The sequence below is a fragment of the Tamandua tetradactyla genome, chromosome 1 (genome assembly GCF_023851605.1).
Source record: "Tamandua tetradactyla isolate mTamTet1 chromosome 1, mTamTet1.pri, whole genome shotgun sequence".
Classification (NCBI taxonomy): Eukaryota; Metazoa; Chordata; class Mammalia; order Pilosa; family Myrmecophagidae; genus Tamandua; species Tamandua tetradactyla.
Window position 1 is genome coordinate 65,675,733 of NC_135327.1, and position 264,991 is coordinate 65,940,723.

General features: G+C 39.4%; 1 protein-coding gene and 5 pseudogenes across 3 annotated transcripts; 5 read left to right on the forward strand and 1 right to left on the reverse strand.

The window, feature by feature from the left end:
- Positions 1-2,119: 2,119 nt before the first annotated feature.
- On the reverse strand, positions 2,120-240,857 carry NUDCD3 (NudC domain containing 3). Of its 3 annotated transcripts, XM_077118262.1 has the most exons (7): positions 240,343-240,857; positions 235,835-236,157; positions 80,695-80,827; positions 47,274-47,417; positions 12,370-12,558; positions 4,843-4,992; positions 2,120-2,285 (listed from the first exon to the last, which is right to left on the reverse strand). In XM_077118262.1, the coding sequence occupies exons 1-6, from the start codon at positions 240,532-240,534 to the stop codon at positions 4,882-4,884; spliced, it is 1,092 nt and encodes a 363-aa protein (XP_076974377.1). In that variant the 5' UTR covers positions 240,535-240,857; the 3' UTR covers positions 2,120-2,285; positions 4,843-4,881. The 3 variants fall into 3 exon arrangements, with proteins under 3 accessions (XP_076974377.1, XP_076974382.1, XP_076974368.1); XM_077118267.1 differs by lacking the exon at positions 4,843-4,992; XM_077118253.1 differs by having other exon boundaries at positions 2,120-4,992.
- LOC143678333 (26S proteasome non-ATPase regulatory subunit 4-like) lies at positions 84,152-117,217 on the forward strand (annotated as a pseudogene).
- LOC143678344 (integrin beta-1-binding protein 1 pseudogene) lies at positions 145,266-145,877 on the forward strand (annotated as a pseudogene).
- Positions 155,751-156,605, forward strand: LOC143678360 (riboflavin kinase pseudogene; annotated as a pseudogene).
- Positions 175,068-176,776, forward strand: LOC143648360 (60 kDa heat shock protein, mitochondrial pseudogene; annotated as a pseudogene).
- On the forward strand, positions 188,650-189,513 carry LOC143678376 (spermidine synthase pseudogene; annotated as a pseudogene).
- Positions 240,858-264,991: the final 24,134 nt, after the last annotated feature.

The following is a 264,991-nucleotide window of genomic DNA, read 5'->3' on the forward strand; positions in this document are numbered from 1 at the left end:
GCAACGCACCTGTGCTGGGACTTGTGACTGTTTTACCCACCTCTTCTGACTCAAGGGTCTGCAGAGCAAGTTATAGGACCCAGACTGCCAGAGGAGAGGGGTCACTCTATAGAGGACAGCTCTTCACATGCATGAGCACTTCCAGGGTGGCTGGAAACTTTGTATTGGTTCACTGGGAAAGCTGCTGGGCTACCCCGTGCTGCCAGGACTCACTTCAGCGGGAGCAGACTCTTTCAGAGTGGAAAAAAAAATTTAACGTTCTGTGACCCCAGACTCCGCTTCAACACTTTTTGAACTTTGTTTTGTTTTCTTCTCCTGGTTTTATTTTTAAGACCGCATGGAGTCGCCTGGCACAGCATTCAGGGGGCAGAAAGGAGGTAGACGTTCACTGCGTGCCTTCTCAGTGAGAATGGGGAAAATTCAACTTCACCAAGTTGAATTCTTGATATTCCCACAAGCAGTGTGACAACCAAAGCTATAGGCTGAGCCCCCAGTCTTGGAGTTTGTTTCTATGAAACTTAACCCCACAAAGGATAGGTCAAGTCTACTTAAAATTTAGGCCTAAGAGTCACCCACAAGAGAGCCTCTTTTGTTGCTCAGATGTGGCCTCTCTCCAGCCAACACAAGCAAACTCACCACCCTCCTCCTGTCTACGTGGGACATGACTCCCAGGAGTGTGGACCTTCCTGGCAACGTGGAACAGAAATCCTGGAATGAGCTGAGACTCAGCATCAAGGGATTGAGAAAAACCCTAGAATGAGCTGAGACTCAGCATCAAGGGATTGAGAAAACCTTCTCAACCAAAAGGGGGAAGAGTGAAATGAGACAAAGTGCCAGTGGCTGAGAGATTCCAGACTTGAGAGGTTATCCTGGAGACTAGTCTTATGCATTAAGTAGATATCACCTTGTTATTCAAGATGTAGTGGAGAACTGGAGGCAACTGCCTGAAAATGTAGAGCTGTGTTCCAGTAGCCATTTTCTTGATGATGATTGAATGATATAGCTTTCACAATGTGACTATGTGATTGTGAAAACCTTGTGTCTGATGCTCCTTTTATCTACCATGTCAACAGATGAGTAGAACATATGGAATAAAAATAAATAACAGGGGGAACAAATGTTAAAATAAATTCAGTTTGAAATGCTAGTGACAAATGAAAGCGAGGGGTAAGGGGTACGGTATGTATAATCTTTTTTTTTTCTGTTGTCTTTTTATTTTTTTCTGAATTGATGCAAATGTTCTAAGAAATGATCATGATGATGAATATGCAACTATGTGATGATATTGTGAATTACTGATTATATATGTAGAACGGAATGATCATATGTTAAGAATGTGTTTCTTTCTTATCATATTTTTAAAAATTTAAAAATTAATAATAATAAAAAAAAAAGCCTTACAGAGTGCTGAATGGTGTGTGAGTGTGGTAGAAAGTTTCGAGTCATATTCGTTACCAGGAGAAAAACTGGAGGTTAAAACATGAGAATGTATAACACAGTGAATCTTGTAACAGATAATGTCCATGATCATAACTGTACAAATAAAAAAAAAGTTCTTTCATGAGTTAGAACAAATTTATGACACTATTACAAGGAGTTAATAATAGGAGGGTATATGGAAAAAAACTATCATTGCAAATTATGGACTATAGTTAACAGTAGTATTTTAATACTCTTTCATCAACAGTAATAAATGTACTCCACCAATACTAGAGTCAATAGTAGGAGAGAAGGGATAAAGGATATGGAGGATTTGAGTTTTCTTTTTTACCTTTATTGCTTTTATGGAGTAATGAAAATGTTTTAAAATTGATCATGGAATTGAATGTATGCACAACTATGTGATGATACTGTAAACCAGTGATTATATTCTTTAGATGGTTTGTATGATGTGTCAGTATATCTCAATAAAACGGCATTTAAAAAGAAAAAAAAAAAAGCTTGGCAGAGTGTCACAGTCCAAACACACACAGGGAGTGTAGACAGGAGGGGCACTGTCTGCAGGAATTCCCATTGTGCGTGTTTGCTGGTCTGGGGTCCAGTGCCCTTCCACTGAAAACCCCAGGTGTTTTGCACACACAGATGGGTCTCTCTTAGAAGCAAATGCTACACACAGATCCAGAGCAGCTTCAACACAGGTTTATTGCAAACCAACATGGAGGGTGACAGGGCAACTTGAAGCTGGGCACCCACTCTCCTGTGCTCCCCTTGACATGGGGTGAGTCACCCTGCGCTCCTTGGAACCTCAGCTGATGGGGTTAGTGGTCATACTGCTGCTGTTGTGTCTAAAAAGAAAAAACAGGCCATATGCACCAAACCCAGAGAGCCAGGCCAACACAGGGTGGAAGGTTGGACAGAGAATCACTATACAGACAGTTGGTAATTACACAGGAGGGTCAAGGCATTGAGCAGAAAGAGCATGCATTCAGAAAAGGTGGATGATACCGGATGCTGATGACGATGCTTGGGGCAGCATCCTTTACTGGAGAGCCTTGCAGAGGATGTTCTGTAAGGTGGTCAGCACATGCTCCCCACACTCGCTATTCCCACACCAGTTAATTCTGTTTAACTGAAGCAGGGCAGGGGATGGGGAGTGAACAACACACTAGAAAATAAAGCCTTGGCAAAAGGAAGACAATCTGTCACGGAAGTAAACGACTCTTAAGGTCTCCCAGATAACTGAGGTGTAGGATCTTACTCCACCTCGCCCCTCCCTCTGGAAGACTCCCCCAGCAAGTGGGCTGTTAAGAGGTAGTACAACTCAGGGAACTACAGGGAAGACAGGAAACACATTTTAAGGTTAAACCACACACACCTACCCTGAAACCTCCGTTTATTAGATGGGGAAGCTAGTATGGGACTGGGGTGTGCAAACCCTAGGAGCTTTGATGGGACCTCCATAAGGGAATGGCAGTTTCCTGGGACACCTCTGGACACGAGCAGCCTAGTCTGCCTGCAGGTGACAAAGGCTCTGTGGCATCGCTGCTTCCTGGGCTCACCCAAAGAGTGGCTTCAGTCTTGGTGACTGATATTAGGTACATGGTTCTCACACTAAAGAAGTGTATCTGTGGTCTTCTGGTTTCCTTTTGTGTGGCTCCCAGCACACCCAAGTCCCCTGGAGGTCCTTGGTTCCTCCCCAAGATCCAAGTGGCTCTTCTGGGCTCACAGAGCACATTCCAAAGAAGCTTTCTGCAAGGGCGGCTGAGGAAAGGGGTTGCCAGTCACTACGGTAACCTGAGAGCTGCTTCAAAATGAGTGCAACAAATCCAGTTTCCAAAGGTGGAAGCCTCCAGAAGGACCACCCTCCCACTTACCCACCTCTAAGAAGGCAGCAGGGAGGTGAAGGGCAGGCTCTTCCTACACCCCCACCCCTGTCCCCACAAGACAGACAGCCCTCTGGAGCAGGATCTCTTCTCTTAGTGAATAGGTTCCCTTGGGATATTCGAGCCTCCATTTGAGTTGGGTACATTAACAGGGTGAGAAAATGCTTTTCGTGGAAAGCTGAACTGTGACTTGGCCACTGTGCCTAGGCTGGCTGCTTGACAAAGGGCAGATGCTCACAGTGGTGGTGGTCCCAGAGGGAAAGGTCTGTGCTATTGCTTGCAGGGCCCCTGGTGAGGGCTGAGCCCCTGGCCCAGGGCAGCCCTCAGGCCACCCGATCTCTTCTCATACCAGCCACAGCTCATGGGACAGGTGGACAGACAGGAATAGAGGTGTGTACTCCTTGTGACTCAAATGGACTTTCCAATCTCAGGGCCCTAGTACAATGGGATGTTATTCTTTCTTTGTGCAGATATTCTTACTCCAACAACTGCAAAGACTCAGCCAGGAGCCCCCAAAGGCAAGGCTGATTAGAGTTCGAAGGTGCCAACGTGCTGTGTTGAGCTGCCATCCCAGGGCTTCTGGCTTTCCATTCTGACTCACTCGTTCCCAGTGGCTGGGCTTCCGAAGAACCATGAGGCACTCGGAGAGGAAGTATTGGAACCCCAATGGATTAAACAGAAGCAAACGAAGTGGCACCCTTTGATGCGGTGAAATGAAGCAGTGTGCTCAGTAGGAGTGGACAGGGCATGGTTCACTGCAACAAGAAGCAAGTCCCACTAGTGTGGCATGGGCCAGTGCACCATGGCACACAAAATCCTGACCACGCGGGCCTGGAGGCCAAAGCTTCAGACTTTCTCTTAACATCAAGATCTGGCAAAATTAGACAGTAATCAACATGGACCCCAGGATCCCAGTTTCTGCGGCTATCAGGGTAATGGTGACGTCTTACTGCCATGGCTGAGAGGCACTGAGGCAGGCAGGGCAGTAGATGTTTACAAAGTGACAAGCAAGACTGTGTGTAAATGCTTCCAACAAAAGGTCGAGGAATAGGAGCTTCTCAGACAGCCAAAGAGCAGCTGCCACAGAGGTGTTCTGCAGCTGTGCCCATGGAAGCTGCCCAGCTCCAAGCCACACCAAGTACATGGGAGCCAGCAACAACCCCCATCCCGGGCCAGGAGAGAAGCAAGCAGAGAAGTGTCAAAACAACAGCAAGCGGAGAAGAGGAAGGAAGAGATACTGCTTGTGACTGCTGGTTGCTGTGGAGACAAAGCATGCGATCCCAGCCCTGCCAGGCCAGCTTCCCTGCACATCAGACCCTCTCATGCAGCAGAGCCACCATGCTGGCCCACCCAGACTGCCCCAAGCCTTCTCTGGAGTGGCCCGGAAAGATGCAAGTCAGGGTGACAGAGCTGGTGTGTCACCAAGGAAAAGATGGATGTGGGGAGAGTAAGACGAGGGGGTCCCTGGCATGCGAGGGAGCATGGAGGAAGCAGAGGAGAAGGCCTCTGAGGTTCCTGCCTTCCAAACACTTCGGAGGGTTTCCTCGCCTTCTGGGTACTAAAATTGCACAGCCCCTGGGGAGATGTTGAACATGGCTGGGTCGAATCTCTGGCCTCGGAAGGGGGAGCCTTCAGCATCCCATCCCTTCTTCAGCATCTCATGGACTTTCTACAGAAACAGAAAATAGACAGAAAAATTAAACATGACCACAAGGCATTGCGCACTTTCTCTCAGCATGGGGCTTCAGCTGGCAGGCTTCTCAGCAGCCTCTCCTTCCGGCCAAGGCAAGAAGACAGCGGGCTCAGGAACCCAGAAGCTCTATAGGGCCCCAGCCGACTCCTCCTCATGACACCGAATTCCCAACCCCACCAAAGCACTGGCTGCTCAGTATGGTTCAGCTGCTGTTCCTTTTCCACCAGGCAACCCTGTCCAAATCCAAAAGAGCATGTGACTGAGGGTTTTGGAAAGGGATATCTCAGCCCCACCCCTTCCCCCAGAGAGGAAGGATATTCCAAGGGACCAAATGGTGCTTCCACAATCCAGGGGACACCCCAAGCCAGGACAGAAAGGACGAGGCCTATAGATGCCCAGTAATGGCCTGACACTCCCAACCTGTCTGCTGCATCCCAGGAGACATGGCCCGAGTGGGTAGACACAGAATTCTTCCTCAAGTGTGACCATTCTGGAACGTCCAGCCTCCAAGGGTCAGGAGGACCAATGCATGGGACTGAGGCCAGGGGCAGGCAGGCAGTGCAGCTGTGAGGGAGCTCACAGCCATCTCCACCTGCCCCCCCCCCCCAAGTGCACCCTCCTCTGTAGGCACAGCAGGAGTGGCCTGGCCTCCACTCAGGAAGGAACAGGTCCCTACATGTGCACTGTGAGGCCAGGGGTGGGTTCTTCTTTCTTTTCCAATCAGAAAGGCAAAGACAGCTAACTGCTGCATCTCAGCACAGGTGGTATTTGTCTCCTGTGGCAGAAAGCACTGCAGAGCAGGCAGGGAAGACAGCACGAACCTTCTCTCATCAGGAGGCAAAGAGATCACTGGCTGCAAATAGCGTGGAAAATTCCTGGTGTCCAACAATGCTGGAGAACTCAGAGCCACAGCAATTTTCTAAGCCACTAGACATGCACAGCTTATTCCTTAAAGTGTACACTTCCTGGCAAGTGGGCTTTTTACCCCTGTTTTTAAACCTAAGTGATATGGTAACAAGCATACCAAAGATACTTAATAAATGCTAAGGATAAACATTACCCTCAAATTCTCACAGGTAATTCATACAATGTCTTTTTGGGAAAGACCATTTTAAGAATCTTAAAAAAAAAGATGGCAATAAAAGAATATGGCTCCTGCCACCCACGTCCAGTGCTACAGCCAGTCCTAGAAACGCAGTAGTCATTGAACCAACGCACACACTGGCAGCTTGGTTTACTTTGAGTGCAAACCTTCCCTGCCTGAGAATGAATAGACACATAGCATGTGCTCTGGCCAGAATTAGGGTGAGCAAATGCAGCATGGAGGAAACTAAGCCGGGGTGGTGGTGGGGGGCGGGGCGAGGGGGAGCACCTGACTTCACACCCATGCGTGCATTGCAGAAAGGGATATAGATACAGTGCAGTCCTGTGGGCCAGGCCTCCTTTCCCCTCTCTTCTCAATGCTTCTGCCAAACTGCCCTCTCACAACACTCTTTCTTCTTGGCCCCATCACCCAGTGCTAAGAAACCTCTCTCTATTCCCTCTTTCAGCCCAGACCCTGATACGTCTCTGAGCTCCAGACCCAGGACACAGCACTCCATACCCCCTTTACCCAGGCTCCCCAAACCAGGCTCCAGCTCCACAGGGCCCTTCCTCTCCTTCAATGGGGTACTGCAGGTTTCCCCAGGAGCTGCTGCCCTGGTCCCACCTCATGTTCCTGACTGCTCTGTGCCTCTCGGCCTACTTCTGTAGGTCCCTTGAGCTCTGGCCTAACTCTACCTCCTGAGGCGCATTCCCACGCTGCTTGTGCATGGTGCCCTGCCTGCCCTGCTGAAAGGATGGCAGTGGGAGAAATGCACTCTGACATGACTTGACCCCCTTTGCCTCTGAGATCTCCTCAAATACAGATGAGGACCCTTCTACCCATGGGAATGGGAGAACTCAGTGGTCTTGCCTGAAAATGGGTCCTGTTCCATCTGCCCACATCATCTGACATGTGCAGCACATCTGGAGAGTCACCCATAGCTCTGGCTCAGGCTGTTCAATTGATGACTGACCAGGAAACCCAGGCTAGGCTGGTCGGGGCCCACACCAACTCGGGACACAGGGTCCATAGGTCTGTCCAGAGACCTGCACTGAACCTAACTCAAGCCCGACAGCCAAGAGGGCCTAAAGAAGCCACCCGGCTACACCCTTCTAGAAGGGGCTTCCCAGCAGACCTTGACAGCCAGCTGGCTTCTAACTGAGGCATCCTGACACACTGACCTTTGTCTTGGGAACCTGGTGGTAGGTAGGGACCCAGCTTCTTTGACTCAGTCCTCTAGGGAAAAAAGCCAGGGCGCTGATGGCTAGTTCTCTGACTTCTCCTACAGCAAAGGTAGTGGGTAGTGTTCCTAGGTGTTTTACCAAATTTACTATTAACAGAGACCAGGTTAGACTGACACTTTGCCCCCGGGGTGACAGATTATAGGAATCTGACGATGATTTACTGTTAGCATCAACTCCCCCCAGATCAGGGCAGCACCTGGACACACAGAAGCCGGTGTGCAGATGAGCACTACTGCTTCTCAAAACATATTCTCTTTCCAGATGGGGGAAATCCACTACTCAAAAGAAATTAATTTAGGAAGAAGATTAAGGGTATTAAATTGACCGATTTTGGACAGAAATTACCTCACAGTAACAACAAAGAGTCTCAAATTATAAGAGAGAGCAATGCTGTTGCTTCAAAATAAAAATGCTTCAAAATACAGTCTCTGTGGCATTAGGAGTACAATTTGAAATTCTGGCAAATTTAGAAAACTTCATATTCACACCATAAATGGGAATCAATGCCAGAAGCTCGTTGTTAGCAGGGATGGTACTGATTTGCAAGGCAGATAAATCCCGATGCAGAGAACTTGGGCATATATCAAGCTTGGCTTGCTTGGATCCCTGGAAGGCCCACAGGCCCCCTACTAGGACAGCAGTTGCCTGTCCACCCGCATATCTAGCAGGCGTTTGGTTCCCCCTGCCTGTGAGATAGCCACGGTGTCAACTGAACGCAATATGGTCAAATGGCTACATGAGGCTATCTGAGGTAAGACTCACTTTACTATGTGTGCTTTGGAGCACAGGCAATCTTCCCTGGTATGGGGCTGGGGAGCTCTGGACCCACTCTCCATCAGCGCACACAGCAGTCCTGAGAGGTGGGTAGTTCCTGGTTTATAGCTGAGAAGATGGGACTGGGGAGTGCAGAGACGGAGTCTGTATATGTCGCCTTGCTGTGGGCCTAGACTGTGCTGTGCATGTACTGCTTTGAGGGTCTACCCTTGGGCTCTATGCTCTGTGCAGGCACACAGGTTCCTATGATGTCTAACATGCTGCCTACCTAGATGCTTGCAGAATAGATTTTGACTTAAAACATACGTGATCTTTCCATTACAGCACAGCTGTCCTCAAAGGTTCTTAGGATCCTTCCTAAATCCTTCTCTGTACCCACTGCCAGTTCAACTTCCTGGACGAGCCTCTGCAGTCTGACCACACTGTCACTGCACCCAAGGTACTAGAAAGTGAGCTATAATGTCAGAGTCCTGTGCTGTACTGGCTCAGCCATGGCTGATGGAGAGGTCATTGGGTCTTTGCTAGTGGCCCCAGAGAGCCAGGAAAGCACATCTACCTGATGTGCCCAAGGAGAACACACACAGAGGTTCTCAGCTGGACCACAAGGCACCTGTTTGCCAAGATGCCATGCATATGGTGCATGTGTGAGTGCAGATGCATATGCATAGCTGTGGCACCATCTCCCATCTCTTAAGATTGGCTCTGTCTAATCTTAAGATTCTTAAGAATCTACAGCAGTAAGGACTGCAGGGCTAGCTTGCTGAAGTACAGAAAATCCCTGGAAGTTGCCTCAGTTTGCCTGATCCTGAAGCTAGGACTGTCTCTCTAGGGTCTGCTATGCATCCATTCTACAGGTTTTTAGTAATACCCATAGGAAGTAACAGAAACAGCAGCAGCTTCCTGGGAGAATGGCTTCCTGTCTGGGTAGATCCATGACTATCAATGAGACTGCAAGTATGACAGAAATACTCTTTGGAGAAGGTCAGAACAACGTGGCTGGAATAGAAGCTCTCTGGAGGCAGTGGCAATGTCTGCCTTGCTCATGATGTTTTCCTGACGCTAGCACAGTGCCTGGCCCACATCGGGCTCCTGGAGGAGCCGTAACTCCAGAGAGGTCTTACAACACCCTGTAAAGAAGCAGCAGTAAAAAGTGGGGAAAAGAGTGGGGGCAAAGGAAAAGAAAAGAAAGCAGGGAAAACAGAAGGCTGAAAGAAGGAAGCCAGGAGAAGGATGAAGATGTAGAGGGAAAAGAACAGAATGGGCACAAAGAAAGAGGGGAGGAGGTGGGTGAGGGATGGGGCATGGACAGAAGTAAGAGGGCAGGGCTGTGCACTTGAGCAAGGGCCCAGGAAGACAAGCCAGTCCAAACTGCCAAGAGTGCTTGCTTCCTGGGCTAGAGCTTCCACCCTGAAGGATGAATATTTTAGTGCCACTGGCATTCTGTACATCAGGTATTATTTTTTAACCCAGCTTTTTATTTTTTTTAAACATGTGCAGGCACTAGGAATCGAACCAGGGTCTCTGGCATGGCAGGTGAGAATTCTGCCATTGAGTCACCACTGCATCGCCTTAAACTCAGCTTTCTAAAAACGGACTTTTTAAAAAAGCCAGGTGTGGTCTGTAAGAGATGCAATCACAGAAAATTAGAGAGATTTAGAGCATAACCAATTAGAAAAACAACCAATTAGAAAATCTGCATTTTTGAACTGAACAGCCAATGCGTTTTCTGTCTTCCAGTGAAGACAACAGTCTAGGTTCTCTCACATTTCACAACTAAAGGATACAGAAGAGAACTCACCCACGCTTTGATGAAATTCATGAATATAGTTCAAACCACAATAAAGTATCAATTTTTAGCTTTTCTCTATATTAAAGATTCAGGCCAGCCCTCTCCTTGTAACTTGTCAGAGTTTGGAAAACCACTTTCTGTGCATTTGGAAAAGATGCTGGGAGAGCCACTTTCTTCTTGCTCTCCATTCATTTAGATGGCATAGAAAGCCTCATTTTTGAAAGGCAGCTTTTTTAAGACTTCATTTTATCCTGTATAGAACAATGAGTTTTGATATCTAACATGTTAATTTTATCTAATAAAAGCTGGCCATATTCTTCTCAATATCAGGGATTCTTTTCTCCAAAGAATCTTCTGTGGTGATTGGAGACAGTCAGTGGGCAAGTTTCATCACCTCTCAAAAGTGCTTGTCCCTTCTCTCAAAAGTGCTTGTCCCTTCTCCTGTGAGAAGAGACAGTACCTTACCTCCAGGGGATGCAAGGAGAACAACATGACAAAATGGTGTGGAAGCCCCTTTCATATGGAAGGTATTCAGTGACTGGCATTTCATCCAGATAGACACAGACATAGGCAGTGTAACCGGGGGTTGTCATCGCAACCAAGGTGCCAGAGTCCTGGGCTCTGTGCACTCAGCTATGTTTGACAGACAGTCACTGCGATCTGCAGGAGGACATGCAGAATGAAGACAGGTCCTTTGACCAGCCCAGATGGTCTGTGTGAGCTTATGCCTCCATTTCTGCAAGCCAATGCTGCTAAGGTAAGCAAACCAAGAGGCACGATCCTTTCAGGCAAACACATCTGTGCAAGGAATGGAGCAGAAATGGTAATGACGTGAAGGTCTAGATCAGATAAGGGATCAAATCCCACCCCTACTGCTGCTTACTAACTGGAGGACCTTAAACATATTATGTGACCTCTACAACTCAAGTTCTTCATCTGTTAAAATGAAAAAGAAGCTTCTCTTGCCAGGGGTTTGATGAAGAGGCCATGAGAAGATGTGTGGGACCCATGGGTGGTACTTACTCTGTGTTGCTGGCCCTCGTGGTTGCAGCTGGATGGAAAGAATAAACTAGCTACTCTATCTACAGGCTCCTGAGACCCTTGCAGGAACAAGATGAGGCATGCTTGGGGGTCTGAAGGTCCAAATAAAACAAACAAGAAGAAACCAGTGAGGAAAGGAAAAAAGTGTGAGCCAAGGGACAGAGGCAGGGCCTCCAGTGTTGCCTGACAGAGGCTTTCCTAGGGCAAAATGCTGGCACTGGGTGCTGTAACCCAACAGGCCAGAGTCAGGCAGGCCCTTCTCCCCACCGCCACCAAAATAAACACAAACCACATGAGACATGCCATGTGAATTTTACCTCAATAAAAGACTAACACTGGAATGGCTCCTAATGGCTCCTAATGGCTCCACTCCTAATGGCTTTCTTAAGCTGGGGGTGGGGGGGTGAAGGGAGCATCTGTGTTTAATATACATGGAACAAAAATTAGGAAAGTGGGTCCAAAGTTCCCAGGAAACCAACCCCACATACACAGATGTAACCTGCAGTTAATTCCCACTTCCCCTGTTATACTGCAGCTCAAACCAACAGTGCTAACTGTTTATATGGGGCACTAGGAGGGTAAAAATAATTTGAGAAAAGCAACTCTTTCTTCCCTAAATAGCCACTCTGGGGATTATTAAAATAGAAAGAAAGAATGTATATACCTAATTAATCATTTTCTTTGCCACTGGCAGTCTCTGTGCTCTTGGCTTGATGCTGGTCAGACAGAAACCACCTTCAGAGTTAGCTGACTTCCTGCTGCCTGCCCACCCACCCACTCCCCCAACACTGCTGACCTGACTGAAAGTCCTTGTCCAAAGGCCATGGCAGCAGAAAAAACACTGGAAGCATGACTTTGTCTCCTTGGTCCACCCCCAGTCAGAACCTGAACTGATCTGGGCAACAAAGATGTTGCCCCCACCCCCTCCACAGAGGGCCCTGTGGAGGCTCCGGGAAAACAGGCTGAAGGTCAGTTACTCCAGAGATACACAATATCACCAAACTGTACACCACTCTCAGCTCCCTCACAGGCCTGTTTCCTGGATCTTCTCTACAGATGTGTACACCTATCTTGTGGCAGGAACAGGTGACAGAGGGCTGGGGAGATGGACTGCTGTGGTGTGGCTTTCCCCAGGGCACTGGGGACAAAGAGAGGCAGTTGTGCACATTGTGTGTGAACTGGCAGGTTGATCAAGGAAGGGCAAGTGGCTGTTAGGGGGCTAGACCTCCTGCCCCTCCTCCCAGAGCCCTGCCTGCTATTCCAAGATGCCTGCTGAAGGAGAAGGCCCCCGCTGTCAGCCCCCATCCTCTCTTCTGGTCTACCTGTGATCAGCACAAGGAGGAGGCCTATAGCATCTGCTTAGTGAGGTCTCAGAACAGACTACTGAGCAGAGTGTCTCAAAGTGGGTAAGGGGCTCATACCAGCTCGTGGCTCTGTGGCTTGCCCTGCAGCTTCTGGTGATAGTCAAAGGTGAGCCTGTCCAGGACAGCATGCTCCTCCTCATCCACGGTGGCCATGGAGCGCTCCTTATTGATCTTGTCGATGTCAATCTGTTCTTCTCCTTCCAGGATGGCGCTCCACCAGTACTCCCCGACCTTGTTCAGATTAACCTAGGGCAGAGAGCAGAGCAGAGATGGGTATGAGGCTTGAAAGAGACCACCTTTGGGAGGGGCTGGGCCTGACAGAGAGTGGGGTGAGCAGAGGCACCAGATGCCAGAATGGGGGGGGGGGGGCGGTAGTCGGCACTGAGAGAGGGCCAGCCCAGCTTACAGGCATGAGTCCTGAGCACCCTCTGTTCAAAACCAGTTCTAATGAAGCCCTGGGTCTTGAGAGGAGATTCTGACCATGTAATGTATTGGTTCCCTGTGCAAAAATGCTCCAGTGAAAAATTCAGAGGCTGGATAATGCCTATGTAAAATGGAGAGGAAAGGATTTACTTCAACATGCACAGAACGCAGATTCTGATAGGCAATCATTTTCCTTTTCCAGCAGATTCTTAATTGTTCCAGAAAGGCAAATTGACCACATCTGTGTGTGTCTGCTTCCAAAACCTTCACATCCTCCACAGCCTAGCTACTCTGAAAGCTCATTCTGCCCAATACAGGAAGTTTTCCAAGAGCCCACTCCCTACCCCACCCCACATCAAGCGGCAGGATCTGGTCACATGAACTCTGAAAGGCCCCTCCTATACCAGGCTTGGAGCCTGCACCATTACAGATTCCCCTGCCTCAGTCAAGAAAGACTGGCCCAAGCATGGGCTTCCATTAGAAGCCATGCCTAGTGTCTGCCTCACCCTGTCAGCCTCCTTCCTCTCAGAGGTATCTCTTTCTTGCTTCCAGGAGCAGGACCTAGCCTACTGTCTCCTCAGGGGCAACTGGGACCTGCTTCAGGATTGGACCTGGTAGACTGAACCTTCACCTGATGTGTCACAGAATCTCCTGGAGTTATACCTCACCCCCATGCTGGATTCTCCCAGGGTAAAATCTACCAAATTATATTTCGGAGGTTCATAACTGTAATAGATTAGGAGCCCAGGCTACAGATCTGTAGCCATGTGTGAAGACAGCGGGAGACAGCATCCTCATAACAACACATGTCCCTGAAAAAAGGCACTGGGGAGACATGGATGTCCACGGAACTGCAGTCCCTCCTGAGCCTGGTAACATTTCAATTCAGACCCAAGTCTCCCTGGTTTTGAAACACCAATGCTGTTCACCTGCCCTACCTCTAAACTCGTACTGCAAAAAACCAACAGGCCACTGAAAAAGAACAAATATTTCAACCTATTAATCCACTACAGTCCCCCTGAGATTTAATCATGGGTCAAAATCAAAGTTCATTTTCAGTCCCTGAGACGTGCTTTCAACCAATTAAGAGGGTGGGTATTAATGAGGTAGGAGGTCACCGAGTGAAGAAACTTTCCAGAGCTGGGGAAGTAAGAGGCAATGAACTGCAGCCATGACTTTGACATCAGCACCTCAGCACATTATGGGGGGAAAAAAAACCTTCAACTTCTAATGTTCATGGGGTAAACAGGGGGGATAAAGAAAAGGGTTCTTAAGAATTCTTAAGAATATCTTACCTCTTGCAAGAAATGCCAGCTCTATCAATCAGATTCCCAGGAGAGGATTACTTCTAATCTCCACTGCTACAATTTAAATTAAGGATTAATTTTCCATTTCTAGAAATTCTGTTTAGTTGGCTCATCACTGACCTTTCTCTACAACTTGCATGCAGAATAACTGTCTTGGCTTCCAGAGATTCCCAGTACAGAACACTGACCTTATCTTAACCTAGTTACCAACCTTTACACCAATGAAATTTTTTAAAAAAATATTCCAAATAGGAAATAAAATCTCTGAGAGTGATTTTTGAGGTACTTACAGAACTCTAAATGTCTGGAGAGAAGAGATAACATGTATACTTATGATATTTTTATCTTCATCAATAATGACCATTTATTAAGATCTGCATAACAGATATTGTTAATAGGCCACGCCCCTGTAAAAAAACATTATTCCTACACTAAATACAAGGAGGAACTCAGTGATTAAGCAACTTGTCCAGGTGACTCCACTGAGTGGAAATGGATCTCTTGCTTCTAAATGCTGACCTTCCTTACACTGGGGCTCTGCTCTTGGGAAAATGGATCAAACCAATCATTGTCCCAGTGACTGCCTGTGGCTCTTGGAACTTTGTACATTCCACAGACCAAACATGGTTGCACAGACGAGGTCAAAGCACACATATCAGGCTGCAAAGACCTTGTGGGGCCCCGGGGCACATGACCTGGGAAACTCCAGGCCTGTACTGTCTGGCAGGGAGAGGTCAAGGTGTTTCCCTTAGTGTATCCTCTGGGGCCTGGAGGGTATGCCCACAGGTGCAGTGTGCATGGCCAACAGAAATCAAGACAAGCCTAGACTCCCCTTCTAACTGCTGAAAGCATTTATCCCGACCAAATTCTAATACAGGCATGGCACACACAACCTGCCTCCTCTACCTTCTGGCCCTGTTCTATGTTCCTGGCCCATCTTTGTGCACACAGTTGTTCCTCTCAGGACTGACAGTCACTACACTATCCTTTGCTGGTATCTGCACGAGGCCCTGAGGTATTGGAGTTCTAATGTTGCTGAAGGATCCACATCTGAAATAGCATCTTTGTAAAGCAATGTGATTATTTAACATTTGCTTTTGTTTTTTCCTGTTAACATTTTGTTTCTTTTTTTAAAGTCAGGCTTATGGGGGTACAATTTGCATAAAGAAAATTACATGTATGAACAATTCGTTTTCCCCCTCATCAGCTGACAGACATAGGGGATGCTTCCTTTCTTGGCGATTATGTGTAAAGCTGCTGTAGATATTTGCATACAGGGCTTCATGTGGACATGCTCTTTGGTAAATGCTTAAGAGTGGAATTGCTGGGTCATATAAGAAATGCATATTAATCTTACATGAAACTGTAAAACGATTTTCCAAATTGCCTGTACCATTTGTATTTTTATCAATACTGTATGAGAATCTAAATTGTTACACAGTCTTGAGATCACTTGGTACTGTCAAGTTTTTTTTTTAGTAGTTATTCTAACAGCTGTGTAGAGTATATCACTGGGGTTTTAACTCACGTTTCCTTAATGACTAATGATGTTGAGCATCTTTCCATGTGCTTATTTGCCATCTCATTTTTCTAATGTTTTATTTGGAAATAATTTCAAACTTAAAAATTCTAAGAATAAGACAAGTACAAAGAACATCCATTTGCTCTTTTCCTAGAATCATCTACTGCTAATATTCTACTATTTGTTTTATCATTTGTGTGTACTTTCTATGTGTGAGTATACACAGAATATGATGCAACGTATATATTTTTCCAAGCCATTCAAAGGTAAATTGTACACATCTTGGCCTTTTATCCCTAATACATCATCAAATATTTCCTAAGAATAAGAAAATTCTTCTATATAGCCAGAGTACAGTTACCAACTTCAGTAAATTTAACATAAAAATGGTACTCTGATTTACTCTACCATTCATACTCCAATTTTGTCAACTAACCCAATAATGACCAGACCTCATTTACATTTTTTTGTTTGTCTCTTTACTATTAACTAAACTACAAACTTTATTTGGATTACACCTGTTTTCATTTACTTTTTTCCTCCAGTACAGGATTCAGTCAAGGGTCACATATTGCATTTTAATTGTCTTATCTCCTTTAATCAGGAACATTTCCATAGCCTTTGTCTTTTATTATTATTTTTTAAAGAACATTTATCATTTGGGGTTTGTCTGATGCTTCCTCCGATATCATACTTGGGTTATGCTTGCTCAGTCAGCACCCTCCTTAGGCCATGCTGAGTCCTCTCTCGAGTTATCACATCTTGAGGCATGCAGGGCCCACAGGCAACTCCTGGTAACCAGAATTTTGCTTTCTATTTCTTTGAATTTGCTTATTCTAAGTAATTATATAAGAAAAAAAATCACTATTTGTCCTTTTCTTTGTATCTGGTTTATTTCACTCAACACAATGTCTTCAAGGTTCACCCATGTTATTTGAGACAAGGTGTAGTCTCAATTCTCCATTGCAGAGTTACTGTTTTAATCCCTGTACCTTATAAGTAATCTGTGATAAGACACTTTAAGAACATGTTGCCATTGGGCGGGCCACGGTGGCTCAGCAGGCAGAGTTCTTGCCTGCCATGCCACAGACCCGGGTTCAATTCCCCGTGCCTGCCCATGTGAAAAAAAAAACAACACATGGTACTATTGTTCTCATCAAAACTTTGCCTTAGATTTAGGATCCGCTGAGGCTTTTTGCCTGATCCAATCTTTACCATTATGGCTGGAAAATGATGCCATTTTCTAATTCCAACACTATCATCACACTTAAAAAGTTTATTATTTTTAATTGTGGTAAAATATACAGAACATGAAAATCATTTCAACCATTTTAATTCTTGACACTAAATACACTGAGAATACTGTGTAACTATCACCAATATCTGTATCAGACTATTTTCTTCACCTAAACCAAAACTCATACTTAGCAGTAACTCCCAATTTTCCTCTTCCCAAACCCCTGAACACATGAACTTCACAACCACACACACAAGGTGAGACTTAACAAAAACAGTCAAAGAATGACAGAGAAGCTTATACACTGAGCAATTCTCAGCCCTCACAGTGAAGATGAACTAGAGATGTTCAAGTTCAAGTTGAATAGAGATTTTCATGTTCCGACCAACCAGATTGGAGAGTCTTTGCTGAACACCTAATGCATTCAAAAGAGACTCCAAAAGAGCCATATGTTAGTAGCAAAGCTAAGCTAGTACTAGTATAAAGGCTACTCTGGACCTATATGGAAGAAAAGCTTAAAAGTGAGGCTCAAAAATATTAAGCTAATTTGCAATTAACTAATTGCCAAAACAAAGCCTTAAATAAAGACAACAGAACAACACTCAATCATATAAATCCACAATGTTGAGATCAAATAAAAAAAATTAGATATACAGGAAAGAAGCATGAAAATATGAACCTTAACTATAAGAAAAACCAGTTAATAGAAACAATACCTAAGATGGCAGAGAATATGAAATTAGTAAACAAGATCTTCAAAGTAGCTATTACAAATATGTTCAAATATTTAAAGAAAAACATAATACAAGAAAAGGAAGATTTAAAAAATGGAACTCTAGGAGATGAGTAACAGAATGTCTGAAATAAAAATGTTACTAGATGGGGTTACAAATAGAGTACGTATTGCAGAAGAAAATATCTGTATCTGAAGACATGGTAAATGGAAACTATCAAAACTGACACATGGGGGGAAAGACATGAAAAAAAACGAGACTCAATGACCTGTGAAAATATTAAGCAATATAATATATATGGTAGATTAATTCATGGAACTCAATTTAGGCATGCTCTTAATCTTAATGTACATTTCTTTGGGTGTGACCCTATTATAAATAGGATCTTCTGAAGTTATTTTTTTTATTAAGATGTGGCCCAACTCAATGAGGTTGGGTCTTAATCCAGACTACCAGAGTCTTTTATAAGCAGGAGAAAATGAGACATAGTGAGAGAAATCACAGGGAGGACCCTTAAACTGGAAATCAATGGAACCCAGAAGAGACCATTATTATGTGACAGAAAAGCCAAAGAACCTAAGGATTGCTACTAGCCAGCCAGAATACTACCACCCCAGAAGAAAGTGAGCTTTCTAGCCTCTGAAACCATGAGCCAATAAATTCCTGCTGTTAAGCCAATCCATCATGTGGTATGTTTTAGCAATGAAGCAAACTGAGACAACATGCGTGTAAATGCAATCTTAGAAAAGAGTAGGGAATCACATAAAAATTAATTCAAGAATGGTGGAAAAATAACAAAATTTCATGCAAACTTTCTACCCACAGATTCAATAAGATCAATAAACTCAAAGATTAATAAACTCAAACCAATTCACACCATGTCAATGAGAAAACCTTTACAACAGGTAAAGAAATAAGCTACAATATGTACAGAGAAAGATAAACACCACAGAAATTAGTAAAACCAAAAGTGTTAGAAAAACATCCTTAAATGCTGAAAAAAATCTGTCAACTTAGAATTCTATATTCAGTGAAAATTATCCTTTAAAATTGAAGGTAAAAAAATAAAAAATAAAAAATAGATAAATAAAAATAAGCAAAAAATAAAACAAATGAAAGGTAAAATTTAAACGACTCTTTCAGGCAATTAAACACCAAGAGAATGTGTCATCAGAATGAAAATGACACTAGGATGGAAGTTTGGATCTATTCAAATCTAGGAGTTCCCAAAATGAAAACTGTGTAATTATAAAATACAATATTTTAAAAAATAGAGAAATTTCATAATTTATTTAGAAGATAACTGACTATTCAAAGCAAAAACAACAACAATATATTGTGTTATAATATATATAATATATAATATATTGTTATTGTGTACAAATAAAATGTATGCCAACAATATCACAAAAACAACAGGACAAAGGAAGTATCCTATTGTAAAGATCTGACATTATATGTGAATATAAAATATGATTTGAAGGTAGAGCATATCGTAAGCCCCAGAGTAACTATAAAAAATGACATGTTGGCTCAGAATACATGGTACAAATAGAAAGCAAATATCAAGATGATAGATTCAAATACAACCATGACAGTAATTACATTAAATGTATGTGGCCTAAACATGTCAATTAAAAAGTGTTTTGGTTTGCTAAAACTGTCAGAATCCAATATACCAAAAATGGAATGGCTTTTATAAAGGGAATTTATTAAGCTGCAAGTTAAACTAAGGCAGCCAGAGAAAGATACCTTGAAAAGAAAGGCCAAGCTGGGAAAGTATGTGGCTGACACCTGCTGGTCCTTGTTCCCGGTTCCGCTGCTTCCCAGCTTTTGATGCCAATAATTTCCTCTCTAAGCATCTGGGGACCTTCACTTAGCTCCTCCAGGGCACAACTCTGGTTTCTGGCTTGCTTAGCATCTCATAGGAGGGCCCACAGTGACATCTGCTGGGTGTGCATCTCCAAACATCTGTGTCTAGGTTGGCACTTTCTCCGTTGGCACTCCAAGAATCTTCGATTCTCTGCATCTCTGTTGGCTCTGAGCTTCCTCTAAAATGTTTCCTCTTTTAAGGACTCCAGTAAGCTAATCAAGGCTCACCTTGAATGGGTGGAGTCACATCTCTATCTAATCAAAAGGTCATACCCACAATTGGGCGTGTCACAACTCCATGGAAATAATTCAATCAAAGTTTCCATTCTAAATAATAGGTCTACCCCCATGAGATTGGATTAGGAAGGAAAGCATGGCTTTTTTGGGGTACATAACAATTTCAAACCTGCACATGGAGTGTCTCTATTAAAATGAAACAAAGTAGACCACAGGACAAGGAATACTGGCAGGAATAAGGACATTTTATAATAATATATGAGTCAATTCATCAAGACATAATATAAAATCTGTATGTAACCAGTTACTAACCTTTAAAATACCTGTAAGAAAAATTGACAGAACTAAAAGAAAAAAAAAGATAAATCTACAATTATAGTTGGAAATTTCAACACTTTTCTCTTGGTAAGTGATAAGTAGACAAAGAAAAAAAGCAGCAAGGATTTGAATAAGATACGAATACATCAACCAAGCTGATCTAACTCTACCCAATAACACACATTCTTCTTAAGTACACATGGAATATTTACGAAAATAGATCATATGGGAGATAATTTTTAAGTCTCAATAATTTCAAAAGATTACAATCATAGAGTGTGTTGTCTGATCACAACGAAATTAAATCAATATGTGGAAAATCTCCAAATACTTGGAACTTCAACAACACTCTCCTAAGCAACTAATTGGTAAAAGGTGAAATGAAAAGGTAAATTAGAAAATATTTTGAACTTAAAGAAAATTAAATCTTAACATATCAGACTTCATGGGATGTAACTAAAGCAGTGTTTAGAGGAAAATTTAAAGTTTTAAATGTATACATTAGAAGTGAAGAAAGGTCTAAAATCAATGATCTACACTAAAAAGAGCAGAGGAAAAATCAGAAGAAGGGAAGTTTTAAAGAAAAGGGATATATCCATGAAATAGAAAATGGACAAATAATAGAGAAAATAAATTGACAGACTGATAAGAAAATATTACAGCAATAAACTTGAAAACTTAAATGAAATGGACAAAAATAACTTAAGAGACACAAATTGGCAAAACTGACTCAATTCAGAGCACGAGTTTTAAATAATTTGAACTGGTAAGTTAAAAATTTCCCAACAAGAACATCCATAGATGACTTCTCTGGGAAATTCTATAAAAAATTTAAGAAAGAAAGAACACCAGTCCTAAACTCTTCTGAAAAAAAAGAAGGAACATTTCCCCACTCATTTTATGAGGCTGGCATTTCACTGACATCAAAATCAGACAAAGAGATTACAAGAAAACTACAGACCAACATCCTCAATGAACACAGACGTAAAAGTCCACAACAAAATATGGCAAACTGAATACAGCAATACATAAAATGGTTAATAAACCATGATCGAGTGGAGTGCATCTCAGAAAGCAAGACTGGTTTAACACTGAAAACCAATAAATGTAATTCATCATATTAACAAACTAAAATAGTAGAAACATATGACAACCTCAGTGGACATAGAAAAGTATCTGACAAAAATCCAACCATTACTGATAAAACAAAGAAAAAACTCTCAGCAAATTAGAAATACAAAGAAACTTTCTCAATCTGATAAAGGGCATATACAAAAGATGTACAGTGGCTTCTGGTTTCAGTTCCAACATGTAAAGAGCCTGAAGTCATCACTGCCATTCTTACAACAAGAAAAAAGAGGAACAAACTGAAAATCAAGGACCATTCTTGAACCCCTGGAAAGCCAAGGAATATTTCAGAGAATTGAAGTTGTAGGGGAAAACCACCTTGAAATCTGTTGAGACTAGTAAACACGGAGAGTCACAATCAAGATCAGCTTACCTGGAGGAGAAGCAACTGGAGCCCTACACTAGTGGGAATGGTTCACTGGTGATGGTGACAAAGCGTTGCAGGTTATGTATGGACTGGAATGAGTGTGAGAAACTCCTGGGGGGCCACAGTCAAAGAGGGGCCCCCATTATTTAGGGGTTTCACATGCCACACTCTCATGAGGAAAAAGTCAAGAAAATTGTAAAGAAGGAAAAGAAAGAAGGAAGGAAGGAAGAAAGAAAAAGAAAGAAAGGGGTGGGAGAGAAGGAGAGAAGGATTGGAGACAGAGAAGGGGGAGAGAGAATCTAAGAACTGTGGGACAATTTCAAAAGGTATAAATTATGCATAATTGGACTATGTGTTAGTCAGGATTCTCTTGAGAAACAGAACTAACAGGAGAGATCTGTAAATATGAGATTTATAAAGATGTCTCCACAACCATGGAATGGAAGAGTCCAAATTCCGTAAGGTAGGCTATGAAACAGGCAGATCTGATGAAGGGTCTGGACAAACTCCACAGGAGAGGTTCAATGACTGGAGAAACAGTGAGTCTCTCCTCTTCCTTAAAGCCTTCAACTGATTGGATTATCTCATTGTGGGAGGCATGCCTTAGTTGATCGCAGATGTGATCAGCCACAGATGCAATCAACTGACTGATGATTTACTACACCAGCCTTTTGGTTTATCAACCAGCCACAAAATATCCTTGCAACAATGGTCAGGCCAGTGCTTACCTGACCAGGCAACTGGCATAATCATTTGGTCAAGCTGACACCAGAACCTAAGCATCACAGACTAGTAGAAGGAAAATAAAAGAATGGAACAAAAGAAATATTTGAAGTAATAATGGCTAAAAAATTTTCCAAAATTAGTAACAGACACTGTTTGGGTTTGCTAAAGCTGCTGGAATGCAATATACCAGAATGGATTAGCTTTTACAAAGGGGATTTATTAACTTACAAGTTACAATTCTATAGCCATGAAAATGTTCAAATTAAAGCACCAAAAGGAGGATACCTTCTTGGAGGAAAGTCTGCCAGCATCTGGCATTCCTCTGTCACCTGGGAAGGCACATGGCAATGTCTTCTGGTCTTTCTCGTCAAAATGCCTCTGTGGGCATCTTTTTTCTTTCTTAACTTCTCTTGGTTTTGCACTTTCTTCAAAATGTCTCTTTCTTAAAGGACTCCAGCACAATGACTAAGACCCACCCTGAATGGGTGGGGTCACATCTCATGGAAAGAACCTAATGAAAGGGTCCCACCCAAAAACAAGCCTGCCTCCACAAGATTGGATTAAAGAACATGGGCTTTTCTGGCATACATAATAGTCTCAAACCAGCACAGACGCCAAGCCACAGATCCAGAGAGCTCAGAGAACACCAGGCAGTATAAATACCAAGTAAAATCTATATATAGGCACATCATAATCAAATTGCAAAAATCAATGACAGATTCTGGATCCAAGATGGCGTCTTAGTAAGGTACATGCGTCTTAGTTCCTCCGACTCCAAATCAACTAATAGGTGAACAGAAACAGTACAGAACAGCTCCCGGGGCTACAGCAGGGAATGGACACACAGCGTAACCCAGTCTGGGCTGGTTAGTCTGACTGCGAAACTCGGCTGCGGTGAGTGAGATCCCTGAGTGGCGGGCGATTTCCCGAGCAGCCGCAGCTGCGGCAGTCCGAGCTAATCCCTCCCTCCTTCCCGGGCTGGCTGAGAGACGCGGAGAGACAAGCTTTCCAGCCAAGGCGGCCGGCGCCACACTTCTGCAGGCGGCTTCGAGTCTCGGCTTCGAGTCCGCGACTACGAGTCTCGGATCAGAGGGCTATCCAAAGTCTGGGCTGGCAAGTCTGACCGCAAGACTTGGCTGTGGCGAGACCCCCGAGCGGCCGCAGCTGCGGCGGTCCGAGCTAATCCCTCCCTCCTTCTCGGGCCGGCTGAGAGTATCGGAGAAGCAAGTTTCCCAAGCTGAGGCAGGCGGCGCCCTTCTTTTGCGGGCAGGTTCGAGTCTCGGCTTTGAGTCCGCGGCTACGAATCTCAGATCAGAGGGCTATCCAAAGTCTGGGCTGGCTAGACTGACTGCGAGACTCGGCTGCGGTGAGACCCCCGAGCGGCGCGCGAGTTCCCGATCAGCGGCACCTGCGGTGGTCCGAGCTACTCCCTCCCTCCTTTCCGGGCCGGCTGAGAGTATTGGAGAAGCAAGTTTCCCAAGCCGAGGTAGGCAGCACCCCTCTTTTGCGGGCGGCTTCGAGTCTCTGCTTCGAGTCCGCAGATACGAGTCTCGGATAGGAGGGCTATCCAAGCCGCGGTAGCCCCCCCCCACGGGAGGCTTCCTGGTCCGGTGGGGAATCCCCCAGGCCCGCTGCGGCCCGCAACCAGCCACAGGGTCCCCTCAAGCCGTGGCAGCTGACGCCCCCACCACGCACGGCCCCTGAACCAACGGAGAGAATTGGATCCGAAATCCCCAGGCCACGGAGATCGGTGACTGGGGGAGACCCATTCCAAACACTTGAGACAAACGTGTGCCACGTGCGCCACGTACTGGGCAAGATAAGAAAAACAGATCCCAGAGATTTCACAGAAAAATCTTACAACCTTGCTGGGTCCAACACCCAGAGAAATCTGAATAAATGCCCAGACGCCAGCAGCAGAAGATAACTGTCCATGCTCAAAGGATTGAGAATATGGCTCAGTCAAAGGAACAAACCAATAGCTCAAATGAGACACAAGAGCTGAGACAACTAATGCTGAATATACGAACAGAAATGGAAAACCTCTTCAAAAATGAAATCGATAAATTGAGGGAGGACATGAAGAGGACATGGGCTGAACATAAAGAAGAAATAGAAAAACTGAAAAAACAAATCGCAGAACTTATGGAAGTGAAGGATAAAGTAGCAAACATAGAAAAAATAATGGATACCTACAATGATAGATTTAAAGAGACAGAAGATAGAATTAGTGATTTGGAGGATGGAACATCTGAATTCCAAAAAGAAACAGAAACCATAGGGAAAAGAATGGAAAAATTTGAACAGGGTATCAGGGAACTCAAGGACAATATGAACCGCACAAATATGCGTGTTGTGGGTGTCCCAGATGGAGAAGAGAAGGGAAAAGGAGGAGAAAAACTAATGGAAGAAATTATCACTGAAAATTTCCCAACTCTTATGAAAGACCTAAAATTACAGATCCAAGAAGTGCAGCGCACCCCAAAGAGATTAGACCCAAATAGGCATTCTCCAAGACACTTACTAGTTAGAATGTCAGAGGTCAAAGAGAAAGAGAGGATCTTGAAAGCAGCGAGAGAAAAACAATCCGTCACATACAAGGGAAACCCAATAAGACTATGTGTAGATTTCTCAGCAGAAACCATGGAAGCTAGAAGACAGTGGGATGATATATTTAAAATACTAAAAGAGAAAAACTGCCAACCAAGACTCCTATATCCAGCAAAATTATCCTTCAAAAATGAGGGAGAAATTAAAACATTCTCAGACAAAAAGTCACTGAAAGAATTTGTGAACAAGAGACCAGCTCTGCAAGAAATACTAAAGGGAGCACTAGAGTCAGATACAAAAAGACAGAAGAGAGAGGTATGGAAAAGAGTGTAGAAAGAAGGAAAATCAGATATGATATATATAATACAAAAGGCAAAATGTTAGAGGAAAATATTATCCAAACAGTAATAACACTGAATGTCAATGGACTGAATTCCCCAATCAAAAGACATAGATTGGCAGAATGGATTAAAAAACAGGATCCTTCTATATGCTGTCTACAGGAAACACATCTTAGACCCAAAGATAAACATAGGTTGAAAGTGAAAGGTTGGGAAAAGATATTTCATGCAAATAACAACCAGAAAAGAGCAGGAGTGGCTATACTAATATCCAACAAATTAGACTTCAAATGTAAAACAGTTAAAAGAGACAAAGAAGGACACTATATACTAATAAAAGGAACAATTAAACAAGAAGACATAACAATCATAAATATTTACGCACCGAACCAGAATGCCCCAAAATACGTGAGGAATACACTGCAAACACTGAAAAGGGAAATAGACTCATATACCATAATAGTTGGAGACTTCAACTCACCACTCTCATCAATGGACAGAACATCTAGACAGAGGATCAATAAAGAAATAGAGAATCTGAATATTACTATAAATGAGCTAGACTTAACAGACATTTATAGGACATTACATTCCACAACAGCAGGATACACCTTTTTCTCAAGTGCTCATGGATCATTCTCAAAGATAGACCATATGCTGGGTCACAAAGCAAGTCTTAACAAATTTAAAAAGATTGAAATCATACACAACACTTTCTCGGATCATAAAGGAATGAAGTTGGAAATTAATAATAGGCGGAGTGCCAGAAAATTCACAAATACGTGGAGGCTCAACAACACACTCTTAAACAACGAGTGGGTCAAAGAAGAAATTGCAAGAGAAATTAGCAAATACCTCGAGGCAAATGAAAATGAAAACACAACATATCAAAACTTATGGGATGGAGCAAAGCCAGTGCTAAGAGGGAAATTTATTGCCTTAAATGTCTATCTCAGAAAAGAAGAAAAGGCAAAAATGCAGGAATTAACTGTCCACTTGGAAGAACTGGAGAAAGAACAGCAAACTAACCCCAAAGCAAGCAAAAGGAAAGAAATAACAAAGATTACAGCAGAAATAAATGAAATTGAAAACATGAAAACAATAGAGAAAATCAATAAGACCAGAAGTTGGTTCTATGAGAAAATCAATAAGATTGATGGGCCCTTAGCAAGATTGACAAAAAGAAGAAGAGAGAGGATGCAAATAAATAAGATCAGAAATGGAAAAGGAGACATAACTACTGACCTCACAGAAATAAAGGAGGTAATAACAGGATACTATGAACAACTTTACGCTAATAAATACAACAATTTAAATGAAATGGATGGGTTCCTGGAAAGACATGAACAACCAACTTTGACTCAAGAAGACATAGATGACCTCAACAAACCAATCACAAGTAAAGAAATTGAATTAGTCATTCAAAAGCTTCCTAAAAAGAAAAGTCCAGGACCAGACGGCTTCACATCTGAATTCTATCAAACATTCTAGAAAGAATTAGTAACAACTCTCCTCAAACTCTTCAAAAAAATCGAAGTGGAGGGAAAACTACCTAATTCATTCTATGAAGCCAACATCACCCTCATACCAAAACCAGGCAAAGATATTACAAAAAAAGAAAACTACAGGCCAATCTCTCTAATGAATATAGATGCAAAAATCCTCAATAAAATTCTAGCAAATCGTATCCAACAACACATTAAAAGAATTATACATCATGACCAAGTAGGATTCATCCCAGGTATGCAAGGATGGTTCAACATAAGAAAATCAATTAATGTAACACACCATATCAACAAATCAAAGCAGAAAAATCACATGATCATCTCAATTGATGCAGAGAAGGCATTTGACAAGATTCAACATCCTTTCCTGTTGAAAACACTTCAAAAGATAGGAATACAAGGGAACTTCCTTAAAATGATAGAGGGAATATATGAAAAACCCACAGCTAATATCATCCTCAATGGGGAAAAATTGAAAACTTTCCCCCTAAGATCAGGAACAAGACAAGGATGTCCACTATCACCACTATTATTCAACATTGTGTTGGAGGTTCTAGCCAGAGCAATTAGACAAGAAAAAGAAATACAAGGCATCAAAATTGGAAAGGAAGAAGTAAAACTATCACTGTTTGCAGACGATATGATACTATACGTCGAAAACCCGGAAAAATCCACAACATAACTACTAGAGCTAATAAATGAGTAAAGCAAAGTAGCAGGTTACAAGATCAACATTCAAAAATCTGTAGCATTTCTATACACTAGTAATGAACAAGCTGAGGGGGCAATCAAGAAATGAATCCCATTTACAATTGAAACTAAAAGAATGAAATACCTAGGAATAAAGTTAACTAAAGAGACAAAAAACATATATAAAGAAAATTACAAAAAACTGATAAAAGAAATCACAGAAGACCTAAATAGATGGAAGGACATACCGTGTTCATGGATTGGAAGACTAAATATAGTTAAGATGTCAATCCTACCTAAATTGATTTACAGATTCAATGCAATACCAATCAAAATCCCAACAACTTATTTTTCAGAATTAGAAAAACGAATAAGCAAATTTATCTGGAAGGGCAGGGTGCCCCGAATTGCTAAAAACATCTTGAGGAAAAAAAACGAAGCTGGAGGTCTTGCACTGCCTGACTTTAAGGCATATTATGAAGCCACAGTGGTCAAAACAGCATGGTATTGGCATAAAGACAGATATATCGACCAATGGAATCGAATAGAGTGCTCAGATATAGACCCTCTCATCTATGGACATTTGATCTTTGATAAGGCAGTCAAGCCAACTCACCTGGGACAGAACAGTCTCTTCAATAAATGGTGCCTAGAGAACTGGATATCCATATGCAAAAGAATGAAAGAAGACCCATATCTCACACCCTACACAAAAGTTAACTCAAAATGGATCAAAGATCTAAACATTAGGTCCAAGACCATAAAACAGTTAGAGGAAAATGTTGGGAGATATCTTATGAAACTTATAATTGGAGGCGGTTTTATGGACCTTACACCTAAAGCAAGAGCACGGAAGAAGGAAATAAATAAATGGGAGCTCCTCAAAATTAAACACTTTTGTGCATCAAAGAACTTCATCAAGAAAATAGAAAGACGGCCTACACAATGGGAGACAATATTTGGAAATGACATATCAGATAAAGGTCTAGTATCCAGAATTTATAAAGAGATTGTGCAACTCAACAACAAAAAGACAGCCAACCCAATTACAAAATGGGAAAAAGACTTGAACAGACACCTCTCAGAAGATGAAATACAAATGGCCAAAAAGCACATGAAGAGGTGCTCAATGTCCCTGGCCATTAGAGAAATGCAAATCAAAACCACAATGAGATATCATCTCACACCCACCAGAATGGCCATTATCAACAAAACAGAAAATGACAAGTGCTGGAGAGGATGCGGAGAAAGAGGCACACTTATCCACTGTTGGTGGGAATGTCAAATGGTGCAACCACTGTGGAAGGCAGTTTGGCGGTTCCTCAAAAAGCTGAATATAGAATTGCCATACGACCCAGCAATACCATTGCTGGGAATCTACTCAAAGGAATTAAGGGCAAAAACTCAAATGGACATTTGCACACCAATGTTTATAGCAGCGTTATTTACAATTGCAAAGAGATGGAAACAGCCAAAATGTCCATCAACAGACGAGTGGCTAAACAAACTGTGGTATATACATACGATGGAATATTATGCAGCTTTAAGACAAGATAAACTTATGAAGCATGTAATAACATGGATGGACCTAGAGAACATTATGCTGAGTGAGTCTAGCCAAAAACTAAAAGACAAATACTGTATGGTCCCAATGATGTGAATCGACATTCGAGAATAAACTTGGAATATGTCATTGGTAATAGAGTTCAGCAGGAGTTAGAAAGAGGGTAAGATAATGGGTAATTGGAGCTGAAGGGATACAGACTGTGCAACAGGACTAGATACAAAAACTCAAAAATGGACAGCACAATAATACCTAATTGTAAAGTAATCACGTTAAAACACTGAATGAAACTGCATCCGAGCTATAGGTTTTTGTTTTGTTTTGTTTTGTTTTTACTACTATTACTTTCATTTTTTTCTCTATATTAACATTCTATATCTTTTTCGGTTGTGTTGCTAGTTCTTCTAAACCGATGCAAATGTACTAAGAAACGATGATCATGCATCTATGTGATGATGTTAAGAATTACTGATTGCATATGTAGAATGGTATGATTTCTAAATGTTGGGTTAATTTCTTTTTTCCCGTTAATTAATAAAAAAAAAACAAAAACCTGGATCCAAATGAAGAAACAAGGAGCAGGTGAGAAGAAACAAATGACAATAAATAGAATCTTTTACTTTTCTTATTAACTGATCTAAAAGATAACTGCCTAAAGTAATAACAGTAATAATGTATTAAGTGATTACAGCATATTGATAAGTAAAATGAATGAGTGATGTATTAAGGGAAGGGAGGGAGGAATTGGGAATAACTACAAGTGAAGCACTACAGAGATATTTAAAAGTGGACTTAGATTAGTTGTAAATGTAGACTGTAAACTCTAGGGCAACCACTGAATAATTTTTTAAATGAAGTATAATTAATATGATAAGAGAACAGAGAAAACAGAATCATATAAAACCCTCAATTAGAACCAGAGGAGGTAAAAAACAGAAGTAAAAAAAGAACAATCACAATGAATAAAAAAGTTACAAACATGATGGCTATTAATCAAACTATATCAATAATCATTTTAAATTTGAATGGTCTTAATATATCAATAAAAAGATAAAGATTGTAAGAGTGAATAAAAAATCAAGACCCCTGGACTTTTCTTTTTGGGAAGCTTTTGAAAAAAAAAAAAAAATCAAGACCCAACCTAAGGTGTCTACAAGAAACCCAATTTAAATATAAAGACACAGGTTAAGTGTATAGAAAAGTATTTTATTAGTCAGGGGTCTCTAATGAAACAGAACTAACAGGAGCTATCTGTAAATATGAGATTTTATAAAAGTATCCCACACAACTGTGGGGATGCCCTAGGGCAGGCTGCAAGTTGGCAACTCTGATGAAGGTCTTCAATAAATTCCCCAGGAGAGGCTGGCTGGCTGAAGTAGAAATGAAAATTCTCAATTCTGAATTGTTCCTCTAAAGCCTCCAAGTGATTGGATTAAATGTCTCTCATTGCTGGAGACACTCTTAGTTAATTTTAGATGTAATCAGTCACAGACCGCAATGGTTAGGCTAGTGCTTGCTTACCAAACAACTGGACATCATTATCTGGCCAAGCTGATACATAAACCTAACCATCACAGTCTTCCCTTCTCAACTTGGCAGCTATGCACATCACCTTAAACCTTACTTAATCTGAATAAAAAACAGTTAACAGACATGTTTTTCCCTAACAATACTCAACTGTCCTTTGTACAACCAGAAATGCACTAAATCTTTCCAGAATAGGGTGCAAGTCCTAGAGTAATATTTGCTCTTAAATTTGATATCCTATAACTTAAGTACTACAACATGAACAATACAACTTAATGTCATATGATAAGGGGATAAGATAGAGAAGAAAACAAAGATATTTGTTTTATGTACAAATACAAACATACACATAACAAAACAAGGAAGAAATATTCATACCATTACTGTTCTTGTTTTTATAACTGGTCACATGTTCGTAGTTCATATTTATCACTACTTTCTTCCATGACCCATTCCATGCTTCCTTTACCCTCAGCAAGCACCTCAGCTGGCTATGGTTATTTGCCAGCAGGGGGTGGCAGTGGGGTGATACAAACTTTCATTCCTGAAGTTTCTGGGCCACTGGCAGTCCTGCCTGGATTGACTTTAATCACAGGGCATGGTAGTACTAAGAGATGCCCTAGGGGATCTACTGTATTTCATTAAAACTCTTTACCTCCATGTGTTGCAGTTTTATTTCCCTGATAGTCAGCATCAATCAGTCAGTACAGTCTGTTGATTCAGAGGCACAAAAAGCACAAAGTAGCCAGGTGGCAGTTTTAACTGCCAGTTCAATGGAATTATTGTTGTGTCTCCTGGTGGAAGCACTCTACCTTTTGGAACTATGATCTGTGGACCAGCAGAGCTTAAGGCTGTAGGGATAGGAAGCAAAATTTTTTCTAGTGGATCACTAGGGGTAATAGTGAGCGATGCCACTCTTATTTCCACCCCTTGATTCCAGGACCTGGAAATACTGGCTATATGAGAAACAGCACCATAGTGTGGACACTGATTCAGAGCATACACAGCCTCCTGGAGAACACTGTCCCAGCCCTGTAAGATACTGTCACGTAGCTGGTGCCGTAATTGAGTCTTCAAAAGGCCATTCCACCATTCTGTCAATCCAGCTGCCTCTAGATACTGGGAAACAGAGTAGGACCACATAATTTCATGAGCATGTGCCCATTCCCACACTTCATTTGCTGTGAAGTGGGTTCCTTGATCAGAAACAATGGCATGTGGAATATGTGGATAAGGCATCCTGTATGTCCATGGATGATAGTTTTGGTAGAAGTACTTCTGCAGTATGTGTTTATTCCAGTTAGAACAAATTGCTGCCTCTTCCATGATGGAAGTGTTCCATTGTAATGAACCTGCCACAGGGTAGCAGGCTGATCACCTCAGGGAATGGTGCCATATTGGAGACTAAGTGTGGGTCTCTGTTGCTGGCCAGATAAGGCACTCAGCAGTGGCTGTAACCAAGTCGGCCTTGGAAAGTGGAAGTCCACATTGCTGAGTCTATGCATAACAACCATGAGTACTTTGTTCATGAGGCCACTGGGCAACGACAGGAGTGGCTGGGGAAGGAGGATGACTGTTTTTCACAGAATGGGTCATCTTATCCATTTGATTATTAAAATTGTCTTCTGCTGAACTTACCCTCTGGTGAGCATCCACATAGGACACAAATATCCTGTTGTTGTTGTTTTTTGTCCAATCAGAAAGATCTATCCACATACCTACTCCCAAGACCTCTTTGTGATCAATTTTCCAATCATGTTCCTTCCAAGTCCCTGACCATCCACCCAAACCATTAACAACAGCCCAAGAATTGGTACACAAACATATCTCTGGCCAGTTCTCCTTCCAAGCAAAATGACAACCAGGTGTATTCAGAGAGGAGTGAGCACATGCAGATAATCCAGCTGCCACCGAGATGCTTGAAGAGGGTAGAAGGGAGAAACAATCATCTCCTCAATGTTTGGAGATGTTGGAGCCCTCACTCCAGTGTTTAGAGGTAGCAGAGTCACCGCACAAGGCATTGAAAAGGCTGGGACTGCTGGTCTCTCAAGCCCGAGGATAAAACGTCATTTTATGGATGACTCTTTGTACTAGTTTGCTCGCTGCCGGAATGCAATATACCAGAAATGGAACGACTTTTAAAAAAGGGAATTTAATAAGTTCTAAGGCCAATTAAAGAAAATCTATAGAAATGTCCAATCTAAGGCCCCCAGGGAAAGATACTTTGGTTCAAGAAGGCCGATGATGTTCAGGGTTTCTCTCCGGGCTGGAAGGGTACATGGAGAAGTCTGCTAGCTTTCTCTTCCGACTTCTTGTTTCATGAAGCTCCCAGGTGGTGTTCTCCTTCTTCATCTCCAAAGGTCGCTGGCTGGTGGACTCTGTGGTTCTCTCGTTATTCTGTCGAGGTTCTGTGGCTCTCTCCTCATTCTCTTTTATAGGATTCCAGTAACTAATCAAGTCCCTGGTAGAGACACATCTCCACCTAATCAAGTTTAATATCCACACTTGATAGAGTCACATCTCCATGGAGATAATCTAACTAAAGTTTCTAACATACAGTGCTGAATAGGGACTAGAAGAAACTGTTGCTTCCACAAAATTGATTAGGATTAAAACACGGCTTTTCTAGGGTATCTTTTCAAACTGGCACATTCTCAGACCTGGAAATCTAATGAAGTTTCTGCTGCAAGTTTTCAAAACTGCTTGGGACCTCTGGGCTGTTTTCCTTCCAATTTTTCCCTATGTAAATGGAACATTTATCTTATGACTATCCTTCCTTTGTATACTGGAAACATATAACTTGTTTTAAGTTTCACAGGTCCAGAGCTGGAGGGGAATTTTGCCTTAGGACAGCCCATACCTGTAACTGCTTTTGATGATACTTTGTACTTAATACTGTTACTGAAATGATTTAAGCTTTTGTGATATTATGATGGAATTAATAAATTTTGCACATGGAAAGAACATGTCTTTTGGGGTCCAGAGGGTGGGGTGTGCTGGTTTGAAGCTGTTATGTCCCCCAGAAAAGGCCAAGTTCTTTTAATCCATCCCTGTGGGGGAAAACCTTTTGTGGGTGGGGACCTTTTGATTAGGTTACTTCGATTGGGATGTGATCTCAACATGGATCTCAGTCCTTTACTGGAGTCTTTTATGAGGGGATCAAAGAAAAGCCAGAGAGCATGAAGAGAGAGAGAAATGCCCAATAGATGCTGAGAGGACACATATGCTCAGAGAGAAAGCCACTGGAATTAGAAGCTAAAGGAAATGAAATCTGGGAATGAAAGATCAGGAGACGCCAGTGAAGTGCCTTGCTATCTGACAGAGAAACCCCAGACACCAGCAGCCTTTCTTCAGTGATGGTATTTTCCTCTTGATTCCTTAATTTGGACATTTTCATGGCCTAAAAATGAAAATTTGTAAACTAATAAATCCTCTTTCCATTTCTGGTATGTTGCATTCAGAAACAACTATTCCAACACTAAACAAAAGAAAGCTGGAGTAGCTATAATAATCTCAAGTAAAGCAGACTTCGGAACAACGAAAGTGATCAGAGATAAAGAGGGGCATTACATTATAATAAAGGGGTCTGTTCTTCAGAAAAAACAACAATTCTTAATGTTTATGAACTTGCCTGCCCATATAAAAATAAATAAATACATAAATAAAAAAATAAGGCAAAAAGTGATAGAACTGAAAGGAGAAAACAACAAATCCACTAATACAGTTGGAGTCTGCACACTCTTCCTTCAGTAATTGACAGATCAAGCAGGCACAAAATCAGGAAGAACACAGTTAAGCTGAACAGCACTACCATTCAACTTGATCGAACGGATATGGTCTGACTTCTTCCTTTTCAAATTTTATTTACAGATAACCTTATTGTCTATACAGCAGATCCTAGGAATCTAGAAAATGGCTATTAGGACTAATAAGTGAAAGTTAGAAGATGCTAGTTCACATATAAAAATTAAGTTTATTTCTAAATGCTGGCAAAAAATGAACAGAACATAATATTTAAAATGTCATCTGAAATAGCAGCCAAAAAAATTTAAGGGATAAATTTATAAGATATGTGCAAGACTTTCACTCTGGAAACTACAAAATTGCTGAGATAAAACAAAGAAGACCAAGGAAGAAATACACCTTGTTCATAGATTGGAAGACTCAATATCACTAAAGCAACTCTCCTTAAATTGATCTATAGAGTCAACATAATCTCACTCAAAATCCCAGAAGACTTTTTGGAAGCAACTGAAAAACTTATTTAAAAATTAATATGAAAATGCAAAGGAGCTAAAATAAACAACAATTTTTGAAAAGAACTAAGAAAAAGCCACTATCCAATTTCAAGACATATTATAAAGCTACGTGAAATAAGGCAGTATGGTACTGACATAAGGAGGAACAAAAAGATCAATGAAACAGAACAAAGTTCAGAAATAGAACCACACTTTATTTCAATTTAAAGACTGGTCTTTTCAATAAACAGTGCTGGCACAATACGATATATATTAAAAGATATGTGAATCTCAATCTTTACCCAAAAATATACGCAAAAAAGTAATCTGTATTGGATTATGATGTGAATGTGAAAGCAAAACCCACAAAACTTCTAAAAGAAAATAAAGGAGACCATCTTTCTAAGATACAAAAGCACAAATGATTAACAGAAAATACTGATAAAATAGACTTCTTTAAAATTAAAACAAAACAAAACAAAAAAACAAAAAAACCCAACCATCAACAAAACATCTGCTTTTTGAAAGACACTATTAGGAAAGCAGAGAAAAGCACCACAGGCTGGGGCAAAATATTCTTAATACATACATCTTGGCAAAGGACTTATTTCCAGGATATATTAAGTAAGCAAACTTTTACAACCCAATTTTAAAATGAGCAGAAGATTTGAATAGACACTTCACAAGAGAAGATGGATAGATGGCCAATAAGCACATGAGAAGATATTCAACATCTTAGTCATCTAGGAGTCACAAACTGAAACAGAAAGATCTCCTAATACACCTGCTACCGTGGTTAAAACTTAAACACTGACAGTATCATAAATTAATGAGGCTTTGAAGCAACTGGAATTCTCACACTGCTGATGAGAAGGTAAAATGGAAAACGGTTTGGCAATTTCTTATAGAGTTGAACATGTACTAATTACATGACCCAGAAATAAAAATATGTCCACACAAAGGTTTACACACAGTATTCACAGTAGTTTCATTCATAACTGTCAAAAAATGGGAAACAACCCAAAAGCCTTTCTAAACAGGTGAACAGACATACAGATTATGCTATAGCCATACAATAGAACACTACTCAGCAATAAAAAGGAATGAACATGGATGAGTCTGAAATTATTATGCAAAAACAAGAAGCAAGGCTCCAAAGAGAACATAGTGTATGATCCCACTTGCATGAAATTCTAGAGAAGGCAAACTAATCCTTAATGAAAAAGGCAGATCAGAGATTGAGAATAAGGAATTTTAGATGGGATTTGGGCTGCTTTGAAATGATGTATGGACATGTTTTAATCCTAATCCCATTTTGTAAAGGCAGCCATTTCTTCTAATCCCTATTCAATACTGTATGCTTGAAACTGTAATTAGTTCACTCCCTGGAGATGTGATTTAATCAAGAGTAATTGTTAAGATGGATTAGGTGGCGACATGTCTCCACCCATTCAGGTGGCTCTTGATTAGTTACTGGAATCCTATAAAAGAAGAAACATTTTGGAGAATGCAAGAGATTTCTGAGAGAGCAGAAAATGTCATAGCCATGAGAATCAGAGAGTCTACCAGCCAGTGACCTTTGGAGATGAAGGAAAATGCCTCCCGGGGAGTTTCATGAAACAGGAAGCCAGGAGGGAAAGCTAGCAGATGATGCTGTGCTTGCCATGTGCCTTTCTAGACGAGAGAGAAACCCTGACCCTGACCATGCTCGCTGTGCTTGTGCCTTTCTACTTGAGAAAGAAACCCTGAACTTCATCAGCCTTCTTGAATCAAGGTATCTTTCCTTGGATGCCTTAGATTGGACATCTCTATAGACTTGTTTTAATTGGGACATTTTCTTGGCCTTAGAACTGTAAACTAGCAACTCATTAAATTCCCCTCTTTAAAAGCCATTCTGTTTCTGGTATATCACATTCCAGCAGCTAGCAAACTAGAACAGGATTTGATAGCAAAGGGGTCATGGGAGACATTTTGGGGTGACGGAAATAGTTCGTATTTTGATTACAGTGGTGGTTTCACAGCTATATGTATCTCTCAAAATATGAACTGCACAGAAAAACAAATATGAATTGCACAGTTAAAATGGGTACATTTTATTGTATAGAAATTATTCTTCAATACAGACGAGTAAAAATATTTAAATCTATTTTTTAAACCACTCATTTCTATTCTTTTTTACTAGCAGGTAAAAACGATTTGTGGCAATCAGGGAGTTGGTAGTGGTCTGTTATCTCAGTGATGGGCAGGCACCACCAGCACCCAGAGAGGGTGGTGGTCAGCAGTGACAGCCATCCTAAGTGCCTCAATGAAGCACTGTCTGAGGCTTACACAATGTCAAGGGCTTCATCAATGATCTTGGCGATGGAAATCCAATTTATAATTATCTGAGCCTAAACTTTACGTTGTTTCACATATGAACACAGTATTTTTTTTTCCACAGTGCTATTCCACTTTGAATTTTCCTAGAATACCAACACCACGAAACTTGAGGGCAGAAAGCAAATGGTTTTGTTCGAGTCATTCAGAACTTCAGAGACTGCCTGGGCTTCTGGGTTGACAATGACATACCTGGGCACTCCCGCACTTGGGATGGAAAATTCACGGCAAGTCTGTGTATAGGAACAAATACCTAGTTCATTATGACTGGTGGTAGAGTCATATTTGAGCATTTATGTATATTATTTTAAAGTCAAAATCTGCATGTTTGGAAAGGATTTCTCATTTCAGATCAGCCCACGGTCTTAGTTTGCACTAGCAATGCAGAAGCCTCCAGCCACACAGCATGAACAAAAAAGTAAAAGTTCACTAATAATTTTTATGTTGGTTACATGTTTAAATGAAACATCTTAGATGTTATTAGGCTAAATAAAATAAACTGGTAAAATCAATTTCCCTTGTTTCTCTTTACCTTTGTAGGGTGGATCTTAAAAAATTTTAAATTGCATAGGTGGCTTACACTGTATTTTTATTGGTGGTGCTGCTCTCAGGGGCTATGGGGCATATGGGTGTAAAGGATAGCAACAGACAGGAACCCACACTGCTCTGGGAAGCCTTGGGGGATGGCCTTCAGCCTAGAACCCATTCTCAAGCCACAGTCACCAAGGATGGCATACAGCAAGATACGTAGCTGCTTACTCCACATTCAGCTGCCCCTCCACTCTTGAAGAGTCACTGAGTTTGATCCAAATTTAAAGGTACTCATGGAAGAGTTCTTAACTCAGACACCTGGAAAGGTCAGGTAGGTAACTTAAAGGCTTGAGTGGAGACTGTAGTGAATGCCCTCAGCTCCAGACAGCTGGCATCAAGTAGAATGTGGGCCACTCCGAAGCAGCCCTTGGAGCTTTCCAGGCAAGCCTGGAATCAGGATTTCTATGTGCAATCTTCTAGTTTTCAAATGCAGTCAACCATTTTTTTAAGTTTAAAAATTAAACAAAACAAAACATGCCTATGGGATGGGTATGGCTGGAAGGGCATCCGTTGGCCTTCTAAGTAGGCAGTAGAGAGGCCAGCTGCTCCACACACTAGTGATAACAAAATGCACTGAACTGCTTATAGCAGTCGCATTTAGTCTGAAGTGGTAACTGTTATTTCTGGATTTTGAGAGGCTGTTTTATACATGTATAACTTGGTATTTGGAGATAAGAAAGAAGTCGATCAGGTCAAGATTAAGGTAATTCAGAATACAGGGGTAAGATATTGTTCATATTTTAGAACCTCATCAACCCTCTGAGACCAAAGGAAGAAACATTTATTTTGTTTAGAACCTAAATTTTCTGTTGCACATAACCTAACTCAATTATCTGGATAGATCATTTAAATAATCCAAACACATGGAGCCCAGAATAAGAATGAGGGCCTTTAGTCCTGTATAGCTTAATGTAATGCTTGGATATATCCCAGAGTATATTAAGCAGATAATCAAAAAGTATTGGAAAAGTCCCTTGAGGGATGGGGAAAAAAATATGGAACTATTAAACTTTACCACCATGGAAAACCCTGATACTGTGTCAAACATTAGAGACACCCAAATCAATAGGCCAAGCCCTTGACTGAAGGCTTGCTCTTGTGAAGCTTATGTATGCAGCAGAGAAGCCTAACCTACCTATAGGTATGCCTAAGAGTTACTTCCAGAGGACTTCTTTTGTTGCTCAGATGTGGCCTCACTCTAAGCTCAACTCTGCAAGTGAAATCATTGCCCTCCCCACTACATGACATGGGACATGACACCCAGGGATGAAAATCTCCCAGTGGAATGGGAAATGACTCCCAGGGATGAGCCTGGCCCTGGCACCATGGGATCAACAATACCATCCTGACCAAAAGTAGGAAAAGAAGTGGAGCAAATAAAGTATCCACGGCTGAAAGAGTTCAAACAGTCGAGAAGCTAAACTGGAGGTCACTCTTACGCATGCTTCAGTTAGACACTGCTACCTATCATAACTTGCCAAACCCCAACCAAAACCAATCCTGTCAATCCTAAAGAATACCTGGGCATTATATAAGATTCTGCAAAGGGTCCATGCACTACAATTACTTTGCAGAAACCTACAACATCCAGATTGGTTCCTAGACCACATATGTCCTGAAACCCAGAGGGGCCAGCCTCTCCAGAACATCAACTAGTTCCATCCCCCATCCCATATTATCGACAGCATGAAAAAGTTAGAATGGGCATAGCCCAAATTCCCCTAAAGAGTGGGAGAAAGATCAAAGATGATGGAATTATAAAGAGAAGGTAGGGTTTAACAAACGAGTATGACTGCTGAATCATTATACTGATACTTCTTTTAGTCTTCAGTATCTTTAACCAGCTAGAAGTAAAAACCTAAAATTTTGGAATTGTAACCCATAATCAAACTCTGAAATCTGTTCTACAAGTAACTGTTGTGATACATTTTGAAATTTATTGCTTTATTGTTCTAGTTTGCTAGCTGCCAGAATGCAATATATCGGAAATGGAATGGCTTGGTTTTTTTTCCTTGCATGGGCAGGCACCAGGAATCAAACCCAGGTCTCTGCCTGCTGAGTCACCATGGCCTGCCCTGGAATGACTTTTAAATAGGAGAATTTAATAAGTTGCAAGGTAACAGTTTTTAGGCTGTGGAAATGTCCCAATTAAAGCAAGTCTACAGAAATGCCCAATCTAAGGCAGCCAGGGACAGATACCTTGATTCAAGAAGACTGATGAAGTTCAGGATTTCTCTTTCAAGTGGAAAGGCACATGGCAAACACAGTCAGAGTTTCTCTCTCATCTGGGAAGGCACATGGCAAACACGGTCAGGGTTTCTCTCTAAACTGGAAGGGCACATGGCAAACACAGCATCATCTGCTAGCTTTCTCTTCAGCTACCCAGGAAGTATTTTCTTCTTCATCTGCAAAGGTCGCTGGCTGGTGGACTCTGCTTTGTGGTTCTGTGGCGTTCTCTGATGTGACTTTCTTGTGGTTCTGTCGTTCTCTGCTCTCTCCGAATCTCCAATTTTCTTCAAAATGTTTCCTGTTTTACAAGATTCTAGTAAACTAATCAAGAACCACATAGAATGGGTGGAGACATGTCTCTGTCTAATCAAGTTTAATACCCACAATTCATTGAGTCACATCTTCTTGGAGATAATCAAATTTCCGATCTATAGTACTGAACAGGGATTAGAAGAAACTGTTGGTCCCACAAAATGGGATTAGGATTAAAGCATAGCTTTTCTAAGGTACATAAAACTTTTTAAATCAGCACAATTGTATACGTTATTTTTCACAAAAAACAGAAAAAAACGATTATGATGATAAAAAAAAAAGAATCAGAAATTGAAAAAATAACCAGCTAACAGTTTGGTATAAAGAGAGAGAAAAAAAAACATGCACTGAGCTGTATTTCCAAACAGGATCTTCCATGCAGCCTATGACAGAGAGGGATAATTCCTATTCTCTACTCCTGCAGGCAGGAGAAAAGGGCAAGAAGCACTCCATTTCACCTGTAGATGTCCTCTCAGGGAGCATCTTCTGGGAGCTCCTGGGAGCACCTTCAGAGGGTTCTGCTTGGTACCTTCCTCCTATCTGTCTCTAACCATGTGATTTCTGTAGAAATGCCATTTGGAACATACCAAGGTCTGCTCTTCTGCCTCAGGCTATCAACCTTCTGTATAATACCCAAGTCTCAGTGCTACCCTATGGAATCTAGGGAAAGTAAAACTCCATTTCTCAAGCACAGGGGCCATGGGGATGATGTAAAGGATTCTCAATACCAGTAAAATATACTGAGGGGCCCTCCACGGTGACACTGCTATAAATGCAGGCTTAAAGGGCTACATTACATCTCATATAATTTCCTGGCTTTGGGCTCTTGTCAAATGCTGAAGTAACCAAATCTGTAGTTTCCACTCTGACCTTACAAAGAAATATGTGAAGTAAACTCCAATCATGACTTCAAACGGCAAGGAAAGGCTGCCAGGAAAGGGGGTGGGGGTTGGTGGTAGATTACCTATGAGGAGACAAAGACAAACCATTTCATGGAAAAAGAAAAAAGAGCAAATTCGTGAACTCTAGATAAATTAGAAAACATAAATTCAATTAAACAGCCCCTTGCCAGTGGGGATGCAGGATACAGGCTTATACATGAGGCACTGAGAACACTATGGAAATGTGCCACCTTTCTAGGGAGGACTTATGGCAAAATGGCTCAAGAACTACAATTACCCTGTAATTCCTCTCTTGAGAAATAGAACTTTAGGAAATAATCTAAATGGGACAGTGGGGGTGCATAGGAAGACATGATTTGTACAAAAACACTCAAAGTATTCAAAAATCAGAAACAACCCAAATAAAACACAGCAGGGTTTAAAGGCTAAGCAAATTAAGGTATAGTTCATAAGAGAATAATAATCTGTTATTTTACTCACAAATCATTTAAAATTAGTGAATACAGTAATGATAAACTCTGAAACACATGGAATGTGCACTGGCCACAAGGCTGTTCCATAGAAGAACAGTTAGGCCACAGAGAAGACCATGACCTGACACTTACATGGCCTGGGCCATGGCAGAAAACCACAACCTGCCACCTGCCCACACAGCCCAGGCCACAGCAGAGGACCATGACCTGCCACCTGCTTGCCTGGACTACGCCACAGCAGAGGGCCATGACCTTTTGCCTGCCCACATGGCCCAGACCATGTCAGAGGGCCACAATCTGCCACCTGTTTGCACAGCCTAGCCATAGCAGAGGACCATGACCCACTCCTGCCTGCCTAGACTAGGCCATAGAAGAGGACCACAACCTGCCACCCACATGGCACAGGCCACAGCAGAAGACCACAACCTGTCATCCACTCACCGGTACTAGGCCACAGCAGGGGACTACAATCTGCCACTGTCTGTACGACCTGGGCCATGGCAGAGGACCGCGACCTGTCACCTACCCACAGAGCTCCAACTGCCCACCCACCTGCCTGTGGCCACCCACGACAGCAAGGGGGAGGACCTGTCAGCTTCTCAACCTGAGAAAGAAATGAGGACAATGAGCAAGCTAATGCTTGGCTTATGTGACTGAATGAGGCAGAGAGGGGAGAGAAGGAGCCATCGCTGTTGCCATGGCTGGTTTTATATCTCCGTAACCAAGAAAGGAACTTGCCTGAGCATCATGAGTCTCATTTAACATTCTAGTGTGGGAGGGAGGGAGGCAGGAGCTGTCACACGGTTTTAGCTGCCGCCCCTGCCTGCTCTCAGCGCCTGCCCTTATGCGTCTGATATGGAATCCATGGCACTGGGGAGGAGGTGAGGAGCCTGTTGTAGAGAAAAGGCTGGCAGGCAAGCAGCCCGCTAGGGGAGAAGGTCAGCAACTGGCCAAGGACTCTGTCTGTTACTGCTGGGTGTCGTGCATGGAGCTACCACGACAGCAGGAAAGCAGCAATGTGCCTTTGGACATAGCAGTGCTATGATGCAAACCCTGGAGGGGCCATACCAAAGTACACCACATCGGGTACCTTAAAGCAAGATAAATGTACCCTCTCACAGTTCTGGAGGCCAAAGGACCAGAATCCGGCAGGGGCCATCCCCGCCTCGGGCACTTTAGGGGAGAATTCCTGAGCTCCTGGCTGCTGGTGCCCACCTCTGCTCCATCTTCATATATGTCTATTTTCTCCCCCTGCCTCTCTCTTATCGGGACACTTATCATTGGATTTAGGGCCCACCTGATAATCTAGGATCATCTCCTCTTAAGTTCCTTATCTTAATCACATCTGTAAAGAAACTTTTTCCAAATAAGGTCAATTCAGGGCACTGGACCTGATTTTCCTCAGGATTCCCAGTGCCCAGCACAGGGTGTGGCACTTAAGATAAAGACAGGTATTTACAGATCAGCCAGATGATGGGTGTCATCCTTACTTTAAGGATGAGAAATGGAGGCCAGGCAAGGCTGAAATCAGAACCCAATGCCAGCTTTTTGGACTCACTAGTAACTGCCCCTTCTGCATCCAAAATCATCCACAGGAAACACTTCCTCTAGCTATAGGAGTCTGTGTTGTTTCACATAACATAAACAATGCATTTAAAATGGGGACGGCATACAGAATTTTCACAAATCAAAGGACTCTGCTCATTGATTTACAATGTTATCTCAAATATATAATCAGAGGAAAAAAGTTGGTCCCAAAATGTCATTAATAAACAAACAGTTAAAATAAACCTCATGGCTCCCCAAAAAAGTAATGTTTATGTAACACATTGGTATTTACTATACTAGAAACTATGTGATTGAGAGGGAGGGAGATAGAGAGAGAAGCATCTGTATCTCATTAGAAGGAGACCCAGGTGTGTAGGTTGGCAGGCAATGCACTGATAGGAAAATTATTGATGCTCTAAATAATTCCTATTTTTCAGACAGCACTTTTTTCTAACAAACAGTGAAGTTGCAAAATAAATGCAATGTCATGTACAGATAATCAAAGCCACTTTAAGAAAACATGGGAAAGAACTTCTGGTGCATCTGCACTTGAGAGATATTTTATTTCCTGCTCCTGTGGAATTATAGGAGAGCATATATACAGAAGCTACTGCATTCATAGGAAATGAGAGGCTCAGCCCAGTCTGTAGCTCCTTTTGCCTTTCTAAATTTTATTATTTTTTTAATTCTTAGAGTAGCAGGTATCTGGCAGGAGCAAATTACAACAATTTAAAGGGAGCAAGGGCACAAGTACAGAGAAAAGCACACAAGGAGCAAAATCAGAGAACCAAGGAAAACAATTACATCAGCAGATGGCAGAGACAGAGAGGACAGCTCAGCCTCAAAAATACAGGAAAAAGATGGAATGGCAGGCAGAAACCATTGTAGGAGCCCACGGTGGGTGTGAAGGTATCTGGGCATGGGGCCAGGGCAAAGACTGCAGCCTGCCATCCTTGCTGGTTGCAGGCCCCTACCACCCAGGCTCTCTTCCAGCAGGTTTGATGAGAAAAGGCTTGGCAAGCTTCTTCCTGGAGAAAGCAAGCCTCTACAGGCTGGCCAGAGATGGCTCTGGCTGGTGTATGAGTGTCCATGTCAGACACAATTTCTCCCGGGTCTGCTTGCTGGCTGTATCTCACACATTTACAAGACACAACAAACCCTTTGAAACTCACTCTGGCTACCAGCTCTCCTCCCTCTTCACTAACTCCTCCAAGTAGAGATGCCTGCTCTGACAGAGGCTTTCAGCTAGAAGGAAGTGAGGGAACAGGAAATGAGACACTTTCCAGATGCAACCAAGCCAGGCCCTCCTTGGGAATTCATTCCTTGGAGTTCTGGAAAGAATACACTGGAATCAGGCAGGTCTGGGTTTGTGTTCTAGTTCCAAACTGGGACAAGCTACCTAACCTCTCAGAGCCCCCATGTTCTTATTTTGAGACGTTATCTACAGAAAATTTAGTAGCACCCTATGGAAACCCCCACAGTACGCAGCCAACAGCATGTGCTCAATGAAAATCCTTCAGAGGTAGAATGCACAGCAACAATTATGTTTGTACAGAAACACTGTAAAATAAAAGGAATCGTCAGGAACCTAATGGGTTCCAAGTACATTGGCTATAAGCCTTTAGGGTATGGTAGAGCTCAGAGACCAGCAAGGAAGGCCAGCTGCTTCCACCTTGGTCCAAGAAACAGATTATAGGATTTATTGGCTACTTTGTGAAGATGTCCATAAAGTAAGACAAGATGGCTGGGAGAATGCCTGCCAGATGCTGCCCACTCTGGACAGGAAACATGGATTGGACAGTACTGCCATAAGTCACACATTAAATCTAGATCAGTCCGTAGCCACTGTACTGGAGAATTAAGCTAATGGGAAGTAGGAGGTCTGAGGACCAGTGTATTCAAAACATACTTGAGTCCACAGAAGACAGAAGCACCTAGGACCCACAGGCCCATTCTCCATATGGGCAGGTTGGCGCCCCCCCCCCCCCCCAACCAGTGACAGGGGAGCCAGTCTGCTGGGGATGGTATCTGACTCACCAAGTCACTCCCATTGGACAATGTTGGTATCTTTGATGGGTCTCACTGAGTCTCGAGGGGCCTTGCTGAGCCTTGGTGGGCCTCAGAGACTTTGGTGAGCTTCGGTGGGCCTCAGTGGACCTTACTGGGCCTTGCTGAGCATCGGTGGGCCTCAGTAGGGGTAGCTGAGTCTCACAAGGCCTTGGTGGGCATCAGTGGGTCTTGTTGAGCTTCACTGATCCTCAGTAAGCCTTGGTAAGCCTTAGTGGGCCTTGCTGGGTCTTGTGTGGTCACAGTTCAGAGAAAGACTTGGGTGCTCCAGTATATATGTTTTATGCACTGGGGGCAGGGGAAGTACAGGGATGATGGGACAGGACCTGACCCACTAACTGTGATGAGGGGAGGGCACCCTTACTGTCAGGGGACTCAAAAAGAGAAGCAGCTATTTTTCTTGTCTCATATTCAAGTAGAAACGTTGAAAGGGCTGACTGTTGACTGCCACCGCAGGCAGGGGAAGTCCCACACACAGCTGGATCTAGAGCAGGAATCAAGGAGGCCTGGCCATTTTGTGTGGCTGGTTTGAGCTCTGCACTGAGGACACCATGGTTGTGAGCTTCCATTCTACAAGGGCGAGTGACCTTTGCTCCTCTGAGGTAATTGCTGGCATTCTAGCCACTGACCGCCAAGCACTGCTATGGGTCCTTGAATGTTAGGTGAATAAGACCTGGGCTGGATCAGACCCAGTTTAGCCTCCTCATTAGGAACACCCTTACAGCACAGGACCTTACTGGATACTGCTCCGGAGTGAGAGCCAAAGCAGGACTGAAGCAGCCACAATGTCTATAAGAGCAGACAGAGGGATTCATGTGTGCTCTGGAACTGTGGTGAGCCAGACCTGCCAGAGATTCACCTCAGTGTGGCCAAGAATTAATTCTATCTTCCAGGGCTTAATATCAAGACCAGGTATTACAGCACTGGTCTGGATTCCCAGAGGGCAATGGCAAAACATTCTGTGTTCCAGGCCCTGACCTGTCTGTCCTTTCATTATGGAGTGCAGCCAGAACAGAGCCCTCCATGGGTACAAAACGTCTGGACTATTTCTTTGGAGTCCCACTGTGCTGACATCCCTTCCATGCCTACCCATGTGCTAGCATCACCATAGCCCATCTCTTTTTAGAAACTGAAATATTTAATATTTTATTTATTACTGCATTTTTGTCATATATGAAGAATATGTTTATATAAAATTTAGAAGCATTTTGTCCGAAGACTTTTTTCTTTTCATCTTTATCACTTTCATCATGTGCCTAGTTAAGAACCAACACAGGAAGAAAGAGGCCACGAGTCTATCTGAAACATGTTGAGCCTCAATTTTTTCTGTATTAAGCCTCCAAGTGGGGGTCAGAGTGGGGTTATGACCCACTAACAGTGTTCAACAGCTCTATGGGGAGAAAACTGAGCCACCAATATACCTGGTAGGTATATTCGGCCCAATTTTTGAAAAAATTATATTAAGTGGTAACACCTCAGCTATGACTGGACTCACACTTTAATATGACTGTCCCAAACTCCTAGCTATGTTTAGCCACTGGCTAGGAGAGGAGGACCACTTTATCAAAAAAGCCTGTTTGTTTGAAATTTTAAACTCTGCATCCTCCAGACTGGCACCTGAGAAAATTCAACCTGCCTCTTATTCTTTTCTTAACTTAGTATTTTTGCCCTAATGTGATCACAAGCCCATGGAGAGGCACTCCTGGGAGAGAACAAGATAAAGTCTGCTGTAATAGAGGGGACAAAAAAATGCCTTGCTTCTCCATTCCCATGCTCTTGGGAATAACTGGGGAATCTTTTGTGGTCATTATGGTGCACAATGACATTCTACTCTCTGGGCTTATGGCAGAAAAGTTTTGACTCTGATAATCTCTAGAAAACAATGAGAAGCACTAGACTTGGGCACCTTCTATTCAAATAATGCAGGAGGCAGGACACCAAAGTGCAATGGCTGTAAATGCAAGAATTAAGAGTGACTGGAAGGTCCAAGAAGGTATACGCCATGCTGTATGTAACATGCTGAAGAAGAAATCTATTTGCTACTAATTGCCAGAATTCATGATATTACTGCTTGAGGATGAAATGGCTCCTTGGTCAAAACAGCATCAGAGTATGTTCGAAAACCTATCTGGAAGCTCTCTATATAGATGCCCAAACAGGACATAAACCCCACTTACCAAAACACATTTCCCAGGCTCCAGGCTCCAGAGAGAACTCTCAGTGTTGATCTTATGAGTGAACTTCCCTTCCATGAGGACGCGTTCCCCATTTTCCTCTAGCACAGCCACACGGATGGAGCCACTGCCAAGGTCCACTGAGACCTGAGAACACAATAGGAGAACAGCACATCACCTTGTGAGGGCACAACCAATGTGCTACACGATGGGAAGGGGAACAATGACTTCCAAATTTCCTGATTCTACACTGCAAGAACAACAAAAGAATACTCTTATCAGGAATCATGAAGCATTCCTACTAAGATCAACCAACTTAATTTGCATTGAAAGCAATCTGCAAATAATTATCAGCTTTAAGTAAACCACTATAAAGTCTTTTTCAACATACATAACTGATAAAGTAAGGTGCTGAGCTGGAAACCATCAGCTTTCTTCCAAAACTTTTTCTCTTCTTCAATTAGGTGTGACTTATTTCTCAACAGTGGAAAGTATCATAGTTTGCAAGCAGTGCTGTAACCAAGTACCACAGACCAGGTGGTTTAAACAACAGGAATTTGTCTCACAGTTCTGGAGGTTACAAGTCCACAGTTTGTGGGGAAGAATCCTTGCTTGCCTCTTCCCTGTTTCTGGTTTGCTAGCAATCTGGCATATAGCATTCCCCTCTGTCTCCACCTATGTCCAATATCCTCTCCTTATAAGGATACTAGTCATAGTTGATTAGGGCCCACCCTAATTGAGTCTGGCATCATCTTCACTAATAGTATCTTCAAAGATTCTACTTCCAGAAGGGATCAAATTCATGGGAAAAGCTCCTCACACCTATAAGAATGGGTGCTATTAAACAAACAGGAAACTACAAATGTTGGAGAGGATGTGGAGAAATTGGGACACTTATCTACTGCTGGAGGGAATGTATAATGGTACAGACACTATGGAAGACAGTTTGGCTGTTCCTTAGAAAACTAAATATCGAGTTGCCCTATGACCTGGCAATAGCACTACTTGGTAGAGCTGAAAGCAGTGACACAGACAGACATTGGCACACCAATGTTCACAGCAGCAATTATTCAAAATCACTGAAAGATGAAAACAATCCTAGTCCATCAACAGATAAGTGCATTAGCAAAATGTGGTATATGATGGAATATTATGCAGCAGTAAGACGAAATGACATCCTAAAGCACATGACAAGATAAATGAGCCTTAACATAATGCCGAGTGAAATAAGCTAGGCATGAAAGGATAAATACTGTATGACTCCACTTTTATGACCATGATAAAGGTAAAATCAGGGGCTTATACTATAAAAAATAGAAGATTTACTCCTACAGCAAACTACACGTATAAGCGGGGAGAAGGGCAGAAAAGTTTATAGGACATCCCTTAAGTTAGGGTGTGATTTTACTATAATCCATGTCAACTTTACTTTGGTATAAACTCCCTGTCAATTTAGTAATATTAAAAGCCTTAAATAAAATTATATGCTAAAAATAAATAAATAAATAAATAGAAGATTTAGAGATAGGTAGAAGCTAGAGATGGGTGAACAGTTAGCTAAAGAAGTTGAACTCAAATATAAGTGAATAGATAAAAGTGAAGGCATTTCTCTAGTGGGTCTATAAGTAATAGTACCATATTGAAGGTAAACATGATTGAAACGGGTTGTATAGACCTGTGGGTCTCACTGATTAACAACAGAAATATAAATAAGTTCTTGCAAGAACTACTTCAAAAGGTATGATTCTTGTACAAAGAGTGTTTAAGTTTAGGGTACAGGGGGAAAACTACTATTGCATGCTACAGATATGTTTAACAGGAAAACATCAGTAGTACCACAGCAATACCAGCAGTAAATGACAGGGGGAGAAAGTAGAGAATTCTTGATATTCTCAGAAGCAGTGGGGACAACCAAAGCAACAGGCCAAGTCCCCAATTTTGGGGTTTGTTCATATGAAACTTAACCTGCAAAGGATAGGCTAAGCTTACTTAATATGAGGCCTAAGAGTCACCCCGAGAACCTCTTTTGTTGCTCAGATGTGGGCTCTCTCTCTCAGTTAACATGACAAACACAGTCACTGCCCTCCCCTGTGGGAATTGACTCCCAGGGGTGTAGGCATTCCTGGCAACGTGGGACAGAAATCCTAGAATAAGCTGGGACTCAGCATCAAGGGATTGAGAAAACCTTCTCGACCAAAAGGGGGAAGAACAAAATGAGATAAAATAAAGTGTCAATGGCTGAGAGATTCCAAACAGTGTCGAGAGGTTATCCTGGAGGTTATTCTTATGCATTATATAGATATCACCTTTTTAGTTAAGGTGTAATGGAGAGGCTGGAGGGAACTGCCTGAAAGTGTAGAGCTGTATTCCAGTAGTCATGTTTCTTGAAGACGATTGCATAATGATGTAGCTTTTGCAATGTGACTGTGAAAACCTGTGTCTGATACTTCTTTTATCTACCTTATTGACAGACGAGTAAAACATATGGATTAAAAATAAATAAATAATAGGGGGAACAAATGTTAAAATAAATTTAGTAGATTGAAATGCTCATGATCAATGAAAGGGAGGTGTAAGGGGTATGGTATGCATGAATTCTTTTCTGTTTTCTTTTTATTTCTTTGTCTGAATTGATGCAAATGTTCTAAGAAATTATCATGATGATGAATATACAACTATGTGATGATATTGTGAGTTATTGATTATATACCAAGAATGGAGTGATCATATGGCAAGAACATTTATGTTTGTATGTTGTTATGTTTAATAAATTAATTAATTTTAAAAAGTTTAAAAAAAAAAGAAAGGAAGAGAAAAAAAATAATGGGGGGAGAGACAAGAGTTAAAGGGGGGTTTAGACTTCCTGTTTGGTGAGGGTGTGTTTATTGGTTGTCTTTCTCTTGGGAAAAATGAAATTATCTAAACTTGAGAGTTTTGATGGACTATGGACTTTGGACATGATACATGATGACTAATAAATACAGGTGGCTTAAGGATGCACTGACTGAGAAGTAGACTGGCAAATGATGGTGTATATTACAATCTAACACTGTGCTGCTACAAAAAGGAACAAAGTCGTGAGGCATGCAACACTGTGAATAAATTTGTGGGACATTTGGGGAAGCAAAATAAGCCAGAAACAAAAGTGCAATTATTGTATGGCCTCATTTAGAAAATGCTTATAAGAAAACAGGGGCCTAGATTGTAAGCTCTCGTAGCAGTCAAATTTTGTCCGGAATGGTAATCATTATTTCTAGATTTCGAGAGGCTGTTTTATTTATGTATAACCTGGTATTCAGAGATAAAAACAAAGGGAATCAGGTCAGGATTAAGGTAATTCCGAATATAGGGATAAGGAAGATTTGTCTATATTTTAGAACCTCACCTGTTCTTTGAGATCAAAGGACGAATGGTTTATTTTGTCCAGAAACTAAATTTTCTGTAGAACATAATCTAACTCAACCTGTCTAGATAGCTCATTTAAACAATCAAAAACACAGGGAGCCCAGAATAAAAAATGAGGGCCTTTAATCCTGTATAGCTTAATGAAATGCCAGGATATATCCCAGAATATATTAATCAAAAAGGATTGGAAAAGCTACTTGAGGGATAGGAGGAAAAATATGGAACTATTAAACTTTACCACTGGAGAAACCCCTGATACTGTGTCAAAAATTAGGGACATCCAAATCAATAAGCCAAGCCTTTAATCTTGAGGTTTGCTTTTGTGAAGCTTATATATGTAGTGGAAAAGCTTAGCCTATCTATAGGTGTACCTAAGAGTCACCACTGGAGGACCTCTTTCGTTGCTCATTTGTGGCTTCACTCTCTCTCTAAACCCAACTCTACAAGTGAAATCACTGCCCTCCCCACCATATGGGACATGACATCCAGGGGTGAAAGTCTCCCTGGCCGTGTGGGAAATGACTCCCAGGGATGAGCCAGGCCCTGGGATCAATAATGCCATCCTGACCAAAAGGGTGGAAAGAAGTGTAACAAATAAGGTATTAGAGGCTGAAAGATTTCAAATAGAGTTGAGAGGCTACTCTGGAGGTTGCTCTTAGACAAACTTCAATTAGACATTGCTACCTATCATAACTTGCCAATCTCCAACCAAAACTATTCCAGCCAATCCTAAAGAACACCTAGGGCAATATACAAGAGTCTACAAAGGTTCCATGCACTAGGGAAACTTTCCAGAAACCTACCACCTCCAGATGGGTCCCTGGACCAGATAAGTCCTGAAACCTGGAGGGGCCAGCCTGTCCAGAACATCAGTTAGTCTGATCTCCCTACCCCTTATTACTGATAGCCCTTCCAACATGAAAAAGGTAGAATAGGCATAGTCCATATACCCTTAAAGAGAGGGATAAAGATGAAAGGTGATGACGGAGTTATACAGAGAAGGTAGGGTTTAACAAACAAGTATGACTACTAAATCATACTGATAATTTCTTTTAGTCTCCAGTATCTTAGGGCAGTGAGGAGAAAAAAACCTAAAATTGTGGAATTGTAACCCATACAATCCTGAAATCTATTCTACAACTAATCATTGTGATATTCTTTGAAATTCATTCAAAATTAAAAAACAATTATATAGGTACCGCAAGAAGAAGAACCTGAATATGCTGCATTTTGTTTCTTTAGCTTTTATAGGCAACATAGTGCTTAGCCTGTATTATTTTGTTTAGATACATGCTTTTTGGACCTCCAATAGACTACTGAAAGAAATTTAAAGTTACACTTGTAGGAATATGGTATCATTTTTTTTTTTTACTTACTGCAATATAAGGTTCTAAGATTGCTCGATATTATACTTTACCCAAATAGATGTGAGGAAAAGGATACTCTATTTATAAGCAGGTAATAATGTTTAAATCCTTTCTGTTCATGCTGCTTTTAATTTTCTCCATATCATTAAGAAGCTAGATAACTTACCTCTAAGTACAAACTTAAAAATTATGGCATTAAACATTTTCAACACTGACTCATAAAATTACCATTGAGTAAGTAGCATGATCCTAAAGGTACAGGGGACCTCAGCCAGCTCGGCCAGCGTGATCAGTCACAAGACCGAGTCTTCACAATTCTTCCTCCCCCAGCACTCACTGAACTGAATCATGGGGAGTGACCTTGATTGACAGAAGACAAACTGGTGAAGAAAGCTAAAGGCTAAGACACTGAACATCTATTATTGTGTTTAAGCTTAGCTGGGTCCTTTCAAGTTTGTTTTACAGCTTATTAGGTTTAGTAGTTTGCACAACTTTTTGCAATAAATTCATGGAAAACCTAAAAAAAAATAAGGTGCCACAGGTCCCGAGCAAGTCTAAAACTCAGCAGGGCAAACTCCATTTGATTTTGAGACCTCAGAGTCATCCTCCATTTACAATTGCAACCAAAAGAATAAAATATTTAGGAATAAATTCAACTAAAGAGACAAAAGACCTATACAAAGAAAACTACAATAAATTGTTAAAAAATATCACAGAAGACCTACTAGATGGAAGGGTATACCATGTTCATGGATTGGAAGACTAAATATAGTTAAGATGTCAATTCTACCTAAATTGATTTACAGATTCAATGCAATACCAATTAAAATCCCAACAACTTACTTCTCAGAAATAGAAAAACGAATTAACCAAATTTACCTGGTAGGGCAGGGTGCCCTGAATAGCTAAAAGTATCCTGAGAAAAAAAAATGAAGTCGGCGGTCTCACACTACCTGACTTTAAGGTATATTATGAAGCCACAGTGGTCAAAACAGCATGGTACTGGCATAAAGATAGATATACTGACCAATGGAATAGAATAGTGTGTTCAGATATAGACCCTCTCATCTATGGACAACTGATCTTTGATAAGGCAGTCAAGCCAACTCATCTGGGACAGAACAGTCTCTTCAATAAATGGTGCCTAGAGAACTGGATATCCACATGCAAAAGAATAAAGAGGACCCATACCCCACACCCTATACAAAAATTAACTCAAAATGGATCAAAGACCTAAATATTAGATCTAAGACCATAAAACTGTTAGAAGAAAATGTAGGGAAATATCTTATAAATCTTATACTAGGAAGTGGTTTCCCTGACCGCCTTACACCCAAAGCAAGAGTGTTGAAGAAAAATAAATAAATGGGAACTCCTCAAAATTAAACACTTTTATGCATCAAAGAACTTTGTCAAGAAAGTAAAAAGACAGCCTACACAATGGGAAACAATATTTGGAAACAATATATTAGATAAAGGTCTAGCATCCTGAATTTATAAAGAGATTGTTCAACTCAACAACAAAAAGACAGCCAACCCAATTACAAAATGGGCAAAACATTTGAACAGACACTTCTCAGAAGAGAAAATACAAATGGCCAAAAGGCACATGAAGAGATGCTCAACTTCCCTGGCCATTAGAGAAATGCAAATCAAAACCACAATGAGATATCATCTCACACCCACCAGAATGGCCGTTATCAATAAAACAGAAAACAACAAGTGCTGGAAGAGATGTGGAGAAAGAGGCACACTTATCCCCTGTTGCTAGGAATGTCAAATGGTACAACCACTGTGGAAGGCAGTTTAGCGGTTCCTCAAAAAGCTAAATACAGAATTGCCATATGACCCAGCAATACCATTGCTAGGTATCTACTCAGAGGACATGGGAGCAAAGACACAAACGGACATTTGCACACCAATGTTTATAGCAGCATTATTTATAATTGCGAAGAGATGGAACCAGCCAAAATGTCCATCAACAGATGCATGGCTAAACAAGCCTTGGTATATACATATGATGGAATATTATGCAGCTGTAAAACAGAATATAGTTTTGAAGTATGTAATAATATGGATGGACCTTAAGGACATTATGCTGAGTGAGATTAGCCAGAAACAAAAGGACAAACAATGTATGGTCTCACCGATACATTAGTGAATAAACTTGGAGAATTTCATTGGTAACAGAGATAGACCATCAGGAGATAGAAATAGGGTAAGAAATTTGGTAATTGGAGCTGAAGGGATACAGATTGTGCAACAGGACTAAATATAAAAACTCAGAAATGGACAGTGGAATACTACCTAACTGTAATACAATTATGTTAAAACAGCGAATGAAGCTGAATGTGAGAATGATAGAAGGAGGAGGGTTGGGGGCATAAATGAAACCAGAAAGAAAGACAATAAAGACAGAGATGGAATAATCTAGGAATGCCTAGAGTGTATAATGATAGTGACAAAAGGTACAAATTTAAAAAATGTTTTTGCATGAGGAAGAACAAAGGAATGTTATTACTGCAGGGTGCTGAAAATAGACAGCAATTAATATTTAAAATTTTTAACTTATGTGTGAGACTAAAGCAAAAAATGTTTATTTGGTACAAAATTTATATTTTGACTAGTGCATTTCCTAATATAACTTATGTAGACGGCTTAATTGAACACCATAAGTACATGGAACCTTGAGTATGGCATGAGATTTTGTTGGTTTGTCCAGAGTGATGCCCCAATAAATTCCAGAGTGATTTGAACAGTGAATAAAAAAGTATTTGCAAAGTCCCCTTTGGGGAATGGTGAGAAAGGGGGAAAATTCAACTTCCCCAAGTTGAATTCTTGACTTTCTCACAAGCAGTGCCGACAACTAAAGCTATAGGCTGAACCCTCAATCTCGGGGTTTGTTCATATGAAACTTAACCCCACAAAGGATAGGTCAAGCCTAGTTAAAGTAAGGCCTAAGAGTCACCCCCAAGAGAACCTCTTTTGTTGCTCAGATATGGCCTCTCTCTCCAGCCAACACAACAAGCAAACTCACCACTCTCCCCCACTCTATGTGGGACATGACTCCCAGGGGTGTGGGACAGCCTTCCTGGCAACGTGGGACAGAAATCCTAGAATGAGTTGAGACTCAGCATCAAGGGATTGAGAAAATCCCTAGAATGAGCTGAGACTCAGCATCAGGGGATTGAGAAAACCTTCTTGACCAAAAGGCGGGAGAGCGAAATGAGACAAAATAAAGTGTCAATAGCTGAAAGATTCCAAACAGAGTCAAGAGGTTATCCTGGAGGTTATTGTTACGCATTAAATAGATATCACCTTTTTAGTTAAGGTGTAACAGAGAGGCTGGAGGAAACTGCCTGAAAATGTACAGCTGTGTTCCAGTAGCCATGTTTCTTGAAGATGATTGTATATGATACAGCATTCACGATGTGACTGTGTGATTGTGAAAACCTTGTGTCTGACGCTCCTTTTATCTACCTCATCAATAAACAAGTAAAACATATGGAATAAAGATGAATAATAGGGGGAACACATGTTAAAATAAATCTAGATTGAAATGCTAGTGATCAATGAAAGGGAGGGGTAAGGGTATGGTATGAATGAATTTTTTTCTGTTTTCTTTTTATTTCTTTTTTGAATAGATGCAAATGTTCCAAGAAATGATCATGATGATGAATATGCAACTATGTGATGATATTGTGAATTACTGATTATATATGTAGAACGGAATGATCAAATGTTAAGAATGTTTGCGTTTGGTGTTTTTTGGTATATTAAAAAATGTAAAAATTAATAAAAAAGAAAACAAACAAAATAACATATTAGCAAACCAAATTTAGCAGATTATAAAAAGGTTTATACATCATCACCAAGCCAATTTTATTAGGAAGATAAGGTTTTTCAACACAAAAACCAATCAACGTATTATACCGTATTAACAGAATAATGGGGAAAAAAAACATCTCAAGAGATGAGGAAAAAACATTTGACCACATCCAACAAGCATGCATAATAAACACATTCAACAAACTAGGAATAGAAGGAAATTTTCTCAATCTGATAAAGAGCATCTACCAAAAACCATCACACTGAAAGCTTTGTCCTTAAGATTAGGAAACAAGACAGATACTCACTCTTGCCACTTCTAATTGAATACTATACTAAATGTTCTGGCCAGGCCAATTAAACAACAAAGAAAACAGAGGACACACAAATTTACAATGTAAAAAGTAACACTATCTCTATATGTAGATAACATAATCCTGTATATAGAAATTGTATACAGAAATTCTAAACAACCCAAGGGTCCATCAACTGGTGAATAGATAAACACAATTCACTAAATGTTATCAAAGCTAATAAATGAGTTCAAAAGATTAACACACAAAAACAAATTGTTTATCTAAAGACCAGCAATGAATAATAATAATATTAAGCAAATAATTCCATTTAGCATATAAAAAAATAAAAGACTAAGGAATAAGTTTAACAAAAGAGGGGAAAATTTGTACATTGAAAACTATTATACAGGGCTGAAAAGGGGGAAAGAGAGAAATGAGTGTGAGAGAAATGGGTGAGAGATTTCAAACAGAATCGAGAGGTTATTCGGGAGGTTATTCTTTTATGCATCACATAGATAACCCTTTTTAGTTTATGGTGTATTGGAGTGGCTGGAGGGAAGTACCTGAAACTGCTGAGTGTGTTCCAGTAGACTTGATTCTTGAAGATGACTGTGTAATAATACAGCTTTTACAATGTAACTGTGTGATTGTGAAAACCTTGGGTCTGATGCTCTTTTTATGCATGTATGCACAGATGAGGTTTTTTTTTTTTTAAAAAAAAGGATAAATAAACAAATAATAGCAGGATAAAGGACTGTGCTGGTTTGAAATGATGTACGTACCCTAGAAAAGCCATGTTTTAATCCTAATCCCATTTTGTAAAGGCAGCAGTTTCTTCTAATCCCTATTCAATGCTGTATGTTTGGAACTGTTAATAGATTATCTCCCTGGGGATGTGATTTAATCAACAGTGGTTGTTAAACTGGATTAGGTGACAACATGTCTCCACCCATGGGAGGATCTTGATAAGTTTCTGGAGTCCTATAAAAGAAGAAACATTTTGGAGAATGAAAGAGATTCAGAGAGAGCAGAGAATGCTGCAGCACCATGAAGCAGAGTTATAAACCAGTGACCTCTGGAGATGAAGAAGGAAAATGCCTCCAGGGGAGCTTCATGCAACAGGAAGCCAGGAGACAAAACTAGCAGCTGACACCATGTTTGCCATGTGCCCTTCCAGCTGAGAGAGAAGCCCTGACTGTGTTCACCATGTGCCTTCTCATTTGAGAGAGAAACCCTGAACTTCGTCAGCCTTCTTGAACCAAGGTATCTTTCTCTGGATGCCTTTGATTGGACACTTCTACAGACTTGTTTTAATTGGTACATTCTCTCAGTCTTAGAACTGTAAACTAACAACTTATTAAATTCCCCTTTTTAAAAGCCATTCCATTTCTGGTATATTGCATTCCAGCAACTAGCAAACTATTACAAGGACAAAATGATTTGGGTAGATGGAAATACTAGTGGTCAGTGAGAGGGAGGGATAAAGGGTGTCGGATGTATAAGTTCTTTTTTTTTCCTTTTTATTTCTTTTACTGGCATGATGCAAATGTTCTAAAAATGATCATGGTGATGAATACACAACTGTGATGCTATTGTGAGCCATTGACTATACACCATGTATGGACCATGTGTGAAGATTTATCAATAAAAATATAATAAAAAAAAACAGGCTGAAAGGAATTAAAGAAGACCTAAATAAATGCAGATATGCTATGGTCACAGACTGGAAGACAATGTTAAGATGGCAATACTCTCTAAACTGATCTACAGATTCAACACAACACAAATCAAAATTCCAGCAGCCTTTCTTGCAAATTATCAAGTTGATCCTAAAATTCATATGGAAATATAAGGGACCCAAAGTAGGCTAAACAATCTTGAAAAAGAAGAACCAAGTCGGGAGAATCACATTATCCAATTTCAAGCCTGTGGAATACTGGTGTAAAGATAGGCATATAGACCAATGGAATCCATTAGAAAATCTAGTAATTAATCTATACATTTATGGTCAACTGATTTTCAACAAGGGGGCCCAGACAATTCAAAGGGGAAAGAATAGCACCTTCAACAAATGGTGCTAGTAGAACTGAACAGCCACATGCACAAGAATGAAGACAGACTCCCATGCCACACTATACATAAAAATTAACTCGAAATGGATCAAAGACCTAAATGTAAGAACTAAAACCAAAAGATGCTTGGAAGAAAACATAGGTGGACACCATTATGACCTTGGATTAAGCACTAGCTCTTATACAGAACACCCAAAGCACAAATAACCAAAAAAGCAAAGTAAAACTAAACTAAACTAAAAACCCAGAACTGACCTTTATCAAAATTTAAATCTTTTGTCAGTCAAAGGACACTATTGAGAAAGTAAAAAAGACAACCCATAAATTGGGAGAAAATATTCTGAAATCATGCATATGGTAAGCTAGAATATATTAGGAGTTGTTACAATCAACAATAAAAAGACAAATAATCAAGTTAAATGAGCAAAGGATTTGAAAACACATTAATTCAAAGAATACATGTAAATGGCCAATGTTCACAAGAAAATATGCTCAACATCATTAGTCATTTGAGAAATGCAAACCAAAATCACAAGGAGATACCACTTCACACCCATTAAGAAGGCAAAAAACAAAACAAAACAGGGAGATGTGGAGAAACTGGAATCTTTGTAAACTGTTGGTAGGAATGCAAAATAGTGAAGCCACTTTGGACAACACTCCACCCCTGGCTATATACCCAAACTTTTATACAAATATTCACAGCAGCATTATTCATAATCACCAAAAAGTGTAAACAACCCAAGGGTCCATCAACTGGTGAATAGATAAACACAATGTGACGTATCTATAGAACAGAAAATTCAGCCATAAATAGGAATGAAGTACGGATGCATACCATAACATGGATGAATCTTGAGAACATTACGCTAAGTGAAAGAAGCCAAACACAAAAGACATATACTGTATGATTCTGTTTATATGAGATGTCTAGAATATGCAAATCTGTAAAAACAGAAGGTAGATTAGTGGTTGTCAGGGGCGGGGTTAGAGAGGCAGTTGGAATGATTGCTAATGGGTATGTAGTTTCTTTTTGGGGTAATGAAAATATTCTGGAATTAGACTGGTGATTGCTGAAAAACCTTGCAACCACTGAATTGTACAGTTTAAATGGTGAATTTCATGGGATGTAAATTACACCTTAATTTAAAAAGAAGAGTATTTTTAAAAAAGAAATTCATGATTTGAATATGCAACAAGCTGAAGTATAAGAAACGAGATATTAAATTGAATGGTAATAGCATTCTCTTTCAAAATGCAGGGGGAATGTCTCACTGGACCCAGAGAGAAAGAAATAAAATATAATCCTATCTGTTTTGCAGTGAATAATATTTGTATAGATATAAAAATGTCATGGCTGTTTATTTTAATCAGTGTTGAGAATCATCCTAGAGAAAAAGAGCAGGAGGGTTCAATTATACTCACAGGACAGGATCTAATTTTTCTCAATATAAATTTAAAAGGAAAAATACAGCTAGGAGAGACTAAGGGGTTAGGTGATGGAGGAAAAGATTAAGATGCCAAGTGGACAAAAAGTTCTGAAAGGACAGTAACAGGCAGGTGAAGTGATCTTAACGGGGGACAGAAATGTGAGGTCATCTTAGAAACTACTTGTGGCACACCAATGGTTGGAATGAAACACTATTTTTAGGGCAGAGGCATCACTCTGAATTGCTGATGAGAACCTGATTACATAGGCCCCCTCTGATACATGAAACAAGGCTCACCAAGCAGATAGATACTGTCCTTAACCAAGTAATAAATAAGATGAAGACATACACATGGTGCTGCACATGAATAGATTCAAAGGACATGTGCCTATTTTTTAAAAATAAAGTCATACTCAATATTGGAACTGGTTTAAAACTGCCAACAATGTTTCTAAAGCACAGAAGGATCCTGCAAACATCCCAATCCACCATTATCCACATGTAACAATTTGGAACAGACGGCATTACACAGCCTAGGCCATTTCCTAAAATTAAAACCTTTAAAAACCTTCACTAGGGTCCACCTTAGATTTATTTCTCTACTTTTGTTCAATTTCACATTCTAGATGTAATTTTTTTAGTAACTGTTTTATGGGGTACCTTTACCTGATCAAAATGCATTAGGAAGGTCAATCGCAATTGATGAAAATAATACCATGTAAGGTTGCCACTATTAACAAATGAGATAGGGCCCAAAACTCCACAGAGAAGGGTCTTGCATGAGGGCAAGAACATATTTCCACAAAAACTAAAACGGGAATGATTTAAATTTAGACGAAAAAGCTCTAGTGGATTACAAGGGAGCAAAGGTTCAAATAAACTTACCATTAAAGAAGGACTATCAAAATGCAGCCTACTATATCCCTTTTTAGGTTATGGTGTATTGGAGTGGCAAGAGGGAAGCATCTGAAACTGTTGAGCTTTGTTCCAGTAGCTTTGATTCTTGAAGACGATTGTATAAAGATATAACTTTTACAACATGACTGTGTGATTATAAAAATTTTATGTCTGATCCTCCTTTTATCCACGGTATGGACAGATAAGCAAAAAAATATGGATAAAAACAAATAACTAATAGGCGGAATAAGGGTAAAATAAATTGGGCTGATAGAAATACTAGTACTCTGTGAGAGATAGGGGTAAGGGGTATGGGATGTATGAATTTTTAATTTTTTATTTTTATTTCTTTTTCTGAAGTGATGCATATGTTCTAAAAAATGGTCATGGTAATGAATACACAACTATGTGATGATATTGTGAGCCACCGATTGTATACCATGTATGAAATGTATGTGCGTAAAGATTTGTCAATAAAAATATATTTTTAAAAATGCAGCCTACTTTCAAACCCTGATTCAAAAATTTCAGAAGCCATTATAAAAAAGATGACTGATTAATGTGACATAAAAATTAAGAACTTCTCCAAAGGAAAAAAATAGTATAAATTGGTCCAAAAGATAAATAACAAAAAAGGACAATACATTTGTAATATATATCATAGAAGGCTACCCCAATATATAAAAGCTCCTAGAATTCCATATGAAAAAGATAAATAACCTAATAAAAACAGGCAAAAGATACAACCAGTTCAAAGGAAAAGCACATGTTAAAAGATGCTTAACCTCATTCATAAGAGAACATAAATTCCAACTACACCTAGATGCCTTTTTCCACCTATCCAATTGACAAAATCCAAAAGTGTGATAACATTTTATATCAGCAAATTTGTGAAAACCAAGAATTTTCACATATTACTGAATGAGGGTAATTTAGCTATACTTACAGAAATTACAACTACATATACCTTTCAACCAATTGCACTTCATGGAATTGATTCTGTATGAAAATTTTTAAAATATCTTTATTGATAAAATAAAACATACAAACACTATTAACATACAAACATTCCATACACGGTATACAATCAATGGCTCACATCATCACATAGGTATGTATTCATCATCATGATCATTATTTTGAATATTTGCGTCACACCAGAAAAATACAAAATAAAAAAAACTCATACATACCATGCTCCTTACCCCTCCCTCTCATTGACAGCTAGTATTTCCATTTACCTAATTTATTTTAACCTTTGTTCTCCTACTATTTGTTTATTTTTTATCCGTATTTTTTACTTATCTGTCCATACCCTAGATAAAAGGAGCATCAGACACAGGTTTTCAAAATCACACAGTCACACTGTTTAAGCTGTATCATTATACAATCAACTTCAAGAAACATGGCTACTGAAACACAGCTCTACAGTTTCAGGTACTTCCCTCTAGCCACTCCAATACACCATAAATGAAAAAGGGGATATCTATTTAATGTGTAAGAATAATCTCCAGGAAAACCTCTCAACTCTATTTCAAATCTCTCAGCCACTGAGACTTTTCTCATTTCTCTCTTCCCCCTTTCAGTCAAGAAGGCTTTCTCAGTCCCTTGATGCCTGGTTCTATCTCATCCCAAGCCTTCTGTCCCACACTGCCAGGGAGATTTTCATCCATGGGACTCATGTCCCATGTAGAGGGGGAGAGCAGTGAGTTCACTTGCAGTGCTGGCATAGAGAGACCACATCTGAGCAACAAAAGTGGTTCTCTGGGGCGGGCAATGGTGGCACAATGGCAGAGTTCTTACCTGCCATGCAGGAGACCTGGATTCTATTCCTCGTGCCTGCCCAAGTCAAAGAAAGAGGTTCTCTGGGGGTAACTCTTAGGCTTACTTTTAAGTAGGCTTAGTCTATCCTTTGCAGGACTAAGTTTCATAGGGACAAACCCTAAGATCGAAGGCTTGGCCTATTGATTTGGTCATGCCCACTACTTGCTAGAATATGAGAAATTCTTCAAATGGAGAAGATGAATATTTCTCCCCATTTCTTCCCATTCCCCTGAGGGGACTTTGCAAATACTTCTTTATTCACTGTCCAAATCACTCTTGGATTTATTGGGCCATCACATTAACCTGGATAAACCAACAAAATCTTATGTCCTGCAAACAACAATCAGAAAGGAGCAAGAGCAGCTATACTAATATCCAGCAAATTAGAGTTCAAATGTAAAACAATTAAAAGAGAAAAAGAGGAGCACTATGTATTAATAAAAGGAACAATTCAACAAGATATAACAATCATAAATATTTATGGACTGAGCCCGAGTGCTCTAAAATACATGAGGAAAACACTGAAAAGAGAAACAGATACCTCTACCATAATAGCTGGAGACTTCAATTCCCCACTCTCATCAGTGGACAGAACATCTAGACGGAGGATCAATAAAGAAACAGAGAATTTGAATAATACAATAAACAAACTAGGCTTAATAGACATTTATAGAACATTACACCCTACAGCAGCAGGATACACCTTTTTCTCAAATGCTCATGGATAATTTTCAAGGATAAGACCATATGCTGGGTCACAAAACAAGTCTCAATAAATTTAAAAAGATTGAAATCATATAAAACACTTTCTCAGATCATAAAGGAATGACGTTTGAAATCAATAATAGGCACAGGGCCAGAAAATTCACAAATACATGGAGGCTCAACAACACACTCTTAAACAACCAGCGGGTCAAGGAAGAAATTATAAGAGAAATCAGTAAATGCCTCAAGGCAAATGAAAATGAAAACACAACATATCAAAATCTATGGGACGCAGCAAAGGCACTGCTAAAAGGGAAATTTATTGCCTTAAATGCCTATATCAAAAAAGAAGAATGAGCAAAAATCGAGGAATTCACTGTTCACTTGGAAGAACTAGAGAAAGAACAGCAAACTAACCTCAAAGCAAGCAAAAGTAAAGAAATAATGAAGACTAGAGCAGAAATAAATGAAATTGAGAACAAGAAAACAGAAAATCAACAAAACCAGAAGTTGGTTATATGAAAAAATCAATAAAATTGATGGACCCTTAGCAAGGCTGACAAAACCAAAGAGAGAGGATGCAAAGAAATAAGATCAGAAATGGAAGAGGAGACATAACCACTGACCCTGCAGAAATAAAGGAAGTAATGAGAGGATACTATGAAAAACTTCATGGTAATAAACTAGACAATGTAGTTGAAATGGACAGCATCCTAGAAAGGCATGAACAACCAACACTGACTTGAGAAGAAATAGACGACCTCAACAAACCAATCACAAGTAAAGAAATCGAATCAGTCATTAAGAAGCTCCCAAAAAAGAAAAGTCCAGGACAAGACGGCTTCATATGTGAATTCTACCAAGCATTCAAGAAACAATTAGTACCAATTCTGCTCAAACTCTTCAAAAAAACTGAAGAGGAGGGAAGGTTACCTAACTCATTCCATGAAGCCAACATCATCCTCATACCAAAGCCAGACAAAGATACTACAAGAAAGAAAATTACAGACCAATCTCTCTAATGAATATAGATGCAAAAATCCTCAACAAAATTCTTGCAAATCAAATCCAGCAGCATATTAAAAGAATTATACACCATGACCAAGTTGGATTTATTCCAGGTATGCAAGGCTGGTTCAACATAAGAAAATCAACTAATGAAATACACCATATTAACAAATCAAAGCAGAAAAACCATAAAGACATTATCGATTGATGCAGAAAACGCATTTGACAAAATTTAACATCCTTTCTTGTTGAAAACACTTCAAAGGATATGAATAGAAGGGAATTTCCTCAACATGATAAAGGGAATATATGAAAAACCCACAGATAATATCATCCTCAATGGGGAAAGACTGACTTTCCTGCTAAGATAAGGATCAAGACAAAGATGTCCACTGTCACCACTGTTATTCAATATTGTGTTGGATGTTCCAACCAGAGCAATTAGACAAGAAAAAGGAATACAAAGCATCAAAAATTGGAAAGGAAGACGTAAAACTGTCACTGTTTGCAAATGATATGACACTATTGTCGAAAACCCTGAAAAATCCACAGCAAAACTATTAGAGCTAATAAATGAGTACAGCAAAGTGGCAGGTTACAAGATCAACACTCAAAAATCTGTAGTGTTTCCATACACTAGTAACGAGCAATCTAAGAGGGAAATCAAGAAAAATTTCCATTTACAATTGCAACCAAAAGAATAAAATACTTAGAAATAAACTTAACTAAGGATACAAAAGACCTATACAAAGAAAACTACAAGAAATTGCTAAGTAAATCACAGAAAACCTAAATTAATGGAAGAGCTTAGCGTGCTCATGGATCGGAAAACTAAATACAAACTGATGTCAATTTCTACCTAAATTGATTTATACATTCAACGCAATACCAATGAAAATTCCAAAAATTTATTTTGCAGCAACAGAAAAACTTATGACCAAATTTGGGAAAGGCAGGGTACCCCAAACAGCTAACAATATCTTGAGAAAGAAAAATGAAGTCAGAGGTCTCATACCGTTTGACTTTAAGGCATATTACAAAGCTACAGTGGTCAAAACAGCATGGTACTGGCATAAAGACAGATACACTGACCAATGGAATTGAATAGAGTGTTCAGATATAGACCCTCTCATCTATGGACAATTGATCTTTGATAAGGCAGTCAAGTCAACTCACCTGGGACAGAACAGTCTCTTCAATATAAGGTGTTTGGAGAACTGGATATTCACATGCAAAAGAATGAAAGAGGATCCATATCTCACACCCTATACAAAAATTAAGTCAAAATGGATCAAAGACCTAAACATTAGATCTAAGACCATAAAACTTTTAGAAGAAAACATAGGGAAATATTGTATAAAACTTGCAATAGGAGGCAGCTGCCTAGCTCTTACACCCAAAGCATGAGCACTGAAGAAAGAAATAGATAAATGGGAACTCTTCAAAATTAAACACTTTTGTGCATCAAAGAACTTTGTCATTAAAGTAAAAAGGCAGTCTTCACAATGGGAGACAATATTTGGAAATGACATATCAGATAAGGGTCTAGTATTCACAAAATATAAAGAGATTGTTCAATTCAACAACAAAAAGACAAACATCCAAATTAAAAAATGGGCAAAAGACATGAACAGACACTTCTCAGAAGAGGAAATACAAATGGCTAAAAGGCACAATAAAAGATACTCAACTTCCCTGGCTACTGGGGAAATGCAAATCAAATCACAATGAGATAACATCTCATACCCACCAGAATGGCCATTATCAACAAAACAGTGCTGGAGAGGATGTGGGGAAACAGGTACACTCATCCACTGTTGGTGAGAATGTAAAATGGTACAGCCAGTGTGGATGCAGTATGGTAGTTCCTCAGGAAGCTAAGTACAGAACTGCCATATGATCCAGCAATACCACTGCTACATATTTATTCAGAGGACATGAGGGCAAGGCCACAAACGGACATTTGCATACCAATGTTTATAGCAGCATTATTTACAATTGCCAAGAGATGGAAACATCCCAAATGACCTTCAACATGAGTGGCAAACAAGCTGAGGCATATATATATGATGAAATATTATGCAGTTGTAAGAGAATAAAGTCAGGAAGCATGCAACAACATGATGGACCTTGAGGAAGTTATGCTGAGTGAGATTAGCTAGAAACAAAAGGACAAATACTGTATGGTCTCACTGTTGTGAACTAACATTAATTAGTGAACTTGGAGAATTTCAGTTAAGAATAGAGGTTATCAGGAGATAGAAATCGGCTAGAAATTGGGTAACTGGAGCCGAAGGGATACAGACTGCGCAAAAGGACTGATTTTAAAGGTTCACAAATGGATAGTACAATACTGCCTGAGTGTTAGCACAATAATACAAGTACACCGAATGAAGTTGAATGTGAGAATGATAGACGGAGGAGGGGGGCTGGGGGCACATATGAAACCAGAAGGAAAGACAGATGATAAAGACTGAGATGGTATAATCTAGGAATGCCTAGAGTGTGCAATGATAGTGACTAAATGTACAAATTAAAAAATGTTTTTGCATGAAGAAGAACAAAGGAATGTCAACATTGCAGGGTGTTGAAAACAGATGGTCATTCATATTTTAAAATTTCAACTTCTGTGTGAGACTAAAGCGAAAAATGCTTATTTGGTACAAAATATATATTTTGACTAGTACATTTCCTAATTTAATTTATATGGACAGTTTAACTGAATACATGGAACCCTGAATAGGGCATGAGATTTTGTAGGCTCAGGTTAGTGTGCTACCCCAATAAATCCCAGAGTGATTTAAACAGTGACTATAGAAGTATTTGCAAAATCCCCGTGGGTAAATGATGAGAAAGGGGCAAAATTCAACTTCCCCATTTGGAGAATTCCTGATATTTTTGCAAGCAGAGGGAACAACAAAATCAATAGGCCGAGCCCTCGATCTTAGGGTCTATTCATATGAAACATATCCCCACAAAGGATAGGTTAAACCTACTTAAAATTAGGCCTGGGTGGGCCACGGTGGTTCAGCAGGCAAGAACCCTTGCCTGCTGTGCCCGAGGACCCGGGTTCGATTTCCGGTGCCTGCCCATGTAAAAAAAATTAGGCCTAAGAGTCACCCCCAGAGAACCTCTTTTGTTGCTCAGATGTGGCCTCTCTCTCAGCCAACACAGCAAGCAAACTCACTGCCCTCCCCCCACCCTCTATGTGGGGCATGACTCTCAAGGGTATAAACCTCCCTGGCAATGTGGGACAGAAATCCTAGAATGAGCTGGGACTCAGCATCAAGGGACTGAGAAAATCTTCAAGACCAAAATGGGGAAGAGAGAAATTAGACAAAATGAAAGTGTCAGTGGCTGAGAGATTTCAAACACAGTTGAGAGGTTATGGTATATTTGAGTGGCTAAAGGGAAATACCTGAAACTGTAGAGCTGTTCTCCAGTAGCCTTGTTCTTGAAGATGATTGTATAAAGATATAATGTTTACAATGTGACTGTGTGATTACGAAAACCTTGGGTCTGATGTTCCCTTTACCAAGGTATGGATATGGATAGATGAATAAAAAATAATAATAGGGGGAACAAAGGTTAAAATATAGTGGGTAGATGGAAATACTAGTGGTCAATGAGAGGGAGGGGTAAGGTGTATGGCATGAGTGAGTTTTTCTTTTTTCTTTTTATTTCTTGTTCAAGAGTGATAAAAACATTCTAAAAACTGATCATGGTGATGACTATACTATTTATGTGATGATACTGTGAGCCACGGATCGTACACCATGTATGGAATGTTTGTATGTTAAGAATGTCTGTGTTTACATGTAGTTTTGTCAATGAAAATTTTTTTTAAAAAATCTCATGCCCTATTCAAGATTCCACATACTTACGGTGTTAACTAAACTGACCATACAAGTTAAACTAAGAAATGCACTACACAAAATATAAATTTGTATGCAAAAATTTTAAGGGCACATGCTGCTTTGTTTATAATAGTGAAGGACTGGAAACAGCCTACATGTCCATTAACAGGGTACTAGTTTAATAATCAACCCGCCACTTGACAGAGCAAAGCAGGATATTAGAGCCCCAGTCTAAAGGGTCTGAGCTGGGCACTTGGGTTCTTGGGGTTCTGTCATTGTAAGCCAAATTACCCAAGACACACTATGTCTGCTGAAAACTTACTGAGCACCTCCTGCATGCTAGGCATTCTTCTAGGCACTGGGCACATGGTGGTAAACAAAGCAGACAAATTCCTTACTCTTGTAAGCTGACACTGGCTTCTTACAAGAGTCCCCTACAAAAAAAAAAAAAAAATTTCACACCCTAAACCCAGGCTTCTGTGGGTGTGAACCCATTTTTAAAGAGCATCCCTTAAGATCCTAAGGAGATAAAGCCAAACAAATCAGGGTGGGCCTAAATCCAGTTTGACTAGAGTCCTTATACCAGAGCAAAAGAAGTCAGAGGATTTAGAGGGAGATAGCCATGCCACAGAGGCAGATGTTGACTGACTGTCAGCAAGCCAATGCCAGAATACTACAGACTTCAGCGAAAGCATGATCTGCTGACAGCTAGATTTGGACCTATAGCCTCCCAAACAATGAGATGATAAATTCCTGTTGTTTAAGCCAACTGGTCTGCAGTGCTCTTCCTCCAAAACAATGAGATGCTAAATTCCTGTTGTTTAAGCCAACTAGTTTGCGGTGTTTTTCATACCAGCCCTAACAAACTGAAACTGTGGGGAAAGCACTGATAACATTTCAGTGAGTGGTTATAAAAAAACACACAAAAATCTACACACTAGAATACTATACAGTGTTTTAAAAGAATGTAGATTGTCTTTACTATTAAGGAAAAAATTCCAAGGCATTTGTTAAGTGAAAAGAGCAAGATACAAAACAGCGCCACCCACTGTCACCACTGTCATTCAATATTGTTTTGGAATGCTAGCCAGAGAAACTAGGAAAAGGAAAGAAATAAAAGGCATCCAGATTGGAAAGGAAGATCTAAAATTTCCCCTATTTGCAGATTATATGATTCTATGTATACAAAATTCTGAAGAATCTACCAAAAATACACTAGAGCTAATAAATTCAACAAAGTGGCAAGGTACAAGATCAACACATAGCAATCAGTTGTGTTTCTATACACTGAAGAGGAAATCAAGAAAGAAATTAGATTTACAATAGCAAGTAAAATAATTAAATATCATGGTATAAATTTAACCAAAATGTAAAGAACTTCTATGTGAAAACCACACAGTATGGCTGAAAGAAATTAAAGAAGATCTAAATAAATGAAGGACATTACTGTTCAAGGATTAGAAGACTAAATATTAAGATGTCAATTCAACCCAAAGCAATTTACAGAGTCAATATAACCCCAATAAAAATTCTATCAGTCTTCTTTTTAGAAATGGAAAAGCAAATCATCAAATTCATACGGAAGGCTTAAGGGATCCTGGATAGCCAAGACCATCTTAAAAAAATGAAGAATGAAGTTGCAGAATTCAAATATTTTTATTTTAAAACTTACTACAATTTGCACTTGCTTGTGGTCCTGGAGTTGAAAAGCCAAAATCCAAGTGGCAGCAGGGCCGTGCGCCCTCTGAAGGCTCTAGGAAGGTGCCTTCCTTGCGTCCTCCAACTGCTGGTGTCTCCTGGCCTGCCTGCGCTTTCCTTGGCTTGTAGCCACTTCACTCCAGTATCCATCTCTACCCTCACATGGCCTTCCTCCCTCTGCGTGAGTCTCTACCTCTGGGTCTCTGTGTTCAAACTTTTTCTTCTTTCACTCTTATAAAGACACCATTGAATTTAGACCCATCGTAATCAAATATGACCTCATTTTAATTTAACTAATTTGACCTATTTACAATAAGGTCATCTTCACAGGTAAGGGGGTTTAGGACTTGAACACAACTCAACTCACTACAGATACTTGCTTAGTCCCGAACAGAGATTTCTTTCTCTCTATACATATTTTTCTTTCCGGTTTAACTATAGTTTTCAAGTTTTCTCCAGTATATGCAGAAATAAACATAAAAGAATCAGGGGGAAAAAAACTTATTACAAAGCTGCCATAATCAAAACAACATGGTACTAGTATAAGGTCAGACATATAGACAAATGAAATCTAACTGAGAGTTCAGAAATAAACTCTCACATCTATGGCCCAACTGATTTTTTTAAAAAAGAAGCCAAGGCCACTCAGTTGGGAAAGAATAGTCTCTTTAACAAATAGTATTAGGAAAATTGGATATCCATATGCAATAGAATGAAGGTGGACTCCTACTTCTCACAATATATAAAAATTAAATCAAAATGGATCAAAGGCCTGAACATAAGAACCCAAAAGTATGAAATCCCTAGAAGAAAATACAGAAGAAATATCTTCAGGAACTTGTGTTGGCCAATGGATTCTTAGACTTTACACCAAAAGCATGAGCAACAAAAGAAAAAATAGATACATGGGACTTCATCAAAATTTTTAAATTGGGGCATCAAAGGACTTGAGCAAAAAAGTAAACAGACAACCTAAAGAATGGAAGAAAGCACTTGAAAGCCCTATATTCAACATGGGTTTAATATTCAGAATTTATGAAGAACTCCTATAATTCAACAATAAAAAAGACAATCCAATTAAAAAATGGGCAAAAGATTTGAACAGACATTTTACTAAAGAAGATATACAAATGGCCAGTAAGTACACAAAAGGATGCTCAACATCACTAGTCATTAGAGAAATGCAAGTCAAAACCACAATGTGATGAGATGATGTTGTGAATTACTGATTATATATGTAGAACGCAATGATCAAAATAAGAATGTTTGCATTTGTTATGTGTATTTTGGTATTTAAAAAATAAAATAAAAAAATAAAAAACCACAATGTGAAACCACCTCACACCCACTAGAATGGCTATCATTAAAAACAAACAAACAAACAGAAAATAACAAATATTGTTGAGGATGGAGAGAAATAAGAACCCTCATACACTGTTAATGGGAATGTAAAATGGTGCAGCCACTGTGGAAAATAGTTTGGCAGTTCCTTGAAGAGATAAGTATAGAATTACCCTATCACCTGGAAATCCCACTTGTAGGCATATACCCAAAAGAAGGTATATGGGCAAAAGAGACTGGACCAGGTCTTTGCACAATGAAGTCCACAGTAGCATTACTCACAACTGTCAAAAGGCAAACATAATCGAAGTGTCCATGAACAGATGCATGGATAAACAAAATGTGGCATATACATACAATGTAATATTATTCAGCCATGAAAAAGAATGACGTTCTGATACAAACGACAGTATGGATGAACCTCGAAGACTTTATGCTAATGAAAAAAGCCAGAAACAAAGGAACAAATATTGCATGATCTCACATATATTAAATAATCAGAATATGCAAATTTGTAGAGTCAGAAACTAGAATGCAAGTTACCAGGGCCCAAGTGGGAGAATGGAGAGTTAATGCTTAACTGGTAGAATCTGTTTGGGGGATGGAGAAGTTTTGGTCATGGACAGTCATGACAGTAGCACAACATGTGAATGAAACTATCACCACTTAACTGTATATTTAAAAGTAGTTAAATGGGAAATTTTAGGTTGTATATAGGTGAACAAGATAAAAACAAAACAAAAAAAATACCATAAAACTGTATAACATAAAGAGTAAATAATATAAACTATGGACTAGAGTTAATAATGCAATTATAATATTATTTTGTCAACTGCAACAAAGATACCACATTAATGCAAATGTTAATAGCGAAAAATACACGTGTGGGGGAGTGCATGGGAACTCTGCATTTTCTGCACGATTTTGCTATAAACCTATAGCTGCTCTAATTTAAAAAAAACACCGCTAAGGTGAGGATGAAGTAATATATATTTATATCTATTATATTTGCATAAAAAATATATGTCAAAATGTACAGAACTAGTAGCTGTGACTCCTTAGGTGACCAGCAGGGTTTGATACAAGTTAGAAGAGGGTGGGAGGCAGAAAAGAGAATCTGCAGTGTATACATTTTGATATTTTACACTGAATAAATTACTATGTATTCAAAAATGAAATAAATTTTTAAAAGTAAATAAATTCAGCCTATTAACCTTTTTCTATTATGGAAGAAAAATTTCCCTATATTTTTTTCTGAACACATTCTAAGAAGGAAAACAGAAGTCATGCTTTTTTTTTTTAAAGTTCAGGTGTAGCCCAACTGAATAAGGTTGGGGTTTTTTTGTTTTTTTTTTAATTGAGAAATCTTCACACACATACATTCTACACATGGTGTATAATCTATGGCTCACAATATCATTATATAGTTGTGTATTCATTACCATGATCATCTTTAGAACATTTGCATCATTCCAGAAAAAGAAATAAAAAGAAAAAACTCATACATCCCATAACCCTTACCCCTACCTAAGAGGTAGTTTCCATCTACCTAATTTATTTTACCCTTTGTCTCCCCTATTATTTATTTATTTATTATCCATATTTTTTACTCATCTGTCCATACCCTGGATATCAGTAGCATCAGATACAACGTTTTCACATTCACACAATCACATTGTAAAAGTTATATCTTTATACAATATTAATCAAGAATGCAAGCTACTTAATATAACTTATGTAGATAGTTTGATTGAACATCATAAGTACCTGGACTCTCAGGTAGGACATGAGATTTTGTTGGTTTCTCCAGAGTGATGCCCCGATGAATCCCAGAGTGATTTGATCAGTGAGTGGAAAAGTATTTGCAAGCCCCCTTCAGGGAATGGTGAGAGCCGGGAGAAATTCAACTTCCCAAGTTGAATTCTTGATATTCTCACAAGCAGTGTGGACAACCAAAGCTACAGGCTGAGCCCCCAGTCGGGGTTTGTTCATATGAAAGTTAACCCCACAAAGGATAGGTCAAGTCTACTTAAAATTTAGGCCTAAGAGTCACCCTCAAGAGAGCTTTTTTTGTTGCTCAGATGTAGTCTCTCCCTCCAGCCAACATGACAAGCAGTCTCACCACCCTCCCCTTCTCTGCGTGGGACATGACTGCCAGGGGTGTGGACCTTCCTGGCAACGTGGGACAGAGATCCTGGAATGAGCTGAGACTCAGCATCAAGGGACTGAGAAAAACCCTAGAATGAGCTGAGAATCAACATCAAGGGATTGAGAGAATCTTCTCGACCAAAGGGGGAAAAGTGAAATGAGACAAAGTGTCAATGGCTGAGAGATTCCAAACAGAGTCGAGAGGTTATCCTGGAGGATATTCTTACACATTAAGTAGATATCACCTTGTTGTTCAAGATGTAGCGGAGAGGCTGGAGGGAACTGCCTGAAAATGAAGAGCTGTGTTCCAGTAGCCATGTTTCTTGATGATGATTGAACAATGATATAGCTTTCACAATGTGTCTCTGTGAACGTGAAAACCTTGTGTCTGATGCTCCTTTTATCTACCATATCAACAAAAGAGTAGAACATATGGAATAAAAATAAATAATAGGGGGAACAAATGTTAAAATAAATTTAGTTTGAAATGCTAGTGGTAAATGAAAGCGAGGGGTAAGGGGTATGGTATGTATAACTGTTTTTTTCTCTGTTATCGTTTTATTTCTTTTTCTGTTGTCTTTTTATTTTTCTAAATCGATGCAAATGTTCTAAGAAATGATGAATATGAAACTATGTGATGATATTATGAATTACTGATTATATATGTAGAATGGAATGATATCTTATTGTTTTGTTGGTTTGTTGTTAATTTTTTTTAAATTAATAATAAAAAAAAAAGAATGCAGGCTACTGGAACACAGCTCAACAGTTTCAGGTACTTTCCTCTAGTCACTCCAATACACCATAAACTAAAAAGGGCTATCTATATAATGCATAAGAGTAATTTCCAGGATAATCCGTCGACTCTGTTTGAAATCTCTCAGCCCCTAAGAAAATATCAGAAATTCTCCAAAGGGGAAAATTTAATATTTCCTCCTTTCTCCCCATTCCCCAAAGGGACTTTGCAAATACTTCTTTATTCACTGTTCAGATCACTCTGGGACTTACCAGGGTATCATACTAACCTGGACAAACAACAAAATCTCACAGCCTATTCAAGATTCCATGTACTTAGATGTTCATCTAAACTGACCATACAAGTTAAATTAGGAAATGCACTACCCAAAATATGAATTTTGCACCAAATAAACATCTCTCCCTTTAGTCACACAGAAGTTGAAGTTTTAAAATGTGGACAATATCATCTTTTACCCAGTCTTCTATTATACCTTAGCCCTATCCAGATCAGTTTCATTCATATCTTTATTCAATGTCTGATCACTTTTTCAACTTTTTAAACAGTTCCTGTATGGGGTACTGCTGACTTTTCATAGCTTCAGAGCTCTAATGCTGAGTCTCAGGTGCCACATATACACCTCGAGTTTTTGGTAAAGACCATGTCATATACAAACGGCCTAGTATCTCAGAATTTAAAATTAATAGTTACATCTTCTGAATACATGCAACTGATGTAAGAGTTTACTATCCAGGACCCTTTATAATAAGCCCCAAAGTAAAACCCAATGCTCTTGACTTTAGTTCACCAAATTTTTATATTATAGTTAGTCCATATGATTGAGTCACGATAATATGTCTTTTGTTCCTGACATTTCATTCAACATACAGCACTTAGAGTTCATTCTTCTAGTCACATGCCTCACAACTTCATTGTTTCTTGCGAAGTCATGCCACTTTTTAACACCTGCAGTAAACCTGATGGCAAATCCTCACCACAGATTCGAAGCTTGGGGATCAGTAAGACCCATACAAAGGACAGGTGTCACAGCAGGGTGCTATTCCTGAAGGCCTACAGCCTGTGACTGGGACAGGGAAGGTCTCATAGAGGTCATGATATTCCAGAAGGCCTAGGCTCTATGGATGGGGCAGGGCAGGCCTTACAAAGGTCATCCTGTTCTGGAAGGTCCATGACCTGTGGTGGAAACAGGACAGGTCTTAGGAAGTTGTGCTGTTCTGGAAGGCAGGTGGCCTGAGGCAGGGACAAGACAGGTCTCAGGAGTTCATGCTGTTCCGGAAGGCACATGGGCTGTGGCGGGAACAGGGCACATTTCACGGAGGTGGTGCTATTCTGGAAGGCCCATGGTTTATGGTGGAAACAGGACAGGTCTCATAGAGGGGTGCTGTTCAGAACTCCCATGCAAGCTGTGGTGGGGAGGCTATGGTAGGGACTGGGCATCCAGAGGATGCCTTGGAGTTAGTGTACAGAACTACTGTGGGTGCGCTGGCCGACAAGAATAAAAACAGCCACAGCATTGTTAAAAAGGAGAACATGCAGGAGGAAAGGAATTCTCTTGTAGTTCTATGACATCAAACCATACCAAGGAGTGGGAGGATTTTTCTACAGTTTCCAACAAAGACATGACAGTTTACAGTCATGAGACAATCAAAGAATACCGAGCCAGGACTGGGAAGCTTCTAGTTTCTGCTCTGCTGCTCCTTCTTGGGTCCCCACGAGTTCACCTCTTGAGCAGAGTTTCCACATCAGTAAAATGAGAGGTTAAACTAAAAAGCCCTGGAGTTTAATTTTCCAGCACTGAAATTCTATGATTCAATAAAATGGAAGATTTATAACCACCCAGGCCTGACATTTAACAGTTGCATAAACAGCTATGTCATGAATTTAAAAGTTCCTTTTCCCTGTTCCATGGTTACATTGAGGAAAGAAAAGTTGAACTCAGCTCCATTTCCTAAACAGAGTTGACTAAACAAAAAGCCTAGCGAATAAAAAACCTAACCACGTTTTCTTATTACATGATATGAAAAGCTTCATTTTGAGAAGGAAATTTGTATTTGCTTACCAGCAAAATGATAAAAAATGTTACATGTAAAATAAGGACATTAAAAAATTTTCTTTCCAAAGAACATATAGCATGCGTACACACTCTTATTTGCCCATCACTAACCCCTTACCCCTTAACATACAATCTTTCCATATTCACTTCTACAGAAAAGAAATCAAGGAAAGGGGCAAGCAAAAGGCAAATTCTGACGACCAAAGCATCAAGTTACTGCTGGAGAATGCAGGCCCCAGAACCTTACTTTCATGCCCTGTCCACTAACAAAGTGCCTCTCATATCCATCTCTTATCCCCAACGCCCCCACCCAGTCTGCAAACACAGAGCTAGCTACCTACAAGAAGCCCATCAATTTCCAACCCAGAACAAACCATGACTTCATTAGCTGCATTGCTGCAATCACAGCTACCCCTCAGGATTCTGATAGGTGCCACAGATAAAACTAAAAATAAACGCTTCTGATAGGTAGCTAGCGACAAGGGAACAACTAGAAAAGAGCCAGTCCAGAAAGAAAGTAGCAACTCTGAGAAAAATCTCTTAGATAAGCAAAATCCAAGAGACACAAATAAACTTATTCCAAAGTTCTAAATGGGGAATGAATAAAACTCTTAGATCACTAAGAAAGTGAGACAGAGAGACAGAATTTTTAAGTTTATAGTCTAATAAGAATGACATGGGGAAAAAATACTATTGATGGAGAAAGAGAACATTTTCGACCATGTAGGAAATGAAGCATGACACGGTTTTCACAGGTGGAACATCAGTCTAAATAAAGGCAGTGGGTATCATAAAAAGTTCAAATGGAAATAAACCAACAGCTTCAGTGAAAAGCTCCTTATTTAGATCCCAGGGTCTCAACATCTGAATTGACTCCAGTCTTGGTCCAAATACCACCTCAGAACCTTCTCTGAGCCCGGATGAGCAGCATTCCCATGCCAGGGCAGCTTCCTCCCTGCACGGTAATGGAGCGCTGACCTGCACTGAAATCCCAGCTCTGACACTTGGGAGTCGAGAGACCTTAAACAAATAACCCTGAACCATTTCCTCCTAATGTAACTAGGAACTACCTCACAGGAATGTCAGGAAGCCCAAATTAGATGAGTTACTATTTCTAAGGCTCCTGGAACAGTGGCCAGCACAGAGAAAGCACTATAATGTTAATGTTGAAATAAACATTAGCACTCAGATATATTTTTTGCATGGTGCTTACCACTAGCTAAAATCACCTTCTTTCTTTATCTGTTTGCTCACTGTGTGAAGCCTCACTAGCATCCAGCTCCAGAGGAGCCATCCGGACAGAGCCCGGCACCTGGAGGCAGGAGCTTGGCAGGTGACTAATGCGTGAATAAACAAAGCCCAGGGTGATCCCTAAGTGAGAGAGGGCCCACATCTCCTCGAGACCATGACAAGTGTATCTGAGAGAGGGATACACCTGAACTTGAGGATGAAAGTGTGTCACCTGAGCAGGATGAGACAAAGGGTAGGGTGTGACCTTCCTCCACGGTGCCCGTTCCAGATCAGAACCCTGAGGCTAACCCTCCTGATGAGCTAGTGTAACAGACCCCACTGCCAACAGGAAGTGTTCATTATGGTGACTGATATCTAGAGCTGTCTGTCAGGTGACCTGGGTCTCCTGAGTCAAAGAAAGAGAATGTAACAACTTTTAGTTTGGGGCTTATATAAGTCCTTTCAGAGAAAATTCCAGAAGTCCAAGGCAAGACAACAGAAGGGAAGCTATATATTTTTTTAGACAGGTGAGCAAAGCACAGTAACTAATATTTTTCATAATTTATACAGGTTCATACAAGGCAACCCTACCTAAAAATAAAATGAAAACAATACTCAAACTACTAAAACCCTCAGATAACACTGGGTAAACTACTCTGACAAACCCTATACTTCTCAGGAAAGGTAAAAAAAAAAAAATTTTAAGTTTAAATGGAGGAAAATGTACCATTTAAAAGTAATGATTAGTTAGTAATTTTTTTTTAAATGTTAGGATTATGATGCAAATCTGTTTTAACCTCTAGTTTGTGGTTTTGCCAAGGCATTTGGATAAGAATTTGTACTTAAAGAAATTAGTAACTAGGAAAGTCAGTAATCACTGCTAATAACTGGCTAGAAACAGACAGGAAGTAATCATCTGAAGTATGAATTTTCATAGGGATGGTCCCCAGTTATCTGCTCCTGGGGACCATCCCTATGGTCCTAAGTATCTGCAACTTAATTCCTAAAAATTATATTGAATTCTGTGATTCTAAAATTCTACCTGCGTAGGCTCTGGTAAAAGATCTACTGGGAGTGGGTAGAAGGCTATGGGGAGGGGAAACATAGCTTTCTGCTGGTACTAGGCCACAGGATAATCAGCCGAAGCTAGTATGGGCCTCACACATGTCTTGCCATGATTGCAAAATGGAGGAGGGGAGTATTTCTGACTGAGGAACAAGAGGTGGTTTGGGGTCTGTGCCTGAGCATAGAGGAGAAAGGCCAGCCATGACCTGGCACCTACACCCCAAGGATAGATGTTAAGTGGAGAAGTTGGGACAGCTGTCTCCCTGGGAGGGTCCATGAGGGAGTAATACACCAGCAGACAACAAGCAGCCCTGCGGAGGAGTTGGGAAAGCATGGCTGGTCCTCTATAGGGCATCGAGGACAAAAAATGAGGCTGCCTAGGCCCAGCCATCAGCCCTCATGGAAGGCACCACTAGCCACATGAAGGGCACTGCCATGAGGGATATTAAGAAATGGCACAAGAGACTGGCTCTGGGCTAGGAGGGATGCCCTCTGTGGATCCCAGGCAATGTTTAGAAAGGTCTGCAGAAACATTAAGGAGAGGACCAGAAGTCAGGGAAGCTTAGCTCACAGTAGAGACCCATCACATGAGTTTGAAATTATATGAATTCAGCAAAAACCAAGAAGTCTGAAGAGAAAGTGAATGAATACTAATTTGAAAATGTAGGCAATTCCATGGGGCACTTCCCTCCATGAGCACATGCCTGAGGATGAACCTGAGATGGGTGCTGTATTAGCTTGCTAATGCTGCTGGAAAGCAATACACCAGAAACAGAAAGGCCTGCAAAAAGGGATTGCAATCCAAACTAAGGCAACAAGAGGTTATCTTCACTCAAGAAAACCTGATGTCATCCGGAACACCTGTCAGCTGGAAAGTCACATGGCTGGCATTCACTGGCCCCTTGCTCCTGAGCTCAAATGCATTCAACCTGTTTCTTGTGGGGGCTCCTCATTTGTCATCTGTGAGTCTTCACTTAGCTCCTCCAGGACACAATTCTGGGTTCTGGTTTGCTTGGCTTTGTCAGCTCTGAAGCAATTGCCCTCCAAGTATCCACATTTGCTCTGAGCTTTCTCCAAAGTATTTTCTCTTTTAAAGGACTCCAGTAAACTAATCGACACCCACCTTGAATGGGTGGAGCCTTATCTCCTAATCTAAAGGTCCCACCAACTATTGGGCAAGTCACATCTCCGTAGAGATCATTTAATCAAAAATTTCCATCCTGCAGTGTTGAAACAGGATTAGAAGAAATGGCTGCTCCCACAAGACTGGATCAGGACTAAAACATGTCTTTTCTGTGGTACATAATAGCTTCAAACCAGCACAGGTGCCTTTGCCCTCTGTCCCATGTGCCTCCTGCTGGGCATACATCTCACTATGCTACTAGTGATTTCAGTATTTAATAAGTTCTTTCTATCCTGTAACTGCAAGTACTATACAATTAAATTATAATTCTCTCCTCTCTATGATAAAATTACCACATACATTGTATACACACAGATGTGCACACACATATATCTGTATGTATACACACAGAGCTGTGCATAAAAACTCACGTGAACTTTTTTATGCTCCACTGAAGGGATATTTCAAATATAACATTGACAATATGTGATTTTTGCTCTACACACAGATTTTAGCAGCTTTTCCTCTGAGAAGGTATTATTCCACTCTATTACACTATTCAATATAAGTTTATTGGGCCGCACATTGGGAAGGTGTGGAGAAATTCAAGTTACATACACTATGTGTGAACATACTTTCATTATTACCCTAAGTTTAGTTGATTGACCTTTCTTAAGAAAAGCTGAAGGCAGACTTAATGTTGCAAAAAAACCCTAGAATTTACAAAGGTACTGTCTGAGTATTTCTTTGAAAACCTAAAGGCTGGGTCATCTAAAACAGGGGTCTTAGAATGTTTATGACTGTGTTTAGTACACCTGTAAAGGTCTACACAGAGCTGCAGAAAAAGGCAGATTTAACTTACAGAGAACACTGGACTGCGTGGGCTTCAGTCCAGAGCCTCGGAGTGAGAATGGAAATTTGCTATCCTCTGAGTGGGAACATTTCTGCAAACCTGATAGGAGAAACCTAACAGACAGGGTGGGAGTGGAGAAAACAAAGGAAGAACAAGAAGCAAACTCCTGGAGCAAGACAAAGAATTCAGTAATAAGACAAAGGAAAGAGAAAGTCCTGAAGCCATGTTCCAAATACCCTCCCTGCCACATACATCCAAGGCTCATTCATAGCAGAGAATCCATGGATTGCCCATTTGTTCAGGTAATAGGCTCATTTGACCTAAATTTCCTGAAAACGCACAGGCCTATCTTTGGTTGGCTGGAGTTATTGCAGTTACCAGTCAGTACACTCCATGGGAGCCCACCTGCGAACATAGGTGAGGGTCACTTGGGGAGGAACAGCTCTGCCTGCCCTTGGGGCTCATACCTGCTTCCCCTTCACGATGTGCTTGGGCACTGGCACCTTAACCTCCAGGTCGGTGTAGTCCTGTGACCAGGTGTAGTTCTCACGGACAGCACCATTGTAACTGTCAGGGTTTTTCTGGAACTGCTCCTGCCTCCTAAGAAAGAATAAGAAACTTTAATGCCGACCTATTCAAGCACGTAGAAAAGGCGTGCCATGGTGAGCCTGAGGACATACCATTTCCAAGTCCTAAGGAAGTAATCAAATAAATCACAAATTCATAACAAAATTACCTACAGTATATTTGCTTTTATATCTAGAACTCCCCCTCTTTCTGGGTGGTAATTTCTTTTCAGATTAGTCTCCAAGGAAATCACGGGGATAAAAGGAACCCCAGCCTGAGAGAAGAAGCATCAGTGCTACATACTCCTCTTAAGAAAAAGTATTCTGCAACCAGAGTCACAAGAACAGTCAACTCTTTCTAGCCCTCACAAAGCTGAGCAAGGCCTGTTAATTAACCAAAGTGCCCTTGTTAACAAAATCCTCAGGTTCACGGGTACTTGGTTTCCTATAAACTGCTTGATAGGGCATATCTAAGAACAAAACAACACAACAAAACACCTCAGCCTTCAGCAGCTAGACTACAACCATCTCAATCCAACTCTTAACCTCTATTTGACCCTAGAAAATAAATCAAAGCCAAAGGGAGTGAAATAAAACTGTTTGCATCGGGCCACAGTGGCTCAGCAGGCAAGAATGCTTGCCTGCCATGCCAGAGGACCCGGGTTCGCTTCCCGGTGCCTGCCCATGTGAAAATAAATAAATAAATAAATAAATAAATAAATAAATGTTAAAAAAAAAAAAAAAAAACTGTTTGCATCATTCTTAAGATGTAAGAAAGATGTTTAAGGAGATTTAAGAACCAATCTACCTTAATCTAGAAACATCATACTGAAGCAAACTGGCCTAGCCAAGAAGCTGAAGTTAAACATAAAAGCAGAATAAAATGTTTACAATAAAAATGTAGCAATACAATAATAGTATAACCAATACATAAGAACAAGTTTTAACAGTTCATTTAGTGAGTTTAAAAGCTAAATTGAAGACAAAGATTTAGCTATGGAGAAGCAGCACCCATGAATACGAAACACAACAGGAAGGACAGCTAAGCCAGGAGCACCTAGGGACCAGGAAAAGAAATCAGCAAGTGAACAGACTTGCGGACATGCAAGTGATACATATACTATGATTCCATTTATGGGGAAAAACAGAAAACTAGCTATATCTCCATAAGGATATATGTGAATCCACAGAAAAAGTCCTGGGAGCCATCAACTCTTCTTGACTGACTAAAGAGGATGTCTGTTTTCTGGCTAACGGTTTTACAACTAGAATATATTTCCATACTACCTGTACCTTGCATCTTATATGCCGAAGGCTGGGCCTGCATTATAGCCCAGATTCTCTGGGCTCTAACCACTTTCCATCCAAAGAATACACTTAAAAAAAAGGGAGGGGGGGACAGAGTAAGTGGCAGCTAAAAACATTCATTTCAGCCAGGCATGATACTCATAATTTCAGCAGGTCATGGGCACTGACCACCAGAACAGATGGTACCCTTCAACAAGGCAAGGACAGCAGGCACTGAGTAAATGCTAAGTTACTGTGGGGGGTGGGAGTAGACACAAAGACCATACATACACAGGCAAACTGAGGGCCACGGATGGATGCTGGGGCTCTATGGCACGAGAAAACAGGGTGAGGAGGAAGAAATGAGTGAATAGTTAACACCTTGAAAGTAGGACAATAAACAATAAACATAAGTTTTATGTAGATGTAACAATGACATATTTTCAAAGATTGTTTAGTAACATGGGAAAAAGTTTTAAATTTTACTGTAAAACTGGAAAAAGGATATGCAACTTTTACATATGGTATAGCTTCAATTTTCTAAGAAGAAATACACACACACACACATACATGGATGTAGGTATGAAAAGAAAACAATCTTAATGGTTATCTCTGGGAAGTTAGATAATAAGTAATTTGACTTTCTTCTTTGTACTTTTAGTTGTATCCAAATCCCTTCTAATATGTAGACATTTTTATAATCACGAAAAATATGGTTCTCTTTATAACCATGCCTATAGAAGACAGGACAGCTTGTGCCCTCACTCCAGCCTAGTGGTGACCTGGGCAACCTGGCAACTTCCCCAAGAGTGCCATAGTCATACCAGTGGCAAGTGCCCTCACCGCTGTCTCACTGTGCTCCCATGGACCCCGCCTAGCCCTACTGCCAGTCACCCCGTGGACTAGGGTGTGGAGGAGCAGTTCCCATGTCAGAGGGGAAAGGTACCTGAGCTTATGTGCATAAAGGGATAGGCCCAGTCAGGCTCCCATTCCTTGCTCTTTCCAGTACACAATCCCCCTACTCTAGTACCTACTATAATTTTAAAGATCAAATCAGATATGGATATGCTTGAATGTGCCCAGAATATTTTCAAAATAACACCCAAGAAGTAGATAACAGTTGTTATTTCTAGGGCAGAAAACTCAATGGCTAGAGAATCAGGAGAAAAACTTATTTTCCAAGGTACAGCCTTTGTATCATATGCATATGTCATCTATTTAAAAATCAAAATTATGAAAACACAACAAATAACAATACCTTCCCACCCCCCACCCCTACCCCCACACATAAGAATAAAGACTAACATGGCCCTGGCACTTGATAGATAGAACATGGGGCTGAAACAGAGATCAGGAGATAAACACACAGGCTGGGAAGAAGAAAAATTTTGAAGAAAGGAGAGGGGGAGAAGAAGGTACCTCAAGGGACAGCTATTTCCAACAACACAACAAGCAATGAGCTCACAGCCAATATGATATGGTTTTTAAAGATAACTGGTGTCATCTTGGTTCCTAGGACTAGAACAAACTACAGATGACAAAGCCTGAGACATCACACAATGCTGGTCTCTAACTTTCTTGAGGGTCGAGAGACCATCTCATGCTGAGATGTCAGCATCCCACTCCCCCAGGCTGTGGCCTGAGGATCTCCTGGCCAGGTGTCACTCTGCCCTCTCTTCCAAAGCCCTGAGCTGAGTAGCAGGCGCTTGGTGGAGGAGAGCAGATATCGCCAGTAGACCAGCCCTGCAGGCTTCCCCAGCTCCACAGTCCTCCAAGGCTCCGAGCACGCGCAACTCTAGCTCCCCATTCACCTTGCATGTACTCGACAGCCTCCTACCACCGTAGGAAGGAGTGCCACTCCTAAAGCTCGCCTAAAATCACTCTTAAAACAGCTCTAACAAGTTGTTGGGGTTTTTTTTTAACTCTCTGATTCCACATTCTCTTTAAATAAAGTTGATTATTTCCAGTCGACAGTATGTAAAAATAAACCTGCTTCATTTACTTTCTGGCTCCATGTGCAGGTGGCTCTCAAGCCCCCTTCCTAGTCAGTCTCTCTGCAAGCTATCAAGCCATGGGCCCAGGGAAAGGAGGCAGCAATGAGTCCCATGCAAAGCCTAGCCTGGGGCCTGGGGAACAGGGTGAGGGTGGGGAGGTGGGGGAGTGAAAGTCTGTGCTTCCACAAAAGAGTAGGAGGAGGAGAGAGTGAGTCAGCAGGCAAGCTGCAGATTATGGAGTAGGTCTCCCAGCAGCTCCCACTCCTAATGAGCCCAGATCAGACCAGATAACAAGGTTCTAAATATGCTAAGGGAAGAAAACAAACTTAGCTTCTCTGCCTGGTTCTGTGGACAGCCATGGCCTCTCCGTCTCCATGGGGACAAGTCTGGCTCTGCAGCAACCAGAGCCTCTACAATAGACTGCAGAGCTCTGGCTCAGTTGAGCAAGGAAAATGCCCAATTCCAAACCTGTGTGTCACTGGGAGCTGGAGGCCAGAAGAGTTACCAGATAGGGAAGCTCCTGAGAGCAGGGTCTGCGGCTCCAGCCTCACAGCTTAGGGGCGATCAGGAACCCTATGCTCATTCCACATGAAGCCTGTCTGGGCAGCTACTAGGAACCACATTTTCATCTTGCTTTGTTTTGCTTTTAAAAAGCAAAGGATCAGATATATTCAGAATACTGAGTACAGAACAGCTGGTGGCAAGTATGAGAAATGGTGCATAAAAGGAGGTCAAAATCATAATCAGAAGATCTATGTCTAGGAAGCCAGAGCCCACACAGGCAAATGGTTTTATATTACTCTCAGGCCCCTCTCTAGGAGACACGCACACCTTTGCGGTCCACCACCTGAGCAAAGGGAGCCAAGGGGGCAGGTCCCCCAGACGCTTCCAGGGCACCCAAAATAGAGGTGTTTTGAACACGAAAGTAGACCTGATGGAGATGGCTAACTCCTCTCTCAGTCTCCCTATGGGTCTGGGACTTGGAGGCTTGAAAATAAATGCCACAGGGAAGGACTTTGAGTCATCTCTAAAGGCCTCCAGTTATACGGCCCAGTGTGGTTTGGACCAGCCTAACCTTGCTCTCCAACCCCGTCTCCGCTCACCTCAGCCCCATGCTCTCTGTACATTACAAATACAGGTCAGTCTCTAGCCTCTGGGCCTTGCAATCAAACCTTTCTTCCCTTTAAAACTGTGTACTAATCCTTCACAATTTGATGCAAATGCCAACTCCTCTTTGAGTTTCATGTCCCCGTCTGCTGATCCTGTAGCTGGGCCCCCAGTACACTGTCCAGGAATCCATGGTTCCTGGGACTCACCGAAGCAGCTTTACAGGAGAGGCTGCACCTGGTGGTGTGAAGTCAGAATCACAGAGCAAGTGACATACAGGGTAGTGCCGGATGCAAGGGCAGGTTACATATGGGGTGGTACTGGGTGCACATGGCAGGTAATTTATGTTATGGTGCCAGGAATGCATAGGGCAGGAGGCAAACGGTAGCTCATTTTTTACTTCAGAGTCAGTCTGTCTACTGCTGATCTGTTCCTCACCCTAACACATCCTACACCTGAATTAGAGCTCTCTTGCCTCCTTAGTCTCTGCTCTGCTGCTCCCACCTCACATTTCTTCCCTCTTCAAAAAACTTCTATGGATCTCTAGGGCCCACAAGACAAGCTCTAATGCCTTAGCAAGGCATTCAAGACTTAAAGCTTAAATCACTGCTCTTTTCTACCTTTTTTCTCCTGCTCCCAAAAGTAAATCCCACCTCCTTGTTCAACCATCTTCTTTTGATCTGTTCTTTCCTGCCTATGCTAAACTGTCTCCTTCTAAAGATTTAACAAAATTCTTTCCACTTGATGTGTGTTAGCTGAGGCTCTCCAGAGAAACAGAACTGATTATATATATACATGTTATCTGTATGTATGTATAAATTTATGAGATTTATTATAAGAAGTGGCTCAAACAACAGGGACTAGCAAGTCCAAATTCCATAAGGCAGGCTGCAAACTAGGAACTTGATGACGACACTGAGCTCCCTAGAAGAAGCTAGACTCTGATAAAGAAGATGATGAATTTCCCAGGAGAAGTTGGCTGAAGAAGTGAGATAGAAGGTAGTATTTCTGCCTGCTGCAATCCTTAGTTTTTTGTTCAAGACTTCCAACTCATTGGATGAGGAGACTTCTCTCATTATGGAAGGCACCCCCTTTGGTGATTGTACATATCATCAGCCAAAGATGCCATCAATTGACTAATGATTTAAATCCATGAAATACCCTCATGTGACAATCAGGCCAGTGCTTGCTTGACCAAACAACTGGACACCAAAACCTGGCCAAGCTGACCCATGAAATTAACTATTTCAGGATGGAAATATGGGGGTTTTTCTTCTGGGTTTCTGCACTTCCCAGACTTTATAAAACTAACACTGTTTAGAGAACTGCCTCCACCACCCTCTGCTTCCAACATCCACTTGTCCATCCCCACTCCCAGCACAGCTCCTTGCCACTCCCGGTCCTGTCTTTTGGGCCTGCATGTGGCATGGCTCATCTCTCTAAAAAGAATGTGCTCTTGGGAGGCACATCCACCCCGCTGTCTCAGTACTTCATGTCCGAGATCTACAGCTGTTGTTGCTGTGCTAAGGAAGGCCTACTTGCATCTGAGCCCAAGGCCTCCCTGGGAGGAGGTCACGGAAAAGAGTAACATGCTCTGCCCTGCCACTGTCTTGCCTTCACCTCTGCAGGATTTCAATTTTCTCATTTAGTAAGTGTGGCAGAGTCATTGTCAACTTGGCCAGGTGAAGGCACCTAGTTTTGTTGCTGCAGACATGAGCCAATAGTACGTGAACCTCATCTGTTACTAATTACATCTGCAGTCGGCTAGGAGGTGTGCCTGCTGCAATGAATGACGTTTGACTTAACTGGCTGGTGCTTAAATGAGACAGCGCAACGTAGCACAGCCCAAGAAGCTCGGCATACCTCATCTCACCACCTGCAGCTCAGCCGAGGCCTTTGGAGATGCAGAAAGGAATCACCTTGGGGAAAGCTGTTGGAACCCAGAGACCTGGAGAGAAGGCCAGCAGAGATTACCCTGAGCCTTCCCACGTAAGAAAGAACCTCAGATGAAAGTTAGCTGCCTTTCCTCTGAAGAACTAACAAAATAAATCCTCTTTTATTAAAAGCCAATTCGTCTCTGGTGAGTTGCATTCCGGCAGCTAGCAAACTAGAACAGTAAGGGAAGGCATTGGATTAGTTCATCTACAATTTCCCCAACTCTAGCCGCACAACCAAACTGCAGCCTTCACAGATGTCTAACTCCAAGAATCAAAGCCACTGGAACACAGCTCTACAATTTCAGGTACTTTCCTCTAGCCACACCAGTACACCATAAAACTAAAAAGAGATATCTATGACCCCAGATAACCTCTCAATTCTGAAATCTCTCAGCCACTGAAACTTTATTTTGTCTCATTTCTCTCTTCTCCCTTTTGGTCAGGAAGCCTTTCTCAATCCCCCTTGATGCAGAGTCCCAGATTATGCCAGGATTTCTGTCTCACATTGCCAGGGGGAGATTTATACCCCTGGGGAGTCATGTCCCACAGAGGAGGGAGGGCAGTTATTCACCTGCAAAGTTGGCTTAGAGACATCTGAGCAATAAGAGGTTCTCTGGGGGTGATTCTTAGGCCTAATTTTAAGTAGGCTTAGCCTATTCTTTGCAGAAATAAGTTTCATAGGGGCGAACCCCAAGATTGAGGGCTCAGCCTATTGATTTGGTTGTCCCTACCATTTGTGAGAATATCAGAAAAATAGAGATAGATTCTTAAGATTTTCACCAAAAGCAGAAGCAACAAGTGAAAAACTGATAAGCTGGACTTATCAAAATTAAAAACTTTGTGTAACAAAGGATATTACCAAGAAAGTGAAAAGACAACCTACAGAATAGGAGAAAATATTTAGAAACTATGTATCTGATAAGGGTTTAATATCTAGAATATATAAACAATTCCTATAATTCAACCACAAAGACAATTCACACAATTAAAAAGGGGCCAAGGATTACAAAGTGTGTGAATATATCTCAATAAAATTGCACTGGGGGGGGGGGGGGCTTGGATAGACATTTATTCAAAGAAGAATAGCCAATAAGCACATGAAAAGATGTTCAATCTCATTAGCCATTTAGGAAATGCAAACTGAAATCACAATGAAATATCATCTCCCATCTATTAGAATGGCTTTAAAAAACCAAAACAAAACAGAAAACAGCAAAATAGTAATCTTAGCAGTACACTGTTGGTGGAAATGTAAAACGGTATAGTCATTGCAGAAAAGAGCTTGGCGGTTCTTCAAAAAGTTAAACATAGAACTACCATATGACCTGGCCATCCGCTTTCAAGGTATAAACACAAAAGAACTGAAAGCAGGGACTTAACCAGGTATTTGTACACCAATGTTCATAGCATTATTCACAACAGCCAAAATGTGGGACTCATTCAAATGTCCAACAACAGAAGAATGAATAAACAAAATGGATAAACAAAAAGACACTCATGGAGTATTATTCAGCCATAAGAAGGAATGAAATGCTAATACATGCTATGACATGGATGAACCTTAAAGACATCATGTTGAGTGAAATAAGTCAGACACAAAGGGACACATTTTATTATTCTACTTTATGAAATAACTAGAATATGAAGATCCATAGAGACAGAAAATAGTACAGGCTACCTGAGACAGAGGAGGGAGAATGGAAAGTTAATGCACAATGGATGGAGGGCTTTTGTTTGAGGTGAGGGGAAAGTTTTGGTAATGGATGCGGGTGAAGGCAGCATAAAATTGTTAATGTCATCAATCCTAAACGAATGGTGTGCTTGGGTGTGATTGAGACGGGAAATTTTATTTTGTGTGTATGTTTCCACAATCTAAAAAGATACTAAATGGCAATAATCAATTACATGCAATCCATAATCCTGGATGAATCTGATAACTAAGGAGAAAACACCCAAAAGGACATAATTTGGACATACAAATTATAATATAGACTACAAGCTTTATATCAATGTTAAATTTCTTGAACTTTTAAACATAAGTGAATATCCTCGTTCTTAGGAAATTTACATGGAGTTAAGTGTTCAAAGAGCATACTATATACATATCTACTCTCCAATGTTTAGAAATTAGACAGATGGATAAATGATAGAATGATACGGCAAATATGTCAAAAAGTTAAAAGTTGGTGGACCTGGCTATAAGGGATGGGGATGGGGTTATGTTGAGTTCTTCGTATGGGTTTTGCATTATTTTTGTAATGTCCTGTAAATGTGAAATTACTTCAAAATAAAAAGTTTAATTAAAAAAAAAAGACACAAGTGCCAACTTCAAGGGGCTCCCACAGGCCAAAGATGGGACAATTTGAGCAACAAAAAGAACAATACCTGCAATGGACAGCAACATATGATGTATTTTAAAAACTATGAGTTCATAAAACAAAAAACTCATATACCACCTTTTAGTCAACAGAGTCCAATTCATTCTGAAAATTAATTTTTAAAATAGCTCTGTAGAAATCATAATTCAGAAAAAAAAAAAAAAGATTAGAAATATTTTCCCTATAGAAGAATTCCAGATAAATGAAACAGAACCGGAAGCCACCATTTGTAATCTATAATGGAAACAACGAGACCAGGTAACATTCATCAATGACTGCTAACCACTACATGAATGGCTGATGGGGAACTTTACAATGAACAGGAACATTACCAAATGTCTTTGATGGCAGATTCCATGTGCCTCTGACACAAAGCAACAGGAATTATACAGCATCACTGAGGTACTCTTGCCCCCATTCCCACCCCCAATGACCACAGGGAAACATGTTTATCAAAACATCAAACAATCAGCCAAATCCATAATTTGGGAAATTATATTAGACAGAGTTCCAAGTTCCTTCAACAAATCAAAGGCATAGAATAAAAAGAGAGAAGAGGAATTAACAGACATATGAGAATTATCAATCAAATTCAAGGTTTGGACCTTGTCTGAAGGCTAATTAAAAAATAATCTAACTGTAAAAAAGACATGATTGAGACAATTTGGAAAAAGTGAATGTTGATTATTAGATAATTTTAAGGAATTACTACAAATTTGTAAGACATGACACTTAAGTCCTAACTGAAGTATTTGTGGGTAAAATTACATGACTTGTGGGACTGCTCTATCAAAAATAACAAACAAGTTTGAGGGTAGAGGGAGCAATGAAAAAAGAATCATGAAATGTTGCTAAGTGATAAGGCAGGGTGAAAGTTCTGTTGGGTGTTCATTATGCTATTTTCTGTTTTTCGTGTATTTTGTGTATCTCATTGTGGTTTTGGTTTGCATTTCCCTGATGGCGAACAATGCAAAGCCTCTTTCCATGAGCTTATCGCCATTTATACACCTTCTCTGAAGTTATGCCCATTAATAAAATCATTTGCCCATTTTCTAAAATTGGGTTGTTTGTCTATTTGTTGTTGAATTGTAGGTCTCACAATTTTTTAAAAATCTCTACTTTTTGGAGTTATTACCCCCGGAATTATTATCCCCTTTTCATTCACATCTTTGTTTATTTGTGCATTCCCTTGATCAGTTTTACTTGAAGTTTGCCTATTTTGATACTTTTTCACAAAGAATCAAATTTTGCCTTTGTTGATCTTTGGTACTGTGGCTTTGTTTCTATCCCATTAATTTCCAAGCTTATATGTCATCCGCTTCTTTTTTCTTTCGGTTTCTGTTGTTCACGTGTAAGGTGTAAGGATGGGCAATTTGAGGGTCTATCCCTCACTCTGGTTACAGAGCTCCATACAGTAGAGGGAATGGGGAGAGGATCCAATGCTCCACACTGGTCTGGTTCAACTAAGGAGCATATGAACACCTTCCTTTTCAAAGCCACGAACGCGAGCCCACTTGAAACACTGGACAGTTTTATCATTAACACAACTCTAGGTCTATGCTAAGCCAAGACACCCACCCTGATCCACAAAGACAAACTTACAAAAGGGGTGGGCATGCAATACTCCTTGGGGATGGGGAAAAGTCACTGCTCCACTCTCTAGGTTGTCAAGATGGCATGTTATTCTGTCACACCACTATGTTTCACCAACAAAAGAGAATTACTGAGGATGAAAAAGAGACTGTGCTTTAGATCTCAGGTAACGCCTACAGCCCAAAAGTGGTCACCAACCAAAAGTTCACATCATAAGTTCAAAGAAAATTATGCTGCATCCAATTCTGGTTTTTATTGGCTACATAAAGGTCAAAGACAAAAAATTTCAACTGCTTGAAAGCAAATTGTCATATAACAGTTAATTTAAAAAATCTCATAAAAAGCAGATTTCGAAAAATTGCTTTCACTTTTTAAACTTAATTTTGTATAGATATATTTTTAAAATACTAGATGATTCTATCTTTACCTAAAATAAATGAAGTAAGGTACTTGGAGTAATTCATAATATACCAATGAATAATTCTATAGGTTTTATACTACATTAAGGAATACTTTTGATAATCTGTATCAGTCAGTCAACATAAAATCAATTGTTTACTATAAACTAAACTGGAAAGAAGTTTGTCTAGTGAAACTTCTTCTCAAATCACCATGTTAATTACTTTAGCAAGGGAAAGAGGCATTCCAAGTTTTACAAATATGTAAATGTGAAATATTTATTTAAAACAAAATTAAATAATCTACCCCATAAATATCAATATAAGAACCCTGAAAGTCTGTATTATATAGGTAATTTAGTCTTTTACTCTTTATTTTCTTATTTACTTAAAATCAGAAAAGTTAAGACCTAGTGTGGCATCTGATACCTACAGGTATGCAAAAGAAGTATACTCTCTTTATAGATAATAGTTCATATATATTTTTCTCCTCCCACTAATCCTTCCAAGCAAGGAAGAGCTATTGCAATACCCTATTCACTGGAAGCTACCTGCTGTCCTTTCCCTAAACTTTCCATCACCAGTCTCACCAAATGGGAAAACAGTGAAGCAGTTCTAACAACTTGCTCTTTGCCACACACAGCAAGTTGAGAACTGTTCACGAGATTTTCCAGCCTGCTCTAGTGACCATCAGAGAAAAGGGAATGAGGTCCAAGAAAAGATGGAAATAAGGGGAATTAATATAGAGCAAAGGTGAGAAAAACTAAATAGGGCTGTCCAAAATTGCTAAGACAATTAAGAAGAAGAAAGGGAAGGGGAAGGGAAGGTAGAGGGGGAGGAGAAGGGAAAGAAAAAAGAAAGAAGGAAGAAAAGAAGAAGAAAGAGGAAAAAAGAAGGGCAAAGGAAGAAAAAGGAGGGTAGGGGTGACTGGGGAGTACAACCTTCACAGGTACTAAGCCATAAATAATTAAATCCAGTATGATTCTGGCACTTGGGGAGCAAGTGAATCAACAGAAAAGAATACATAGTCCTGAAACAGTTCTTCCCTGTTATGAGCCTGGCATGTGTGACAGGTGGTGTGGCAGATCAGTGGGGAAGGAATGGCTAGTCAACAAATGGCACTGAAATACTTCAACCCACACACAAAAATAAAAATCAGAGGTATCAAAGACTGCAATATGAAAAGTACTTATACTTTAAAACCTTTATTAAAATTTATCTTTATTATATCCAGGTAGAGAAGTATTTCCTTAACAAGACACCTTATATCATAGAGGGAAATAATGGTAATTTAAATTTATATTTAAATTTAAAACTTCTGAAAGACAAGATAGATAAAATTAAAAGATAAGCCACAGAGATTCTTTAACCAATAAAGAATCATCATTTGGAATATATAAGCAATTTTTACAAATCAATAAAGAGAAAAATATGGCAAAGAATATAAAAAGGAAACACAAAGGAGGAAAACTGAATTGCCATGGACAAAAAGATGCAGTCTCACTTGTGACCAGGATATTGATTGACATGATGAACCTGCCCATCAGACTGACAAAGACAAAAATTAGAACACTGATATATCAGGAACGGGCTAGGATATGAGAATGTAAGTTTATCATACATCGCTAGTGGATGTATATCCTAGAACAGTGTTTTACAAATTTATTCAGAAGAACAGACGAGGAAAAAAAATGGGACAGAAAAGTAAACATGCATTGTATAGAGAACAAACAAGCATTATTTCACCAAACGTTCAGAAAGTGTTTGTGTGTGTGTGTGTGTGTGTGTGTGTGTGGTGTGAAGGATTAACCTTACCCAAAGAGAGGTATGGCCGTGCCCTCTCCCCTGGGCTGACCAGCCTGATAGAGCTGTCTGTTTGCCTTGGGGCTTTGCATACCAGACAGTCTAAGGATGCAATTTATGACAGGGGTTATGTCCCGTGCAGTATCAGTTCTGACCTCCACAGGAACTGGAGACTCAAGGTCAGCCATGCCTCTGGCCACCAAAGGCTCAGGTGAGCTTCCTCCACACTGTGGCTGGAAGGAGGAAACACAGCCCAGCATCCTGTGGGAAGGACATGAGCAGAACAGCCCAGCATCCTGTGGGAAGGACATGAGCAAAAACCCTGCAGTTGGACCCTGCCCCACACATCTGCTCTCCGGGCTGATTTTTACCTGTATTTTTTCCCTGTAATAAGCCAGAAGTATGACCATTTTCAGTGAATCTTATGAGTATACCTAGCAAATTATCAAACCTGAGGTGGTTTGGGAACCGTGGGTACCTGCAAGTGGTGTCAGAAGCAAGGGTCGCCTGGTGGGGACTGATTTCTCTGCGTGTCCAGTTGGTAAACTCGGCTGTTGAGTGGGTAGCACTGTAATATGTATTTGTTACTATTACTCCAGGTGGCAGTCAAAAAAGCTTGAAAGTCACTGCCAAGAGAAATTCTCACACACGGACAAAAGGAGATAAGAGCAATATAGTCCTATGTGCTGGGCCATCCTTGTGCCACAATAGATGCAAGCTCATGGCCAACAGGGGAAGGGAGATGCAAATGATGAACCCTGCCCCAGCAAATGAAATGAGCATGTGAGGGTGACTAAGTGCTACAAATACACAGAGATGTTTTGGGTTTTTTAAGTACCAGAAAGATCTATACTGAGTGATACCAATCTGTAGTTAAAAAAAAAAAAAGCATGAATCCATGCAGTGACAGGACACACAGCCACTTCAAGACAGTGCTTATCTCCCAGGAGGAAGGCTGGGAAGACACAGGGATTGGGACATTAACATCAGTAACATTTTATTTCTTTGAAAAGAGAGTGAAGCATCTGAAGTAACTATAGCAAATTGTTAACATCTGTTATATCAAGGTGGTGAGCAGTGAAATGTCTGTTATTTTTTCAAATACTTCTTGTATGTGTGAACTAGTTCTTAATTTTTTACAAGATCACAAAGATGCTCTTTGATCTAGTGAGGGCTCAACTACAAAGCAGGCCCAAGAGAGCAGGGCAGAGCAGGATGGTTTGGTGCGTTCTAGGAGGACAGCCCTCAGACTACCAAACTGAATAAAATGCAAGGTGACCCAAGGAAATTCTATATTTCAATTCACCTTCAAGTCTTATTCCAGGAAAATCCTATCAGGCATGTAAACATCCCAGAAGGCTAAAGAACACTTGTTTAAAACCTTGGTACAAAAATCCATTTCCTGTTCACAAGTTTTCAAAGGGAACAGATATTTTTCACCATGTAAAATTAATCGCCACCACTTAAGATTTACAATTCAAGCACAGGAGACAGATGGTTGTCTAAACTAACACCAGAGGAGGAGTCCTGCTGCTAGTCTATCCATCAAACCATCAACTGACGCACATGTGAATGCTCTGCCTCAGTTTCTCCCTTCTTGAAAAAGAAGCCATCCTACTTTCCATTTGCCCTCTCACAAAGCTGCCCTGAGGATTCAGAGTGCAAGGCAGCCAGATGGGCTGCCTCAAGGTTAAGTGTTTTCCATTTAGGGTACAACGTGTAATTTTGAATAGGAAAGACTGAAGCTCCCTTAGAGGCCTCTGTCCTAACATCCCTTTCGTAGTTCCTCATTGCCTACTCCTGCCTCAGCTTCTCAGATAAAAGAGGCTGGTTCCCTTGCTGTCTCCAGGCCCTAAGGCCTCGTCAAGAATATCACTTTCAAACTTTACCCTTAGTCTTGGGGCTTCAAATAAGAAAAAGAAGCCTAGCTGAAGGGAGAGTAAGAAAACTACTTGTCCCAGGATGCAGGGAGAAAAAACAGCCCCCCAAATCAGCTTCAGGAAGGGGCATAGGGCAGGGGCAGGCCCACACCTGTGTCTGGGCATGCCTTTCTATCTTTGCTGTGCTGTTCTGAAATCCCACGGAGGCCCAAGAGAGAGGCTGAGCAAGGGAACATGGACAAGCCTGTATAAAGACACAGGGCACTGACAGGACCAAATAAATGCTTGCTCCTTCTTGTTACTTAAGGATTGGATGTAAATACAGCCCCCAGTCACATCTCAGCACAGATACAAACGTCTGAGAATCTATTTGAACGAGGAGATGGTGAATGGCATAAGAAGGATAAGAGTCAGAAGCAAGGAAGGCACAGTCACAGAACACTCTGTTTAAATTTGTTTAAGATGGTACTGTCACAGTGTTTAAGATGGAGGTGGCCTAAGGGTACAATGGCTAAAGAATGGAAGGGGGAACTATCGTGTATACATACAATGGACAACAGAGAGGTAGCAAGAAGGAATGAGGTTGTGAGGCATATAGCTAGGTGAATGAAACTTAAGGACTGTATGTTGAATGAAATGTCAGAAACAAAAAGACAAATATTATCATGCCTCACTTATACGGACTACCTATAATATACAAACTTGGTGAACTGAAGTCAAGAGCATGGGTTATCAGGTTGGGGCCAACTGTAAAGGCTCCTAGATTGTAAACTCTTACAGCAGTCACATATATTCAGGAGTTAAAACAGTTATTTCTAAATTCTAAGACACTGAGTTATTGTTTATAACCTGGTCATTCCCAGAAACTTCGAGTATTTATGTGACACCTGAGACTAAGAATTAGAGCTCTTAAGTCTCAGCATCAAGGGATTGAGCAAAGCCCTAGAATGAGCTGAGACTCAGCATCAAAGGATTGAGAAAACCCTCTCGACCAAAAGGGGGAAGAGTGAAATGAGACAAAATAAAGTGTCAATGGCTGAGAGATTCCAAACAGAGTCAGAGGTTACTCTGGAGTTATTCTTACGCATTAAAACAGATATCACTTTGTTAGTCAAGATGTAATGGAGAGGCTGGAGGAAAGTGCCTGAAAATGTAGAGCTGTGTTCTAGTAGCCATGTTTCTTGAAGATGAGTATAATGATATAGCTTTCACATTGTGACTGTGTGATTGTGATGAGTAAAACATATGGAATATAAATGAATAACGCGGGAACAAATGTTAAAATAAATTTAGATTGAAATGCTAGTGATCAATGAAAGGGAAGGGTAAGGGGTATGGTATGTATGAATTTTTTTCTGTTGTCTTTTTATTTCTTTTTCTGAATAGATGCAAATGTTCCAAGAAATGATCATGATGATGAATATGCAACTATGTGATGATATTGTGAATTACTGATTATATATATAGAATGGAATGATCAAAAGTTAAAAAAAAAAAGCAGTTCCAAAATGCAGTTTAGAATCTGGGTTGTTTTAAAAGCAATTTTGAATTTATGAGATTAAAAGTTTCAGAAATTAAACACTAGGTGGTACCCAATTACCCTAACATGAGAAGTATGGATATATAATTGTTGGCAATGTGTTTGGTTAATGTGTGTAGAAAATATCCCAAACAAAAAAGATTGTTCTGATGGCATGCATATTTGTAGACTATTTTTACAGACCAAAGGTTATGTTAAAAGTATTTTATTTTCAGGCGGTGTGATGGTGGCTCAGTGACAGGTTCCAGCCTGCCATGCTGGAGACCTGGGTTTGATTCCCAGAGCCTGCCCATGTAAAAAAAAAAGAAAGAAAAAAAAAATTTCAGTCCTGTTCATTGTAAACTACAATATGTGATACTTTATAAACACTTATGTGTAAATGAAAATTTAATTTGATAAAAAAAAAAAAGAATTAGAGCTCTGAAGCTATGAAAGTCAGCAGTATCCCATACAGGAACTGTTTTAAAAGTTGAAAAAAGGGTCAGGCATCAACTAGAGATATGAATGAAGCTGATCAGGATAGGACTAGAGTAGATCAGAATACATGGTAATAACATACATCCATATTTTAAAACTTCAACTTCTGTGTGATGCCAAAGGCAAAGATATGTTTATCTGGTGAAAAATGAGACAAAATAAAGTTTCAGTGGCTGAGAGAGTTCCAACACAGTCGAAAGATTATCCTGGAGGTTATTCTTATGCATTATATAGATATCTCCTTTTTAGTTTATGGTGTATTGGAGTGGCTAAAGGGAAGTACCTGAAACTGTAGAGCTATGTTCCAGCAGCCATGTTTCTTGAAGATGACTGTAAAATGATATTGCTTTTACACTGTGACCGTGTGATTGTGAAAACCTTGTGTCTGATGATCCTTGTATTTATGGTATGGACAGATGAGTAAAAAATATGGATAAAAAGTAAACAAATGATGGGGGGAACAAAGGTTAAAATAAATTGAGTAGACTGAAATACTAGTGGTCAATGAGAGGGAGGGGTAAAAGGTATGGTATGCAAGTTTTTTCTTTTTCTTTTTTATTTCTCTTTCTAGAGTGATGCAAATATCCCAAAAAAAAAGATCATGGTGATTAAAATACAACTATGTGATGATATCGTGAGCCATTGTTGTATGTGGTGGGATTGTGAGCCATGTCAAGAATGCTTGTATGTCAAGAACATTTGTAAGTTCGTTTGTTGTTCATAAAAAAAAAAAAAGACAGGCTAAGCCTACTTGAAATTATGCCTAAGAGTCACTTAGAGAACCTCTTTTGCTACTCAGATGTGGTCTCTTTCTAAGCCGACTTGGCAGGTAAGCTCACTGGCTCCCACCCCCCTCCATGGGACACATCTCCCAGGGGTATAAATCTCCCTGGCAACATGGCACAGAAATCCTGGGATGAGCTAGAATCCGGCATTATGGGACTGAGAAAGCCTTCTTGACTAAAAGGGGGAGGAGAAAAATGAGACAAAATAAAATTTCAGTGGCTGAGAGATTTCAGAGTCAAGAGATTATTCTTACGCATTATATAGATATCTCTTTTTAGTTTATGGTATACTGGAGGGACTGGAGGGAAGTACCTGAAACTGTTAAAGCAGTGTTCCAATAGCCTTGATTCTTAAAGATGATTGTATATCGATACAACTTTTACAATGTGACCGTGTGATTGTGGAGACCTTGTATCTGATGCTCCTTTTTTTCAGGGTATGGACAGATGAGTAAAAAAATATGGATGGAGAATGAACAAATAATAGGAGGAACAAAGGTTAAAATAAATTAGGTAGATGAAAATAGCATCATTCAATGAGAGGAAGGGCTAAGGGGTATATTATGTACGAGTTTCTTCTTTTTTTCTTTTTATTTCTTTTCTGGAGTGATGCAAATGTTCTGAAAAATCACCGTGATGAATGTACAACAATGTGATGATATTGTGAGCCAATATTTTAAACTGTGTATGGAACTTTTATATGCTAAGATTTACTGTAACAATATTTTTTTAAATATGGGTGAAATAAATTGGGTAGGTTGAAATACTAGTGATCAATGAGAGGAACAGGTAAGAGCTATGGGACATAAGAGTTTTTTCTTTTTATTTCTTTTTCTGGAGTGATACAAATGTTTTAAAAATAATCCTGGTGATGAATACACAAATATATGATGAAATTGTGAACCACTGATTGTACACCATGTATGGACTGTATGTGTGTGAAAATTTGTCATTAAAAAAAGAAAGGATGGGCCTGGTAGAAAAACAATCAGTGGCAATTCACTACAATCAAATTAGAATAGCAAGGAATAAATTGAGTGTGCAATACCAGTACTTTTTAAATATGTAAACTGCTCATATGCAAACAGTATAGCACACCCCTGCTCTTTCCTTCCCAGTGATACCCCAAGACTAGAAAATAAAGGATGCATGAAATGCAAAATGAAAAGTGGACACAACTTAATAATCAATCTGCTCATTATTTCTACCTTTGACAGTCATTATTAGGAAACAAGAACAGAATGAAACCGAGACGCTTATATCCAAAGAAATAGCAAAAGTGGGGAAATGTGACCCTGCTGGTCAGCAGTTTTTCAGGAACACATTTATTCTGTGATACAGAATTCACTTATTAAAAGAGATTTGCTAAATCTACTGCAGATAACAGAAGTCACGTTTCTACTTTCAGAGAAAGGAGTCACAAACAAGCAAGGCTACAGCAAACTCTGGAGTGCTGGATTAGAATCTGGGGAATCAGTGTAAATTCATGTGTTTTAACATACACACACAGATACAAAAATAGAGATGTGTGTGTATGCATGGGTTAATCTGCATATATATATTTCCCAGCTCTGTCCGAAGGGGCCCAGCAGCAGAGTCATCCCAACAGCAATGGACATCTAGCAACCAGATTTTGGTTTCCAAATACCATGCCCCAGAAAAGGGAACTAAAGCTCTCTGAAGAAATGGCTGATTCCAGGGTTGGGACAGAGAAAACACAAGATGAGTCTGGAGTATCTTCTAGTACCAGAAAGAAAGGAAGTGTTTTAAAAAAAGAGAACAGTGCATGTCAAAGGGATGGCAGTACCAACACGAAAGTGTTTCCTGTAGCCAAGCTGGAACAACTTGAGCAACAAAATAAATACAGCAGTACTAGGTTAGAACCCCACGAATAAAATAAATATCCACAAGTCCAAATTAACCTAAGTCAATTCACTTAACCTAAGTTAAGTGAATAAACACAGGGGACAAGTCTTCTTCACAGAAGAATTACAGTAAAAAAAACACAGGAATAGAAAACTGCCATTAAAATATCAAAGTAATAACTGCTGGAAGCAAGACACATTGATGAATGCTAATAGGTGGTCAAATTTTTAAGAGAAACAGGATATCTGCATAGTCTCAAAGTATCTTCCTCAAAATATGTTACAAATTACTATGGTGGTTTTTATATGTTAAGAATGCAACCAATTGCTTGAAATTTCCCCATTCCTCCTAGACACTCCCTAGAGTGAGGGCTGGACTTGGTGACTGTAATGAGCAGAGCAGGAAAGGGAACAGTGATTGCACAGGCAAAGCTCAGACCTGCCCTTGACCCAGGCATCTGGATCAATGGCACAGATAAGTTCTGTAGATAGCAGGATAAGTTCTGTTGATACCAATGCCATACAATGGAAAGGATGCTCCATCTGTGGTCTTCTTCCAAAACTCCATAGGCCTGGTCTCACCATAGGAAAACACAAGACAAACACAAAGTGAGAAGTATCCTATAAAAACACTTGGCCAATACTCTTCAAAACCATCATGGTCATGAAAAACAAAAGGACTGAGGGACTGTGACACAAGGAGAAGACTAAATACAAGGTGGGACTCTGAACTGAATTATGGAATTTAAACCAGCAAAGTCTGAAAAAAGTGTGTAGTTTAGTTAGTAACATTGTATCAATGCGAATTTCTTAGTTTTGACATTCTCTGGATATCTAAGATGCTACCATTTGGGAGAGCTGGGTGAAGGGTATGTGGAAACTATCTATATTATCCATACAACACTTGTGTAGACCTAATACTATTTCACAATAAGAAAGTTAAAGAGAGAGAGAGATGCTAATCTTCATTAGGTTTAAGTCTGTAAACAATGAATTCTTAAAGTCTATAGGCAGTGTGGCCAAGAACTCAGATTCTGAGGTTCAAACCAGACCAGAGTTTGAATTCTGGGCTCCAGCATGTATTAGTTGGGTATTATCTGAGCAAATGTCCCCATCTCTTTAAAGCCTCAACTTCCTCACCTGTAAAATGGCTACTACAGGGCAGTGCACCAGTGGCTGAGTGGCAGAATTCTCGCCTACTGTGCCAGAGACCCTGGTTTGATTCCCAGAGCCTGACCATGTGAAAAAAAAAGGCTACTACAACGGTCCTAACTCATAGGGTTGTTGTGAGACGTATCAAATAATACTCATGACTGTTCCACAGATGCATAGTGAGCTCTCAAAAATGGAGGACTATTAAGAATACCAGTTCTTACTAAGTTATTAATTTCACAGCCAAAAAAGCTTACCATCATTTTCCACTCAAGATTACTATATTTACTCTTTTTATCCTCCTTTCCCTCCCATCTCCTATATTTCCCCACTCCCACCAATTCTGAACAGCAAATAAAAGGGTTCTGATACTCTACATAACTTCCCTGATGGGTGCTACTGTTCACAGCACTTTATATAGCTGATCCTGACAATGTTTTCCTGTCGGCTTTATCTAGAGGCTGGTTATTTACTGCTCCTGCTGCTTTGAGGGTGAAAATATTAACTATCCTCTCCCCAGAGGGCTTTCTACAAACAATGGGTATGAGTCCACAACAGCCAGCACATGAACAGGCACTGTGGGGTAAATTTCTTAATCCCACTTCCACTATGGCAACGAGGGATTTCAAGGGATTTTTTTCCCTTGGTATTTTAGTCTCAAGTGTTCAATATGGACTAAGCGAAATGGTCTTTTGTTTCCTGAGGTTATCTAATTCTGGGAGGTCTTCCAGAATCAAGAGCCACCCAAACTGCTAGGGGTAAAATACGCTACATTTTTGAAAAATTTCCCAGCAAAGCTACAGCACCACGACTTACTCTGCCTCGAGTATGAACATGTTAGCCAAGGAAGTAAATGTACCACCCTTTATGCAAATACATCTGATGGCTTGACAAAATATCCTACTCTTGCCATTCAGATCCACTTACTGCCCCTTTACAAGTCTTACAGCTAAGGTCCTTGCCTGGGGGGTAGCCATTTCTTGCACTCCTCTCATTCTAGCCCTTTACTCTAGCCACCACCCGGGGCTTGCCAATCATCAACGCCAAAGCTAAAACTTCTACATACTGCAAAGTAGGATCAGATCCCAAAGCCTCAGAATAGTGCTGCTTACTCAAGCAATACATCATACTTTGCCCCACTGATCATTTAACAAATAATGGCTGAACACCTAACTGTGTGTGCCTATTATTCTTTTAGGTGTCAGGATGCATAAAGAATTAATATTGGGGATGTTCCAAGACGGCGGCTTAGTGCAGTGTGGAATTTAGTTCACCTCCAGAGCAGCTAGTAAATAGCCAGGAACTGTACAGAACAACTGCTGGGGCCCACATCAATGACTGGACTCACAGCATACATCAGTCTGAACAAGCTAGACCAGCTGCGATCCCACCCACAAGGATGAGTCCCCAAGCCACAGAGGCTGGTGCTCCTCCCCCACAGGCTGGTTCCCAGAGCGGAAAGGAAAGTTACAAACAGCAAGGGGCTGGCTCAACCAAGCTCCAACTGTGGAATTAATTAACAAATTCTGACTACTAAAAATAGGCCCCCAGCTCTGATAAACCTCAAATAAAAGCTAAATTACTAGCTGTTGCCCTGCGCAGAGGGAGCAGGGTTGATGGGGGGATTGGACAGCTCAAAATACTTGAAAAGTTCTGGAGCTTAAAAAAAAGAGGGGGGAGGGGGCACATAGGACCTGGAGACACATAGAGTAATGGACCAACTTAAGCTCTTGATTAACAAACCCAAGGAACAGGGGTCTGGCTGTGAGAACGATTTTTTTTGTTTGTTTCTTTGTTTTGTGCTTTGTTTCTACTGCTGAACTGCTCATTAGGTACAACTAACTGCAAGGCTTCTCAGGCTCCAACTGCCCAAGGCAAGGGTGTCAGTGAGCCTAAGAGGCTGGTCAGGTGAAAGGAAGTAATTCCCTGGAGGTTGTAACTTCCCCAGGAGAGGGGTGGGGCCCAGCTCAGGTGGAATCCCTCCCTCAAGGAATTCAGACCCTAGGAAGTGGAAAACTGAAGCGATTAAAGCCAGCTACAACCTCTACTCTGTCTCAACCACGCCCCCAGCAGGGAGAATCTGCTGCAGTTATAGGTACCGTATCACTTCAAACTGGTGGGACCCTCAGGCAGACAAGCACCACATACCGGGCAGGATAGGAAGAACAGAGTCTAAAGACTTCATAGGAAAGTCTGTCAACCTGCTCGGTATCAACCTCAGGGAAAACTGAGGCAGGTGATTCTGTCCTCCTGAGAGCTGGCCAGTCTGGTCTGAGAAAATCTGACTGAGTCTATAAAATCTAAGCACATCCCTCCTACAAAAAAAAACAAAAAAAAACACAAAGGCTCTGTACAGGCAGGGTAAGAAACAAGAAAACAAGAACTGAAAAATTCAGATCTATTAAACAAAAGCTACAATACAGGTCTAGAATAAGCTAAACTGAATGTCAAAGAACATATAGAGAAGAAAGCCATCTAGCAAGAAAATCTAAGGTAAAAGAGTGAAAACAATCTCCAGAATAAACTGATTAAGGAAATTAAATGCCTAGACTCCAGAAAATAAAAAAAAGTCATAATAGGAAAACTGAAGATATGGCCCAGTCAAAGGAACAAACCAACAATTCAAATGAGATACAGGAGATGAAACAATTCAGGATATTCAAAATGACATGGAAAATCTCATCAAAAATCAAATCAATGAACTGAAGGGAGGAAAAAAGAAGACAATGGGTGAGCAAAAATAAGAAATTGGAAGAGTGAAAAAACAAATTGCAGAACTTCTGGGAAGAAAGGCACAGCAGAAGAGATGAAAGAAAAAAAACAATGGAAACCTACAGTGTTAGATTTCAAGAGCCAGAAGAAATAATTAGTAAACTGGAGGACAAGACATCTGCAATCCAACAAGCAAAAGAGAACACAGGGAAAAGAATGGAAAAATATGAGCAGGGACTCAGGGAACTGAATGACAACATGAAGTGGAAGAAAATACATCCTATGGGTGTCCTAGAAGGAGAAGAGAAGGCAAAAGGAGGAGAAAGACTAATGGAGGAAATTATCATTAAAAATTTCCCAACACTTATGAAGGACTTAAAATTACAGATCCAAGAACTGTAACATACCCCAAACAGAATATATCCAAACAGACATACTATAAGACAATTACTAATCAGAATGTCAGATGTCAAACATAAAGAGAGAATTTTGAAAGCAGCAAGAGAAAAGCAACCAATCACAAAAAGGAAAGCCCAATAAGACTATATGTAGATTTCCCAGCAGAAACCATGGAGGCGGGAAACAGTGGTATGATATATTTAAGATTCTAAAACAGAAAAACTGCCAACCAAGAATTCTATATCCAGCAAAACTGAACTTCAAAAATGAGGAGAAATTAAAACATTTTCAGACAAAAGATCACAGAGAGAATTTGAGACCAAGAGACTGGGCTCTGCAAGAAATACTAAAGGGAGCACTAGAGACAGATAGGAAAAGACAGCAGAGAGAGGGGTGAAGAAGAATATAGAAATGAAGACTATTAGTAAAGGTAAAAAGAGGAAAAAATTAGATATGACATATAAAATTCAAAAGGCAAAATGGTAGAAAAAGGTACTGCCCTTACACTAATAACACAAAATGTTAATGGAGTAAACTCCCTAATCAAAAGACAAAGAATGGCAGAATGGATTAAAAAACAGGACCCAGAGGGAGACCCACGTTTGGTTCCTGGACAATGCACCCACCCCAGCCCCCAAAAAAGGACCCATCTATATACTGTCTACAGGAGATGCATTTTAGACCAAAGGACGAACAGAGTTTGAAAGTGAAAGGTTGGGAAAACATATTTCATATGAAGAACAATCAAAAAAGAGCAGGAGTAGCTATACTAATAAACAACACATTAGACTTCAAATGTAAAACAATTAAAAAAGACAAAGAAGGACACTATGTATTATTAAAAGGAACAATTCAACAAGAAGACATAACAATCATAAATATTTATACACTGAGCCAGAGTTTTCCAAAACACATGAGGAAAACACTGAAAAGAGAAACAGACCACCTACCATAATAGTTAGAGACTTCAATTCCCGCTCTCATCAATGGCTAGAACATCTAGACAGAGGATCAATGAAGAAACAGAGAATTTGAATAATACAATAAACAAACTAGACTTAACAGACATTTATAGAACACTATATCTACAACAGTAGGATACACCTTATTCTCAAGTGCTCATAGATCATTCTCAAGGATAGACCATACGCTGGGTCACAAAGCAAGTCTCAATAATTTTAAAAGACTGAAATCATACAAAACACTTTCTCAGATCATAGAGGAATGAAACTGGAAATCAATAACAGGCAGAGGGGAAGAAAATTCACAAATATATGAAGGCTCAACAACACACTCTTAAACAACCACTGGGTCAAGGAAGAACTTACAAGAGAAATCAATCAATATCTTGAGGCAAATGAAAGCGAAAAGACAACACCTCAAAATTTATGGGATGCAGCAAAGACAGTGCTAAGAGAGAAATTTATTGCCCTAATGCCGATATCAAAAAAGAAGAGCAAAAATCGAGGAATTAACTGTCCACTTGGAAGAAGTAGAGAAAGAACAGCAAAGCAAGCAAAAGGAAAGAAATAAGAAAGATTAGAGCAGAAATAATTGAAATTCAGAACATGAAAACAATTGAGAAAATCAACAAAACCCAAAGTTGATTCTATGAGAAAATCAATAAAATTGATGGACCCTTAGCAAGGTTGACAAAAAAGAAAAAGAGAGAGGATGCAAATAAATAAAATCAGAAATAGAAGAGAAGACATAACCAATGACTCTGCAGAAATAAAGGAGGTAATGAGAAGAAACTATGAACAACAAACTTTATGCTAATAAACTAGATAACATAGACAAAATGGACAGCTTCCTAAAAAGGTATGAACAACCAACACTGACTCGAGAAGAAATGGGAAACTTCAAAAAAATAATCACAAGTAAAGAAATTGAATCAGTCCTTAAGAAGTTCCCAAAATAGAAAAGTCCAGGACCAGATGGCTTCACATGTGAATTCTACCAACATTTCAGGAAAGAATTAGTACCAATCCTGCTCAATCTCCTCTAAAAACTGAAATGAGGGAAGGCTACCTAACTCTTTCTATGAAGCCAACATCAGCCTCATACCAAACCCAGACAAAGATACCACAAGAAGGAAAATTATAGACCAATTTCTCTAATTAATATAGATGAAAAACCCTCAACAAAATTCCTGCAAATCTAATCCAGAGCACATTTAAAGAATTAAACACCATGACCAAGTTGGAGTCATACTAGGTATGCAAGGATGGTTGAACGTAAGAAAATCAATTAATATAATACACCATTATCAACAAATCAAAGCAAAAAAACAAATGATCACCTTAATTGATGCAGAAAAGGCATCTGACAAACTACAACATCCTTTCTTGCTGAAAACACTTCAAAGGATAGGAATAGAAGGGAACTTCCTGAACATGATAAAGGAAATGTATGAAAAACCCACAGTGAACATCAGCCTCAATAGGGGAAAACTGAAAGCTTTCCCACTAATATCAGGTACAAGACAAGGATGTCCACTGTTACCACTGTTATTCAACACTCTGTTGGACATTCTAGCCTGAGCAATTAGACAAGAAAAAGAAATACAAGGCATCAAAATTGGAAAGGAAGAAGTAAGTGATATGATACTGTATGTCAAAAACCCTAAAAAATCCACAGCAAAACTACTAGAGCTGATAAATGAGTACAGCAAAGTGGCAGGTTACAAGATCAACACTCAAAAATCTATACTGTTTCTATACTCTACTGATGAGCAATCTGAGAGGAAACTCAAGAAAAAAATTCCATTTGCAATTGCAACCAAAAGAATAAAATATTTAGGAATTAACTTAACTAAGGATATAAAAGATGCATACAAACAGAACTAAATGAAATCATAGAAGACCTAAATAAATGAAAGGGCATACTGTGTTCATGGATTGGAAGACTAAATATAGTTAAGATGTCAATTCTATCTAAATTGATTTATAGATTCAATGTAATACCAATTAAAATCCAAAAATGTACTTTGTAGAAATAGGAAAACCAATAACCAAATTTATCAGAAGGGCAGGGTGCCCCGAATAGCTAAAAATATCTTAAGAAACAAAAATGAAGTTGGAGTTCTCACACTACCTGACTCTAAGGCATATTATGAAGTTACAGTGGTCAAAACAGCATGGTACTGGCATAAAAATAGATATACTAACCAATGGAATTGAATAGAGTGTTCAGATATAGACCCTCTCATCTATGAACTATTGATCTTTGATAAGGCAGTCATGCCAACTCACCTGGGACAGAACAGTCTCTTCAATAAAGAGACTGGAGAACTGGATATCCACATGCAAAAGAATGAAAGAGGATCCATATCTCACAACCTACAGAAAAATTAACTCAAAATGGATCAAAGACCTCAACATTAGACCTAAGACCATAAAACTTTTGGAAGAAAATACAGGGAAATATCATATAAAACTTGTAATAGGAGACAGTTTCCTAGTTCTTACACCCAAAGCATGAGCACTGAAGAAAGAAAACAATAAATGGGAACTTCTCAAAATTAAACATTTCTGTGCATCAAAAACGTCAAGAAAGCAAAAAGGCAGCCTACACAATTAGAGACAATATTTGGAAATGACTATCAGATAAGGGTCTAGGATGGGTAAAAGGCATAAACAGACACTTCTCAGAAGAGGAAATACAAATGGCTAAAAGGCACATGAAAAGATGTTCAACTTCCCTGGCTATTAGGGAAATGCAAATCAAAACCACAATGAGACATCATCTCACACCTATGAGAATGGCCATTATCAAAAAATTAAAACGGCAAGTGCTGGAGAGGGTGTGGTGGAAATGTAAAATGGTACAACTGCTGTGGAAGGTAGTTTTGCGGTTCCTCAGGAAGCTAAGTATAGAATTGTCATATGATTCAGCAATACCATTGCCAGGTATCTATTCAGAGGACATGAGGGCAAGGACACAAATGGACATTTGCATACCACTGTTTACAGTAGCCTTATTTACAATCATCAACAAATGGAAACAGCCTAAATGTCCATCAAGAGATGAGTGGCTAAACAAGCTGTGGTATATATATACGATGGAATATTATGCAGTTTTAAGACAGAAAGAAGTCATGAAGTATGTAACAGTGTGGATGGACCTTGAGGAAGTTATGCTGAGTGAGACTAGCTAGAAACAAACGGACAGAAACTGTATGATCTCACTGATATGAACTAACATTAATGAATGAACTTGGAGAATTTTAGTGAAGAAGAAAGACAAGACCATGAGAAGATAGAAAGAAATAGGGCAGAGATTGGGTAACTGATACGGAAGGGATACAGATTGTGCAAAAAGACTGACTGAAAACATTCAGAAATGGATAGTACAATACTACCTGATTGTAGCACAATAATGTTAGTACACTGAATGAAGCTGAATGTGAGAATGATATAGGGAGGAGGGCTGGGGGCACATATGAAACCAGAAGGAAAAATAGACAATAAAGACTGAGTTGGTATAATCTAGGAATGCCAAGAGCATGCAATGATAGTGACTAAATGTACAAATAAAAAAATGTTTTTGCATGAGGAAGAACAAAGGAATGCCAGTATTGTAGAGTATTGAAAATAGATGGTCACTGGTATTTTAAAACTTCAACTTCTGTGTGAGACTAAAGCAAAAAATGTTTGGTACAAAACCTATATTTTGACTAGTGCATTTCCTAATGTAACTTACATGGAAAGTTTAATTGAATACCATAAGGACATGAAACCTTGATCAGGGCATGAAATTTTGTAGGTTTGTCCAGGTTAGTGTGATGCCCCGATAAATCCCAGAGTAATTTCAACAGTGAATAAAGAAGAATTTGCAAAGTCCCCTTGGGGAATGGGGAGAAAGGGGGAAATTCAACTTCCCCATCTGGAGAATTCCTGATATTCTCACAAGCAATGGGGACAACCAAATCAATAGGCCAAGCCTTCGATCTTGGGGTTTGTTCATAGGAAGCTTAACCCCACAAAGGATAGGTAAGCCTACTCAAAATCAGGCCTAAGAGTCAACCCCAGAGAACCTCTTTTGTTGCTCAAATGTGGCCTCTCTCTTAGCCAACACAGCAAGCAAATTTACTGCCCTCCCTCTCTCTACATGGGACATGACTCCCAAGGGTGTAAACCTCCCTGGGAATGTGGGACAGAAGACCTAGAATGAGCAGGGACTCAGCATTAAGGGATTGAGAAAACCTTTTTGACCAAAAGGGGGAAGAAAGAAATGAGACAAAATAAAGTGTCAGTGGCTAAGAGATTTCAAACAGAGTTGAGAGGTTATTCCTGGAGGTTATTCTTACGTATTATATAGATATCCCCTGTTTAGCTGAAGGTTTATTTGAGTGGCTGGAGGGAAGTTCCTGAAACTGTAGAGCTGTGTTCCATCCAGTACCCATGCTTCTTGAAGATGATTCTATAATGACAAAGCTTTCGCAATGTGATTATGTGACTGTGAAAACCTTGTGTCTTCTGCTCCCTTTATCTACAGTATGGACAGATGAGTAAAAAATATAGATAAAAAAATAAATAATAGGGGGAACAAATACTAAAACAAATTGAGTAGATTGAAATACTTGTGATCAATGAAAGGGAGTGGTAAGGGGTATAGGAAAAAAATAGGGAGAGCAAAGGTTAAAATATATTAGGTAGATGCAAATACTAGTGGTCAATGAGAGGGAGGAATAAAGGGTATGGTATATATGTGATTTCTCTTTTTTCTTTTTATTTCTTTTTCTGGAGTTACGGAGTGATTTCATTTCTGGAATGTTCTAAGAAATAATCAGATGGTGATGAATATACAACTATGTGATGATATTGTGAGTTATTGATTATGTACCAAGAATAGAATGATCAAATGGTAAGAATGTTCGTGTTTGTATGTTGTTATGTTTAAAAAAAATTTTTTTTAAAAGAATGTTGGTATTTGCATGTTGCTTTGTCAATAAAATAAAATAAAATAAAATAAAATAAAGAATTAATTTTACTCCAAAGAGAGGTCTGGCCCTTGTCCCAGCTCCTAAGGGTGGGGTGTAGGGGACAATACTTCTAAACCTTTGGAATTTCTCAAATACTGGTAGTATCTTTATCATGCATGGTGGATCTGGCCACATTAGAAATATAGATCATTCGATTAGAGGGTTGGAGGCTGAGCCAGGTGATATCAGCCCAACTTCAGAATGAAACCTCAGTAAAATTCTGGGTGCCAAAAGAAGCTTGAAGCTCCAGTGAGCTTCCCTAGTTGGCAATACTGACATACATTAAAGTGTATGGAGAAACTGAGGAACAAAAAAGAAATCAAGACATTTAAAAAACAAATAGCAAGCAAAATGGCAGAAGTATGTCCTTCATTATCAGCAATCATTTCCAATATCAATGAATTAAACTCATCAATTAAAAAGGACTAGCAGGATGGATAAAAGAAAATTTCATCCTACTATATAGACTGTTTACCATGATTCTCACTTTAAACCCAAAGACACAAAAGGAAGAAAAGTGAAAAGATGGAAAAAATATTTCATGCAAACAGCACTCATAGAGCTGGAGCAGCTATACCAATAACAGACAAAATGGATTTTAAATCAAAATTTGTTACAAGGGACAAAGACAGACATTACAAATTGATTAAAGGATCAGTTAATCGTGACACTGTAACAATTACGAATATATAAACCCACCAAAGAACAGAGCCCCAAATTATGAAGCACACATTAAGAGAACTGAAGTGAGAAACACAGAGTTCTACAATAATAACTGGAAACTTCAATACTCCACTTTCAGTAATGAATAGAACATCTATACCAAAGATCAATAAGCAAACAGAGGATGAAAAAAAACAAGACCTGATAGACATCTATAGAACACTCTACCCAACAACAGCAGAATACAATCTTCTCAAGTGTACATGAAACATTATCCAAAATATATCATATGGTAGATCATAAAAGAATTCTCAAAAAATTTGAAAAAACTGACACACAAAGTATCCTCGCCCATTATGATGGAATAGAGATAGAAATCAATAACAAGAAAATTCACAAAAATGTGAAAATTAAGCAACACATTTTTAAATAAGCAATGGCTCTACCAAAAAATCACAAGGGAAAGTAGAAAATACTTTGAGACAAATGAAACTATAACATACAAAAATTTATATACTTAAAAAAAAATGCAACATTCAAAAATCTGTAGCATTTCTATACACTAGTAATGAACAAGCTGAGGGGGAAATCAAGAAACGAATCCCATTTACAATTGAAACTAAAAGAATAAAATACCTAGGAATAAATTTAACTAAAGAGACAAAAAACCTATACAAAGAAAACTACAAAAAACCGTTAAAAGAAATCACAGAAGACCTAAATAGATGGAAGGGCATACCGTGTTCATGGATTGGAAAACTAAATATAGTTAAGATGTCAATCCTACCTAAATTGATCTACAGATTCAATGCAATACCAATCAAAATTCCAACAACTTATTTCTCAGAAATAGAAAAACCAATAAGCAAATTTATCTGGAAGGGCAGGGTGCCCCGAATTGCTAAAAACATCTTGAGGAAAAAAAACGAAGCTGGAGGTCTCGCACTGCCTGACTTTAGGGCATATTATGAAGCCACAGTGGTCAAAACAGCATGGTATTGGCATAAAGATAGATATATCGACCAATGGAATCGAATAGAGTGCTCAGATATAGACCCTCTCATCTATGGACATTTGATCTTTGATAAGGCAGTCAAGCCAACTCACCTGGGACAGAACAGTCTCTTCAATAAATGGTGCCTAGAGAACTGGATATCCATATGCAAAAGAATGAAAGAAGACCCGTATCTCACACCCTATACAAAAGTTAACTCAAAATGGATCAAAGATCTAAACATTAGGTCTAAGACCATAAAACAGTTAGAGGAAAATGTTGGGAGATATCTTATGAAACTTACAATTGGAGGCAGTTTTATGGACCTTAAACCTAAAGCAAGAGCACTGAAGAAAGAAATAAATAAATGGGAGCTCCTCAAAATTAAACACTTTTGTGCAATCAAAGAACTTCATCAAGAAAGTAGAAAGAAAGCCTACACAATGGGAGACAATATTTGGAAATGACATATCAGATAAAGGTCTAGTATCCAGAATTTATAAAGAGATTGTGCAACTCAACAACAAAAAGACAGCCAGCCCAATTACAAAATGGGAAAAAGACTTGAATAGACACCTCTCAGAGGAGGAAATACAAATGGCCAAAAGGCACATGAAGAGATGCTCAATGTCCCTGGCCATTAGAGAAATGCAAATCAAAACCACAATGAGATATCATCTCACACCCACCAGAATGGCCATTATCAACAAAACAGAAAATGACAAGTGCTGGAGAGAATGCGGTGAAAGAGGCACACTTATCCACTGTTGGTGGGAATGTCAAATGGTGCAACCACTGTGGAAGGCAGTTTGGCGGTTCCTCAAAAAGCTGAATATAGAATTGCCATACGACCCAGCAATACCATTGCTGGGAATCTACTCAAAGGAATTAAGGGCAAAAACTCAAACGGACATTTGCACACCAATGTTTATAGCAGCGTTATTTACAATTGCAAAGAGATGGAAACAGCCAAAATGTCCATCAACAGATGAGTGGCTAAACAAACTGTGGCATATACATACGATGGAATATTATGCAGCTTTAAGGCAGGATAAACTTATGAAGCATGTAATAACATGGATGGACCTAGAGAACATTATGCTGAGTGAGTCTAGCCAAAAACTAAAAGACAAATACTGTATGGTCCCAATGATGTGAATCGACACTCGAGAATAAACTTGGAATATGTCATTGGTAAAAGAGTTCAGCAGGAGTTAGAAACAGGGTAAGATAATGGGTAATTGGAGCTGATGGGATACAGACTGTGCAATAGGACTAGATACAAAAACTCAAAAATGGACAGCACAATAATACCTAATTGTAAAGTAATCATGTTAAAACACTGAATGAAGCTGCATCCGAGCTATAGGTTTTTGTTTTGTTTTGTTTTGTTCTTACTATTATTACTTTTATTTTTTTTCTCTATATTAACATTCTATATCTTTTTCGGTTATATTGCTAGTTCTTCTAAACCGATGCAAATGTACTAAGAAACGATGATCATGCATCTATGTGATGATGTTAAGAATTACTGATTGCATATGTAGAATGGTATGATTTCTAAAAAAAAAAAAAAAAAAGGACAGCACAATACTACCTAATTGTAATGTAATTATGTTAAAACACTGAATGAAGCTGCATCTGAGCTATAGTTGTTTTTTTCTTATATATTTTTGTATTTTTTATTTTTATTTTTTCTCTATATTATCATTTTATTTCTTTTTCTGTTGTCTTGCTATTTCTTTTTCTAAATCGATGCATATGTACTAAGAAATGATGATCATACATCTATGTGATATTAAGAATTACTGATTGCATATATAGAATGGAATGATTTCTAAATGTTGTGTTAATTTTTTTAATTAATAATAAAAAATGTACTTTGAAATATATCACTTTTTTGTATATATATTTCATAATAAATAATGTTTTCAAAAAAATACTGTACTGGATTTTGAGAGGCTGTTTCATATATATATAATCTGATATTCAGAGAAATGAACAAAGCTGAACAGGTTGGGGTTAAAGTAATTCAGAACATAGGGGTAAGGAAGACAGCGTCATTATTTTAGAACCACACATACTCTTTGAGACCAGTGGAAGAAAGGTTTATTTGATCTGGAACTGAAATTTTCTGGAATGCATAATCTAATTCAACCTATCTACATATTCATTTGAAAACTGAAACACAGGAAGCACAGAATAAGAGGTCCTTTAATCTTGTATAGATTATTGCAACACCTGGAAACATCGTAGAGTATATTAAGCAGATAATCAAAAAGTATTGGCAAAGTCCACTGAGGAAGGGGAGAAAGACTATGGAACTATCAAACCTTACAATCAGAGAATCCCCTGATACTGTGTCAAACTTTAGAGATGCCCAAATCAATAGGCCATGCCCTCAATCATGACTACTCTTGGAGAGCTTATGTAGGTAGCGGAGAAGTTCAGACTACCTATAGGCATGCCTAATTATTTCTGGAAGACCTCTGTTGTTGCTCAGATGTGACCTCAGTCTCTCTAAGCCCAACTCTGCAAGTGAAATCATTGCCCTCCCCCCTACATGGAACATGACATCCAGGGGTGAAAGTCTCCCTGGTGACGTAGGAAATGACTCCCAGGGATGAATTCAAACCTGGCACCATGGGATCAACAATTCCATCCTGACCAAAAGGGAGGAAAAGAAGTGTAATTAATAAAGTATCAGTGGCAGAGAGAGATCAAAGAGTCGAGAGGCTACTCTGGAGGCCGCTCTTAGGCAAGATTCAGGTAGGCCTCGCTACCTATCTTAACCTGTCAAACCCCGACCAGGACCATTCCAGCCAATCCTAAAGAACACCTTGGGCAATTTGTAAGATTTCACAAGGGTTCCAGGCACTAGAGTAACTTTTCCAGAAATCTACAATCTCCAGATGGGTCCCTGGTCCAGATAAGTCCTGAAACCTAGCCCAGCCTCTCCAGAACATCAGAGAGTTTCATCTCCTTACCCTGTATTAGTGACAGACCCTTCCAATATCAAAAATTTATAATTGCTATAGCCCAAACACCTCCAAAGAGAGGGATGGAAAGATCAAAGGTGATGGTGGAATTATACATAGAAGATAGGACTTAAATGAATATGAATGCTGAATCATTAAACTGATATTTCTTTTAGTCTCCAGTATTTTTACTTCTAGACCAGCTAGAACCTAAAATCTAAAATTGTGGAATTGTAACCCACGTCAAAGTCTGAAATATGTTCTACAACTAATTGTGGTGCTGTGCTTTGAAATGTATAGCTTTTTTGTATATATGTTATTTTTCACAAGAAAAGAAAGAAAAAAGCCAATTGTGATAATGTGCTGGTTTGAAATGATGTATTTACCCTAGAAAAGCCATGTTTTAATCAAAATCCCATTTCGTAAAGGCAGAATAATCCCTAGTCAATACAGTATGTTTGAAACTGTAATCAGATCATCTCCCTCGAGATGTGATTTAATCAAGTGTGGTTGTTAGGCTGGATTAGGTAACATGTCTCCACCCATTTGGGTGGGTCTTGATTAGTTTCTGGAGTCCTATTAAAGAGGAAACATTTTGGAGAAAGAAAGAGATTCAGAAAGAGCAGAGAAGAATAACACAGTCACGAGAAGTAGAGAGCCCACAAGTCAGTAACCTTTGGAGATGAAGAAGGAAAATGCCGCCCAGGGAGCTTCATGAAACAAGAAGCCAGGAGAGAAAGTTAGCAGCTGACGCCTTGCTCGCCAGGTACCCTTCCAGCCGAGAGAGAAACTTTGACTGTGTCCACCATGTGCCTTTCTAGAATGAGAGAAAAACCCTGAACATCATCAGCCTTCTTGAACCAAGGTATCTTTCCCTGGATGGATACCTTTGATTGGACATTTCTATAGACTTGTTTTAATTGGGACATTTTCTTGGCCTTAGAACTGTAAACTAGCAACTTATTAAATTCCCCTTTTTAAAAGCCATTCTGTTCCTGGTATTTTGCATTCTGGCAGCTAGCAAACTTAGAACAGATGATAATCAAGTATTTAGGCCCTCTAGCCTCCTGTATACAGGAGCAGCTAAAGGAAAAATATGAGAGAATCGTATGGTAGTCCATGACAGACACTGGGATCTGTTCTGTAACCACTTCTTGAACAGTGCTTTGAAAGCTATTGCTTTTTTATTTCTTTGCTGTGTATATATATATATATATTATACTATACAATAAAAAATGTTAAAATATATATATATATAGTAGAGAAAGCAGTTAAAAGAGGGAAAATTTATACCTGTAAATGCCCACATCAAAAAAGAAAAGAGGGCGGGCCAAGATGGCTCAGCAGGCAAGAATGCTTGCCTGCCATGCCAGAGGAATTTTGAAAAAAAAAAAAGAAAAGAGTCACGAGAACCAGGGAGGGAGGAAGGTGGCAAGATGGTGTTGGAAAGCACTATGGTTTAGCTCAACAGGATGCCATCAACATAGTATGCCACTCCAATACTCACAGCAACCCTGAGAACAATGTGAACTTCACCACACTGGCCAATGACTGTGAAGTGCTGACTACAATGAACCCTGACACGAGCTGCATCCTGTACAAGCTCCATACTGTCCAACCCAAGAAGAAGGTCACCTTTTGCACTGGCATCCGCATGGCTATTGAAGCACCAACAAAGCAAGAAGCCTAAGATGGACATCACTGCCTTTGTCGGAAACCCGCTAGAAGACAATGAGAAGGATCTGGTGAAACTGGCGAAATGCCTCAAGAAGAAGAGAATAAATGCTGACATTATCAATTTGGGGGAAGAGGAGGTGAACAAAGAAACGCTAACAGTCTGTGCAAACACACTTGAATGGCAAAGATGTAACCAGTTCTCATCTGATGACAGTGCCTCCTGGGCCTAGCTCAGCCAATGCCCTCATCAGTTCTGCGATTCTGGCTGGTGAAGGTGATACACTGTTGGAGCTTGATGCCAGTGATTTTGAATTTGGAGTGGATCCCAGTGCTGTCCCAAACCGCCTGGCCCTTTGTGTTTCCATGGAAGACCAACGGTAGCAAAACAAAAAGAAGGCACAGCAAGTAGCTGCAATCTCTGCTGCCACGGCTGGGATTGCTACACCTGGCACTGAAGATTCAGATGCTGTCCTGCTGAAGGTAACAATCAGCCAGCAGGAGTTCAGTCGCACTGGGCTCCATGACCCGAGCAGTATGACTGAAGAAGAGCAAGTTGCTTATGCCATGCAGACGTCCCTGCAGGGAGCAGAGTTAGGCCAGGCATAATCAGCTGATATTGTTGCCAGTTCAGCCATGGACACATCTGAGCCAGCCAAGGAGGAGGATGATTAATGTGCAGGACCCTCAGTTCTTTCAGAGTGTCCTGGAGAACCTTCTGGGTGTGGATCCCAGTGATGAGCCCAAAATGCCATGGGCTACTTGGTCTCCCAGGATACCAAGGATGGCAAAAAGGATAAGAAGGAGGAGGACAAGAAGTGAGACTAGAGGGAAAGGGTAGTTCAGCTTGCTCAGGGGACTGCATAGGGTGGGGTAGGTGTAGGGCTGGATATGTTATCTGTAACCATTACAACTGAAATAAAGCTTGCCAACTTTTTTTTCCCAAAAAAAAAAAAAAAGGTCTTATAGCAACAACCAAACTTTACATCCCAAGGAACTAGAAAAAGAAGAGTAAACTAAACTAAATCTGCAGAAGGAAGGAAACAATAAAGATATAGCAGAGTTAATCAAAATCTAGATTACAGAAACAATAGAGGAAAATCAACAAAACTAAAAGCTGGTTATCTGTAAAGATCAAAAAAATTTTGATAAACTACTGGAGAGTTTGACTAGGGAAAAAAAAAGAAAAGAGGCAGATAATTAAAATAAATTATGTAAGTGGGACCATTACGACTGACCTTACAGGCATTAAGGAAATTATGAGAAAAGACTAACACTAATTGTATAACAACAAATTAGATAACTTAGAAGAAATGGACACATTCCTAAAAATACAAATTATCAAATATGACTAAAGGAGAAATATTAAGTCTCAACAGACCTAGAACAAGTAAAGAGATTAAATCCATAATCAAAAATCTTTCAACAATAAAAGTTCAGGGCCAGGTGGCTTGACTGGTGAATACTGCCAAACATTTAAAGAAAGAATAAACATCATTGCCGTACTCAAACTCTTTCAAAAAAATTGAAGAGGAAACACTTCCTAACCCATTTTATTAAGCCAGCATTGGCCAGTGTGACAAAGATACCAAAAGAAAACTACAGATTGATATGCCTTAGGAATACAAATACAAAATAATGAAATTATTCTATAAGATTCCATATGATGGATACATTTTGCTAAGCATCTCTTAACACAGAGAGAGAACCCTAATGTAAACTATAGGCTTTACTTATTAAAAACATACCAATATCAGTCCAGCAATAATAATAAATATACCACACTAATGGAAGATATTAATAGGGGAGACTATGGAGGGCAGGTGTAGAACAAGAGTTTATGGGAACTATGTACTTTCTGTGCAATTTTTCTGCATAATAAAAACATTCAGTACATTAAAAGATAAAAGGGAACTTCCTTAAGACAAGAAAGAGGATTTATTTACATTTATAAAAAAAAAAACCAAAAACACAGAGATAACATACTCAATGGTAAAAGACAGAAAGCTTTCCCCCTAAGATAAAAAACAAAACAAGGTTGTCTACCTTCTTCTGCTACTAAACTCTGAACTAGAAGTGCCAGCCAGAGCAATTAGGCCATAAAAAGAAAGAAAAGGTATCCAAATTGGAAAGAAAGAAATAAAACCATCTCTATTTGCAAATGACATAATTCTATAACTAGAAAATCTCAAAGAACCCACCAAAAGAACTATCAGTTCGAATAAACAAATTCAGCTAAAGTTACAGGGTATAAGTCAACACACATGAATCAGGTACATTTCTATATACTAGAAATAAACAATCTGAAATGACATAAAGAAAGTTCAATCTTTAATAACATTCTAAAGAATAAAATACCTAGGAATAAATATAACCAAGAAGGTAAAGACTTATACACTAACAATTACAAAGCATTGCTGAAAGAAATGAAAAAGATCTAATTTAAAGGAAAGGCATCCCATATTCTGGATTGAAAGACGAAATATTGTAGTGATATTTGGGTAATACTCCCCAAAGCAATCTATAAATTCAATGCAAACTCTATAAAATTCCAATGGTCTTTTTTCTTTTTTCCACATAGGCAGGCACCAGAAATCAAACTCCAATGGCCTTTTGTGCAGGGAACGAAAAAGCCTCAAATTCATATGGAAGGGCAAGCAGCCCCAGATAATACTGAAAAACAACAAAGTAGGAGGAATCACATTTCCCAACTTTAAAACTTATCTATAAAACTACAGTTGTCAAAAGTGTGCTTTTGCCATAGAGAGGCATACAAACCAATGGAATAGGTTTGAAAGTTCAGAAATAAACCCAAACATCTATAGTCAACTGATTTTTTTACAAGGTCGCCAAGATCACCTAGTGGGGGAAAGAATAGTCTCTTCAACAATGGTGTTGGGACAAGTGAATAACCACAAGGAAAAGAATGATACTGGACCCATACCTCATTCCATAGATCAAAAAATTAACACAATTCTTTCTTTCCGTTAATAAAAAAAAAAAAAAATTAACGCAAAATGGATCAGTGGCCTAAATGTAATAACTAAAATTATAAAAGTTTTAGAAGAAATCAGATAAATTCCACACAACCTTTGATTTGGCAATTAATTCTATGTGGAGACTGGACTGTAGAATACCAAAGACTGGGAACAAGGAACCCACAGAGGTGGCAGGTCTGGGAGAGACACAATGGTAGCTTGGAATTTGGGGTAGGGGTGGCGGGTGGTGGGGGCACAGTGATGAGGAAACATGGTTTGGAGGCATCAGCTTAGAGATGGTGCTTAGACCTGGGTGAAAAAGGCACAGGAGAACGTGCACCAGTGCCCAAAGGCACTCAGGATCTAGATAAACTGAAGGTGAGAGATGCTGGGGTGACTTGCTGACTCTGACGCTTTTAGTATCAATTCACTGGTCTGTTTCACCTATCCTCCCTTTTCTCAGATCTTTCATCTCATTATTTTACTCCTATCTTCAAGCTTTTACCAAAACTAAACCTTGTCCCTAAGTACAACAGAGGGTACACTCCCTTCTTTCCACAATCCCTTCATACTTTACACTATGACATTAAATGACATAATGACATTTTATTTGCACATAAGTCAAATATTTTATTTGTTCATTTTGATTATTTACACAGACCTATGAGATTACATACAGTTGTCAAGGGAATCCAATATGAGATTTTAACCTTCTAGAAAGAGAACAAATCATGTCTAACCATTTCTAACACAACGTGTAGCCAGTTGGGACAAGCTTTAAACAAATTCAATATAGGAAAAAAAAGAACTTAAAAAATAAATGCATTAAGAACTGCACACAAATGTTACAAAAGACATTCTCAGCTTCTTACTCTTAAATAATTAGTTTTCCTAGTCCATTAAAAAACTAAGACACCTAAATTCTAAGAAGTGGATGTCATTCTGTCTGATCTCTTGGCCTGAGACCCAGGTTCCTGCTGTATACTTAATTATCAAACGGCAGTCAGTTTTAAATTCTACTATGCAAGGGTTAATCCCAGCAAGTCAGCTTTCTCTTTGATGTGCACGAGTTTCCTCATTACATCCAAAAAATACTTTTGTTTGTGCAAGCAAAATTGCACAGCTAGACCTCCGAATATAATCTATTAACTTTTGCTAAGTGAGACTAAATGCAGTTAAGACTACAGAAGTGCCTAAGAGTAATGCATTTAAACACCTCTCAGCATCAAGAAAAGCAGTCATGAGAGTCTAGCCCTTTTCCATAAGTGATGTGAGAAGGTTCAATATACCTGAAAATAGCATTTCAAGACTAAAGATGACTTGTGTCAGCGCCATGAGTAACTGTCACAAGTCTAGCATCTTTTTCTTCTCTCTGTTCTTGGGCTCCCAAGACAGACTGGGTCTCGGTTGCTTCTGTACTTACCTGAGGTTTACCACTCCCTCCCTATCACCTACTTCTCTCCCCATCCCAGGGCTGAGATTCCAATAAGAGAAAACTAAGAAAGGCAAAGTAGCTCCTCCATCCCTCTTTCTCCTGAGAAAACACCCAGATAAGCACAACTGCAGTGCCACCTAAGCCTTTTTCATCTCCCCACCCTGTCCCCTGGCTCAGCCGTGGGACTAGAGATGAGGAAGACTGTCCTCAAGCAGGCAAAAGGGAAGTACTTACAATTACGTGAAAGCTTCTCAAGTTGGGAGATGGGTGCACAAATCCTTGAGCGCTTCCATGCAGGTAATGCGTTTATACATTCACAGAGAGCTTTTGCCTAACTATGAAGTTTGCTATTTAAAGAGAGCTTGGGATAAATTATTTTGGTAAAGGAAAGAATTATTTTAATATAGCAAAGCATCATTCCTAATCCAATTCTTGTGTAAAACAGGATTTTCCCATAATTAGTACACAAGGCAGTCTGATATGCCTAGGAAGTACTCCTCCTCCTCTCCAAGATCAACTGACCCCTCAGCTCAGTGTCCACTCCCACCTCTTCCCATCTCCTGTAGGGCCCTGCTCCACCAAATACCCTCTCAGTTTCTTTGGTGAGTTCTTCTACCCGCTAATTCTCTGTACTCACACCTCACCCATACCTAAAAACCAGCAAAATAAGAACTCATAACCCTTCTCTCAACCAGTCTTCTTCAGATTACTGCCACATAATTCTTTAATTCAGAGCTAAAATTCTCAGATCATGCTCTCTGCTCTCCAGCCTATCAGTGTCCTCACAATCTTTCAGCAAGCCCCACAGTGAAACTTCTCTGGCTCTCACTAGTGACTGCCAAGAGTCAAATCCAAACCTGTGAAACTTTACCACCAGGGAAACCCCGGATACTGTGCCAAACATCAGGGACACACCTACATCAATAGGTCAAGCCCTTGATCTTGAGACTTGCTCTTGTGAAGCTTATGTATGTAGAGGAGAAGCCTAGCCTAAGCTTAGCCTACCTATAAGTATACCTAAGAGTCACCTCGAGGAGACCTCTTCTGCTGCTTAGAGGTAGACTTTTTCTCTAAGCCCAACTCTGCAAATGAAACCATTGGCCTCCCCACTACATACTTGGAAATTTATTGCTTTTTGCTATAGATGTTATATTTCTCAATTAAAAAAAAAAACATTAAAAAAAATTCATCATACATACCAGAAAAAAATATCCAAACCTGTGGCTTTGCAGTTTCAGTCCATCTTGTCACTTTAGAGCACATGATGGCAATACTCCTGCCATCCAGCCCTTGGATTCTGCAACTGTCTTCATCCCCATCATATACTGACAAGTCCATCTGGTCTCCTTTTGTGACCTTCCCCTCCTCTTGCCCCCATATGTTCCACAGAACCCAGTATTAGCCTCTGTATACTTCTACATACCTTGAACTACTGCAAAGCCTCCTAACAGGTATCCTTCTTCCAATCCCTACTACTCCCGCCAAGCTATTTTGACTGCTGCCTGTTAACTTCCCCACAAAACTGACCACAACCCTCTTCAGCTTAAAAACCACTAGTTATTCTAACTTCTACAGGATGGCTCAAATTCTTTTAGCACAACAACTATCTTATGCCCAAGCGTAGTTCCAGCCTACTGGGTAAAAAGATGAGTCTTATCTCCCATCAATCCCTTCCCCCAGGATTATAGGAATTTTAATATTCCTTTAAAAAAAAAGCCACAATGTTTAATAACACCATTTAATTTTACAGGTTATTTCTTCTACCTGGGATGATTGTCCTTTCCAATCTGTTGGACTTCAATACCATCTCCCTTGAAAATCTCTGTAGATTCTCCTCATTGATTGTTTCTGAGTGCTTGGTCTGTTTTGTTTTTAAAGGGGCAGAGGGACCACTGTAACCAAGAAATTAGGATTTAAGGGACGATTTTGATTACTGACTCATTATATGTAGATACTCCTTTTTACTTTCTGGTGTACTGGAGTAGACAGAGGGAAATAGCTCAGATCTCTGAATTTCAGCTGCCTTGATCTCTGATGATGATTGTATAATCTTTATCTTAAACTTTAAGGATTGTAAAAACCCTTGCCTTCATTTTACCTATTTATCCAGTTTTTCAACTTAAGAGCCTTATGATCACTGAAGATAGCCCCCTAATTTTTTAAAAATTTTTTATTGCAAAATATAAAATACATACAAAAAAGCAATAAATTTCAAAGTACATTTTAGCAAGTAGTTACAGAACAGATTTCAGGATTTGATATGGGTTACACTTCCACAATTTCAGGTTTTTCCTTCTAGATGCTCCAAGACACTGGACACTAAAAGAAATCCAAATATAATGATTCAGCAGTCATAATCATTTGTTAAATTCTATCTTCTCTGTTATAACCCCTCCTTCTATTTTGATCTTTCTCCCAATTTTTAGGGATATTTCGGATATGCCCATTCTAACTTTTTCATATTGGAAAGGAGTGTTGATAATACAGGATAGGGGGACAGAACTAGTTGATGTTCTTGGAGAGGCTGGTCCCTCTGGGTTTCAAGGAATCCACCTGGAAGTTGTAGGTTTCTGGAAAGTAATCATAGCGCACGAAACTTTTACAGAATCTCAGATAGAGCCCTAAGTGTTCTTTATGGTTAACAGAAATGGATTTGGTTGGGGTTTGGTAAACCATGGTAAATAACAATATCTAGCTGAAGCTTGCATAAGAGTAACCTCCACAACAGCTTCTCAACTCTATCTGAACTCTCTCAGCCACTGATACTTTATTTTATTACATTTATTTTCCCTCTTTTGGTCAGGAAGGCATTGTCAATCCCACGGTGCCAGGGCCAGGCTCATCCCTAGGAGTCATATCCCATGCTACCAGGGAGAATTTTGCCCCTGGATGTCATGTCCCATGTAGGGGACAGAGTAAGGATTTTCCTTGCAGAGTTGGACTTAGAGAGAGAGAGAGATCACATCTGAGAAACAAAACAGGTTTTCTGGACATAACTCTTAGGCATAACTATAGATAGGCTTAGCTTCTCTGCTACAGAAGTAAGCTTCATAACAGCAAGCCTCAAGATCAAGGGCTTCAATGTGGCTGTGTGATTGTGAAAACCTTGTGTCTGATGCTTCTTTTATCTACGGTACAGACAGAAGAGTAAAAAATATGGATAAAAAATAAACAAATAATAGGGGGACAAATGTTAAATTGAGTAGGTTGAAACACTAGTGATCAATGAAAGGGAGTGGTAAGGCGTATAGGAAAAAAAATAGGGGGGACAAAGGTTAAAATATATTGGGTAGATGGAAATACTAGTGGTCAATGAGACAGAGGGGCAAGGGGTATGGAATGTATGAGTTTTTTCTTGAGTGATGCAAATGTTCTAAGAAATGATCATGGTGATGAATATACAACTATGTGGTAATATTGTGAGCCAATGATTGTAACCAAGTATTGGAATGTGCATATGTTAAGAAAGTTTATGTTTGTATGTTGTTATGGCATTTAAAGAAAAAAAACAAAAGATCAAGGGCTTGGCCTACTGATTTGGGAGACCTTACTGTTTGACAATATCAGGGGTTTCCCCAGTGATAATACTTAATAATTTCTTCTTTTCCTCCAGTCCTTCAAGGGACTTTGCCAATACTTTTTAATTATCTGCTCAACATACTCTGGGATGTATCACTCACATTGTTACATGCCTCACAACTTCATTCTTTTCTATAACCACACAATATTCAATCACACGCTATACACCATAGTTCGCCATTCAACTTCTCAGTAAACACATCCTTCAGTCACCTCCAGCCATTGGGCATCATGTATAATGTCCAAAGTCAATGATCCATGTCCCATATTATCCTCACTTAGTTGTATAATTATTAACGCTCTCAAGTTAAGACAATTTTCATTACTCCCAAGAGAACACCCTCACCAAACAGAAAATTCAAACCTCCCCTTAACTCTTGTCCTTCCCCCACCGAATGATTTACCCCTAGTATTGCTATAGTGCGGTTGATGTCTTCCTGTTAAATATAGACCACAGCATGCAATAGTGGTTTTCCCCCATACCTCTCTATTATTTATGCTTTCTACAAGTTTCATTACCTTTGAAGTAGCTCATGCAAGAACTTATTTATATTTGTAATGTTAATCAGTGGGCTCTATACAACCCCATTTAATCATGTTCACCTTTAATATGGCAATATTACTTATAGACTCACTAATAAACTGCCTCCACTTCTATCTATTCCTTTACATTTAAGTTCAACCTCATTAGCTAACTGTTCACCCATCTCTACCTTCTGTGTATCTCTAGTTCTATATTCTAAAGATTTTGAATTTACCTTTACCAAGGTTATACTGGGGATATCATACAGATCTATCTTTTTGTGCCTAGCTTATTTCACTCAGCATTATGTCGTCAAGGTTCATCCATGTTGTCATATGCTTCAAGACTTTATTTCGTCTTACTGCTGGAAAGTGTTCCATCAGCAGTGAATAAGCGTTTCAATTTCTACACATCCTCTCTAACATTTGCGGTCTCCTATTTATTTAATAGCAGTTATTCTTATAGACGTGAGATACCTCATTGTAACTTTGATTTACATTTCCCTTACAGCTAATGAAGATGAATATTTCTCCATGTGCTTTTTAGCCATTTTGTATTTGCTCTTCAGAAAAAATGTCTAATCATATCTCTTTGTGCCAGTACCATGCCATTTTGATCACTGTGGCTTTAAAATCAGGAAGTGTTAATCCTCTCAATTCACTCTTCTTTTTTAGGATATTTTTATCATTTCTTTCAACATCTCTTTCCCTCCCAAATGAATCTGATAACTAGCTTTTCCAAGTCCTCAGAGTAGGTTGTTGGCATTCTGATTAGTATTGTGTTGAATCTATAGATCAATTTAGGTAGAACTGATATCTTAATTACATTTAACCTTCCTATCCATGAGCAGGGAATGTCTTTCCACCTATTTAAATCTTGATGGGGGGGGGAGGGAATGGGTGGTTGGGGAGGGAATGGGTGGTTGGGGGTGAGGGTGGGGGACACCAGTACGCATGGGCACAGGGTATGGAGGCTGGGGTGTGAGATGCGGCATGGCTTGTTTCTCAGTCCCTGCCTCCCTGCTTGTGCACTCCTGAGGGTTCTGGGTCTCCATTTGGAAAGGGGTACAGTAGGCTCTATGCACCAGCTGGATGGTCTCTATGAGCAGGGAAAGCTAGTTTACTGGCTTCCAGGTCCCCAAGGGAGCTCCAAGCTGTAGAGCTGAGGGGGCTGCTCGCTGCAGTGGCAAGCACTTTCCTGGGCATGGCCTCTTATCCTCGGTGGAGTCCCAATGGAACCCACTCACCCAGTTCTTTGTGTTCCAATTCCTCAGCTTTTTCATCCAAGACCTCCCTATGTAGTACGGAAGACCCTCTCAGCATTTGTACCCTGTAGCCACTGGCCTGGGCATTTTTCTGTCACTTGCTCCTTGGAGCAGGGGTAAACACTCAGCCTATCCTATTCCACCATCATCCCGAAAGGCACCCCTAATGTTTACTAATAAAGGGTCTTGTGTCAGCCCAGAACTAACCCACCCTAAATCCAAAGTTATCTTGATAATCAAGAGTGGATCTAACCAAAGTGGGCTTGCCTGATATGCACAATAGCTTAGACTTTAACCAACAAGTCACCTATACCTCATTATAATACTAAAAATCACACCCATCATCACATTAAGGCTGCCATTTTCTTACATATGTTCTGTGACTAAGTATGCTAACAATCAGTGCATGCTCAATAATTAGATCACCTCTAATTACATCACCTGAGGCCACTGTGCTCATTATTCTAAAACCTGCCCATCTTTTAATTCTATAAAACTATCAAAATTACTATAGTTAGGGAAGACAGATTTTGGGCTGTTAGGCTATCTGATCTCCTGCTACATGCCTAGTAATAAACTTTTTCTCTCTTTGAAACCCTGGCATCTGAGGAACTGGCACCTGAGCACATCAGGCAAAAGAATCCACTACCTTTGTCTGGTAACACCATTACTGAGTGCTCACTTAGATGTCTCTGTTATCACTATAATCTCCCATTTCCACACAGGAAGGTACTTGGGAGCAAAGGGATACCAAAAGGTGAGGATGACACACTCAAATCAGGCAGACCAGCCCCAAGTTCAAGTTCGCACACACTGGGTTCCACAGGACCACTCAGCCAGCAGCCCTGCACAGAGCTCCCATGTCTGTCATTGTGCAGACAAAACAGGTCTTAGTAAGGGTGGTGGTACTTTTGTCCGCTGTGACAACAGTTCAACTTGAAAGAGGCTGGTCACCCAAGAGAGCAGCACAAGCAACACTCTGTGACAATGTATCACGGGCACAGTGAAGTCTGCTAGTTTTAAATCTCTGTAAATAGTACTTTTCATTCTCATTAGTTACAGGCTGCCAGGAAATTTTAGTTGTGAACAGAATGAAGACAAGCTGGAGAAACAGTCTTACTATTTATAAAGCCTATGCTAGCCAATTTGAACCTCCCTAACATCCCTTGTCTGCATATAAATGGCCTGAAGATCCTCTGGCAAGTGCTGCTCTGACTTGGAGTCCTTCAGAGGCCCCAGGGAGAGTGAGCTGCCAGTAGATGTCACCCATATTTACTGTGCTTTGTTTTGCTGGGTTTAATTTTACACTAGTGTAGAAGGCTGTTCTGTCCATTTCCTTAATAGCATTAACACTTTTTATTGCCTTTCTAAAAAGTATTTCAGAGGAAAATCTTTCACTAATGTAAAATTAAAATGCAATCCCCATACTATCATCCTTTTAGCAAGCAGAACTAGACACTCTATCAAACATAATCACCTGTCTGGACCAAAACTTAGAAAAATTTGTAAATGAAACAATGTCTTAGGAACCCAGCTAGATTTCTGTAACGGCGATTTAACATTTCTTTATCGTGACTCATATCAAGGACTTTCTAGAAGTACAGTAAGCAAAATAAATATCAGAAAGTTATCTCTGACAAAGTATTTCATTCAGTAGCACATTTACTTAAGCTGCTGAAGAAAACAGGTTAGTTCTTACCTTAAAAAGAACTTTTAACAAAGAGATCATTTCATTCTGAGCTTATTCACTGGGGAGAGAGGCAGTAATTCATACACCTTTAGGTTTGGAAGGAAACTCAGAATTCATCTACACACAATATTTACTGAGAACCCACCTTTACAGAGTACAGTAACATGCAGGTTAAACAGTCACAACTTTTAACTAGAAAAGTTGTTGTCTCAGACTATAAAGATATTAAACTACTTCTTATAACGAAAATACGCAGGCCTGTCCATGATGTCATAAATGCCTTAAAGGCCTCCTTTAGGGAATGTCTTGGCATGGCAGGAGTGGCACGTTTTGCCATTCTTGGGTTGCGTCATCCTCAAAAGCCCAGCCGTCCCTACACCATGGCCCAGATATACACTGAAACAAGATGGTGACATGGAATGGCCAGGAGACAGGTCATCAGAAAGGGCACACTGTTTCTATGAGGCACCAAACCCCAGGCTAGATGCTTTCACCCACATTCCCTCATTTAACGGCTGCAATCTCCACTTTACAGCTATTTAAACTAAGGCTTCCAGATACAAAAGAAAATGTCCAGTCAAACCTGAGATCTGCCCTGGCTCCTGACCCTCAAGTCAGAGCTGCACACACCAAGCAGCTTTCCCACACATGCACTCAGCTTCCCAATGCCAGCAGGCCTGGGATTCTGCTCATTTCTGACTTCATTCCCCACTCTTCTTGGCCTTAACAGACCTCCCTCCCTTCTCTTTGTACTCTTATCTGTCCCAATTATACAGGTCTATATATTTGGTCTGTGAAGCCCGTGAGATGATGCTGTCGTTTAGTATTAGTATAAACAGTAACAAGGTTTATACCAGCCAAGAGTGGGTTTTGCTTCTGCCTTTGTGATTTCATCAGTTTGTTTACAGTTTGTTCACAGTCATCAATACGGCAGGACCACACTGTCACACAGGAGGTCTGCTCACTGTTCCCAGCGAAGAAAGGGAAAGAGGCTGCTCATTTGACAAGGGACTCTCCCTCCCACAGAGCACCCAGAATTCTGCTGAATCACCCAGTTTGCTTGATAAGCTCTGAAAGGTTACTGGGAGGAAGACTGGACTGCCCTACCAGTAAATTGTAATGGAATTCTCATTTACTCTTAACTTACAAATGAGAACACCATGCTTTCAGACTTTACTGGTCCCCAAAGAAGCCTCTCCAGCTTCTATGATCTCATGGTTCCCCAACTCCCTTGCTTCCTACTCAGAACCACAGCTAAACAGTGGATGTTATTACCATAAACTATTGAGGATGATCTATAACTCAGTCTAAGTGACAGACAGGCTGCCTCTGCCCATGTCAGCTCTTGCTGCCCCCTATCCTACTGCATCACCCAGCTCAGGTCTCCAACCAGACACCTTCACACTGCCACGGCTCAAAAAGAATATAAAAGAGAAAACACTGAGTGAGTTTTCTCCTCCAAGGACTTGTTTGCTTTGTCCAAAATGTAAAGGGAAATCCCAGAGAAGCAGGATGGAAGAATCAACAAGATCCAGTGATTCATTACTGGATGAAGAGCAAGAGAGGGAAAGGGAGGTGGTCTGAGCTTGGGCATTAAGGAAAATAGTATATTCATTCACAGAAAAGTGAGGTCTGGAAGGTAATGGGGCCCACGGCAGACACGCAAAGTTCAAAGTACTGGCAGAGCATTTAGTCGAACAACTGACAAGACAAAGACAGGAAGTCAAGAACAGGAAGCACAGCTCAGAGGCAACCACACAGATGTGCAATTCAGGCTAGGGGAGTGGATGAGCTATCCAAGGGAGAAAACTGCAAACAAGAAAGAAAAGGGCTGATTATAGATATAATCTTGAGAACACCCACATGTAAGGAGTGGAAAGAAGACAAGCAAAGAAAGAGATTGGAAAGAATAATCATTGGGAAAGGAAGAGAACCAGGAGAGTATAGAAGCCAAACACATGTGTTTCAAGAAGCAACAGTCAACAGCATCAGATATTAAGAGAAGATTAAGAGCATGCAGACTAAAGAAAGACCATGGATTCTAACAGCTAGGAAGATACCCATTACTTGCGAGAGAGCAACATTTTAAACTGAAAGGGCAGAAATCAAACTGCTGGAAGTTACCACCTGTCATGGTTAGGGACAGGTGTCAACTTGGCCAAGTTGTGGTACCTGTTTATCTGATTGGGCAAGTGCTGGCCTGTCTGTTGCAATGAGGACATTTCATAGGATTAGGTCATGATCACGTCAGCTACATCCACAGCTGATTCCATTTGTAATCAGCCAAAGGGGAGTGTCTTCTGCAATTAGTGATGCTAAATGTAATCATGGGAGGTCTTTTAAGGAGGACTCAGAGGAGACAGGTTCCATTCCTGCTTTGGCTGGTGAGCCTCTCCTGTGGAGTTCATCCAGGCCATCCATTGGAGTCATCGGCTTCGCAGCCTGCCCTGTGGATTTTGGACTCTGCGTTCATACGGTCACGTGAGACACTTTCATAAATTTTATATTTGCAAGTGTTCCCTGTTGATTCTGTTTCTCTAGAGAACCCTAACTAATACACCACCTGAGTGGAAGACCAGGCCTGGGTAGAAGATGAGGCCTGGGTGAAAGACATGGACAATGAAGGAAGACAGGCAGCAAAACAAAGGGATGATGTACACAAGGTGGAAACAGCGTCAGGAGAAGGGAGATTTAGTATGCAAACAGGCAGAAGAAAAGACAAGAAGAAAAAGGAAAAAATGTTTTAAAATATAAGAGCAATCCAGTGAGGAAAAGATAATCTTTTCAACAAATGGTGGTGGAAGAACTATTTATCCAGTGGCATTAAAAAAAAAAAAAAAAAAACCCAAGAATTTTGAGCCAAACTTAGCACCATCAATCAAAATGGGTCAAAGACCTAAATATCAAATCTAAAACTATAAAGCTATAAAGAGGAAAACATTGGACAATCTTTGTGACGCTGGGTTAGGCAAAGATTTCTTAGATGTGATTCCAAAAATTACGATCCCTTAAAAAAAAATTGGTTAAGCTGGACTATACTAAAATTGGGAACTTCTGATTCTTTGAAAGGCAAAGTTAAAGGAATGAAATTAAGCCACAGATTGGGAGAAAATATTTGTAAATGAGTTACCTGATGGTGGAATTATAACCCGTACCAAACTCTGAAATCTATTCTACAACTAATTGCTGTGATGTGCTTTGAAATTTATTGCCTTTTGTATATATGCTATTTTTCACAAAAAAAGGTGATTGTGAAAGAAAAATGAAAAAAAATTTTATCTGATAAAGACTTGTATCCAGAATGTGTTTAAAAAAAAACCTCAATAATAAGAAAACAACCCAAGTTTTAAAAATGACAAAAGATTTGAACAGACACTTTCACCAAAGATGTAAAGAACAGAAACATCACTCCTTATTAGGGGAGGACATATTAAAACTACAGTGAAATACCAGTAAGCAGCTATGAGAATGTTTAAAACTAGAAGACTTGAAATACCACATATGTTAGGACATGAGGCAACTAGTACTCTCAATACACTGCTAGCGAAGATGGCAAAACATACAACACTTTGGAAAACAGTTTGGTACCTACAATATGACACTACCATTCCATTCCTAGGTTATTTAACCAGGAGATATATATGTATGTCCATACAAGGATTTCTACACAAATATGCATAGTAGCTTTACTTACAATAGCCCCCAAAATAAAAATGCCCAAATCTATCAATAGATGAATGGATATACAATAAAAAGCAATAAAAAGGGAATGCACTAAGCTTTACATGCAATAACATGGTTGAATCTAAGATTATGCTGAAAGAAACTAGACAAAAGAAGTACATACTGCATGATTCCATTTATTCACTTCTAGAAACTGTAAGCTAATCAATATATAGTGACAGAAAACAGGTTAGTGCCTGGGTATGGAAATGGGGTAGGGTAGCAGGACTGGGAGGGGAATGAGGGAAAAACTAAAAAGGAGAGTAAGAGGAAACTTTTAGAATTATGGATATGTTTATTATCTTGATCATGATGATGCTTTCATTGGTGTAAACATGTCAAAACCTATCAAACCTTATACTTTAAATATGTACAGTTTATTTTTTATCAATTATATTTCAATAAAGTTGTTAAGAAAGCAAACTGGGCTAAGTTAAAGAGAAAGTAAGTAGAAGTTTCATTTCCCGGACGCTGCACTTCCAAATAAAAAAAAAGTGGTAGAATTCTCCTGCCATGTGGGAGACCCGGGCTGGATTTCTGGCCCATGTACTCCCCACCCCCACCCACCCTCCAAAAATTCAACAAATCTGTGCTGCAATAACAGATACTCACATGGAAAAAGAATGAAATGTGACAAACACACCCCTCATGCAGCATATTAAAAAAGAAGGTGGGCAAAGAGGAAAGATAAAATGATGGAAAAAGGCCAGAGCAATATCTATGGTGATAGAGCCATCCTGAAAGAAAGAAAAAAAAAACAAAAAAACCACAGCGTTTGACATGGATTTGGGCATGATCTTAACAGAGTCAAAGGCAAGTCATATGTGGAGATAAAAAAAAAGGCACAGAGGAGAGAATAGTCTTGGTAAAACTTGAATATTCTCCCCAAGCCACTAGGGTCATGGCAGCAGTGGTTCAGAAATAAATCATACCCAGTGTCAAGACCAACCCCAGGAAGAAAGGACCTACCCTGGGATGTGTCAGAAGCCATCAATCATAACAGCACTGAGTCCCATAGTCCACACAGGAGTAAGAAGACCCTCAAGTTCAAGTGAGATGTCAAGTTGAGACAGGGGGCCAGAAATCAGATAAGAAGGGAAAGGCAAGGAAATTGACATATTGAAGATGCAGGGCAAAGAAAGAAAGGCAGCAAGCCACTAGATAAATGGGGAGGCTGAGGATAAGGAACTGTAACCTCCATAAGGGAGCCTCTTAGAAGCTTCCTTCTGGGATGGGAACTAATCCCAGGAAGTAAGACAAAACACACAAGCTGGCTGGAGCCAGGAAGGCATGTCAAAGACTAACACTGTGTCTCTTCTACAAGACCTGGAAATGTTTTGGAGAGAGGATAAGAAAGACCATGAGATTACTAATTTGCAACAAATGGTTTGATTTAATAACAGCAAGTGAGAAGGAATTAGGAGAGGCAATCAGAGGACAGAAAAAGTCCAGTAAATCGGTCAGTATTGGTGGAGGGGCTAAATGCAGTAAGGTAGGTGATAGCTGCCAGCCATTTTTGACTGCCTTATGACTTGATTAGAAAGAAATCTCACACAAAGGGTTGATGTCATTTGAGCCATGAGTGTTAGTTCACTTAACTGTAGTTCCTTTGAAATTATGCTTTAAAAGTTCCTCATACATTTACTTCACTCATCTATGCTGCTATGGGCAACTGTGATGAAAAGTCAACTGTTTGGTTTCAGAGTCATTCTGCTCTCTACTTACTCAAACACCCAATTACAGTCATGGAGGCACAGCATGTTCTGGATAAAAGTGGAGACGTGCTGGGAAGAAATAACTTTAAAAATAAACAAGTCTATAGAATTCCATGGTGATTCCTTTGAAAGATAAGCTGACAGCTGCCGGAAATAGTATTCCAAGTCAAAGGAAAAAGCACTAGGTCATTTTGAAGAATTTTTTTCTGGACTTTAATTCACGACTTCTATAACTCTGTATCTAATCCCAAAATGTACGTTAAAATGTTGCTAAGACTTACCAGGAGCTGCATGGGTTTGAACAGCCACAGATCTAGTCAGGATGACAGAACCAGTATTCTTGGTATCATTATGCAAACAGAATCCACAAATTTGGTATGGGGTCTGGGTGTTCTTGACCATTTCAGTACCACAAGAGTATGATATGCTGTCTGCTTTATTATTCCAACTGAGATAAGTGGCAAGCACAAGGGGAACACAATCCTCACAGAAAGGGGCAGAACTTGAGGCTGACATTGGGGCACAAGCCACATGGCCAGAGGACCATGTGCCACGCCAAACAGCCTAACAGACCAACTTCTGACATGCAATAGCACAGGCTTCCATTCCATTTCCTTCCACAAAATGAGCTAAAGGAAAGGATTGGTGATGCAATGAAAGTTAAAATTATCAACATGCAGGTATTCAAACTTTGTCTTTAAAAATGAAAAATAAACTTTCTCCCAGATCAAAATAGTTTGCAGACAACACATGAATAGAATGATCTGATCAGCAAATCCCGCCACCTCAAATTATGTCATTTTATTGTTGTATGAGTGAATCCAACTCCTTTAACCTGCTTTTCATCCACAGCAAATAACCAACGAAGTCAACTTCATGCATCTCAGGTTTCTACTACCAAACTATCTCTGCCTGTCTGTTCCTATAACCTGGTTTACTAAGGGCAAAACTCAGCCTCAGTGTTCAGCTTCTTAACTATTCTTCTGCTGATTCCTTCCTAAAACATTCTCTTCTCTTACATCTTCGATACTGAACAATCCTGGTTTCCTTCTTTGTTGAGCAATCCTGGTTTCCCTTCTTTATCTTTATCTCAACCCTCTTCTTCACGCTTCCCCCGTAACTGTGGAACTCTCTGGTCTTTTCAATGGCTTCTGCCCTTCTCACTTCCTTTAACAACAAAATTTCATTCCCATGGTTACAACCACCACTTCTAAGATGACAACTCCCAAATCTAGTTCCAACTTTGTTTTCTTCCCAAACTTCAGACCTACACTTCCAAGCTGATCATTCTACTTAAATATACCACAAACATCTCACATCTGTAACCAAACTCACATTTCTTATTTGTATAAATACCAACAATACTTGATATTTAGATAGTCCTTGATGGTGTACTTTCACATACACAGAATTCATATTCTGCAAAAGTCTCCACTGCATCCCTCTCTCATCCTCACATTCAACATCTAATTCAAAATACCATCTTCCTTCAAGACCTCCCACATTTAAATGATCATGGTGATGAACACACAACTATGAGATGATATTGTGAGCCACTGATTGTACACCATGTAATGGACTGTATGTGTGTCAAGACTTGTCAATTAAAATATTTTTTAAAAAAGACCTCCAGCATTTGTTCCTTTCTTTCCATTACTGTATCCATCACCAATTCCAGTACTTTCACCTCCAGCCTAGACTATGATACCTCTCATGTAAACTCTGTGATCAACCCTTTCCCAGTTTCCCTTCCTTCCAAATCCCTCTGGTATATAGACAGCACTGTAATCTTACTAAAATAGTTTGACCAGATCCTATCATGGGGACTGCTAGAGAGCTCTGAACAGAAGAATGACTTAGGCAAATCAGGGAAAGGAGGATTTGGGGGAGGTGAGTATTTGGTGTAAAAAATCGAGATCATACCCAGGAGAAGGCTGGGTGATTCTATGGCGACAGGCTAAACCGGCCACGCAATCCCCACACATTCCTCAAGACCCTGCTTAAACCCCTCCCAACCTTCATAAAGCCTTTCTAGATCACTGGAGAAGGATCCCTCAAAGTAGATTACTAATTCTTCCTCTTTATGTAAATACATAAAATTTCAATTCCTGAATGTCCTTTAGTTTTGACTGTCAGCTTCTTGTGGACAAGGAGACCACATATTTAATCACATTAATTCAGTCCACATCATAAACTAATTATACTTTTGTAATCACTAAACATCTGTAATTCAAAGCAAATTCGGGAGAGTTGTTCCTGACTTCATCATCAGCATTTTAAATATAAATATGAATATAAACCCGCAATTACTTTTTAAAGCCTTATTTCCTTGTAATGTTACCTTGATTTCAAAAGTGTATTAGGGCTGGAGCCAAGATGGCGGCTTAGCGAGGACCTAGTTTGTCCTCCAGAACACCTACTAAATAACCAGGAACAGTACAGAACAGCTTCTGGGGTCACTTCAGTGACCGGACACACAGTGTACCCCAGTCTGGACCACAGGGACCAGCTGCAAGCTCCCCCAGAACAGTGACTTCCCCAAGCCAAGGTGGCCGGCACCCCTCACCCACAGGCTGCTTACAGTGTGGAGAAGAAAGGGACTTTACCACCAGCAGTGGCTGAGCGCAACCAAGCTTCAAGTGCAGAATTAATTGACAAATTCTGACTACTAAAAATAGGCCCCCAGCTCAGGTGAAACTGGTCAAAACAGAAGTTGCTCATTTTTGCCTAGGCAAAAGGAGGTAGAGCTGAGAGAAAAAGAAAAAAAACATAAACAGGTTTTTCTGGCTGTGTATCTACAGAGGCTTGGTTGCCTTTGGATACAGCAGCAGGGCTTCTCAGGCTGCAATTGCCCCAGGCATAGGCAGAAACAAGCTTCTTTGAGAGCATGTCTGGAGCTTGTGCCTTCCCCATGGTAGGGGTGAGGCCCAACTCAGGTGGAATCTCTCTCTCAAGGAATTCAGACCCCAGGCCTTGGTAATTTGAAGCCATTAAAACCAGCCTACAACCTCTCCTCTGTCTCCACCACGACCACTGCAGGGAGACTCTGCCAGAGTTAAAGGTACCGCATCATCTTATGCTGCTGGGACCTGCAAACAGACAAACACCACATACAAGGCAGGATAAGAAAAAGAGTGAAGAGACTTCACAGGAAAGTCTTTCAACCTACTGGGTCTCACCCTCAGGGAAAACTGACGCAGGTGACTCTTTCCTCCTGATAGGAGACCAGTTTGGTCTGGGAAAATTTGGCTGGGGTCTATAGTACCTAAGCAGAGCCTCCGAAGGGGGGAGGGGGGGTGTGGGAAGCACCATACAGGCAGGGCAAGAAAGAAGAAATGAAAAATTCTCCTCTGTTAAACAAAACCTAAGCTAGTGGTCCAGAAAAAGCTGAACTGAATGTCAAAGAACAGGCAGACTACAAATTCATCCAACAAGAAAACCCAAGGTAAAAGAAGTGAAAGCAATCTCCAGAATAAACTAATTAAGGTAATTAAATGCCTAGATGCCAGCAAAAAATGACAACTCACACTAGGAAAATTGAAGATATGGCCCAGTCAAAGGAACAAACCAACAATTCAAATGAGATACAGGAGCTGAAACAATTAATTCAGAATATACCAACAGACATGGAAAACCTCATCAAAAATCGAATCAATGAATTGAGGGAGGATATAAAGAAGGCAAGGAATGAAGAAAAAGAAGAAATTGAAAGTCTGAAAAAACAAATCACAGAACTTATGGGAATGAAAGGCAAGGTAGAAGAGATGAAAAAAAACAATGGAAACCTACAATGGTAGATTTCAAGAGGCAGAAGACAGCATTAGTGAACTGGAGGACAGAACATCTGAAATCCGACAAGCAAAAGAAAATATAGGGGAAAAATGGAAAAATATGAGCAGGGACATAGGGAATTGAATGACAATATGAAGCGCATGAATACACGTGTTGCGGGTGTCCCAGAAGGAGAAGAGAAAGGAAAAGGAGGACAAAAACCAATGGAGGAAATCATCACTGAAAATTTCCCAACTCTTATGAAAAACTTAAAATTACAGATCCAAGAAGTGCAGCATATCCCAAAAAGAATAGATCCAAATACATGTACTCCAAGACACTTACTAATCAGTATGTCAGAGGTCAAAGACAAAGAGAAAATCTTGAAAGTAGCAAGACAAAAGCAATCCATCACATACAAGGGAAGCCCAATAAGACAATGTGTAGATTTCTCAGCAGAAATCATGGAGGCGAGAAGACGATGGGATGATATATTTACATTACTAAAAGAGAAAAACTGCCAACCAAGAATTCTATATCCAGCAAAATTGTCTTTAAACAATGAGGGAGAAATTAAAACATTTTCAGACAAAAAAATCACTGAGAGAATTTGTGACCAAGAGACCGACTTTGCAAGAAATACTAAAGGGAGCACTAGAGGCAGATATGAAAAGACAGAATAAAGAGGTGTGGAGAAGACTGAAGAAAGGAAGACTATTAGTAAAGGTAAAAAGATGAAAAATTAGATATGACATATAAAATCCAAAAGGCAAAATCGTAGAAGAAAGTACTACCCGTACAGTAATACCACTAAATGTTAATGGATTAAACTCCACAATCAAAAGACATAGGCTAGCAGAATGGATGAAAAAACAGGACCTATCTATATGCTGTCTACAGGAAACACATCTTAGACCCAAGGATAAACATAGGTTGAAAGTGAAAGGTTGGGAAAAGATATCTCATGCAAAGAACAATCAGAAAAGAGCAGGAGTACCTATACCAAAATCCAACAAATTAGACTTCAAATGTAAAACAGTTAAAAGACACAAAGAAGGACACTAAGTATTAATAAAAGGAACAATTCAACAAGCAGACATACAAATCATAAATATTTATGCACCGTGCCAAAATGCCCCAAAATAGATGAGGCAAACACTGAAAACACTGAAAAGAAAAAGAGAAACATCTACCATACTTGGGGACTTTAATTCCCCACTCTCACCAATGGAGAGAACATCTAGAGAGAGTATCAATAAAGAAACAGAGAATTTGAATAATACAATAAACAAACTAGACTTAACAGACATTTATAGAACATTACACCCCACAATAGCAGGATACACCTTTTTCTCAAGTGCTCAAGGATCATTCTCAAGGATAGTTCATATGCTGGGTCACAAAGCAAGTCTCAATAATTTTAAAAGATTGAAATCATACAAAATACTTTCTCAGATCATAAAGGAATGAAAATGGAAATCAATAACAGGCAGAGGGGAAGAAAATTCACAATATATGAAGGCTCAACAACACACTCTTAAACAATCACTGGGGCAAGGAAGAAATTACAAGAGAAATCAATCAATATCTTGAGGCAAATGAAAGCAAAAAGACAATACCTCAAAAATTATAGGATGCGGCAAAGATAGTGCTAAGAGGGAAATATATTGCCCTAAATACTTATATCAAAAAAGAAGAAAGGGCAAAAATCGAGGAATTAACTGTCCACTTGGAAGAAGTAGAGAAGAATGGCAAACTAACCCCAAAGCAAGCAGAAGAAATAATAAAGATGAGAGCAGAAATAAATGAAATTGAGAACATGAAAACAATTGAGAAAATCAACAAAACCCAAAACTGGTTCTATAGAAAATCATTAAGATTGATGGACCCTTAGCAAATATACAAAAAGAAGAAGAGAGAGGATGCAAATAAATAAGATCGCAAACAGAAGAGGAGACATAACTACTGACCCCACAGAAATAAAGGAAGTAATGACAGGATACTATGAAAGAATTTATGTTAATAAACAGGACAATGTAGATGAAATGGACAACTCTCTAAAAAGGCATGAACAACCAACTCTGACTCGAAAAGAAATAAATGTCCTCCACAAACCAATCACAAGTAAAGAAGTTAAATCAGTTGTTAAGAAGCTCCCCAAAAACAAAAGTCCAGGACCAGATGGCTTCACGTGTGAATTCTACCAAACATTCCAGAAAGAATTAGTACCAATCCTGCTCAAACACTTCAAAAAAACTGAAGAGGAGGGAAAGCTACCTAACTCATTCTACGAAGCCAACATCACCCTCATACCAAAGCCAGACAAAGATATTACAAAAAAAGAAAACTACAGACCAATCACTCTAACGAATATAGATGCAAAAATCCTCAACAAAATTCTTACATATCGAATTCAGCAACAAATTAAAAGAATTATACATCATGACCAAGTAGGATTCATCCCAGGTATGCAAGGATGGTTCAACATAAAAAAATCAATTAATGTAATACACCGTATCAATAAATCAAAGCAGAAAAACCACATGATCATCTCAACAGACGCAGAAAAGGCATTTGACAAAATTCAACATCCTTTCCTGATGAAAACACTTCAAAGGATAGGAATAGAAGGGAACTTCCTCAAACTGATAAAGGGAATATATGAAAATCCCACAGATAACATCCTCCCCAATGGGGAAAGACTGACAGCTTTCCAAGATAAGGAATAAGACAAGGATGTCCACTATCACCACTGTTTTTCAACAGTGCGTAGGAAGTTCTAGCCAGAGCAATTAGACAAGAAAAAGAAATACAAGACATCAAAATTGGAAAGGAAGAAGTAAAACTCTCACTCTTTGCAGATGATATGATACTATATGTCAAAAACCCCGAAAAATCCACACCCAAACTATCAGAGCTAGTAAATGAGTACAGCAAAATGGCAGGTTACAAGATCAACATTCAAAAATCTGTAGTGTTTCTACACACTACTAATGAACAATCTGAGGGGGAAATTAAGAAAAGAATTTCATTTACAATTGCAACCAAAAGAACAAAATATTTAGGAATAAATTGAACTAAACAGACCAAAGACCTATACAAAGAAAACTACAAGAAATTGTTAAAAGACATCACAGAAGACTTAAATAGATGGAAGGGCATACCGTGTTCATGGATTGGAAGACTAAATATAATGAAGATGTTAATTCTACCTAAATTGATGAACAGATTCAATGCAATACCAATTAAAATCCCAACAACTTACTTTTCAGAAATAGAAAAATGAATAACCAAATTTATCTGGAAGGACAGGGTACCCCGAATAGCTAAAAGTACCCCGAGAAAAAAAAAAATGAAGTCAGAGGTCTCATGCTACATGGCTTTAAGGTGTATTACAAAGCTACAGTGGTCAAAACAGCATAGTACTGGCAAAAAGACAGATATACTGATCAATGGAATAGAACAGTGTGTTCAGATATAGACCCTCTCATCTATGGACAATCTTTGATAAGGCAATCAAGCCAAGTCACCTAGGACAGAACAGTCTCTTCAATAAACGGTTTCTAGAGAACTGAATATCCATATGCAAAAGAATGAAGAGGACCCATATCTCATACCCTATGCAAAAATTAACTCAAAATGGATCAAAGACCTAAACATTAGATCTAAAACCATAAAAGTGTTAGAAGAAAATGTAGGGAAATATCTTATAAATCTTATACTAGGAGGCAGTTTCCTAGACCCTACACCCAAACCAAGAGCATTGAAGAAAGAAAGAAAGAAACGGGAACTCCTCAAAATTAAACAAATTGCACATCAAAGAACTTCATCAAGAAAATTAAAAGACAGCCTACACAATGGATATCATCTCACACCCACCAAAATGGCCATCATCAATAAAACAGAAATTGACAAGTGCTGGAGAGGATGTGGAGAAAGAGGCACACTTATCCACTGTTGGTGGGAATATCAAATGGGACCACCACTATGGAAGGCAGTTTAGCGGTTCCTCAAAAAGCTAAATATAGAATTGCCATATGGCCCGGCAATACCACTGCTATGTATCTACTCAGAGGTCATGAGGGCAAGGACACAAACAGACATTTGCACACCAATGTTTATAACAGCATTATTTACGATTGCAAAGAGATGGAAACAGCCAAAATATCCATCAACGGAAGAGTGCCTAAACAAACTGTGATAAATACATACAATGGAATATTATGCAGCCGTAAGACAGAATAAAGTCATGAAGTATGTAACAATATGGATGGACCTTAAGGACATTATGCTGAGTGAGATTAGCCAAAAACAAAAGGACAAATACTGTATGGTCTCACTGATACGAACTGACATTAGTGAATAAACTTGGAGAATTTCATTGGTAACAGAGACCATCAGGAGATAGAAATAGGGTAAGATATTGGGTAATTGGAGCTTAAGGGGTACAGGCTGCGCAACAGGACTGAATATAAAAACTCAGAAATGGACAGCACAATACTACCGCTGAATGTGAGAATGATAGAGGGAAAGGGTTGGGGGCACAAATGAAACCAGAAAGAAAGGTAGACAATAAAGATTGAGATGGTATAATCTAGGAATGCTTAGAGTATATAATGATAGTGACTAAAGGTACAAATTTTAAAAATGTTTTTGCATGAGGAAGAACAAAGGAATGTCATTACTGCAGGGTGCTGAAAACAGACGATAATTAATATTTTAAAATTTTAACTTATGTGTGAGACTAATGCAAAAAATGTTCATTTGGTACAAAATTTGTACTTTGACTAGTGCGTTTCATAATATAACTTATTTAGACAGCTTAACTGAACACCATATGCACATGGAACCTTGAGTAGGACATGATATTTTGCTGGCTTGTCCAGAGTGATGCCCCAATAAACCCCAGAGTGATCTGAACAGTGAGTGGAAAAGTATTTGCAAAGTCTCCTTCAGGTAATGGTGAGAAAGGGGGGAAATTCAACTTCCCCAAGTTGAATTCTTGATATTCTCACAAGCAGTGTGGACAATCAAAGCTACAGGCTGAAAACAAATCTTGGGGTTTGTTCATATGAAACTTAACCCCACAAAGGATAGGTCAAACCTACTTAAAATTAGGCCTAAGAGTCACCCCCAAGAGAACCTTTTTTGTTGCTTAGATGTGGCCCCTCTCTCTCCAGCCAACACAACAAGCAAACTCACCATCTTCCCTCTGTCTGCGTGGGACATGACTCCCAAGGGTGTGGACCTTCCTGGCAACATGGGACAGAAATCCTAGAATGAGCTAAGACTCAGCATCAAGGGATTGAGAAAACCCCTAGAATGAGCTGAGACTCAGTGTCAGGGGATTGAGAAAACCTTCTCGACCAAAAGGGGGAAGGGTGAAATGAGACAAAATAAAGAGTCAATGGCTCAGAGATTCCAAACAGAGTTGAGAGGTTATCCTGGACGTTATTCTTGCCCATTAACTAGGTATCACCCAGTTAGTCAAGATGTAGTGGAGAGAGAATGAGCTGAGACTCACATCAAGGGATTGAGAAAACCTTCCCGACCAAAAGGGGAAAGGATAAAATGAGACAAAGTGTCAATGGCTGAGAGATTCCAAAGTCAAGAGGTTATCCTGGAAGTTATTCTTATGCATTAAATAGATATCACCCTGCTATTCAAGATGTAATGGAGAGGCTGGAGGGAACTGCTTGAAAATGTAGAGCTGTGTTCCAAGTAGCCATGTTTCTTGATGATGATTGTATAATGATATAGCTTTCACAATGTGACTGTGTGACTGTGAAAACCTTGTGTCTGATGCTCCTTTTATCTACCTTGTCAACAGACAAGTAGAACATATGGAATAAAAATAAATAATAGGAGGAACAAATGTTAAAATAAATTTAGTTTGAAATGCTAGTGATCAATGAAAGGGAGAGGTAAGGGGTATGGTATGTATATATTTTGTTTTCTGTTTTTGTTTTATTTCTTTTTCTGTTGTCTTTTATCTCTTTTTCTGAATTGATGCAAATGTTCTAAGAAATGATCATGATGATGAATATGCAACTATGTGATGACATTGTCAATTACTGATTATATATGTAGAACGGAATGATCAAAATGTGAATGTTTGTGTTTATTTGGTGTTTTTTTTTGTATTTAAAAAAATAAAAATAAAAAATTACGTAAAAAAAAAAAAGATATAGTGGAGAGGCTGGAGGGAACTGCCTGAAAATGTAGATCTGTGTTCCAGTAGCCATGTTTCTTGAAGATGTATAATGAATGATACAGCATTCACAATATGACTGTGTGATTGTGAAAACCTTGTGTCTGATGCTCCTTTTATCTACCTTATGAAGAGACAATTAAAACATATGGAATAAAGAAGAATAATATGGAAAACAAACGTTAAAATAAATTTAAATTGAAATGCTGGTGATTGATGAGGGGGAGGGGTGGGGGGTATAGTATGTATGGTTTTTTTTCTGTTTTCTTTTTATTTCTTTTTCTGAATAGATGCAAATGTTCCAAGAAATGATGATGATGATGAATATGCAACTATATGATGATATTGTGAATTATTGATTGTATATGTAGAACGGAATGATCAAAAGTTAGGAATGTTTGTGTTTGTTTGGTGTTTTTTGGTATTTAAAAAAAAAATTTTTAATTAAAAAAAAGCATATTAGGAATCCTAGCTAAGTGCCCCTGAAAAAGCTATAAAGCCCCTGAAGGCATCATTCCAAAGTAACAGGAGTGTGACAAATATGGACTATTTCCAAATTATAAAGTACTTTTATGTTTACACATTCTATGATGTCTCTTATAAGCTCTGTGTCCTATTGTTGCTAGAAATGCCAATTAAGATTGTTAGTGTGATATGTTTTATTCCAAACAGTTGCAAAAAGTTGTTTTTTCACCTTATAAAAATTAAGCACTAAAACAGCTAAATTCATTAAGTAGCATAAAAAATGTCCAATGTGTTATAATCAAATTTCCTTGTTAACTACTTTGTTTCACTCTAATGCTTCTCTAAAAGTGTTTGCCATAAATTGCATATCAGAAATTCATCTTCAACAAAAAAGAAACCTTTTAAAGAAGCAAGGTAAGTATATAAATTATGTTCTACCTATTAATATAACTCTAGCTATGATTTAAAAAAAAGTAAGTGTTTTAACTAAAATATTTGGTAAATATATTCCAGCTTTAAGCAACTCTCATCTCCCATGGAATATTACTGTTAATCACCCATGTGCCCCAAAGTGGCAACTACCTAATTCTAATACTGTCTATAACTATTCCTTCTCTGTTTTATATGTTATCTCTAAAGTCAGGGTACATCTAAACAGGAACTGCCCATCTGTGACATGTTTAGAACAGCTCAATCTAGAAAATTATTAAAGATGGTCTCCTAGGCACCAAAACTCCTGATTCAATCTCACACCAGTACACAGGATGACTGTCCATGTTCAAGTAGAACCAGGACATCATTATATGACAAAACAAATGAACAAGGGACAAAGCAGCTCTAAGTGAGCCAGAGCATACATGTGCCTTCACCAAAATGCTATTGTTTCTTCATTTCTCAACATTGCAAGCTGTAAACATGTAACTTCCCATTCTCCACCCACCTCAGGAATTATGCAGAAGAGGTGTCAGAAAGATTGAAGAGTGGTGGGACAAGGTGGATTGTACCATAATAATGTTTTTGCATTTTCCAGTATCTTCCAATCCTTCTAACACTGTCAGCAATTATGCATATTCCTACATGTACTCTGTGAAAATACCAAAAATTTATCTCTCAAACTCATTTTAAGATTAAAGGAATTTAACTCTTTCGGCAGGGGGAGGGGGGTCGATTGAAGCAGGATAAAGTAGGACAACTGTAACTCCCTGGGTTCTTATCTAGATTCAGAGGAACTAATTCAGAGCAGCAAACTTCCTAGGACAAAGGTGAAGTGAGGTAGGCCGTGGATAGAGGACCGAAAAACTGGTGCCAAAATTAGAACTGGAAGAGCTGCCCCAAGCACCAGCTGCCAGAACAGACAGACCCCTCTGATCCCATCCGAAAGTGGCTCCAAAGATGGGCCCGTTTATGTGAGGTACATCATTTTACCTAAAGGAATTGATCATGTCAGAAAGAAAGGAAGCTATTTGTGCAGAATGCTGTCTGTGGAACTTTAAGAAGCCAAGAAAATAGCATTCATTTCTATAGGGAACTTCTCTGGATCGAGCTATGGCGAAAAATGTTTCAGAAAAGCAAAAAATGGCACAGTAGGGAATTCAGTACTAATAGCAAGTCTGTAGATTCCAGCCCTGAAGGACTCTCCTGATCTAGAGCTGCAGCCAGCCTTGATACAGACTCCACCAAAAGCTCAGAACAAAGCAACAATAATTCAGACACCTGTGCAGAATTTCAAAACAAATATGTTGGTGCCATTGAGAAACTGAAAGTCTCTGAGGGAAAAAACTGAAAAGAGCCACTAGACCTGATAAATTATATATATGTTGCCCAGCAAGATGGAAAGTTGTCTTTTGTTCCTCCAGAGGAAGAATTTATTATGGAATTTTCCAAGTATGGTATTAAAGTATCAACATCAGATCAGTATGATGTTCTGCATAGGCATGCTCTATATTTAATGTGCTATGATGATGGTCTCGGGGCAGGAAAAAGCTTACTGGCTCTGAAAACCACAGATGCTAGCAATGAATAATATAGCCTATGGGTTTATCAGTACAACAGCCTGGAACAAGCACAAGCCATTTGTAAAGTTTTATGCACTGCTTTCGACTCTGTATTGTCATCTGAGAAATACTGAATTTTGCAATCAAGTGGAAGTTGATTTCATTTGTAAGAAAGTTCAGATGTTTTCTAAATAGTTCTTTTCAATCTGCAATGTTGAATTATTAAGGAAATTTGAATGTTCCCTTGTTCTGGATTTTTTTCAAGAAAAGGAAATATTGTTTGTTGTGTGTGTGTGTGTGTGTGTGTGTGTGTGTGTGTGTGTGTGTGTGTGTATGGCATGGGAGGGGAGAACTCTGCATGCTGAGCCACCATGGCCTGCCCTGTTTGTTTTTATATTAAAATATGTCTTAAGGGCCCTCTACATAATGCCCAACGAATGCAGGTGGCTGAAGGATGCACTGACAGAGAAGTAGAATGGCAAACAATGGTGTATACTTATGAATGAAGGCTGTGCAGCCACAAAAAGGAACAATGTCGTGAGGCATGCAAGGATGTAAATGAACATGTGGGACATTTGGTGACACAAAATAAGCCAGAAACAAAAAAACAACAATAGCATGGTCACCTTTAGAAAATGCTTATAAGAAAACAGGGGCCTAGATTGTAAGCTTTTAGAGGAGACACATTAAGTTCACAGTGGTGATTATTATTCTGGGATTCTGAGAGGCTGTTTTATATATATAACCTGATATTTAGAGATAAGAATGAAGCAAAACAAGTTGAGGTTAAAGTAATTCAGAACATAGGGGTAAGGAAGACAGTGTCTATATTTCAGCACCACATATATTCTTTGAGACCAATGGAAAAAAGGTTTATTTGATTTGGAACTTGTGATAGTTAAATTCAGTTGTCAACTTGGCCAGGTGAGCGTACCTAGGTTTATTGCTAAGGACATGAGCCAATGGTAGGTGAACCTCATCTGTTGCTGATTTACATCTGCAGTAGGCTAGGAGGCGTGCCTGCTGCAATGAATGACATTTGACTTAATTGGCTGGTGCTTAAATGAGAGAGTGCTATGTAGCACAGCCTAAGCAGCTCGGCATTCCTCATCTCAGCACTCGCAGCTGAGCCCAGGCCTTCGGAGATGCAGAAAGAAGTTACCCGGGGGAAAGTTGTTGGAACCCAGGGGCCTGGAGAGAAGCCAGCAGAGACCATCCTGTGCCTTCCCACGTAAGAAAGAACCTCAGTGGAAAGTTAGCTGCCTTTCCTCTGAAGAACTAACAAAATAAATCCCCTTTTATTAAAAGCCAATTCGTCTCTGGTGTGTTGCATTCCAGCAGCTAGCAAACTAGAACAGAACTGAAATTTTTTATAGTACATAAACTAATCCAACCTATATGTACAGCTCATTTGAACAACTGAAACACAGCACAGAATGAGAAAGAGGTCCTTTAATCCTGTATAGATTACTGTAATGCCTGGAAACATCCTATACTAAGCAGATAATCAAAAAATATTGGCAAAGTCCCCTGAAGGAGGGGAGAAAGACTAGGGAACTATTAAACTTTACCATCAGGGAATCCCCTGATACTGCGTCAAACTTTAGGGACACCCAAATCAATAGGCCATGCCCTTGATCATGAGGCTTACTCTTGTGAAGCTTATGTAGGCAGCACAGAAGCTTAGACTACCTACAGGCATGCCTAAGAGTTACTCCTGGAGGACCTCTGTTGTTGCTTAGATGTGGCCTCAGTCTCTCTAAGCCCAACTCTGCAAATGAAATCATTGCCCTCCCCCCAATATGGGACATCCAGGGGTGAAAGTCTCTCTAGTGATGTGGGAGAGGACTCCCAGAGATGAATTCAGTCCTGGTACCTTAGGATCCTGACCAAAAGGGGGAAAAGAAGTATAATTAATAAAGTATCAGTGGTAGAGAGAGTTCAAATAGAGTCGAGAGGTTACTCTGGAGGTTGCTCTTACACAAGCTTCAAGTAGACCTTGCTACCTATCATAACCTGCCAACCCTCAACCAGGACCATTCCAGCCAATCCTAAAGAATACCTAGGGCAATTTATAAGATTCCACAAGGGTTCCACGCACTAGAGTAACTTTCCAGAAACCTACCGCCTCCAGATGGTCCCTAGTCCAGATAAGTCCTGACACCTAGGCCAGCCTCTCCAGAACATCAGATAGTTCCATCTCCCTACCCCACATCAGTGACAGACCCTTCCCATATCAAAAATTTAGAACTGCCATAGTCCAAACAACCCTAAAGAGAGGGATGGAAAGATCAAAGGTGATGGTGGAATTATACATAGAAGATAGGACTTAACAAATGAATATGAATGCCAAATCATTAAAATGTTATCTCTTTTAGTCTCCAGTATTTTAGAGCAGCTAGAAGTAAAAACCTAAAATAGTGAAATTGTACCCCAGGTCCAAGTCTGAAATATGTTCTACAATTAACTGTGGTGCTGTGCTTGGAAATTTATAGCTTTTTTGTATATACGTTATTGTTCACAAAAAAAGAAGGGAAAAAATCTATTGTGATGATAAAGTATTTAAGCCCTCTAGCCTCCTATATTCTGGAGCAGCTAGAAAGAAAAATATGAGAGGATCATATGGTAGCCCATGACAAACTCTGGGATCTGTCCTGTAACCACTTTTTGAAGAGTGCTTTGAAAACTACTGCTTTTTTATTTCTTTGCTTTTTGTATGTTATACTATAAAATAAAAAAAGTTTAAAAAACAGTGTCAACTCCAAAAAAAAACCAAACTTCCTGGGACAAATAAATCTCCCTAATGCCCCCAAACGACTGAAATCTCCCCAAACAAGAAAAGCTTGTAGAATTCTGGGCCCAAAGCAAACTCTTAGTAGATGACAGGAAGCACAGGGTCATAAAGATTGTTAACCACTTGCCTAAAAACATATTTTAGGTATGAGACAACAAACCATGAATTCTGTTAGTTATCACCTCCTAGAACAAAGAAGACATTTAGTATTCAAGGGTTACTATGGAAACCTGCTACCAAACTTTCCTATTAAAACAAGCTAGCCCATTGCACTCAGTGTCTGTCCCTTTCTTGGGCACGTCCATGTTAATCTCTCTAACGTGTACTCCCTCTTTTTAATAAACTTCTCTTTAATAAACTTTATTATTTATTCCTTAAAAAAAAAAAAAGACTTCAGTGTGAAATGGAAGATCAAACGGCCAGAAAAGACCCTCAAAAAAAACTGAAAACACCTCACCACCATCAAGATATCTGTCTCCCTGTTCTAGCAGGACTGCATCCCTGTGCAGTTAAGTGTGGCCATGTGTCTAGTTCTAACCAACAGGCTGTGAGTGGAAATATGCAAGGTCACCTCTGGGAAGGAGTATCTAATTGCCAGTCCAAGACCATTCAAGGCTTTCTCCAAACAGCAATGTAGGAAATGGAGGTTGCTTCTTAAACCTGGGTTTCTGATCCTTGCCAACCTGCCAGAACAGGTAACATGAATGAGAAATAAACCTTTGTTGTTTCAAGCCGCTGTGATTCTTAAAGAAACCATGGATTCTTGCTTCTGAAAATGCAAACCAGGAGGTAGGAACTTTCTGAGGTCAACGGGTGTGCCAGTTTCAAAAGAAAAGCCATGTTCTAATCTTGATCCAATCTTGTGGAGGCAGCTGTTTCTTTTAATCCTAATTCAATACTGCAGATGGGAAACTTTTGATTAGATTATTTCCACAGAAATGTGCGTGTCCAAGTATGGGTGTGGCCTTTTAATTAGATGGAGATGTGATTAGTTTATTGAAGTCTTTCAAGAGGAAGCATTCTGGATAGAATCAGAAATGAAAGAAACAACAAAAGCCTCAGAACCAAAAGAAACTTCAGAGCAGAGCTGACACAGATGCGGACATCTGGAGAAGTCATGTCTGGAGATGCTTGGAGCCCAGCAGACATCTCCATGAGATGTTAAGCAAGCCAGAACCTGAAGAGAGCTAAGGGAAGCCAAGAGATGAAAGCCAGCCCTGGACAAGTAAAGTGAGGGCCCCACATGGAAACAGAGGCTGAAAGCAATGGAGCTCAGAGGCAAGGGACGAGCAGATACCAGTCACGTGGCTTTCCAGCTGACAGAGCTGTTAGACCCATCTGCCTTCCTTGAAGGTCTGGATGCCTTAGGTGGACATTTTTACAAGCTTTGAATGGTAAACCTGTAAACTTATTAAATTCCCCCTTTTAAAAGCCACTTCATTCTGGTATATCGCATTCCGGCAGCTTGAAAACTAATACACAGGGTACACTGATACCTGGAGACTCTCACCCACAGGCTAAGAACATAAATGCACTGCGTAAGAAATGGTAGTCAATTCAATAGTTACCCCTCCTTCAGACAGTTCCCTCCAAGAGTCATGCATTCTCTTGCTTCTAGGGCTTTCTTTATATTATTTGTTCGATTTGGAATACTCTCCTCCTGCCCTCCCAATCCTTTAGTTGCATATGTCACATGCTTTCTCTGATATCATACTTTACAGTCACCACTACCACCTGGTGTACCAGTTTGAAAGGATTTATGCACTCTAGAAAACTCATTCTTTAATCTTAATCCCATTTTGTGGGAGCAACAGTTTCTTCCAATCCCTATTCAGCACTATAAGTAGGAAACTTGATTACGTTATCTCCAAGGAGGGTGGGCCACGGTGGCTCAGCAGGCAAGAATGCTTGCCTGCCATGCCAGAGGACCCAGGTCCGATTCCCAGTGCCTGCCTATGTTAAAAAAAAAAAAAAAAAGTTATCTCCAAGGAGATGTGACTCAAAGAATTGTATTAAATGGAGATATGTCTCCACCCATTCTATGTGAATCTTGATTATTTTACTGAGTTCCTATAAAAGAGGAGACATTTTTTGGAGAGAATGCCTTTGGAGAATGACAAGAAAGATACTGCAGAATTCCACAGAACCATGAAGCAGAGAGTCCACCAGCCAGTGACTTTTGGAGATGAAGAAGGAAAACGCCTCCTGGGGAGCTTCGTAAAACAAGAGGCCTGGAGAGAAAGCTAGCAGACTTTGCCATGTGCCCTTCCAGTCAAGAGAGAAACCCTGAATATCATTGGCCTTCTTGAACCAAGGTTTCTTTCCCTGGGTGCCTTAGATTGGACACTTCTATAGACTTGTTTCAACTGGGACATTTTCTTGGCCTTAGAACTGTAAACTAACAATTTATTAAATTCCCCTCTTTAAAGCCATTCTGTTTCTGGTATATTGCATTCTGGCAGCTAGCAAACTAGAACACCTGGGTTAAGTGACCTCCTATTCCCACAATGTCCCCTACCTTCCCACTTCATATGGTAATTGCTCACTTAACTTGTTTTTACCTCCAGCCAAACTCTGAATTCTGTTTGGACAAGAGCTGCCACTGTTTTATCTGTCTTAGTAAACTTAGGTCTTTGAACATTCTGAGGACCCTAGAGCAGGAGTTCTTTAAGTGTGGCCTATGGCCTGGAGTCCTCAAGACCCTTTCAGGGAGTCTTGGGTTTCAATACTAAGATATTACTTGCTCTTTTAACAGTGTGGACATATACACTGACAATGCAAAAACAATGGTAAGGAAAACTACTGGCATTTCAACATGAACCAAAACAGGAACACGAAATTGCACAAATATATTGTAAGGTATTCCTGACTGCCAGGCACTCAGAGTACAGAGAAAGACAACCAACTTCATTTCAGAGGGTCCTTGAGGAAGCAGCAAAACGCATTAATCTAAGTCTGGACCACTGAGTACATCCCTTTTTAATATTCTATGTGACCAATAGGAAGTCCACTTTCAAGGAAAAACACTTGGGAGGTGGAGTTGATGAGTGGAGCTGGCAAGAGGAACTAGCCATTTCTTTTCACTGAATATCACTTTTACTTGAAAAAAGCAACTGACTCTTTGGCAAAGCAAATTTCTCAAAAATGAATAAAGTAAGCCCAGAGAATTGACAATATCTGTTGTCAATGATAAAATTTAGGCATTCACACAAGCAAAAATTAGAATTTTGGAAAACCAATATCAGTCATCATGAGCTTGACAACTTCCCCAAATTAAAGATACTCTGATGAAATCAGTACAGATATTAATAAATGTAACTTTTTTGATAATGTATTGTGTCAACATCTGGAAGATCTACTTAATTCAATCAGTCGATATTTTCCAAATAACCAATGTATGATGTTAAGAAATCCTGCATGGAGTGACAGGATCAGGTGTCAACTTGGCAAGGTGATGGTACCCAGTTGTTCTGTTGCTGTGGACTTAAATCATCAGCATGTGAAATTCATCTATGGCTGATTACATCACGGTGGACTATGGGTTTGCCTTCCAAAATGAGTGACATTTAATTTAATTAGCTGGAGGCTCAAAAGAGAGTGTTCACAAGAGAGTGCAGCAGCTCAGACCCAGGTGTTTGGAGATGCAGAAAGCAATCACCCCAGGGAAAGCCATTTGAACCCAGAAGCTGGGAGGGAAGGCCAGAAGACATCATATGACTTCCCATGTCACAGAGAAAGCCAGAGAAAAGCCAGCTGCCTTTCCTCTGAAGAATCATATATTTATAACTAAATAAATCCCCTTTATAAAAGCCAATCCATTTCTGATGTATTGCATTTCTGCAGCCTCAGCAAACTAAAACACGCTGGTAAAAGATGCATTCAAAGTGAACAACAGACCAATGGGTTTTAATGTAAGAGTGCAAAATGTTTATTAATACAGTTTCAGAAAACATAAGGCAACTAATCTTTCAGAAAATACTGCATGCCAAATTGTAGTACAGTACCAAATTAGAAAATTTCCACAACTATCTGAAAAGGTAATTAAAATGCTCCCCTCTTTTCCAATTATATGTCCATGTGAGGCCAGGTTTTCTCCAAATACTTCAACTAAAACAACATATCCTAACAGGGTGAATGCAGATGCAGAAATGAGACTTCATCTCATCTATTTTAGTATCTGCTATACCTTCTATCAATTCAGACATTAAAGATTTGAAAAAGCATTAAATAGTGCCACTCTTTTTACTAAATTTACTTTTGGAAAGTATGGTTATTTTTCATTTAAAAATGTTATTTACATGAAAGGATTTTATTGTTATTTTTAATGAATTAATAAATATTTTAGAAAATGTTCACTTTTAATTTCTAATACAGTAAAATACCAATAGCTATTACTCATGTCAACAAAACTCTTTTAAGGTCCTCAATAATTTGTAAGGGTATAAAGGTCCTAAGACAAAAAATCCAATTACTGCCTCAGATCATCCTTCCACCTTTTCCCAGCAGCTCAGTTTCCAAGCCTGCATTTTATAAGTCAAGTCTGGAATTCTCCATTTCTGATTTCAGCTGCTGAGAGTAGCAAGAGGGTAGGGGGGGAGAGCTAGTAAAGTATGCTTATTTAGGCTCCACGACTACACAGTCAGTAAGATAAGTGAGACCATGTCTTACTAAGACTAGATCTTGAAGAATTTTCTGTAGAAATAAGCTATTTGCTTTCATAAAAAGAAACGGAATGGAGAAGAAAGAAGGGGGAAGGGGGGAGGGGATTGAGAAGAAAGTGAAGAAAGAAATGTAGATGAGAAAAAAAAAGAGGGAACCAAGGAATAGAAAGCAAACATGGTGTATAAGTAGTTTGAATTCCAAAAGAATGAAGAAAATTTGTCATCTTTCTTTAAATCATACAATAAACTATAAAATTTCTCCTTACATAAAGATTTTCTCTAGGATAAACAAAATACATCTTAACCATCAATGTATTTAATGGTAAAGGAATCGCCTTCTATATACGTAGTAGTTTGAAGTTGTTACGTACCCCCAGGAAAGGCTATGTTCTCTTAATTCATTCCTGTGGGTGGGACATTTTGATTGGTTGTTTCAATTGAGATGTGACCATTCCTTTATAAAAGGATAAAACATTCCTTTATAAAAACAACATACAGACCCTGAGACATGAAACTGAGAGAAGCTCACAGAAAAAGCCCCAGCGAAGCTGAGAGGAAGCCACTGAAATCAAAAGTTGGAATCAACAAAATCTGGAAGAGAAGGACCAGCAGACGTTGTCATGTGCCTTGTTATCTGACAGAGGAGACCAAACTCACCCATAAGCAGTCTTCAGAGAAGGTATTGTCCTTTTGATACCTTAACTGGGACATTTTGCCAACCTTAGAACTGTAAATGTGTAAGCTAATAAATCCCCATTGTAAAAACTAACCCATTTCTGGTATATTGTATTAAGGCAGCTTCAGCAAACCAAAACAATATACAAGCCCAATAAGGATGAAAAAGTGCCATTATCTTGAAATGAAATAGGTATGTCCTCTTTAAATGTGCCTAGATTTCTTTTATTTCTCTCTGCAAACGTAAATGTTCTTAAGGTTTTGGAAATTTCAACCCAAAACATGTCTACTTCCCAATAAATAAAAGAAAGAAAGAAAGACCCACCCCCCAAGGGCCTCAGAAATTTATTTATTTGTTTGAGTTTGTCAGAAATTCTTGTGTCAAAATCTGTTATAACAAAATTAAGAGATTTAAAGAGCTAGATTTTATCAACTCTTTAATAAGTAGAAAAACAGAGTTGAGAAGCAGCCCAATTTATACCACAGAATCCCCCCCAAAAAACTCTTGAATTGAGGATAAAAGTTACCTTTGGAGGCAAAGGGCAGGAGAGGCTAAAAAATATAAGAATAATGGATGGCGCATCAGTGTAAGAAGAGATCAGACCCTCTCCCCTACCCCATAAAGTCAGGCAATTACACTTCCCCACTCCACAAAAAGCTAGAAGCTTTTCCTACAGGTAAGGTAAAATTTGGGGTCTCTGAGCTAGCACACACAGGGAATGGCTGAGCACAATGATACTATGCTGGAAAAGGAGAGTAAGCCAAAGCTTTTATATAACAATACTGAGTACAACTCCTCATTACCTCCCATCTCCTGCCCACACCACACAAGGCTACTATAATACTTACAGAAAAATACTGTCCAGAAGATCAGAAGAGCTTTCTCCAGGAAGTCTGAACATCCCAAAAGAAAAGACCAAAAACAATGATGGTGAAGCTTCCCCCATAGAAAGAATCCAGCCAGATCTACTATGAGATCCATAGTCAACAAGACTAAGCCACAGCTCAGAGCTCTCAAACAGCAATTTGGTACCTCATCAAGATGATTAAATGGTCAAGGATGAGGAAACCTTTGAAGTAAGCTTCCAAAAGGAGAGAAAGAAGGCAAAGAAACAAACAAACAAAAAACAGAACTTGGAGAAAAGTGACCAGGCAAAAAAGGAAAAGGAACCCTAGCCCTTCGAAAAAAATATGTATATACCCATCCTTTTTGGTCAATGTGTATTTGTGTATCCATCCTCTCAAAACAATGTGAGGATGTAGCATCCCTGAAGCAAGATCCAAAATATGAAAGAACCCAGCTAGATCTATTAGACTGAGATCCACTGTGGACAAGAAAAGCAACAATAATCATTTTCAGAAAAGAAAAAGAAAACAGAGTTTTTGGAACTTAAAAATGACAACAAAAAACACAGTGGCAGGGGTGAGAGGAAGACCCTCAATACAAGGATTGGAAGATTCAGTTGAGGAAATCATACATGAGTTTTCCAGAAAAAAGAGAGTAGCGAAACATCAAAGACAGAATATTGGGGGGAAATAATTAGAGGGCCAGAACCGGCAGTTCAATGTCTGAACAATAGAAGAACTAAACAGAGAACAAAGAAAATAAAAGAGAGGAAATAATCATAGAAGAAATTTAAGGAAATTTCTTGGAAATGAAAGATTCAAGTCTGTAGGCTGAACAGTCCTGCCAGGAAAGAAGCCAAACCATCAGACTGAAATGGACCCAAAGTAAGACTAAACAAGATGAAATTTCAGATACCAGAAACACAAGAAAGACCCTAAAAGTTTCTAGAGAGAAGAAATTTCACACCGAGATCAAGTATCAAAACAACATAAAGGCCCAGTCACCCAGCAGCATCTGTTGGAGCAGGAGCATGAGGGAATCACAGCAGTACATCGTCGGAGCAGCCCAGTATGTTGTGTGTCCAGCTGACTGGCCAAGCTCCCTCCTGTGTCCTTTAGTTGGTCCAGGAGTGTCTGGGGCCCAGACAGTGACCTCACCAGACACATGGACTGGGCTGGACCCCAAACTGCAAATGGGAGGTATCATGAGGCACCTGCTGTACTTCTGCTGTGGCCAAGGATGTGGGGTTTCAGTCAAGGCTTCAAGCAGCTGGGCATCCCCACTGCTAACTTTCCTGAACAAGTAGTAGATAATCTTCTAGCTGATATATCCACTGGCATTTATTACAGTTGGGCCAGTGTTGGAAGCAGAGATGCCCATAAGATGGTGATGAGCATCAGATGGAACCCACCATATAAGAATACCAAAAAATCCATGGAGGGGCGGGCCGCGGTGGCTCAGCGGGCAAAGTGCTTGCCTGCTATGCCGGAGGACCTCGGTTCGATTCCCGGCCCCAGCCCATGTAACAAAAACGGAGAAACAGAATACAATAAAACAAGAAAATGTTTAAAAGATGTTTCCCTTCCTTCCTTCCTTCCTTCCTTCTATCCTTCCTTCCTTCTCTCTGTCTTTCCTTTAAAAAAAAAAAAAAAAAAAATCCATGGAAACACACATTATCCATACCTTCAAAGAGGACTTCTATGGGAAAGTGCTCATTGTGGCCATCATTGGCTACCTCAGTTCACAAAAGAACTTTGATTGTTTAGAATCACTTATTTCAGCAATTCACGGTAATACTGAAGAAGCTAAGAAATGACTAGAATTATCAGAACATTTGAAATTTAAAGAAGACAATTTCTTCTGGTTCTTAAAAGCAAAATACTGAATGGTCACTGCTGAAAAATCATCATATTTATTAATTCGCTATTTTCTAGTATTTCACTACCCATTACTACACTGTCTCATGTTGGCTATATTTTGAAAAATCAATAATTTTCCTATAGCTGTGAATTTATTTAAATAGTACAAAGTATTACTATATTTATGCTTCAACTGTTAAACTAAACCCAGCTTGCCACAGTACTAAAAATATTTCATTTGAAAATCAAGATTCTTTTATTCTTTAAAACATTTTTTTTCTGAAAAACATTTACAAAAATAAATTTCAAAGTACATTTTAACATGTGATTATAGAATAGATTTCAGAGTTTGGTATGGGTTATACTTCTACAATTTCAGGTTTTTCCTTCTAGCTGCTTCAAAACACTGGACACTAAAAGAAATAACAATATAATGATTCAGCAGTCATACTCATTTATTAAATCCTAACTTCTCTGTTGTAACTCCTCCTTCTCCTTTGAACCTTCTCCCAACTTTAGGGGTATCTGGGCTAGGCCCATTCTAAATTTTTCATGTTGAAAAGGGCTATCATTAATATGGAATAGAGATGTTCTTGGAGAGGCTGACTCCTCTGGGTTTCAGGACTTATCTGGAGCAGGAACCATCTGGAGGTTTTAGGTTTCTGGAAAGTAATCTTAAGTGCATGAAACTTCTGCAGAATCTCAGATAAAGCCCTAAGTGTTCTTTAGGGGTAAAAGGAATGATTTTGGTTGGGGTTTAGCAAGCCCTGGTAAACAGTAATATCTAGCTGAAGCTTGCCTAAGAATAGCATCCAGAATAGCTTCTCAATTCTATTTGAACTCTCTCAACCACTGACACCTTATTTTGTTACCTTTATTTTACAAGAAGGCATTATTGATCCCACAGTGCCAGGGCCAGGCTCATTCCTGGAAATCATGTCTCAAGTTTCACCTCTGGATGTCATATCCCACGTAGGGGGATGGTAATGATTTTCCTTGCAGAGTTGGGCTTAGAAAGAGAGAGGCCACATCTGAGTAACAAAAGAGGTTCTCTAGAAGAAACTCTTAGGCATAACTATAGGTAGATTAGCTTCTCGGCCACAGAAATAAGCTTCTTAAGAACAAATCTCAAGATCAAGGGCTTGGCTTCTTGACTTAGGGGTCCCTAAAGTTTGAGACAGTATCAGGGTTTCCCCAGTGGTAAAGTTTAAAAACTCCGTATTTTTTCCTCCAGTCCCTCAAGGGTGCTTGCAAATACTTTTTAATTATCTGCTCAACATACCCTGGGATGTTACCTGGATATTACATTAAGCTATACAGAATTACAAGCCCTAATTACCATTCTGGGCTCCGTGTGTTTAGGTTGTTTAAATGAGCTATCCAGACAGGTTGAGCTAGATTATATGCTACAGAAAATTTAGGCGTTGGACAAAATAAACCTCTCTTCCTTTGGCCTCACTGGGTAGGTGAAGTTCTGCAATACAGATAATGTCATCCTTACCCCAACAGTCTGATTTACCTTGTCCCAACCTGATTGACTTTGTTCTTATCTTTAATTGAAGTCTGATTTCTTTTTCGGTTTCTTTAACAGTTGTTGTATGCAGCAATGCTGACTTTCAGAGCTGCAAAATTCCAACTGAGTCTTAGGTGTCACAAAAACAGCCAAAGTTCACGGGAGATACCAAGTATAGCACAGCATCTCAAAATCTAGAAATAACATTTACAACTCCAGACTAAATGTGAGTGCAATAAGAGCTTACAATCTACACCCCAATTTTAGTATAAGTTTTTCCTAAAAGAGACCATACGGTATTTGTTCTTTTGTTTCTGGCTTATTTTATACCACATAATGTGCCCAAGATTCATTCACCAAGATTCTTTCTTATGTAACATGTTGATTAAAAACTCTTTCAAAGCTTTCTAAAATCTACCACTCAGAAAGATCTTAAGTTTCTTATGATAGAAATAAAACATACATAAATGTGGGTGAAAGGCATATAACTAGTTTGAAATGAGACATGATTTTCATGGTAAAACACTAGTAGGTAAGTAGATATTTGTATAGCGTGTGCTGCTAAACAGAACAGGCTTGTAGGAATAAATGCATTGAACAGAGATTGAAGTAAATGCATTGTACAGAGGTTTCCTACCTGAAAGGAAAAATCCAGACTTTGCATTTTTTATAATCGTGCAATGATTTTTTTTACATTAGTATATTTTATTACAGATGTTAAGATTTGTGAAATTTCATTTCAGTCATTTCCTTCATGAAGTGAAATCATTGTACTCTGTTCCATTTTTACACAGATCTGCCTCAATTCTAAGTGGTCTTGACTTCTTCCACCATTATTTTTGTTTGTATTTTAAGACAAAAATGAGTTTTTTTCAAATCTGTAATTCTCATTTTGGGGTTGGAAAACACTTTTCTCCTTTTTAAGAAGAGATATTCTTGTTAACATTTTTCTTGATTGGTTCTTTTATTGCCTTTAAACAACTGTCAGTATTGAGTTTTTCATTTTGTTTTTATCCATTTAGATTAACTTACAACTGTACACTTGCAGGAGATTGAATCTACCATTCCATCCTTTCACTATATGAACAATGATAGCCACGCATATCTGCATTGCAGTTTAGAAAAACAAACTTCTTTAGGTTTCTTCAAGATTTAGTTGAACATACAGCAGTTCATTTATATATCAAGTGTGCTGGTTTGAAACTGTTGTGTACCCCAGAAAAGCCATGTTCTTTAATTCTCATTCAATACTGCTGGGTGGGATCTTTTTTATTGTTTCCATGGATGTGACCCACCTAATTGTGGCTAGTACCTTTCAATTAGATGGTTTCCAAGGAGATGTGTCTCCACCCATTCAAGGTGGGGTCACTTAGTGGAGCCCTTTAAGAGGGAACTATTTTGGAAAGAGCCAAGAGACCCAACACAGCTGAAGACCTTTGGTGATACAGAAGAAAAACACCCTCAGGGAATCCTTATGAAGCGGAAAGCTAGGAGAGAAAACTAGCACACATGGCCTTCCCAGTTGACAGAGATATTCAGAAGTCAAAGACCCCAGTAGATGCCAGCCAGGTACGAGCCCAGCAAACAGACGTTTGAGTGAAGTAACCTCTTGTTAGTACCTTAAATTTGGACATTTTCATGGCTTAGAACTGTAAACTAGAAACTTAATTCCCTTTTGAAAAGCTATTCCATTTCTGCTGTATTGCATTTGAGCAGCTTTAACAAACTAAAACAACCAGTTTCTTAAAGAATACAAAATTCTTGGGATTTCCCTCCCCCTGAAAATATTTAAGAGACAATTCAACAATGAAAGAGCTTGAAAGTTATTTATTTTTCATGTAATTATATCTCTGAAAAAATCTAAAATCTGTAGTTGTGTATGTTCAATGCCAGACTAAAGGGTGGACTGTAGCTTGGGGGGAAAGCCTAAATAATAAAGTTCTAGTTAAATAATCTTCATCTCATACATTTTCCTTCCCCGCTAACTGTGATTTTTGGCTATTTTAGTTTTGTTGCTTATTTGGCAAAAATTTGAATTTGATATTTGAGAAATTAAGATGACAGATTGCACTGGGCCTCTGAAATAGTACACTGTGTCATTTTTCCCCTTAGCACTGGATTTGCTGGAGAGGAGGGACAGTATATAGCAGGTACTTTTAAAGGTGAAAACTTATTATAAATCCGTTTTCCCAAATCTGAATTAATGAATTAGAATAAAGTATATAGAAAAACATCTAAAAGTCACACTGGATTCCTGGGAAACAGGGATAAATTCATTTGGTTGCATTTTGTTTTATGCTATATGACTCTGTAACAAACAACAGTTTGTGGCATTTTTCATTTCTTTATAAAAATATTTAGAAAGACTTCTGGGCCAAGATGGCACCTTAGCAATGTGCACATTTTAGTCTGTCCTCCAGAACAACTACTAAATAATGAGAAACAGTACAGAACAGCTCCTGGGACCACGTCAGTGACAGGACACACAGTGTACCCCAGTTTGGACCAGCTGGACCGGCTATGAGCCCCCCCAGAACCATGAGTTCCCCAAGCCACAGCGATCAGTGCCCCTCCCCCATAGGTTGCTTCCCAGAGGGGAAAGGAAAGAGACTTTACCAGCAGCAGGGACTGAGCCCAACCAAACACCACTTGTGGAATTAACAGAGGGATGATATATTTAAATTACTAAAAGAGAAAAACTGCCAACCAAGAATTCTATATCCAGTAAAATTGTCCTTCAAAAATGAGGGAGAAATTAAAACATTTTCAGACAAAAAATCACTGAGAGAATTTGTGACCAAGAGACCGACTCTGCAAGAATACTAAAGAGAGCACTACAGACAAATACAAAAAGACAGAAGAGAGAGGTGTGGAGAAGAGCGTAGAAAGGAAGACTATGAGTAAAGGTAAAAAGAAGGAAAATTAGATATGACATATAAAATCCAGAAGGCAAAATCGTAGAAGAAAGTACTACCCATACAGTAATAACACTAAATGTTAATGGATTAAACTCCACAATCAAAAGACATAGACTGGCAGAATGGATTAAAAAACAGGACCCATCTATATGCTGTCTCTACTCAAAGGACATGAGGGCCAGGACACAAATGGACATTTGCACACCAATGTTTATAGCAGCATTATTTACAATTACCAAGAGATGGAAACAGCCAAAATGATCATCAACAGACAGGTGGCTAAACAAACTGTGGCATATACTTATGATGGAATATTGTGCAGCTGTAAGACAGAAAAAAGTTATGAAGTATGTAACAACATGGATGGACCTTAAGGACATTATGCTGAGTGAGATTAGCCAAAAACAAAAGGTCAAATACTGTATGGTCTCACTGATATGAACTGACATTAGTGACAAACTTGGAATATTTCGTTGGTAAGAGAGACCATCAGGAGATAGAAATGGGGTAAGATATTAGGTAATTGGAGCTGAAGGGATACAGACTGTGCAACAGGACTGAATATAAAAACTCAGAAATGGACAGCACAATACTGCCTAACTATAATACAATTATGTTAAAACACTGAATGAAGCTGAATGTGAGAATGATAGAGGAAGGAGGGCTGGGGGCATAAATGAAATCAGAAAGAAAGACAGACGGTAAAGATTGAGATGGTATAATCTAGGAATGCCTAGAGCATACAATGATAGTGACTAATGTACAAACTTTAAATTGTTTTTGCATGAGGAAGAACAAAGGAATGTCATTATGCAGAGTGCTGAAATTAGATGGTAATTAATATTTTAAAATTTCAACTTATGTGTGAGACTAAAGCAAAAGGTTTATTTGGTACAAAATTTATATTTTGACTAGTGCATCTCCTAATACAACTTATGTAGATAATTGGGTGAACAACATAAGTACATGGATCCTTGGGTAGGACATGAGAGTTTGTTGGTTTGTCCAGAGTGATGCCCCGATGAATCCCAGAGTGATTTGATCAGTGAGTGGAAAAGTATTTGCAAAGTCCCCTTCCAGGAATGGTGAGAACAGGGGAAAGTTCAACCTCCCCAAGTCGAATTCTTGATATTCTCACAAGCAGTGTGGACAACCAAAGCTATAGGCTGAGCCCCCAGTCTTGGGGTTTGTTCATATGAAAGTTAACCCCACAAGCCTACTTAAAATTAGGCCTAAGAGTCACCCCCAGCAGAACCTCAGATGTGGCCTCTCTCTCCAGCCAACACAACAAGCAAACTCACCACCCTCCCCCTGTCTGCGTGGAACATGACTCCCAGGGATGTGGACCTTCCTGGCAACGTGGGACAGAAATCCTAGAATGAGCTGAGACTCAGCATCAAGGGATTGAGAAAAACTCTAGAATGAGCTGAGACCCAGCATCAAGGGATTAAGAAAACCTTCTTGACCAAAAGGGGGAAGAGTGAAATGAGACAAAGTGTCAATGGCTGAGAGATTCCAAACAGAGTCAAGAGGTTATCCTGGAGGTTAGTTTTATGCATTAAGGAGATATCACCTTGTTATCCAAGATGTAATGAAGAGGCTGGAGGGAACTGCCTGAAAATGTAGAGCTGTGTTCCAAGTAGCCATGTTTCTTGATGATGATTGTATAATGATATAGCTTTCACAATGTGACTGTGTGATTGTGAAAACCTTGTGTCTGATGCTCCTTTTATCTACCTTGTCAACAGAGGAGTAGAACATATGGAATAAAAATAAATAATAGGGGGAACAAATGTTAAAATAAATTTAGTTTGAAATGCTAGTGATCAATGAAAGGGAGGGTAAGGGGTATGGCAAGTATAATTTTTTTTTCTGTTTTGTTTATTTTTCTGTTGTCTTTTTATTTCTTTTTCTGAATTGATGCAAATGTTCTAAGAAATGATCAAGATGATGAATATGCAACTATGTGATGATATTGTGAATTACTGATTATATACGTAGAACAGAATGAGCATATGTTAAGAATGTTATTTCTTTCTTGCAATATATATTTTTAAATTAATAAAAACATATTTAGAAAATGTTATTTAACATTAGAAATAAAACACTTGAAAAGACGTATGAATTATTTTATGAAGTAGAATTAAACAAACATGCAAAGTGGAAAAACAGATGTGTTCATTTTGTTTGACTAGTTTAATTATGTCCTCATAAGAATATAAAAGTTCTTTGATATTTTATTGTTGTCTTGTGTTTTTTAAATAGCTATTGCTTTTGAAATCTGACAATACTAATATTTACAAAACTTTTACATGAAAAGTTTGTATTTATGTATTTTAAGAAATTACAGTAGTACCACTTTGATTATTCTGAATGTTTCCAGGCATTGAAATAAATCTTGACTAAGAGGTAAAAACAAAAATATAAGACTTCCAAAGAGCAACACTGAAAGCTCTAAGAAAATGAAGCAATGCACAAACCATTTCCCATGTGACATTCTCTAGATCCAAACTACTGGTGAAGCATAAAGGTAAAACAAAGACATTTTTGGACATGTGGCGGGGTAACTAACCTATCCTGGTTGCCTGGGACTTTTCTAGTTTCTGCACTGAAAAGTCCCATGTCCCAGGAACCCCTCAATCTCAAGCAAATCAGAACTATTGGTCACCTTTGATAACATCTTTTAAATTTTATCTTTCATGGTCACTTTCTCAGGAAGTTATTACGGGATGTTCTCAACTAAAACATGGGATTAAACCAAGACAGATAAGGATCACAGTTAAATACTACTTAACAATGAAAGACCAAATGTTTTCCCTCTAAGATCAGGAAAAGAAGCGACGTCTGTTTTCGGCACTTCTATTCAATAATGTCCTGGAGTTTCTAGCCAGGACATTTAGGCAACAAAAGGAAATAACAGACATCCAGATTGGAAAGGAAATAAAACTACCCCTATTTGCAAATGACATGATCTTACATACTGAAAATCCTAAGGAACGATTCACGATCAATATGTAAAAATCAACTGCATTTGTATACACTAGCAATAAACAATCCAGAAATGAAATTAAGTAAACAATTCCATTTACAACAGAGGTACACAACTTATACTTGCAAAATGACAAAACCACTGAAAGGAAGTAAGAAAGACAAGCAGAAAGACAGCCCATGTTTAGGCACCGGAAAACTTAAATATTATTAAAATATCAATACTCCCTAAACTGATCTACAGATTCAATGCATATCAATGTCTCTGTTGGCTTCACTGCAGAAACTGACAAGCTGATCTTAAAATTTACATAGAAATGCAAATAACTTGGCCTAGCTAAAACTGGGCTGAAGAAGAGTTTTCAACTTTTCTGGAAGTTTTCAACTCTTCTGGAATTTTCAACCAACTGGAAGAACTCACACTTTCTGATTTCAAAGCTTACTAACAAAGCTATAGTCATCAAGTGACATGATACCGGCATAGGGATAGACACACAGAACAACAGAATAGAACTGACAGTCCAAAAATAAACCCTCAAATTTACAACCAACTGATTTTTTTTCAATAATGTGGTTTTAAAATTTTTTTTAACCTTTTATTGTAAAATACAACATATATACAAAGCAAAGAAAGAAAAAAGCATTAATTTTCAAAACACACTTCAATATGTAGTTACAGAACAGATCCCAGAGTTTGTCATGGTCTACATTCCACCATCTCAGATTTTTCTTTCAAGCTGCTCCAAAACGCTGGAGGCTAGAAGGAATATTAGTATAGTGATTCAGCAGCCATACTCATCTGTTAAATCCCATTTTCTCTGTTATACCACCTCCCTTTCCTTTAATCTTTCTCCCAATCTACAGGAATCTTTGGGCAATGCCCGCTTGGACCTTTTCATTGAGAAGGGTTGTCCACACCAAAAGACAGGGGGATGAAATCAACTGACAATACTGAAGAGTCTGGTCCTTCTGAGTTTCAGAATTTATTTGACCTAGAAACCCTCCAGGAATTATATATTCCAGGAAGGTAAATCTAGTGCATGAAACTCTCATAGAGTCTCAGTTCAAGCCCCAGATGTTCTTTAAGGATGAACAGGAGTAATGCAGACTCAAAACCACCATAAGATACCACTTCATACCCACCTGGATGGCTATTATCCTTTATGACTAAATATGATCTGTCCCAGGAAATAAAAAAAAACAGAGGAAATTATTAATGTACTCTATCATGTAACAGGAAATGGGCAACTACAAGACAATATGAAAAATAGTCTACCACAGTTTACCAGAAGTTTCTTAAAAGAAACATCACTATATATAATACTCATCACCCACAAAGCTAAGATCAACCAAGAAAAAAAAATACATGAAAAAACCTTTCACCACTGACTAAACCTGGGGTTTTAAGTCATCTGGGGCTCTAAGCCTATGTAAACTCTAGTTTCCTGAGAGGAAAATAGAGACAGCTACCCAAATAAATAATATAAAAATATGAATGAAATATTAAAAGACAGGTAAAAAGGGATTTGATACTTTTACTTAAGGTGAGAGAAGGGTATAAAAAATAAGAGAAAGATTACATTGTTTGAATTTTTTTAAAACCTTTTATTAAGGAAACTTTTAAGCATATACAAAATTAATAGAATAGCATAATAAATTTCCAGATGCCCAGCAAAATAAAAAAAAAGTATGAGAAATAAAGAACAACATGTAAAGTCCTTGATCTAGGATTGTATTCCAATTTACAGTAAATATTCACAAACACAAAACACTGTGCCAAGTGAATTAATTCTTGGAATATTAGTCAAGCCATGGTTACTATACTTTTTTTTTTTTTAATTTTTCATTAAGGGATTTTAATTTTCCTCCAATGGAAAACTCTCAGTATATATTAAAACTTGTGGTGAACAGTATCATAATTCTTTTCTACTCCCGCATGGTCTATATGATCATAGACAACAGACCTTAGAACTAGACTGGCCCCAACTTGCTCAGAATATTCCAAAAATCCTTGAGTCCTGAATCTTGAGATTCTACTCCTCTGAATGGAAATTCCTTGAACAAACACACATACTCTCTTCTGCTTGCTTGCCTTCACCTGGGTTGACAGACCAGGAATCCCTCCCTCCCTTTTCCTGGCTCCTCTGGGTTCCTACAATCATGAAGGCATCGCACACATATCACCATTCTCCAGGAAGCAATTTCTGACACCCTGGGGATAATATCTGACCCACTTTTTCTGCACTTACCTCACTGAATTGTAATTTTTAATCTACATTCCCCCTAAACATGCAGAACATCACAGAAGGCACTCAATATATGCTGGATGGGAGGATGGATGGACAAACCACATGTGAAGAGAAATCTTCAATAAAAATCAGGGCAGGGCAGGCCATGGTGGCTCAGCAGGTAAGAATGCTTGCCTGCCATGCCCAAGGACCCGGGTTCGATTCCCGGTGCCTGCCCATGTTAAAAAAAAAAAAAAAAAAAATCAGGGCAATCTGCAAAAGGAAAGGCTGTTTCAGTGAAAGTGAGTTCCTTGATTCTAGAGGACTTGTAAAGAGACCAAACAATTTCCAACCCACTGTGATGTTGCAGAAAGGACTGAAAAGTGTCTGGGGCTGGGTGAGATAGAAAAGACATACACAACTGTATGCCCTTTACAACTGAGAATCACAACAATAACTGCAGGTACATTATGGATAAGACACAAAAGGAAGAGAGAGAGAAGAACCCAGGAAATCTAACCCTTCATTAGTCCCCTATGAAACAGAGTTATGGCCACGCCCTCAGCCTCAGTGGCAGAGGCAAGGGAGGAAACTAAAAAAAGAGGAAGTTCTGGAAGCCAGACCCAGATAGTTTGGTTTCTTTGTTTGTCTGGATTTTTCTGGGTGCCTGGTCAGAGAATCAAACCCAGGTCGCCCGCATGGAAGGCAAGCATTCTACCACTGAACCACCCATGCATCCAAGATAGGTTTTGTGATTTTTTTTTAACTGATAAAACAATATACAAACACAAACATTCTTATATACAAACATTTCATGCCTGGTGTACAATCGACAGCGCACAATATCATCAGATAGTTGTGTACTCATCATTATGATCATTTTTTAGAACATTTGCATCACACCAGCAAAAGACACCAAGGCACTCATAAAAGCTGGCTATCTACCTTTAAAATTAAAAGTGTTGATCACTAAATACTTTCAGAAAAACTTCAAAGCATGACCCAAAGAGCACTGATTAACTCTGAGCAAAGTTCTGGAACTGGGATGTGATCAAATGAATCTTTAGTTTTACCTATGTTTACAAATGTGACGTATTCTTTCATGACTTGTGTAAATAAAAATGAACAAAAAATTTCAAGGGGACTTCCAGGAAGATGGTGGAGTAGGATAGGCTGGATTCACATCTGTGCCACAGAACAAGATAGGAGACAGAGAAAAAATGACCAAGATTGCAGTCTCTAAGAGGTAAGTGATCGAAGAGTGTCTTCAATATTTTATAGGGAGGCAGGGAGATCGGGACAGTGAGAGCAGTGTGGGTCAGATCAACCGCGTTCTCCACCATGAGCAGACGATATGGGCAGGGAAGTGCAGATCCATGAGAACTGCCCATCCTCCGCTCCAGCCTGCCCCTGCTGCAGGCAGGGAAACCTCCCCAGGTGGCTCTGCAGCCACTAGCACCTGTGAGGAGCCCAGAAGTGTGCCTAGCTGCCTACTGTGAAAAGCCATACCCCTAGGCGCTGAAAGCAATTGCCCATCTGGACACCACAAATAGTGTCTTGTTGGGTGGGTGAACACCAGATCCCCTGAGCACTGAGCACTGCAGTCAGGTGCTCCCCCAGGAACTACTATCAATTCTCCTATTCCACCGTCATGTGCCCAGAAACAGCTCCCCCACCATGCACACCATCTTCCCAGCACCCCTGCAGGTGAAAAAAGGGTGGGCCTGAGGGGAGAAGGTGCCTCAGGAGTGCCTCCTTTTGCGAAGAAGCAGTAAAGTGCTGTCTGGCAAACGCCTAACAGTCTAGTTTCTTTTTTTATTCTTTATATACTTTTTATTAGTAGTGGTATCTTCTTTCATTTTTTATTTTTATATATTTTTATTTTTATTGATTTATTCTCTTCTTCCTTCTGTGGGTACCAGTCTGAGTTCATTCCCAATATATCTTGGGGTGTCTCCTTCTGACTTCAGGACCTACTATTGCTCAGGTGTGTTGTTTTGTTGTTATTTGCTGTTGTTGCTTTAATTTTTTTTCTTCAAGGCGGGTGCACAGTCCAGAAATTGAGCCTGGGTCTCCCACATGGTGGACAGGCATTCTGCCACTGAACATCTGCCAAACTTTCAATAGTCGTTCAAGTAGAACTGCACCCCCTACATGAGATCTGGGCCTTGGTTTGGTGGGGAATTAATGACAAAACAAGTACAAAACAAACCCTTCAATGCAAAACCAAGTAAATACAAAATTTCAGAAAAGTGAAGGAAACTAACTTACAAAATAACCTTAGAAAGATAATCAAATGCCCTGAACACAACAAAAAATCATAAAGCATGTGAAGATCCAGAAAGAAATGTCCCAAAACGAGCAAACCAAAACACCAAAGGGGACACTAAATAAGAACTACTCAAGGATATTTATAAAGAGATTAAAGGGTATCAGAAAGGTATGAGAGGAGGGATAAAGGGTATGGTATGTATAAATTTTTTTTCTGATTTCGTTTTATTTCTTTTTCTGAATAGATGCAAAAGTTCCAAGAAATGATCATGATGATGAATATGCAACTATGTGATGATATTGTGAATAATTGATTATATATGTAGAATGGAATGATCAAAATAGGAATGTGTGTGTTTGTTACGTGTTTTTTGGTATTTAAAAAAATAAAATTAAATTAAAAAAAGGCACTAGAAGGTGGACTGTGCTACCAATCATAACCTGCCAACCCTCAACGAGGACTATTCCAGCCAATCCTAAAGAATACCTAGGACAATATATAAGATTCCACAAGGGTTCCATGCACTAGAGTAACTTTCCAGAAACCTACAACCTCTAGATGGGTTCCTGTTCCAGATAAGTCCTGAAACCTAGCCCAGCCTCTCCAGAACATCAGATAGTTCCATTTCCCTACCTCATATTAGTGACAGACCCTTCCAATATCAAAAATTTAGAATTGCCATAGCCTAAACAACAGTAAAGAAAGGGAGGGAAAGATCAAAGGTGATGGTGGAGTTATATAAAGAAGACAGGATTTAACAAATGAATATGAATGCTGAATCATTAAATTGATAGCTCGTTTAGCCCACAGTATTTTAGAACAGCTAGAAATAAAAATATAAAATTGTGGAATTGAAACCCATGTCAAAGGCTGAAATATGTTCTACAACTAATTATGGTGCTGTGCTTTGAAATTTTAGCTTTTTTGTATATATGTTATTTTTCATAAAAAAAAAGAAGGAAAAAAAGTCGACTGTGATGATAAATATTTAAGCCCTCTAGCCTCCTACATTCCGGAGCAGCTAGAAGGAAAAATAACGAGAGGATTACATGGTAGCCCATGACAAACTCTGGGATCTGTCCTGTAACTACTTGCTGAAGAGTACCTTGAAAACTATCGCTCTTTTATTTCTTTGCTTTGTATACATGCTATACTATACAATAAAAAAAAGTGAAAAAAAATGCACTAGGAAGAGCATAAAGAAGAATTTGAAAGATTAAATAGAAAATGGCAGCTCTCATAGAGACGAAAGATACAATAGACCAAATTAGAAATATACTATAGACACATGACTGCAGATTTGAAGAAGCAGAAGGAAGAATAAGAGAGCTAGAAGGCAGAACATTGAACTAGAGTGCATAAAAAAACAAATTACAGGAGACAGATTTTCGACTGACAGGCCATCTGCTCTCCTCTATGTACCTAATAATAAACTCTTTCTCTCTTTGAAAGCCCAGTGTCTCGGGAATTGATTATATAGCGTATCAGGCAAAAGAATCCACGGTCTTTGTCCAGTAACAATTTGGTGACCTCCAGAAGGATGAATGTCTGAGGCTCTGGAGCCCTGGCAGAGCAGGTAAGCCAGCTAACCGAGCCTTTTGCAGCCGCTGGACTGAATTTGGTCTAGAAGCTCAGCAACCAGGATTCACTCCTCTGCTGGCACTCCAAAGACCTTTGGCACCTTAAAAAACTTCGAAGAGAGAAACTGTTTCCAATCCCATGTCCGGACATCTGACTGACAATGCCCTGGAACTTTAAGTATCTGTGTGACAACTGAGAAATTTAGTTCTTCAGCTCTGAAAGTCAGCATAAGTTCATATAGCAACTGTTGAAGAGAAAAAACTGAAAAAGATAAAATGCAAACTAAAGATGTGATAAAACTGACCTGGTTAAATATAAGCCAAACTCTGACCTATCCCTCTACGTGGGACATGACTCACGGAGGTACAAATCTCCCTAGCAACATGGGACAGAACTCCTGGGACCAACTGGGCCCGGCAACACGGGATTGAGAAAGCCTTCTTAACCAAAAGGGGAAAGAAAGGAGACAAAATAAAATTTCAGTGGCTGAAAGATTTGAAACAGAGTCAAGCGGTTATTCTGGAGGTTATTCTTATGCATTATAAACATATCCCTTTTTAGTTTATGGTGTATTGGAGTGGCTAGAGGGAAGTACCTGAAACTACGGAATGGTGTTTTAGTAGCCTTGATTCTTGAAGATGATTGTATAACTATATAGCTTTTACAATGTGACTACGTGATTGTGAAAATTTTGTGTCTGATACTCTTCTTACCCAGGGTATGAATAGATGAATAAAAAAACAGGGATTAAAAAAAAAAAAAAGAAGTCATAAGAAAGGAGAACTACAGGCCAATCTCTCTAATGAAAATGCAAAAATTCTCAACAAAATACTTATCTAACAACACACTAAAAGAATTATACAAAACAACCAAGTGGAGATTATACCAGGAATGCAAGGGTTTTTCAATATAAGAAAATCAATCAAGGTAAAACAACACATTAACAAATTGAAAGGGAAAAATCACATGATACTGTGAATTAATGCTGAAAAAGCATTCCACAAAATTCAGCATCCTTTCCTGATAAAAAACACTCAAAAGGTAGGAATTGAAGGAAACCTCCTCAATATCATAGAGGGCAGATATGAAAAACCCACAGCCACCAACATACTTAACAGTGAGAAATTGAAAGCATTCCACCTAAGATCAGGAACGAGAACAGGATGCCCACTCTCACCACTATTATTCAATATTATACTAGAAGTCCTAGTTGGAGTATGATTAGACAGGAGAAAGAAATAAAAGGCATCTAACTAGGAAAGGAAGGAGTAAAACTATTACTTGGAGATGACATGATCCCACACTTGGAAAACCCTGAGAAATCTATGATAAGGCTTCTTGAGCTAATAAATAAATCAGCCCCGTGGCAGTATACAAGATTAATGTGCAAAACTCAGTAATATTTCTATAAACAAGTAATGACCTAACTGAGGAGACAAGTAAGGAAAAAAATCCAACCAAAACAGCGATGAAAAGAATCAGGTATCTAGGAATAAGCCTAACCAGGGTTGTCCAGGACTTGCACATAGAAAATTACAAAACGTTGCTAAAAGAAATTAAAAGATTACCTAAAAAGAAGGAAAGACATTCCATGCTCATGAATAAGAAGGTTGAATGTCATTAAAATGTCAATTCTACCCAAATTTATATACAGATTCAATGCAATATCAATCAAAATCCCAACAATCTACTTTGAAGACTTGGAAAAGCTAGTTATCAGATTTATTTGGAAGGGAAAGAGACTCCAAATAGCTAAAGATAATCTAAAAAAAGAAGCACAAAGTGGGAGAACTAATATTTTCTGACTTTTAAGCTTACTATAAAGCCACAGTGCTCAAGACAGCATGGTACTGGTACAAAGAAGTGATGAAAAGAATCAAGAGTACAGACATAGACCACCAAATCTGTGGACAACTAATCTTCGCTAAGGCCCTAAATCCACTGAATTGGGACAGAACGGTCTATTCAATAATAGGGCATGGGAGAATTGGATATCAATAGCCAAAAGAATGAAAGAGGACCACTACCTTACACGCTATACAAAAATTAATTCAAAATGGATTAAAGACCTAAATGTAACAGCCAGTACCATAAAACTTCTAGAAGAAAATGTAGGAAAACATCTTCAAGATCTAGAAATAGAAGGTAGCCTTTTAAACTTTACACCTAAGGTACAAGCAAAGAAATAATAGTTAAATGGGAACTCCTTAAGAACAAGAGCTTCTGTACCTCAAAGGACATTGTCAAATAGGTGAAGAGGCAGCCAATTCATTGAGAGAAAATATTTGGAAACCATATATCGGATAAAGGTTTGATATCCTGTGTACATAAAGAAACTATACAGCTCAACAACGAAAGAGCAAACAACCCAATTATAAAATAAGCAAAAGATATGAACACTTTTTCAAAGAGTAAATATAAATGGCTAAAAAGCACATGAAGAGACGCTCATCTTCATTAGCTATAAGGGAAATGCAAATCAATACAACAAGAAGTCTAACAAAATAAGTCATCAGTGGCTAAGAGAGATCAAACAGAGTCAAGAGTCTATTCTGGAGGCTACTCTTATGCAAGCTGAATTCAGTTAGACAGTGCTAACTTCCATGGTTTGCTAAACCCCAACCAACATCACTCCTATTAACTCTTAAGAACACATAGAGCTCAAACTGAGACTCTATAAACGTTTCATATACTACCTTTGCTTTCCTGGAAACTATAGTTTCCAAAAGGTTCCTAGGTCAGATAAATCCGGAAACCCAGAGGGACCAGCCTCTCCAGGATTATCAACTAATTACTTCCTCCTATCCTTGAATATCCACACTCCTTTCTCAACTGCCTAAACTTCCCTATAGATCAGAAGAAGGATCAAAGAAGAAATAGTAGTTATAATAGAGAAAATAGGATTTAACAAAGGAGTGTGACTGCTGAATCACTATACTGATATTTCTTCTGGCCTCCACTGCATTGGAGCAGTTAGAAGGAAAAATCTGAAATGGCAAAATGGTAACCCATAACAAACTCTGAAATCTGTTTTGTAATTACTTGTTGAAGTGTACTTTAAAATTGTTTCCCCCCCTTTTCTTTGTATATATATTTGTATATATATTTCAAAATAAAAAACCTTAAAAAAAAAATAAGGAACTCTAATTTTCTGAATCTAATACGAAGAATCAGGCAGAATGATGGACCAAAAGAATCATTTCACAAGTTGGATTCCTCCAAGTAACAGTCCCATAACTAGAAAGGAAAAAGGGCTCCATAATACAGTTAATTTAGGGAATGCTGGGATAAATTAAATGTTTCTTTACTTTAAGACCTCTGGATTAGAACACAGCACAAATTACTCACCAATGTTTCAGAGGATTCCAGTTACAGAAAAATGTACCATGAGTAGGAGACAACCAAATCTTTAACTTAGCCTGAATCTCTTTTACTATAGATAGAGGGTATCATCCCCCATCACCTGACTTCCAGATCACTAACACTTCCCACAATACTGACATTTAAGGAATTTCTTTCTTTACCTTTTTCTAAATGTCCTGTTCTTACAGAGTCAGAGACATAACTCTATTTTTGTTTTTTGTGGGGTTTTTTTTTGGGGGGGGGGAAGGAGCAAGACATTTTTTAATATGTAACAAAATACTGTTACAATAGCTATTTTTAGCTCATGTCAATTATATTGGAAATTATTTTTTTAAAGTACATATCTGCAACAAAGAAACTCGTAAGTGTTTTTAAAAAAGGGGATCTTCTCACATGACTGAATTGAATCAGACAGAAGAGCACAAAGTGAGGTACAAACACCTCCAACACCAGCCCAGGACCTGACAGAAAGCAGAGGTATGTGTCCCACTTCAGCCTCAGCAGTGGCACTGGACCACTGTAAATACCCTCTCTAATACCAGATTGGTGTAAAGTTTTTTCACCTCAAGTGTGCCACTAGGACACAGCCAAAATGGGAAAGGAAAAGAATCCTATCAGCACTGTCATCACTGGACACGTCAACTTAACAAGTCCATTGCTACTGGCCACCTATCTATAAATGTAGTGCAACTGACAAAAGAACTATCAAAAAACTTGAGAAAGAGGCTATTGAGATGGGAAGGGGTTCCTTCAAGCATGTCCCAGTCTTGGATAAACTGCAAGTTGAATTGATGTCAACTGACATCATCATGTGGAAACCAAGACAAGCAAGTATTAGCGCAGCCATCGTAATGCCCCAGGACACACAGACTTTATCAAGAACATGTTCACAGCACATCTCAGCTTGATTGTGCTGTTCTAATTGCTGCTGTTTGTGCTTTTTTCTTTTTTCTTTTTTTTTTTTTTGCCTGTGCTTTTAAATTTAAAACTGGTAACTCCCAAAATGGGTCAGACCCATGGGGCATCTCCTTCTTGCTTACACACTGGGTGTGAAACAACTAATTATTGATGTTAACAAAATGGGTTCCACTGAGCCACCCCACAGCAAGAAAAGAAATTGGGAAGTCAGCACCTACATTAGGAAAGTTGACTACAACCCCCACATAGTAGTATTTGTGCCAATTTCTCACTGGAATGGTGACAACATGCTGAAGCCAAGTGTTAACGTGCCTTGCGTCAAGAGATGGAAAGTCACCCACAAGGACGGCAATGCCAATGGAACCACTCTGCCTGAAGCTCTGAATGGCATCCTGTCACCTACTCGCCCAACAGACAAGCCCCTGAGTCTACCCATTCAGTAGTCTACAAAATTGGTGGTATGGGTACCGCCCCTATGGGCTGAGTGGAGACTGGTGTTCTCAATCCGGCTAAGTGGTCACCTTTGCTCCAGTCAACATCATGACTGACCATAAAGTATGTTGGAATGCACCACTGAGGCTCTGGCTGAAGCTCTTCTTGGGGACAATGTGGACTTCAATGTCAAGAATAAAAGATATTCTTTGTGCCCTCACTCGCCGCTGACAGCCTGCCTCTCCGTCTGCATGCTCAGCCACTGCCCCACAAAAATGCTTCAATTACCCACTGTCCTTCACCAAATAAGGCCAGTGTCCAGGGCATTGGCTGCTCATCTCACTCGGGCTTATGCCAAAGATGGAAAATTCAGTGCAGATGCCCGAGCCTTAATGCTTCAAGGTGTAGATCTTTTAGCTAATGCTGTAGCCATTACTATGGGGCCAAAGGGAAGAACAGTGATTACTGAAGGGAGCTGGGGAAGTCACAAAGTAACAAAAGATGGTGTGACTGTTGCAAAGTCAATGGACTCGAAGAATAAATATAAAACTATTGGTGCTAGACTTGATCAAGATGTTGTCAATAACACAAATGATGAGGCTGAGGATGGCACCACAACTGTTACTGTACAGGAATGCTCTATTGCCAAGGAAGGCTTTGAGAAGATTAGCAAAAGTGCTAATCCAGTGGACATCAAGAGAGGTGTGATGGTAGCTGTTGATGCTATAATTCTTTGCTGAACTTAAGAAGCAGTCGAAACCTGTGACAACCCCTGAATAAACTGCTCAGGTTGCTACAATTTCTACAAATGGAGACAAGGAAATTAGTAACATAATTTCTGATGCAATGAAAAAGGCTGGAAGAAAGGGTGTCATCGCAGTAAATGATGGAAAAACATTGAATGATGAATGAGAAATTATTGCAGGCATGATGTTTGGAGCAGGGTTATATTTCACCATACTTTATTAATACATCAAAAGATCAGAAATGAGAATTCCAGAATGCCTATGTCCTTCTGAGTGAAAAGAAAATTTCTAGTTTCCAATCCGTTTTACCTGCTCTTGATATAGCCAATGTTCACCGTAAGCCTTTGGTTATAACCACTGAAGATGTTGATGGAGAAGCTTTAAGTACTCTTGTTTTGGATAGGCTGAAAGTTGGTCTTCAGGCTGTAGCAGTCAAAGCTCTAGGTTTTGGTGATAATTAGAATCAGCTCAAAGACATGGCTATTGCTACTGGTGATACAGTACTTGGAGAAGAGGGGTTGACTCTAAACCTTGAAGACATTCGGCCTCATGATTTGGGAAAAATTGGAGAGGTCATAATGACTAAAGATGATGCCTTGCTCTTGAAAGGAAAAGGTGACAAGACTCAAACTGAAAAAAGTATTCAAGAAATCACTGAGCAGTTAGACAGCATAACTAGTGAATATGAAAAGGAAAAACTAAATGAACGTCTAGCAAAACTTTCAGATGGAGTAGCTGTGTTCAAGGTTGGAGGAACAAGTGATGTGGAAGTGAATGAAAAGAAAGAGTTACAGATGCACTCAATGCTACACGAGCTGCTGTTGGAGAAGGCACTGTTCTGGGAGGTGGTGGTGCTCTGCTTCGATGCATTCCAGCCTTGGACTCACTAACTCCAAATAATGAAGATCAAAAAACTGGTATAGAAATTATTAAAAGAACACTCAAAATTCCTCTGATGACCATTGCTAAGAATGCAGGTGATGAAGGTTCATTGATAGTTAAGAAAATTATGCAAAGTTCCTCAGAAGTTGGCCATGATGATATACTTGGAGATTTTGTGAATATGGTAGGAAAAGAAATTATTGATTCAACTAAGGTTGTAAGAACTGCTTTATTGGATGCTGCTGGGGTGGCCTCTCTTTTAACCACAGCAGAAGCTGTAGTCACATAAAATTCCTAAAGAAGAGAAGGACCCTGCAATGGGTGGAACGGGTGGAATGGGAGGTGGCATGTTCTAAATCCTAGAATAGTGCTCTACCATGATTAACGAAATGTGATGGGATGCTCAAAGCAGTGTTTCTCACCAATAACTTAGTCATTCAAAGAAAATGAAAGAAGAACAGGCTGGCTGATGAAAGAACATCACTATAACCATCAGTTACTGGTTTTAGTTGACGATACATAATGTTTTACGGCAGTCATTGTCCATGCCTACAGATAATTTATTTTGTATTTTTTGAATAAAAAGACATTTGCACATTCTTGATACCAGGTACAAGAGCCATGTACCTGTGTACTGCTTTCAACTTAAACCACTAAGGAATTTTTACTCATTTTGTTAAAATCAGGATTTTAGTGCTTGCCATCACTAGATGAGAAGTTAAGCAGAAGTCTTTCAAAGGAGAGTAAGAATAACTGTGTATAGAGAAATATTCAATTATGTGACAAACCTCTGTGTAAAAGAAATTTGTTTAAAGTTAAAAAAAAAAAAAGATGTTCTTGGCCATGTGGCTGGTGACAGGAAAAATGATCCATCAATGGAAGGAGCTATCTTCATTGCACAGGTGACTATCTGACCCTACCCAGTCTCATCAGTGCTGGCTGTGCACCTGTGCTAGACTGTCCCCCAGCTCACAGTTCTTGCAAGTTTACTGAACTGAAGGAGAAGATCAACTGCTGTTCTGGTAAGAAGTTGGAAGATGGCCCCCAATTCTTGAAATCTCGTGTGATGGTTCATATTTTAAAACTTCAATTTCTATGTGAGACTAAAGCAAAAAATGTTTATTTGGTACAAAATTTATATTTTGACTAGTGCATTTCCGAATTTAACTTACATGAACAGTTTAATTGTTCTATGTACTTATGGTGCTATAAGTACATGGAACTTTGAATAGGGCATGAGATTTTGTAGGTTTGTCGAGTGTGATGCCCCGACAAATCCCAGAGTGATTTCAACAGTGAATAAAGCAGTATTTGCAAAGTCCCCTTGGGGGAATGGCAAGAAAGGGGAAAATACAAATTCCTCATTTGGAGAATTCCTGATATTCTTGCAAGCAGTGGGGACAACCAAATCAATAGGCTGAGCCCTCAATCTTGGGGTTTGTTCATATGAAACTTATCCCTGCAAAGAATAAGTTACTTAAAATCAGGTCTAAGAGTCACCCCCAGAGAAGCTCTTTTGTTGTTCAGATGTGGCCTCTCTCTCACCCAACACAGCAAGCAAACTCACTGCCCACTCCCTCTCTACACAGGACATGTCTCCCAAGGGTGTAAGCCTCCCTGGCAACATGGGACAGAAATCCTAGAACGAGCTGGGACTCAATTATCAAGAGATTGAGAAAACCTTCTCAACCAGAGGGGTGCTCTTGTTTGCTAGCTGCTGGAATGCAACACACCAGAGACAGATTGGCTTTTAATAAAAGGGGATTTATTTTGTTAGTTCTTCAGAGGAAAGGCAGCTATCTTTCTACTGAGGTTCTTTCTTACGTGGGAAGGCACAAGATGGTCTCTGCTGGCCTTCTCTCCAGGCTCCTGGGTTCCAACAACTTTCCCCAGGGTGACTTCTTTCTGCAGCTCCAAAGGCCTGGGCTCAGCTGCAAGTGCTGGGATGAGGAATGCTGAGCTGCTTAGGCTGTGCTCTCTCATTTAAGCACCAGCTAATTAAGACAAACGTCATTCATTGCAGCAAGCACGTCTCCTAACCGAATGCAGATGTAATTAGCAACAGATGAGGGTCACGTGCCATTGGCTTATGTCCACAGCAACAGAACTAGGTACGTTCACCTGGCCAAGTTGACAACTGAATCTAACTACCACAAGGGGAAAGATAGAAATGAGACTAAATAAAGTGTCAGTGGCTGAGAGATTTCAAACAGAGTCTAGAGGTTATCCTGGAGATTATTCTTACGCATCATAAAGATATCCCCTCTTTAGTTTAAGGTGTATAGCTTGGCTAGAGGAAAGTGCCTGAAACTGCAGAGCTGTGTTCCAGTAGCCACGTTTCTCGAAGATGATTGTATAATAATACAGCTTTCACAATGTGACAGCTTGTGTCTGATGCTCCTTTTATCTAGGGTATGAACAGATAAGTAAAAAATACGTATAAAAAAATAAACAAATAATAGGGGGAGCAAATGTTAAAATAAACATTGTTGAGTAGACTGAAATACTAGTGATCAATGAAAGGGAGTGGTAAGGGGTATAGGGAAAAAAATAGGGGGAACAATGGTAAAAATAAATTGGGTAGATGGAAATACTACTAGTGAATGAGAGAGAGGGGTAAGGGGTGTGGTATCTATGAGGTTTTTCTTTTTTTTTCTTTTTATTTCTTTTTCTGGAGTGACGCAAATGTTCTAAAAATGATGCAAATATTCATGTTTGTATTTGTTTTGTTTTGTCAATAAAAACATTAAAAAAAAAAGATTATGTACCCCAGAAATGCCATGTTTTAATCCTGATCCAATCTTATGGGGGCAGCCATTTCATTTCATCCTGATTCAATACTGTAGGGTGTGAACTTTTGACAACATCATCTCCACAGAGATGTGACGCCCCATTCTGGGTACGGCCTTTTGATTAGCTGGAGATGTGACTCCACCCATTCAGGGTGGATCTTGATTCGTTTACTGGAGTCCTTTAAAAGCGGAAACATTTTGGAGATGCTGATGGTTAGAGAACAGCTGTTTCACAGCTGGCAGAGCCAACAGCAGACATTTGGAGATGCAGGACCCAACAGACATTGCCATGTGCCTTCCCATGAGATAATAAGCAAGCCAGAACCCAGCATTGTGTCCCGAGGAGCTGAGTGTAGGCCCACAGAGGCCAAATAAGAAACCACCACAGGAACACAGGATGAAAGCAATGGAGCCTAGGAGCAAGGGACCAGCAGATGCCAGCCATATGCCTTCCAAGCTGTGCTGGTTTGAAAGGACGTTTGTCCCCTAGAAAAACCATGTTTTAATCTAAATCCCATTTCATAAAGGCAGAATAATCCCTAGTCAATACTGTATGCATGAAACTGTAATCATATCACTTTCCTAGAGATGTGATTTAATCAAGAGTGGTTGCTAAGCTGAATTAGGTGATGACATGTCTCCCGATTTGGGTGGGTCTTGATAAATTTCTGGAGTTCTATAAAAAAGAAAACATTTTGGGGAATGAAAGATTCAGAGAGGGCCACGGTGGCTCAGCAGGCAAGAATGCTTGCCTGCCATGCCAAAGAACCCGGGTTCGATTCCCGGTGCCGGCCCATGTAAAAAATTTAAAAGATTCAGCGGAGAAGATAGCGGCTTAGTAAGACGCGCGGGTCTTAGTTTCTCCTCCAGAAAAGCAACTAAAGAAACAGAAACAATACGAAACAGCTCCCGGAGTCACGACAGAGACCAAAAAGACAGCGTACCCCATTCTGGAACAGCTGAACGGGCAGGGAGAATCTGCTGCGGTGAGATACCCGAGGGGCGCGCGTTTTCCCAGCTGGGGCGGCTGGCGACTGGGGTCCCCTCCACGCACGTGGCTCCCCGGTCTGACTGGGAACGTTGGATAGCGGGGCCCTCCCGTCACGCTTGGCGTTTCGGGCCAGCTGGGCAATTAGGACCGGCACTCTCCCAAGCCGCGGCGGCCAGAGACCCCCGCCTCCACACGCGGTTTCCCGGGCCGACTGCCGTGCAGACAGACGAGCGCCACGAGCGCCACCTACTGGGCAGGAAAAGAAAAACAGAGCCCAGAGATTTCACAGAAAAAGCTTTCAACCAGCTGGGTCCCACACCCAGGGAAATCTGATCAAATGCCCAGACACCAGCAGAAAATAATGGATGACGCTCGGAAAACTGAAGATATGGCCCAGTCAAAGGAACAAACCAATAGTTCAAATGAGATACAGGAGCTGAGACAACTAATGCTGAATATACGAACAGAAATGGAAAAACTCTTCAAAAACCAAATCAATAAATTGAGGGAGGACATGAAGAAGACATGGGCTGAACAAAAAGAAGAAATAGAAAATCTGAAAAAACAAATCACAGAACTTATGGGAGTGAAGGACAAAGAAGAAAAAATGGAAAAAACAATGGATACCTACAATGGTAGATCTAAAGAGACAGAAGCTACAATTAGTGAACTGGAGGATGGAACATCTGAATTCCAAAAAGAAACAGAAACTATAGGGAAAAGAATGGAAAAACTTGAGCAGGGGATCAGGGAACTGAATGACAATATGAAGCGCACAAATATACGTGTTGTGGGTGTCCCAGAAGGAGAAGAGAAGGGAAAAGGAGGAGAAAAACTAATGGAAGAAATTATCACTGAAAATTTCCCAACTCTTATGAAAGACCTAAATTTGCAGATCCAAGAAGTGCAGTGCACCCCAAAGAGAATAGACCCAAATAGGCGTTCTCCAAGACACTTACTAGTTAGAATGTCAGAGGTCAAAGAGAAAGAGAGGATCTTGAAAGCAGCAAGAGAAAAACAATCTGTCACATACAAGGGAAACCCAATAAGACTATGTGTAGATTTCTCAGCAGAAACCATGGAAGCTAGAAGACAGTGGGATGATATCTTTAAATTACTAAAAGAGAAAAACTGCCAACCAAGACTCCTATATCCAGCAAAATTGTCCTTCAAAAATGAAGGAGAAATTAAAACATTTATAGACAAAAAGTCACTGAGAGAATTGGTGACCAAGAGACCAGCTCTGCAAGAAATACTAAAGGGAGCACTAGAGTCAGATACGAAAAGACAGAAGAGAGAGGTATGGAGTAAAGTGTAGAAAGAAGGAAAATCAGATATGATATATATAATACAAAAGCCAAAATGGTAGAGGAAAATATTATCCAAACAGTAATAATACTAAAAGTTAATGGACTGAATTTCCCAATCAAAAGACATAGAATGGCAGAATGGATTACGACCCAGCAATACCACTGCTAGGTATCTACTCAAAGGACTTAAGGGCAAAGACACAGACGGACATTTGCACACCAGTGTTTATAGCAGCATTATCTACAATTGCAAAGAGATGGAAACAGCCAAAATGTTCATCAACAGACGAGTGGCTAAACAAACTGTGGCGTATACCTACGATGGAATATTATGCAGCTTTAAGACAGGATAAACTTATGAAGCATGTAATAACATGGATGGACCTAGAGAACATTATGCTGAGTGAGTCTAGCCCAAAACTAAAGGACAAATACTGTAAGGTCCCACTGATGTGAACCGACATTCAAGAATCAGCTTGGAATATATCATTGGTAACAGAGACCAGCAGGAGTTAGAAACAGGGTAAGATAATGGGTAATTGGAGCTGAAGGGATACAGACTGTGCAACAGGACTAGATACAAAAACTCAAAAATGGACAGCACAATAATACCTAAGTGTAATGTAACTAGGTTAGGAACACTGAATGAAGCTGCACCTGAAATATGGTTTTTTGTTTGTTTGTTTGTGTGTATCTTTTGTTTTTGTTTTTTTTCTTTTTCCTTTTTATATATATATATATTATTAGTATTATTACTTTAATTCTCTTCTCTATATTAACATTCTATATCTTTTTCTGCTGTTTTGCTAGTTCTTTTCCTAAATCGATGCAAATGTACTAAGAAATGATGATCATACATCTATGTGATGATACTAAGAATTACTGAGTGCATTTGTAGAATGGAATGATTTCTAAATGTTGTGTTAATTTCTTTTCTTTTTTTTGATTAATAAAAAAAATTAAAAAAAAAAAAAGATTCAGAGAAAGCCAAGCACAGCGACGTAGCCACAAGAAGCAGAGTCCATAAGCCAACAACATTTGGAGATGAAGGAACATGCCTCCCAGGGAGCGTCCTGAAACAGGAAACCAGGAGAAGCAGCTAGCAGATGATGCCGTGCTCACCATGTGCCATTCCAGATGAGAGAAGAACCCTGACTGTGTTCACCATGTGCCTTTCCAGACGAGACAGAAACTCTGTGTTCAACATGTGCCTTCTTACTTGAGAGAGAAACCCTGAACTTCATCGGCCTTCTTGAACCAAGGTATCTTTTCCTGGATGCCTTAGATTGGACATTTCTATAGGCTTGTTTTCATTGAGACATTTTCTCGGCCTTAGAACTGTAAATTAGCAATTTATTGAATTCCTCTTTTGAAAAGCCATTCCGTTTCTGGTATATTGCATTCCTGCAGCTGGCAAACTAGAACACCAGCTGACAGAAATGTTCCAGATGGCATTAATCTTTTCTGAGTGAAGGTAATCTCTTGTTGGTGCCTTAGTTTGGAAATTTTCTCAGCACTAGAACTGTAAACTTGTAATTTATTTTTTATACTTATTAAAAGGGAATTTAATAAATATACTGCTTTCTGGAAGCTTAGCAAACTAATACATCTGGTGATGCTGCCATCACTGATATGGTTCCTAGCAAGCCCATGTGTGTTGGGAGCATCTCTGACTCTCCTCCTCTGGATCAAGTTTTGCTGTTCATGAGATGAGACAAGCAGCTGCAGTGGGTGTCATCAAGGCAGTGGACAAGAAGGCTACGGGGGCTGGCCAGGTCACCAAGTCTGCCCAGAAGGCTCAGGAGGATAAATCAGTATTATCAGTAACATTTATACCCCAGTCTTAATCTGGGTGGAAGTGGTGGTGGAAGAAATGTCCCAGAACTGTTTCTATGTAGGTTTAATACGGTAAAAAAAAAACAAAAAACTGGCTAATGATAAAAATGGATCATAAAATTTTCAGAAGAACACTACTTGGTGGTTCCTCAGAAAGTTAAATATAGAAAATTAAATACAGGACCCAGCAACCCCTTCACTAGGTATATCACAAAAGAACTAAAAGTGGAACTCAAAAGTACATCTGCACAGTAATGTTCACAGTAGCATTATTCACAACTGCCACAAGATAGAAGCAACCCAAGTGTTGAATGGAAAAACAAAATGTGGTATATACATACAATGGAATATTACTCAGCTATTAAAAAAAAAGTTCTGATACATGAGGCAACATGGATCAACCTTTAAAGAAAGGGCCAAATACTTTATGATTTCACTGACATGAAGTAACGAGAATAAGCAAATTCACAGAGTCATATCCTAGAATACAAGTTTCCAGGGTCCGGTGCATAAGTAGGGAACAGGATATTAATACTTAAATTGTACAGAGATTCTATTTGGGATGATGGAAAAGTTTTGGTTATGGATGTTGGTGATGGTAGCACAACTCTGTGAGTATAACTTAACAGCACTAAATATATATTTGAATGTAATTAGAAGAGAAAATTTCAGGTTGTATATGTTTTTAGAATAAACATTTTTAAAAATCCATAAGATTGTATAACGCAACCAATGAATCCTAAAACAAACCATGGACAACAGTTAATAGTACAGTTATAAAAATGTTCTTTCATCAGTTACAATAAATGTACCACACTAATGTAAGGTGTTAATAATAGGGTGGCCCACCAGAATGGCCATTATCAACAAAACAAAAAATGACAAGAGCTGGAGAGGATGTGGAGAAAGAGGCACACTTATCCACTGTTGGTGGGAATGTCAAATGGTGCAACCACTGTGGAAGGCAGTTTGGCGGTTCCTCAAAAAGCTAAATATAGAATTGCCATATGACCCAGCAATACCATTGCTAGGTATCTACTCAGAGGACTTAAGGGCAAAGACACAAACGGACATTTGCACACCAATGTTTACAGCAGCGTTATTTACAATTGCAAAGAGATGGAAACAGCCAAAATGTCCATCAACATACGAGCAGCTAAACAAAATGTGATATATACATACGATGGAATATTATGCAGCTTTAAGACAGAATAAACTTACGAAGCATGTAATAACATGGATGGACCTAGAGAACATTATGCTGAGTGAGTCCAGCCAAAAACTAAAGGACAAATACTGTATGGTCCCACTGATGTGAACCGACATTAGGGAATAAACTTGGAATATGTCATTGGTAACAGAGACCATCAGGAGTTAGAAATAGGGTAAGATAATGGGTAATTGGGGCTGAAGGGATACAGACTGTGCAACAGAACTGGATATAAAAACTCAAAAATGGACAGCACAATACTACCTAATTGTAATGTAATTATGTTAAAACACTGAATGAAGCTGCATCTGAGCTATAGTTTTTTTTTGTTTTTGTTTTTTTTATATTTTTTTATTTTTTCTCTATATTATCATTTTATTTCTTTTTCTGTTGTCTTGCTATTTCTTTTTCTAAATTGATGCAAATGTACTAAGAAATGATGATCATACATCTATGTGATGATATTAAGAATTACTGATTGCATATGTAGAATGGAATGATTTCTAAATGTTGTGTTAGTTAATTTTTTTTTAATTAAGAAAAAAATAAAAAATAAAAATAAAAATCAAATAATAGGGTGGGATATGAGAATTTTGTCATTTATGCACGATTTTTCTGTAAACCTACAACCTCTCTAATAAAAAATTATTTAAAAAAAAAGTCTTCAGAAGGAATGGAATGTTTTATGGACCATTTATTTTGTATGTGTGGTAGCTTTAAGCTCTTTGTTTTTAAAATCAGTAGTTTTTAAATGGAAACAACTTGACCAGAAACCCGTCACAGAATTTTGAGACTCATTAGAAAGAAGTTTAATAAGGGGGGAACATTTCATTTCAGGGAACATTTAAGATAGCTCTTAAAGTGAACTAGAGAATCTTTTAAATTCCCTTGGTCTTTCTTTTTGCAGACATGCATTTTCTAATTTTCTCAATGAATATATGTTACTTCTGAAGAAACTTCTAGGATTTTTAAAAATTTCACAGCCATCTATGTCTAATGAGCATCCTCCTGTAATTCCAACAGAAATGAGGCCGGTAGGCCCATGTATGCAAAAAAAAAAACAAACATAAAGACAGTCACTGCGGCCCAGTTAACAGGGCATCAGGCCAACTTTGACCATAGTACTCCACAGCAGGTCTGTGGAAGGAATGCTGGGCCACTGTTCTAAAGAACATGGTATGGGCTGATGTGGACTCGTGTGGAAAGTAAATAAATAAGAGGGAGAGAGATGAACAAGTATACTTATATCTCCACAGAATATCTCCTAAACAATGCGCAGAAAACTGGTACCAAAAGTGCCCATGGGTAGGGTGACCAGGTATCTGTCTTGAGCCTGTGGCCCTGGTGCAGTTATTAACAGTGCTCCCTTTCCCTTTCAAAAGGGCCTCAGTTTGGGATGAATTACACTGTCACTTCATCTGTGTGAAGAACTCAGGGACCGCAGATAAAAAAAAGACTGACTTTTTACTACTGCTGTCATTGTTTTTAATGGGTGCACACACCATTTTTTCAAAATGCCAATACAAAAAGATTTTTAACAAAAAAAATGAGAAACTTCCAGATTGGAGTAGTACACAAAGTCACTTGAAAATAAAAGCAGAGGTCCTTAGCCATAAAGAAACTCAGCTAAGGATGAACTGCCGCCCTAACCAGGACATGGTTTTTGTGAAAGAGAACATTGGGCTTGGGTGACACCGCCACTTAACATGGGCAACCATGAGTCATAAAGTCTCAGTGTCCTAATGAAATAGGCCTCAGGGATGGGAAATAAAATGAGACACTGAATGTAAACAGCCTTGCATGTTGCACAGTACCATACGCTATATACTAAGGTAAAACTCAGTCTGCCCTAAGGAAGTCAGAGACAGCCAACCAAGACCAATCTGAGAAGAATGAAAGGTAAGAAATATGATAATACTCATCTCCAAGTCACCTGAGGCAATGCTTTTCTCCAATACCTTTCTTATCAAACCACCAAGGTAGAGAATCTGAAAACTGCTACTGGGCAGTGAAATTTGCCAAGGCTTCCTGGATGCAAGAAGCCACTAGAGGGACACTAGCTAACCTGTCAGTGGAGAACATCACACTCTACACACTGCAAATATACTCACGCACCCAACACGCAAACTTGTGCAACTCTGTCTAGGTTCCTTTCTTGATATAACGAGTTTTGCAGAGTACTTTCAGGAGTTTTATTGCTTTTACTGCCTGGAGAGATTGGGCTTGTCTTCTTTGGGGGTGGGAAGTAACTTCAGGACCTAACACAGTCAGGAAGAGGTAGGCCAAAAGGCATCATCCTCACTCACTAAGTTAGGGAGGCTCTAGTCACCACACCTAACTCCTTAAGCACTCTTTCCGCAAGCAGCAGGTCGTGGGGATCAGCAGCACAGCCTTCAAAGATGAAAATAACAAAGGATCTGGATGGAGTTTATTCTACTGGGAGAACCTTAGCACCAGAAATGACATTTTTCCTACTTTATTCAGTTTCTCACTAGGGACACCAGAAAATGCTTAAGTGTTTTTTTAGGTCACAGCTAGTCCTACCTACCCACTTACTGTGAAGTTCTGGCAGCAGGAAAACAGTAAGCACTCAGTGCACCCAATTGCCAAGCATGATGCAAACTGTGGGGGAGGATAGGGGGAAAAGTGTGCAAACACCACTTCTCCCAGCCAACTTCAAAGGTCACTAAGCCTCATGGAATAGAAGCCCAGACTGTAGTTTCCCACGCCTCCCCTGCGGGTCACAGAACAGAGAGCATCAGCTCTCCCAAAGAAGATTCTGGTCCAGGCCTAGTGCAGCTTGCTGCTGCCTCTGCTGAAAGTTGAGGGGGAGCACTGTTTGGTTTTCTTTTCCCTGCTTCCACCCTCTCTGGTTCCCAGCTGTGAAGAAGAATTGCATGCCTCCTCCTCAGCCCTGGGTGCTTTCCCTGGGCTCCAGACGAACAGAGGACAGATTGTAATAGGTCTCCTCTTCAGTGTCAGGTCCAAGTGCCTGCTATTATGGGGTCCGCTGAGTCAGCACCATACCCCTACTGAAGAACTCGTCAATAAAAAAAGAAAGGTCACACCAAAATAGGGGAGGGGGGAAAAGAAGTTACTTCCAATGCTGTGACATGATAATAACACCCACAGATCAGTGCCAATTTCTTGCTTTCTGAAGCAGAATGTACCCAGACAGAATCAGGACTGCTCACTTAAATTGAGGCCAGCGGAAGCTCCCACTTCAAAACTTGTGCTAGTGGGTGGCCCAAAAGAAGTCTTCCTTTTCCCCCAACTGACTCAAACTGCTGTACAAACAGCTTAAAGACACAAGGAGATAAAAAAAGAAGCCAGAGGCTCTGTTCCTCTCCATCAAACCTAGTCAGAGGTTAACCTCTCAGATCAAAGGCTGGCCAGGAACAAGCATAGGGGATTCAAGTAGGCAGGCACTCTTAAACCCCATTTGCCCCAAGGCCCTGAGAAAAACCCGAATGAATTATGGAATTCATTCCATAAATATTTGCTAAATGAAAGAACCAAACCTAGTATACTTAGCATGTACAAAAAGTTTTAATTACCTAACCTTTACAAGAACCCTCTACCATCCCTACATTACAAATGAGAAACCTAATTACCTAGAGAGATGAGGTAATTTGCCCAAAGCTAGAGGAAGTTGGTATTTCAACACAGGGTTCTTAAGATTCCAAAACTCACTCTTAACCCCTACCACAATTTTTTTTTAAGGGAAAAAAAAAGCTGGAGTGAGGAAGTGAAAAGACGAAATGGGATGGTTTCAGAAAGTAAAGAAGCAAAGTACTTCTTTGGCAAGTATACATACATATTAGCTTGTCCATTGAGAGGGCCAGAAGCAACGACAGCCCATTTCCAAAGAGTAAACCCAGCCTTGGTTTCTAAATACCTTTTTGTAGTCAAAAGAACCAGGGCTCCTTGGAGAAAAGAAGGATTCCAGAGTTGGGGCAGGAAAATACAAGATGAGTATGGAACATCTTATGGTATGAGACAGTAAGGAACTATTCAAAAAAGATGCAAACACTGGTCCCGTTGTGCCACAGCTCTGCTCAGCCTACAGTCCTAGGCCCGCCTGCCCACCATGGAGCCCAGACCAGACAGCCCTGCCACTTCTGGACCCACTGCCATCCATGAGGGCTGGTTGTGTGAGACGTGCAGCCTGTGGCCTGGCCAGGGCCTGTCACTGCAGGAGGAACAGTTGCTATACCATCTGCGCTCACGATACCAGGATATCTTTGTCTTCTAAGTAAGACTTACAGCAATGGGCTGGTGCTAGACAGCATCATCCACTACAGGGAGCGTGACCAGTTCTCCTATTAGGAGACGATTATCAACCTTCCCCTCTGCAGCCAGCCTAACCCCCACAAGGTGTTGATATCAGGGGTGGGGGACAGGGATGTCCTGTAGGAGGTAGTGAAGCACCCCTTGGTAGAGTCAGCTGTCCAGCGCGAGACTGATGAGGACAACATCCAGGTCTCCAAGAAGTTCCTGCCAGGCATGGCAGTTGGCTACTCCAGCTCAAAGGTGACCCTGCACATGGGTGATGGTTTTGAGTTCATGAAACAGAACCAGTACACCTTTAATGTTATCATCACTGACTCCTCAGATGGGCCCAGCTGAGAGGCCTCTTCAAGGAATCCTATAACCAGCTCATGAAAACAGCCCTCAAGGAGGACAGGATTCTCTGTTGCCAGGGCAAGTGCCAGTGGCTACACCTAGACCTTATCAAGGAGATGCGGCTGTTCTGCAAGTTCCTATTCCCCATGGTGGGCTACCCTACTGTACCATCCCCACCTACCTCAGCAGCGATATCAGCTTCATGCTGTGAGGTGAAAACCCGAGTACCAATTTCCAGGAGCCTGTGCAGAAGCTAACACACAAGCAAGTGGAACAAATGCAGGTGAAGTTCAAGTTTGCCTGCAAAGTTCTGAATGATGTAAGCTAAGCCCAGGTGCCACCACCACTGCCACAGGATCCCAGACCAGGGGCCTCCAGCATGCTGGTTCCGCTGCCCTGAAAAGGACTCTCTGCCGGCTCTTGCCCACCAAGTGTTAATAGGCCCCAAATGCTGCCAGCCTATTCTGCTGGGCAGACTGTCTGTCTATGTGGCATCCAGCCTCCAAGCCTCTACCAATTGTGTACAGCACCATCTCTCCCTTTCATCGCCCCCCAACTCACCAAATGTGTATTTATAACAAAGTTCTAAAAAAAAAAAATGATGCAAACATGTTGAAAGGACAAGTCAACTCAAAGGAGACTCCAATAACCACATATTATTGCTATGTGAGCAATAATACAACAAGTAACAAATTATACTCAATAGAGTAAATATCCCTGGGACCTTATATGTATAAACAAGTAACTGAATGAAATGTAAATAAATGGGGGAGAAAGGAAAACTCTTCCTTACAGTATAGTTCCAATTAATAAATGTAGAAAGAATAATGGAAACAGAAAGCCAGCATGTGATAAACACCACAGTAATAACTGCTTCAAGGAAGAATTAGCAATGGTTGCTAATACTAGTGGGCAAAATCATGATGGGAAACAAGATATTTTCAATGTCTCAAAGTATTTCCCCAAGATATTTTTTAATTGCAAAAGGAAAAATGGCAACTTCACAAGGGAGACACCTGGAAGGCACCATTTCAATCAGGCAATCAAAGTTAACATCTCCAGCAATGGGACAGATGGACATCAGTGCCTCCTAATGCGATTCACTGAGAAAGATATTGCACTTCTTCACATTCTTGCCAAAAATGCCAAAGTAGTGATTCATTTTCTTACCAATAATAAATAATATGAATACAGTCATAAGGAAATGTCAGACAAAACCATCTTAAGGGAATTCTGGGGGGAAAAGCCAGTATTCTTTAAAAGAATCAAGGTTAAGGTCATAAGAGGCAAAAACAGATTAAGAAAGACTAAGGAGACCTGACAATTAAATGCAACAAGCAATAGGGCAGGCAACAGTGGTTCACTGGTAGAGTTCTTGCCTGCCATGAGGAGACCTGTGTCTGCTTCCTGGTGCCTGCTCACGTAAAAAAATAATAATAATGAAATAAAATAAATGCAACAAGCGATAATGAATTAAATCCTGGACCAGAAAAAAAGAAGGATGCCAACATTTGAGAAAGCTGGATGAAGGATAGATGGTAATTCTTTTTTCCATTTTTGCAAATTTTTTTGATCTCTAAATTATCTTACAATGAGAAGTTTTTTTAAAAGACTAAAAAATAAATAGATATTGTCAGTTATGTGAGAGTAAGAGCTACAACACTAATCCCTGATGTCTAAGAAAAAGACTGGCGTCACACAACTGCAGATAGCATCAAAACCACAGACTTCACTCTGTATTGTTCAGAATCTCAGGACTGCTATTTCAAGTATCAGATCTCAATAGGCTCATGTATCTGACTTCTCAGGTCACCATCCATCATTTGGGATGATCTACTCCAGTAGTTTTTAAAGCACATTCTTCCAAATGAAGGTTCCCACTTCACCTGGGCTCTGCCTGAGACCCCCATCTCGCCCCTGGCACGTGAACACACACACACACACACACAGACACACACAGACATCAGCAGAATAGCTCAAATTCTATCTGTTCTACATTGTGGGCTTCCTATCAAGATTTCACCTGAACAACAAGGTCCTTGGCATAACAGAAACAGGTATGACAACTCATGGTTAGTCCAACCTGCACTTACTCCAGCTCACAGCACTTGAGGGCCTGGCTGAAGGAGGGTCTGCACAGGGAAGCAGGGCAGCAACCAGAGCCAACCAGGCCCCCACTCAGACCTGGGGATTTTGTCACTAACTAGCCACCAAGGAAAGGGAAAGAAAAGCACACACAAGAAAACCGTGCAGCGACTACTGACAATCTCAGCAAGAAGGCAGGAAAACTCAAAAATGATCTCAGAACTGTACAGACAAACAATACTCTACTAAAGACTAAAGGGTTTAAAGAATTAGATTGAGCTATTATAAAAAGAAGTTTATGTTCCTCTGTTTACAGGAGTTTGGTTGTCCCCTCTGTTTCCCAAAGACAGACAGACCTCCGTCTCGCAGGCATGTGAAGCCAGCAGATCTTTGCCACAGACTGCACTGCCCCCATCTACCTACTCCCCACACCATATATGCCTTTCATGTCTTAAGCTGCTTTTGCCTCAAGGACAAGTTGAGGGAGTAGGGGCATGCCAGAAAGGACTTTCCCCAAGTCAAAGAGGGCCAGGGATTCATGAAGGGAGAGCAGACTGGCTCCAAAGTAACCTGGAGAGGAGATCAAGAAGAACACCAAAAGCTTTTTCCGTGGCTTCCCAAAGCTGAGCTTTCTTGGCCTGTTCAGCAAATGTAGCCCTTCAACCAATACTCCCTTTAGCTCTGAGGAAAGTGTGACATGTTTAAATCTCCTCTGCCGTGTCCTTTTTCCATGGCAGGTTGAAATAATGGCTGCCCTTAGAGACAGGTCCCTAGCTAATCAAAAGCTGCAATCAGTATTCGGCCATGTCCATTGCTGGTCCTAGGGAAAAGGATTTTTATGTCCCTTTCTATCATGAATGAGCTAGCCAGGGGCTAGACTCCATGGCGACCTGCCATGTAAGCGACGGATAGGCACTGGTAGCTGCCATGCTGAGAGAGTACTTTACTGTAATTTATTGGCCTCTTCCTGCTTTTCTTCCCTGGATGCTGTACAGTTTTCTAGCCTCCGGAGTTTAAAATGAGTTGTTGCAGACAGTTCTTGCCTGTTTAATGGTTGTTCTGGTGGAAACACTAAATCCTAGAGCTCCCTACTCCACCATCTTTCCACAATCCCTCTGGTGAGTTCTTTCAGATATACAGTTTTAACAGCCTGGTTTACAAAAGTTAAAATATCATTGATGATGTTATGATACTTCCAAATGTTAAAATTGGCAATTTAAAATTACATATGCATATATATGGAAAGATATTCATATACTAATAAAACAGATTCTAAAATAGTAAGCATGGTTCTATAATTCTGTAGAAATGTGTGTTTTGAAAAAAAGAATATCAAAATGTTATGAGCTGTAAAAATATTTTCTTGCAACATATAAAAAAGAAAAAAATGTTAGCAGCACAATTATGGATATGTATTTCTATTTGTCTACTTGTATTTTCCAGCTTTTCTTTAATAAAGATGTATTGTTTATATAAAAAAAAAAAGAAAGAAAGAAAATTTATGTCGGGTCCTGGTTAAGGACAGGGAAGTCTATGACATACACAAATATGAAAACCTTTAAGTATTAATGGATAATGTTACTCACTAGATATGTTAAAAGTCAAAGATTTATAACTTGTGCACAACTTTTAACTTCAATTATGCATTTGTTCAACTGTTTACTGAGTGCCAACTATGAGTCAGGCACCGGGATACAGCAGTGCAGAAGATAACCAAGTCCCTGGCCCCGGGAGCTGACCTTATAGCAAGTAATAAATAGAATAAGCAAATAAGAAAATACATATGCTCATGCAGAAATGTCAGGACATTTTTATGTCAACTTTTACTGCTCCTGATTTGTCTGGGGGGAGAATTAGCATGGAGGTATCAACAGCTAAGACTAAAGATACTAAAAGGGCAGTTTGCAGAAGGGAGGAGCAAAGCTGAGGCAGGGATGTTTCGTTATACAATGCAGCCTTCTCCAGCCAGCACACTCGCATACAAACAGGCAAGCACCACAGTAGAACCAGAGCCAGAGACTGACTGCAACAACAAAGACGGTGGCTCTGGCACTGGAGGAAGGAACAGGGACACTGGGCATGAGAGCATCTCTGTCAGTGCAACAGAGACTAACAAGAACAGACCAGAGAACTCGAGATGCCAGTCCCAACTTCAGAGAACACACCAAAAGAAAACCGACAATAGCCAGCTTAACATGTAACAGTGTCTCTTCCATTGGCTCATCTGATTTCAATGCACCCATCATTAAAAACCCTCTATTGGTGCTCCTCCTGGGCTTCGAGGCAGAGGCTCCCCACAAGACTTCCTTTTAAATGCCTCAGGTCCTACCTTTGACCTCTTCATTCCCATGGGGATCTCAGGTAGTTTCAAGGTGTCACCAGCTGCATCGACATACGGACACTTTCCACTCACATTTGCAGTCTCCATCCCCTGCTCTCCCCTGAACTCCTGTATCCAACTGCCTACTTGTTAACTCTGCTAAGGGAGCTAATAGTCTTCTCCAATTTAACACATCCAAGGCTAAAATCCCGACTGTTCTCTCAAAATCTGCCCCTCCCACATCTTCCCCTTCCCAGGAAATGTCAACTCTAGCCTTCTTATTGCTTGCCCCAACAAATTTGCAGGTGTGTGTGTGTGTATGTGTGTATGCGTGTATGCAGGGGGTTTACATTTAAAATTTGAAAGGTTAAAAATGTTCAATTTATTACTCAGTACAGTTGCTATTAAAATAAAAACCAAACCATAGAAAGTCCAAAAATCAACTGAAAAACTGTTACAAACAGCAAGAGTTCAACATAGATACATAGGTCCTAGTGAATAAAAACATTAAAATTCCATAGAAGAACATAAAACAAGACCTGAGTAAATAATACCCTGTTCTTAATAGAACAACACAATATTGTAAAGACGTCAATTCTAATTCAAGACATGAATTTTATGTATTCCCAATGGAAATTTCAACAAAGTTTTTATACAAAAAAAATAATCTTAAAGAATAGCCAGGAACAAGGGAGATGACCCCCAGGAATGAGCCTGGCCCTGGCACCAGGGGCTCAACAGTGCCGTTCTGACCAAAAGAGTAAAAGAAGTGGAACAAATAAGGTATCAGTGGCTGAGAGAGTTCGAGTCAAGAGACTACTCTGGAGGTTACTCTTATGGAAGCGTCAGGTAGATACTGCTACTATCGTAACTTGCCAAACCCCAACTAAAACCAATAGTCCAATCCTAAAGAATATCTAGGGATTATATAAAATTCCACAAAGATTCCATGCATTACAGTAACTTTCCAGAAACTTACAACCTTCAGATGGGTCCCTGGACCAGTTACATTCTGAAATGCAGAGGGGCCAGCCTCTCCAGAACATCAACTAGTTCCATTCCCCATTCCATATTATCAACAACCCCTTCCAACATGAAAAAGTTAGAACGGCCAAAGCCCAAACAACCCTAAAGACTGAGAGAAAGATCAAAGGTGATGGTGGAGTTATACAGAGAAGGTCAGGTTTAACAAATGAGTATAAGTGCTAAGTCAGTAATATCTTAGAGCAAATAGAAATAAAAACCTAAAATTGCGGAATTGTAATTCATACCAAACTATAAAATCTGTTCTACAACTAATTGTTGAGGTGTACTTTGAAATTTATTGCTTTTCTGTATATATGTTATCTATCCTTCACAAAAAAGGAAAAAAAAAGAGACGGAAGAGTATAATAGAAAAAATAGGATTTAACAAAATGAATACAACCGCTGAATCAATGCATTGACATTTTTTTTTTTTGGCCACCAGTATCTTGAAGAAGCTAGAAGAAATGAACAATCGTGGAACTGTAACCCATACCAAACTTTAAAATCTGTTGTATAATTACTAATTTAAAATGTACTTGGAAATTTACTGCTTTTTTATATACACGTGATTTTTCACAATAACAAAATATTCAAAAAAAAAAAAGAATAGCTAGGAAAAGTCTAAGAAAAAAATGAAACCCTAGTCCTTCTAAGTGCTAAAATGTATTATAAAACTATAGTAAATAAAATAGCTTGGAACTGACCAAAAATAGAATTTGTTTACTATTTTTACTAAAAAGAATGGGAAAGGAAAGAATATACAAAAACACATCAGAATTCAATATGTGTCAAAAGTGTTTAGCATTTCATATAGAAATTGTTTAAAAAGTTGAAAAAGTGACCAGACTTCGAGTAGAGCTATGAATGAAGCTGATCTGGATAGGACTAAGGTATATCACAATACAGGGTAAAGGATAATACTGTCCATATTTTAAAACTTCAACTTCTATGTGAGACCAAAAGGAGAGATGTTTATTTAGTGCAAAATTTAAATTTTGGGTAGTACATTTCCTAATTTAACTTGTATGGTCAGTTTAGTTAAACACCATAACAACATGGGATCTTGAATAGGGCATGAGATTTTGTTGGTTTGTTCACGTTAGTGATGCCCCGATATACCCCAGAGTAATTTGGACAATGAATAAAGAAGTATTTGCAAAGTCCCCTAGGAGGACTGGGGAAAAAGGAGGAAATATTCAACTTCCCTGTTAGAAGTGGGGCAACCAAATCAATAGGCTGAGCCCTCAATCTTGGGGTTCACCCTATCAAACTTATTCCTGGCACACTTACCTCCCTCCATCTTGGGTTTGGTGAGTTCTGCCCGGGAGCGCAGAAATAACTCCCCCCCCCTTAAAATTTCCTGGTGTACCTTTCTTCTTTCTCACCCTTTCGCCTCCTAAACCTTTCATCTGGTGCCGGAAACCCGGGAGAGGAGCACGGGAGCAGCCTGCCTGGCCAGAGGCGCCCCGGCTTCCTCTCTCCTCCTTCCTTCACATGGCCAGCGACAAGGGATCCTTTGGCCGACCACTACATCCACCACAGATTGGGTAAGTCCTTTCCCTCCTAGCCCTACTGCCGGGTCTCACAGTTCCGAGAGAGCCTGTCCGTTAATTACTCTCCGAAAATCGTGACTTCACGTCAGGTTCTCTTCCGAGGGCTGAGGTAAACGGGGACACCCACAAACTTCACACCCCTTTTCCGGGACTCGAAAAGCTATGGGGATGCCCTGCTTCTCATTTCCCTCCCAAATTCAGGTCCAGGACCTGAAAGGGCCTCAAACCAGGGTGAGACGTCCCCTGGGGAGACGAGCCCCCACTCATAACAGCTCTGAGGACTCTCTCAAGGCACTGGGACACCAACATCCCCTGGGCCAGTCCTTTCTTCTTTGAGACCCGTCAGTATGAGCAGTAGGTCCTTTCTCATTGGCCTGAGGATGGGACTTTCAATTTTAATATCCTTATGAACCTCTGCAACTTTTGCCAGAGAAATGACAAATGGGCCGAAATTCCTTATGTCCAGGCTTTTTTCCTTCTGTGCTCCCGGTCCTCCCTTTGTATCCTCCTCTCCCTCACTCTACCCTCCCCTCCCTCCAGCAGTGCTCCAGTTGCCATCTTCTCCTTCTCTTCCTCCTTCTGTTCCAGTGATGTCCCAGCTGCCATCTTGCCCTCCTCTCTCCCCTTCTGAGCAGGCGGCATTCCCGCCGCCATCTTGCCTTTCTCTTCCCCCTTCTCTGGGCGGCGCTCCAGCTGCCATCTTACACCCCTCTTCCTCCCCCCCTCTCCGGCAGCATTCCAGCCGCCATCTTATCCTCCCCTTCCATCTCCATCCAGTCCCCCACTGTCCTCAACAGTCTTGCCCTCCTCACCTATAAGCTCTCATACCCGCTCAAAGAACTCTTTACTGTCCACTACAGGGAGTTGCAGGACCTGAGGGGTTAGTTCAAGTACACACCCCTTTCTCCCTAGCTGACCTCTCTAATACTGAGGAACGGCTAGGTTCATTCTCCAGCAACCCAACCACCTATACTAAGGAATTTCAATTATCTAGCTAATGCCTACGATTTAACCTGGCATGACATTCATGTAATCTGCTCTTCTTCCCTAACTACAGATGAAATGGACCACATTTTCAATGCAGTCAGGGCTCACGCTAACCAGGTGCATATAACCAACCACACCATGCTGGTAAGGGCCGAGGCCGTGCCAGACCAGGAGCCAGGGTGGGAATATCAGGTTAACACTCCAGTGGGGAAAAAAGGGTGGACTAGATGGGACAAAATGCTTACATGCCTCATAGTAGGCACGCAGAAAGCTTCACATAAAGTAGTAAACTTCCATAAGCTAAGGGAAATTACCCACGGTCCTAATGAAAACCCGGCCGCTTTTTTACACTGGCTCACAGAAGCCCTCTCCCAATATACCTGCCTAGACCCCAACTCAGAGGCTGGTAAAACTGTTTTAGCCACATACTTTATATCCCAATCAGCTCCAGATATAAGGCGTAAACTTAGAAAAATTGAGGATGGTCCTCAGGCCCCTATCTGTGACCCGGTAAACACGGCCTTTAAAATTTTTAATACTCGTGATGAACTGGAGAGGGCAGAAAAGGAATCCCAGGAACGCCGAAAGGCGAATTTACAAACCCAATCCCTGATTGCAGCTCTGCGGCTCACTTCAATGGAGAGGAAGCTGGCTACGACTAATCCACCACCAGGAAAGTGCTTCAAATGTGGCGTCGAAGGACACTGGTCCTGCCAGTGCCCCAATCCTCGACCGCCCAAGGGACCATGCCCTCTCTGTGGTATAAAAGGACACTGGAAAATTAACTGCCCCTCGGCGCCTGGCCGTGGAGGGGCCGTCCTTCCAACCCCTAACCCACTGGTAGCAGTCCGGGGCCTGGCCACCAACGACGGATGATGCCCGGCCTCAGCGACCCCAATCACCCTCATTGGGCCCAGAGTAACAATCAAGGTAGCAGGTAAGTCCACCTCCTTTTTAGTGGACACAGGGGCTATCTTTTCTGTCCTCCCCTCTTAGGTCAACTCCTTCCTTCCCCTCTTAGGTCAACTCCTTCCTTCCCACGGTTATGGGCATAGACAGCCATCCTTCACGCCCCTTAACTACTGGACCACTTACATGTTTAATAGAAGGGTATGCCATTATACATTCTTTCTTAGTAATGCCTTCTTGCCCCAGGCGAGATCTTCCTGCTAAATTAGGAGCCTCACTACACTGAATAAAAAACCCTCATACAAAACTTCATAGCGCTCTTTCTCCGCCGGCGCTCCCGCCGCCATCTAGCCCTCCTCTTCCTCTTTCTCCGCCAGCGGCGCTCCCGCCGCCATCTTGCCCTTCTCTTTCCCATTCTGCTCCGGCGGTGCTCCATCCGCCATCTTATCTTTCCCTTTCTCCTCCTACTCCAGCGGCTCTCCAACCACCACCGTGCCCTCTTCCGCCTTCACCGGCTCCTCCGCCACCGTCCTCGACAGCCTTGCCATCCTCACCTTTCCTCCTCCAGAACAGCTACTAGGGGAGTATAAACAATACAGAACAGCTCCTGGAGCCACAACAGAGATCAAAAAGACAGCATACCCCATCCTGGAACGGCTGACTGCCTGGGAGAACCCACTCCGGTGAGATCGCCGAGGGGCACGGGCTTCCCCGGGCGGGGCGGCAAGTGGCCGGAGTTTCTCCCCGCTTCCTTCCCGGGCTGGCTGGCAGAATTGGGCAGGCGGTCCCCTCAAGCCGCGGCAGCTGGCGCCCCCACCACACACGGCCCCCCGGACCAACTGAGAGAATTGGATCGGAAATCCCCAGGCCACGGAGAACGGTGACCGGGGGGGTCCCTTCCAAACACGTGACTCCCCAGTCCGGCTGGGAACGGTGCACTCTCCCGGGCCGCGGCGGCTGGCGCCCTCCCACCACGTTTGGCACCCCGGGCCGACTAGGAAATTCGGACGGGCGGTCTCCAGGGCTGCGGCAGCCGGCGACCCTCCCTGCGTTCGGACCCACGGGCCAGCTGGCACTCTTCCAAGCCGCTTCGGCTGGCGAACCTCCCCCAAGGCAAGAGTTTTCCAAACTTAAAGGACCCACAGCACCTTTTACTGGTGGGACCCGCAGACAAACGTGTGCCCCGAGCGCCACCTACTGGGCAGGATAAGAAAAACAGAACCCAGAGATTTCACAGAAAAATCTTTCAACCTGTTGGGTCCAACACCCAGGGAAATCTGACTAAATGCCCAGAAGCCAGCAGAAGATAACGGATCATGCTCAGAAAATTGAAAATATGGCCCAGTCAAAGGAACAAATCAATAGTTCAAATGAGATACAGGAGCTGAGACAACTAATGCTGAATATACGAACAGAAATGGAAAACCTCTTCAAAAACGAAATCGATAAATTGAGGGAGGACATGAAGAAAACATGGGCTGAACAAAAAGAAGAAATAGAAAAACTGAAAAAACAAATCACAGAACTTATGGAAGTGAAGGATAAAGTAGAAAAGATGGAAAAAACAGTGGATACCTACAATGATAGATTTAAAGAGACAGAAGATAGAATTAGTGATTTGGAGGATGGAACATCTGAATTCCAAAAACAAACAGAAACTATTGGGAAAAGAATGGAAAAATTTGAACAAGGTCTCAGGGAACTCAAGGACAATATGAACCGCACAAATATACGTGTTGTGGGTGTCCCAGAAGGAGAAGAGAAGGGAAAAGGAGAAGAAAACTAATGGAAGAAATTATCACTGAAAATTTCCCAACTCTTATGAAAAACCTAAAATTACAGATCCAAGAAGTGCAGCGCACCCCAAAGAGATTAGACTCAAATAGGCATTCTCCAAGACACTTACTAGTTAGAATGTCAGAGGTCAAAGAGAAAGAGAGGATCTTGAAAGCAGCAAGAGAAAAACAATCCATCAAATACAAGGGAAACCCAGTAAGAATATGTGTAGATTTCTCAGCAGAAACCATGGAAGCTAGAAGACAGTGGGATGATATATTTAAATTACTAAAAGAGAAAAACTGCAAACCAAGACTCCTATATCCGGCAAAATTGTCCTTCAAAAATGAGGGAGAAATTAAAACATTCTCAGACAAAAAGTCACTGAGAGAATCTGTGACCAAGAGACCAGCTCTGCAAGAAATACTAAAGGGAGCACTAGAGTCAGAAACGAAAAGACAGAAGAGAGAGGTATGGAGAAGAGTGTAGAAAGAAGGAAAGTCAGATATGATATATATAATACAAAAGGCAAAATGGTAGAGGAAAATATTATTCAAACAGTAATAACACTAAATGTTAATGGACTGAATTCCCCAATCAAAAGACATAGATTGGGAGAATGGATTGAAAAACAGGATCCTTCTATATGCTGTCTACAGGAAACATATCTTAGACCCAAAGATAAACATAGGTTGAAAGTGAAAGGTTGGGAAAAGATATTTCATGCAAATAACAACCAGAAAAGAGCAGGAGTGGCTATACTAATATCCAACAAATTAGACTTCAAATGTAAAACAGTTAAAAGAGACAAAGAAGGACACTATCTACTAATAAAAGGAACAATTAAACAAGAAGACATAACAATCATAAATATTTACGCACCAAACCAGAATGCCCCAAAATACGTGAGGAATACACTGCAAACACTGAAAAGGGAAATAGATTCATATACCATAATAGTTGGAGACTTCAATTCACCACTCTCATCAATGGACAGAACATCTAGACAGAGGATCAATAAAGAAATAGAGAATCTGAATATTACTATAAAGGAGCTAGAATTAACAGACATTTATAGGACATTACATCCCACAACAGCAGGATACACCTTTTTTTCAAGTGCTCATGGATCATTCTCAAAGATAGACCATATGCTTGGTCACAAAGCAAGTCTTAACAAATTTAAAAAGATTGAAATCATACACAACACTTTCTCAGATCATAAAGGAATGAAGTTGGAAATCAATAATAGGCAGAGTGCCAGAAAATTCACAAATACGTGGAGGCTCAACAACACACTCTTAAACAACGAGTGGGTCAAAGAAGAAATTGCAAGAGAAATTAGCAAATACCTCGAGGTGAATGAAAATGAAAACACAACATACCAAAATTTATGGGACGCAGCAAAGGCAGTGCTAAGAGGGAAATTTATTGCCCTAAATGCCTATCTCAGAAAAGAAGAAAAGGCAAAAATGCAGGAATTAACTGCCCACTTGGAAGAACTGGAGAAAGAACAGCAAACTAATCCCAAAGCAAGCAAAAGGAAAGAAATAACAAAGATTAGAGCAGAAATAAATGAAATTGAAAACACAAAAACAATAGAGAAAATCAATAAGACCAGAAGTTGGTTCTATGAGAAAATCAATAAGATTGATGGGCCCTTAGCAAGATTGACAAAAAAGAAGAAGAGAGAGGATGCAAATAAATAAGATCAGAAATGGAAGAGGAGACTAACTACTGACCTCACAGAAATAAAGGAGGTAATAACAGGATACTATGAACAACTTTACGCTAATAAATACAACAATTTAGATGAAATGGACGGGTTCCTGGAAAGACATGAACAACCAACTTTGACTCAAGAAGAAATAGATGACCTCAACAAACCAATCACAAGTAAAGAAATTGAATTAGTCATTCAAAAGCTTCCTAAAAAGAAAAGTCCAGGACCAGACGGCTTCACATCTGAATTCTATCAAACATTCCAGAAAGAATTAGTACCAACTCTCCTCAAACTCTTCAAAAAAATCGAAGTGGAGGGAAAATTACTTAATTCATTCTACGAAGCCAACATCACCCTCATACCAAAACCAGGCAAAGATATTACAAAAAAAGAAAACTACAGGCCAATCTCTCTAATGAATATAGATGCAAAAATCCTCAATAAAATTCTAGCAAATCGAATCCAACAACACATTAAAAGAATTATACATCATGACCAAGTAGGATTCATCCCAGGTATGCAAGGATGGTTCAACATAAGAAAATCAATTAATGTAATACACCATATCAACAAATCAAAGCAGAAAAATCACATGATCATCTCAATTGATGCAGAGAAGGCATCTGACAATATTCAACATTCTTTCCTGTTGAAAACACTTCAAAAGATAGGAATACAAGGGAACTTCCTTAAAATGATAGAGGGAATATATGAAAAACCCACAGCTAATATCATCCTCAATGGGGAAAAATTGAAAACTTTCCCCCTAAGATCAGGAACAAGACAAGGATGTCCACTATCACCACTATTATTCAACATTGTGTTGGAAGTTCTAGCCAGAGCAATTAGACAAGAAAAAGAAATACAAGGCATCAAAATTGGAAAGGAAGAAGTAAAACTATCACTGTTTGCAGATGATATGATACTATACGTCGAAAACCCGGAAAAATCCACAACAAAACTACTAGAGCTAATAAATGAGTACAGCAATGTAGCAGGTTACAAGATCAACATTCAAAAATCTGTAGCATTTCTATACACTAGCAATGAACAAGCTGAGGGGGAAATCAAGAAACGATTCCCATTTACAATTGCAACTAAAAGAATAAAATACCTAGGAATAAATTTAACTAAAGAGACAAAAAACCTATACAAAGAAAACTACAAAAAACCGTTAAATGAAATCACAGAAGACCTAAATAGATGGAAGGGCATACCGTGTTCATGGATTGGAAGACTAAATATAGTTAAGATGTCAATCCTACCTAAATTGATTTACAGATTCAATGCAATACCAATCAAAATCCCAACAACTTATTTTTCAGAAATAGAAACACCAATAAGCAAATTTATCTGGAAGGGCAGGGTGCCCCAAATTGCTAAAAACATCTTGAGGAAAAAAAACGAAGCTGGAGGTCTCACGCTGCCTGGTTTTAAGGCATATTGTGAAGCCACAGTCGTCAAAACAGCATGGTATTTGGCATAAAGATAGATATATCGACCAATGGAATCGAATAGAGTGCTCAGATATAGACCCTCTCATCTATGGACATTTGATCTTTGATAAGGCAGTCAAGACAACTCACCTGGGACAGAACAGTCTCTTCAATAAATGGTCCCTAGAGAACTGGATATCCATATGCAAAAGAATGAAAGAAGACCCGTATCTCACACCCTATACAAAAGTTAACTCAAAATGGATCAAAGATCTAAACATTAGGTCTAAGACCATAAAACAGTTAGAGGAAAATGTAGGGAGATATCTTATGAACTTACAATTGGAGGTGGTTTTATGGACCTTAAACCTAAAGCAAGAGCACTGAAGAAGGAAATAAATAAATGGGAGCTCCTCAAAATTAAACACTTTTGTGCATCAAAGAACTTCATCAAGAAAGTAGAAAGACAGCCTACACAATGGGAGACAATATTTGGAAATGACATATCAGATAAAGGTCTAGTATCCAGAATTTATAAAGAGATTGTGCAACTCAACAACAAAAAGACAGCCAACCCAATTACAAAATGGGAAAAAGACTTGAACAGACACCTCTCAGAAGAGGTAATACAAATGGCCAAAAGGCACATGAAGAGATGCTCAATGTCCCTGGCCATTAGAGAAATGCAAATCAAAACCACAATGAGATATCATCTCACACCCACCAGAATGGCCATTATCAACAAAACAGAAAATGACAAGTGCTGGAGAGGATGCGGAGAAAGAGGCACACTTATTCACTGTTGGTGGGAATGTCAAATGGTGCAACCACTGTGGAAGGCAGTTTGGCGGTTCCTCAAAAAGCTGAATCTAGAATTGCCATACGACCCAGCAATACCATTGCTGGGTATCTACTCAAAGGACTTAAGGGCAAAGACACAAACGGACATTTGCACACCAATGTTTGTAGCAGCGTTATTTACAATTGCAAAGAGATGGAAACAGCCAAAATGTCCATCAACAGAAGAGTGGCTAAACAAACTGTGGTATATACATACGATGGAATATTATGCAGCTTTAAGACAGGATAAACGTATGAAGCATGTAATAACATGGATAGACCTAGAGAACATTATGCTGAGTGAGTCTAGCCAAAAACTAAAGGACAAATACTGTATGGTCCCACTGATGTGAACGGACATTTGAGAATAAACTTGGAATATGTCATTGGTAACAGAGTCCAGCAGGAGTTAGAAACAGGGTAAGATAATGGGTAATTGGAGCTGAAGGGATACAGACTGTGCAACAGGACTAGATACAAACTCAAAAATGGACAGCACAATAATACCTAATTGTATAGTAATCATGTTAAAACACTGAATGAAGCTGCATCTGAGCTATAGGTTTTTTTTTTACTATTATTATTACTTTTATTTCTTTTCTCTATATTAACATTCTATATCTTTTTCTGTTGTGTTGCTAGTTCTTCTAAACCGATGCAAATGTACTAAGAAACAATGATCATGCATCTATGTGATGATGTTAAGAATTACTGATTGCATATGTAGAATGGTATGATTTCTAAATGTTGGGTTAATTTCTTTTCTTCCATTAATTAATAAATAAATAAATAAATAAATAAATAAATAACTTCATAGCAAGTGCCAGACTAACGTCACTATCCACAACACCACCCATGCCCCCAAAGGACAATATTTCTGGTGTAATGGAACTCTTACCAAGTACCTTAACTCCACTGCCCCAGGACCATGCTTCCTGGTAACTACTGTTCCTCAATTAACCCTCTATGGGGAGTCCGAACTAACTCGGCTACTGCCCCTTCCTTGCTCATAAAGGGCTGCCTTTCTTCCTATTCTAGTAGGCATCAGCCTAACCGCTTCAGTCGCAGCCTCAACCACAACAGGAGGGGTGCTGGGACATACTATTTTAACCTCTCAAAACTTCGAGACTCGACTACAGGTAGCCCTGGGATCGACATCAGAATCCCTTTCCTCTCTACAATGCCAACTCACCTCACTAGCCCAGGTAACTCTTCAAAATCGACAGGCCTTAGACCTACTGACAGCCGAAAAAGGAGGAATGTGTATATTCCTCCAAGAGAAATGCTGCTATTACGTCAATGAGTCAGGTCTGGTGGAACAAAATATTCAAACCCTAAACAAACTAAGAGACGATCTCTACCACAGAAAACAAGGAACCAACTCTGCCTTAAGCTGGTTTTCTTCTCCTCTGGCGACATGGCTCCTCCTGCTACTAGGACCAGTTTATCCTAATCTGTCTCTTTTTTCTCCTAGCTCCCTGCCTCTTCAACTTCCTTCAGGGATGCATGAAGGAACTATCCCGGGTAGCAGTCAACCAAATGCCCCTGTATCATTATCATCACCTGCCTTCCTCACCAGATTCCTACAGCCAGCCTCCCCACTCCCCTGGCCATGATGGTTCCAGCCTATAACCCCACACTGCCCCATTACAGCAGGAAGTAGCCAGAAAGATCTCGGCGCCCTATTATCACAAAAAGGCTGGAATGTTAGGTTGGGGGAACGGGGAAGGGCACTGCAACTGGAGCTGCGGAGACTGTGTCACCCCTCCCAACCTGACTTCTGGAACTAATGAACTGCCCCTTCCAGACGTCACCTGATCTCCATCCTTAAAAGCTGCCTGTGCCAAAGCCCACGTGCGCACTCACCTCCCTCCATCTTGGGTTTGGTGAGTTCTATTCAGGAGCGCAAAAATAAACCCCCCTCCACTTAAAAAAAAAAATACTTATTCCTGCAAAGGATAGGCTAAGCCTACTTAAAATTAGGCCTAAGAACAGTTAACTAAAAGGTATCTAAGTTAGTATGTTTAATACTCAGAATTTAAGAACTCTGCTATCTGAATTTGCAAATTTTTTCCTTGTTGCCTTAATTTTAAATTGGTTTATGAAACTTACTGCACAAACACAGGTTTCACAATGACTATACGGACACTTTATTTAATTATGCCTATGGTTAAGCTAAGATATCCATTTTTGGTGGTTCTAAGTGTATTGTCTAATTTTCTTAAATTAAAAAAAAATGTTTTTTTTAATTAGGCCTAAGAGTCACCTCCCAGAGAACCTCTTTTGTTGCTCAGATGTGGCCTCTCTAAGACAACTCAGCAGGTGAACTTACTGCCCTCCCTCCTATGTGGGACATGAATCCCAGGGGTGTAAATCTCCCTGGCAACGTGGGACAGAAGTCCTGGTATGAGCCGAGACCCAGCATTAAGGGACTGAGAAAGCCTTCTTGACCAAAAGGGAAAGGAGAAGTAAGACAAAATAAAGTTTTAGTAGCTGAGAGATTTCAAACAGTTGAGAGGTTATCCTGGAGGTTATTCTTACACATCCCATAGCTATCCTTTTTTAGTTTATGGTGTTGTGGAGTGACTGGAGGGATACCTGAAACTGCTAAGCTGTGTTCCAGCAGCCTTGATCCTTGAAGACGACTGTATAAAAATATAACTTTTACAATGTCACTGTGTGATTGTGAAAACCTTTTCTGATGCTCCTTTTATCCAGGGTATGGACAGATGAGTAAAAAAATATGGGTAAAATTAAATAAATAAACAAATAAATAAATAAATAATGGGGGGGCAAAAGGTAAAATCAACTGTGTAGATGGAAATACTAGTGGGCAATGAGAGGGAGGGGTAAGGGGTATGGCAGATATGAGTTTTTCTTTTTTTTATTTCTTTTTCTGGAGTGATGGAAATGTTCTATACAAAATTATTGTGGAGATAAATATACAACTATATGATGATATTGTGAGACACTAATTGTACACCATGTATGGAATGTATATGAGTGAAGATTTCTCAATAAAAATATTTAAAAAATAAAAGGGCATAGCATTTCAAATAAAACCAATGCAGGAAAAGTAACAGCAACCAGTAAAGGGTATAAAACCACTGGCTAGCCTTGGGGTGTGGGGGTGGAGATCAGGTACTCACCCACATAAAACCTGACAGCAAGAGAACAAGGTGGTACAATCTCTCTGGAAGCCCATTTAGCAGCAGCATCAAATTACAAATGCACATATTCTTTGACCTAGTAATTCCTGTTCTGGGAACCTATCCAATAGATACTCATGCACGTATTCAAAGAGACACATGCCAGCATGTTCAGTGCAGCACTATTTGTGATGCCAGCAGATTAGAAACAACATAAATATGTACCACTTGGGGACTCATTAAATAATTACATTATATCCACACAGAATACTAGGTGGCAGTTAAAAAGAAAATCTTGATTACATGTAAGAATCACCTGGAAGCTTTGGACAATCCTGATACCCAGACCATATTCAGATTGATTAAATTAGAATCTCTACAGGCGGGCCCAGGAATCAGTATTTTTTTAAAGTTCCAGAGATAATTACAAAGACAGCCAAAGTGAAGACCCATAAGATGAGCTGAATTCAAGTTCTGGCTCACGACTCATTACCAACATAAGCCTGGGTCAGTTTCTTCACCTACACAACAGGGACGGTGGAATCCCCTCAAAGTTATCAACACAAAAACAAACATGCATATGATCTAAAGCACCAAAACTGGGGCCTGAAAACAGCAAGTACTCAATCAATGCTAGCTGTTTTATTTACCACAAGTGTTCACAGTATGTTCCCATTTGTGTCACACACAAAAAGTTAACATTCACATGAGCTTTCATGTGTGTATGTGGATGTGTATTTGTAATATATGGATGTGTATTTGTAATATATATTATATGCAATAAAGAAAATATAAAAGTTTCACAAAATACACTATTGGATGATGGTTGCCTCTGGGATAAGAACTCACTTCAACAACCATTTTTTTGTACTTTCAATAATTTTTACACTAAAGTCAACTACCAATTTACAGGAAAACAGAGATAATAGTAAAATATGTTAAAGTACACTATGCATAAATAATCAGCAAGACCCAGGCAGTGGAAAACGCTATATATGAACAACCCAAGTTTCTTCAACAAATACATTTTAAGGAAAAAAAGAGAGAGAGATGGTCAACTGGGAGCAATCCCTGGCTGGAGCCTTATTTGGAGCCTGATTCAAAGAATCTTTTTTTAAATTTTTAATTAGGACATTATGAGAAAAACAGAATAAAGTAGATTAAACCCTCGCTGAAAATATTTCTAGATGATATTAGGTAGAGCCTGTTTCAAAACAACACTGGAGGGAGAAAACTGAATGGGAGTATGGATGGGGCAGAGTTGATAGTTGTTCGGCAGGTACTGGGTACATGAGGATTCACTATATTATTCAGTCTACTTTGGTGTACATGTTAGATTCTACATAAATTTTTTGCTATGCATATATATTATCTTTTCAATTAAAAAAAGCTAGCATATGAGCCCCCAGTCTTGGGGTTTGTTCATATGAAACTTAACCCCACAAAGGATAGGTCAAGTCTACTTAAAATTTAGGCCTAAGAGTCACCCTCAAGAGAGCCTCTTTTGTTGCTCAGATGTGGCCTCTCTCCAGCCAACATGACAAGCAGTCTCACCACCCTCCCCCTCTCTGTGTGGGACATGACTCCCAGGGATGTGGACCTTCCTGGCAACATGGGACAGAAATCCTGGAATGAGCTGAGACTCAGCATCAAGGGACTGAGAAAAACCCTAGAATAAACTGAGAATTAACATCAAGGGATTGAGAAAACCTTCTCTACCAAAGGGGGAAGAGTGAAATGAGACTAAGTGTCAATGGCTGAGAGATTCCAAACAGAGTCGAGAGGTTATCCTGGAGGTTATTCTTATGCATTAAGTAGATATCACCTTGTTGTTCAAGATGTAGTGGAGAGGCTGGAGGGAACTGCCTGAAAATGTAGAGCTGTGTTCCAGTAGCCATGTTTCTTGATGATGATTGAACAATGATATAGCTTTCACAATGAGACTCTGTGAATGTGAAAACCTTGTGTCTGATGCTCCTTTTAGCTACCATATCAACAGAAGAGTAGAACATATGGAATAAAAATAAATAATAGGGGGGAACAAATGTTAAAATAAATTTAGTTTGAAATGCTAGTAGTAAATGAAAGCGAGGGGTAAGGGGCATGGTATGTACAATCTTTTTTTTCTCTATTATCATTTTATTTCTTTTTCTGTTGTCTTTTTATTTCTTTTTCTAAATCGATGCAAATGTTCTAAGAAATGATGAATATGCAACTGTGATGATATTAAGAATCACTGATTATATGTAGAATGGAATGATATCTTAATGTTTTGTTTGTTAATTTTTTTAATTAATAAAAAAAGTTAAAAAAACTAGCATAAAAAGCTATACTTCTTTGTTAGAACATAATAGGAGGGAACAGAGAAGAACAGAAAAATATTCACATAGAAGCTGGTTTAAAAAAAAAAAACTGTTTTTCAGATAGTTTTGGAAACAGCTCCTTTTCTTTCTTACCACACCAAAGCAAAAGCAAATACATCTATACCCACTGACCTAGTATAGCCTGAACTACCATTAATTCTGGCCCTATCTTCTGTTTGATTTTAAGCAAAGCCCTTTGCCCTGTGCACCTCAATTTCCCCATATAGAAGAAAGAAGTAGATCTATGGTTTTCAAAGGTACCTCTTTCCCGGAGCACACGCCCTAAGTGATTTCAACACTCTTTCTCCTCCTCCCCCTCCTCCTCCTCCCCCTCCTCGCCTTTCCAGGCAAACTAGATAACACTCCCCATTTCACATATGCTTCCTAAGATTCCCCATATCTAACAGGTTACAACTACAGGTTCAATTTTCTGATACAGCAATAGTCTCTAAACAAAATCAATACAACCAGCACTTTCAAATGAAGCCTATAAGCTATAAATGAATTAGGGGTGGGGGGAGAAATGCTTTGGGGTGGGGCGGGAAGTATTTCTAACTCACAACCTAAATCAGCTTTTTTTGCCTTGTGATTTAAATCGAATCATTTGGAGGCCTATTATTCCTGAAATTGTTTTAGGAACAGTTTCAAGCTGAATCACTGAAGATGAAATAGTACAAGATGAGACTGAAAACAGATGCTGAGCCAGGCATGCCAAGATATGATTTCCAAACCAAAGAGACAGGATGTAATCTAAGGGGAAAAGGCAAGCAGAGCTCCATTCCAGGTCTTACTATACTGCGGGCAGCCAAAGCAGCTTCAACTGACTATTCTCCTTCAGTACAGGACAGACAGCACGCAACTTCATCTGAGAGCAAGAACAACTTCACATATGCAACACTGAACAGTGTACAATGTGAATTCAAAATCATTAAAGGGGTGGAAAAAGTGCTCAGGATATAATGTTAAGCAAAAAAAAAAGGAGGTACAGTGTAAACAAACATAATATTTGTCTGAATTTTCCAAATATTCTACAATAAGCAAGAAAAATGAAAAGCTTTTTCTTTTGTACGTAAACAGAAGTAATACTAATAGATAACACTGATAAGTGCTTACGAATATGCCCGGAATCATGCTAAGCATTTTCTTATATTTAACCCAGGTAATCCTCACCAGGAAAAGCCTGTGACACAGGTATTCTGGTTTGTCCAAATGACTCTATATAGGGGCCTCCTGGAATGGGTACCTGAAAAAGCCCTGACCAACAAAGGAATAATCCATTTAAAGACAAACCAAGGAGGTTTAGGCAGCATGGCTGCATGCAGAGAGGAAGCCAAACCTTCTGCTCCCCAGAGAGCCTTTCTACCTGTAAAGGCATCAAAGGGCACAGACACCTTATGATGGGTGGCTAAGCAAAACCAAAGGACAGTGTCTGAGTAATTTACTTCAATACGCCTTGGAATGCTCATTTTACATGGGCCTGGGAGGTAGAAAAAAAGGGAGAATGAGTCTCAGTTCCCAAACACTGAAAAATACAGGAACAATCAGTCATAAGCAGACAAAGTAAAATGAAACACAGCTCAGGGGAGGTATAGCTTAACTGCAGGGGAAAGTCAGAAGGATGCTAGTGCTAGGATAGGCTTTGCTGGTAAAGTACCAGAAAATGAACAAAGCAGCCATGACCAGGATGATCTTGACCAGTAAAGAGATACATGAAAATTAATGCTTTGCCAAGGATACTTCGACAAAACTCTAACTTTCCTTTTGAACGGTATCATTCCTTTCCCAAGCAGCACCTGCATCCTTATAATGGACAAACATAAAAGTCATGCCACCCAGAGTTATACAGAGAAGATAGGATTTAACAAATGAATATGACTGCCGAATTATTAAATTGATATCTCTTTTAGTCTCCAGTATCTTACAACAGCTAGAAACAAAAACCTAAAATTGTGGAATTGTAATCAATGCCAAACTCTGAAATATGTTCTACAATTAATTGTGGTACTATGCTTTGAAATTTATTGTTTTGTATTAATTTCGTATTAATTTTGTACTGCTTTTCACAAAAAAAGAAAGAAAAAGAGTCATGCCACTCAAACCAAGAGTACAGTGGAGCCCCCTTGGAAAACAGTTCCTAAGACCCCTTTGTTCTATCAGCATTTACCAAAAGTAGTTAATATTTTATTTAGTTACATAATACCCCATTCTCAGGCTGCTGCTACTGTCTGCATATCATTGTCTAGGGCACAAATGAGGAGCCTGGCTGGACCAGGTCCACTGTACCGCTCCTTCAACACCAACAGGATAACCTGTATTAGTCAGGGTTCTCAAGAGAAACAGAACTAACAGACAATATCTGTAAATAAAAGATTTATAAAAGTGTCTTCAAAACTGTGGGAATCCAAGTGTCCCAAATCTGGAGGGCAAGCTGCAAAGCTGGCAACTCCAATGAAGAAGGGTCTTGATGAACTCTACAGGAGAGATTTGCTGGCTGAGAAAGCAGTGAAAATTCTCTCTTCTCCCTTAACAGCCTTCAACTGATTGCATCAAATCCAACTGACTGGATTATCTAATTTGCGGAGAGTACCCTTAGTTGACTGTAGATGTAATTAGCCACAGCTGCAATCAACTGATGAGTTAATAAACCAGACTTCTGGTTTATCAATCAGTCACAAAATATCCTTACATTAACAGTTAGACCAGTGCTTGCCTGACCAGAGGACTGGACACCATCACCTGGCCTGAGATGACACGAGAACCTAACCATCACATGTGTCAAACCCTTGTACAATGAACAAAAAGAACACCCCATTACAGGTCTTGGGACAAGGCAAATGTGTTCACACAACAGTCACATCCTTGGATGCTCCCTTTTTTTCTTTTTCTGCTTTCTTAGAGAACCCCATTAGTATCTTATAAAGGGAGGAGCCCAGAACCACCCCCAGTCTTTTAGAGATGCTCCCATGGCTCCCAGTCAGCATCCCTGCACAAGCAAATGCAATGTTATAATTCCACTGACTACAGCGACACCTGCAGGTAGTAAGCCCCAAACTGCAGGACTTAATGGCAGTGATTAAAAATTGTGCCTAAGGAAAGCCAGGGCCTGAACTACATTAAAGGAAACAAGAAAGGCATGTGGCTTTTGACAAGTTCCTAACTGAGGAACTACAACTTAAGATACTGTGTAAGTTTTGTGTACCTTTCTCCTTCCACAGCACTAATAATGTCTACAGACATTTCCAAGAGATGCTCATCTCCGTAGACAAAGCACACAAGAAGTCCTTGAGCACGAGTCACTGGCTCAAGTACAATACAAACACTGAAGACTCTACAGTATTTTTTACAATGTCATTACTATAGGCAACTCTTAAAACTGCAACATTTCCTTGCAGAATGTAAGCACATTCTCAAATGCCCTCTTGTGTATATGAGTTTGCTCTCTGCTATGAGGAATAAATAAAACTGGGCACTGGAACTGCTGAGGCAAGAGGTATTTCTGATCTTCACTTGAACTATTCCAGCAAAGATACCAAGGTAGAGAAAACAAAATTCAGGGCAAGTCCTAAAATAAAAGTGTTGGAAAAATTATATCAAATAAAATTTCTGGGCATACCATCCTTTTCAGCTCACTCCATTTCCTTGGCTACCACCCAGTTACATATGGGACAATATACCCTAGTAGTTGCAGGAGATATTGCTGTGTATGCCACAGGAAATGCCAGACCAACAGGTGGAATTGGAGCCATTACTCAGCTAATTGGGCCAAATGTTTCCTTAATTTTTGACCAAGGGCTTTTACAAGTCTGATATGCTCTCTGAATATGAAAGTAGATGGAAAACTTTCCATATAATGCTACCCTCAGTGCACCTTGAATGATTTGGGCTTCACAAATATTGTATGCTCCCACTAATATGAACTAAGTATAATGAGAAAACTCATAGGGTAAAAATTTTAAATATAAGTTGCCAGGAGGTAAAACGAGGGTAGAGAACAAAGAGCTGATGCTTAATTTATGCCAAATTTTTAATTAAGTTGACTGTAAATGTTTGGAAATGGATAGATATGACAGTAGCATATTATAGTGAGTATAATTAACAGCACTGAAGTATGTGTGTGGATATGGCTGAAAGGGGAATGTTCTAGTTTGCTAGCTGCCAGAATGCAACACACCAGAGACGGATTGGCTTTTAATAAAAGGGGATTTATTTTGTTGTTTCTTCAGAGGAAAGGCAGCTTACTTTCCACTGAGGTTCTTTCTTACGTGGAAGGCACAAGATGGTCTCTGCTGGTCTTCTCTCCAGGCCCCTGTGTTCCAACAACTTTCCCCGGGGTAACTTCTTTCTGCATCTCCAAAGGCCTGGGCTGAGCTGCTGGTGCTGAGATGAGGAATGCCGAGCTGCTAGGCTGTGCTACGTTGCGATCTCTCATTTAAGCACCAGCCAATTAAGTCAAATGTCACTCATTGCAGCAGACACGCCTCCTAGCCGACTGCAGATGTAATTGGCAACAGATGAGGTTCATGTACCGTTCGTTGGCTTATGTCCGCAGCAACAAGATTAGGTATGCTCACCTGGCCAAGTTGACAACTGAATCTAACTAACACATGGAAGTTTGGGTTGTTTATGTTACTAGAATGAAAGAAGATAAAACATGGGACTAGGGGTCCAAGGGTAGCTCAGTGGTCAAATTCTCACTTGCCACACAGAGGACCCAGGTTCAGTTCCTAGCCCATGCAAGTCCCACTCCCCCCACACACACACACAAAAAAAAAACAAGTGACTGTATAACACAATGAACCATGCTGTGGATGATGACTGGTTAACAATACAAATATAAGAATGTTCTCCCATAACCTAGAACAAACATACATCACTAATATGAGATGTTAATAATAGCATGATATGTGGAAAAAAAATACAATATAAACTATGGACTACAGCGAACAGTAATATTTTAATATTCTGCCATCAACTGTAACAAAATTACCACAATACTAAGTGTCAATAACAGGAGGATATAAAGGGGTACAGGGGGTTTGGGGGTTTTTTTCCGGGAAGTAATAAAAATGTTCAAAAATGACTGGTAATAAAAGCACAACTCTGATTACACTAAGAGCCACTGATTAGATACTTTGGATGGAGTATATGGTATGTGAATACATCTCAATAAAACTGCTTAAGGAAAAAAATATAATGGAGGAAGAAGAGTACAACATCACCAAATAAAAAAAAACTGAGAAAGTTCACTATCCATATACCTTCCCTACAAGAAATGTCCAAGGGAGGTCTTCTGGCTGAAATGAAAGAACATTAAACAGTAACCCAATGCCATAAGGAAAAATACAGAACGCTAGTAAAGTAAACTGAATAGGTAGATAAAAAAGCTACCATTGTACTTTTGGTTTCAATCCCTCTTTTTCTTCTAAAGGATTTAAAAGGCAAATACATGATATCAATAATTACAAATCTGTTGAAGGGTACTCAACTTTTAAAAATGTAATCTGAGTATGACAGTATAAAGCAGGAGGCAAAGAGATTCACAGGAGCAGAGTGTTCGTATGCTATTGAAACTAAACTGGCTTAATTCAAACAAGACTACTATGTGTTTAAGATGGCAACTGTAATCCTCAAGGTAGCCACTAAAAAAATAACTTAAAAATATAGAGAAAAGGAAAGAAGGGAATCAAAACAGTATATTAAAAATCAACTTTTTTAACTTTCTAAGCTGCTCAAAGCAAATACCATGAAATGGCTCAGGATACACAATGGGAAATTATTCACTCAAGGTTTTGAGGACCACATACTACACCCAATTAGATAAAACAGATACCTACAGAACACTCCACCCAATAATATCAAATACATATTTGTTTCATGAGCACGTGGATCATTTCCCAGGAGAGACTACAGGGTAGGACACAAAACAAGCCTCAAATTTAAAAAGACTGAAATCATGAAAGAGAATCTTCTCCAACATCACTAAGATAAAGCATGAAACCAGTGATATAGGAAGAACTGGAAAATTCAGTAATACACGGAAATTAAACAACATACTTTTAAACAACCAATAGGTCAAAGTAGAAATCACAGGGGAAATGAGAAAATACTTTGAGAGGAATGAAAACAAAAACAAAACATACTGAAACTTAATGGGATACAGTGAAAGCAATGCCAAAAGAAATTTATACCTGTAAACACCTACATTCAAAAAGAAAAAAGACCTATTAATAGCTTAATTGTACAACTTAATGAACTAGAAAAAAGAAGAGCAAACTAAACCTAAAGCTAGAAAAAGGAGGGAAATGATAACCATCAGACTAGAGATAAAAATAAATAAATGAGTGGAAAAAAGCAGAGAAAAATGAAACTAAAAGTTGGAAAGAGCAACAAAATTGACGAACCGTTAGCTAGACTGACTAAGAAAAAGGAGAGATGACTCAAGTTACTAAAATCAAAATGGAAGCAGGAGTCCAAGAAAGGTAGGAGTCCAAGATGGCAGCTTAGTGAGGTGTGGAATTGAGTTAGTCCTCCAGAGCAGCTAGTAAATAGCCAGGAATAGTACAGAGCAACTGCTGGGGCCACATCAGTAACTGGACACACAGTGTACACCAGTCTGGACAAGCTGGACCAGCTGCGATCCCATCCAGAACACTGAGTCCCCCAATTCGCAGAGCCTGGTGCCCCTCCTCTAAAGGCTGCTTCCGAGAGGGAAAAGGAAAGAGACTTTACCAACAGCAAAGGGCTGAGCTCAACCAAACTCCAATAGTGGAATTAACAAATTCTGACTACTAAAATTAGACCCCCAGGGTGAATGGGTAGTTCAGTGGTTAGAATGCCCATCTCTCATACAGGAGACCTGGGTTCGATTCCCAGACCATGCACCAAAAAAAAGAAAAAAAAAGACCCCCAGCTCAGCTGAACCTCAAGTAAAAGCTGAGGTTGTTGGTTTTTGCCCTGTCTCAGAGGGGGCAGGGCTGACGGTAAAAGGAAAAAAAAAAACAGAAGTATTTTGGATAGGACAGCACAAAACACTTGAAAAGATCTGGGCCCTGAAGGAAGGGGGGGAGGGGCACAAAGGACCTTGAGATACATAGAGCAATTACCAACTTAATTTCTTGATTGGCAAACCCAAGGAACACGGGTCCTGCTCTGAAAAGGATTTGTTTTCTTTTCTTTTTTTGTGGCTGTGTTTCTAGGGCTTGACTGCTCTTTGGATACAACTACAAGGCTTCTCAGGCTCCAACTGCCCCAGGTAAGGGTGGAATTAAGCTTGAGTGAGAGTCAAAGAGGCTAGCCAGGTGAAAGAAAGTAATTTCCTGGAGGCTATGCCTTTCCCAGGAGAGGGGTGTGGCCCAGCTCAGGTGGAATACCTCCCTTAAGGAATTCAGACCCCAGGATCTGGAAAACTGAAGCCATGAAAGCCAGCTACAACCTCTCCTCCATCTCAACCACACCCACAGCAGGGAGAGTCTGCTGAAGTTAAAGGTCCCATCACCTTATGCTGGTGGGACCCACAGGCAGACAAGCACCACCACATACTGGACTGGATAGGAAAAACACAGAGTCTAGAGGCCTCATAGGAAAGTCTGTCAACCTGCTGGGTCTCACCCTCAGGGAAACCTGATGCAGATGACACTTTCCTCCTGAGAGGAGGCTAGTCTAGTCTGGAAAAATCTGACTGGGGTCTAAAATACCTAACCAGACCCTCCTGAGGAAAAAAAATTATGGCACCACACAGGCAGAGCAAGAAACAAGAAAACAAGGACTGAAAAATTCTGATTGGTTAAACAAAACGTATGCTAGAGGTCTAGAATAAGCTGAACTGAATGCCAAAGAAAAGATAGAGAACAAAGCCATCCAGCAAGAAAGTCCTAGGTAAGTGAGTGAAAACAATCCCCAGGATAAACTAATTAAGGAAATTAAATGTCTAGACGCCAGCAAAAAAATAACAAATCACACTAGGAAAACTGAAGACATGGCCCAATCAAAGGAACAAACCAACAACTAAAATGAGACACAGGAGTAGAAACAATTAACTCAGGATGTCTGAACAGACATGAAAAACATCATCAAAAATCAAATCAGGGAACTGAGGGAGGATATAAAGAAGGCAAGGGATGACCAAAAAAGAAGAAATCGGAAATCTGAAAAAAAAAAAAAAAAAGAAAGGCACAGTGGATGAAAAAATAAACAATGGAAATCTACAATGTTAGATTTCAAGAGGATTAGTGACCTGGAGGACGGGACATCCGAAATCTGACAAGCAAAAGAAAATATAGAGAAAGGAATGGGAAAATATGAGCAGGAACTCAGGGAACTGAACAACAACATGAAGCACACAAATATACATGTTCTGGGGGTCCCAGAAGAAGAGAAGGGAAAAGGAAGGAAAAAACTAATAGAGGAAATTATCATTGAAAATTTCCCAACTCTTATGAAAGACTTAAAATTACAGATCCAAGAAGTGCAGTGTATCCAAAACAGAATACATTCAAATAGACATCCACCAAGATACTTACTAATCAGAATGTCAAAGAGTGAGAGAAAAAATTTTGAAAGCAGCAAGAGAAAAGCAATCCATTACATATAAGGGAAGCCCAATAAGACTATGTGTAGATTTATCAGCAGAAACCATGGAGGCAAGAAGACAGTGGTATGATATATTTAAGATTCTAAAACAGAAAAACTGCCAACCAAGAATTCTATATCTAGTAAAAATGTCCTTCAAAAATGAGGGGAAATTAAAACATTTTCAGACCAAAAAAAAATCACTGAGAGAATTTGTGACCAAGAGACCAGCTCTCCAAGGAATAATAAAGAGAGCACTAGAAACAGACAGGAAAAGACAGGAGAGAGAGGTGTGGAGAAGAGTGTAGAAATGAAGACTATCAGTAAAGGTAAAAAGAAGAAAAATTAGATATGACATATAAAATCCAGAAGGTAAAATGGTAGAAGAAAGTACTGCCCTTACAGTAATAACACTAAATGTTTATGGATTAAACTCCCTAATCAAAAGTCATAGACTGGCAGAATGTATTAAAAAACAGGACCCATCCTACATGCTGTCTACAGGAGATGCATGTAGATAAACAAAGATAAACACAGCTTGAAAGCGAAAGGTTGGGAAAAGATATTTCATGCAAACAACAATCAGAAAAGAGAAGGAATAGCTATACTAATATCCAAAAAATTAGACTTCAAATGTAAAAGAAAAGAGACAAAGTATGTATTAATAAAAGGAAAAATTCAACAAGAAGACATAACAATCACAAATATTTATGCAACAAGCCAGAGTGCTCCAAAATACATGAGGCAAATGTTGAAAAGAGAAATAGACACATCTACCATAATAGTTGGATACTTCAATTCCAATTCCACACTCTCATAAATGGACAGAACATCTAGACTGAGGATCAATAAAGAAACAGAGAATTTGAATAATACAATAAATGAGCTAGACTTAAAAGACATTCATACTACATTACACCCCACCACAGCAGGATACACCTTTTTCTCAAGTGCTCAGGATCATTCTCACAGACAGACCAAATGCTGGGTCACAAAGCAAGTCTCAATAAATTTTAAAAGACTGAAATCATACAAAACACTTTCTCAGATCAGAAAGGAATGAAGTTGGAAATTAATAATAGGCAGAGGGCCAGAAAATTTGCAAATATATGCAGGCTCAACAACACACTCTCAAACAACCAGTGGGTCAAAGAAGAAATTACAAGAGAAATAAGTAAACACCTCAAGGAAAGTGAAAATGAAAACACAACATATCAAAATTCATGGGATGCAGCAAAGGCAGTGCTAAGAGAGAAATTTACAACCCTAAATGCCTATAGCAAAAAAGAAGAAAGAGCAAAAATCAAGGAATTAACTGTCCACTTGGAAGAACTAGAGAAAGAATGGCAAACTAACCCCAAAGCAAGTAAAAGGAAAGAAATGAAGATTAGTACAGAAATAAATGAAACTGAGAACATGAAAACAATTGAGAAAATCAACAAAATCAGAAGTTGGTTCTATGAGAAAATCAATAAGATTGATGGATCCTTAGCAAGGGTGACAAAAAGAAGAGAGAGGATGCAAAGAAATAAAATCAGAAATGGAAGAGAAGGCATAACCACTGACAACGCAGACATAAAGGAGGTAATAAGAGAATACTGTGAACAACTTTATGCTTATAAACTAGACAATGTAGGTGAAATGGCAACTTCCTAGAAAGGCATGACTTGAGAAGAAACAGATGACCTCAACAAACCAATCACAAGTAAAGAAATTGAATTACTCATTAAGAAGTTCCAAAAAAAGAAAAGTCCAAAACCACATGGTTACACATGTGAATTCTATCAAACATTCAAGAAAGAATTAGTACCAATTCTGCTCAAACTCTTCAAAAAAATTGAGGAGGAGGGAAGGCTACCTAACTCATTCCATGAAGCCAACGTCACCCTCATACCAAAGCCAGATAAAGATACTACAAGAAAAGAAAATCACAGACCAATCTCTCTAATGAATATAGATGCAAAAATTCTCAACAAAATTCTTGCAAATCGAATCCAGTGACACATGAAAAGAATTATACACCATGACCAAGTAGGATTCATCCCAGGTACGCAAGGATGGTTCAACATAAGAAAATCAATGAATGTAATATACCATATCAACAAATCAAAGCAGAAAAACCACATGATCATCTCAATTGATACAGAAGACATTTCACAAAATTCAACATCCTTTCTTGACAAAAACACTTAGAAGGATAGGAATAGAAGGGAACTTCCTGAACATGATAAAGAGAATATATGAAAAACCCACCGCTAACATCATCCTCAATGGGGAAATACTGAAAATATTCCCCCTAAGATCAGGAACAAGACAAGGGTGTCCATTATCACCATTGTTATTCAACATTGTATTAGAAGTTCTAGCCAGAGCAATTAGAGAAGTAAAAGAAAAGAAGAAGTAAAACTCTCACTGTTTACAGATGATATGATACTATATGATGTCAAAAACCCAAAAAAATCCACAGCAAAACTATTAGAGGGAATAAATGAGAACAGCAAAATGGCAGGTTACAAGATCAACACTCAAAAATCTGAACTGTTTCTATACACTAGTAATGAGCAATGTGAGGCAGAAATCAAGAAAAAAATTCCATTTACACTTGCAACCAAAAGAATAATATTTAGGAATAAATTTAACTAAAAACACAAAAGATCTATACAGAGAAAACTACAAGAAATTGCTAAAAGAAATCAAAGAAGACCAAAATAAATGGAAGGGCATACTGTGTTCATGGACTGGAAGGCTAAATACAGCTGAGATGTGAATTCTACCTAAATTGATTAACAGATTCAATGCAATACCAATTCAAATCCCAAAACCTTACTTTGCAGAAATAGAAGAACAAATAACTAAATTCATCTGGAAGGGCAGGTGCCCCGAATAGCTAAAAATATCCTGAGAAAGCAAACTGAAGTTGGAGGCTTCACACTATCTGACTTTAAGGCATATTACGAAGCTTCAGTGTTCAAAACAGTATGGTACTGGCATTAAGATAGATATATTGACCAATGGAATCGAATAGAGTATTCAGATACAGACCCTCTCATCTATCGACAATTCATCTTTGATAAGGCAGTCACACCAACTCACCTGGGACAGAACAGTCTCTTCAATAAATGGTGCTTGCAGAACTGGATATCCGCAAGGAAAAGAATGAAAGAGGATCCAAATCTCACATCCTATACACAAAGTAACTCAAAATGGATCAAAGACATAAACATTAGATCTAAGACCATAAAACTTTTAGAAGAAAATGTTGAGAATTATCTTATAAAACTTATAATAGGAGGCAGTTTCCTAGATCTTACACCTAAAGCACGAGCATCGAAGAAAGAAACAGAAAAATGAGAACTCCTCACAATTAAACACTTCTGTGCATCAAAGAACTTTGTCAAGAAAGAAAAAAGGCAGCTTACACTTGGGAGACAATATTTGGAAATGATATTTCAGATAAGAGTCTAGTGTCCATAATATGTAAAGAGATTGTTCAACTCAACAACAAAAAGACAAACAACCCAATTAAAAAATGGGCAAAAGACACGAACAGACACTACTCAGAAGAGGAAATACAAATGGCTAAAAGGTACATGAAAAGATGCTCAACTTCCCTGGCTATCAGAGAAATGCAAATCAAAACCACAATGAGATATCATCTCACACCCACCAGAATGGCCATGATCAATAAAATAGTAAATGACAAGTGCTGGAGAGGATGTGGAGAAAGAGGCATACTTATCCACTACTGGCGGGAATGTAAAATGCTACAACTGCTGTGGAAGGCAGTTTGGTGGTTCCTCAGGAACCTAAGTATTGAATTGCCATATGATCTAGCAATACCACTGGTAGGTATCTATTTAGAGGACAAGAGGGCAAGGACACAAACAGACATTTGCATGCCAATGTTTATAGCAGCATTATTTACAATTGCCAAGAGATGGAACCAGCACAAATGTCCATCAACAGATGAGTGGCTAAACAAGCTGTGGTATATACATACTATGGAATATTACACAGCTGTAATACAGAATAAAGTCATGAAGCATATTACAATGTGAACTGACCTTGAGGACATTATGCTGAGTGAGACTAGCCAGCAACAAAAGGACAAATACCATATGGTCTCACTGATATGAACTGACATTAATGAATGAACTCGGAGAATTTCAGTTAAGAACAGAGGCCATCAGGAGTCAGAAATAAGGTAGGTATTGGGTAACTGGAGCTGAAGGGATACAGTTTATACAACAGGACTGTAAAAATTCAGAAATGGATAACACAGTACTACCTGACTGTAGCACATAATGTAAGTACACTGAATGAAGCTGAATGTGAGAAGGATAGAGGGAGGAAGGCTGGGGGCTCATATGAAACCAGAAGGAAAGACAGACGATAAAGACTGAGATGGTATGATCTAGGAATGCCTAGAGTATACAATGATATTGACTAAATGTACAAATTAAAAAATATTTTTACATAAGGAAGAACAAAGGAATGTCAATATTGCAGAATACTGAAAATAGATGGTAACTTATATTTTAAAACTTCAACTTCTGTGTGAGACTAAAGGAAAAAATGTTTATTTAGTACAAAGTTTATATTCTGACTAGTGCATTTCCTAATATAAGCTATATGGACAGGTTAATTGAACACCATAAGTACATGGAACCTTGAATAGGGCACCTTGTAGGTGAGCCCAGGTTAGTGTGATGCCCTGATTAATCCAAGAGTGATTTGAACAGTGAATAAAGAAATGTTGGCAAAGCCCCCTTGGGGGAATGGTAAGAAAGGGGGAAAATTCAACTTCTCCATTTGGAGAATTTCTGATATTCTCACAAACAGTGGGGGACAACCAAGTCAACAGGGCCGAGTTTGCCCTCCTCCTGTCTACATGGGACATGACTCCCAGGGGTGTAAACCTCCCTGGCAACATGGGACAGAAATCCTAGAATGAGCTGGAACTCAGCATCAAAGGATTGAGAAAACCTTCTCAACTGAAAGGGGGAAGAGAGAAATGAGACTAAATAAAACATCAGTGGCTGAGGGATTTCAAGCTGAGTCGAGAGGTTATCCTGGAGATTATTCTTACTCATTGTATGGATATCCCTTTTTAGTTTAAGGTGTATTACGGTGGCTAGAGGGAAGTGCCAGAAACTTTAGAGCTGTGTTCCAGTAGCCATGTTTCTTGAAAATGGATGTAAAATGATACAGCTTTCACAATGTGACTATGTGATTGTGAAAATCTTGTGTCTGATGCTCCTTCTATCTATGGTATGGACAGATGAGTAAAAAAATATGGATTAAAAATAAATAATGGGGTAACAAATGTTAAAACAAATTGAGTAGATTGAAATACTAGTGATCAATGAAAGGGAGTGGTAAGAGGTATAGAAAAAAAAAACACAGGGAACAAAGTTTAAAATATGTTGGGTAGATGGAAACACTAGTGGTCAATGAGAGGGAGGGGTAAGGGGTTTGGTATGTATGAGTTTTTCTTTTTTTTTATTTCTTTTTCTGCAGTGATGCAAATGTTCTGAGAAATAATCATAATGATGAACATACAACTGTGTGATGATATTGCAAGCCAATGATTGTATACAAAGAATAGAATGTTCGTATGTTAAGAATGTTCACGTTTGTATGTTGTTATGTTCTGTCAAAAAATTTTAAAAATCAAAATGAAGGTAGGGATATTACCTATTTTACAGAAATTAAAAAGGATAACAAGAGGATACTATGAACAACTGTATGCCATCAAATTAGATAACCTAGAGGAAAATAGACAAATTCTTAAAACACACAAACTTCTAAAACTGAAAGACCCAGAACAAGTAAGAAGATTGACTCAGTCATCAAAAGCCTTCCAAAACCAGATAGCTTCACAGGTAAATTCTAACACTTAAAAAAAAAAAAAAAACAAAACACCAATTTTTCTCACACTCTTCAAAAAAACTGTAGAGGAAGGAACACTGCCTAACTCATTCTGTGAGGCCAGCATTACCCTGATATCAAAGGCAGACAATGATATTATAAGAAAAGAAAATCAGAGGCCAATATTCTTATAAACACAGATGCAAAAATCCAACAGAATACTACAAACCAAAATCAACAGCATGGATTATACATCATGACCAAGCGATATTTATCATAGGGATGCAGGGTAGTTCAACATGTGAAAATCAATTAACGTAATACATATTAATAAAATGAAGGGGAAAAAACACATAATCACCTCAGTAGATACAGAAAAGGCATCTCACAAAATCCAGCGCCCCTTCTTGACAAATATACTCAATAAACTCGGAGTAGAAGGGAATTTCCTCAACATGATAAAGAACATACATGAAAAACCCAAAACTAACATCATACTCATTGATAAAAGACTGCATATTTTCCCCCTAGATCAGGAACAAAAAAAGGATACCCACTTTCACCACTATTATTCAACATTATACTGGCTGTTCTACCCAAAGTAATTGGGCAAGAAAAAATAAATAAACGGCATTCAAATTGAAAAGGAAGAAGTAAAATTAAATCTGTTCATAGATAACATGATCTCATATGTAGAAAAAAACAGAAAGAATCCCCAAAAATCTGTTGAGAACTAATAAATTAATTCAACCAAATTGCAGAATAAAGTAAATGACAACAACAAAAAAACATATTTCTATATCCAAGCAAAGAACAATATAAAAGAAAATTAGAAAATAATTCCATTTACAGTAGCATCAGAAAAATAAAATACTTCAGAATAAATTTAACCAAGGAGGTAAAAGACACATACTCTGAAAACTACAAAACATTTCTGAATGAAATTAAAGATCTAAAGAATGGAAAGACATCGATGTTCATGGCTTAGAAGATATTACATAGTTAAGATAACAATATTCCCCAGAGCTACCTTTAGATTCAATGCAATCACATCAAAATCTCAGTGGCAGGCGGGCCACGGTGGCTTAGCAGGCAGAGTTCTCACCTCCCTGCTGGAGACCTGGGTTCAATTTCTGGTGCCTGCCCATAGTAAAAAAATATATAAATAAAAAATAAAAAACCTCAGTGGCATTTTTAAAGGAATAGAAAAACCCCATCCTAAAATTCATATGGAATTTCAAATCACCCTAAATAGTCAAACAATTTTGACAAAGAACAAAACCAGAGGACTCATATTTCCCAATTTCAAAACTTACTACAACGCTACAGTAATCAAAAGAGTGTGGTACCAGCATAAAGATAGATATATAGACCACTGGAATAGAATTGAGTCCAGAAATAAACTAAATATTTGTGAGCAATTACTTTTTGACAAGAGTGCAAAGACCAATCAATGAGGAAAGGACAGTCTTTTAACAAATACTGCTGGGAAAACTGGATGGTCACATTCAAAAGAATGAAATTGGTCCTTCAGCCCACACCAGATATAAAAATTAACTCAAAAGCAAATAAAGATCTAATTTTAAGAGTTAAAACTCTTACAACAAAACATAGGGGAAATCTTCATGACTTTGGATTTGGCAATGGTTTCTTAAGAATGACAACAAAAGCACACATGACAAAAGAAAAATACATGAAATGGAATTCACCAAATTAAAAACTTATATGCACCAAAGGACATTATCAAGAAACAAAAGGACAATGTACTGACTGAGTGAAAACAGCTGCAAATCATGTATCTAATAAGAGTTTAACATTCAAAATTATATAAAGAACACCTACAATTTAACAACAAAAAGAAAAAGAATACAAATTAAAAAATAGGCAAATAACTTGAATAGGTATTTCTCCAAAGATATACAAATGCCCAATAAGTATATGAAAAGTTGCTCAAAATCAGAAGCCATTAGGGAAATGCAAATCAAAGCCACAATGAGATGCAACTTCACAGGCTCAGGACAGCCATCATTTTAAAAACAGGAAATAATGAGTGTCAGCAGGGATACAGAGAAATTGGAACCTTCCTGCACTGCTGGAGTGAACGTAAAATGGTACAGTTTCTATGGAACACAGGTTGGTGGTTCCTGAAAACATTAAACACAGAATTACCATTCAACCTAGGTATTCTACTCCTTGGAATACACACACACAAAAAAAAAACTGAAAATAAAGATTCAAATACCTGCACACCAATGTCCACAACAGCACTATTTATAATGGCCAAAAGGTGGAAAGAACTGAAGTGTCTATCAACAGATGAATGGATAAATAAAATGTGATTGTATTAATTAGGGTTCTCTAGAGAAATAGAACCAACAGGAGATATTTGTAAATATGAGATTTATGGGAGCTGTCTCACACAACCATGGGAATGGAAGAGTCCAAAATCCGTAGGGCAGGCTGTGAAGTTAGCAGGTCTGAAAAGGGTCTGAATAAACTCCACAGGAGAGGCTCACTGGCTAAAGAAATAATAAAAGAATCTCTTCCCCCTTAACGCCTTCAACTGATTGGATTATCTCATTGTGGGAGCCGTGCTTAGCTGATCACAGATGTAATCAGCCACAAACAGAATCAACTGACTGATGATTTAATGTACCATCCTATCAATTTATCAACCAGCCATGAAATATCCTTGCAGTTAACAGTCAGGCCATATCAACAAATCAAAGCAGAAAAATCACATGATCATCTCAATTGATGCAGAGAAGGCATTTGACAAGATTCAACATCCTTTCCTGTTGAAAACACTTCAAAGGATAGGAATACAAGGGAACTTCCTTAAAATGATAAAGGGAATATATGAAAAACCCACAGCTAATATCATCTTCAATGGGGAAAAACTGAAAACTTTCCCCCTAAGATCAGGAACAAGACAAGGATGTCCACTATCACCACTGTTATTCAACATTGTGTTGGAAGTTCTAGCCAGAGCAATTAGGCAAGAAAAAGAAATACAAGGCATCAAAATTGGAAAGGAAGAAGTAAAACTATCACTGTTTGCAGACGATATGATACTATACATCAAAAACCCGGAAAAATCCACAGCAAAATTACTAGAGCTAATAAACGAGTACAGCAAAGTGGCAGGTTACAAGATCAACATTCAGAAATCTGTAGTGTTTCTATACACTAGTAATGAACAAGCTGAGGGGGAAATCAAGAAACGAATTCCATTTACAATTACAACTAAAAGAATAAAATACTTAGGAATAAATTTAACTAAAGAGACAAAAGACCTATACAAAGAAAACTACAAGAAACTGTTAAAAGAAATCACAGAAAAACTAAATAGATGGAAGGGCATACGATGTTCATGGATTGGAAGACTAAATATAGTTAAGATGTCAATCCTACCTAAATTGATTTACAGATTCAATGCAATACCAATCAAAATCCCAACAAGTTATTTTTCAGAAATAGAAACACCAATAAGCAAATTTATCTGGAAGGGCAGGGTGCCCCGAATTGCTAAAAGTATCTTGAGGAAAAAAAACAAAGCTGGAGGTCTCGCACTGCCTGGTTTTAAGGCATATTATGAAGCCACAGTGGTCAAAACAGCATGGTACTGGCATAAAGATAGATATATCGACCAATGGAATTGAACAGAGTGCTCAGATACAGACCCTCTCATCTACGGACATTTGATCTTTGAGTCAAGCCAACTCACCTGGGACAGAACAGTCTCTTCAATAAATGGTCCCTAGAGAACTGGATATCCATATGCAAAAGAATGAAAGAGGACCCGTATCTCACACCCTATACAAAAGTTAACTCAAAATGGATCAAAGATCTAAACATTAGGTCTAAGACCATAAAACAGTTAGAAGAAAATGTAGGGAGACATTTTATGAATCTTATAATTGGAGGTGGTTTTATGGACCTTACACCTAAAGCAAGAGCACTGAAGAAAGAAATAAATAAATGGGAGCTCCTCAAAATTAAACACTTTTGTGCATCAAAGAACTTCATCAAGAAAGTAAAAAGACAGCCTACACAATGGGAGACAATATTTGGAAACGACATATCAGATAAAGGTCTAGTATCCAGAATTTATAAAGAGATTGTGCAACTCAACAACAAAAAGACAGCCAATCCAATTACAAAATGGGAAAAAGACTTGAACAGATACCTCTCAGAAGAGGAAATACAAATGGCCAAAAGGCACATGAAGAGATGCTCAATGTTCCTGGCCATTAGAGAAATGCAAATCAAAACCACAATGAGATATCATCTCACACCCACCAGAATGGCCATTATCAACAAAACAGAAAATGACAAGTGCTGGAGAGGATGCGGAGAAAGAGGCACACTTATTCACTGTTGGTGGGAATGTCAAACGGTGCAACCACTGTGGAAGGCAGCTTGGCAGTTCCTCAAAAAGATGAATACAGAATTGCCATATGACCCAGCAATACCATTGCTAGGTATCTACTCAAAGGACTTAAGGGCAAAGACACAAACGGACATTTGCACACCAATGTTTATAGCAGCATTATTTACAATTGCAAGGAGATGGAAACAGCCAAAATGTCCATCAACAGACGAGTGGCTAAACAAACTGTGGTATATACATACGATGGAATAGTATGCAGCTCTAAGACAGAATAAACTTATGAAGCATGTAACAACATGGATGGACCTAGAGAACATTATGCTGAGTGAGACTAGCAAAAAACTAAAGGACAAATAGTGTATGGTCTCATTGATATGAACTGACATTAGTGAATAAACTTGGAATATGTTGTTGGTAACAGAGACCATCAGGAGATAGAAAAAGGGTAAGATAGTGGGTAATTGGAGCTGAAGGGATACAGACTATGCAACAGGACTGGATACAAAAACTCAGAAATGGACAGCACAATACTATCTAACTGTAATGTAATTATGTTAAAACAACGAATGAAGCTGCATGTGAGAATGATAGAGGGAGGAGGGCTGGGGACATAAATGAAGTCTGAAAGAAAGATAGATGTTAAAGATCGAGATGGTATAATCTAGGTATGCCTAGAGTATATAATAATAGTGAAACGTACAATGTACAAATTTTAAAAATGTTTTGGCATGAGGAAGAACAAAGGAATGTCATTATTGCAGGGTGCTGAAAATAGATAATAATACTTTAAAATGTCACCTTATGTGTGAGACTAAAGCAAAAAATGTTTATTTGTTACAAAATTTAGATTTTGACTAGAGCATTTCCTAATATAATTCATGTAGATAGTTTGATTGAATGTCATAAGTACTTGGAATCTCAGGTAGCACATGAGATTTTGTTGGTTTGTCCAGAGTGATGCCCCGATGAATCCCAGAATGATTTCATCAGTGACTGGAAAAGTATTTGCAAGCCCCCTTCGGGGAATGGTAAGAGTGGGGAGAAATTCAACTTCCCCAAGTTGAATTCTTGATATTCTCACAAGCAGTGTGGACAACCAAAGCTATAGGCTGAGCCCCCAGGCTTGGGGTTTGTTCACATGAAACTCAACCCCACAAAGGATAGGTCAAGTCTACTTAAAATTTAGACCTAAGAGTCACCCCCAAGAGAGCCTCTTTTGTTGCTCAGATGTGGCGCCAACACGAGGAGCAGTCACACCACCCTCCCCCTCTCTGCGTGGGACATGACTCCCAGGGGTGTGGACCTTCCTGGCAATGTGGGACAGAGATCCTGGAATGAGCTGAAACTCAGCATCAAGGGACTGAGAAAAACCCTAGAACAAGCTGAGAATTAACATCAAGGGATTGAGAGAAACTTCTCGACCAAAAGGAGGAAGAGTAAAATGAGACAAAGTGTCAATGGCTGAGAGATTCCAAACAGTCGAGAGGTTATCTGGAGGTTATTCTTATGCATTATGTAGATATCACCTTGTTGTTCAATATGTAGTGGAGAGGTGGAGGGAATTGCCTGAAAATGTAGTGCTGTGTTCCAGTAGCCATGTTTCTTGATGATGACTGAACAATGATACAGCTTTCACAATGAGACGCTGTGAATGTGAAAACCTTATGTCTGATGCTCCTTTTAGCTACTATATCAACGGAAGAGTAGAACATATGGAATAAAAATAAATAATAGGGGAAACAAATGTTAAAATAAATTCAGTTTGAAATGCTAGTGGTAAATGAAAGCGAGGGATAAGGGGTATGGTATGTATAGTCTTTTTTTTCTCTATTATCATTTTATTTCTTTTTCTGTTGTCTTTTTATTTCTTTTTCTAAATCGATCCAAATGTACTAAGAAATGATGAATATGTAACTATGTGATAATATTAAGAATTACTGATTGTATATGTAGAATGGAATGATATCTAAATGTTTTGTTTGTTAATTTTTTTAATTAATAAAAAAAGTTTAAAAAAAAGTATATTGTATGGAAGTTCATATTGTATAAATACTTCCATGTAGCAGATCTTATGTGAAGCTCATAATAAATTAGAATATCACTAAAAAAAAAAAAAAAAAAAAAAACAGTCAGGCCACTGCTTGCCTGACCAGTCAAGTGAACGTAATCATTTGGCCAACTTGACACCAGAACCTAACCATCACAGTGATGTATACATACAATGTTATACTATTTAGCCATAAAAAGGAGTGAAGTTTTGATACATGCTACAACACAGATGAATCTTGAAAACATTATGTTAAGTGAAGTAAGCCAGCAACAAAAGAACAAACAGTGCATGATTTCACTTAATGGTGGTATCAGGAATAAGCAAATTCCTAGTGACAAAAGTAGAAGAGTTTACTACAGACTGGGGGAAGGTGTAAATGAGGATTTATTGCTTAATGTTTAGGGTGTCTTTTGGGATGTTAAAAAAGTTCTGGAACTTTTTTAGAACTTTTCAGAACTGGGAGTAGTGATGGTTACTCAACACTGTGAATGTATCAAAGTCACTGATTGTAAACTTAAAAATGGTTAGAACAGTAACATTTGTTACATATATTTTACCACAAAAAGTAGTTAAAAAAAAAAAACTGGTGGAAAAAATTTACAAGGCAAGAAATAGGAAAATGTGAGCCAAAAATCAGGGAAAAGCTCAGTCAGTAGAAATCAATCAAGAAATAAAAGGTCATAAAATAAGCAGAAAAGGACTTTAAACAGCTATTATAAATATACAAAAGAATTTAAAGGAAAACATGAACACAATGAGGGTAGAAATATAAGCCATAAAGAGAACTCAAAGAGCTGAAAATTAGGATATCTGAAAAATTTAGTAATGAGCGTAACAAAAGATCAGACACTAAAAGAAAAAGACAGTAAACTTACAAGATAATACACGGTTCATGTACTTCCCAAAAAACAAACAAGCAAGCAAAACAAACAAACAAACAAACCAAAAAAAAAAAAAAAACTCAACAAATGGTGCTACAATAATGGAATACTCACATGGAAAAATAATGAAATGTGACCCTGCCATACAGCTTGCCAAAAAAAAAGGTTAATACAAACTATCTTAATTAAGTTAGAAGGAAAAATCTGATATGGTAGATTAGCCCATGACAAACTCTGGATCTGTTCTATAACTACTTGTTGAAGTGTGTTTTGAAAATTACTGCTTTTTTCTTTCTTTGCTTTGTATATATGTTACATTTTACAATTAAAAAACGTAAAAAAAAAAAAAGAAAGAAAGAAAATTATATCAGCTTTTGCCCTCCACCTTGTTTCCTCCCACTGACTTCAACCCTTGATCTCTTTAAAATATTTTTATTGAAGAAAACAAACAATACACTTAGAACCACCAAAAATGGGTATCTTAGCTAATCCATACGCATACTTAAAGGATCCAAATAATCACTGTATAACCTGTATTTGCAAAGTAAGTTTCATAAACCAATTTAAAATTCAGGCAACAAGAAAAAAAATCTACAAATTCAAACACAGTTTCTTAAATTCTAAATATTAAACTTTAACTTAAATAGCATTTCATCAGCTGTCAAAACTATATTCCCAAAACATCAAGCAGAAAGTTATTACAAATACCAATGTTGCTATAATAATGATCTACGTTACTGAACATTTTCCTCATTTCAGGAAAATAAAAAGACGCAATTGTCCTGACAATTAACATACGAAAATCTTAACCACCAAAAATAGGCATTTTAGTTAGCTTATCCATAGCCATATTTAAATAGAATATCTAAATAATCATCATAAAATCTGTTTGTACAATATGTTTCATAAACCAATTTAAAATTAAAGCAAGCAAGGAAAAAATCTACAGATACAGATATCAAAGTTTAAGTTCTAAATATTAAACACTAAAAAATATATATTAAACACTATCTTAAATAACATTTGATTATCAAAACTGTACTCTCAAAATATCAAGTAGAAAGTTATTACAAATATCAACTTGCCATAGTAATGACCTGTGTTACCAAACATCGCCAAACTTTTTATTTCAGGAATCTATTTTATATAATACTACTATAGCTGCCTACAGTTTTTTTTAATGTTTTTACTGTAAAATATAACATATACACAAAGCAAGGAAAGAAAAAAGTAGTAATTTTCAGAGTACACTTCAGCAAGCAGCTACAGAAGTCGTCCCAAAGTCTGCCATGGACTACCATTCCATCATCTCATATTTTTCCTTCTAGCTGCTCCAAAACACTGGAGGATAGGACTAATATTAACATAGTGATTCCATAGCCATACTCATTTGTTAAATCCCATTTTCTATGTTATACCTCCTCCCTCACTTCTTTAATTCCTCTCCCACTCTATAGGGATCCTTGGGGAATGCCGAATCCAACTTCTTCATACTGAGACAGGATGTCCAATCTGAAGGACAGGGGGATGCAGTCACTTGATAATCCTTGGGGAATGCCCATTCCAACTCCTTCATGCTGAGAAGGGATGTCCACTCTGAAGGACAGGTGGATGCAGTCACTTGATAATCCTGGAGAGGCTGGTCCCTCTGGGTTTCAGGATTTATTTAACCTAGGAACCCTCTGGGAATTATATGTCCCAGGAAGGCAAACCTAGTGCATGAAACCTTTACAGAGTCTCAGTTGGAGCCCTACGTACTCTATAAGATACAACAGGAGTGACACTGACTGGCATTTAGCAAACAATGACCATTAGCAATACCTAACTGCCTGTTAACTATTGGCCAAAACATGCATTTTTAGTTTTTCCTCTATATCCCTCTACCACTGACTCCTTGTCTACTATCAGACCATTGAAATAGTTCATGTGAGAACATCTTTATAATCACAAATTTAATCACTGGGATACATGGTACTATACATCCCCTTTCAGTCATATTCACCTTCAATATAGTAATGGTACTTACAAACCTGCTAATTAGTTATCATTACTTCTATCCTCTCCCTTGTATTTAGATTCAACCTCTCTGGGTAGTCTTTCTCCATCTCTAGCTTCTGTATATCTCTAGGTCTGCTATATTCTACAGCAAAACCTGTGAGATTACCTTTAATAGAGTCATCATAACAAAATAATACAGTATTTGTTATTTTGTGTCTGAATTATTTCACTCAGCATTATGTCCTCAAGGTTCATCCACATTATCACATGTTTCAGGACATCACTTTGTCTTAATGCTACATAACACTCCATTGTACATATATACCACATTTTGTTTATCCACTTGTCTGTTGCTGGGCACTTGGACTGTTTCCATCTCTTGGCAACTGTGAACCATGCTGCTATGAACACTGGTGTGCAAATGTCTGTTCACATCACTGCCCTCAACTGTTCTGGGTATATAACGAGTATTGGTATTGCCAGGTCATAGGGCAATTCAATATCAAGTTTTCTGAGGAATCACCAAACTGATTTCCACAGCAGCTGCATCATTCTACATTCCCAGCATGAATAAGTGTTCCATTTCTCCACATCCTTGCCAACATTTGTAGTTTTCTGACTGTTGTTTGTTTAATAGCAGCCATTCTAATAGGTGTGAGGTGATCTCTCATTGTTGTCTTAATTTGCATCTCCCTTAAAGCCAATGAAGAGGCACAGTTCTTCATGTGCTTTTTAGCCATTTGCATTTGCGCTTCAGTAGAGTATCTATTCATACACTCTGCCCATTTTGTAAGCGGCCAACCCTTGATTTTTGCCCCTTCTCAACCAGAGGTCCATATTCAAGATCAGCTCTCCTTTTCCAACAACATGGTTCTTCCATTATTTAGCCTGGCTTTTAAGACTCTTTGCAACCTTGTCCCATCCAATCTTCACTAAACTTATTTTCCCCTACACCCTGTATTTTACAGGTAACTCCAAGTTACCATAGAAACTACATTCAAAGACTCCCCCAAGGATATCAGAAGGAGACTCCAAGGTGTAGGAAGAACAGAAAGGAAGTTATGATCAAGACAGCAGGGAGGGTGGGAGGAAAGAGGGCAATTCAGAAGAGGGAAGGGAGCAGTTCGTCGAAGAGGGGAGAGAGTAGATTCTCCTAAGAAACACTGTAAGCCAGGAGCATAATGGCTGACTTTCAGACACTGCCACAACTCATACACAAGGATTCATTAGCTCTTCTCATCAAAAAGACTAAGCCTGATTGGATAGAAGAGCTATATAGCCAATATATAGAACCCAGGAAACAATTCGTAGATAGTGAGAACAAGTATATTACATACTGTAAAAGCATTCAGGCTTGAATGAGAAAGACTTTTTTTAGATTCAAGCTCAACCACTCATTAGCTGCAAGTCCTCTGGCTCATTTAATATCCACAATAACCCTAACAGGCAGGCACTATTATTATCACCACATTTTACAGATGAGGAAACTGAGACACAGAAAGATTATATTGCTTGCCCAAGGTAATCCATGTAGTAAGCGGCAGGCTAGGATTTGATCCCAGAGCATCTGGCTCTACAGTCCCTGATATTATATCAGACTACCTCTTCAAATATACATTATGTCTAGAGTACTGTGGTCACATATCCCAGCAGTGTTATATAGGGAAAAGAACACAAAGAATCAAGAGCTTGAGGATCTTTTAGGTACAAGATAAAATTAGGTCTTTGGGGGAGGTGGGTGAGCATGACTCTCTGAGCCAAGTACTTTAAATGACTGTATGAATGGCTCTTAATAGATTCCATGACTGTGGACAAATTATTATCTTATCTAAGAAGTGGAGAAAAAGACATAAGACTGAGGCTAACTGTCAAACTATACTGGGTAACCAAAGGACTACAATGTAGTTTGCAAATATGAAAAGCTTCCCTGAGATAAAAAAATTGATGTTTTAAAAAATGAGAAGCAGGCGGGCCATGGTGGCTCAGCAGGCAGAGTTTTCACCTGCCATGCCAGAGACCCGGGTTCGATTCCCAGTGCCTACTCATGCAAAAAAAAAAAAAAGAAGCAATAGTGGACAAACCAAACCAACAGATATCAAGCAAAAAAGAAGGAAGGAGCTTTTATCATGTGATGTCTTTCAAGCTTCAATTTAACTACATTTCCTTTTATGGTTATAATTCTTACTGCTATAGGCAAATGAATACCAAAGATGGTTTATCAATCTGTATATATGAGAGCTGCTAATTAAAAGTATCTAAGCAGAGAACACTACTAAAAGTATGCCTTTGTAAGAGTGTAGGGGTTGCTAGACTAAATCACATTAAAAATGGCTTTTGAGTATGCTTGAAACTTCCCTGTTAACTGACCAAGATATTAATAGTGTTTTTGGTAAACTTTTTATGATTTAACCTACATTTGTTTTAATGCCTCTAGAAACCCCAAACAGAATACAGAATAAAACCTTAGTAAAAACAAACATCCAGATAATAAAGTTCAGGATTTTCCTAAAAACACACACACAAAGGAAGGTGCTAAGTAGAAATTCTTACTTGGGAAGAGTTGGTGGTTCCCCAGGGACTTCATCCAGATAATAAAGTTCAGGATTTTCCTAAAAATACACACATACACAACACACACACACACACACACACACACACACACACACACACACACACACACACACACACACAAGAAGGAAGGTGCTAAGTAGAAATTCTTACTTGGGAAGAGTTGGTGGTTCCCTAGGGACTTCCGCAGAACCAGCAACTGCTCCCAGAGGCTCCGCCTGCTGTGTGCTGTGGGCCACCTCCTCAAATGTGGCCTGTGGGCCTATAGTTTGCACTTTCTCCATTTCCTGAGGCTCATTCAGTTCTGCAGTGGAGTCAACCTCTAATTCCTGGACTGGGGCCGGAACTGGCTCTTTCTCAGCTGTGGCAGATGCCATAGCTTTTGCCTCTTCTTCCTTTCTTCTGATTTTCTCTTCAAGTTCCTTTTTCTTCTTCTCATCATCCTGTCGGGCCATGTGGTCAAAGGTTCTGAACACCTAAAGTCAAACAGCAATCCAGCAATCAGTTTATTTGCCCAGTATGGTACCATACATTCTTTCAGAAATGTAGCAAAATTAAAAAACAGTAGAAAGGACAAGTAGTGACAAGACCCATCATGAACTGCCCACTTATGTTAAAATAAATCATTGTCCTCTCTTAAGACTAAAAAAGTATTCCCAGTGGCAAAACAGAAACTGTTAACAGGAAGGTTCCAAAATCAACAAAATAAAAAACTCACAAGCCAAGGTTTATAATATTTACAAATCTTATAAGCACGTCTTTCTAAATTAAAAGATGTCTAACTAGATGGTCTTATCAGTCATTATCTTTACAGACCTCAAGTCTCGTACAAAATGCAAAGGAACAAACTGTTCTAGTATTCAAAATTGTAAAGATGCCAACAACTCCAACTCAAAAAAAGAAGATGAATATGTAACTGATCTTCAATCCACAAAATCAACCAAGCTTGCTTTACTACTACTATCTTTCCCATACTGCAAGGGCTGATAAGAGATACGTATGAGATTTAGAAAGCTTGGAAATTCAATTCAGCAGACATCTAATATTTGCCTACAATGTGGAAGGAGTACAACAAATCAAATGAGAGCTCCTATTCCTACGACTCAAAATTGTGGTGTGAATGTGGTATGTGCACAAGCAGCCCTTACCCTTTCCTGGGAAACAGTCACACCCATGAAAAGTATGGGGACATCTTCACCAAAAAAGTACATGTATAACATGACATTTCGTATGCACTATTCAAGGGGTACACATGACACCTGAAGTCTAGCAAAGTAAACCTTCACAAACAATTCTGGTAAAGAAAGGCTGTGATAAACAGATGTAATGTCTTATCAGTCTATAAGGATGGGAATGGGTATATCTGGTGAAAGTCCTCTTTCTTGGAAGGAAGGGGATCTGAACTAAACTTCGAATGAAGTAGAGCTTCCATAAGAAACTATAGGAGGAGGGCAGGCCACAGTGGCTCAGCAGGCAGGAATGCTTGTCTGTGATGCCAGAGGACCCGGGTTGGATTCCCGGTGGCTGACTATGTAAAAAAAATTTTTTTTTAATTTAAAAAAAAAAAACTATAGGAGGAAATGTCACTTTAGGATAAACAGATGAGCAACAAGTACCAAAAGTAGTGCCATCCAGAAACAGTAAAAAACCCTACAGTAGCTGAATCAACGGTCTCCTCTTACAAGGTTGGAAAGACAGAGATCAGTCTTGAAAAGTGGGCAGAAATCAGATTTTGAAGGGCTAGAATGCAGTCAGATATTAAGGCGTTTTATGCACCAGGAAGGAAAAAAGAAAAAAGAAAGTGCTAACATACTGTACTATGCCAAGGATAGTACTATGCCAAGGATTTCACATTCTGTGACAATCCTATGAGGAAAACAGTATCAATGCTTTAAAGATGAGAAAAATAAGACAGAGAAGTTAAGTTTGCTGACAGTCTTGCAAGCGAGAGAAAAGAATTCTTTAATTACAAGGAAGCACCAAACAGTGAGAGTAGTTACAGAAAGGGAAAACAAATAAAAGCCCTCAAGTTAAAAACTAGAAACAGCACCAAATTCATTTCTATTTTTTGGGATAACCTGAACCCAACTCTGCCCTCTAGAGCATCCACGTGTATGAGGCTTTGGATCCATTGACCAGACCACAGCCCATCAACATGCCAAATGCTCATCTTAATGCCACCAAAACAAAGCAACAGCAAGGACTCTCTTCATCGCATGTCTGGAGATTCTAATACAGGATGTCACCATGCTCTCCACCTTTGCTTACCTAGCACTTCCAACCTTCTACAACCAGCCCATCTGTGATCTCCAAACATGCTGCCCCACATCACTTCTGACCTCCCAATCACTATACTCTCAGTATTCATTTAAAATCACAGAATCGTACAACTTTCTAGAAGAGACATCTGTGGTCTTCCAATCAACCTTCTCAATCAACAAAAGTGAAGTAACTTTCCCAAGATTTTCCCAGTTCCCACCTCTGAGAGACAATTCCGTACTAGTACCAAGTTATTTAATCTAATTCAGTATTTTAATGCCCTACCCTACAACAAATGCCATGACCAATGTTGAAATCACCTTCACAAGTATCCTATCAAATGGGCTTCTGTAAAATAAAAGAACACATCCCCAGGCTTCACAATGTCCAGGCAATGTGTGCTTTTAGTTCCTCAGACACTTCCAAGTTAGGAACCACTACCAGAAATCATTACGCCCTCTTAACCATCATCTGAAAATTCTGTTCCTTGGTTTATGCAACACTTACTGCCCTGCTCACTTACTTCTCATTCCCTACTACTCATATGTCACCTCTTGCTTCTCCCATCTCTGAACTTCAATTGTTCCACAAAGGAACCAATTACAAGTCTTAGCCTAAAAGAGCGTTGAGAACAAAACACACATTCTATAAATGGTTAACAAATAAATTACCTGTCAGTTCACCTGTAAAATAAGGGCAAACATCAACCTTTCAGATTGTGGTAAGGATTAAATAACCTAACTTCCCAGAATGTAAAACATCAGCTATAAGTAGTACAGAATAGGTACTCAGGAAATGTTCCTTTCTCCTCCACTTCTCTTCTACAAGCTATAATCATCCCAGACAAAAACGCTCTTTCTGTACTGTAGAATGATTAAATGATAGAGTAGAAAGACTTGGAATCAGAAAACTGAAGTTTTGAGTTTCAGCTCTATGATGAACTAGCTGTGTGTCAAATAACTTGAACTCAGTCAATTGGAACCCTCATCTGTTACATAAAATTCAACCTTATATTTTTACAGGGACATTGTGAAGTTCAAATACCAAGACTCATGTGAAAGAATTAAACTGCTTTATGGTTCTGCTAAAAATTATCTCTATAGTGTTCCTTGATCACTTGGCTCACACTTATGCCACTGACAAAGATAAGAAAGAGCCTTAAGTTCTGAAACTGAACACCATTTGAGTCCCGACACTCAACTGACCATATAATCTTTGGTAAATACTCACCCCTTCAAAGCTTTTGTTTCTTCATCCAGACATTGAGCAAAATAATACCTGACCGACCTGCTTCAGCGATCTTGCAGTAAGACTTCAAGAGATAACATCCAAAAGCACTTTATAAACTGCAAAGCTCTAGATAACTGTGGGAGGTCTCATCATTACTATATTCTCCCGTTCCTATAAACAGATTCAAGCTTAGTGTATACCTTCAATAGTATCAAAAGTCCCACCTCTACAAAACTTTTCTTGATTTACAATCGTAGTTTATATTTCTTTCCTTCCGATAGCAGCGCCGTAAGTTCTATCACATAAATGGCTCTTGAATAGTTCTCAACTACTTTCTGTGCTTTTTCTTCTTAAACATAACAATTTAAATGTCACAGGAAGAAAAGATCATTAACAATACGTCATATTACCAGTACATCTCCAGTGCCCGTGGCAGCTGAGAATATAAAATACATTCAGTAAATACTTGCTTATTACTACATACAAAAATATACAATCAACTTCACTGAATATTAATAGCTCCTCAAACATTCAAGAAACGTATATACATACACAAATGCAAACTTAGTGATCACTGTTAATGACTGTTTCTGACCTAGGAATTCACATTTCAAACAAGGTGATCACTCCCAATTATCAACAGTTTCACAGCCATCCCTTCCACCTCCAATCTGGGTCGCGCGGATCTCTGTTGAAGCAAATTTCAAGTGCCTCCAGTCTGACCTAATATCTGCATTGTTTTCATTCCATCACTACCAGTTCCTGTCGCACTGGGCCCTAAAAAAACCTGTTTACTACATCTGACACCGAAGTATATCATGTATAAAACCTGGTTGCTTAAGATCCTATCACGGCTCCACGAAATAACCTGATACCGAGCAGCACTTCTGATTACAAAGAGCTTGCATGACTATTATCTCATCTGGTCATCACTACCACCTTGTCGGGTAGGACTCGGGAATCACCAAAAGAGGAAACTGTAGTTGGCAGAAGTAAATTGTCCCACAACATGAAAGAGGAGGGGGTAGAACGACAGCCAGGACTGGCCGGGAAGTTCAGGGCGCAGGTTCCCCGCCAGGCTGAGGCTGCCAAGGCCTTGCCGACCTCAGTGGTAGGCCACGGGGCGGAAGAGCAGACGGACAGAAGCCCGGGGCTGCCAGCTCCGCGGTTACCTGCAGCACCAAGGCCTGTGCCGCCCCCGGCGGAAAACCCATGCGGTCGGACGGGTGGCGCAGCAGGCGGTAGAAGTCGGTCTTGCGGTAGAGGAAACCAAAGAGGACGCGCAGAAAGTCCTGGACGTTGCCCACGTGCTGCAAGATACCCAGTAGGGCCTGGTCGTATAACTCCGTAGACCCAGGCTCCATGTCGTCGGACCAGCCAGGAGGACAGTTCAAACACTGCCTGGGTACGACCGACAGCGACCAGACCCAACAAGCCACTTCCGGCGTGCTGCAGCTAACTGCTCCTCCGGACAGCGCGGCCGCGGAATTTCTGGTCCGGACGCGGCTCCCCTTCCCCGGGCAAACCCGGAGCTGCGTTTTGGCCGCGAACCGTGGGCAAGGTCTTTACTTCCCCTTCCTGGATTGCTGGCCAGCCGACCATTGCTGAAAGAACCCGATACACGAATGGAAGCGCCTGCTAAATACAAGAAAGCCAGCTATTGCTGACGCCTAGTGACCATGTTTGAAATGGGCGGAATAGTGCTGAAGGCACAGGCATGGGGGCACAGGTGTCACGTGATCCATCAGTTTTTGTCGCATGGTCTGTAGGAGGCTTGATAAAGATAAGGGGGAATTCCCGCTTACATATCCCGAACCCCGTGGTTAAAGCTGGAACTGCTTTTGTTAGTGGGTCAGTTAGGGTAAAATGCGTGTATGTGGGTTGTGTACATTTCTTGTTAATGACAGAGTTGAAACTGAAATTCAAAACATTGCATAAGGAGAAATTCAAGGTGGCATATAAATAAAATGAGAAGAAAAGAAATGTGAAGTGAATGTAATTGTATATTAATTTAAAAGAGCATCTATTAATTTAGATGCAGAATTAGAGAATCCACTATGCCACCACTGTGAGATTATGTCATCTATGTCGTATGTATGTCATGGGTGCATAAGTATCTGTCAAAGTATGCTTTTCAAAAAGTTAAAAGCCTGACACATGCAAATATTAAATGAACAAATCAAGATTTCGTTCAAAAAAATAATGAAGAAGCAAGTAAAATGGTAAAGCTGGCTCAAAGAGCATTTCTTTTTCAAAAGCATTTTCAGGAACTGGGTATTTGTATACATTTTGAGAAAACAATGTTAGAGTAAAGTTATTAGGTTAGATGAAAAGGTGTTTGTTGTCCTACGTGATAATAAAACCATGGGGTTTTTTTTTTCTAGTAAATAGAAATGATTTACATCTATAATGAAGTAAAATCCATAAGTTGTATATATTCACAGTGTATGGGGCTCTAAGAAATTGTAAAGAACAAAGTCTAACCCTTACATTGTCCTACAGCAGTGGTTCAGAAATTATTGTCTTGGAACTTATTTGAAATTTTAAAATTTGTCAAGTGCTCCAAACAGGTTTTGTTTATGTGAATTATACCTATGGATATTTACATATTAGAAATTAAAACTGAGAATGTAAATATATATATATTTATGTATTCATTTTTAAATAATACTAATAAACATATGTGTGAAAATATTTTATGAAAAAAATATGGTTTCTCAGAGCAATGAAGATTTATTGAGAAGAGGAGCATAGTTTCACATTTTTGCAAATCTCTTTGATGCTTGGCTTAATAGAAAAACAACAGGATTCCACATCTGCTTTGCATTCACTAGGTCCAGTATTTTGTTCGGGTGAAGTATATGAAGAAAACACAGTCACGCATGTAGGTAGGTGAAAATGAAAGGAAGGTTTTAACTCTTTTCAAAAAAATGTGAATACTTTTTTCGATAGGCGGTACTTTCTTAAACATTAGTTGTAATATGGAATCTAAAACCACATCAATAAACATTTCCTACTCTGTAGCATTAGTATCTATTGGTCTAGCCTGCACTTTGAATGAATCTGTTATACATATGATTTTATTTACTTTTTTATTGTGAAAGATAACATACATACAAAAAAGTAATAAATTTCCCAGTACATTTTAACAAGTAGTGTACAACAAATTTTGAAGTTTGGAATGGGTAACGCTTCCATGACTTTTCATTTTTTCTTCTAGCTACTCCAAGTCGCTGGGGACCAAAAGGAATATCAATATGTTGATTCAGCAGTCATATTCGTTAAATCCTATCTTCTCTATTATATTCTTCCTTCTCTTTTTTCTTTTTTTTTGTGAAAAATAACATACGTACCAAAAAAGCAATAAATTTCAAAGTACATCACAACAATTAATTGTAGAACAGATTTCAGAGGTTAGTATGGGTTACAATTCCGCAATTTTAGGTTTTTATTTCTAGCTGCTCAAAGGTAATGGAGACTAAAAGAAATATCAGTATACTGTTACAGCACTCATATTCATTTGTTAAATCCACCATCACCTTCTATCTATAACTCCACCATCACCTTTGATCTTTCTCTCACTCTTTAGGGATATTTGGGCTAACTTTTTCATGTTGGAAGGGGCTATCGACAATATAGGATAGGAGGATGGAACTAGTTGATGCGCTGGAAGGGCTGGCCCCTGGGCATTTCAGGATTTATCTGGTCCAGGGACCCATCTGGAGGTTGTAGGTTTTCGAAAGTTACCCTAGCACATGGAAACTTTCTAGAATCTATTTAATGCCCTAGGTATTCTTTAGGATTGGCAAGAATGGTTTTGGTTGGGGTTTGGCAAGTTACGATGGTAGCAATGTCTAACTGAAGCTTGCATAAGAGTGACCTCTGACATCTTTTATTGCTCCGATGTGACCTCACTCTCTCTAAGCCCAACTCTGAAAGTGAAATCATTGCCCTCCCCCCTACATGGGACATGACATCCAAAGGTGAGAGACTCCCTGGCGGCATGGGAGGTGACTCCCAGGGATGAGTCTGGCCCTAGCAAAATGGGATTGACAATGCCATCCTGGCCAAAAGGGGGAAAAGAACTATAACAAATTAGGTATCAGTGGCTGAGAGAGTTCAAATAGAGTCAGGAGGCTACTCTGGAGGTTGCTCTTACCCTAACTTCAGTTAGACTTTGCTGCCTATCATAACTTGCCAAACCCCAACCAAAACCATTCCAACCAATCCTAAAGAACACCTAAGGCAATATACAAGAGTCTACAAAGGCTCCATGCACTAGGGTAACTTTCCAGAAACCTACAACCTCCAGATGGGACCCTGGACCAGATAAAGTCCTGAAACTAGAGGGGCTAGCCTTCCCAGAACATCATCTCCCTACCCTTTATTATTGACAGCCCTTCAAACATGAAAAAGGTAGAATGGGCATAGCCCAAATACCCCTGAAGAGTAGGAGAAAGATCAAACATGGTGGTGGAGTTAAACAAAGAAGGTAGCATTTAACAAATGAATATGATTGCTGAATCATTATATTGATATTTCTTTTAGTCTCCTGTATCTTAGAGTAGCTAGGAGTAAAAACCTGAAATTATGGAGTTGTAACCTATACCAAACTCTGAAATCTGTTCTACAACTAATTGTTGCGCTGTGCTTTGAAATTTATTGCTTTTTTTGTATATATGTTATTTTTCACAAGAAAGAAAAAATGGGATGATATATAGATATATTCCTTCTAGCCCCTAATGTCTGGCGCACCTAGAAGGAAAAATCTAAGAGGATCGTATGGTAACCCATGACAAACTCTGGGATCTGTCCTATAACTACTTGTTGAAGAGTGCTTTGAAAACTATTGTTTTTTTCCTTCTTTACTTTGTGTATATGTTATATCATTTAAAAAGTTTTAAAAAATTCAACAAATGGTGCTGCAATAACAGGATAATCACATGGAAAAAGAATAAAATATGACCACTGCCATACAGCATACAAAAAAAAAGTGACCTCCAGAGTAGCCTCTCAACTCTATTTGAACTCTCTCAGCCAATGATACCTTATTTCTTACACTTTGCTTCCCCCTTTTGGTCAGTATGGCACTGTTGATCCTATGGTGGGGGCCATACCCATATGATTTTGTAACATTATGCATTAGTCATTTTTTATATGTTGTTTCACTGTGTTATGCTACCTTTTGCTGCTTTTCCAAATGTTCACTTCTTTGGTTATGCAGTAGCAAACAATCACATTCAGTAATATCACCCCTCAGCTCTTCAGAAAAATTTTCAGTTATTAGGAAGCTTTCTGTCTAATTGAAGCAAGATGCAAATTTACTGAAATTCTAATTTTCACTTGGAAACTTGTTTCTTATTGGCCATAAATTCTGTCAGTTGTTTTCTGTGAAGTGGTAGATTCATTTCACTCCTCTGTCAGTCTTTCTTTTAACTAAGAAAATAGTATTCCATAGAAAAGTGTTCAACTTGTCAGCTGGCAACTCATTAGCACAAATGCTTATCCCTAAAGCAACCACTGTATTTCAGTATGGGGCAGGAGCATTTTACATGTACTTCTTTTTTCATCACATAAAATATTAAAAGGACTTGTCCTCAAGTTTAAAGATTTAACACGTTTCATAATTTTAGCACTTCAGCAGGGACAGTATTAAGTTAAACTCAATTCTTTTACAAGTTCAAGATAGTGAAAAATAAAGTGTTTACTAATAGAGTTTATATTATTCCCTTGATTTGTTCTAAGACACACTTTTATCCACCACTGTTTTGCATCATCATTGTAAATATCAGCATGGTAAAAAGGCAGTGCGGTACAACAGGAGCCAGAAATAGAACACCAAAAAAACCCAAGGATTACCAGCACTCAAAAACAAAACAGGCAGACTCAAGAAGTCAACAAGCTATAGTTCAGATGCAGCTTCATTCAGTGTTTTAACATAATTACATTACAATTAGGTAGTATTGTGCTGTCCATTTTTGAGTTTTTGTATCCAGTCCTGTTGCACAGTCTGTATCCCTTCAGCTCCAATTACCCATTATCTTACCCTATTTCTAACTCCTGATGGTCTCTGTTACCAATGACATATTCCAAGTTTATTCTTGATCATACATCTATGTGATGATATTAAGAATTACTGATTGCATATGTAGAATGGAATGATTTCTAAATGTTGTGTTAGTTAATTTTTTTAATTAATAAAAAAAATACATGTAAGTGCTAGGTCAGACAGGAAAAATTAAAAAATAAACAAACCAAAAACTAGGAGCAGCAGGAAGAAATGAATGAAAGCATTAGGTTCAAAAAAAAAGAAGTTAACAAGCCTTTCTGATAATCTTTTTTTATATATGTTTATTGAGAGATATCCACACACATAGAATCCAACCATATTATTATAATAAATGGCTCACAATATCATTACATAGTTCTGTATTCATCACCATGATCATTTTTAGAACATTTGTGTTACTCCAGAAAAAGAAGTAAAAACTCATACATCCATAGGCCTTACTCCTCTCACTCACTGACGCACAGTATTTCGATCTACCCAATTTTTACCCTTTATCTCCCCATTATTTGTTTATTTTTTCTTTTTTTTTTAATCATCTGTCCATAGTCTGGATAAAAGGAGCATCAGATGCAAGGTTTTTACAATCACACAGTGTCATAGTCAAGTTCATGTGTCAACTTGGCCAGATGGTGATACCCATTTGTCTGGTTAGGCAAGTGCTGACCTGTCTGTTGCTATGAGGACATTTTATAGAATTAAATCATGAGCACGTCAGCTGCATCCACAGCTGATTCTATTTGTAATCAGTCAAGGGGAGTGTCTTCTGCAGTGAGTGATGCTTAATCGAATCACTAGAAGCCTTTTAAGAAGGATTCACAAGAGACAGGCTCTCTTCCTGCTTCGGCCAGTGAGCCTCTCCTGAGGAGTTCGTCCAGACCCTCCATTGGAGTCATCAGCTTCACAGCCTGCCCTACAGATTTTGGACTCTGCGTTGCCATGGTTATGTGAGATACTTTTATGAATTTTATATCTACAGATATTTCCTGCTGATTCTGTTTCTCTAGAGAACCCTACCTAATAACAGCTTGGTACCAGGAGTGGTTCTTAAGAAACAGAATCTTAAAAATGGGTTTTTACAATTGGTTTTCTACTCTGATTGGATTCAAAGGCACTAAGGACTCTGATTTCAGTAATCAGAATGATACTGCCAATCCACGGGGTGAGTTTGCAACAGAGATAGTCAAAATATCACCATTCAATTCTTCTAATGCTTCACTTGTACGAATCCAGGCTCTGGATGATAATGTTTTTTACTCCTTTCCATAGTTTTATGGAAATAGGAGGTATAGAGTTGTTGTCTGCTTGTTGTTAGATACACTGTATATATTAACGAGTGAAAGGGATGGGCTTAAGGCTTCAAACGAGAAGCTTACACACCATCTGACAGATGTAAATGTTTCTATGAGTGTCCTGAAGGAAAATTTTATTTCCTGTAGCCATAGATTTGACATCTCTAGAAATCCAATGCAGAATCTTGTTGTTAGAGTAGCAACTTTACAATATAAACTGAAATCTCAGTCTTGCATGGTGTCTGCCGTTAAAGTGAGGGCATTGATTGGAAAGGAGTGGGACCCTGAAGAATGGAAAGGCAACATATGGACTGATAGCGAAGTCTGTAGAGAGATTGAAACCCTAGGTCATGCTGAGTCTTCTCTAGATAACCCCATAATAGTCTATCCTGAGGACATAGCCACCCCACATCCAGCCTGCCCTGAGGAGTTGGTCACCCAGACCCCACTGAAGGGATTAGCCCTAGAGTGATTAATCCTGTTTCACCAGATGAAACTGCAAATGAATGCCCTGAAGGAAGTGGCTTGGAAAATACTTGTAATTCCTTTCATGACCCACCCCTCATTTTTCACAAACCTATAACTAGACTAAAGTCTCAGTAGGCCCTAAAAGGTGAGGTACAACGTATCACACATGAGGAGGTACGTTATACTCCAAAAGAATTGTGTGAGTTTTCCAATTTAAATGGACAGAAATCAGGGGAATATGAGTGGCAATGGATTTTAAGGGTATGGGATAATGTGGGAGGAATAGAAGGCTGGATCAGGCTGAATTTATTGATATGGGACCACTAACCAGAGATTCTACATTCAATGTTATAGCTCAAGGGTATAGAAAAGGCATTAACAGTTTGTCTGGATAGTTGACTGAAACATGTATCAAAAGGTGCCAACATTACCTGAGATTGAAATGCCAGAACTTCCCTGATATAATGTAGATGAGGGGACCTAGAGGCTTAGAGAGATTGGAATGTTAGAGTGAATTTATCATGCAAAGCCTGATCTTACACCCCAGGAATGTCCAGAGGATGCAACTTTTACCAGAACAGTGAGAAATAAATTTGGGAGACTAGTACCATCATCTATGAAGAGCTCTGTAGTTACACTTCTCTGTAGGTCAGATATTACTGGAGGAACTGCGGTCACTGAACTGGAATCCTTAAACACACTGGGGATGACTGGATCCCAAGTTGGCAAAAGCCAGGTAGCAGCACTTAATTGCCAAATATAGGGTGGACATGGCTGTCATAATAGACAGCAAACTCAAAGCTGGAGTAAAAATAATTTGATTTGCAGAGATTTGTGGCATTGACTAGTAACTCATGGGGTACCTAGAAATACAATAGATGAGTAGTCTACTAAATTCTTGTTTGAGTTGTATAAACAGAAGAGTTCTAGGTCAAGTGAACAGGAGTCTAACTTGAATTACCAAAACACAGAGTTACAGTCCCTTAATCAATTTCCAGACTTGAGACAGTTCACAGACCCAGAGCCCCTTGAATGAAGGAGAGGCCAGGTCCCTTTGAAGGAGAACCCTGTTACACTGCCACAGATTTATACAGTTACTGTTCCTCCAAGCCTTCCCCAAGGAGACTGATATCCTTTTACCAGGGTAAGTATGCATTGGGAAAAGGAAATGAACAGGTATTTTGGGGATTATTATCAGAAGTGACATTAATTCCAAGGGACCCAAAACGTCATTCTGGTCCACCAGTCAGAGTGGGGGCTTATGGAATTTAGATGATTGATGGAGTTTTAGCTCAGGTCTGTCTCACAGTGGGTCCTGTGGGCCCTCAGACCCATTCTGTAGTTATTTCCCCAGTTCTAGAATGCATAATTGGAATAGACACACTGAGCAACTGGCAGAATCCCCACATTGGCTCTCTAACTCATGGAGTGAGGGCTATTATGGTGGGAACGGCCAAGTGGAAGCTACTTGAACTGTCCTTACCTAGCAAAATAGTAAATCAGAAGCAATATCAGATTCCTGGAGGGATTGCAGAGATTATTGCCACTCTTAAGGACTTGAAGGATGCCGGGGTCGTGATTCCCACCACATCCCCATTCAATTCTCTTATTTGGCCTGTGCAAAAAACAGATGGGTCTTGGAGGATGACAGTGGATTACCATAAACTCAACCAGGTGGTAACTCCAATTGCAGCTGCTGTTCCAAATGTAGTATCATTGCTTGAGCAAATCAATAAATCCCCTGGTACCTGGTATGCAGCTATTGATCTGGCAAATGCTTTTTTCTCAACAGCTGTTAGTTAGGACCACCAGAAACAGTTTGCTTTCAGCTGGCAAGGTCAGCAATATACTTTCACTGTCCTACCTCAGAAGGATATCAACTCTCCAGCCCTATGTCATAATCTTGTCTTCAGGGATCTTGATTGTTTCTTCCTCCCACAGGACATCACACTGGTCAATTATATTAATGATATCTGTCATGTTGATCAGACCTAGTGAAGAAGAAGTAGCAACTACTCTAGACTTATTGGTAAGGCATTTGTGTGTCAGAAGATGGGAGATAAATCCAACAAAAATACAGGGCTCTTCTACCTCAGAGAACTGTCTGGGTGTCCAGTGGTGTGGGGCATTTTGAGATATCCCTTCTAAGGTGAAGGATAAGTTGCTGCATCTGCCCCTCCTACAACCAAAAAAGAGGCAAAATGCTTAGTTGGTCACTTTGGATTTTGGTAACAACATATTCCTCATTTGGGTGTGCTACTCCAGCCCATTTATCGAGTGACCACAAAAGCTCTAATTTTGAGTGGGGACCTGAGCAAGAGGAGGCTCTACCACAGGTCCAGGCTGCTGTACAAGCTGCTCTGCCACTTGGACCATAAATTCCAGCAGATCCAATGGTGCTGGAAGTGTCAATGGCAAATAGAGGTGCTGTTTGGAGCCTTTGGCGTGCCTCTATAGGAGAATCACAATGCAGACCCTTAGGATTTTGGAGCAAAGCTTTCCATCTGCTGCAGAAAAGCTAATCTCTTTCTGGAAACGCTTTTGGCCTGCTACTGGGCCTTAGTAAAGACTGAACACTTAACCATGGGCCACCAAGTTATCATGAGACCTGAGTTGCCTATCATGAGCTGTGTGTTGTCTAACCCACCAAGCCAGAAAGTTGGGCATGTGCAGCAGCACTCCATCATAAAATGAAAATGGTATATACTAGATAGGGCCAAAGCAGGCCCTGAAGGCACAAGTAAGTTACATGAGGAATGGCCCAAATGCCCATGGTCTCCACTCCTGCCACATTGCCTTCTTTTTCCCAGACCAGAGCTATGGCCTTCTGGTAAGTTCCTTACAGTGAATTGACTGAGGAAGAGAAAACTCGGGCCTGGTTTATAGATGATTCAGCACGATATGCAGGTACCACCCGAAAGTGGACAGCTGCAGCACTACAATCCGTTTCTGGGGTGTCCCTAAAGGACAGTGGTGAGGGAAAATCCTCCCAGTGGGCAAAACTTCGAGTGGTGCACCTGGTTGTTCATTTTGCTTGGAAGAAGAATTGGCCAGAGGTACATCTGTATACTGACTCATGGGCTGTTGCTAATGATTGGCTGGATGGTCAGGGACTTGGAAAGACCATAATTGGAAATTTGGTGACAAACTGGTCTGGGGAAGAGGTATGTGGATAGACCTCTCTGAGTGGGCTAAAAACATAAAGATATTTGTGTCCCATGTGAATGTGCACCACAAGGTGACTTCAGCAGAGGAAGGTTTTAATAATCAAGTGGATAAGATGACCCCTTCTCTGGATACCAGTCAGCCTCTTTCCCTAGCAACTCCTGTCATTGCCCAGTGGGCTCATGAACAAAGTAGTCATGGTGGTAGGGATGGAGGTTATGCATGGGCTCAGCAACATGGACTTCCACTCACCAAGGCTGACCTGGCTACAGCCACTGCTGAGTGTCCAATCTGCTAGCAGCAGAGTCCTACACGCAGCCCCCAATATGGCACCATTCCCCAAGGTGACCAGCCAGCTACATGGTGGCAGGTTGATTACATTGGATCACTCCCTTCATGGAAGGGGCAATGATTTGTGTTCTAACTGGAATAAACACATACTCTGAACATGGGTTTGCTTTCCCTGCATGCAATGCTCTGCCAAAACTACCATCCGTGGGCTTACAAAATGCCTTATCTGTCATCCTGGTATTCCACACAATATTGCTTCTGATCAGGGAACACAGTTCACAACAAATGAAGGGCATTAATGGACACATGCTCATGGAATTCTCTGGTCTTACCATGTTCCCCATCATCCAGAAGCAGCTGGATGGGGGAATGGCCTTTTGAAAACCTAATTATGGTGCCAACTAGGTGGCAATACCTTGAAGGGCTATGGTAATGTTCTCCAGGAAGCTGTATATGCTCTGAATCAGCATGCATTGTATGGTGCTGTTTCTCCCAAATCCAGGATCCATGGGTCCAGGAACCAAGATGTGGAAATGGAAATGGCACCACTCACTATTACCCCTAGTGATCCACTAGAAAAATTTTGCTTCCTGTTCCTATGACCTTGAACTCTGCTGGTCTACAGGTTTTAGTTCCAAAATGGGGAGTGCTTCCACCAGGAGAAACAACAATGATTCCATTGAACTGGAATCTAAGACTGCCACCTGGTCACTTTGGGCTACTCATGCCCTTGGATCAACAAGCCAAGAACAGGATTACATTATTGGCTGGGGTGATTGACCCTAAATATTAGGGGGAAATAGGACTGCAACTACACAATGGAGGTAAAGAAGAATTTTCTTGGAATATAGGAGATCCCCTCAGGCGTCTTTTAGCACTTCCATGTCCTGTGATTAAAATCAATGGAAAACTGCAACAACCCAATCCAGGCAGAATTACCAATGGCTCTGAAACTGCAGGAATGAAGGTTTGGGTCACCCCACCAGGCAAAGAACCACAGCCAACTGAAAGCTTGCTAACAGTAAAGGGAACATGGAATGGGTAGTGGAAGAAGGTAGTGATACATATGAACTACAACCACATGATCAGTTACAGAAACTAGGACTGTAATTATGTTTTGTTCATGTTATAGTATTTAAGTTGTAAGACATCAAGTTTAAGAATGAATATTACCCAAGGACTTGCACCCTATTCTGGGTAGGTTTAATATATTTCCGGTTGTTAACAGGACAGTTGAGTATTGTTAGGTGAGGGGGAAAAAATGTGTCTTTTATTGTTTCCTATTTAGAAATTAGATCTGGTTTAAGATGATGTGAATAGCTGCCAAGTTGACAAAGGATGGACTGTCATGGTCAGGTTCATGTGTCAACTTGTCCAAGTGGTGGTACCCGTTTAACTTGTTGGGCAAGTGCTGGCCTGTCTATTGCTATGAGGACATTTTATAGAATTAAATCATGAGCATGCCGGCTGCATCCACAGCTGATACCATTTGTAATCAGCCAAGGGGAGTGCCTTCTGCAATGAGTTATGCTTAATCCAATCACTGAAAGCCTTTTAAGAAGGATTCACAAGAGACAGGCTGTCTTCCTGCTTCAGCCAGCAAAGCCTCTCCTGTGGAGTTTATCCAGACCTTCCACTAGAGTTCTGATCTTCATAGCCTGCCCTACAGATTTTGGACTCTATGTTCCCATGGTTATGTGAGATATTTTTATAAATTTTTTATCTACAAATATTTCCTACTGATTCTATTTCTCTAGAGAATCCTACCTAATACAGACAGTCACACTGTAAAAGCTATATAGCTATACAATCTTCTTCTTCAGTAATCAGGGCTATTGGAACACAGCTCAACAGTTTCAGGTGCTTCCCTCTAGTCACTCCAATATACACTAAACTAAGAAGATATATCTATATTGCATAGAATAACCTTCAGTATAACATCCTGACTCTTTTAAATCTCTCAGCTACTGAGACTGTATTTTGTCTTATTTCTCCTTCCCCCTTTTAGTCAAGAAGGTTTTCTCATTAATAGGATGCCAGGTTCCTGCTCATCCCCAGGAGTCAGGTTCCACACTGGCAGGAAGATTTGCACCCCTGTGAGTCACGTCCCACATAGAGGGGAAGGGAATGAATTCACCTGCCGAGTCGGCTTAGAGAGAGAGAGACCACATCTGAGCAACCAAAGAGACTTCCCAGTGGTGACTCTTAGGTATGATTATCAGTAAGGTTAGCCTCACCATTGCAGGAATAAGATACACAGGGGTGAGCCCCAAGATTGAGGGCTCATTCTATTGAGTTGGTTGTCCCCACTGCTTGCAAGAATATCACTGTATTATTAGGGTTCTCTAGAGAAACAATCAACAGGAAATATTTGTAAATATAAAATTCATAAAAGTGTCTCATGTAACCGTGGGAATGTAGAGTCCAGCATCTGTAGGGCAGGCTGTGAAGCTGACAATTCCAATGGAAGGTCTGGACGAACTCCACAGGAGAGGTTTGCCAGCCGAAGCAGGAAGAGAGCCTGTCTCTTCTGAATCCTCCTTAAAAGGAACCCAGTGATTAGATTAAGCATCACTCATTAAAGAAGACACTCCCCTTCACTGATTACAAATGGAATCAGCTGTGGATGCAGCTGACATGATTATGATTTAATTCTATAAAAAGTCCTCATAGCAAAAGACAGGCCAGCACATAATCAACCAGACAAATACGTACCACCACCTGGCCAAGTTGACACATGAACATGACCATGACAATCAGTAATTCCCCAGATGGTGAAGTTTAACATTTCCTCCTTTCTCCCCAGCCCTCCAAGAGGACTTTGCAAATACTTTTTTTGTTCTTTACCCAAATTACTCTGGGATATTTCGGGGCTTCACACTAACCTGTACAAATCAACAAGACCTCACACCTTATTCAAGATTCTGTGTATTTATGGTGTTCAAGTGAACTGACCATACAAATCAAATTAGATAATGTGCTACCCAAAATATAAATTTTGCACCAAATAAATTTATCTCCCTTTGGTCTTGCACAGAGGTTGAAGTTTGAAATATGGGCCATTTCATCCTTTACCCAGTATTCTGATTTACATTAGTCCTATATAGATCTGCTTCATTCATATCTCTAGATGAAGTCTGATCACTTTTCCCTTACTGGTACCTTGATTTTGCTTTCTACCACAAAACCATTAGCTATAAGGGGAATGCAAAACAAGACGACTATGAGATATTACCTCACACCTGTAAGAATGGCTACTATTAAACAAACAGAATTTGACAAATATTGGAAAGGATGTGGGAAAATTGAAACACTTATTCATTGCTGGTGGGAATGTGTAATGGTACAGCCATTATGGAAGTCAGTCTGGCAATTTCTCAGAAAACTAAATATTGAGTTGCCCTGTGACCCAGCAACGCCAATACTCAGTATATACCTAGAACAGCTAAAAGCAGTGACACAAACAGACGTTTGCACACTGATGTTCACATGGCACTACTTACAATTGCCAATAGATGGAAACAATTCTAGTGCCTATCAACAGACAAGTGGATAAACAAAATGTGTATATGCATACGATGGAATATTATCTAGCAGTAAGACAAAATGAGGTCCCAAAGCATATGACAACAAGGATTAACTTTGAGGACATAATGCTGAATGAAATGTCAGACACAAAAGGATAGATACCGTATGATTTCACTATTATGACACTGGTAAAGGTAATCTCCGAGTTTTACACTGTGGAATATAGGACACCTAAAGGAACGCAAAAGCTAGAGATAGGGCAGAGGGAGTTTGCCCAATGAGGTTGAACTCAAATGCAAGGGAATGGATAGAAGTGATGGCAACTAATTAGTGGAAGTAATATTGCCATATTGAAGGTGAATATGATTGAAAGGGAATGTATACTGCTATATATACCACCTATTAATTCTCCAATTATAAATGTTCTTGCATGAACAACTTCAAAGGTTTGATCTTGGACAGTTAATAATAGGGGTATTGCATGCTATGGCCAATAGTTACCGGGAAGACAGCTACAGTACCACAGCCATACCAGGGGCAAATACTTGTGGGGGGACAGAAAAGAGATTAGTGGAAATTTTAATTTGATATTGGTTGAGGCTGTGTGGATCGGTTCTTTGTCTCTTTGGACCAGTGAAAATTGTCTAAAATTGAGAAAGCTGCTGATTATACAATCAAGTGAGGACACCGAAAGACATGGTTTCTTTATATTGGACATTATCGATGATGCCTAATGGATGGAGGGAGCCAATAGGTTCAGTGACTGAGAAGCTGAAAGGTGAATGTGATACATGTATATGTTGGAATATGGTGTGACTATAAAAAGGAAGGACCTCAAGAGCCATCAATGAATGAACCTTGGATACAAGGTGTTGTGCAAAATTATCCATAAACAAAAAAACAAATATGCTATGGTCTCTTTCAGAAAGATATTCCATCTCCCTACCCCATGTTAGTGACAGACCCTTTCCACATGAAAAGGTAGAATGGACATAGCTTAAATACCCTTAAAGAGAGGGATAGAAAGATCAAAGGTGATAGTGGAGTTATATAGAGAATATATATATATTCTCTCTATATATATATTATATAAGATTTAGTAAATGAATATGATTGCTGCATCATTAAATTGATCTCTCCTTTAGTCTCCAGTATCATAGAGCAGCTAGAAGTAAAAACCTAAAATTGTGGAATTGTAACCTATGTCAAACTCTGAAATACGTTCTACCACTAATCGTGGTGCTGTGCTTTGAAATTTATTGCTTTTTTTGTATATATGTCATTTTTCACAAAAAAGAAAAAAGTCAATTGTGGTAATAAACAAATATTTAAAGCCTTCTAGCCTCCTATATTCTGGAGCAGCTAAAAGGAAAAATCATGACGGAATCATATGGTAGCCCGTGACAAACTAAGGGATCTGTCCTGTAACTATCTGTTGAAGAGTGCTTTGAAAACTATTGCTATTTTATTTCTTTGCTTTGTATATATGTTATACTATATAATAAAAAAGTTTAAAAATCCCTTTGATAGATACTTAACACCAAAATAATAATATTGTGTTTTTAATTTTTTATTAATTAATTAATGTATTTATTAAATATAACAACATACAAACACAAACATTCTTACCATATGATCATTCCATTCTTGATATATACCAATAACTCACAATATCATCACATAGTTGTATATTCATCATCATGATCATTTCTTAGAACATTTGCATCAATTCAGAAAAAGAAATAAAAAGAAAGCAGAAAAAATTCATACATACCCTACCTCTTACCCCTCCCTTTCATTGATCATGAGCATTTCAATCTACTAAATTTATTTTGACATTTGTTCCCTTTATTTATTTTTAATTCATATGTTTTAGTAGTCTGTCGATAAGGCAGATAAAAGGAGCATCAGACACAAGGTTTTCACAGTCACACAATCACATCGCGAAAGCTGTATCATACAGTCATCTTCAAGAAGCATGGCTACTGGAACACAGCTCTACAGTTTGAGGCAGTTCCCTCTAGCCTCTCCATTACACCTTAACTAAAAAGGTGATGTCTATATAATGCGTAAGAATAACCTCCAGTATAAACTCTCAACTCTGTTTGCAATCTCTCAGCCATTGAAGCTTTATTTTGTGTCATTTCACTCTTCCCCCTTCTGGTAGAGAAGGTTTTCTCAATCCCTTGATGCTGAATCCCAGCTCGTTCTAGGATTTCTGTCCCACATTACCAGGAAGGGCCACACCCCTGGGAGTCATGTTCCATGTGAGGAGGGGGAGGGCAGGGAGTTTGCTTGTCATGTTGGCTGAGAGAGAGATAAGTCACATCTGAGCAACAAAAGAGGTTATCTTGGGGGGTGACTCTTAGGCCTAATTTTAAGTAGGCTTAGCCTATTCTTTGTAGGGTCAAGTTTTATATGAACAAACCCCAAGATTAAGGGCTCAGCCTATTGTTTTGGTTGTCCCCACTGCTTGTGAGAATATCAATATTCTCCAAGTGGAGAACATTTGGGGAGGTTGAATTTTCCCCCTTTCTCGCCATTCCCCCAAGGGGACTTTGCATATACTTTTTAATTCACTGTTCAAATCACTCTGGGATTTATCAGGGCATCACTCTGGACAAACCTACAAAATCTCATGCCCTACTCAAGGTTCCATGTACTTATGGTGTTCAATTAAGCTGTCCACATAAGTTATACTAGAAAATGCACTAGTCAAAATATAAATTTTGTTCCAAATAAACATTTTTTGTTTTAATCTCACACATAAGTTAGTTTTAAAATATTAATTACCATTTATTTTCATCACCCTGCAGTATTGACATTCCTTTGTTCTTCCTCATGCAAAAACATTTTTGAATTTGTACATTTAGTCACTATCAATAATATTGTATTTTGAAATGTATAACATATATGAAAGTAAAATGTATGACAAAAATATTACAAAGGCCAGGAAGAAGGAAATTGAAAATTACTGTGGTAATGTTTTTCTTTTTTTTTTTTTTTTTTCGCATGGGCAGGCACCAGGAATTGAACTCAGGTCTCTGTTATGGCAGGCGAGAATTCTGACTGCTGAGCCACACATGGCCCACTCTTTGGTAATGTTTTTATACTATATATGAAGTGGTAAAAATATTATGTGAAGGTAGGCTTTGATACAGTAGAGAGTATCCTATAAACTCTGAAGAAGGCACTGAAAAAGATAATTATCTAATAGGGCAAGAAAGGGGATAAAAAATATCCCAATTTTTAAAGATGAAGAAAACAAAGAGAATTTAAAATATTACCCAAAGTGACGCAGCTGGATAATGGTGAAAACCAGCTGGGAAACTGTCCTTCACTGTGGGGAATGAGATTATCTGCCTCTCTTCCTTCCTCTGAAGCTTCCTCTTGGAATCTCACCTCACCATCACCCTCTACTTTCCGCCTCAGTCCCTCTGCTCATTGCAGACAGGGCAAATCAGACATTCTTGACATCTTGGCCTCATACTAAGTTTTAATTTTGTTTTTCATAAATGACATCTCATGCAGGCTGAGTAGAAATTTCTACTGTTCCTTCTTAGCTAAATTCCAGGCTTGCCTATTCTGTATGCCCAACACTGTTAGTAAGCAAGAAATTTATTTTGGAACTACAAACATCCCAAAGTAGTTGCATCTATAAAATAATTGCATGTTGTACCGTGGACAATTTGGTATAGAATAAGTAAGATCTAACTCCCCACCTAGAGAAACTAGAAAAAGAATAGCAAACTAACACCAAAGCAAACAGAAGGAAAGAAATAACAAAGATTAGAGCAGAAATAAATGAAATGGAGAATAAGAAAAGACAGAATCAACAAAACCAAAAGCTGGTTCTTTGGGAAAATCAATAAAATTAACAAGTCCTTAGCTAGACAAAGAAAAAGAGAAAGAAGATGGAAATATATAAAATCAGATATGAGAGGGGAGACATTAATACTGACCCCACAGAGATAAAAAAAGATTATAGAGTGATACTATGAACAACTGTACCCCAACAACTAGAAAAGTTAGATGAAATGACAACATCCTTGAAATGCATGAACATCCTACACTGACTCTAGAAGAAATAGAAGACCTCAACAGATTATTGCAAGTAAAGAGATTGAAACAATCATCAAAAACCTCCCAACAAAGAAAAGCCCAAGACAAGATAACCTCACAGGTGAATTCTATGAAACATTCCTAGAAGAATGAATACCAATCCTGATCAAACTCTTCCAAAATTTTGAAGAAGTGGGAACACTACCTAACTCATTCTATGAACCCAACATCATCCTAATACCAAAGCCAGATAAAGAGTCCACAAGAAAAGAAAAATACAGACCAATTCCTCTAATGAATATAGAGGCAAACATCCCCTACAAAATACTAGCAAATAGAATCCAACAACACATAAAAATAAGTATACATGATGATCAAGTGGGTTTTATCAAAGATATGCAAAGGAAGTTCAACACAAGAAAATCAATTAATGTAACATACCACATTAACAAGTCAAAAGGGAAAAACTATATGATCATCTTGATTGGTGTGGAAAAAGCATTTGACAAAATCCAGCATCCTTTCCTGAAAAAAAACACTTCAAAAGAAAGGAATAGAAGGAAACTTCCTCAACTTGATAAAGGACATATATGGAAAACTCACAGTTAACATCATACTCAATGGTGAAGGACTGAAAACTTTCCCTCTAAGATCTGGAATAAGACAAGGATGCCCACTGTCACTGCTATTATTCAGCATTTTGCTTGATGTTCTAAGCAAGAAAAATAAATAAAAGGCATCCAAATTGAAAAGGAAGAAGTAAAACTTTCACTATTTGCAGAAGACATGATCCTATAGAGAGAGAGCCCTGGAGAATATATAACAAAGCTACTAGAGTTAATAAATGAGCTCATCAGAGTGGTGGGATACAAGATCAACATTCAAAAATCAGTAGCATTGAATGGTCAAGCCTCCTTGATAAATGGTGCTTGGAGAACTGGATATCCACATACAAAAGAATGAAAGAGAATCCATATCTCACTATAAACAAAAATTAATCAAAATGGATCAAAGACCTAAATATTAAAGCTAAGGACATAAAACTTTTAGAAGAAATGTAGGGAAATATCTTATAAACCTTGTAATAGGAGGTGGTTTCCTAGACCTTACACCCAAAGTATGAGTGTTGAAAAAAAAATGGTAATTCCTCAAAATTAAATACTTTTGTGCATCAAAGAACCTTGTCAAGAAAATAAAAAGGCAGCCTATGCAATGGGAGACAATATTTGGAAATCACCTTTCAATTAAGTGCTTAGTATCCAGCATATATAAAGAGATTCTTCAATTCAACAACAAAAAGGCAAGCAACCCAATTAAAAAATGGGCAAAAGACCTAAATGGACATTTCTCATGAAAGGAAATACAAGTGGCTAAAAGGCAAGTGAAAAATTGCTCAACTTCCCTGGCTACTAGGAAAATGCAAATTAAAACCACAGTGAGATATCATCTGACACCCACTAGAACAGCCATTATTAAAAACACACACACACACACAGAAAATGACAAGTGCCGGAGAGGATGTAGAGAAAGAGGCACACTTATCCACTGTTGGTGGAAATGTAAAATGGAACAACCTCTCTGGAAGGCAGTTTGATGGTTCCTCAGGAAGCTAAGTATAGAATTGCGATATGATCCAGTAATCCCTTACTAGATATATATTCAGAGGGCCTGAGGGCAAGGACACAAATGGACATTCGCACACCCATGTTTATAGCAGCATTATTTATGATTGCCAAGAGATGGAAACAGCCCAAATGTCCAATAATGGATGAGTGACTAAACAAGCTATGGTATATATAGACAATGGAATATTATGCAGCTGTAAGACAGAATAAAGTCATGAAGCATATAACCACAGGCATGAATCTTGAGGATATTATGCTGAGTGATATTATCCAGAAACAAAAGGACAAATACTGTATGGTTTCACTAATATGAACTAACATTAATAAGTGAACTTTGAGAGTTGAAGTTAAGAACACAGATTATCAAGAGATAGAAATAGGGTAGGTATTGGGCATTTGCTGCTGAAGGAATACAGATTGTGCAACAGGACTGATTGTACAAAAATCAGAAATGGATAACACAATACTACCTGATTGTAACAAAATAATGTAAGTACTGAATGAAGCTAAATGTGAATATGATTGAGGGGAAAAGGCTTGGGGCACATATGAAACCAGAAGGAAAGATAGAGGATAAAGACTGAGACAGTATAACTTAGGAATTCCTAGAGTGGACAATTATGGTGATTAAATGTACTAATAAAAAAATGTTTTACATGAGGGAGAACAAATGAAGGTCAACATTGCAAGGTGTTGAAAATGGATGGTATAGGGGGAAAAGTACAATCAATGTAAACTAGGGTCTATAGTCAACTGTAATACTGTAATATGCTTTCACTGAATGTAGCAAAAGTATTATGCCAAAACTAAATGCCAACAGCTGGGGGACATGGGGAAGGGGTATGGATTATTTGTGGAAGAAAAGAAAATGTCTTCATATAGATTATAGTGGCGTGTCTATACACTCAGGTTGGAAAGTATGATGTGTGAATAAAACTGTTTAAAAATGAACAGAGAGAAATAAGTTCTGGAGAAAATGTGGAGAAAGAGATGTACCCATTCATTGTCCATAGGGAAACTGAAAGGCGCAGCCCCTAGGACAGCAATGTGTTGGTTCCACAGGAGGCTAGGCGTGGGGTTGCCATATGATCCTGAAACTCTGTTGCCCAGTATGTACCTGGAGGACTGAGTGTGGGAACAGGAATTAACATTTGCACTCTGGTGTTTATGGTGGTAATGTTCATGATTCATAATGGATAGAGATGGCCTAAGGGTACAATGAATGAGGAATGGAAGGGGGAACTTGTGTATACATACAATGGACTACTGAGCCACCACAAGAAGGAATGAAGTTGTGAGGCATGCAAAAGGTGAATGAAACTTAAGGACTGTATGTTACATGAAATGTCAGAAACAAAAAGACAAATATTATCATACCTCAATCATATGGACTAAATATAATATAAAAACTCAGTGAACTGAAGTCAAGAACATAGGCTCTCAGGTTGGGGCCTATTGTAAAAGGTCCTAGAGTATAAGCTCTTATAGCAGTCACGTATATTCAGAGTTGTAACTGTTCTTTCTAAATTCTGAGCTACTGAGTTGTTTGTATATAACCTGGTCATCCCCAGAAACTTCAGGTATTTATGTGACCTCTGAGACTCAGAATTAGAACTTTGAAGCTATCAAAGTCACCAGTACCCCAAATAGGAACTGTTTAAAAAGTTAGAAAAAGGCATTAGACGTCAACTAGAGATAAGAAGGAAGCTGATCTGCATAGGACTAAGGTACAGTAGAATGCAGGGTAAAGGATGATATGGTCCATATTTTAAAATTTCAACTTCTGTGTTAGACCAAAGGGAGAGATATTTATTTGGCACAAAATTTATATTTTGGGTAGTGCATTACGTAATTTAACTTGCATGGTCAGCTTAGTTGAACACCGTAAGTACATAGACTATTGAATAGGACATGAGATTTAGTTGGTTTGTCCAGGTTAGAGTGATTTCCTTAATATCCCAAAGTAATTTTGGGAGTGAATAAGGAAGTATTTGCAAGGTCCCTTGGGAAACTGGGGAGAAAGGAAGAAATATTCAACTTTCCCATTTGAAGAATTTCTGATATTCTCACAAGCAGTTGGGGCAAACAAATCAATAGACCAAGCCCTCGATCTTGGCATTCACCCCTATGAAACTTATTCCTGCAAAGGATAGGCTAAGCCTACTTAAAATTAGGCCAAAGAGTCACCCTGAGAAAACCTCTTTTGCTGCTCAGATGTGGCCTCTCTCTGTAAGCCAACTCTCCCCTTCCACCCCCAACGTGGGACTTGACTCCCAGGGGTATAAATCTCCCTGGCAAGGTGGGACAGAAATCCTGTGATAAGAAGGCAGGGATTGAGAAGGCCTTCTTGACCAAAAGAGGAAAGAGAAAAATGAGACAAAATAAATTTTCAGTGGCTGAGAGATTTCCAACACAGTCAAAAGGTTATCCTGGAGGTTATTCTTGTGCATTATATAGATATCCCTTTTTAGATTTTGGTGTACGGGGGAGGCTGGAGGGAAGTACCTGAAACTGTTGAGCTGTGTTCTAGTGGCCTTGATTCTTGAAGACAATTATATCATGATATAGCTTTTCCAATGTGACTGTGTGATTGTGAAAACCTTGTGTCTGATGCTCCTTTTATCCAGGGTAGAGACAGATGAGTAAAAATATATAGATTAAAAAAATAAATAGTAGGGAGAAAAGGGGTCAAATAAATTGGGTAGATGGGAGTGCTAGTGGTCAATGAGAGGGAGGGGTAAGGGGTATGGTATGTATGAGTTTTTTCTTTTTTTCTTTTTATTTCTTTTTCTGGAGTGATGCCAATGTTCTAAAAAATTATCATGGTGATGAATACACAACTATGTGATGATATTGTGAGTCATTAATTGTATATCATATATGGAATGTATATGTGTGAAGATTTGTCTATGAAAAAATTGTTTAAAAATCTAGTGTTTCTATATGCTAGTAAGGAGCAATGTGAGGAGGAAATCAAGAAAAAAATTCCATTTACAATAACAAATAAAAGAATCAAATTTGTAGGAGTAAATGTAACCAATGATGTAAAGGACCTATGCAGAAAAATACAATACATTGCTAAAAGTAATCAAAGAAGACCCAAATAAATGGAAGGACATCTGCGTTCATGGATTGAAAGGCCAAATATAGTTAAGATGTCAATTCTACCCAAATTGATTTACAGATACAATGCAATCCCAATAAAAATTCCAAAAGCCTACTTTGCAAAAATGAAAAGGCCAATCATCAAATTTGTTTGGAAGGGTAAGGACCTCTGAAGCCAACAACATCTTGAGAAAGAGAAACAAAATGAGAGCATTAACACTCCCTGACTTTAAAGCATATTACAAAGCTACAGTGGTAAAAACAGCATGATACTAGCATAAAGATAGCTATACTGAACAATGGAATCGAATTGAGAGTTCAGAAACAGACCCTCACATCTATAGTCAATTGATTTTTTTTAATTTTTATTAATAAAATCAATCAACATACAACATGAACATTCTTAACGTATGAACATTCCATACTTGGTGTGCAATCAATGGCTCACGATATTGTCACATAGTTGTATATTCATCACCATGACCCTTTCTCAGAACATTTACATCACTCCAGAAAAATAAATAAGAAGAAAAAACTATACATAACATACCCCTTACCCCTCTCTCTCATTGACCACTAGTATTTCCTTCTACCCAATTTATTTTAACATTTGTTCCCCCTATTATTTATTTATTTTTAATCCATATTTTTTACTCATTTATCTATGCCATAAGTAAAAGGAGCATCAGAATAAGATTTTCACAATCACACTGTCACTTGCAAAATCTATATCATTATACAATCATCTTAAAGAAACATGGCCACTGGAACACAGCTCTGCAGTTTCAGGCACTTCCCTCCAGCCTCTCTAGTGCACCTTAAACTGAAAAGGGGTTATCTATATGATGTGTAAGAATAACCTCCAGGATAACCTCTTGACTCTGTTTGAAACTCTCAGCCACTGACACTTTATTTTGTCTCATTTCTCTCTTCCCCCTTTCAGTCGAGAAGGTTTTCTCAATCTCTTGATGCTGAATCCCAGCTCATTCTAGGATATCTGTTCCATGCTGCCAGGGATATTTACACCCCTGGCAGTCATGTCCCACGTAAAGAGGGAGAGGGCAGTAAGTTTGCTTGTCATGTTGGCTGAGAGATAGGCCACATCTGAGCAACAAAAGATGTTCTCTGGGGTTGACTCTTAGGCCTAATTTTAAGTAGGCTTAGCCTATCCTTTGCAGGGATATATTTCATATGAACAAACACCAAGATTGAGGGTTGAGCCTATTGATTTTGTTGTTCTCATTCCTTGAATATCAGGCCTCCTCCATATAGGGAACTTGAATTTTCCCTCTTTCTTACCATTCCCCCAAGGGAACTTTGCAAATACTTTTTTATTCACTGTTCAAATCACTCTGGGATTTATTGGGGCATCACTCTGGACAAACCTACAAAATCTCATGCCCTACTCAAGGTTCTATGTACTTATGGCATTCAATTAAACTGTCCGTATAGGTTATATTAGGAGATGCACTAGTCAGAATATAAATTTTGTACTAAATACACATTTTTTGCTTTAGTCTCATGCATAAAGTTTTAAAACATGAATGACCATCTATTTTCAACACCCTGCAATATTGACAACCTTTTCTCTTCCTCATGCAAAAACATTTTTTAATTTGTACATTTAGACACTATCATTTTACACACTAGGCATTGCTAGATTATACCATCTCAGTCTTTATTGTCTACCTTTTCATCTGATTTCATTTGTGCCCCCAGCCCTCCTCCCTCTATCATTCTCACATTCAGTTTCATTCAGTGTACTCACAGTATTGTATTACACTTAGGTAGTATTATGCTATACATTTCTGAATTTTTTCAATCAGTCCTGTTGCACAATCTGTATCCCTTCAGCTCCAGTTACCCAATATCTACCCTGTTTCTATCTCCTGACGGTCTCTCTTCTTAACTGAAATTCTCCAAGTTCATTCCTTTATGTTAGTTCATTTCTGTGAGATCATACAGTATTTGTCCTTTTGTTTCTAGCTAATCTCACTGAGCATAATGTCCTCAAGTCCATCCATGTTTTACATACTTCACAATTTTATTCTGTCTTACAGCTGCATAATATCCCATCATATGTATATGCCTCAGCTTGTTTAGCCACTCTTCTGTTGATGGACACTTGGGCTGTCTCCATCTCTTGGCAATTGTAAATAATGCTGCTATAAACATTGGTGTGCAAATGTCCGTTTGTGTCCTTGCCCTCAGGTCCTCT

Bases quoted from the DNA above. Each gene is read 5' to 3' on its own strand.
- NUDCD3 (XM_077118262.1), bottom strand. From the start codon at position 240,534: ATGGAGCCTGGGTCTACGGAGTTATACGACCAGGCCCTACTGGGTATC. The intron at 236,158-240,342 runs GTAACCGCGGAG...GTTTGACTTTAG, and splicing joins CACAGGCCTTGGTGCTGCAG to GTGTTCAGAACCTTTGACCA. The intron at 12,559-47,273 runs GTAAGTGGGGTT...TCTCTGCCCTAG, and splicing joins AGCCTGGGAAATGTGTTTTG to GTTAATCTGAACAAGGTCGG.